Below are 244,679 nucleotides of genomic sequence, written 5' to 3' on the forward strand. Positions count from 1 at the left end.
CACGGACCACCACGGATCGGGCTAGGGAGTCCGGGTCTGGAAGTCGCGGAGTGCCACGGATGGCGGGGAGGACCGGAGCCGGGACTGACGGAGGACGATCGGCGGGGACATCGGCACGTGCTCGGGTCCCCCCTGGTGACGCGGAGGCCAGGGGCGCGGGCCTTGAGCAGCAGCAAGAGTCTGGCGGATCAGAGTGTGGAGAGGATCAAGGAGAATCCAGGATTCATCAGGACTCGGGACGTTCGGCTGGCGGGGACACAGCACCTGCGCAGCTTTGTGAGTATGCGTCTATGTATTGTTTGTCGCCCGCTGGGTCATTAGCGGATGGGGGAGGTGATAGGCAGTTGGCTGGGCCCAGCGGGGAAAATACTAGGGGAGGTCGTGGGTCGGACGTCGTGGGGCTTAGGGATATTTTGTTTAGCATGTCGCAAATTTTGGCTAGAATGGACGGTGGTGGAGTTAATCAGGGAGGGTTGTTACCTGCGGCAGCGTGGTTACCTAGTCAACCGATGTTGTTGCAGGCGGGGAGCGAGTCAGCCAGGTCGGCGGTGAATGCAGCCGGGACACCTTCTGGGGTATCGGTTTGTGTACAGACAGAAAAGGACAAAGCGGATACTGTAAAACTGGATGATAGGGCGAAAGGGGAGGTATATATCTGTGCTTTGAGGGGCCGTTGGGGACACACTTAAAAAAAAAAAAAAAAAAAGAGTTAAAGGAGAAAGTTTGGCGGGATGACTATGTTGAAAGGAGGTTAATTCCTCAGACGTTTGTCAATTGGTTACAGGCTTTTGCAATATTGGCTAGCGTTATTGGGGAAAAAGCTCCAGATAATTGCTCGGGTTAATTTTGCTACCTTGATGCTATTGGGGAGGCTCATCGTACTTACGGGGGTCAGGCGTGGTTACGATATGATGAACAATTTCGGCAGAGGAAGGCAGTCCGCCCAGAGATCAGATGGGATCAAAAGGACATTGGGTTGTGGCTGAAGGTTATGGCCTCAGTGAGGTATGGGCAGTCCTTTCACGGGAGCAGCAGTAGCGGGAACCAATCAGCAGGACACGGGGTGAAGTAGTCAGGAGGCACAAAGCACTAAAAGGAAGCGGGAACTTGCTGGCAATTTAACGATGGCCAATGCAAGTACGGGAACTCATGTAAATTCAAACACGTGTGCTCCCATTGTAATGGAAGTTCACATGGAGCATCAAAATGCTTTAAGAAGGGTAAGGAAAAGCAGATAGTGGGTACCGGTCAAGGGGGTGACTCCGGTGAGGATTCACGCGATGGCCCCCTTTCTAAGTAGGTATCCGGATCAGTTGAAGGTTAAGGTCATTGCGGATGGTTTTTGGAAGGGTTTAGAATCCCTCCTCCTGATCATGAGGTCCCCTTTTTCAGTTAAAAATTTAATGTCGTCTTCCCTTCATCCGGAAGTGGTTAGTGTGAAGTTGGCTAAAGAGGTGGAATTGGGTAGGATGGCTGGACCGTTTCAGGAATTGCCTAGCAGCAAGGTGATTATTTCGCCGTTGGGGGTTGTGCCCAAGAAAGAGCTGAATAAGTTTCGTCTGATTCAGCATTTGTCGTACCCGAAGGGGCGTTCGGTTAATGATGGCATTACGCAGGAATTATGTTCAGTTGAATATACATCATTCGATGCGGCGGTGCAATGGGTACGGAGATATGGGCCAGGCTCGTTGCTAGCTAAGACTGATATCGAGTCGGCTTTTAGGTTGCTGCCAGTTCACCCGGATAGCATCCCATTGTTAGGTTCTTTTTGGGAAGGGGAGTTCTATGTGCATAGGTGTTTGCCAATGGGTTGTGCAATTTCGTGTTTCTTTGTTTGAAACTTTTAGTACCTTTTTGGAATGGGTAGTGAAGGACTTGGCTTCTGTTAAGTCGGTCATTCATTATTTGGATGACTTCTTGTTTATAGGCCCCCCGCAATCGTGGTTGTGTAGGAATTTGTTAGGTACTATGGTGTGGGTAGCGGAGTATTTTGGCGTACCGTTGGCAGAAGAAAAAACGGAAGGACCTTGCACCATCTTAAGTTTCTTGGGCATTGTAATTGATACCGATAGGATGGAGTGTCGGTTACCTGATGATAAATTGATTTTGCTTAAGCAGGAGGTTGATAGGATCAGGAGGTTGCGCAAGGGTACCCTGAGGGAGCTACAGTCGCTGTTAGGGCGTTTGAATTTTGCTTGCAGGATTATGCCAATGGGCAGAATATTTTGTCGCAGGTTGTCAGGAGCGACAGCAGGAGAGCGTGCGCCGCATCATTTCATTTGCTTAAATAAGGAGCACAAGGAGGATCTGAAAGTTTGGAAGTTGTTTTGAAAAATTATAACGGCAGGTCATTAATCCAGCACGAGTTTTTGAACAGTTTTTGATTGTGAGATATTTACAGATGCTGGAGGAGGTGCTGGTTACGGGGCCTACTGGAAGGGGAGGGGGAGCGTTGGTGAGTGGCCGAGTATGTGGAAGGAGAGGGGTCTTACGAGGAACTTGGCATTTTTGGAATTGTTTCCTATTGTTGTTGCGGTTACTATTTGGGGGGAGTGTTTTGCCAACAGGAGAATTCGGTTTCATTGCGACAACATGGGAGTGGTGTCTGTCATCAACAGCTTGTCGGCCTCGTCTCCGCCTGTGATTAGGCTGCTGAGGGAACTAGTTCTTTGTTGTCTTAATTTGAACGCCTGGATTACAGCGATACATGTTCTAGGTGTACAAAATTCCATAGCAGATGCCTTGTCTTGTTTTCAGTGGGATCGTTTTCGGGCGCTAGCACCAGAGGCAGAGGACGTGGGACAGGAATGCCCTTCGCGTTTGTGGCAGCTGGTTATGGAGGAGCGGGACGGTTAATACGGGAGTCCATCTCAAGGCAGACCTGGGCATCATACGAGGCATCGTGGCGAGTATGGAAAAGTTGGAGTCTGCAGTGGGGTGTGATGGAGAGTGATGGAGATAGAGAGATGGCAGTGTTGTTTCTTGTGGGAAGGGCAGAGGAGAGTGGATGGTCGGTTTCAAAAGTTGGCAAGTTTGTTGCAGGATTAGCGTTTGGTTTTAAATTGCAGGGGATGAAGGATGTTACGAAGTCCTTTTTAGTGAAGCAAGCTCTCAAGGGCTTTAGGAGAGGAGGTAAAGTGTGGGATAAACGGAGGCCGGTAATTTTCAGTATCTTGGAAGGTTTGGGTTTTGTATTGGATAAGATTTGTTGTTCAGTTTTTGAAGCCACACTGTTAAGGTTGGTTTTTTCATTGGCGTTTTTTGGCGCGCTAAGATTAGGTGAGTTGGTGGCACCAAGCAGGAATAAGGTTGGGGGTTTGTTTGCCGAGGATATGAGTGGTCGGGATAGGGGCATTGAATTTTGGATTAGGCGGGGGAAGACGGATCAATTGGGGCTGAGGTAAGCGAGTGGTATTGGGTGAGGTTAATGGATCTTTTCTTTGTCCTAGGAGATGTTTATTGGCTTACTGGCAGGTTTGGTCAGGGCGGAAGGGCCCATTATTGTGTCATGAAAATGGTGAATTTTTGTCACGTTTTCAATTCATAGCGGTGTTTAAGAAGGGGATTGCTGAGTTGGGCCTTAGCCCTGAAGTATACGGGTCACATTCATTCAGAATTGGTGCGGCGTCAGAAGCAGATGGCTTGGGGTTGGGCAAGGACGTGATAAAACGCATTGGGAGGTGGAGTTCTGATCGTTACCTGTCTTATGTAAGGCATTAGGTATGCGGTCTTATGTAATTTTATCTTTTAAGATTTGAATACCTTTTAGTTGTCTTGTTGCAGGTGGCGTCCCGTTGTTAGTTTGGATTCTAGGACACTTGTTCGTCCACTGGGGGGGGCGCTGCGGGCGGACGTGAGGCCAGACGGTAGGCAATTGGGTTTTAGCAGAGAGCAAGCGGTGGTTCGGTGGCTCGGTTTTCGAGGGATGGTATGGAGAAGGGTGCTGACTAGTGTTGAGCGATACCTTCCGATATCAGGAAATATCGTATCGGATTGGATCGGACCGATACTCAAAAAGTATCGGATATCGCCGATTCCGATACCGGAAACCAATGCAAGTCAATGGGACACTAATATCGGAATGAAAATAAACCCTTTCTTTCCTTGTAGGTTAATTCTACATGAAGTAAAACAACTAAGAATAATGTAGAATGTATTATGCGAAAAGCCGGCAATTCATCAGCGCATACACCGGTACCCGACAATTTACAACAGAAAGAATAGAGCTTCACACATAGATTAGATAGATAGAAACATGTCAGTCACATATATATGAAGTACAGTGACAGTGTTGCTTACTGTACTTGTCATTTAGTGTAAAGGATTTATTAAAAAAAATAATAGTGTTTTCATGCACCGTCTCTTTAAAAAAGCCAGCCGGCAATTCAGCAGCGGTACCCGACAATTTGGAATAGAAAGAATAGAGAATCACACATAGATTAGATAGATAGAAACATGTCAGTCACATATATATGAAGTACAGTGACAGTGTTGGTTACTGTACTTGTCATTTAGTGTAAAGGATTTATTTAAAAAAATAATAGTGTTTTTGTGCACCGTCTCTTTAAAAAAGCCGGCCGGCAATTCAGCATCTGTACCCGACAATTTAGAATAGAAGGAATAGAGAATCATACATAGATTAGATAGATAGAAACATGTCAGTCACATATATATGAAGTACAGTGACAGTGTTGATTACTGTACTTGTCATTTAGTGTTAAAATAAAGGATTTATTTAAAAAAAAATTGGCGTGGGGTTCCCCTTAATTTTAGTCTCTAGCGGAGGTTAAGCAGACAGCTGGGGCAGATGTTTGAAGCCTGGGAAGGGGGTAATACCCACGGAGCTTCCCAGGCTACTAATATCAGCCCCCAGCTGAATACATAGCCTTTACTAGCTATTAAAATGGGGGACCCCCCCCAAAAAATGACGTGGGGTCCCCCCTAATTTAATAGCTAGCAAAGGCTAGGCAGACAGCTGGGGGCTGATATTAATAGCCCAGGAAGGGAGCCATGAATATTGGCCCCCTCCCAGGCTAGAAACACCAGCCGTCAGCCGCCCCAGAAATGGCGCATCCATAGGATGCGCCAACTCTGGCACTTAGCCTCGCTCTTCCACGCTGCCCTGGTGCGGTGGCAGGGCGTAATAGGGTTGGGGTTCATGTCAGCGCCAGCTGCCGTGAAGCCCAGGTTAGTAATGATGGGCGTCTATAAGACACCCCCATTACTAACCTACAAAGTGTTAAAAAGAAAAAACACACTACACACAGAAAAAAATAATTTATTTGAAATAAAACACACAATTTTATTTAATTCTTAGTTTACTAAAAAAAAAAAATAGTTACCTGTCCACGTTCCTGCGCTGATCTCCCATGCACAGCTGTCACATCTGGAGATGGTGACAGCTGTGCATGGCTGCTGTAAGCTCACACTGCCGGGAACACGTCCGCTCCCGGCAGCGGGAGCCACTGACTGAGGTCACCGGAGTGCATTCAGGCAGCGCAGCTCCGGAGACCTCCTTTACGGCACTGCTGTACCGTGGGAATTTCTAACGATACAGCAGGGCCGTAAAGGAGCTAACCGGAGCAGCGCTGCCTGAACTCCGGTGAACCCGCTTATGCAATGACGGGGCTGCTTTATGGCCCCGTCATTCTAGCGGCGGCAGCGGTTTAGAGCGGTCACATTCTATGTGGCTGCTCTGAACTGGAGATCATCGTGGGACACTCGTGGACTACTCCGGAGGGGTAAGGATAAGGTTGTGGTTTATTATTTTATATTTTATTACAGGAGATCGATGGCTTCGGGGAATTAGGTGTCTAGGTGAGTATAGGTGTAGTTTTTTATTTTTTACTTTATTTTAGGTGGCGATCGGCGGGGACAGGTAATGTATGAACTAATTTATTGTAGGTAACCACTGGCCACCAATGACATGTATTTAAAATTTATTGGGGACCATGGGGCAGTTTAAATAGCAGGACCAGGCTGATGGGAACTACTGCTCCCATCGAGCTGATCCTGCTGGCACGAGTGGACGGGGGACAGACATAGGCCGATGGGAGTAGTATTGTCACATCGGCCTATGTCTGCCTGCACGCACACACCCGCAGACATCGCACAGACACTGCACACACTCGCAGACATCGCACAGACACCGCACACACCCGCAGACATCGCACAGACACCGCACACACTCGCAGACATCGCACAGACACCGCAGACACCCGCAGACATCGCACAGACACCGCGCGCACCCTCGCAGACATCGCACAGACACCGCGCACACCCCCGCAGACATCGCACACACCCGCAGACATCGCACAGACACCCCGCACACACTCGCAGACACACGCACAGACACCCCGCACACACCAATCATGATGGGTCTGATCGTCTGGGAGGTGAGGCTGACCTGAGCGGCCGTGGGAAAGTTCATGTGAGTTCATGCAGTCAAGCATGAACTCACATGAACCCTCTGAGGGCACCGCGGCGACTTCAAATGAACAGCTGATCGGCATCACCTGATACCTCAGCTGTTCATTTGAAATAACAGGCGGGAAAGCGCAGCACAGAATGGGAAAGCCGGCGGTGAAGTCTTTTCACTGCCGGCTTCCCCGCCCGGGTCCTTCGCTCCCCGCTCCTTGGTGCTGCGCTCCCCGCCCGGTCCTAACTTACGATCAGGATGGGAGGTGGCGAGGGGAGCGGAGGATCGGGGTGGGAGGCTGCGGGGAAGCAGTATGGGGCTGTGTGATTGTTTAAAAGCCGGCGGCTTTTTACCGCGCGCCGGCTTTTAAACAATCAGGAGAATTCTCTCATGCTGGGATGGCATTCTGATGACAGGCTGGATCTCAGCTGAGCGCTGCCATCCAGCTTGTCATCCTTCAGAGACACTGCAGAGAGCAGGCATTATGGGAACTTCCGATTCCGGTATTCGATATTGTAAAAGTATCGGAATTAAGTATCGGAATTCCGATACCGCGAATATCGGCCGATACCCGATATTTCAGTATCGGAATGCTCAACACTAGTGCTGACAGAATTCCATAAAGCAGCTCGTTTGGACCGGGCGCCGGATATTTTGGTGGTGCATATGGGGGGGAATGATTTGGGGGCTCGGCCGGTCAGGGAATTGATGGGGGACATTCGAATTGATTTTTTAAGGTTATGGACATACTTTCCTGAGGTGTTGACAGTGTGGTCCGACATTGTGCCCAAAAAAAAATGGAGAGAGGCCAGATCATTGAAGGGAATTAATAGGGCACGAGTAAAGTTGAACAGAGCCATATCAGCTTTTGTTACCAGGAACGGGGGAGTAAGCGTACGACATCTTGATCTTGAAGTGGGAGTTGGAGACTTTTGGGCAAAGGATGGCGTGCATTTGAACAGTATTGGCATCGATTTATTGGCATTGGCCATACAGGAGGGGATCGAAAGGGCTTTGGCGGTGTTGGGGCGCTCACGAGCCTGAGGTGGTCAGGGCTGTTCGTTGGTGACGGGGGGTGGGGTTCTTGGAGTTGGCACAGAAGTGTCGGTGGAAAGAATATTGGATAATCACAGGCAGTGCCTTGATTAAGCGGGGTGATCTGGCATTTGGTTTTGGGCTCTGGACGGGGTTTTACCCTGGGAGCTTTTGGTGCCCTTGAGCTGGTGATGGACAGCTGAAGGTAACATGGTGGTTCGAGTTCGGTTTAATTTATGCCAGATCTAATTTTAACTCCAAGAACCCTCCCTTCTTATTTATTTTATAACACTGTTAATATGTTAATGTTGTTTTGTTAATAAAATGGCCGCTGTGGCCAAATTTATCCAAAAGAAATACAGGTGCAGTGTTTTTATTTGGTGGGGAAAGGTGAGCGCTGGAAGATGAGGGGGCATGTTGAACGATGGAACCCGGGTTGGCAGTACACGGTCATGTGCTTTAAGAATCTCATCTTCCAAAACGGAGTCCAATGCAGCAATCACAACACCTTCTTGTAAAATGCTCTCCTCTTCCTCCTCAGCACCGACCATGGGAGAAAAGCTGCGAGACAAAGCATCAGCTTTAACATTCTTGGTACCCGGGATGTAAGTAACGAAAAAATTAAACCGCGAGAAAAAAAGTGCCCACCTAGCCTGACGGGCATTCAAGCGCTTGGCAGCATCAAGATAGATCAGATTTTTATGATCAGTGAAAACCTGAATGGGAAATTCAGCACCTTCCAAGAGATGACGCCAGTGTTCAAATGCGAGTTTAATCGCCAGCAATTCCCGATTACCAATATCGTAATTAAGTTCAGTCTCAGAAATTTTTTTTGAAAAAAAAGCACAGGGATGTAATCCATCCTTGTTTTTCTGAGACAACACCGCACTGACCCCCACCGAAGAAGCATCAACCTCAACCAAAAACGGTTTAGTCACATCAGGCTGCATAAGGATGGGAGCAGAGGTGAACCTCTCCTTTAGAAACACAAAAGCTTCAATGGCCTCAGAAGTCCACTGAACAGCATTAGCACCTTTCCTGGTGAGATCGGTCAGCGGTTTGACAATAATAGAACATTTTTTAATGAATTTTCTGTAATAATTGGCGAAACCCAAAAACCTCAGTATCGATTTCAAACCAATAGGCCTAGGCCATTCCTGAACCGCCTGAACCTTCACAGGGTCCATCTCAAAGCCTTCGCTGGAGATAATGTAGCCCAAAAAACTAATTCTCTGTACAGCGAACTCACATTTCTTCAGCTTAGCAAAAAGCGAATTGTCAATTAATAACTGTAATACCTCACGTATGCTCCGCCAATGAGACTCCAGATCTGGTGAATAAATCAAAATGTCATCCAAATACACAACCACATTTTTGCCGATCAAAGGTCTAAGGATGTCATTAATAAGATTCTGAAAAAATGCTGGAGCATTGGTAAGACCAAAAGGCATAACCAGATTCTCAAAATGACCCACAGGAGTGTTAAAAGCAGTCTTCCATTCATCACCCTCCTTCATGCGCAACAAATTGTATGCCCCCCGGAGATCAATTTTAGAGAACCACTTGGCCCCCACTAACTGGTTAAACAAATCAGGAATCAATGGCAGTGGGTAAGGATTGCGTACAGTAATTTTATTTATCTCACGAAAATCCAGACAAGGACGTAAACCGCCGTCCTTTTTTTTAACAAAAAAAAATCCAACAGCCACAGGAGACTTGGAAGGCCTAATGTGACCGGCGGCCAAGCTTGTCTGTATGTATTCCTCCAAAGCCTTTCTCTCAGGAATAGTAAGATTAAATAAACGACTTTTAGGAAGAGTCGCTCCAGGGACAAATTCAATGGTACAATCATAGTCTCTATGGGGAGGCAAAATTTGTGACTCCTCCTCAGAAAAAACTCTCCAAAAATCCTGAATAGGTACAGGTAATTCCCCTTTTTCCACCGCAGCAATACGTCCGTTACAACACTTGTCATAACACTTAGGGCTCCAGGACTTAATTTCATTGGTAGACCAATCCAGTACAGGATTGTGCAATTTTAACCAGGGTAACCCCAAAATTACTGGAGAAGGCAAATTATTTAATACCACCAAATCCAAATTTTCTTGGTGAATACCATTAATAGTGAGGGGAAATTCACAGACCTTGTGAGTAACACTCTTCAAGGGGGAGCCATCGACAGAAACCACAGCAATAGGGGATGACAAAGGTTTGGGTTTTAATTTAAGTTTTTCCAAGAATCCCCCATCAATCACATTCAGAGTAGAACCACAATCCACAAATACCCGAAATTCAATTAATTCTTCCTGAGCAGCAGTAGTAGCAGAAAGAAATACCCCTTAGTATTTAAACAGGCAATACGGGCGTAACTGACCTTCTTTTATTCTTTGTTCATATGAAGCACGCAGTTCTTAATAAAATGGTCAGATTTCCCACAATAAAAGCACAAACCTTCAGAAGATATGCGGTCTTTTTCCTGAGAGCGGGGTGCCCTCGCCCCAATCTCCATCGGCTCTCCAATGTCAGTACAGACCTCTCAGGACTCGGAGCTGACATGGCAGAGGATTTACTCTCATTAACCCTTGCACGCAGTCTCCTGTCCACCCGTATAGCTAATTGCATTGCCTCCGGCAAGTTTCCAGGTGTGGGATAAGCAATCAGCAAATCCTTAACCCTTTCACCTAGCCCCGCAAGAAACAAACTTTTCAAAGCTGAATCGTTCCACCCCACCTGGGCAGACCACCGACGGAAGTGAGAACAATATTTTTCCACATTACTTGATCCCTGCCTCAAACGTCTCAATTCAGTCTCAGCTGATGAGACACGATCAGGATCATCATACAACAAACCCAAAGCAGAAAAAAAACTATCCACTGATCTAAAGCATGGATCACTAGGTTGGAGAGAAAAGGCCCATCCCTGAGGTTCTTTGCGCAAAAGTGACATTATGAACCCTATGCGCTGTGATTCATCACCAAAGGATCTGGGTCTCAAACGAAAATACAATAAACAAGCATTTTTAAAGGAAAAAAATTCTTCTTGATCACCAAAAAATAAATCAGGCAAACGTACCTTTGGCTCCACAAAATGTGCTCCAGAACAGCTACTCACGTGCTGTTGGAGCTCGGCCACCTCCAGAGAGAGTCCCTGCAGGCGTTGAGCCAAATCCTGAACCGACACCATGATGGAAACTGGAAGTCTTTCCTTAGAGATATTTTTGGGCTGGACTTACTGTTATGATCTGCTACAAGCACTAAGGAAAGAAAGGAGATCTGTCCCTACAATAGAACTAAACTAGATCCCTACGATGTAACGGGGAACCTGATCCTGCGATCAGACCTGCTAAAGTCCTCGGCTAGTCTGTACGAAGACCTATAGATGCAAGGGAGGGATCCCTACAAGAACTAGGGACTGGGATAAAGTTGGACACCTCCTAGCAGAAATTGTAGCAGTAAAAGACAAACACACAACATAGAACATAAAGGTCCGAAGACCTAGCTAAACTGACTGAGAAAGGTAACTAAGCACCAGGCTAACTTAAGAGTAGAAATTACAATGAAGTCCAGCAAGGCCAGGAGGGCGGAGCAGGATTAAATAGGCAAAAAAGGTCATGTGACCAGCAAGATAGAAAAAACCTAACAGGAGAGTTCTAACATCCTGATTACTGAGCTCTCCTGATTACTTATGTTTGCTGTACTCAGCGCTCCTGATTACTCATGTTTGCTGTACTCAAGCAACTTGTAATGACTCCACAGTGAGAGCAGGCTTTCATTACATCTCACACAGGAGCAGCCTGTCTGTTCTGGGTTACTCCTGTGTGAGATGTAATGACACCCTGCTCTGATCCCACTACAATTACTGTCACGCATCTATGGACAGACAGTGTATAGTATGGGGCAATTTAGAAGAGCTGACAGTGCTAGGAGAGGAGGAGAGCTGATAGAAGGGTTTGTAATGTGACACAACTAAGCTCAGCTGTGCTGACCCTTTTTCAACAGGGACAGTCTCTGAAAAATGTGAGTAATTTTTGCTCTAATCTCCACGCATTACCTAATCATGCAGGAGGTTAGACCAGGAGATCAGTACTGTATCCTTACATTTCACACACTGAGAATCCTGTTCTGAGCTATGATGGGGGCGTGTTCTTTTGCTGCTGTGTTGCTGCCTGCTTATGATTGGGCAACTCATACTGGGAAACGTACACGCTCCCAGTGAAAACTAATCACACCCAACTAGACTTAAAAAAAAGGTTAACTGATGAGGCGCCATATACTTTGCTTCTTTATTTCACTCTGTAGTCACTATTACATCCTGTGTCCAGTACAACGTGAAAAAAATGGTGAAAGGTCCTTTTTAAGAGTCTGCCCGGAGTTTACTCTGATCATTTGCATTCTTAGAAAGTACCATTTTTACATCAAACACAGTACTGTTATCTGATATGGGGAAAATGAATTGCTCAGCTAAGATATTGGAGCAAACAGTGGTGGCCGGGAGGTTCGGGGGGACGTAGGTGGCTTACTGACTGTTTCCAGTAAGAAAACAAAGTGTCTCAACAACAATTTAAAATATAGAAAGTGTAGACTGGTGACCAGTGGTGTATTTGGGCTTTGCAGTATTGAGCTATATTCGTTATATTCATAAAAGTGTTGTAATGAGGGGTTAATAGACACCTCCAGTGTTTGGCGGGGGCTCCACAAAGAAAATTACAAAGCTGCAACTGCAAATTATATCAGGCTCTAAATAAAGCCAGAACATGGAGTTAGAGACGTCAGGAGTCCTGTGGATCCTCCTCGCCGTGCGTCTCCTTACAGCCAGCAGCCAAAGTCTCCAGCATGAGCAGCAAAGCTGCGGTATCACAGACGTGCCGATCGTGAGATGATCACACCACCTAATAAAGGGCTGTATGAGAACCTTATAGTAGCTTTTTTTTTAAAGAAACAGCTCCACCCTTGTCCATGGGCTCTTTCTGGTATTGCAGCCAAGCTACATTAACATGCTGCAAGACAGCAATGGTCACCTGCATGAGAACAGTGTGTTACGTGGTCAAGAGTCCAAATCTGCTTCAAAGTCATTTTAACTTGTTCTGGAAATGTCAAAAAGGGGGCAAGAAATGGCATACATTATATGATATGCCACAACTCCTCCAATAGTCAGACATTTATAATGTTTGTTATGTGCTTGTAATGGAAATCATAATAGCATGCACTGACTTGTGATGAGTTGTTGCTTTCACTCGTAAAAAAAAAAAAAAAAAAAATCTGAACAAACAAGGCTGCAGTGTAAAGCATGGTGGTGAGACAAAGCTTCAACTTAGATCTCTGATGGGACAGGAGGGATTTCAATCTCCTTTAGACAACAACAGACAATGTTGTCAACCAGGAGTCCCTGATCACAGTCGTGGCATTAGTGGTGTTGAGCCACAGAAGCTTAGACTCCCTTTTGTATATCCCTGTGTCTCACAACTAGATTGTAACTCTTGTGCTACTGCAACTTCCAGCAGATTGTGATATTTTTAAAACTAGTAAGATAAAACCTGTCCAACAGATTCTGCTTTTAAAGCAGGTTTGTTTTCTTAATTTTTTTTTAATTTGCAGGTATAGCATTTATAGGAGAGAAGATGCTGCCACCTAGTGGTTCACTAAGGTAACGATATGCACAGATGCTGCCACCTAGTGATAAACAAGAAAATAACACTGTGAAAAACAAAATGTTAATTAAACTGGGTTATGTTATTATTATTACTATTATTATTATTTATTATTATAGTACAATTTATTCCATGGCTCTTTACATGTGAAAAAGGGGTATATATAATAAAAAACAAGTACTATAATCTTGAACAATACAAGTCACCGATTGGTACAGGAGAGAGGACGCTGCCCGCAAGGGCTCACAGTTCACACTGTATTTTAATATTTCTTTTCTGCTGATTATTTGGTACTGTGGGAAAAGCATCTTCCATAAAAATAAATCTCATTCATGTTTCTTTGGTCTTTATTGCTATAATTTTAACATTTTATTGCTGTTTTTAAAGGGGAAAAACTTTATTTTTTTAATAAGAGGTAAACTTAGCTTAAACTTTAACATGTAGAAATAAACCAAAATAATCTAATGGGACCAAAAACCAGTAGCAGCTAAATGTTCCCAAATGAAGAAATAGGGGCACACAAACAAAATAATGTAAAACAGACAATAATTTGATAATTACAGGATCATAGAAAAAATAATAGAACTTATAAGTAAACAATGTAAGAAATCTAAAGGGTATAATAGTCCATATAAAAGTCAAAAAATCTCCCTGATGGGAGAGGCAAAAGAGACCCACCACTTTCTTAGTAAATCAAATATATAAATACGTTTGGAATAAACAGATATAAGGCGGCACTACCAATATAGGAGCAGTCCAAGCAGTATATTACACAGGCAATTGAACATAATCCAATGAATGCTAAAAAGTGATACACAGATAAATAATAATAAGAATAATCAGGAAAAATACCACAATCATAGAGACCCCGGGAAAATCCTAAGAATAAAAAAGTCCCCCGTATATCACATAGCAAAAAGCCAATTAAACCTGTGTATAGTATATATCTTGGGATATGATATGCTAATAAAAGTGAAGGAAGGTGGGACAAAGGGCGCACTAGCACCTCGACGCGCGTGTCACCAACACTGGAGGTGTTCATGTAGAAGTTTTCTGTTTATTTCTATTGGAAGAGGAAGAATAAGCTGCTGCCAGAGCCACGTGTCATCTGCTGGAGGGAAAAAAGGAGCGGGCATGTTGAAATTCAACATGGCTGATCCTTCTCCTCCGTACAGGATAGTTGGTTGATCCCACTAAAGTCAGCATCAGCCAACTTACATGTACTGCGTATGGACACTTTAAAGGGGATTTCACACTAAATACATTTATGATCTGTCCATAGGATGGGTGATGTATGTATGATTGCTGGGGGTCTGACCGCAGGGACCCTCACTGATCTCTTCAGTGAAGGTTACAAAGCCTCCTGTGTGAATGGGGTGGTAGTCTACAATTGTGTCATTTACTTTTCCGGGATTGATGCCCCAGCTATTTCCATCAGTCCCATAGACATTAACTGATATGTGCGGCACTACCGCTTCATTCACACGGCAGCATGATTATGGGGGTCTCAGTTGTTGGATTTTTCACCTATGCATAAACTGAGTAGGTGGTAAATGTATTTTATGGGAACACCCCTTTAAAGGATTTTTCCCATCTTCATAGATGGGTAGCATCGGATAGTGCTTGTCAAAACAAACACTTTTCCCATTTATTGATTGTTAAAATTTTCAGCCGTTCTTGAGATATGAACACTTTTCTTTTGTTTACAGCTTGTTGCCTAGGAAACCGACCACCGCTGCGGTCTAGTTTGTAATCATCATGCTGGGATTAGCAGGCATCAGAGCACTCCAGTGATCCTGTCCTGCCTTAAAACAGCGCTTATAAGCTCAATAGAAAAGTGTTTTTAAGCAATGCGCCTGTCTAGCAGCGATGGTCGGTCTCCAAGGCAACGAGCTATAAACAAAACAAAAGTGTTAACATTTTCAACCTGTCTTGAGATATTAATAAACCGTAAATAGTAAAACTACTTGTATTTAAAAGCAGTATCCAACAATACCCATTTATTAAGATGGGAGTAACCCTTTAAGCCACTTTTAGGGCTCATACTCTCTTGCGAGTAAAACGGATGACTGAAATCCGATAAAACATCGGATTGCACTCGGACCAATGTTAATCAAATCCCATCTGCGATTTTTTCCTCAGCTGAAGTCGGGCTAAGAAAAAAATCGCAGCATGCCGCGTATTGCTACATATCTCGGATGAGACTCGCCAATGCAAGTCAATGGGTGCGAGAAAAAAACGCATGACACTCCGACCATGCGAGTGACATCTAATTTTCACGCACCCATCACTATAAAAGCCGGCAATTCATCAGCCGCATACAGTTACAATACATCGGTACCCAACAATTTAGAATAGAAAGAATAGATATACACTCATAGACTAGATAGAAAGATGTCAGTCACATACATAATTAGTACAGTGACACTGCTGGTTACTGTACACGCCATTTATTGTTAAATTAAAGAATTTATTTTAAAAAAATTGCGTGGGGGTCCCCCGTCATTTTATTAACCAGCAAAGGTTAAGCAGACAGCTGTGGGCAGATATTTGTAGCCTGGGAAGGGGGTGATACCCATGGAGCTTCCCAGGCTACTAATATCAACCCCCAGCTGAATACTTAGCCCTTATTGGCTATTAAAATGGGGGACCCCCCCCCAAAAAAAAAAATGCTGTGTGGTCCACCTATTTTAACAGCTAGCAAAAGCTATGCAGACAGCTGAGGGCTGATATTAATAGCATAGGAAGGGGCCATGAATATTGGCCCCCTCCCAGGCTAGAAACAGGAACCCTCAGCCGCACCAGAAATGGCGCATCCATAGGATGCGCCAATTCTGGCACTTAGCCTTGCTCTTCCCACTGCCCTGTAGCGGTGGCAGTGGGGTAATAGGGCTGGGGTTGATGTCAGCTTATAATGCCAGCTGACATCAAGCCCAACCCTATAACCCCAATGCCACCACCACAGGGCAATGGACAGAGCGAGGCTAAGTGCCAGAATTGGCGCATCCTATTTTACTTTTGGGGTCCCCCCATTTTAATAGCTAGTAAAGGCTAGGTATTCAGCTGGGGGCTGATATTAGTAGCCTGGGAAGCTCCGTGGGTATTACCCCCTTCCCAGGCTTCAAACATCTGCCCCAGCCGTCTGCTTAACCTCTGCTGGTTAATAAAATGACAGGGGAACCCCACGCAATTTTTTTGTTAAATAAATTCTTTAATTTAACAAAAAATGACAAGTACAGTAACCAACAGGGTCACTGTACTAATTATATATGTGACTGACATGTTTCTATCTATCTAATCTATGTGTGAAGAGCCATTCTTTATATTCTAAATTGTCGGGTACCGATGTAATGTAACTGTACGGGGCTGATGAATTGCCGGCTTTTAAAGATATGGAGAGTGAAAATTGCATAGCAATCGCATGACACTCGGCCGTTTTTTCAATCCAGAAAACGGAACTTTTTTTCACAAGTATGGGTATGAGCCCTAAGAATACTTTGAGTATTTTCATGTTCTGCAATATATAAATATATTTCAGATGTCACAAGAAAGACATAATTTTATATAACCTTGGTATATGGGTTTATATCTGACTTGGCACCAGCACGGCCCATGATGCCAAGGGTGTCCATTGGTTGCACATAGGAGTGAGCGATCAGCACAATTACAATGAATATGCTGCCACCTGCTGTCCAAATAAAAGTATTACACTTATCGTAAATGTATAAAAGTTGTTTTTATTTTATTTTACTATCTACATACATTTTTATCATGTTTCACTTTATAAATGTAACTATGGATGTCTCTATGGAGAAGAATCTGACACTTTGTGATTATCCGATATGGCTGCCATTACAGCTCTCACAGGATTGTCACTATACGGAGTGACGCTACGAGGAGTATGGAGAGATGTCAGTCACATTCATAAAACTCATTACTGACTGTAATCAGGGAAGATAATCAGCGACGACACTGATCCTTTAATTACAGCGTGCAGCAAGCGCCGCATAAGATGGGGCTCTAATTAGTCTCAGGGCGGCGCCCACAGAGGAAATCGTGACAGAGGATACAGGGCGGGAAAGGAAACATAAATCAATGCCAAATCATAGCAGCAGGGGGGGCTGTGATAGTGTAATATCAAGTATTAATACTGATGGAATTCAACATCAATAATGTTATCAGCTTATAACAGAGCGAGGCAGAAAATACAGGACGGACAGAGGAGGAAATTATACCTACTTACAGGTGTATGACTAGTAAGTATATTCTTGTACATAGCTAGGGGCAGTATTATAGTAGTTATATTCTTGTACATAGGGGGCAGTATTATAGTAGTTATATTCTTGTACATAGGAGCAGTATTATAGTAGTTATATTCTTGTACATGGGGGTAGTATTATAGTAGTTATATTTTTGTACATAGGGGGCAGTATTATAGTAGTTATATTCTTGTACATGGGGCAGTATTATAGTAGTTATATTCTTGTACATAGGAGCAGTATTATAGTAGTTATATTTTTGTACATAGGGGGCAGTATTATAGTAGTTATATTCTTGTACATGGGGCAGTATTATAGTAGTTATATTCTTGTACATAGGAGCAGTATTATAGTAGTTATATTTTTGTACATAGGGGGCAGTCTTATAGTAGTTATATTCTTGTACATAGGAGCAGTATTATAGTAGTTATATTCTTGTACATAGGGGCAGTATTATAGTAGCTATATTCTTGTACATAGGGGCAGTATTATAGTAGTTATATTCTTGTATATAGAAGCAGTATTATAGTAGTTATATTTTTGTACATAGGGGCAGTATTATAGTAGTTATATTCTTGTATATAGAAGCAGTATTATAGTAGTTATATTCTTGTACATAGGGAGCAGTATTATAGTAGTTATATTCTTGTATATAGAAGCAGTATTATAGTAGTTATATTCTTGTACATAGGGGGCAGTATTATAGTAATTATATTCTTGTACATAGGGGGCCGGATTATAGTAGTTATATTCTTGTACATAGGGGGCCGGATTATAGTAGTTATATTCTTGTACATAGGAGCAGTATTATAGTAGTTATATTCTTGTACTTAGGAGGCAGTATTATAGTAGTTACAATGGGTACGGAAAGTATTCAGACCCCTTTACATTTTTCACTCTTTGTTTCATTTCAGCCATTTGGTAAATTCTAAAAAGTTCTTTTTTTTTCTCATTAAACTACACTCTGCACCCCATCTTCACTGAAAAAAAACAGAAATGTAGACATTTTTGCAAATGTATTAAAAAAGAAAAGCTGAAATATCACATGGTCATAAGTATTCAGACCCTTTGCTCAGACACTCATATTTAAGTCACATGCTGTCCATTTCCTTGTGATCCTCCTTGAGATGGTTCTACTCCTTCATTGGAGTCCAGCTGTGTTTAATTAAACTGATAGGACTTGATTTGGAAAGGCACACACCTGTCTATATAAGACCTCACAGCTCACAGTGCAGGTCAGACCAAATGAGAATCCTCATGAATCCTCAAAGGAACTGCCCAAGGAGCTCAGAGACAGAATTGTGGCAAGGCACAGATCTGGCCAAGGTTACAAAAAAAATTTCTGCATTACTCAAGGTTCCTAAGAGCACTGTGGCCTCCATAATCCTTAAATGGAAGAAGTTTGGGACCACCAGAAGTCTTCCTAGACCTGGCTGTCCAGCCAAACTGAGCAATCGTGGGAGAAGAGCCTTGGTGAGAGAGGTAAAGAAGAACCCCAAGATCATTGTGGCTGAGCTCCAGAGATGCAGTAGGGAGATTTGAGAAAGTTCCACAAAGTCAACTATCACTGCAGCCCTCCACCAATCGGGCCTTTATGGCAGAGTGGCCCGACGGAAGCCTCTCCTCAGTTCAAGACATATGAAAGCCCGCATAGAGTTTGCTCAAAAACACATGAAGGACTCCCAGACTATGAGAAATAGGATTCTCTGGTCTGATGAGACGAAGACAGAACTTTTTAGCTATAATTCTAAGCGGTATGTGTGGAGAAAACCAGGCACTGCTCATCACCTGCCCAATACAATCCCAACAGTAAAACATGGTGGTGGCAGCATCATGCTATGGGGGTGTTTTTCAGCTGCAGGGACAGGACGACTGGTTGCAATTGAAGGAAACATGAATGCGGCCAAGTACAGAGATGGATGAAAATCTCTTCCAGAGTGCTCTGGACCTCAGACTTGGCCGAAGGTTCACCTTCCAACAAGATAATGACCCTAAGCACACAGCTAAAATAACAAAGGAGTGGTTTCAGAACAACTCTGTGACCATTCTTGACTGGCCCAGCCAGAGCCCTGACCTAAACCCAATTGAGCATCTCTGGAGAGACCTGAAAATAGCTGTCCACAAACGTTCACCATCCAACCTGACGGAACTGGAGAGGATCTGCAAGGAAGAATGGCAGAGGATCCCCAAATCCAGGTGTGAAAAACTTTCCCAAGAAGACTCATGGCTGTACTAGCTCAAAAGGGTGCCTCTACTCAATACTGAGCAAAGGGTCTAAATAGTTATGACCATGTGATATTTCAGTTTTTCTTTTTTAATAAATTTGCAAAAATTTCTACATTTCTTTTTTTTTCCAGTCATTAAAGGGTGCAGAGTGTACTTTAATGAGAAATAAATGAACTTTTTAGAATTTACCAAATGGCTACAATGAAACAAAGAGTGAAAAATTTAAAGGGGTCTGAATACTTTCCGTACCCACTGTATATTCTTGTACATAGGAGCAGTATTATAGTAGTTATATTCTTGTATATAGGGGGCAGTATTATAGTAGTTATATTCTTGTACATAGGGGCAGTATTATAGTAGTTATATTCTTGCACATAGGAGCAGTATTATAGTAGTTATATTCTTGTACATAGAGGACAGTATTATAGTAGTTATATTCTTGTACATAGGGGGCAGTATTATAGTAGTTATATTCTTGTATATGGGGGCAGTATTATAGTAGTTATATTCTTGTACATAGGAGCAGTATTATAGTAGTTATATTCTTGCAGATAGGAGCAGTATTATAGTAGTTATATTCTTGTACATAAGAGCAGTATTATAGTAGTTATATTCTTGTACATAGGAGAAGTATTATAGTAGTTATATTTGTAAGGCAGCGCTAGTCATCATACTGGGGTATACTCGCTGCGCCGGGTCAATTAGTGCACACCAGCAATGTCTTTTCAGTATTTCAGAATGTAGCAGTTTATTATTTTATCATAAACCGCAGTTCACACATATAACGTCCACGAGCCCAAATGGCAGACAGGCCCACTTGCCTCCAGGTACAGCCTTCAGCAATGTAATAATATAGCAATGTCCATATCAATGTCCATATAATGTAGTGTATTACCTTTGCCGGGTTTTTAGCTGCTTCAGTCCATTTGGTTTGACACCACTGTGGCTTTGCGGCTTCTCAGATGGGGGTCTCTAGCCGTCGCTCCCTCTAAGGCTACTGGTATGTCTTTCACACTTGACATCCAGCCTGCGCCTTTCAGGACTCTTCACCAAGCCGGCTTTCCCTACAAGGCCACTAGCATCCACACACAGGATCCAGGCTCGACCTTTCAGGCTGCCAGGCTTCACTCGGCCTCACTAGGCCTCACACGAAGGGTGTCCCACACACGGGGAACAGGCCTCACGCCTATCACACTGTCTCAAGACTACCAGGGTTTATATATCCTGTAGCACACACACACACATACACAGACAGGACCTTAGCTGACGTCACAGTCATGTGTTCAGACCTTCTGTGTGCAAAAGGACCTGTGTGATGTCACAGTCATGTGACCAGTCAGCTGAGGGGGAGGTACCTGGTCGGCCAAAACATACCCTGGACCATACAGTAATGCCAAGCAAGGCGCTGCATTACATATTCTTGTACATAGGAGCAGTATTATAGTAGTTATATTCTTGCACATGGGGGGCAGTATTATAGTAGTTATATTCTTGTACATGGGGATCAGTATTATAGTAGTTATATTCTTGTACATAGGAGCAGTATTATAGTAGTTATATTCTTGCAGATAGGAGCAGTATTATAGTAGTTATATTCTTGTACATAGGGGGTAGTATTATAGTAGTTATATTCTTGTACATAGGGGCAGTGTTATAGTAGTTATATTCTTGTACATAGGTAGCAGTATTATAGTAGTTATATTCTTGTACATAGGGGGCAGTATTATAGTAGTTATATTCTTGTATATAGAAACAGTATTATAGTAGTTATATTCTTGTACATAGGGGCAGTATTATAGTAGTTATATTCTTGTACATAGGGAGCAGTATTATACTAGTTATATTCTTGTACATAGGGGGCAGTATTATAGTAGTTATATTCTTGTACATAGGGAGCAGTATTATACTAGTTATATTCTTGTACATAGGAGGCAGTATTATAGTAGTTATATTCTTGTACATAGGGAGCAGTATTATACTAGTTATATTCTTGTACATAGGGGGCAGAATAATAGTAGCTATATTCTTGTACATAGGTGGCAGTATCATAGTAGTTATATTCTTGTACATAGGAGCAGTATTATAGTAGATATATTCTTGTACATAGGAGCAGTATTATAGTAGTTATATTCTTGTACATGGGGATCAGTATTATAGTAGTTATATTCTTGTACATAGGAGCAGTATTATAGTAGTTATATTCTTGCAGATAGGAGCAGTATTATAGTAGTTATATTCTTGTACATAGGGGGTAGTATTATAGTAGTTATATTCTTATACATAACACCAGTCACTTTTAAAGAAACTGCTTTATGCTTCTGTGGTTACTCAGCAAAACGATGCTGCTATCGTTCTTGGATCTTCAATTCCCATTGGTATAAACGTGCAATCAAGAGAATAATCCCTGGGATAATTACAGTTCTCTAACAAGTCTCTACTGTCTCTTTAAGGTCAGCAAAATGTTTCATTCAGTTGCAATAAAACATGACCCTTATAAGTCCCTATATAATCTGTTGATGCAGAACACTTGGCAGTTTACAAGTGATAACTCTTCCACACAATTTGATTCTCAATGATCAGGAAATGTAGAATGTTTGTAAAATTGAGCATGTACCCACCAAGCTGATTCATTATGGAATTTACCAGAGGAAGCAGGCTTAGGTTGGTTTCATAAATCCGTACTTGGACCGTGATGAATCTGTAATGACCAGAGGTCTGAGAGAGATCCAGCGAGTCACAAACTGAGACAGAGAGAAATAAACAACACTTTCTTTACTAAAACAGGGATTAGACTAAAAGTCAGTATTGCATGAATCAGTCTCAGATTCTGCCTGGGACACTGTCTCTGCTAACTACACACAATCAGCAAAAGCTGAAATCAATGTGCCAATCTCAAGGTTTCCAGCTTATGTGAATTATACTAAAGATCTGGAACAATTTTACCTAAAGGCTATGTGCCCACGATGCAGAAATGAAGCAGAAAATTTCTGCAGCATTTCTGCATCACACTGGCAGAAAAAACGCATGCAGATTGTGCATGCGTTTTTCCTGCGGAATACATGCGGATTCACATGCGTTTCCGCATGCAGATTGACAAGTGCTTTCCAGGCGATAGCATCACTTGGAAAGTGCTTGACAACTAGGTCACACTATATAAATCCATGCAAACAGCATGGATTTATACAGTGTGAACCGTAAAAATTAAAACAAATAAAGCTATACTCACCGCCGAGGCCCCGGCGTGGCTGCAGCGCTCGTTCCTCTCTGCTTCCTGGATGCCGGCATATCGCGAGACAGAGCGGTGAAGGGCCTGCAGTCACATGACTGTGACGTCACCGCAGGTCCTTCAGCGCTGCTGGCATTTAGAGAGAAGCCTTCGGAAAGGTGAGTATAAACTTTATTTGTTATTTTATTCTTTTTTTACAGGTAGAATGGTACCCAGGTCTGGATGAGAGTCTCCTCTCCTCCAGAACTGGGTACCATCCGCACATAGAGACGCATAGAAGCCGCTTGTACAAATGTAGAGTCGCGGTTTCTATGCGTCTCAATGCAAGTCAATGGCGGGAGTTCCGCTGCGCTTCCGCAAAATTAAATGACATGCTGCGGATTTTTGTACGCAGCATAAACGCTGCGGAAAAATCCGCAGCATGTGCATAGAACATGCGGAATCCCCTTGGGGACCATGGGGTGCGGATTACCTAGCGTTTCACAAGTGTTTATGCTGCGGAAATTCCGCAGCATAAACGCTTGAAAAACGCTACGTGGGCACCCAGCCAAACACTGTGTCAATCTAGTGAGGGCGGTCTATAGGGACCCCTGAGATGGCACACTGAGTACAATCCTACAACTATTAACAATGCATGAAACTACACCAATTGCTCTTATACCCCTACTATAGAGATACCCGGGTACCTTAAAGTTACGGTACCGTTAACCTCAGATGTGGTCTCTCACAGGCCTGTGAATCGCGGTGGCTGCAGCTAGTCCTGGAAAACTTTGGCGCCAAATAAAAAGCAACGTTTACAAAAACAGCAAAGGTTCCTTGTCTTGTTGGCCAATGCTGAGCCCACACGCCGGGGACTTTAGTCCTGTAGCCTCAGGTTAAGGTCTGGGAAGATCTCTTCACCAGGCTTGTCAGTATCCTCTCAATGTGAATGGCACCGGACCTCGTCTCTCCTCTCGCAGTTGTAGTGAGCTGGCCGGCTCTGGCTGTTCTGTGATAATTGATATAGAGCCTGTTACAGAAGTGATTACACAGGATGATGTTGCCACCTTGTGGCCAGAGGTTGCACCTGCGCAGGGTGTGATGACAGAGAAAAAGACTGAGCCTCCTGTGTCCCGCCCTAGAGAGTCACGTGACCAAAGTGGGAAGCAGGAAAAAGCGCGCGAAGAGTCTGCTGTGGTCTGTAAAAAAGAGCCAGGACGGTGTGCAGGCCCTCGTGTGTGGCGCAGGAGAGACTCTCAACGTGATTTCTTCTATCTAACACCATATCCTCAGAGCCTTCCCCAGCTCCTGCACTGCTGAAGGATTCAGCTGTTACACTCCCTGCTACTGGAGTGTGGACTACATAAGGGGACCCACCAGAGCTTCTATCCGGATCAGAGAGACTGTAAGCGGGACCTCTGGCGAGAGGCCGAAGTATCCCTTCCTTTCTTTCCGCGAATTCTGCTGTTCCTGTTTTTTTCCGTCTGGGACGCCCTCCTGCAAAGACAGACAGGCCTGCAACGGGGGACACATCCTTCTGGAGTAAAGGACTGGTAACGTGTGAGTAGGGACAGTGAGGGTCAGCTTATCAGTACACGTTATTACTGTGCATATTTACGGTTGTCATTTATTGTTTTTCTTTGCTGTGTTAAAATTGTATACCAGTAAAGATACGGTTATCAAGATAGAGTCTGTGTGTGGGGATCTTGCTGGGCCAGATCATAGATACCAATGCGCGGCCTTGCCCGCGGTCACTTCACAGTCACTCACTGCTTTCCAGACCACCGACCATGCGCTCCGTCACAGAGATGATATCCTCAGTCTCGTTCCCTCTCACTCGACACTTGGCTCCTTCAACACAAAGTCTCTAGTCCACTCAGCATGGACTTCCACAAAACTCCAAAGAGCCACACAGCTTTCCCCAGCTCAGCACTCGTTCTTAAGCAGGGACACAGCTTCACCAGGGCAAGGGGTTAACAACCCCCACAGGAAAGCTTGTAGAGAGAGAGTCTTGTTGAAGTTCAGTCCTCACAGTTCTCCTCAGGCTCTGCTTCCAGTCTCACACAGCAGACACCCTCAGAACACACAAGGTCTCCCAGTCTGCCCCTGCTCTTAGCTCAGCCAGGCAAAACCCACAGGGTCCTAATGCTCTCCTGCTGCTATCACAGTTCACACTCTCTCAAATCCACTTCAGATTTTGTTATGGAAAGTTCTGCAAATTTCCCATATGGCCGGTTTCACACCTCTGTATATTTCCGGTACCGGAAAAAAACAGTACAGGAGATATATGTGTCATGTGTGTACAATTGTGTCAAACATGTTGAATCGGTGTGTAGAATCAGGATCAAATGAACTGGCGCCTGGGAATCAGCACTACAGGTAGCACTGTTACCAAGAGCCGGATGCTGAACACTGCCCTCATCATGGTTCCCTGCCAGAGCTGCAATCAGCACCAGCGCGGGATAATGATGAGGGTAGTAGTATTCTTCTCTCACTGTGTCCGACGGGAAAAATAAGAATAAAATAAAAAATCCTTATAGTCACCTGTCCTAAGTGTCCCCTGCTGTAATCCTCTGATCGCTGACGCTGAGGAGAATGAGCCGCGCCAGCAAGCGGCTACGGAGCTGCGCTCAGGAGCGGTGTCCTATCACTCACTGAGCGCAGCTCTGGAGCTGCTCGCTGGAGTGGCTCATTCTCCCCGGCTCCTCAGCGTCAGCGGTCAGAGGATTACAGCAGGGGACACTTAGGACAGGTGAGTACAAGGATTTTTTATTTTATTCTTATTTTTACAGGTGGACACAGCGGGAGCAGACACTACTACCCTCATCGTGGTCCCTGCTGGTGCTGATCGCAGCGCCAGCAGGGAACCATGATGAGGACAGCGTTCAGCACTGGTGCTTGGGTACAACGCTAACTGTAGCGCTGATTCCCAGGTGCCGGTATGTGTCACATTGATGATACACGGATGTCATCCGTGTGTGTTCAGCATGAGAAACTTTTGCGGACCGTGCATCTGCAAAAAAAGACATGTCAGCGTTTGGAGCACACGGACACACGGTCCGTGGAAACACACTGACATGTGCGCAGAGCCATATCTTTGAATGGGTCTGCGTGTGTCAATGTCTTGTACGTGAGGAAACTGTCACCACATGTACTGGAAATACTGACGTGTGAATGAGCCCTAAATCTGAAACAACCTGAGCTTTGTGCTCCTGTCTGATGAGCTGTGCACTCCTGTCTGTAGAGCCGTGCACTCCTGTCTGCTGAGCTGGACACTCCTGTCTGCTGAGCTGGGCGCTCTTTTCTGCTGAGCTGGGAGCTTCTGTCTGCTGAGCCGGGCACTCCTGTCTGCTGAGCCGTGCACTCCTGTCTGCTGAGCCGGGCGCTCCTGTCTGCTGAGCCGTGTGTCCTTTCTGCTGAGACGTGTGCTCCTGTTTGCTGAGTTGTGTGCTCCTGTCTGTTGAGCCATGTGCTCCTTTCTGCTGAGCCATGTGCTCCTTTCTGCTGAGTTGTGAGCTCCTGTCTGCTGAACCCTGTGCTCCTGTCTGCTAAGCTTTGTGCTCCTGTCTGCTGAGATGAGCATTGTTTGGAGGTCTATTAAATGATCACCAGATCCTCACCAATCTGCAGGCAATTAAAGTGTCTGCCAAAAAGTGAAAAACCGTTTGGTTACTCTTTAAATAGAGCAGTGATCAAGCATATACGGCAAATGTCTTAATTTATCAGAAACAACTTGTGGCTTCCTAGGACAAAATGAGGAATGGTCGACACAGCCCCCACCCACAAGAGGGCTGCAATAAAGTGGGGTGGAATAAAATGCCCCCAAATTTCCAGCACAATGAGTTAGGCTCACGTCTCCTGCTCCTTTCTCTCTGGCTTTGATGTGTTAATTGGTGCCACTGAGTCATATCCTGTTCTGTTACCTGCTGGTTTTACAATGTTTAGTAATGACCTGATAATAACGATAATGATATATATACTGTATATACTGTATAATGCGCTGGTTTTAATCTGCATGGAATCCAGCACCTAAAATGCAGCAGCCATCCAGAGACGTTTAAGCTACATTTTACTTGCACTGATACATTATAACAAACAAGTAGGACAGGATAAGGATTTGTGATGATGAATACAAAGGATTATCTAGACTGGGTGAAATTGTAACAAAGTCTCAGCTGTGAGAAGTATTAGATCTGTATGACAGGGACATACCGCTTGGACTTGTCACCTCGTCTCTGAATAAAACATAAATGTTAGCAATGCGGGCGCCGGTCTCTGATTCATGGGGCCGAGGTTCGGGTTGGATGAATCACGTGTTCTCTTTAGCCTTCACTCTCACATTTGTGTCTCCATTTTTCTCCCATGTGTCATCCATTTGCTGCCACTTTTATCTGCTTTTTATGTCGTCCGTTTTTAAAAAGTAAAGTAGCTAATCTGTCTGAATTTATTTTTTCCATTAACACTTGAAATAGATCCATTAAAATTGCATTTCATACGTTTTTCATCTGTTTTTAACAGATCCCCGTAGGCTTTAATAATCCGGATGAGAATAGGACATGAACTCAGATTAGCGGAACAGACACACAGGTCGTTTTTTAAAACGGGTGTGTAAATCGCTCCATTATAAACGCTTTTTGATCGGTGTGCCTGTCTTAAAAACGGATGAGGAAAATGAAAGTGTGAATGCAGCCTAAGGTTAAAAGTGCAGAACTTTGTGGATCAAACACATCGGCAAAATAGAACATGACCGGCCCCATCTGCAGCCCTGTGTGCTCATCCGCGTAGCGGCGTTTACATGCACCAGTCTGGCCCATATACCAGAGTCTACGAGCGCATTCTGCAATTTTTTTCCATGCAGAAAACATGAGGTTCGCGTAGAAAATAGCCTGCGTGTTCTAACACATAGGCGAACATTGGTCCGATGCACACATGGACAGCACATGGACCAAAACATGTTCACGTGAACGTACCCATAGAGTAATTTGGCTGACTTGGGGTTAAAATGTCAATGAAAACTTCACGATAGAGGTAGAAACAAATCCATCCGCAGGTCTGGTGTGACAACCGGTTTGGGAGGTGCAAGGTCTCTAAACCCACGATACACCCGCAGCCGCTCGTCATACATCACTGCCTGTCATGTCCACATCACGCCTGGCCGTGCCGTCAGTATGAGTCACGTGAGCCGGAAGACGCCTAGATTTCATAAGGGATTTCCAGTGAGAAGTATAATACCGGTTTAGAGGAATCCCTGAGTGCAGAGGAGTGATCACATCAAACTTCGGTCCCCACTTAGTGTGCCCTCCTGGCAGCACGGATTTTAGAAAATTAAAAGTTTGACCCTAAATGTTGACTTATTGCACAATCACACAGAAACATTTACCATTAATTTTTTTGCACAAGTCAATTTGCAATTTTTTTATGATGGAAAACTGCCAGAGAGGGGATGATAAATTCACCATAAAGTCTATTAGAAACTTATCATTATACACTAATTGTTTTTAACATAAAGCTGGAAAACCCCTTTGATATGGAAATGAGGACAGCAGAACCAAAACTTCCTAATAATCCAAGAATTTGACATCTCTTTGCTTCCTAGAGATGCGTTAATTAAAATTTTGCTACATGATATGAAAGTAGAGGTTACCCATGTTCAGAGAACTTTGCTGAATATCCATCGCATTGCTCATGTCATATCCACCCCACTGCTCAGTTCATATCCACCCCACTGCTCGTCATATCCACCCCACTGCTTACGTCATATCCACCCCACTGCTTATGTCATATCCACCCCACTGCTTATGTCATATCCACCCAACTGCTCATGTTATATCCACCTCTCTGCTTATATCATATCCACCTCACTGCTTATATCATATCCACCCCACTGCTTAACTGCTCATGTCATATCCACCCCACTGCTCATGTCATATCCACCCCACTGCTCAGGTCATATCCACCCCACTGCTCAGGTCATATCCACCCCACTGGTCATGTCATATCCAACCCAATGCTCATGTCATATCCACCCCACTGCTCATGTCATATCCACCCCACTGCTCAACTGCTCATGTCATATCCACCCCACTGCTCAACTGCTCATGTCATATCCACCCCATTGCTCATGTCATATCCACCCCACTGCTCAACTGCTCATGTCATATCCACCCCACTGCTCATGTCATATCCACCCCACTGCTCATGTCATATTCACCCCACTGCTCATGTCATATCCACCCCACTGCTCAACTGCTCATGTCATATCCACCCCACTGCTCATGTCATATCCACCCCACTGCTTATGTCATATCCACCCCACTGCTTATGTCATATCCACCCCACTGCTTATGTCATATCCACCCAACTGCTCATGTTATATCCACCTCTCTGCTTATATCATATCCACCTCACTGCTTATATCATATCCACCCCACTGCTTAACTGCTCATGTCATATCCACCCCACTGCTCATGTCATATCCACCCCACTGCTCAGGTCATATCCACCCCACTGGTCATGTCATATCCACCCCACTGGTCATGTCATATCCACCCCACTGCTCAACTGCTCATGCTATATTCTCCCCACTCCTTATGTCATATCCACCCCACTGCTCATATCATATCCACCCCACTGCTCATGTCATATCTACCCCACTGCTCATGGCATATCCACCCCACTGCTCATGGCATATCCACCCCACTGCTCATATCATATCCACCCCACTGCTCATGGCATATCCACCCCACTTCTCATGTCATATCCACCCCACTGCTCATGTCATATTCACCCCACTGTTCAAGTAGTATCCACCCCACTGATCATGTCATATCCACCCCACTAGTCATGTCATATCCACCCCACTGCTCATGGCATATCCACCCCACTGCTCATGTCATATCCACCCCTCTGTTCATGTCATATCCACCCCACTGCTCTTGTCATATCCACCCCACTGTTCATGTCATATCCACCCCACTTCTGATGTCATATCCACCCCACTGCTGATGTCATATCCACCCCACTGCTTACTTCATATCCACCCCACTGTTTATGTCATATCCACCCAACTGCTCATGTCATATCCACCTCTCTGCTTATATCATATCCACCTCTCTGCTTCTATCATATCCACCTCACTGCTTATATCATATCCACCCCACTGCTCAACTGCCATGTCATATCCACCCCACTGCTCATGTCATATCCACCCCACTGCTCATGTCATATCCACCCCACTGCTCATGTCATATCCACCCCACTGCTCATGTCATATCCACCCCACTGCTCAACTGCTCATGTTATATTCTCCCCACTGCTTATGTCATATCCACCCCACTGCTCATATCATATCCACCCCACTGCTCATGGAATATCCACCCCACTGCTCATGTCATATCCACCCCACTGCTCATGTCATATCCACCCCACTGCTCATGTCATATCCACCCCACTGCTCATGTCATATCCACCCCACTGCTCATGTCATATCCACCCCACTGCTCAACTGCTCATGTTATATTCTCCCCACTGCTTATGTCATATCCACCCCACTGCTCATATCATATCCACCCCACTGCTCATGGAATATCCACCCCACTGCTCATGTCATATCCACCCCACTGCTCATGTCATATCCACCCCACTGCTCATGGCATATCCACCCCACTTCTCATGTCATATCCACCCCACTGCTCATGTCATATCCACCCCACTGCTTACTTCATATCCACCCCACTGTTTATGTCATATCCACCCAACTGCTCATGTCATATCCACCTCTCTGCTTATATCATATCCACCTCTCTGCTTCTATCATATCCACCTCACTGCTTATATCATATCCACCCCACTGCTCAACTGCCATGTCATATCCACCCCACTGCTCATGTCATATCCACCCCACTGCTCATGTCATATCCACCCCACTGCTCATGTCATATCCACCCCACTAGTCATGTCATATCCACCCCACTGCTCAACTGCTCATGTTATATTCTCCCCACTGCTTATGTCATATCCACCCCACTGCTCATATCATATCCACCCCACTGCTCATGGCATATCCACCCCACTGCTCATGTCATATCCACCCCACTGCTCATGTCATATCCACCCCACTGCTCATGGCATATCCACCCCACTTCTCATGTCATATCCACCCCACTACTCATGTCATATTCACCCCACTGTTCATGTAATATCCACCCCACTGCTCATGGCATATCCACCCCACTGCTCATGTCATATCCACCCCACTGCTCATGTCATATCCACCCCACTGCTCATGGCATATCCACCCCACTGCTCATGTCATATCCACCCCACTGCTCATGTCATATCCACCCCACTGCTCATGTCATATCCACGCCACTGCTCATGTCATATCCACCCCACTTCTCATGTCATATCCACCCCACTGCTCATATCATATCCACCCCACTGCTCATATCATATCCACCCCACTGTTCATGTCATATCCACCCCACTTCTCATGTCATATCCACCCCACTTTTCATGGCATATCCACCCCACTGCTCATGGCATATCCACCCCACTGCTCATGTCATATCCACCCCACTGCTCATGTCATATTCACCCCACTGTTCATGTAATATCCACCCCACTGCTCTTGTCATATCCACGCCACTGTTCATGTCATATCTACCCCACTGCTCATGTCATATCCACCCCACTGCTCATGTCATATCCACCCCACTGTTCATGTCATATCCATTCTACTGCTTATGTCATATCCACCCTACTGCTCATGTCATATCCACCCCACTCCTCAACTGCTCATGTCATATCTACCACACTGCTCATGTCATATCCACCCCACTGCTCAACTGCTCGTGCCATATCCACCCCACTGCTCATCTGGTCATGTCATATCCACCCCACTGCTCATGTCATATCCACCCCACTGCTCTTGTCATATCCACCCCACTTCTCATGTCATATCCACCCCACTACTCATGTCATATCCACCCCACTGCTCATGTCATATCCACCCCACTGCTCAACTGCTCATGTCATATCACCCTACTGCTCAGCTGCTCATGTCATATCCACCACACTGCTCATGTCATATCCACCCCACTACTCATGTCATATCCACCCCACTGCTCATGTCATATCCACCCCTCTGCTCAACTGCTCATGTCATATGCACCGCACTGGTCATGTCATATCCACCCCACTGCTTATGTCATATCCACCCCACTGCTTATGTCATATCCACCCTACTGCTCATGTCATATCCACCCCACTGCTCATGTGATATACACCCCACTGCTCAACTGCTCATGTCATATCCACCCCACTGCTCATGTCATATCCACCCCACTGCTCATGTCATATCCATCCCATTGCTCAACTGTTCATGTCATATCCACCCCACTGGTCTTGTCATATCCACCCCACTGCTTACGTCATATCCTCCCCACTGCTTATGTCATATCCACCCCACTGCTTATGTCATATCCACCCAACTGCTCATGTCATATCCACCTCTCTGCTTATATCATATCCACCTCACTGCTTATATCATATCCACCCCACTGCTCAACTGCTCATGTCATATCCACCCCACTGATTATGTCATATCCACCCCACTGCTCATGTCATATCCACCCCACTGGTCATGTCATATCCACCCCACTGGTCATGTCATATCCACCCCACTGCTCAACTGCTCATGTTATATTCTCCCCACTGCTTATGTCATATCCACTCCACTGCTCATATCATATCCACCCCACTGCTCATGTCATATCCACCCCACTGCTCATGGCATATCCACCCCACTGCTCATGTCATATCTACCCCACTGCTCATGTCATATCCACCCCACTGCTCATGGCATATCCACCCCACTGCTCATGGCATATCCACCCCACTGCTCATGGCATATCCACCCCACTGCTCATGTCATATCCACCCCACTGCTCATGTCATATCCACCCCACTGCTCATGTCATATTCACCCCACTGTTCATGTAATATCCACCCCACTGCTCATGGCATATCCACCCCACTGCTCATGTCATATCCTCCCCAATGCTCATGTCATATCCACCCCACTGCTCAAGGCATATCCACCCCACTGCTCATGTCATATCCACCCCACTGCTCATGTCATATTCACCCCACTGTTCATGTAATATCCACCCCACTGCTCATGTCATATCCACGCCACTGCTCATGTCATATATCCACCCCACTTCTCATGTCATATCCACCCCACTGCTCATGTCATATCCACCCCACTGTTCATGTCACATCCACCCCACTTCTCATGTCATATCCACCCCACTGCTCATGTCATATCCACCCCACTGCTCATGTCATATCCACCCCACTGTTCATGTCATATCCACCCCACTTCTCATGTCATATCCACCCCACTGCTCATGTCATATCCACCCCACTGCTCATGTCATATCCACCCCACTGCTCATGTCATATCCACCCCATTGTTCATGTCATATCCATTCTACTGCTTATGTCATATCCACCCCACTGCTCATGTCATATCCACCCCACTGCTCAACTGCTCATGTCATATCCACCACACTGCTCATGTCATATCCACCCCACTGCTTATGTCATATCCACCCCACTTCTCATGTCATATCCACCCCACTGCTCAACTGCTCATGTCATATCCACCCCACTGCTCAACTGCTCATGTCATATCCACCCCACTGCTCATGTTATATCCATCCCAATGCTCATGTCATATCCACCCCACTGCTCATATCATATCCACCCCACTGCTCAACTGCTCATGTCATATCAACCCCACTGCTCATGTCATATCCACCCCACTGCTCATGTCATATCCACCCCACTGCTCATGTCATATCCACCCCACTACCTATATCAACATTAATTGCTGATTTTAAATAAACATGGCCTGGCAGATGGAAATCTGCTGAGAGCACCATGACACAGCTACCTGTATAATATGGTCACAGTGACTCATCAGGGAGCCGTGCATTGACTGCTAAGTCTTCGGGTAGTGGTGTGACAACAGTGTTATGGGCTTGAGGCACAGGTGTAGCTAGGGGTTTGGTTCGGGGAAGGGGGGGGGGCAAACTTCTGAGTGGACCCCTAACCAGGTAACTCTGATTACATATATGGATTGTGTGCCTCTCCACTCTTCCTCCAGACTCTGGGACCTTGATTTCCAAATGAAAATTAGAACTCTGGGACCTTGTGGAGTGTGTCAATGACTGCCTTCTGGACATCTGTCAAGTCAGCAGTCTTCCCCATGATTGTGGAGGCTACTTAAACAGACTAAAGGACCCTTTTAAATGCTTAGGAAGCCTTTGCACCTGTTTTTTGTTAATTATTTTAATTTACTGAGATAATGCCTTTTGTGTCTTCATTGGCTGTAAGCCATAATCATCAACATTAACTGAAATAAACACTTCAAACAGATCACTCTGTTTGCAATGACTCTATAAAATATATGATATTCTAATTTAGTGAGATGCACCTGTATATGAGGAGTCTGGCCGGGGCAAGCACCGCTCCTCTAGTTCAAGTCACATGCATGCTCGGCCGATCTGAGCGTGCATATGTGTGGTCAGTCGGGGACACAGCTGTCTGCTGAACATGCAGTACAGCTATCTGACGTGCTCGGCAGCTTTAGGGAATGTGGACACGGTGCTTTTTTATGCATTTTTGATTAGGTAAATCTGCGTGGAATTGGCCCCAAAAACGCATTGCAAACCTTATTTTCTATGAGAATTTGAAAGATCTGTGCACATGATCAATAATTTTCCTGACAGGAATTCATGTGCGTTTAAATAAGCAGCATGTCCATTCTTTGTGTGAATTTGCCATAGTTTTTCCTATACAATGCATTGGAAAAAACGCATGGCAAATCTGCAGGCAAAAACGGCCAAAAAACGCATGAAAACGCAAAAAAATGCAAGAAAACGCAAAAAAAGTGCAGAATTTCCCCAGCGTTTTTAATGCCACGAGTGCAGAACCTTGCAGAAACGCTGCAGAAATTTCTGCAAGCAAATACTGACCGTGTGCACTTAGCTTAGTCTGTGACCTCCCAGAGCTGCATAACTCTCCAGATATAATCTGCGCTGCAGCGGGGACAGGACCTACTGTTTCCATGATGTAACTATGGAGGATTCTGGCCTGTGTCCCGTTATCTATAGGCTCCACTTTTAGCAGCAGAAATGACCTTGGATAATGATGGCTTATTGTTCTTGGGTAATGATTTTATTAGGTTCATGTGAAAGGCAAGAGTGGTAAATAGTGATCCCAATGTTACAGCGGGCATATCTCATCGGAGTGTCAGGGGCCACAAATATGGAGGGACACAGTCACAGCATATAAGGGGTGACACAAAGGGGGTGGCCATGCCTCACCTTACTGCCCCATAGACTACAGTACTGCCTAATACTACCTCAAATATTACAGTACTGCCCCATACTAACTCATATATTACAGTACTGCCTCATACTACCTCATATATTACAGTACTGCCTAATACTACCTCATATATTACAGTACTGCCTCATACTACCTCAGATATTACAGTACTGCCTCATATTACCTCATATATTACAGTACGGCCTCACACTACCTCATATATTACAGTACTGCCTCATACTACCTCAGATATTACAGTACTGCCTCATATTACCTCAGATATTACAGTACTGCCTCATACTACCTCATATATTACAGTACTGCCTCATACTACCTCAGATATTACAGTACTGCCTCATATTACCTCAGATATTACAGTACTGCCTCATACTACCTCATATATTACAGTACTGCCTCACACTACCTCAGATATTACAGTACTGCCTCATATTACCTCATATATTACAGTACTGCCTCACACTACCTCATATATTACAGTACTGCCTCATACTACCTCAGATATTACAGTACTGCCCCATACTAACTTATATATTACAGTACTGCCCCATACTACCTCATATATTACAGTACTGCCTCACACTACCTCATATATTACAGTACTGCCTCACACTACCTCAGATATTACAGTACTGCCTCATATTACCTCATATATTACAGTACTGCCCCATACTACCTCATATATTACAGTACTGCCCCATACTACCTCATATATTACAGTACTGTCTCATATTACCTCATATATTACAGTACTGCCTCACACTACCTCAGATATTACAGTACTGTCTCATATTGTCTCATATATTAGAGTACAGCCTCACACTACCTCAGATATTACAGTACTGCCTCATACTACCTCATATTACAGTATTGTCTCATATTACCTCATATATTACAGTACCGCCTCACACTACCTCAGATATTACAGTACTGCCCCAATCTACTCTATACTTCACCATACTGCCCCATACACTACAGCACTGCCTCATACTACTGTGGTAAAGCGACTTGCTCAGCTCTCCAGAGGCAGACACAGGGCACACATTCGGGTAAACTTCCTGCGGGTTTATTGTGTGGCATAAACTCCAGCAGAGTCCCATAAAAATAAACAGTCCCTCTTGGGTTTAACGGGAAAACAAAAGATAAAGTATAACAGAGTCAATTAGCCAGTGAGGCTTTGCCCGCTGCAGGTAGCACAGTGAAGTCTCAGCAACACCAGTCCTCCGGTGTTGCTCTCTGGCTTCAGCATAACACAGCCTGGAGACTTCACTCTCCAGATCACACACACTCCAGAGAAAAAAAAACTAACTGAGCATTTAACCTTGCTCAGCCACACCCTGAGAGGAGGTAGGGGATTGGCCTCCCACCCTCTTTGCCATTCCCATAAAACCACACCCTTTAAGAGAGTTAACCCCCAGCTTATAACATGCTGGCAGAAATTTAGTAGGTTTTAGTTCACACAGGAGAGCAACCTGAGTGACACATATCTCCCCTCGTACATCACACCAGTGATTCTGTCACATATCCCCCCCCCCCTCTGCCCAATGCCGGGGATTTGGGCACCTTCCGACTCCAGGCAGGGAATTCTAGAGAGGGCATCCAGGTTCCCGTGCAACTTCCCGGACCTATGCTCCACATGAAAGTTAAAGTCCTGAAGACCTAGGAACCATCTAGTTACCCTGGCATTTTTACTCCTCTTTTCCCTCAACCACCTCAAAGGGGCATGATCTGACAGCAACTTAAACTTCCGACCTAGTAGGTAATATCCACTTTATGACTAAACACTCCTTTTCTACTATTGCGTAGTTCTTCTCGCAGGACGAAAGCTTCTGGCTCAGATAGAGAATGGGATATTCTTCTCCATTTATGTCTTGAGAGAGTACGGCTCCTAGACCAACCTCTAAAGCGTCTGTCTGGACCGCAAACTCTTAAAGTCTGGTGTGACCAGGACCAGCTAGCTTCAACTGTTGAAACGTGGTCTCTGTTTCCTCTGTCCACTTCACTATGGTTGATCTGGTGCCTTTTAGGAGATCGGTCAGTGGCGCGGCCATTATGGCAAAATTTGGGATAAACCGCCGGTAATATCCCATCATTCCCAGGAATGCTCTTACTTGCTTCTTGGAGAGCGGTTGCGGCCAGGTCTGGATTGCCTCCACTTTATTGACCTGCAGTTTTATTTTGCCTCTCCCGAAGACATAGCCCAAGTAATTGGCCTCCTCTTTTCTGACGGCACATTAACTTGGATTTATGGTAAATTCTGCCTTCCTTAGAGCATGCAGAACGGCCTGTAGTTAAGGTAGATGACAAGCCCGGTCTGGGCTAAAGACTACAATGTCGTCAAGGTAGGCTCCGGCATATGTGACATGCAGAAGTAGTGCTGTTGCTTCAAAAGCATCCAGCAACTATTAGAAGGAACACAAGCACATTAAACAGGAAGTGTTGTGCTCCAGAAGCATCCAGCAACTAGAGGGGTTAACACAGGAGACAGGGAATGTTTTAGGAGAGCCCCAGGGGGATTGTGGGGGGAAGCTGTTTACTGTCTGGCTAGAGCCTAAGAGAAAGGTAGTGTATGATCTGCATCTCACAAAAGTCAAGGGAACAGAATTCAGGTCAGGAGGGAAGCTAAACACAGGTCAGATAGACTCCCTGAGCTAACAGTGTGGAGTATTATCGGGCAGAAAGATAAAGACTGGAAGGAATCCTGTCATAGGGATCATCTCCCTTATCAGACCCTCTCCCCCTCCATCTCCATGCAGGATAAAGAATGCTGTGTACTATTGAGTCCTTGTGAAGGAAAAGCCTGTGATTGTGTATGCATTAAAACTGTGCTGTACTGTGCTACTGGATAGACTGTGTACTACTGTGCTGTGAATGAGATTGTACTGTTGTTACTGCTCAAAGAGACACTTAAATTGCACTGGCCGTGCCTCATTAAATGTTACTGTTCTACCGTTTCTGAGGACTCTTGTCAAATATGTCTGGTCAGCAATTGAATCTATCTTGTGCCTGAGAGAAGCTGCAGCCTATGGTCGCCCTGAGTAACCTTTCCCCCAGGATTCCAACGAATTCATGTAACCGATCTCGCCCCTATCTGAACTTAAGAGGCATACATGTAACATTGGTGGCCTGTACAGGGACTCCTGAGTGGGAATTAGCATGTAGAGGGAGAAGAGGAAAAGTGTCTGGAAAAATACAGCAGCACAGCACCTCAATTCAACTCCGCTACACCAGTTAAAGGGGACCAGCCCTAAAGAAAACTCACTAGCAGCAATGGATGTGAAAATACAAATGGACAGAATTAGTGAGCTGCTTCTTCAGTTAATCTGTGAAGAATTGAGAACAGTAGCAGAACATATAAAGATGTCAGAAGAACAGATTTCTAAAGCACACAACCACACGCAACTGTTAGCTGCCATTAATGCAAAAATGGATGAGCTGGGGGAGAAAGAAGCTGAAGACCTCATGGCGACATTCCTCCAGGAGCTAACACAGTTTCTAACCAGGTTGAAGTTGGAGGATGGAGGGGTGGCACCAATTACCAAAAGAGGGAATCTCCGTCCGCAGACAGAACTACAGGAATTGAAAGAACAATTCAAAGCCCTTACAACAGCCCTGCAGGAATCGACCAAAACCTCTGAAAGGGTGATAGACTCAGACAGAACCTTTAACCTGCTTGGGTTAGACAAATCAGGGAGACAGTCCTCTCTAACACCACAAATCACCATAAAGAAAGAATTCAAGCTCCTGGGACAGATTGGAGAGTGTGAACAGAAAGAGAAACTATCTTATATGAACTTGTTGCACCAGATCGATGCAGGTTTACAGAAAGGCTACCAACCAGATGAGATCGTTGATTTGGTGGTGAAAGAAACTGAACCTCCATAGTATCCTAGAAATGAAGAGTCAGTTGACCTTGCAACAGCTGAAGATGATTTGAAAAGGGCACTGTAAAGAAGAGAGTACTTCAGAATTGTTCCACCGACTCATTAACATCTCACAGAAAAATAATGAATCACCCCAAAGTTTCTTGTTCAAAGCAATTGAACTGAAGGATAGACTGTTGTTTCCATCCAGAGATGTAGAAGCGGAAGAGAAGTTTGATGCTGGACTAGTCCAGAAGATGTTCTTGAGATCATTGGGAATGGGGTTAATCAGCAAAGACATCAAGTTGCAGCTGAAACACTACCTATAAGATACTGCCATTCTGGACAAAGTCCTAATTGAACAAAATTAATGAGGCAGCTAGTTTGGAGTCAGAGAACGAACAGAAGTTAAAGAAAGGCTCTGCTCCTAAAATCACCAAAATGAGTCAGCGGAAGTTGGAGACCCACGGTGGCCAGTCCAAAGATCATCATGGAGACCCTCCAGTGCCACCTCTGAGAGGGAACCTTAAATCACCAACAAAAGAGAGGACCGCCAGCGCTGACTGGGAGGAAGTAATAGGAGAACTGCGAGCCGAGTTGATTGAGGTGAAAAAGTTGATTCGTTCCAGGCCAGAACCTGTATCCCTCAGACCCAGGAGTGGGTTCCAAAACAGAAGATACCCGGCTTGTGAAGCGTGCTGTTCATCAAATCAGAGTACGGTGTGTGTCCACTGTCTTTAGATGGGGTGAAGAAGGACATTATGCCAAGGAATGCCAATGGTCACGGTCGTTTGGGTTAAAAGACAGTGTGGGGCGACTGGTAACTGCGACACGGAGAAGGCCCCAGAAGCAAATCCAAACATCACCAAACCCCAGAACGGCGCATGAGGTAAAACGGCTGCGTCAGTACTATCCCCAAGTGTGTTCCCGTCTACAACAGCTGCAAGAGAGACGGGGGCATCAGTTACTTAATGCCCAGTGCGGAGGTCAAATTATGTACTCCTGGGAGGAGGATTCCGCGGTCAGTAAAGACAACCTCATCAGCTTAATCGGTGAAAGGTGCTTTATACAGTGCCAGCTAGATGGACTCCTGGTAAAAGCACTGTGGGACACAGGAGCCCAAGCGAGCCTTTTAAATGAAGAATGGAGAAGGCGCTACCTGCCACATACCTGCCTTCGGTCACTAAAAGAACTCTTAGCACCAGTGAACTACACGGCAAAGCTGTCAACAAGACCAAAATCCCTTTCATAGGCTGGGTGGAAGTGACTTTCCAACTGAGGGCCACGAATAACAGCAACACCATTGAGCTTTTGGTACCTTTTCTCGTGACCAGTGATCAGAACGTGGCAGAGGATCCTATTTTGGGTTATAATGTAATCAGTTAGGTCATCACGAAACACAATCACTGGTGGTGGATGCAATTGCCACATTGCTTGCCATACCCAACACCGTGGTGGAAAATGTGATTCATAGAGTAAAGAAAGCACAGAATACAATGAAACTAAAAGAAGTCAAGGTAGGCTGGCGCCCAATCATCATCCCTGCAATCCAACTGGTGGGGGTGAGGTGTGGAGTCCAGGTAGAACCGGGAAGAAAAGTCCAGAAAAGGCTGTTCGTGCCAAAAGACTCCTCAGAACTTCCGGAAGGCCTTGTTGAAGGTGAGACTGTGCTTACGATTCCTACTGGTCGGTTTGCATGAGTGACAGTACTGGTGATGAATACTACGAAACACGAAATTAGACTGGATCCAAAGACTGTGTTAGGTCACATCAAAACTATTAAAACGGTATATCCAGCCAGTGTGAGACCCGCCCAGGGGTCTACCACGAATTCAGTCTCCCCACCTAGGAACATGAGTTGGCCAGGGGAGGAAATTGCATGACCCACCTCGGGGTGCTGGGATCCCCCAGTACCCATGGAACACTTGTGTGCTGAAGATTAAGCGGTAGCAAAACAGATGCTGAAAGAAGAGTGTCATGCATTCTCCAAAGATGACTCTGATATAGGCTGTATCCCGTCGTTGGATTTGAAAATCAATTTGAAAGACAAGACCCCGGTAACCAGGAGTTACATGTCTGTGCCGAAACCATTACATCGTGAAGTGAAAGAGTATTTACAAGATCTAATCAACAGAGGTTGGGTCCAAAAGTCAGTCGCCTTATTCCTCTCCTATTGTCTGTGTTAGGAAGAAGGACAGTATGTTGAGACTCTGTTGTGATTACCGGGAACTAAACCGAAAGTCAGTACCTGATCGACACCCGATACAAAAGATTCAAGATATGCTGGATAGCCTATCAGGACGTACCTGGTTCTCTGTCCTCAATCAGGGTAAAGCATACCATCAAGGGTTTGTGGAAGAGTCCAGTAGACCCTTGACAGCATTCATCACACCGTGGGGGTTATATTAGTGGATCCGCATACCATTTGGGCTCAGTTCAGCTCCAGCAGAAATCAAGAGAAGCATGGAGATATACGTATTTAGAAGGATTGAGGGACAATATCTGCGAGCCATACTTGGATGACAATGTGGTACACAGCAAAACCTTCCAGAAGCATGTTGAACACGTGAGGACCGTATTACAGCGGTATGAATGACACGGAGTTAAGTTGACCCCAAAGAAGTGTGAACTGTTCAAAACGCAAGTTCGATTTCTAGGGAATATTGTGTCCAGAGAAGGATATACGATGGACCCAGCAGAAATCGCTCTGGTACTGGCCTTAAAAGACAAGCGGCCCTCTACCGTCAGGGAGTTGAGGCAGATATTAGGATTCCTCTCCTACTACTGTACTTACGTTCGGAACTTCTCCAGGATAGCCACCCACTATACCTCCTCTTGGGGGGGACGACAGAGTCAACAACACCCATGGAGAAAAAGAAGAATGCGGATAGGACCGAGCTTAAAATAAACAGTGCCGTTTCGTGCCAACAGACTATTGTCTAGACAGCAGACCACCAGGAGGTATTGGAAGAACTAGTAGACTACCTGGTAAAACCACCCATCTTGGGATATCCTGATTTCAACTTACCATTTGTTCTTCATTGTGACGCTTCTCAAGTCGGACTGGGAGCTGCCCTGTATCAGCATCAAGATGGAAAATTGAGAGTCATCGGTTACGGTTCTAGAACGTTGACAGACGCCCAGAAGAATTACCATCTACATTAAGGAAAATTGGAGTCCCTGGCATTGAAATGGGCTATCTGTGAACAATTTATAGATTATCTCTACTACAGCAAAGAGTTTGAGGTATACACTTACAACAACTCTTTGACCTATGTCCTCACTACAGCCAAACTGAATGCAACTGGTCAGAGATGGGTCGCTGAACTAGCTGACTTCAATTTCAGCATCAAGTACAGGCCAGGAAAATGCAATGCGGATGCTGACGGATTGTGGAGAATGCCACTAGAGCCTGAGGAGTTCATGCAAGAATGCTCGGAGGAAGTCAGTCTGGAAGCAATTGTGAGCACTACCCAAGCAGTACAAGCTTATCAAGAGGAAGACACACCATTGTGGTGTCCGTTGACGGTGGAAACCACCATAAAAGCGAGAGAACAAGATTTCCCCCTGTCTATTCAACAACTACCAAAAGAAAAATCCGTAGAGCACAACAGGAAGATCAGATAATTGGTAGAATACTACTTTATGTGGACCAAAATAGGTTTCCAAGTAAATGGGAGAGAGATAATGAGTCACCAGCAGTATCTGTTTTAGTTAAAGAATGGATGAAGCTCTACCTCAGTGAAGACGGTATCCTGTATCGTAAAAGGAGGACAAAACTGGCAGTTGGTACTACCCAGAGTATTCCGTAGCTGGTCTTCAAAGAACTCCATGCAAACATGGGACACCTGGGAGTGGAAAGGACAACAAACTTGATCCGTGAACGGTTCTTCTGGCCATACATGCAGAGAGATATTGAGAGGTACGTGACCAGGGAGTGTGGGTGTCTGAAAGATAAACGTCCCAACACATCAACCCGGGCACCTATGGGCAACATCCAAACTATGCATTCGTTCGAGATGGTCTCAATAGACTTTCTACATCTCGAGACGTGCAAGGGTGGCTACGAATACATCTTGGTGGTGATGGACCATTTTACTCAATTTGCTCAAGCATATGCCACCACCAATAAAACGGGTCGAACAGCGGCAGAGAAGATCTTCAGTGATTTTGCTTTGAAAGTATTGTAGAATTCAGAGATCCCACACAACGCCCCATCACCTAGAGGGTAATGGACAAGTGGAATGTTTTAACTGGACATTATTGTCAATGTTGCGCACTTTAACAGCTGATGAGAAGAAAGACTGACAGAGTTCTCTGTCAAAAGTGGTACATGCCTATAACTGTACAAAGAGCGATGCAACGGGTTACTCACCCTTCTTCCTATTGTATGGACTATCACCAAGACTGCCAATTGACATCATGTTCAGTACTCCGGTGTCAGAGACTTACAGAACATATCCGGAGTACGTTCGGAAATGGAAGGAACGGATGTCAGAGGCATACAACATAGCGTCCAAAGTGGTTACGCAAGGACAGAGTAAAAGTAAGGAGTACTATGATCGAAAATGTTATGGAGCAGAATTGGCACCGGGAAGCCAACTATTGCGTAGTTCTTCTCGCAGGACGAAAGCTTCCGGCTCAGATAGAGAATGGGATGCTGTTCTACATTTATGTCTTGAGAGAGTACGGCTCCTAGACCAACCTCTGAAGCTTCTGTTTGGACCACAAACTCTTTCTTAAAGTCTGGTGCGACCAGGAGCGGCTGCTTACGCAGTGCTAGCTTCAACTGTTGAAGCGCGGTCTCTGTTTCCTCCGTCCACTTCACCATGGTTCATCTGGTGCCTTTTAGGAGATCCGTCAGTGGCGCGGCCATCATGGCAAAATTTGGGATAAACCGCTGGTAATATCCCACCATTCCCAGGAATGCTCTTACTTGCTTCTTGGATAGCGGTTGCGGCCAGGTCTGGATTGCCTCCATTTTATTGACTTGCAGTTTTATTTCACCTCTCCCGACGACATAGCCCAAGTACATGGCCTCCTCTTTTCCGACGGCACATTTTCTCGGATTTATGGTAAATCCCGCCTTCCTTAGGGCATGCAGAATGGCCTGTAGTTTAGGTAGATGACAAGCCCAATCTGGGCTAAAGACTATGATGTCCTCAAGGTAGGCTATGGCATATGTGACATGCAGAAGTAGTGCTGTTGCTTCAAAAGCATCCAGCAACTATTAGAAGGAACACAAGCACAGAAGACAAGAAGTGTTGTGCTCCAGAAGCATCCAGCAACTAGAGGGGTTAACACAGTCACAGGAGACAGGGAGTGTTTTAGCAGAGCCCCAGGGGGATTGTGGGGAAGTTGTTTACTGTCTGGCTAGAGCTGAAGAGAAAGGTGATGTATGACCTGCATCTCACAGAAGGCAAGGGGCCAGAATTCAGGTCAGGAGGGAAGCTAAACACAGGTCAGATAGACTCCCTGAGCTAACAGTGTGGAATATTATTGGGCAGAAAGATAAGGACTGGAAGGAATCCTGTCATAGAGATCATCTCCCTCATCACACCCTCCCCCTCTCCATCTCCATGCAGGATAAAGAATGCTGTGTACTATTGAGTCCTTGTGAAGGAAAAGCCTGTGATTGTGTATGCATTAAAACTGTGCTGTACTGTGCTACTGGATAGACTGTGTACTACTGTGCTGCGAAGGAGATTGTACTGTTGTTACTGGAGCCTGTTGCTCAAAGAGACACTTAAATTGCACTGGCCGAGCCTCATTCAATGTTACTGTTCTACCTTTTCTGAGGACTCTTGTCAAATGTGTCTGGTCAGCAATTGAATCTATCCTGTGCCTGAGAGAAGCTGCAGCCTATGATCTCCCTGAGGAACGGTTCCCCCAGGATTCCAACGAATTCATGTAACCGGTCTAGCCCCTATCTGAACTTAGGGGGCTTACGTGTAACACATACTTCTTATGTGGGGCTAGGATCCGATCCATAGCCCTCTGGAAGGTGGCTGGGGCCCCTTGTAGTCCGAACGGCATCCGAGTGTATTGAAAGCACCCTTCAGGTGTCGAGAAAGCCGTCTTCTTCTTGGCCGTCTGGGACATGGGGATCTTCCCGTAGCTCTTCGTCCTCTTCGTCAGGTACCTTGCCGGTCCAAGCCTCTCGATGAGTTTGTCGACGCGGGGCATCAGGTAAGCGTCACACTTGGACACCTCATTCAGCCGGCGGTAGTCATTACAAAACCTCCACACTCTGTTGGGTTTTTGTACGAGGACGATTGGGCTCGACTACCCACTCTTTGACGCCTCTATCACCCCGAGGTCTAACATCCTCTTCACCTCTGCCGAGATCACCTCCCGGCGTGCTTCTGGAATCCGGTACGGCTTCAGATTCACTCTTACATGTGGCTCTGTTAGCACCTCATGCTCTAGCACCTGAGTATGCCCCGGCAACTCTGAAAACAGCTCCCGATTCCTCTGTGGTAGTTCTCGACGCTGTTACTTCTGGGCCGGTGATAGAGTCTCTGCTATAGTAACCTCCTCCACCTTGCCTTCGGGAGCTGCTCCCGGGCAAGGAGTTTCCACAGGTTTCCGGTCCCGCCAAGGCTTGATCAAGTTCACATTGTATACTTGGTGCGGCTTTCTTCAGCCATGCTGGTGGACTTTGTTATTACCTTTGCTGACTTTCTCCACCACCACATACGGACCTTGCCATTTGGCCAGGAACTTGCTCTCGAGTGTGTGGATTAGCACCAAAACACGGTCCCCGGGCTGAAACTGCCTCAGCTTCGCCGATCTGTTATAGTCCCTTGCCTTGGCTTCCTGCGCTTGGAGGAGGTGAGCCTTCTCGATCGGCATTACTTTTGCTATTCTTTCCTGCATCTGGGTGACATGTTCAGTAATGCTCTGGTGTGGCGTAACATCGGCTTCCCAGGTTTCCTTAGCGATATCCAGGAGCCCTCGCTGATGTCATCCATACAGTGGCTCAAACGGAGAAAAGCTGGTAGAGGCTTGTGGAACCTCCCTTACTGAAAAGAGCAGGAATGGCAGTAGGTAGTCCTAGTCATGTCCATCCTTCTCTACAACTTTCTTGAGCATTGCTTGCTCATGAACGGGGTCCCTTGATCCATTAGGATTTCCTTCGGCAGACCGGTCCTGGCAAATATATGAACCAGTTCCCTGGCTATGCATTTGCTTGAAGAGTTCCTTAGCGGTACCGCTTCTGGATACCGGGTCGCATAGTCCATGATCATCAGAATGTATTGGTGGCCTCGGGCTGATTTGACTAAGGGCCCTACTAGGTCCATAGCAATCCTCTCAAAGGGGACCTCTATCATTGGTAGTGGAACTAATGAACTACGGAAGTGGGAAGAGGGAGTGGTTATTTGGCAGGTGGGACAGGACCTACAATAGTTCAGAATTTCTCGGTAACACCCTGGCCAATAAAACCTTAATACCCTCTCCTGAGTTTTCTCGACCCCTAGGTGTCCCCCCCAGAATATGTGAATGGGTCATATCTAGCACCCTCCATTTGTATGGCCCCGGGACTAGCAGCTGTTCCACTATTTCACAGCCCCTTAGTTTGGCCACCCAATATAACAACTCCCACTGAACTTCAAAGTGGAGGAACCTGGTGTCGGCCCCCGGCTCTTGGGCAACGCCATTACATACAGTAACCTGGTCAAACGCCCCCTTTAAGGTCAGGTCACGAACTTGAGCAGTGCCAAAGTTCTCTCTGGACACATCTAACTCAGGGAGGTCGGCCTCCTCGGGCACCGTCTCGCCCTCACCGCCGGCAAGGACGCACAGTGGGAACTCATCCACTTGAGACTTCGTCGGGGTTCTTCTCAAGGGATCTGCCTTTTGACCACGCTACTTAGTCCGGTTCCCTTCCCCCACAAGTCCCAAAATCAAGAAAAATCACGGCCCAGTATGACAGGATGTATCAGGTCCTTAACCACCCTGACCTCGTGCGACTGGGCACCACAGTTTGTTCTCACTGTCACTGTGGCCACAGGGTAGTCCTTGGCGTCCCCATGGATGCACCGAACACCCACAGTTTTGGAAGGGACCAACTGGTGGGGAAGGATAGCTCTGATTAAGGTCACCAGACTCCCAGAGTGTCCAAGCACTTTTTCTCCATTAATGGACACGGCATACGCCTGCGACCCCTCGCCGGGTCAACAGTCCACACTGCAGGCTGGATAAGTATAAAAGAAACACCGTCTCCCGAGGCTGCAGTCCATGGGCTCAGGGGACATATGACACCGGGCGGCTACGTGTCCAGAGTGGTGACACCGCCAACAGACTATATCCTTAACAACAGTCCTTGCGGCACCTTCAGTGCAAGTGGGATGCCCACCAGTGGTGGCTCTAAACCCCTTCCGTGGTGATCCCGCCCCCTTTTGAGTATCCCAGTACGGGGCAGTGACTATATTCGGGTTCCCAAGGGATTTCTCTCTCTATTAGGCCAATAAAGTCATCTACATTCTGGGGATCACCCTGGGCAACCAAAGTCTGTACCGATTTGGGAAGGGAGTGCATGAACCTATCAATCACCACCCGCTCGACCATCTGGGCTGGGGTGGAGGACTCTGGCTGCAACATTTTCTGAACGAGATACAGTAGGTCAAACATCTGCGAGTGAGGGGGTTTGTTGCCAGCATACGCAAAGTGGTGGACTCGTTGGGCTCTCACCGCCATATTCACCCCTAGGCGTGCCAAGATCTCTGTCTTTAGTTTAACATATTCCTTAGCATCCTGCAGTGTCAAGTCATAATACGCCTTTTGGGGTTCACCTGACAAATATGGTGCCAGAACATCTGCCCGCTGTTCTGGTGGAAGTCTCTCGCGATCAGCCAACCTCTCAAAGACTGTCAGAAAGGCTCCTACATCATCCCCGGGGGTCATCTTCTGCATGGCCCGTCTTACCGCCTTCCTGACATGTGAGTCATCAGTCGGCCCTGGGGGTGGGGCGGTCGCTCTGCCCTGGATGGCATCCGCCAGAAGCTTTATCTGCTGTAGCTGCTCCTGCTGGTGCTGCTGCTGCGCCTTTTTCTGCAACTGGATCTGTTGTAGGTCGTTTCCTGTTGAGCTTGCAGCTGCTGCAGGATCTGCTGCTGTAGCTCCCGGTGTTGCTGTAATTGTTGCAGGTGCTGCTGATGTTGCTGCTGCTGGCTCTGGACTAAATGCTTAATAAGATCTTCCATGTTGCCGGACATCTCTGGCTGGCTTACGGCCTTCACCCAGGACATCCACCGTTCTATATGGTACACGTGTTCCTGAAATCTTGCCTGCATTCTCCACCAACTGTTGTAAAGCGACTTGCTCGGCTCTCCAGAGGCAAACACAGGACACACGGTTTGGGTAAACTTCCTGCGGGTTTATTGTGTGGCATGAATTCCAGTAGCGTCTCATAAAATTAAACAGTCCCTCTCGGGGTTAATGGGAAAACAAAAGATAAAGTATAACTGAGTCCTTTACACAGCAATACTGCCTCATACTCTACAGAACTGCCACATTCTGCCCTATACATTATAATACTGCATCATACACAACAATACTGCTCCATGTACTACAGTGCTGCCCCATATTACTCTGTACCTCACTATACTACCCCATACACCATAATACTGTCCCATACAAACAATACTTCACCTTACTTCCCCATAGACAACTGTACTGCCTCATACTACCCCATAAACTATAGTACTGACCCATACTACTCTATACTTCACCATACTGTCCCATAAACTACAGCACTGCCTCATACTACCCCATACTCCATAATACTGCCTCATACTCTATAGAACTGCATCATACTACCCCATACACCATAATAAGACCCACAAAGCAGGAGAAGCCTATAAGAAGACAGCAAAGCATGTTCAAGTTGCACTTTCCTCAGTTCTATGTGTAATTAAGAAATGGCAGTTTCCAGGAGCAGTGGAGGTCAAAACAAGGTCTGGAAGACCAAGCAAAATTTCAGTGAGAGCTGCTCTTAGGATTGCTAGAGAGGCAAATCAGAACCCCCACTTGACTGCAAAAGACCTTCAGAAAGATTTAGCAGTACCTGGAGTTGTGGTACATTGTTCTACTGTTCAGAGACGCCTGCACAAATATGGCCTTCATGGAAGAGTCATTAGAAGAAAACCTCTCCTGCATCCTCACCATAAAATTCAGCGTCAGAAGATGGAAAAGAACATCTAAACAAGCCTGATGAATTTTGGAAACAAGTCCTGTGGACCAATGAGGTTAAAATAGAACTCTTTGGCTACAATTATCAAAGGTATGTGTGAAAAAAAAGGATACAGAATTTCAAGAAAAGAACATCTTGCCAACCATTAAGCATGGGGGTGGATCAATCATGCTTTGGGGTTGTGTTGCAGCTGATGGCACGGGGAACATTTCACAGGTAGAGGGAAGAATGGATACAATGAAATTTCAACAAATTCTTGATGCAAACATAACACCATCTGTAAAAAAGCTGAAGTTGAAAAGAGGGTGGCTTCTACAAATGGATAATGATGCTAAACACACGTCAAAATCCACAATAGACGACCTCAAAAGACACAAGCTGCAGGATTTACAATGGCCCTCACAGTCCCCTGATCTGAACATAATTGAAAATCTGTGGCTAGACCTCAAAATAACAGTGAATGCAAGCCAACCCAGGAATCTCACACAACTGGAAGAATTTTCCAAGGAAGAATGAATGAAAATCCCTGACACAGGAATTGAAAGACTCTTGTCTGGCTATAAAAAGCGTTTACAAACTGTGATACTTTCAAAAGGGGCTGCTACTAGGTACTAACCATGCCGAGTGCCCAAGCATTTGCATCAGCCCATTTTCCTTTTTATAATTCTTAAAATGTAAAAAATTAAAAAATATATTTTTTTGCCTAAAATACAAAGGAAATGTGTCATCTTTAACTTTAGGCCTTTTAGAGATCATTTCAACTTCAACTTGCTTAACTGTGATGTAAGTATCTCACACCATCCTTATTGAAAAGATTACCAAGTATGGAATGGACAAGGCAACTGTTGATTCATAACTGGCTTAGTGATCGGACTCAAAGAGTGGTCGTAAATGGCTTCACATCCAGTCTCAAGTGGGGTACCACAGGGCTCTGTCCTGGGACCTGTATTGTTCAACATCTTTATCAATGATTTAGATGAAGGAATTGAGGGTAAACTGATTAAATTTGCTGATGACACAAAGCTAGGAGGGATAGATAATACTAGAGAAGAGAGAGAGAGGATTCAAAAAGACCTAAATAAACTGGAGTAGTGGGCAGTAACTAACAGAATGGTTTTTAACAGGGAAAAATGCCAAGTCCTACATCTGGGCAATAAAAATGAAAAAAGCATATACAGAATGGGAGGAATAGAGCTAAGCAACAGTACATGTGAAAAAGACTTAGGTATACTAATAGATCATAGACTGAACATGAGTCAACAGTGTGATGCAGCAGCAAAAAAGGCAAATACAATTCTGGGATGTATTAACAGAAGCATACAGTCTAGGTCACGTGAAGTCATTATCGGTCTTTACTCCTCTTTGGTCAGACCTCATCTGGAATACTGTGTACAGTTTTGGGCACCACATTTTAAAAAAGACATTGATAAACTGGAGCAAGTTCAGAGAAGAGCGACCAGAATGGTGACTGGTCTGCAAACCATGTCCTATGAGGAATGGTTACAGGATTTGGGAATGTTTAGCTTGCAAAAAAGAAGACTGAGAGGAGACTTAATAGCTGTCTACCAATATCTCAAGGGCTGTCACATTGTAGAAGGATCATCTTTATTCTCATTTGCACAAGGAAAGACTAGAAGCAATGGGATGAAACTGAATGGCAGGAGACACAGATTAGATATTAGAAAAAACTTTTTGACAGTGAGGATGATCAATGAGTGGAACAGGCGGCCACGAGAGGTGGTGAGTTCCCCGTCAATGGACGTCTTCAAACAGAGGCTGGACAGACATCTGTCTGAGATGATCTAGTGAATCCTGCTTTGAGCAGGGGGTTGGACCAGATGACCCAGGAGGTTCTTTTCAACTCTAACATTCTATGATTCTATTATTCTACTTTTGACTAAGGGAGCCCAAACTTTTACATGCCACTGTACAGTACAGTACTGCCCCATACTACTCTATACCTCACCATTCTGCCCATAATCTACAATACTGCCTTATTGTGCTCTCTACCTCATCATATTGCCCCTATATACTACAGCGCTGATGTCAGAGGAACGGCGCTAATATTTTTTTCTTATGGGGCAGTGCATATTCGCAGTGGCAAAACCAAAAACAATTGATGCTTATTTTTGCTGAGGATTTCACTGCAGAAATGCTGCAGATTTACCTCTGATTGAAATCCTTGCACTGAAAAGGTTGAAATTTGTGGTGAAAATCAATAGGAAACAATGACAGGCTGACGATAAATCCATAGGACAAGGGATAACTTATTGATCTCTGGGGGTCCAACCACTGGAACCCACATCAATCCAAAGAATAGAGGTCAGCAGTGCCCCATCTAAATGGAGTAGTGGTCAAGCATGCATATTCTGTACTAGATTGCCAGAGATAGACACATTTTTTTTCCTTGGGGACCCCACTGAGTCCTGCTCTCAGGATAGGTGAGTGTCTCAGTCATCAGACCCCCAGTGACAAATAGGATATCCTCTATTATTATTATTTTTTGCTTATATTGCACCATTACATTCCACAGCGCTTTACAGACTTTATCATTGCTGTCCCCATTGGTGCTCACAGTCTAAATGACCTATCAGTATGTCTTTGTAGTGTGGGAGGAAACCGGAGAACCCAGAGGAAACCCACACAAACACGGGGAGAACATACAAGCTCCTTGCAGATGTTGTCCTTGGTGGGATTCTGGGAACTCAGGACCCCAGTGCTGCAAATCAACAGTACTAACCACTGAGCCACCATGCTGCCCTATTCATAGATAAACTCAATACAAACCCTTTAAGCACCACAGAGCCACTGTTTGTTATTATAAACTATTTTCATAGCTCTGCACACACGTTTCGCCATGCTATCAGTGTCCTCAAGGGTATTGGGGCAATGATCCAGGAAATGGCTGAGTGTGTCACTTGCTTTTAAATATTCTTAATGCTGACTTCTTTTAAACTTTGTGAACATGTGGAATTAAAAAAAAAATCACTTTTTACTCTTTGGCTGGCATGTACACTTTATAATTATATGCATAGTCTGACGGTCTTGGGATCCATTGGATTCTAATATGTCATTTGGATAGTTAAGTGGAACCAATGTAGGCGCACCGCTTTGGAAAATTTCCACTATATTTATTCTCCTGACCTGTATTGGGTGGCGAATGGCATCACTTGAAAAACTGCATTGACTGAGACCTGTTTAGCAGCCTATTAGGTTGGTTCTAAGCTTTGTGTTTTGGAAGACATGGACTTGATCTTCAAACCTTATGTGGCACCTCCGGGTAGACACACCAGGTCAGTGCTGAATAAATTCAGGGTCTCATAAGAAGGTTAATTTCATCACAATGTGTCCCAACCCTGGTGCTCGGTGGGTTACGGCCATTGTCAGGGTCCCTGGTGGCTTTGATTGCAGGATAATAATGATGTTCCTGGATGTGCAGACGTTTCCATGCTGTACCGTGCGGGCACGCTCCTCTGTCTGCATCGTATGATAATGATCGGGATTAGGTTGAGATGATCCATCATTATATGAGCTGCTAGGCCTGTTCTCTGTTACATTACCTGCGCCCACAGAATGACTGACATTGTGGATATCAAGGGTACATTCACTGAGGGCAAAGCGACAAAGTGACAGAAGGATGCAGTCGTGATGTGATTATTTGATTCAATTATTGTCTGCTGCTAAAGTTATGATAGTAATGGAGTCTGAGAATAGAAAATGTGTGTACTTACATGTTAAATTGTATAAAAGTCAGGGTCAGGGCAGGCAGCGGTCAGGATCAGATAAAAGTCAAGTTCAAGACAGGCAGCAGACAGGGTCAAATAAAAGTCAGAGTCAGGGAAGGCAGCAGACAGAGTCAGATAAAAATCATGGTCAGGGCAGGCGGCAGAGAGGGTCAGATAAAAGAAGGATCACTGTAAGGAGCAGACAGGGTCAGATAAAAATCAATGTTAGGGAAGGCATCAGATGAGGTCTGATAAAAATCATGGTCAGTTCAGGTGGCAGACAGAGTCCGATAACAGTCAGGGTCAGGGCAGGCAGTAGATAAAAATAAGGGTTAGGGAAGGCAGCAGACAGGGTCAGATAATGTCAGTGTCAGGGAAGGCAGCCGACAGGGTCAGATAAGCATCAGTGCAGGCAGAAGACTGGGTCAGATAAAAGTCAGTGCAGGCAGAAGACTGGGTCAGATAAAAGTCAGGGCCGGCTGAAGACTGGGTCAGATAACCTGTGAGAAATCTTGTCAGGATTTATTGCCTGATAGAGTGCCCTCATAGATAGTGACCTTTCAGAGTCCCCCAAGAGACATTGGCAGCCACAGGTCCTCCACAGTCAAAGACAACATGAGTACCCGCATAATGACTGCTAATAGCAGGACAGCTAAAGTGATGGCATGCTAAAAATAAGTGTGTACCCACAGTCAGTGACAGCCAAAAGGCTCACATAATACCAGTCAGCATGACTGCATAATAAGTCATAGTGTCCCTATAATAACAGTGAGAGTTCCCCTAAAATAACAGTGACAGTGCCTCTATAATAACAATGGGAGTGCCTCTATAATAACAATGAGAGTGCCCCTATAGTAACAGTAAGAGTACTCCTATAGTAACAGTCAGAGTGCCCCTATAGTAACAGTCAGAGTGCCCCTATAGTAACAATCAGCGTGCCCCATAGTAACAGTCAGAGTGCCCCTATAGTAACAATCAGCGTGTCCCTATAATAACAGTCAGAGTGCCCCTATAATAACAGTGAGAGTTCCCCTAAAATAACAGTAAGAGTGCCCCTATAATAACAATGAGAGGTGCCCTTATAATAACAATGAGAGCTCCCCTATAGTAACATTGAGAGTTTCCCTATAATAACAGTAAGAGTGCCCCTATAGTAGCATTGAGAGTTCCCCTTTAATAACAGTAAGAGTTTCCCTATAGTAACATTGAGAGTGCCCCTATAGTAACATTGAGAGTTCCCCTATAATAACAGTAAGAGTTCCCCTATAGTAACATTGAAAGTTCCTCTTTAATAACAGTAAGAGTTCCCCTATAGTAACATTAAGAGTGCCCCTATAGTAACATTGAGAGTTCACCTATAATAACAGTAAGAGTTCCCCTATAGTAACATTGAGAGTTCCCCTATAATAACAGTAAGAGTTCCCCTATAGTAACATTGAGAGTTCCCCTATAATAACAATGAGAGTGTCCCTATAATAACAATGAGAGTGTCCCTATAATAACAATGAGAGTGTCCCTATAATAACAATGAGTGTGCCCTTATAATAACATTGAGAGTTCCCCTATAGTAACATTGAGAGTTCCCCTATAGTAACAATCAGAGTTCCCCTATAATAACAGTAAGAGTTACCCTATAGTAACATTGAGAGTTCCCCTATAGTAACAATCAGAGTTCCCCTATAATAACAGTAAGAGTTACCCTATAGTAACATTGATAGTTCCCCTATAATAACAGTAAGAGTTCCCCTATAGTAACATTGAGAGTTCCCCTATAGTAACAGTAACAGTGCCCCTATAATAACAATGAGAATTTCCTATAATAACAGTAAGAGTGCCCCTATAATAACAATGAAAGTGCCCTTATAATAACAGTAAGAGTTCCCCTATAGTAACATTGAGAGTTCCCCTATAATGACAGTAAGAGTGCCCTTATAATAACAGTAAGAGTGTCCCTATAATAACAACGAGAGTGCCCTTATAATAACAGTGATAATCCCTGTATAATAACAGTAAGAGTGCCACTATAACAGTGAGTGTGCCCCTGTAATAACAGTGTGAGAGACCCTTTAATAATAACAGTAAAAGAGCCCCTATTATAGTAAGAGGGCCCCTATATTATTAGCCAGAGTGCCCTCATAATATCAGTGAGAAAGCCCCTATAATGACAGAGTGCCTCTATAATAAAAAGAGTGCTTCTATAATACAATAAATGTCCCTATAATAACAATAAGAGTGCTGCTGTAATAACAGTGAGTGTCCCTATAATAAAAAGAGTGCCCCTATAATAACATTGAGTGTCCCTCTAGTTATAGTACCCCTATAACAGTGAGAGTGCCCTTATACTAACAGTGAGAGTGCCCCTGTAATAACAATGAGAGTGCCCCTATATTACTAGCTAGTGTGACCCAACTTTTTAGATTCAGCTCCGTTTGTTCCTAATAGCTGTGACATGTCGGGGGTCTCTTGTGTGTCCCGTCCGCTCCCTCTGTGTCAGCAGTGACTGGTACTTTCTCATGAAAACTCATGAACGTCCAAAGTGTTTAGTTATGTAGTAAAAATAATCCTTTAACTCTAGGAAAGCGAATACTGCAATGACCGCCATATTGGATGGCCACTATCAGTCCCAGATATAGACATGGCTGAGGAGAAGCTGACTGTAATTGCAATCTATTGTTCCCTGGTATCAGCCATTTCAGATTGCGGAGAGGCTGACTGTAATGTTTTCTTCATTGTGATGAGTTACTGAAACTTCCCCATGAACACTACTTATCAGTGCTGAGAACAAACCTGCCCCATCCACATGCTGAGAGCTCTCAAATACCTGTGCCAGAGTCCCCCTTTAATATTGCCAGTTTGCCATAAAGCAAGAGTGTAGTGTATGTATTAATTTTGCCAGGATGTCCACAATCATTCACCTGCTCCTCACCTCATGTTAGATTCATATGCCAAAGAAGACAGTTCTCAAATACTGACCAAGAAAGTCCCCAAAATCAGTGCCAATGTGGTCTATTACCAGTGCAGGGCGACTACAATATCATATCCTGAGTGCAATAATGCTCCTATACCAAAATAGGGGCATATAAAGGGTGCCAAAATGCCCTCCGAAACAATGCAAGCAAGTGTATCCCTTAACATTTGCCAAAAAGTCCCCATAAAAAGTGATAGAGTGCTTCTATAGGTAGAGCTTGAATCCTTCCTAAAAATTACCAGATCGCCCCCAATAACAAATCCAGAGCGGCTGCTTAAATAGTGCTGACATAAATTGTGCTAAAGTTGTCCAAACAAAAAAAAAATAAACACAACGACCTCTCCTCCGTTCCCCTGACATATTTCGGAGGTCCTGGAAATCTCCCCTTTATATAAACCATGTGTTGTAAGACGACCGTCGTACATTGTTTCAGACGGCCATTTTCATTGATGACTTGTTGATCTGTGAATAGTTCTCGTTTTGGGTGGCATGCCAGTTCAATCTCTGATGTGATCTGTGACCTGGTCGTCATTAAATTCTTGGGATGCAGAGCTGTCATTCACAATGGGGGTTGGGGGAAGGGTAAGGGGGGCACACACTGTGTATGGGGGCATTATACTATGTGGGGGACTTTGGGTCTATCATAATGTAGGGGCATCATAATATGCTCAACTTTAAAAGACAGGAAGGAAGGACACATACTGTGATGCGCATAGCAATATTTCTACATACAGTAATATGATATCTGCACAGTCCTCCCACACACAGTATGATGTCCCCACAATACATTCCCCACACACACAGTGTGATGCCCCAACAGTACATTCCCTCACACAGAGTATAATGTCCCCTCAGCCCTCACACACAGTATGATGCCCCCAAACACAAAATTATGCACTCACAGCCCCCCACACAGTATAATGCCCCCACAGCGCATTCCTCCCACACACAGTATGATGTCCTCATAGAACATTCCCCCATACAAAGTATGATGTCCCCACAACATCCATAGTATGATGCCCACCCAGCCCCCTTCATGGCATGATGACCCCGCAGTACATTATTCCACATACAGTATGATGTCCCCACAAACACCACACACAGTATGATGCCCCCAAATACAGTATGATGCACCCAAAGTACATTCCCCACATGCTGTTCATTATTCCACATACAGTATGATGTTCCCTCAAACTTCCACACAGTATGATGCCTCCACATCCCCCACACATAGTATGATGCCCCACAGTAAATTCCCTCACTCACAGTATGATGCCCCACAGTATTTTCTTCTCACACACACTATGATGCCCCACAGTACATTCCTCAACACACAGTATGATGTCCCCAGAGTATATTCCCCACACACAGTATGATACCACCAAAATATATTCCCCACACACAGTATGATGCCACCATGGTCCCCACAGTATGATGCCTCCACAGCCCCCTACACACATTATCATGTACAACAATACATTCCCCTACGCACAGTATGATGTCTCCATGGCCCCCTTACACAGTATGAAGCCTCCACAGCCCCCTACACACATTATCATGTACAACAATACATTCCCCTACGCACAGTATGATGTCTCCATGGCCCCCTTACACAGTATGAAGCCTCCACAGCCCCCTACACACATTATCATGTACAACAATACATTCCCCTACGCACAGTATGATGTCTCCATGGCCCCCTTACACGGTATGAAGCCTCCACAGCCCACTACACACATTAAGATGCCCCAAAGCACATTCCCCCACACACAGTATGATGCTACCACAGTACACTCCACACACACACACAGTATGATGCACCCACAGTATATTCCCCACACACACTGCATGATGTCGCCACAGTAAATTTGCCCATACACAGTAAGATGTCCCCACAGCTCCCCCACAGTATGCTTCCCCCACAGTACATTTCTCGACAAACAGTATGATGTCACCATGGCCCCACCCACATTATGGTGCCTCCACAGGCCCCTACACACAGTAGATGCCCAACAGTACATTTCCCCACACACAGTATGCTGCACACACTGCATGATGCCCCCGCAGTACATTCCCCACACACAGTATGATGCCTTCATGGTACATTTACTATGTGACCTGTACATGCCATAAAATTTATGTGGGCCTTAATTCAGGGGAACTATGTACTAGGGAACATTAGACACTCAGTATCCATTTTCATTGAAAACCATTGCAAAACATTTCAGACATTATCATGGCTGTGAACCAAAGGATTTTAAAGTACGAGGCATAGACATAATACACTGTGGTGTCAGAGATGGTAATCTCAAAAGCTTATTGGCCCAAACTGAGTGTCATTGGATAGAGAACCTTGACACTATGGTGCTGTTATGTGCTTTGCAGAGGGACCCAGCAAGACTGGCACCAAACCAGCAAAGGTGCAGCCACAGACACACTTGGCACAAGCTTCCCAGCTAGGCAAGCCCTGGAGGGCCGGGAGTACTCTTCACCCAGCTCCCAGTAGATGGAAGGGGGACTTTGGTCAAGCCCTTCCCAGACCCGCTGCCACCGGACAGCTGGCGTCTGATGACGCAGCTGGTGCCTAGTCGAGAACCAGGTGAGTACCTCTGCAAGAACCCCAGGAAGTGTAACCAGGGGAGAAAATGAGAAAACTCCTGAAAAGATAGCAAAACTTAATGCTAGCCCCACTCACCACCAAGCACATTAGGAATTGGAATAGACAGCAAAGAACTGAGCAGGGAGCAGGATTATATAGCCGGTCTAATGATCAGGTGTTGACTACTTCCCAATCATCCTCAGACAGCCACTCCCTGCTAGCTTCAACAGCAGACTGGACAAAATCCCACCATTTCTTAGTGCCAGACAAAACAGCGTCCTGTGTTGCCTGGCAACCGGGGAAGACAGTGTCCCATCTTCCCCGGGCAGAGAAATCAGTGAGAGACATGGCGTCCCGTGTCCTCACACATCCTACAACACCAGGACGCGACGCTCCACAAGATTGGGACAGTTTCCCTGCACGCCTAACGGGTCAGGACAATGGCGGCGCTTTCGACCAGAGTAGCGTAGCTGTCACGCTGTCTCTGTATACTGGAGGTAGGGGGCCTAAGCTGACCCTAAGCTGGGGCCCTGACTAATCCCTCAACCTGGAGGTACTGTTAAAGGTACAGAGGTCCAGGCCGCCAGCGTAACCCCTACCTCCTGAGGATCCCTGCACCTAAGTAATCTAGTCCTGAGAAGGACCCCGATCACAACAAAAGGGGACAAGTAATAATATGCCCACACACAGTACTTAGACGAACGAGACAGTACAAGGGAAAAACCAAAACCACCTTGCATACAAAAACTACACAACTACAACAGAGGGAACACCAACGGGAAAGGAGATAAATGATAAAGCGAGGAAGGGAAAAAACACTCCAAATACACTTATCTCTGAAACTCCAAATACCACGATCCGCTCTGTTAGTCTGCATGAAATGCTTTCACCGACACTTCCCTAACAGACCAGCAGGCATTTGAAGGAGTCTCACTACAGCAGCATTGATTGCAGCTGGGCGAGGCTGGACCTCGTCTAGCACAGAGAGAGAGAGAATTAACTCCCTCACTGCCGAAAAACACAAAGCACCAAAAAGTCAGCTGCGAGAAGTCAGGCTGTGTAATCGTGACGATCTTCGTGGCGACACACCCGTGACAGTACCCCCCCTTCTACGAGGGGCCTCCGGACCCTCAGGGCCAGGTTTATCCGGGTGAGTCGTGTGGAAGGCCCGAACTAATCGGTCTGCGTTAATATCCGACGCAGGAACCCACATCCTCTCCTCAGGACCATACCCTTTCCAATGAACCAGGTACTGAAGGGACCAGCGATTAAAGCGTGAATCGATGACCCTCGATACCTGGAACTCCAAGTTACCCTTGACCACCACTGGAGGGGGAGGTAAAGGTGACGGTACCACCGGCGCCACATACCTCTTAAGCAACGATCTGTGGAACACGTTGTGAATTTTAAACGTAGGGGGGAGGTCAAGACGGAATGCCACCGGATTAATAATAGAACTGATTCTGTACGGCCCGATGAACCTGGGACCCAGTTTCCAGGAGGGAACCTTAAGTTTTATATTCCTGGTAGACAACCATACCCGATCGTTCACACTAAGGTCCGGACCAGACACTCTCCTCCTATCAGCCATACGTTTGTATCGGTTCCCCATAGTATTCAGATTCTTCAGCACCCCTCTCCATACTGAAGCGAGTGATGAGGAAAATCGTTCCTCCTCAGGAACCCCCGAAGAGCCCCCCCTACTGAAAGTACAAAACTGGGGGTGAAAACCATATGCCCCAAAAAACGGGGACTTACCAGTGGACTCGCTCCGCCTATTATTAAGAGCAAACTCTGCCAGAGGTAAGAAAGAAGCCCAGTCCTCCTGGTTCTCTGACACAAAACACCGGAGATATGTCTCCAAGCTCTGGTTCATACGTTCCGTCTGACCATTGGTCTGAGGATGAAAAGCCGATGAGAACGACAAATGCATCCCCCGCCGTGCACAAAACGCCTTCCAGAACTTGGACACAAACTGAGACCCCCGATCAGACACCACCTCGGAGGGTACCCCGTGAAGCCTCACAATCTCCCCAATGAACACCTGCGCAAGAGTTTTAGCATTAGGGAGAGCCGGAAGAGCGATAAAATGTGCCATCTTGCTGAACCTGTCCACTACAACGAGTATGACCGTTTTACCCGAAGACGGAGGGAGGTCCGTAATAAAGTCCATAGACAGATGAGTCCAAGGACGCTCCGGGATCTTCAAAGGTAAGAGGGCCCCAGACGGACGGGTATGTGAGGTCTTAGAGCGCGCACAAACCCCACAGGACGCGACAAAAGTTACCACCTCCTTATGTAAGTTAGGCCACCAAAACCGACGCGAGAGGAGATCCACAGTTGCTCTTCTCCCTGGGTGTCCTGCAAAAACTGAGTTATGGTGTGCCTCGATCACCTTTTGTTGCAACTGATCTGGAACAAACAGTCTCCCCGGAGGTCCAACAGGGGCGTCCCCCTGAGCCTCCAATACCTCCTCCTCCAGCTCAGAGCATACTGCCGAAACCACCACCCCCTCCTGAAGGATAGGAATCGGGTCGTCCATATTCCCGGCCCCAGGGAAACTACGAGATAAGGCATCCGCCTTTACATTTTTTGACCCAGGACGATATGTAACGACAAAATTAAACCTGGTAAAAAACAATGACCACCTAGCTTGTCTGGGATTCAGACGTTTCGCGGACTCCAGATATAGCAGGTTCTTGTGATGACGGTGACCGGATGGACTGCCCCCTCCAAAAAATGGCGCCACTCCTCAAAAGCTAACTTAATGGCCAAGAGTTCCCTATTGCCGACATCGTAATTCCTCTCAGCGGACGACAATTTTTTAGAGAAAAAGGCGCACGGATGCCACTTACCAGAGGACGAACCTTGTGACAATACTGCTCCCACCCCTACCTCGGAAGCGTCTACCTCTACAATGAATGGCTGTGACGCATCAGGTTGAATGAGTATGGGTGCCGAGGCAAAACATTTTTTCAAGGAGGAGAATGCTTGACAAGCCTTGTCTGTTAGAACCTTGCTGTTAGGTTTTTTTTCCTTTGCTGGTCACATGACCTTGTTGGCCTATTTAGTCCTGCTCCGCCCTTCTGGCTTTGCTGGACTTCATTGTATATCTACTTTCTAGCTAGCCTGTGCTCTGTATCTAACTCTGTTAGTTTGCTTGGTCTACGGACCTCTATGTTCTATCTATTTTGTTTGTTCGTCTGTCTGCTACTATTTCTGTTAGGAGGTGTCCCATATTCCTCCCAGTCCTTAGTACTTGTAGGGATTCCCTCCCCACATCTATAGGTCTTCGTACAGACTAGATTAGGACTTTAGCAGGTCTGATCGCAGGATCAGGTTCCCTGTTACATCGTAGGGATTCAGCTGAGTCTTATAGTAGGGACAGATCTCCTCTCTTTCCTTAGCTTTGGTAGCAGAGCATAACAGTAAGTCCAGCCAGCAAATTCTCTAAGGAAAGATTTTTCTGTTCCATCATGGTGTCGGTTCAGGATTTGGCTCATCGCCTGCAGGGACTCTCTCTGGAGGTGGCCGAGCTCCGTCAGCACGTGAGTAGCTGTCCTGGAGCACATTTCTTGGAGCTTAAGGTATGTTTGCCGGATTTGTTTTTTGGTGAACACCGAGAATTTTTTTCATTTAAAAATGCTTGCTTATTGTATTTTCGTTTGAGACCTAAGTCCTCTGGGGATGAATCCCAGCGCGTAGGGTTCATAATGTCACTTTTGCGCAAAGAGCCTCAGGAGTGGGCCTTTTCTTTGCAACCTAGTGATTCATGCTTCAGATCAGTGGATAGTTTTTTTTCTGCTTTGGGACTATTATATGATGATCCTGACCGTGTCGCATCAGCTGAGACTGAGTTGAGACGTCTAAAACAAGGATCGGGTAATGTGGAAAAATATTGTACACATTTTCGTCGTTGGTCCACTCAAACAGGGTGGAACGATTCTGCTCTGAAAAGTCTATTTCTTGCTGGGCTCAGTGAAAGGGTTAAAGACCTGCTAATTGCTTATCCTACACCTGAAGATTTGCAACAGGCTATGCAATTAGCTATACGGGTGGATAGAAGACTGCGTGCTAGGGTTAATGAGAGCAAACCCTCTGCTATGTCAGTTTCTGGTTATGAGAATGTGTGTACTAACAGTGGTGAACCGATGGAGATTGGATCGGTGGCACCTCGCTCTCAAGAAAAAGACCGTCGTTTTTCGCAAGGCTTGTGTTTCTACTGCGGAAAATCTGGTCATTTGATTAAAGGCTGTGAGCTTCGTATGAAGAAAGAAAAAAAAATGGTCAGTCACGCCCGTATTGCCTGTTTAAATTCCAAGGGTATATTTTTAGCTGCTTCCACGATTGCTCAGGAAAAATTAATGGAATTTCGGGTGTTTGTTGATTGCGGGTCTACACTGAATGTAATTGATGGGGGATTCGTGGAAAAACTCAATTTAAAACCTGAACCTTTGTCATCCCCCATTGCTGTGGTTTCTGTGGATGGCTCCCCTTTGAAGAATATTACTCTCAAGGTCAGTGAATTTCCTCTCACTATTAATGGTGTTCACCATGAGAAATTGGATTTGGTAGTGTTGAATAACTTGCCTTCTCCAGTAATATTGGGTTTGCCCTGGTTAAAATTTCACAATCCTGTACTGGATTGGTCTACCAGTGAAATTAAATCCTGGAGCCATAAATGTTATGACAAGTGTTGTAACGGGCGTATTGCAGCTTTGGATAGGGGAGAATTGCCTGTTCCTATTCAGGATTTTTGGAGAGTTTTTTCTGAGAAGGAATCGCAGGTTTTGCCTCCCCATAGAGACTATGATTGTTCTATTGAATTTGTCCCTGGAGCGACTCTTCCTAAGAGTCGTTTATTTAACCTTACTATTCCTGAGAGGAAGGCTTTGGAGGAATACATACAGACAAGCTTGGCCGCCGGTCACATTAGGCCCTCTAAGTCTCCTGTGGCGGTTGGATTTTTTTTTGTAAAAAAAAAGGACGGCGGTTTGCGTCCTTGTCTGGATTTTCGTGAGATTAACAAAATTACGGTACGCAATCCTTACCCACTGCCATTGATTCCTGATCTGTTTAACCAGTTATTGGGGGCCAAGTGGTTCTCTAAAATTGACCTTAAGGGGGCATACAATCTGTTGCGCATGAAGGAGGGTGATGAATGGAAGACTGCTTTTAACACTCCTGTGGGTCATTTTGAGAATCTGGTTATGCCTTTTGGTCTCACTAATGCTCCTGCATTTTTTCAGAATCTGATTAATGACATCCTTAGACCTTTGATCGGTAAAAATGTGGTTGTGTATTTGGATGACATTTTGATTTATTCGCCAGATCTGGAGTCTCATTGGCGGAGCGTGCGTGAGGTATTACAGTTATTAATGGACAATTCGCTTTTTGCTAAGCTGGAGAAATGTGAGTTCGCTGTGCAGAGAATTAGTTTTTTGGGCTACATTATCTCCAGCAAAGGTTTTGAGATGGATCCGGTTAAGGTTCAGGCTGTGCAGGAATGGCCTAGGCCTATTGGTTTGAAATCGATACAGAGGTTTTTGGGTTTCGCCAATTACTATAGAAAGTTCATAAAAAATTTTTCTAGTATTGTCAAACCTCTGACTGATCTCACCAGGAAAGGTGCTGATGCGGTTCAGTGGTCTTCTGAGGCCATTGAAGCTTTTGTGTATCTCAAGGAGAGGTTCACCTCTGCTCCCATCCTTATGCAGCCTGATGTTACTAGGCCGTTTTTGGTTGAGGTTGATGCTTCCTCTGTGGGGGTTGGCGCAGTATTGTCTCAGGATAACGGGGATGGATTACATCCCTGTGCCTTTTTTTTTCAAAAAAATTTTCGGAGACTGAATTGAATTACGATATTGGTAATCGGGAATTATTGGCTATTAAACTCGCATTTGAACACTGGCGCCACTTCTTGGAAGGTGCGGAATTTCCCGTTCAGGTTCTTACGGATCATAAAAATCTGATATATCTTGATGCTGCCAAGCGCCTGAATGCCCGTCAGGCTAGGTGGGCACTGTTTTTCTCGCGGTTTAATTTCTCCGTTACTTACATCCCTGGTACTAAGAATGTTAAGGCGGATGCCTTGTCTCGCAGTTTTTCTCCCATAGTCGGTGCTGAGAAAGAGGAAAACATTTTACAAGAAGGTGTTGTGATAGCTGCTTTAGACTCCGTTTTGGAAGATGAGATTCTTAAAGCTCAGGAGAATGCCCCATCTAACACTCCTCATGGGAGGTTGTTTGTGCCTGAGACCTTTAGGAGAGATTTGTTTGTTGAGTGTCACGAATCTCGGTTGGCAGGTCATCCCGGAATCTCTGAGACCAAGAGACTGGTGGGTCGCAGTTTTTGGTGGCCTGGATGGCAGAAGGAAGTCATTAAGTGGGTGCGCCAATGTACTATATGTGCTAGATCTAAGTCCTCACATACTCCTGCTGCGGGGTTGCTTTGTCCTTTGGAGGTCCCCAGTGCTCCTTGGACACATTTGGCTATGGACTTTATAACTGACCTTCCCCCCTCTGAGGGTTTTACTGTCATCTGGGTGGTCGTGGACCGCTTTAGCAAGATGTGTCACTTGGTTCCCTTCGTCAAACTGCCCTGCGCTAAAACTCTCGCTAAGGCCTTTGTCAAGGAAATTGTCAGACTTCATGGCGTTCCTACTGACATTGTTTCTGATAGGGGTCCTCAGTTCGTGGCTCGTTTTTGGCGTGCCTTTTGTGACAGGTTGGGAATTCATTTGTCGTTTTCGTCCGGATATCATCCTGAATCTAATGGCCAGACAGAAAGGAAAAACCAGGATGTTGAGCAGTTCTTGCGTTGTTTTGTGGCAGACAATCAAGAGGGGTGGTCTGAGTTTCTGCCACTTGCCGAATTTGCTCTGAACAATCATACATCTTCTTCTGCTGGTTGTTCGCCTTTTTTTTGTTGTTCTGGGAGACATCCGTCGTTTGGGTCGTTCTCCAAGTTGGGATCTGCCGTGCCTGAGGAGGAGAATTTTTCCGGTGATTTGGAAAGAGTTTGGACGGATGTGCGTGGTAATCTTCAGGAGGCCAACAGAAAATCTAAAGACTACTTTGATAGGAAACGACAGGAGGTTTTGTTCGCTGTTGGTGACATGGTTTGGTTGTCCTCTAGGAATCTGCGGTTGAGGATTCCTTCTAAGAAATTGGGTCCCAAGTTTGTAGGGCCCTTTAAGGTGCTTCAGGTTGTCAACCAATCTGCTGTTAGGTTGGAGGTTCCTACCTCCTGGAGAATTAATCCGGTCTTTCATGTCTCTCTGTTAAAAAAAGCTGTTGTGTCGGATGGTGACGCCTCTGCCTCTGTTCCTCCGGTGGTGGAGGACGGGGAATATGAAATTTCTCGCATCCTTGACTCTAGACGGTATAGAGGTAGTTTGCAGTATCTTGTGGCCTGGAAGGGTTTCGGACTCGAGGATAACTCTTGGGTGAGGTCAGATGATGTTTCCGCGTCCAGACTTATCAGAGCGTTTCACAGGAGATTTCCTGATAAGCCTGGTCCTAGGGGATCCGGAGGATCCTCTTAGAAGGGGGGGTACTGTTAGAACCTTGCTGTTAGGTTTTTTTTCCTTTGCTGGTCACATGACCTTGTTGGCCTATTTAGTCCTGCTCCGCCCTTCTGGCTTTGCTGGACTTCATTGTATATCTACTTTCTAGCTAGCCTGTGCTCTGTATCTAACTCTGTTAGTTTGCTTGGTCTACGGACCTCTATGTTCTATCTATTTTGTTTGTTCGTCTGTCTGCTACTATTTCTGTTAGGAGGTGTCCCATATTCCTCCCAGTCCTTAGTACTTGTAGGGATTCCCTCCCCACATCTATAGGTCTTCGTACAGACTAGATTAGGACTTTAGCAGGTCTGATCGCAGGATCAGGTTCCCTGTTACATCGTAGGGATTCAGCTGAGTCTTATAGTAGGGACAGATCTCCTCTCTTTCCTTAGCTTTGGTAGCAGAGCATAACATTGTCAGACCACCTAGAAAAATCCGTCCCCTTTTTAGTCATGTCTGTGAGAGGCTTAACCATGGACGAGAAATAACGAATGAACTTCCGGTAATAATTAGCAAACCCCAGGAAACGTTGTAGTGCCTTAAGATTCTCTGGCCGATCCCACTCAAGAACTGCCCGCACTTTCCCAGGGTCCATACGAAAACCGGACGCTGAAACCAGGAAGCCTAAAAACTGGAGTTCCTGTACGGCGAACACACACTTTTCCCATTTGGCATACAGTTTATTATCCCGCAAGATCTGTAACACCTGCCTAACGTGCTCCTGATGAGACACCAGATCCGGCGAGTAAATTAAGATATCATCCAGATATATGACAACAAACTGTCCCACCAGGCGGCGAAAAATGTCATTAACAAAGTGTTGGAACACCGCCGGGGCATTAGTCAGACCGAATGGCATGACAAGGTTCTCATAATGCCCCTCCGGAGTGTTAAATGCCGTCTTCCACTCATCCCCCTCCTTCATCCTAATCAGATTGTACGCCCCCCTGAGATCCAACTTAGAGAACCATTTGGCGCCCACGATCTGATTAAAGAGATCGGGAATAAGTGGAAGCGGATACGGATCTCGGACCGTAATCCGATTAAGTTCACGGAAATCCAGGCAAGGGCGTAGGCCTCCATCTTTCTTCTTAACAAAGAAGAACCCCGCAGCCACCGGTGAAGATGAAGGTCTAATATGCCCCTTAGCCAGACTTTCTGAAATATAATCCTTCATGGCCTGCCTCTCAGGACCAGAAAGGTTATACAACCTAGCTTTAGGTAACTTGGCCTCAGGGAGCAGTTTTACAGAACAGTCATACTCGCGATGAGGAGGTAGTTCCTGACACCCTTTCTCCGAGAATACATCCTCAAAGTCCGCCAGAAATGGAGGTAAGACCCAAGGAGTAACCGCACCGATGACCGTGTTCATGCAGTTTTTATTACAGAATTTACTCCATTGGCTTATCTCTCTGGTTTGCCAATTAATAACCGGGTTATGCTTAGTTAACCAAGGAAGGCCCAACACTATAGGAGTGGGAAGACCCTCCAACACGTAGCAAGACAACAGTTCTTTATGTATCGCCCCAACTTGAAGTTTTACGTCATGCACAGCTTGCAAAAAACTTCCCTGACCGAGAGGCCTGGCATCGATCGAGAATATGGGGATGGGTTTAGCCAACTCACTCAATCGCATACCTTGAACCCGGGCAAACCGAGCATCAACCAGATTAGCCCCGGCCCCACTATCCAGAAGAACAGATATCCTCTCAGTTCTCGTACCCACCACCACCTCCGCCGGTACGAGAAACTGAGACGAACCTAGGGACGAAATACCTACTCCCAGATTGCCGTCCACCACACAACCTGGGATCAACAGTTTTCCGACGACTCTTCACTCTGCAAGGGACGGGATGGACACCCCCCAATAAAATGTCCCTTTCTCCCGCAGAAGAAACACCTTCCTGTCTTATGGCGCACCACCGGTCCCCTCCCCTGAAATGATGTCCCTCCTAATTGCATAGGCTCCTCTGGACTGACCAGGGGAACCACCATATGAGGGGACCTTGTAGGAGGTGGAGTCATCACAGGGGGTAGAGTTATCCCGCACCTCTCCCGAAGCCGTCTGTCAACGCGAATAGCAAGGGCCATAGCGGCTTCCAGTGACGCGGGAGAGTCATACTGTGCCAACACATCCTGTAATTTGTCGGATAAACCTTGACAAAACTGGCTCCTAAGAGCCGGGTCATTCCACTGGGTGTCCGTGGCCCACCTACGGAACTCCGAACAGAATTCCTCCGCCGGACGATCTCCCTGCTGGATCCTACGTAACTTAGACTCAGCAAGGGAGATCCGATCTGGGTCATCATATACGAGTCCCAGAGCAGCGAAAAACCTATCCACTGACTGGAGAGCCGGGGAGCCCGGGGGAAGAGAGAACGCCCAAGATTGTGGGTCCCCTTGCGGGAGCGAGATGACAATTCCCACCCTTTGTTCTTCACTCCCCGATGACCGAGGCCGCAGCCGAAAGTACAACTTGCATGCCTCCCGGAAAACAAAAAACTTGTCCCGCCCCCCAGTGAACCTGTCAGGGAGAGCTACTTTAGGTTCTGGTCCGGCTTGCTCCTGAGGATACAAAACCTTGGACCTAACGTCCGCCAGCTCCATGGACAAACTCTGCAACTGCCGAGCTAGACCGGCTACTGGATCCATGGTAGCTGGAGAAAAACTAAGTGGTCGGTGAAAATGTCACGCTGTCTCTGTATACTGGAGGTAGGGGGGCCTAAGCTGACCCTAAGCTGGGGCCCTGACTAATCCCTCAACCTGGAGGTACTGTTAAAGGTACAGAGGTCCAGGCCGCCAGCGTAACCCCTACCTCCTGAGGATCCCTGCACCTAAGTAATCTAGTCCTGAGAAGGACCCCGATCACAACAAAAGGGGACAAGTAATAATATGCCCACACACAGTACTTAGACGAACAAGACAGTACAAGGGAAAAACCAAAACCACCTTGCATACAAAAACTACACAACTACAACAGAGGGAACACCAACGGGAAAGGAGATAAATGATAAAGCGAGGAAGGGAAAAAACACTCCAAATACACTTATCTCTGAAACTCCAAATACCACGATCCGCTCTGTTAGTCTGCATGAAATGCTTTCACCGACACTTCCCTAACAGACCAGCAGGCATTTGAAGGAGTCTCACTACAGCAGCATTGATTGCAGCTGGGCGAGGCTGGACCTCGTCTAGCACAGAGAGAGAGAGAATTAACTCCCTCACTGCCGAAAAACACAAAGCACCAAAAAGTCAGCTGCGAGAAGTCAGGCTGTGTAATCGTGACGATCTTCGTGGCGACACACCCGTGACAGTAGCACTGGACCTGCTCCATTTCCAGGTGGGAGCACAGAACCACGATTCGTAACAGGTGCCTCATGGTCTTAATGAAAAATTTAGTTTTGCACCATTTTTTGAAATAGCAACCATTTTTATTTATTTGTTTATTTCCAATGTCCTATTTTATTGCTGTTTTATTATTTATATAGATTGAAATTTGGCCAATTTTTCCATCTTCATGTCCGTTTGATTCTTGATACATTGAACCAAATTACCGAGGATGGGAAGAAGTACACGGATTCTTCATTGTGCAACCTTTTCCTTCAATAATCATTCAGGTTGTTTTTTTGTATACCATTAGGTTTATGTTTATGCCTACAGTATATACAGTAACCAATCTCTTCAAGAAAGCTTACAGCCTGCCATGACCCCGCTGCCTCCTCAACACCACTGGAGCTGCTGCCTTACCAACACCGGACCTGCGCCTCACCACCACCACCAGAGCTGCTGTAACCCCCACCTACTGTCTCCTTCCCCACCATCCTATAGAATGTAAGCCCCCAAGGGCAGGGTCCTCTTCCCTCTGTAGGAGTCTATCATTGTTTATTTGTTAGTGTAAGTGATATCTCTATTTTGTATGTAACCCCTTCTCATGTATAGCACCATGGAATCAATGGTTCTATATAAATAAATAATAATAATAATAAAAAAATAATAATAATTGTTTATTTCTTTATGCACAAGTTTACCTTATTCTAATTATACTTATGTACAGTATCTTTATGGGTGTAAATGCACCTTTATTCTGTTGACATGGCATGTCACGTCTTATCTTTTCACTGCTAGTGTCACAAGACAGTTGTTTGATATCCCGGGGCTATGGGCTCCTTCCCGATCCCTAAAGCTAGGGGCGCACTAGCTATCCTTGCTCCCCAGATTACTTCTAATTGTGACGATGCCTTGGCCACAAGCTTGCTGAGCTTCTAAATCAGCCCTTATTTGTCCCCTCCCCCATCCCGGGAAGTGGGGAGTAGTTGTGTATAAGAAAACACACACCAGAATAACAAGAGAAGACGTACAGGGATAAATGAAATACCAATCATATAAAAATGAACTCACAAACAACAGTTGGAACACCGGGACCTAAAGGGAAGGGAAAAACAAATAGGAGAGGATGAGAATATGCACACAGACAAATCACCAAGGAACAGTCTTTAGAACAACACTCCAAACGTCTCCTCAAATAACCAACACCTCCAACTCCAGAACCAGGCAGTATGAAACTAACACTGGCAAACCCTGATTGTAAGAGGGGAGTATAAGGCTATGTGCCCACGTTGCGGACCTGAAGCATATTTTTTACGCTTCTCCCTGGCGGGAAAATCGCATGCGGATATTACATGCGGTTTTCCCGCCAGGTAGAAGCGTTTGTGAGGCGTCTTTGCATGCATTTCCGCATGCGGGTTATCAAGCACTTCTCCAAGCATCACTTGGAAAAGTGCTTGACAACTTGTTCAGAATGGAAAAAAATAAAAAAATAAACTTTATACTCACCTTCTGATGCATTCTCTGCCCCGTCCGGAGGCTTGAGCGGCTCACGCTGTTGTGTGCAGGACCTGCGGTGACGTCATTGAGTCATGTGGTGGGTCACATGACTCAATGACGTGGCAGGTCCTTCAGACAACAGCGCGACGGAGGGAAAACATCAGAAGATAAGTATAAACTTTATTTTATTCTTTTTTTTACAGATTCTTTGGTACCCAGGTCTGGATGAGAGTCTCCTCTCATCCAGACTTGGGTACCATCCGCACATTGATTCCGCAGCGCTTCCGCAAAATTAATGAACATGCTGCGGATTTTTGACCGCAACATATACGCTGCGGAAAAATCCGCAGCATGGGCATTGACATTGCGGAATGCCATTGGGGACCATGGGGTGCGGATATACATGCGTTTTTCAAGCGTTTACGCTGCGGAAATTCCGCAGCATATACGCTTGAAAAATGCTACGTGGGCACACAGCCTAACTAGCAGAGGGGAGTGGCCAACACTGAACAGCTGAGACCATCAAAGCCAGAAGCTCTCAACTGAGCAGATTAACCCCTGCATTGCTAGAAAAAACCTGTACTGTTTAATATGATGGAGGAGTGCTTCTAATTAGTGCAGGAATATGAGAAATCAGACACTGTGGTCTTTTGGCTCCTCTCTGTCACGGTAAAACTGTTACAGCTAGAGCGCATAGTCCAATGTGTATGCCTGCAGTTTAATGGTGTGCCACACTGCTAGAGCAGGCATGCTTTGTGTTGACGCCTGAAAGTGGGGCCAGGTGGGTTGCAGGTATGACATTACCGGACATGAGCGGGCTACATGGCGGTTTCTGATTAGGTAATTTGAAATCCATGTCTAAAATGCCGTACTTAACCCCATGATAAAGTGTACATGCGAAATCCGTGTCGGGGCAATGGCTATAATATCATGCACTTTTATTTTGTAGATCATTGGTGAGATTCGTCCTTATAGAATTTTACATGTACTGTAAGAAGGCAAGAGCACTTTGCATTGTATTCCCACATGTTGTGCCTGACGGTGAATGTACTATAATAGGGTAATTCCCCTCTAGTTGCACTTGCACGTTACATTGTACTATAAGATATTAAATATTATGCAATGATGTTTTTGAGAGTGCTCTAATTGCATTGATATGATGCGATATATTTCCTATCCTCCTTTGGTGACCTCATCCTATCATATAAATTTTGTTCAGCTTTAATATGTAATAAAGTTGTTATTTTTATATGATAAATGTGTGACTACATTTTTCAAGTTTGCTGTATTAGTTACAAAGTCCTTTATTAAGAGTATTTTTATTATGTACGGAAGATATTCTACAGTACAGACCAAAAGTTTGGACACACTTTCTCATTTAAACATTTTTCTGTATTTTAATGACTATGAAAATTGTACATTCCCACTGAAGGCATCAAAACTATGAATTAACACATGTGGAATTATATACTTAACAAAAAAAGTGTGAAACAACTGAAAATAGGTCTTATATTCTAGGTTCTTCAAAGTAGCCACCTTTTGCTTTGATGACTGCTTTTGCACACTCTTGGCATTCTCTTGATGAGCTTCAAGAGGTAGTCACCGGAAATGGTCTTCCACCAATCTTGAAGGAGTTCCCAGAGATGCTTAGTACTTGTTGGCCCTTTTGCCTTCACTCTGCAGTCCAGCTCACCCCAAACCATCTTGATTGGGTTCAGGTCTGGTGACAGTGGAGGCCAGGTCATCTGGCGTAGCACCCCATCACTCTCCTTCTTGATCAAATAGCCCTTACACAGCCTGGAGGTGTGTTTGTGGTCATTGTCCTGTTGAAAAATAAATGATAGTCCAACTAAACGCAAACTGGATGGAATAGCATGCCGTTGCAAGATGCTGTGGTAGCCATGCTGGTTCAGTATGCCTTCAATTTTGAATAAATCCCCAACAGTGTCACCAGCAAAGCACCCCCACACCATCACACCTCCTCCTCCATGCTTCACGGTGGGAACCAGGCATGTAGAGTCCATCCGGTCACCTTTTCTGCGTCGCACAAAGACACGGTGGTTGGAACCAAAGATCTCAAATTTGGACTCATCAGACCAAAGCACAGATTTCCACTGGTCTAATGTCCATTCCTTGTGTTCTTTAGCCCAAACAAGTCTCTTCTGCTTGTTGCCTGTCCTTAGCAGTGGTTTCCTAGCAGCTATTTTACCATGAAGGCCTGCGGCACAAAGTCTCCTCTTAACAGTTGTTGTAGAGATGTGTCTGCTGCTAGAACTCTGTGTGGCATTGACCTGGTCTCTAATCTGAGCTGCTGTTAACCTGCGATTTCTGAGGCTGGTGACTCGGATAAACTTATCCTCAGAAGCAGAGGTGACTCTTAAGCCCCCGTCTCACATAGCGATATCGCTAGCGATATCGCTGCTGAGTCACGGTTTTGGTGACTCACCAGCGACCTCACCAGCGATGTCGCTGTGTGTGACACTTTGCAACGATCAGGCCCCTGCTGTGAGGTCGCTGATTGTTGCAAAGTGTCCTGGACCATTTTTTGGTCGTTGGCCTCCCGCTGGCCAGCACACATCGCTGTGTGTGACCAGCGGGACCAACGATCTGGCTGGTAACTATGGTAAACATCGGGTTACTAGGGGCACACGCGCACTTAGTAACCCGATGTTTACCATAGTTACCAGCCTGCTCCTGCTTGCAGCAGGCTGGTAACGGGAGCAGGACATCGTGGAACGATTCTTTCCACGATATCGCTGCTCCCCTGATCGCTGGTGAGCCTGCCTGTTTGACAGCTCACCAGCGATGTATTAGCGATGCAGCAACGATCCCTGACAGGTCGTATCGTTGTCGGGATCGCTGCTGCATCGCTTAGTGTGACGGGGCCCTTAGTCTTCCTTTCCTGGGGCGGTCCTCATGTGAGCCAGTTTCTTTGTAGCGCTTGATGGTTTTAGCAACTGCACTTGGGGACACTTTCAAAGTTTGCCCAATTTTTCGGACTGACTGACTTTCATTTCCTAAAGTAATGATGGCCACTCGTTTTTCTTTACTTAGCTGCTTTTTTCTTGCCATAATACAAATTCTAACAGTCTATTCAGTAGGACTATCAGCTGTGTATCCACCAGACTTCTGCACAACACAACTGATGGTCCCAACCCCATTTATAAGGCAAGAAATCCCACTTATTAAACCTGACAGGGCACACCTGTGAAGTGAAAACCATTTCCGGTGACTACCTCTTGAAGCTCATGAAGAGAATGCCAAGAGTGTGCAAAGCAGTCATCAAAGCAAAAGGTGGCTACTTTGAAGAACCTAGAATATAAGACATATTTTCAGTTGTTTCACACTTTTTTGTTAAGTATATAATTCCACATGTGTTAATTCATAGTTTTGATGCCTTCAGTGTGAATGTACAATTTTCATAGTCATGAAAATACAGAAAAATCTTTAAATGAGAAGGTGTGTCCAAACTTTTGGTCTGTACTGTATATATGGATATATTCTCCAAGTGTAAATGGTGCCTTATGAGCAATATTTTAAACACACACACACGTTGGCTGTGTCCTGCTCCTTATCGCTGCTGCCTAGTCACATGACCCCACAGTCCCTACTACACAGTATGGTTTCCCCACACAATCATCACACTTCCCTGCCACATCCATGATCGCTGCTCCTGTGTTACTAAACTGATCACTGCTACCAGGGGAGGTAGAGGCTGAAGTACTTGGCACGACTCTGTGCTCAGATGCCTAAAGGTCCTTGCTACTCACAGTGGCTTGCGAAAGCATTCGACCCCTTGGCTTTTTACCTATATTGTTACATTACAACCGGTGTTTAAATATTTTTGTAATCTGATTTGTGTGTGATGCATCAGCACTAAATAGTCTAAGTTGGTGAAGTGAAGTGAGAAAAATATAGGCATAAATTAAATTTATGGGCTCAAATAACTACAAATTGGCATGTGCATATGTATTTGACGCACCCCCTGGGCCATGTTCAGGGGATACCCGGAGCCGGATCTGGATAGGGGTAGTAGTCCTTGTGGCGGTGACCCGGTCCGTGCCCAGGGTGTCAAACTAAGTGGCAGTCTATGGCAGTAGATGTTAACTTGGATGTCGACTACGCCACCCGTTGAGTACGGCTTTGCAGCCGCCGCTGCAGAACAGTCCGCTGAGGCCGGTGGTATGGGTGCAGCGATGATGGTATAACCCCTAACGGGAGGGGTATGGCCTCAGGGCAGCAGGTGTGGATGATGGGGGTTGTGATGATGCAGAAAGAAGACTCAGAGTCAGGAGATGCAGTTCAGGGTTTTTACTTACTGGTGTTCTTTTGGTCACTCTGGCCTTGAGTGACCACCCGAGCCGTGCTGCGTCCACCAGGTCCTGGACTCGGCCAACCCCCAGGCGATTCCGGAGCGTGGTCCTGAGCTCCCTTCTGACTCTCTCTCTCTCTCTGGCCGTTCCCACCAGGGATCCACCTGTGTCCGGCTCCCTCGGGTCTCTTGTTGGTTGAACCTTCCCTGGCTTCCCTGACCCTATGCTCGGTGTGCCATTCTGGTGGATTTGGTGAGGGTCGTGGCAGATCCTGCCCACGACCTCCGGTTCCTGGCTAAGGTTTGTTTTGGCCTCTGCCAGCTTGGGATCCGGTACCCTTGTCCGCCAACCCTTCACCCTTTTGTCTTTATTCTGGGGTCTTGGGGTTCCCTTCTTGTCTTTCTCTCTGGGTCCTTCTTTTCTCCTCTCTCCTCTGCAGGCTTGGCTCTGGAGCTGGGCCCAGCCGGAGCCACAGCTCCCTGTCAGCCCTCCTGGCTGAGCTCCTCTGCTCTGCTTCTCAGGCTAAAAAGACCCTGTCCTAAGATGGTGCCCACCATATATACTCCCTCTATGTGTGAGCCCAGGTGACTAGCACCCAATGAGCTCCTAGCTTTACCCAGACTACTCCCCCTATCTGCCCCTACACTACTGGGATGTTCCACCCCCCTCCCACTCCAGCCAGGGACAGACGCTGTCGTACCTGCACATATACTGGTGGGAGTACCGTAGTTCTGTCCCCCGGAAATGGGATGTATGTAGTGCATGCAGCCTACTGAGCTCAGTTCCACACTCCATCCTTACCCGGGAGTGGAATACCACACCTCTGGAGTGAGGTGCAATACCCCTGTAGCAGCCGAATCCTCAGGGTGCTACATTCCCCCCTGGTAAATCACAGCACGTCCTCGGGCTGTAAAAGAGCAAAATATCCACAAACATACAATTTTTTTCAAAACATCATAAACATATAAAACACTATATATATATCAGCAGCATAATACTCTTCATATAAAACTTTTCATAAAAAAACATTTTTGTCCTCTGGCCACTTGTGCAAATTGTGACCAGGTAAGTGCCACAGTCTCTGGTAGAAAAAACAGTTTCCTATAAAACCGGTAGGGGGCACTTTAGGAAGCGCAACTATATACAAGGGGATATGGCCGCTCTCAGTCCTCGGCCAGTGGGGAAAGGGGATGGCTGCTCACAGTCCTCAGCCTGTGGGGAGATGGGACACACTGGAACAGTTCACTGGTCCCAACGGGGACTATAATGGTAACAGTTCCTGTACCCTAACGGGTAACTATGTTACAGTTCCATTTACCGTACTTTAGTAGCGGCGTCCTCCTGATGCTTCCTCCCTGTATTCTTCAGACCCGTCCGGGTCCTCTTGCTCCTCCTGACACCTCAGCTCTTTCTCTGTCAGTCGGTGTACATGAAGGGCATAGGGTCCTTTGGCACATTGGTGCCGGGTGAAGGTGACCTCATCACCCAGGTAAAGGTCACGACCTCTGTGTCCCTCCGGTAGGTGGGACTCGACATCTCTTCTGGTCACGAAGACGTCGCCGGGGGTGTGATGATCTCTGATGAAGCCCCAACCGTGCTGCAGTTGGAATTTGATTACAGTCCCGGTGGCACGGGGACCGTGGGCTGCACGGGGGTTCCTTCGGGTCCGGCTCTTTTGTTCTGCACTCTTTACTTGCAGCCACTCCTCGCGGACCCGTCTCTCTCTCCGTTCTCGGTCGAAAACCTCTAACTGCTGCCGGCAGCACTCTGCACGCTCCGCTGCAGCCGCCCGGGTCTCTTGAGTGAACCCGATGAGGTCTCCTCCTGCGGGGTCCCACTCAAACTGCGCCTCCTCTAACGAGAGCGGGGTCATCTTGACGGGCGCCGGAACCGGGATTAGGGGCTCATCCAGGGGTCTTTCTTTCCGGAGTCGGGGATGGTGGTACTCTGGTGGCCACGCAAAGGGCTGCCCATCCGGGCAAGTGTGCTGGGCAAACAAGTCTTCACCCAGGTGCGGCACAGTGGAAGTTGAGGGCGCGGTGGTGGCAGCGGCGCCCGGGATCACTAGGCCTTGCGACCAGGCTTGAGGTACCCTGAAGGTAAAGGGCACCGTGAAGACGGCGGCGCCCGGGGGCACTCAGCCTTGCGACCAGGCCGGTGGCGTCTCCTGCTTGGCCACGCTCAGGGTTGAGGCGCGTGACGTCACAGGGGGCGTGGTCGCGGCTCCTGCTTGGGGCCTAGTCTGGAGCGGTAGCGGTGCGGCAACGGGCACGATCGGTGGGATTTCGGGCTCTGCGACGGGGAGCGGGGGTAGACTTACGGCGGCTGGGCTTGGGGTAGTGACGTCCCCTTTACTTGCCTCCGTCTCTTCAGCTCCCTCTGCGGCGTCGTCTCCGGCCTCCGTCCCTTCTGCATCCTCTTCAGGGGCAGGCGTGCTCCTCGTTGCGGGTGGTGTGCTCCGCTGGCGGGTTCCAGCCTGCTGGGCCATCTCCCTGCTCCACTCCATCAGCATTTCTCGCTGCACCTGGGCCATCCTCCGTGCGAGGCCCTCCAGCGCGGTCTGTGCACGCTCCCGGTCTCGGGGGAGCTGTGCCAGGATCTCCACCAGGTCTTGTGGAGTGGTTGCTTGCATCAGGCTCCTGACCACAGGGTCGGTGCTGCCTGCCTCTCCCTCCATCTCCGGGTACGGCTCCTCCAGACTTCTCCAAGCTGCTCCCATCTTCTCTCTTTTGTTCTGTCTCCGCCCCCATTGAGGGCGGTCCTGGGGCAACTTGGTGATTGACAGCTCCAGGGGCAGTTCTCTCACACTGATGGACATCGCTAGCATCGCAGCCTCTGCTGGTGGGGGCGGTCTTCGTTTTTGGCGCCATTCTTGGTCCTGGCCCACGATGGGAGGTCGTCTCTTACCACCCTCTGGCACGCCCATAATGGCGTCCGCTCTGCCAGGGCGGGAAATCTTCTGAAATGGCGGGAATCGTCTCCCAGTGGCGGGAAACTCCGTGGATGGCGGGAATCTTCACCAATGGCGGGAAGAAGGCTGAAGATGGCGCCGGATGGCGGGAAAACTTCACGGATGGTAAGTTTTAAAAGTCTCTTTTTCAGGCACGCAGTACCCGGTGGTTGCGGGCACGAGATCCTGCCGACTACGCCAAAGTTGACGCACCCCCTGGGCCATGTTCAGGGGATACCCGGAGCCGGATCTGGATAGGGGTAGTAGTCCTTGTGGCGGTGACCCGGTCCGTGCCCAGGGTGTCAAACTAAGTGGCAGTCTATGGCAGTAGATGTTAACTTGGATGTCGACTACGCCACCCGTTGAGTACGGCTTTGCAGCCGCCGCTGCAGAACAGTCCGCTGAGGCCGGTGGTATGGGTGCAGCGATGATGGTATAACCCCCAACGGGAGGGGTATGGCCTCAGGGCAGCAGGTGTGGATGATGGGGGTTGTGATGATGCAGAAAGAAGACTCAGAGTCAGGAGATGCAGTTCAGGGTTTTTACTTACTGGTGTTCTTTTGGTCACTCTGGCCTTGAGTGACCACCCGAGCCGTGCTGCGTCCACCAGGTCCTGGACTCGGCTAACCCCCAGGCGATTCCGGAGCGTGGTCCTGAGCTCCCTTCTGACTCTCTCTCTCTCTCTCTGGCCGTTCCCACCAGGGATCCACCTGTGTCCGGCTCCCTCGGGTCTCTTGTTGGTTGAACCTTCCCTGGCTTCCCTGACCCTATGCTCGGTGTGCCATTCTGGTGGATTTGGTAAGGGTCGTGGCAGATCCTGCCCACGACCTCCGGTTCCTGGCTAAGGTTTGTTTTGGCCTCTGCCAGCTTGGGATCCGGTACCCTTGTCCGCCAACCCTTCACCCTTTTGTCTTTATTCTGGGGTCTTGGGGTTCCCTTCTTGTCTTTCTCTCTGGGTCCTTCTTTTCTCCTCTCTCCTCTGCAGGCTTGGCTCTGGAGCTGGGCCCAGCCGGAGCCACAGCTCCCTGTCAGCCCTCATGGCTGAGCTCCTCTGCTCTGCTTCTCAGGCTAAAAAGACCCTGTCCTAAGATGGTGCCCACCATATATACTCCCTCTATGTGTGAGCCCAGGTGACTAGCACCCAATGAGCTCCTAGCTTTACCCAGACTACTCCCCCTATCTGCCCCTACACTACTGGGATGTTCCACCCCCCTCCCACTCCAGCCAGGGACAGACGCTGTCGTACCTGCACATATACTGGTGGGAGTACCGTAGTTCTGTCCCCCGGAAATGGGATGTATGTAGTGCATGCAGCCTACTGAGCTCAGTTCCACACTCCATCCTTACCCGGGAGTGGAATACCACACCTCTGGAGTGAGGTGCAATACCCCTGTAGCAGCCGAATCCTCAGGGTGCTACATATTCACCCCTAAAAATTTCTGGTGCAGGCAATTCCCTTCATAAGTCCCATGCTTAGTGACAGGATGTCCACCTGTGTGCAATCTAAGTGTCACATGTCTGTCAGTATATACAGTGGGTACGGAAAGTATTCAGACCCCCTTAAATTTTTCACTCTTTGTTTCATTGCAGCCATTTGGTAAATTCTAAAAAGTTCATTTTTTTCTCACTAAAGTACACTCTGCACCCCATCTTGACTGAAAAAAAAACAGAAATGTAGAAATTTCGGCAAATTTATTAAAAAAGAAAAACTGAAATATCACATGGTCATAAGTATTCAGACCCTTTGCTCAGACACTCATATTTAAGTCACACACTGTCCATTTCCTTGTGATCCTCCTTGAGATGGTTCTACTCCTTCATTGGAGTCCAGCTGTGTTTAATAAAACTGATAGGACTTGATTTGGAAAGGCACACACCTGTCTATATAAGACCTCACAGCTCACAGTGCATGTCAGATCAAATGAGAATCATGAGCTCAAAGGAACTGCCCAAGGAGCTCAGAGACAGAGTTGTGGCAAGGCACAGATCTGGCCAAGGTTACAAAAGAATTTCTGCATTACTCAAGGTTCCTAAGAGCACAGTGGCCTCCATAATCCTAAATGGAAGAAGTTTGGGACCACCAGAAGTCTTCCCAGACTTGACTGTCCAGCCAAACTGAGCAATCGTGGGAGAAGAGCCTTGGTGAGAGAGGTAAAGAAGAACCCCAAGATCACTGTGGCTGATCTCCAGAGATGCAGTAGGGAGATGGGAGAAAGTTCCACAAAGTCAATTATCACTGCAGCCCTCCACCAGTCAGACCTTTATGGCAGAGTGGCCCGACGGAAGCCTCTCCTCAGTGCAAGACATATGAAAGCCCGCATAGAGTATGCTCAAAAACACATGAAGGACTCCCAGACTATGAGAAATAAGATTCTCTGGTCTGATGAGACGAAGATAGAACTTTTTGGTGATAATTCTAAGCGGTATGTGTGGAGAAAATCAGGCACTGCTCATCACCAGCCCAATACAATCCTAACAGTGAAACATGGTGGTGGCAGCATCATGTGTGACGCCTCGAAGCCCTACCCTGGGAGATGGGGGACTCGGAGCCGAGTCATGATGATGTCGATGGGGTGCAGCCGTGGCCCGGACCTGCTCCGTGCCCAGGGCCGTCACATTAAAAAAAGGATGGTACGGGCTTATCCAGGTTGAGTGGCTGATCTCGACTACGCCACCTGTGGCACCTGGTGAAGGCCACCAGAGCTGCTGCAGTCCGCTGAGGCAGGATGTTATAGCAGCCGTCGTTGTTACTACTCCCCACAGGCGGAGCAGGGCCTCAGGGCAGAGAGACAGGATGGAGGGGGTTGTAGTATAGGAGTTCTGGTGCTGAGTAGTGCGGTGTAATGCAGAATAAAGAGTCCAGAGGCCATAGGGGTTAACTTCCAGGGTTTTTACTCACGGTGGAGATTGCAGTTGAAAGGCTTCTCCCTGCTCCTCGCGGAGTTCTGCGGTCACCAGAGACGGGGGGGGGGTCCGACAACCTCCGAGTAAGTCCAGTGTTCAATCAGGACCCCGCACCAGAGTGTTCCTAGACTTCAGACCGGGTCCTTTCCTGTCTGTGTGCGTGTGAATAGGCCGGGTCTCCCTCTGAACTTCACTCAGAATAAGGGTAAGGGTGGCAACTCTGCTCCTTCCGTTACCCGGTGGGATCCTCAAGGCCTACCGGACTTCCCTGCCCAGGACGTAGAGTAGCAAGGTCAGGTGTTGGGGGCCGGTACCCCTCTTGCAGCCGGAATTCTTCTGAATAGATCAGCTTGGAGAGGACAGGTGGCGTATACCGCTCCGTCTGCATCCCCCCCGGGATCCATTTGCGGTGGAGCTACACTCCTGAGCTCCGGGCCTTCTTGGTCATGGTCCTTGACCGGGTTGAGACATTCCTTATCTGCAACCTGCCTCTCGACCCAAGGCCACTGTACGAGGGCCGTGTCTCCATCCTCTGCAGGTCCACAAAGGATCCACGCTCAGGGAGGGAGGTCACGATGAAAGAACGATCAAAGAACCAAGAACCAAGATGGCTGTGTATTAAATATGAAATTTAAAGTGTCACTAGAATGTGAATCCTCCACCCTCACCCACTAATTGGTTCCCCTATCTCTTGGTTCCCCAGTCTCCCAACTTCCAGTAGGGGCAGCACCTGGTGCCTACTAGCCCCCTCTGGTGGGAGAAGTGTGGTGTTGGATGTGGAGGTGGGGTCCTGACCATCGCACTGTTCTTACCTCAAAGGAGGAACACTACACTCCATTAAAGAGGTGCAGCATCCCTGTGGCGGTTGAACCCTCAGGGGCGCCACATCATGGGGTGTTTTTCAGCTGCAGGGACAGGACGACTGGTTGCAATTGAAGGAAACATGAAAGCGGCCAAGTACAGAGAAATCCTGGATGAAACCCTCTTCCAGAGTGCTCTGGACCTCAGACTTGGCCGAAGGTTCACCTTCCAACAAGACAATGACCCTAAGCACACAGCTAAAATAACAAAGGAGTGGCTTCAGAACAACTCTGTGACCATTCTTGACTGGCCCAGCCAGAGCCCTGACCTCAACCCAACTGAGTCTCTCTGCAGAGACCTGAAAATAGCTGTCCACCAACGTTCACCATCCAACCTGACGGAACTGGAGAGGATCTGCAAGGAAGAATGGCAGAGGATCCCCAAATCCAGGTGTGAAAAACTTGTTGCATCATTCCCAAGAAGACTCATGGTTGTACTAGCTCGAAAGGGGGCTTCTACTGAATACTGAGCAAAGAGTCTGAATACTTATGACCATGTGATATTTCAGCTTTTCTTTTTTAATAAATTTGCAAAAATTTCTACATTTCTGTTTTTTTTTTTTCTTCAGTCAAGATGGGGTGCAGATTGTACTTTAATGAGAAAAAAATGAACTTTTTAGAATTTACCAAATGGCTGCAATGAAGCAAAGAGTGAAAAATTTAAAGGGGTCTGAATACTTTCCGTACCCACTGTACACTTCACCTTTTTTGAAAGGCCACAGAGGCTGCAATACCATTAAAAAGAGGCACCATTAACCAAACACCATGAAGACCAAGGAGATCTCCAAACAAGTCAGGAACAAAGTTGTTGAGAAGTACAAGTCAGGGTTGGGTTATAAAAATATCCTAATCTCTGATGATCACCATCAAATCCATTATCATCAAATGGAAAGAACATGACACCACAACAAACCTGCCAAGAGAAGGACGCCCACCAAAACTCTCAGCCCGGGCAAGGAGGGCATTAATCAGAGAGGCAGCACAGAGACCAAAGGTAACCCTGAAGGAGCTGCAGAGTTCCCAAGCAGAGACTGGATCTGTCCATACGATCACAATAAGCCGTACACTCCACAGAGGTGGCCTTTATGGAAGAGTGGGCAGAGAAAAGCCTTTACTTACACACAAAAATTGTAAGGCTCGTTTTGAGATTGCCAAAAGACATGTGGAAGACTCCAGAAATGTATGGAGGAAGGTGCTGAGGTCAGATGAGACCAAAATTTAACTTTTTGGCCACCAAGGTAAATGCTATGTCTTATTTGGCAGTGCAGGGGTTAATGATGGAGCTGGCAGTGCAGGGGGTTAATTCTGTCCTGTCAGTGCAGGGGTTAATGCTGGAGCCTGCAGTGCAGGGATTAATGATGGAGCTAGCAGTGCAGGGGGTTAATTCTGTCCTGGCAGTGCAGGGGTTAATGCTGGAGCCTGCAGTGCAGGGGTTAATGATGGAGCTAGCAGTGCAGGGGGTTAATTCTGTCCTGGCAGTGCAGGGGTTAATGCTGGAGCCTGCAGTGCAGGGGTTAATGATGGAGCTAGCAGTGCAGGGGGTTAATTCTGTCCTGGCAGTGCAGGGGTTAATGCTGCAAGGTGAGAGCGGCAGTCCGGCGGGAGGGGGCCCCTTTGCCGTGACATCCCTGCCCACCAATGGCAATGAAGCCCGGAGCACCAATCAGGAGGCATGCCCGGCCTGGGGGCGTGGCTTATGCGAGGGGAGGGCAGTTGAAGCACAATCAGCTGGCAGAGCAGCGGCAGGAGCTTCAGAGTGCAGAGGGCAGTGTGCAGGGCAGTATATGCCCCCCCCACCCGCCTGTCGCCCCTCTGCCCGCACTCTCTCCTCGCTGCTGAGGATCAGCTGCCCCTGGCAGTCACTGACAGCAGAGCCCCCTCCCTGCACTGCCCCCTCCTCACCCTGCACCCTGCCCCCCTCCAGCCTCTCTTCCCTGGAAAAGTTTGGGGTAAGTCTGGTTGTTTTGCTGGTCTGTGGCAGGGAGGGGGTGGTCTGGGGGCAGCTCCCCATCCTCCTGGGGTTTGGGAGGGGAAGTGGATGAGTCAGGGCTGTGTGCAGCTCTGGTCTGTGACTTGCTTCTCCTTGCTGGGCCTTGACCTAAAGGCTTGCAATCTAATATCCTGACACCTCCCTGCTGGGCTCTCGGAGGGGGGGGGGGTTCTGTCTTGTACTTGTTTTTTCTCTTTTTCCTGCCAGGGGACAGTGATGGGTCAGTGATGCCAACCTGCCATACAGAGTGCTGTATACAGAGTGTCTCATCCCCCTCCTATATACCATCAGCTGCTCCTATATACCCCTGTAGGCAGAGGTGTTTGATGCCCGGACAGTGCAGTGATCTGACCAATCTGGAGGGCATTAGTCAGGCGCAGCCACATATAGTCACATACAGCTGATCTGCACTACACCGCCATATGGTATTCCCATACAGTGTATGTAATAGGACCTTGCACCAGCAGGGCACAGGGCAGGTAGGTGGCACCACTGGGTACAACACTCACAGAAGGGGCCTACATGTGCCCTGTCCTTACCAGGACCTTCCAGATTGTGAGCAGCAGAGTATAATCCTCCGTATGTCATAAGCGTGTTCCTCCGCACGCTGCGTCCTCACAGGCTCCACCGAAAAGGCCCATGGTCCCAATGGATCTGTCAAGGTATTGAGTAAAATCACCAAATCTGGGGGAAGGTGGTCGGCCGCTCAGCCTCAATGTGACAATGACATGGTGGCGGATAAAATATTGAACAATAAAGAATCCACCCACTTAGTTTCCACCATGAACTGTTATGTTAAAAAAACCTGAGCCATCCGCACTGATGGCGATGCAGTGCAGGCCGCTTCTCCGTGATTGCTTGGTTTAGATTTTAGTTTATTTTTTTGGCGCACAAGAAAAATGGTGAAAACGGACCGAACGCTGCCGAAATTCTGATACAGCAGATGGAAATAAAACATGGACTACTGAGGCCTAAGTGGTTTATAAAAATTGCCAAGGATGGTGCAGGAAGGGCCACAAACTCTGAAACGACACCTTAAGGGCCCTCAGACCTGTCTGGTGACCCCCCCCCCCCCCCTACATGAGGAACGCCAAACCTTTCTTGCTTTGATAGCAACAGTCTGCTCTGAAAAACCATTGCATGAAGCGTCATATTGAAAGCAAACTTACAAGCCCCCTGCATGCCCCCGATGCAAAGCGGGGGTGCCCGGCGAGGGTGGCCTCCCGTTGCAAAGCTGGGAGGCCCCGGTGAGGGTGGCCCCCCCCCGTTGCAAAGCTGGGAGGCCCCGGTGAGGGTGGCCCCCCCCCCCCGTTGCAAAGCTGGGAGGCCCCGGTGAGGGTGGCCCCCCCCCCCCGTTGCAAAGCTGGGAGGCCCCGGCGAGGGTGGCCCCCCCCCCCTGTTGCATAGCTGGGAGGCCCCGGCGAGGGTGGCCCCCCCCCTGTTGCAAAGCTGGGAGGCCCCGGCGAGGGTGGCCCCCCCCCCCCTGTTGCATAGCTGGGAGGCCCCGGCGAGGGTGGCCCCCCCCCTGTTGCAAAGCTGGGAGGCCCCGGCGAGGGTGGCCCCCCCCCCCTGTTGCAAAGCTGGGAGGCCCCGGCGAGGGTGGCCCCCCCCCCCTGTTGCAAAGCTGGGAGGCCCCGGCGAGGGTGGCCCCCCCCCCCTGTTGCAAAGCTGGGAGGCCCCGGCGAGGGTGGCCCCCCGTTGCAAAGCTGGGAGGCCCCGGCGAGGGTGGCCCCCCCGTTGCAAAGCTGGGAGGCCCCGGCGAGGGTGGCCCCCCCGTTGCAAAGCTGGGAGGCCCCGGCGAGGGTGGCCCCCCCGTTGCAAAGCTGGGAGGCCCCGGCGAGGGTGGCCCCCCCGTTGCAAAGCTGGGAGGCCCCCCCCCCCGTTGCAAAGCTGGGAGGCCCCGGCGAGGGTGGCCCCCCCCCGTTGCAAAGCTGGGAGGCCCCCCCCCCGTTGCAAAGCTGGGAGGCCCCGGCGAGGGTGGCCCCCCCCCGTTGCAAAGCTGGGAGGCCCCGGCGAGGGTGGCCCCCCCCGTTGCAAAGCTGGGAGGCCCCGGCGAGGGTGGCCCCCCCGTTGCAAAGCTGGGAGGCCCCGGCGAGGGTGGCCCCCCGTTGCAAAGCTGGGGCGCCCCGGCGAGGATGGCCCCCCCGTTGCAAAGCTGGGAGGCCCCGGCGAGGGTGGCCCCCCGTTGCAAAGCTGGGAGGCCCCGGCGAGGGTGGCCCCCCCCCGTTGCAAAGCTGGGGCGCCCCGGCGAGGATGGCCCCCCCGTTGCAAAGCTGGGGCGCCCCGGCGAGGGTGGCCCCCCGTTGCAAAGCTGGGGCGCCCCGGCGAGGGTGGCCCCCCGTTGCAAAGCTGGGGCGCCCCGGCGAGGGTGGCCCCCCGTTGCAAAGCTGGGGCGCCCCGGCGAGGGTGGCCCCCCCTCCCCCGTTGCAAAGCTCGGGCGCCCCGGCGAGGGTGGCCCCCCCCCCCCGTTGCAAAGCTGGGGTGCCCCGGCGAGGGTGCCCCCCCCCCCCCTTGCAAAGCTGGGGTGCCCCGGCGAGGGTGGCCCCCCCCCGTTGCAAAGCTGGGGCGCCCCGGCGAGGGTGGCCCCCCCCGTTGCAAAGCTGGGGCGCCCCGGCGAGGGTGGCCCCCCCCGTTGCAAAGCTGGGAGGCCCCGGCGAGGGTGGCCCCCCCGTTGCAAAGCTGGGGCGCCCCGGCGAGGGTGGCCCCCCGTTGCAAAGCTGGGGCGCCCCGGTGAGGGTGGCCCCCCGTTGCAAAGCTGGAGCGCCCCGGCGAGGGTGGCGAATATCCATCCTGTAAATGTGACACTTGCACTTTAAGGCTGCGTTCACATCTAAACTATGGAATTCATGTTGAGGGTGGATCTCTCAAACAGACACATGCGGTGCCTGCAGAACCTACCAACTATAATAGGGCATGTAGGGTTTTCATCCTTTAATCCAGGGGCACAAAGTTGGCATATTTAGACGTCCTGTTGGATTTCAGCGATACTTCCACATTAATTGCCTTCTACAGTGACTTGCAAAATACTTACTGATAGGGGACATTAACCTACATGTCATTGTATCGCCTGCTGCTCTCCTTGTCACTGATTACCTTATCTCAGGATTGTATAGAGTATACACACACACACTAATAACTGGAGTTCAGCTGGGAATGGGTTAATACAGCACTGTCTTGATATGTGCAGAGTTGCTGTACTCCACTTTTTAATTATTTACATATTTTTTTTTTTTTAACCCTGCTTATCCAATATTGGGATTTGGAAGCATTTGCTTCCCTTATTTTTATAGGAACAGCGCTACTGTAGTCCACTGGCTATGTCGGGTATTGCAGCTCAGCCCCAATTCCTTGAATAACAGATGAAACCCATGACTTTAGTGTTGTGCATACAGTCTTCTCCATCTCCTGGATGGTTTTCATTATCTGTGAGCTTCTAGCTGAGTAACAAGGTGACTCATAGAATCCTTGAAACTGAAGTTTGCTTTGCTATTTATAGTGTTTTCTGCTTTTTTTTTTGTTAAATATAGTTTAAGTAGAATCAGGGAAAAGTTCTTGTGTTGTGCATAGCCTTATTGTATATAGTAGTTTGAAGTATTTTCTAGAAAATAAAAAAGAAGCAAAAGGTTGTGTATCTCCCTCCCCTTGCCGCTACTTAAGGGTATATGCATGGAGCAGAGTCAGCTTCCTTCTCCCTCTGGCAGTTGTTTGTTATCCACAGTATGCAGTCACTTAGAAGCTAAAAATAAATAGATTAAAACAGTATAGACTGATTAGGCATGCAAAGGGATTTTATTTTTTTCCTCCATGTGTATCACTCTTCTTGGTCCTACTTCTTGGAGTGTGTTCAGAGCAGAATCTGCCTCCTTCCCTCTCTGGCAGTTATTTAAGATCAGCAGAATCAAGCTTCTTAGAAGCTAAATAAAGGAAAATAAAATATTGACTGATTTGGCATGTGAGGTTAGCTCATATTTCAGGAGCAGTCTTTTCAGTTCTACTGCCATGCTACCTGCAAAAGCTCCGCTCCTTCCTGACAAAAAGGGCAAAAAAAGGAGCACTATGCCTAGACATTACTGGCTGTGAGGAGAGTGACTCAGCATGTGTGTCCACCAGAATTCATAAAAACTGTCTTTCATGACTTGTGCCCTAGGCAGGTAAAGCCGATGGCACCCCCCCCCCCTCCACATGAACCCTCAGCCTCCATGTAAAGGAATGGGTCAGAGACTAAGGTAAAAGGACCCCTTGCGCACTTAACTATAATGGGAGCTGTTTGGTTTCAGTTAATGTGTGCAGAATTTGGCGGATACCGCAATGGAAGCTAAACAGACCCCATTATAAAAGGATGCGTATGATGGTTTTTATATCTGTCATGCAACACATACAGTTTACACCAAAATTGATGGTGTTTCTGATGCCATATTCCTGTATGGATGGTGGTTCTGTTGACGTATTTCTGTACTGATGGTTGTTCTGGTTCTGTATTTATGTACTATTAATGGCACTGGTGATGTATTCACGTAGTCCTGATGGCTCTGATCCTGCATTCATCACCAAAACCATCATCCGTACATGAATACATCACCAGAGCTTCGACCGTACTTAAAAATGACACCAGAACCATCATCAGGAAACTAATAGGTAACTAGAACCACCACTAATACATGAATACATCACCAAAACCACTCTCAGTAGATACATTGATGAGCAAAAGGGTAATAATGATTTGAACTTTTGACTTTCACATATCCCCATCCACTACTGCTTCCATCTTGAGACTACCATCATTTTATAGACAATCATCTTGGCTACCTCATTCATACATTCGGTTTGCAACTGTTTAGCATATGATTAGTTATTCAGATTCTTGTCATGTCACTGCATTGTTACTGTTTTGCTCCTGGTGGCGGAAAAATCTTTTTCTTCCTGTATACTACAAGTTACAACCTGTTCTCACATTCCCTAAATAGCTCAGTGTGTTATCAGGTTGATTCCCAAGGAAAAGGTCACTGGATCGAATTGAGGAGCAGCCATGATGATTTCCCAAGTTAAGAGAGACCGCATTATCCAGCTCATCGATAGGGGTCTCTTTGCCAAGAAAATTGCCAAACTGCATCATGTGAGCACCATGACAGTTGGAAGAATATGAAATGAAGTCCGTCCATCCATTCGAAAGCCAAAAGGTGGAAGTCCAGGCAAAATGTTGGAGTCAACAAGTCTCCTCTTCCCAAGGTCCATCAGTTCTGGCGCGACAAACATGGCAGTGGAGGTGACTCATATGCTTCATAATACTGAGATCACAGACATCCATGCAAGAACTGTGCAACGCACGTTACACAAGCATGAAATGGTGGCCCCCAAAAAAGGTGGAGAAACTTCAATGGCGTCATAAGAAGCTTCGGTTCGAGTTTGCAAAAAAGTACAAGAAGTGGACAGTAGAAGATTAGAAATGGGTGATTTGGATCTGTTAGACAAAAGTCAATAGACTAGGCCCTGATGGATGCAAATGGGTCTGGATGAAACAAAGGTAAAAGGGACTAGCGGATCGAGAAATTGAAGGAGCTGTCAAGTTCGGTGGAGGAAGCCTGATGATATGGGGCTGTTTCACAGCCAAAGGCGTTGGATACTTGACCAGGATCGATGGTGGTCTCATGGTGAGCTACAACCCCTGGCAAAAATTATGGAATCACCGGGCTCGGAGGATGTTCATTCAGTTGTTTAATGTTGTTGAAAAAAAGCAGATCACAGACATGGCACAAAACTAAAGTCATTTCAAATGGCAACTTTATGGCTTTAAGAAACACTAAAAGAAATCAAGATAAAAAATGTGGTACTCAGTAAGGGTAAGTTTTTTTTTTCACATCAAGCAGAGGGAAAAAATTATGGAATCATGAAAAACAAGCACACAAAAGAACACTCCAATACATCACTAGTATTTTGTTGCACCACCTCTGGCTTTAATAACAGCTTGCAATCTCTGAGGCATGGACTTAATGAGTGACAAACAGTACTCTTCATCAATCTGGCTCCAACTTTCTCTGATTGCTGTTGCCAGATCAGCTTTGCAGGTTGAAGCCTTGTCATGGACCATTTTCTTCCACCAAAGATTTTCAATTGGATTGAGATCCGGACTATTTGCAGGCCATGACATTGACCTTATGTGTCTTCTTTCAACGAATGTTTTGCTCTATGGCAGGATGCATTATCATCTTGTAAAATGATGTCATCATCCCCAAACATCCTTTCAATTGATGGGATAAGAAAACTGTCCAAATATCAATGTAAACTTGGACATTTATTGGAGATGTAATGACAGCCATCTCCCCAGTGCCTTTACCTGACATGCAGCCCCATGTCATCAATGACTCTGGAAATTTGCATGTTCTCTTCATGCCGTCATCTTTATAAATCTCATTGGAACGGCACCAAACAAAAGTTCCAGCATCATCACCTTGCCCAATGCAGATTCACGATTCATCACTGAATATGACTTTCATCCAGTCATCCACAGTCCACGATTGCTTTTCCTTAGCCCATTGTAACTTTGTTTAGGTGTTAATGATGTCTTTTGTTTAGCTTTTCTGTATGTAAATCCCATTTCCTTTAGGCGGTTTATTACAGTTCAGTCACAAACATTGACTCCAGTTTCTTCCCATTCGTTCCTCAGTTTCTGGTCTTGACGCTTTGATGTCTTCCTTGGTCTACCAGTATGTTTGCCTTTAACAGCCTTCCCATGTTGTTTGTATTTGGTCCAGATTTTAGACACAGCTGACTGTGAACAACCAACATCTTTTGCAACATTGCGTGATGATTTACCTTCTTTTAAGAGTTTGATAATCCTCTCCTTTGTTTCAATTGACATCTCTCGTGTTGGAGCCATGATTCATGTCAGTCCACTTGGTGCAACAGCTCTCCAAGGTGTGATCACTCCTTTTTAGATGCAGACTAACGAGCAGATCTAATTTGATGCAGGTGTTAGTTTTGGAAATGAAAATTTACAGGGTGATTCCATAATTTTTTCCCTCTGCTTGATCTGGAAAAAACTTACCCTTACTGAGTACCAAATTTTTTATCTTGATTTATTTTAGTGTTTCTTAAAGCCCTAAAGTTGCCATTTGAAATGAGTTTAGTTTTGTTCCATGTCTGTGATCTGCTTTTTTTTTCAACAACATTAAACAACTGAATGAACATCCTCCGAGCCCGGTGATTCCATAATTTTTGCCAGGGGTTGTATATGTGAGTATCCTACAAGATGAGTTACTTCGTACACTCGAGTACTATTGGTATGAAAAGGACGACATACACTACACAAAAAGTTAGGGATATTTGACTTTTGGATGAACTTTATGGAAAACATTAAAATTTCACAGTAGAGTGGTATTTTATCATGACAGTCAGGCATTTAAGTAGAAGCATGCAATGGTGATTTCCTCATCTCAATTTATTGAAACAAAAGCCAGCAATAATGGTAAGTATACCCTAACAGAAAATGTCAATGTCTCAATAACTTGTCATGTGGTCTTGAGCATCAATTACAGCTTGACAATGACGTCTCCTGCTGTTCACAAGTGGAGTTATTGTTTGCTGAGGCATAGCATCCCACTCTTCTTGAAGGGCGGCCCTCAGGTCATTGACGTTATGGGGTACAGGGTTTTGAGCCTCTACACTGTAACTCAGGTGATCCCATCAGTTTTCTATGGGATTCAAGTCTGAAGAAAGTGCAGGCCACTCTATTTGAGGTACCTCAGTCTCCAGCAGCCATTCCCTAATGATGTGACCAAGCTGGAGCATTGTCATCTATGAAGATGAACTTAGGCCTGTATTGTTCTTGCAGAGGCACAATGACTGGATTAATGATGTTATTCAAATAGGGGCTTGTCACTGTACCATTCACAAAATGTAGGGCAGTTCTTTATTAACTAGACACCCCTGCCCACACTGTAACACCACCTCTGGTGACAAGTGGCTGATGCATAGCACTCTCGTTGACGTCTCCAACATTGTTGGGAGCCATCATTTCTGCTTTGCGTGAATTGACTTTCATCAGTGAACAGCACTGAGGCCCATATGCTCGCTGTACCTGGTGGTGTGGTCAGGTAATCTTGCAAGTCGTCTAGGACACAGACAATGCTGATATAAGCGGTTTTGAATTGTCTGACTTGACACCGGAGTACCTTTCACCTCCCTTAAATGTGCCTGGAGTTGTGTGACATTCATCATCCGGTTATGAAGGGCATTGTTCGCAATGAAGCGGTCATCCTTGTGGGATGTGGCCAAAGGACGTCCACTCCTCGGCCTTTCTGTGACTCTCCCAGTCTCTGTATCTCTATTGCCTACTGGTGACACTGTAAGCTCAGTTGCCACTTCCGTCTGAGAACATCCTGCTTGAAGTCTATGGCGATGTACTGTTCATCAATTGTTAGGCGATGTCTTGGTCTCATGTTGCCAAAATGTGAACAGCATGATGAGGAGGACTGTTTAATACCAATTCTAATTGAACCCTGAAATTTATTGGCCAATTCATGGATCAAACACCTGTTGTGAATTTTTCCATTAAGCTCCTCGTTAGAGAACAGCAAATTGTGTAAAAAGTACTGAAACATTGGACAGTTGGACATGTGCACTCAAAGGTTTAGAGACGTCACATTAAGTTCACCTGAAAAGGTTAGAGGGCACTGTAGGATCATCCTGAAATTTCACCCAGAAGCCAAATATCCCAAACTTTTTGAGAGTAGTGTAGTGTTCCAGCACGACAATGACCCAAACCATACATTGAGATTGGCGAAGAAATGGTTCAATGACAATGAAGTAGAGTTGCTGGATTGGCCCCCACAGTCCCCAGACCTCAAACCAATTGAACAATGAACTGGATGATGCTGTTTCTTTTCTTGGGGAATCTTCATGGCTGCTTTTTGATTCGAACCAGTGACCTTTTGCTTGGGAATCAACCTAATAACACACTGAGCTATTAGAGAATGTGAGAACAGATTGTATTTTGTAATATACAGGAAGAAAAAGATTTTTCCACCACCAGGAGCAAAACCGTAATAATGCAGTGAAATGACAAGAATCTGCATAACTAATCATATGCTAAATAGTTGCAAGTCAAATTTATGTATGAGATAGCCAAGATGATTGTCTATAAAATGATGGTAGTCTCACGTTGGAAGCAGTAGTGGATAGTGAGATTAGGAGCCTGAAAGTCAAATTTTAAAAACATTGTTACCCTTTTGCTTGTCAGTGTAAATTCATTACCAGAATCTCCATCAGTACATGAATACATCACCAGAACCACCAGTAGAACATGAATAAGTCACCAAACTTAGTACAGCAATCAATCTCAATGTCAAGTCAGGCCCCTATACATTTGTATCTCATGGACCTACAACTCTCAGCATAACAATAGTAAGGATATCAGTCATTATCAGATTGAGGACCATACTGGTACCACAGTGCTGATGAGACATAGTCATAAGCAACAAGTAAACATTTACAGCCTGGTACATTTTATAGGTGACATCTTCTGAGTAGTTTCTTTATTTTCATCGGTCTTGTCCAGATGCCATGGTGACTTTTCACATCCACAACACTTCTCTGCAGCTGTCTCCATAGCCAGCCCTTCTTGTGATATCGCCACAGCCCCCCCATAGCCGTCCCTATAGCCAGACGCGAATCTGTTTGAATGCAGAGAATAAGCAACGGTCGGGGCGCTGGCAAAGAGGGGTGAGCGATGTCAGTGACTGAGATTGCTCCCCTGTGTGACCGCATCCAGGCCGTCATTGTGCTGATAGCCTGCGGCCGGAGGAAGGGGACGTGCGGCTGCAGGCTTTCAGTAATGTCAGGTTTTTTTTTGTTTTTTTTTTCTTTTTGAAATGCGACCCCTTTCAGATGGGCATGAGGTAGCGCCCTAGGCAAGTGCTTACACCTCATCCCGGCCATGCTTGTGGCATGTTTATTTACCATGTGTTTTTCGGCTGCATTCACACATTGCGGTCATTGGCAAGATCACCCAGTGGTTAGCACTGTTGCTTTGTAGCGCTGGTGTCCTGGGTTCAGTTCTGACCAAGGACATCATCTGCAAGGAGTTTGTATGTTCTCCCCGTGTTTGCATGGGTTTCCTCTATGTTCTCAGGTTTCTTCCCACACTCCAAAGACATACTGATAGGGAACTTAGATTGTGAGCCCCAATGGGGACAGTGATGAAAGCTGAAAAATATGCATTTAAAAATATTTTTTTTCTGGCTTTTAGCCACAACAGCCCTGTACTGCTGCATTTTTTGATTGTTTCTATGCTACCTTATCTTGCAGGGAATCAGCTGTGTCACCTGAAAAGCCGATACTAATGGCTGCACGATCTTGCAAGTGCAAGATTCAATATTTGTGCTGGTATACAATGAAAAGTCTGCGGTGGCACAGGGGAGTTGAGGCTAAAAGGTGCATGTTGACCTCAACATGTGAACGCAGTCTGATACGCTTTCTGTGCCTTGTCTGATGAGGGTGTGATTTCAGTAAAAACAAGCACAGCCCATCCAGATGGTAGCATAATGTGCGACACCATGCGCAAAAATTTTTGTGCAACGCATAGTTGGTGCAAAGGCCAATTTAGAAGGGCCAGTAATTGGGACACTGTCTAAACAGTCAGGAAAAACACCTGTTTATTGGGTGCAATGCTTTTAAAGCTATAGGAGAGGGAATAACATTCCAACCACTGAGACTCCCACCTCTGATCTTGAGAACTTGGGCTCTGAAAAACCCTCTGTGAGTGGAGCAGTGGTTGCTTATGCGCTCTTCTGCTCCATTCATGTACATATATAGTCGTGGCCAAAAGTGTTGGCATCATTGAAATTGTTCCAGAAAATGAATTATTTCTCCCAGAAAATTATTGCAATTGCACATGTTTTCTTATACACATGTTTATTTCCTTTGTGTGTATTGGAACATAAAATAGCGGAAAAAAAGGCAAATTGGACATAATTTCAAACAAAACCCTCCAAAAAGGGCCATACCAGATTGTTGGCATCTTTCCAAAATTGCGGGTCAACCATTTTTGTTTCAAGCAAGTGATGCTCGTTCAAACTCGCCTGTGGCAAGTAACAGGTGTGGGCAATATGAAAATCACACCTGAAACCAGACAAAAAGGGGAGAAGTTGACTCAGTCTTTGCATTGTGTGTCTGTGTGTACCACACTAAGCACGGAGAACAGAAAGAGAAGAGAACTGTTTGAGGATTTGACAACCAAAATTGTTGAAAAATATCAACAATCTCAAGGTTACAAGTCCATCTCCAGACATCTTGATGTCCCTTTGTTCACTGTGTGCAACATAATCATGAAATTTACGTCCCATGGCACTGTAGCTACTCTCCCTGACGTGGATGGAAGAGAAAAATTGAAAGGTTGCAACGCAGGATAGTCCAGATGGTGGATAAGAAGCCCCAATCAAATTTCAAAGAAATTCAAGCTGTCCTACAAGCTCAGGGTGCATCAGTGTCAGCGCAAACTATCCGTCGACATTTGAATGAAATTAAACACTATGGCAGGAGACTCGGGAAGACCCCACTGCCAACAAAGAGACATAAAAAAGCTAGACTGCAGTTTGCCAAAATCCTTCTGGGAAAGCGTCTTGTGGACAGATAAGGCCAAGATAGAGCTTTTTGGTAAAGTACGTCATTCTACTGTTTATCAAAAATGGAATGAGGACTACAAAGACAAGAACACAGTACCTACAGTCAAATATGGTGGAGGTTCAAAGATGTTTTCAGGTTGTTTTGTTGCCTCTGGCAATGGGTGCCTTGACTGTGTGCAACGCATCTTAAAAACTGTGATTACCAAAGGATTTTGGGTCACAATGTCGAGCCCAGTGTCAGAAAGCTGGCTTTGCGTCCCAGGTCATGAGTCTTTCAGCAGGACAATGACCCCAAACATACTTCAAGATGCACCCAGAAATGGATTTAAACAAAGCGCTTCAGAGTTCTGAAGTGCAGGAATGAGCCTGGATCTAAATCCCATTGAACACTTGTGAAGAGATCTTAAGATTGCTGTTGGTAGAATGTGCCTTCACATATGAGAGACCTGGAGAAGTTTGCAAAAAGTGGCCCAAAATTCCAGTTGAGGTGTAAAGCGGTTTGTTGATAGCTTCAATCAATCAATCAATCATGTTTCATATAACTATTTTATTCCAAAGGGTGTTAAACCAAATATTAAGTTGAGGGTGCCAACAATTTTGTCCAGACCATTTTTCTGGTTTTGTGTGAAATTATGTTCAATTTGCCTTTTTATTTCTCTGTGTGTTTTTTTTTTTTTTTTTGTGTGTGTGTTCCAATAGACACAAGAAATAAACATGTGTAATTACAATAATCTTCTGGGAGAAATGCTTCATTTTCTGGAACAATTTTTCAAGGGTGCCATCACTTTTGGCCATGACTGTAAATGAAACTGTCACGATCGACAGGCCAGTCTGTACCCTGCTTTCCGATCTCGTTCCAATTTATACAGCCATTTGACTGCGCCCTTGTGGAAGTGCTGAAGACCAGACGAGCGCAGCGCATGCCCATCTATAGCGGTCTCATTATTAATGCATGGCGTGGCAGTGCACATGATCGACCACCTCTCCATTCATGGACTCTTCAGAGCCTTTTGTTCTCAGTATCAGTGGAGATCCCAGCGGTCAAGAAGTTTATCCCCTATACCATAGATAAGCAATAACTTACAAACTTAAGAATACCCCTTTAAAAATCCTTGTTCTCAGCAGCATGCTGTCCTCTGTAATCAAGTGATGTCCTGTTGATAACATCACGTTGGCGTTCATTTTGTTCAACCGGTAAGCGAGCACCGACCGACTCGCTAGTAGCACCAGATTTCTCAAACTGCATTAACCACCATGATAAATCTGATGCATTTTAATACCGTCTAGTCGAAGACCTCATTCAGACACCTGTTTTTTACTTTGAACACATACGTGAAGAACAAACAACTGGATGTGACCGAGGTTTACACCGTCTAAATTCCCCTGTGCATACAAGACTAATGTTAGCCGAACCAGTCGACATCGACAGGTTCAGCAGACGGTTTGTGTATGGGAGGTCTGAACAATTTATTGTTGGGGGGAAATATCGATCCAGCACATCTGGTTTCAGACTGACCATCGGCCAGAGGTGGGCCGCAGTCAGACCTGTCTGGTGACTGCTCTCTCATAGAGAACACAGAAACACTTGGCCAAAATGCCTTCTGGCTGAACCGTTGCTCTACCAACAGCTACTTGAAGTGTATGGCGGTCTTAAAAATGGGAGGGATAGCACTAATAAATATGCTCCAATATGTGTAGACAGATGCAGTGCCATAATATGTTTATTAACTGGAAAGGGTACAGCTTAAAAGGCCACAATGTACAACAAATTGTGCCAAAATTTGGACATAAAGGTTCTGTTATGGATATGTTCACACAAACATACACTACGATTGGTCTGTGTACATGTGCTGCTGCACATAGACTATTTTTCATACAAATCTAAGGTTTGTGCAGAAAATAATCACCGCCTACGCTAGTCTGGTCCACTTTATGGAGCAGCTCCTGCACCTGTCCGCTATGCAGAAGAGCACAGGGAGCTGCTGACCAAATCTGTGACGTCTGCAATAGACTGTGCTCGTCTGAGCTTAGCCTAGGTCAACCAAGAGGTTGTGTAAAATTAAACAAGTGGCTGGAGATTTTCTGACCATCTAAGTCTGCACTATCTAAATATAGGGCTGGATTAGTACAGTTTTTTTTTTTTTTTTTTCGGTATGTGTGAATGAGGCCTTAATCATTGGGAGCAGCATGAGGAACTTCCACAAGTGGATGATGTAATAAGCCCTCTTCTTGTCTTGTATGATCAGGTGGGTGGACCATGCCATTTGTATGTAGTAGGCTTTTTATTAGCACACATGTGAACAGAGTCCTAAGCTGGCTGCCCACATCAGATCTTTTAACCATGTGGGGGAAATTTGCTGCCAGGAACCTCTGGGAGCGGCTTATCTTTTTGAGAACAAAGGGATCAGGAAGATGACGTCCATGTGCCCAATCCATATTTAATGTGAGGGGAGAATCCAAACCGCCACACCCGAGGGTCATTCAGTCTGGGAGAAATTAACGAGTTGGACCAACAAACCAACTTTAAGTAAAACTGTGACTAGTTTCTGTACTTTTATTTTTGCTGTTCCCCCAAGTAATCCATTCCTTTTTTTTTTTTTTTTTTTTTTTTTTTTTTTTTTTTTTTTTTTTTAAATCCACCGTACGTTTCCAGAGAGATGGAGATTTGGAAGAGATGTGTGTGGATCGCAGGATCCTCTGGGGTGTGTCTTTAGGCTGCTCTGCATTAATAAAGACCTAAAAGTTAACAGTGAATAAAAATGTCTACAACTGTATGGTAGCTTTATTTTTTCCCCCTTAAAAAACTTCACTGTTGCCTTTGATTAATGATAACGCGTTTCAGCATTTTTAGTCAACTTGTATTAACTGATGCCAATCGCTGGGCACAGGTCGTCCTCTACAGTATAACATGACCCGGGCTAGAGATGCCCATCCCCAGCTTAGCTCGTCTATCCGTTTGTGCACAAGCAAAAAAATGTGATTTATTGCGTCAGATTATATCATGTTCAAAGAGGACGTCCTGGTCATCGACCCATTGCGGGTGATAATAATTATAATAATTGCCATCGTATGGCAACTGGGTGTATGAATTGTTCCATTGAATTTTGTATTTTAAAAAGAATTAGAGAAAAAGCATTCAGAATTGCTTTACCATACTCACGGATAGCATCTGGTCAACCCCATTCACTTCAATTGATGTGAGCTGCAATACCAGACATAACCAGTTCACAGATGTGGCGCTGTTTCAAGAGTAAAGTAGCCATGGTATTCTTTAAGCCCTTCTAGCTCCATGATGTACTATTATGTCATATAGCGATGCGGGTGTATGGCATGCGCTGAAAATTCAGCCTACTCCAGACAAGGAGGTGCCAGCTGTGTTATACAGCCAGCATCTGCCTCTAACAGCAGTGAATGAAGCATTGGTAGCGACATTTAACTGCCATGACACTGCCACGCAAAAAATAAACCTGCATACAAGTCTATCAACAGCAAAATAAAAGTTGTAGGTCTCGGAATCTTTATTTATTTATTTTTTTGTAGCCACTAAAATAATTACAAAATAAAAAAAGAAAAAAAGCCTGTAGCTGCTTGATATCGTCATAATTGTACTGACCTGGAGAACTATGTTTCCAGCTCATTTGTACTTCTTAATGAATGGCATGAATGTAAAAGCATGAAACAATTAAGGAATTGCATTTTTTTATTTATTTTTTACACCTTTTTTCTGCTCTTTTCCCATTTTTTTTTCCCTGTTTTCAGTACATTTATATACACTGCTCAAAAAAATAAAGGGAACACTCAAATAACACATCCTAGATCTGAATGAATGAAATATTCTCATTGAATACTTTGTTCTGTACAAAGTTGAATGTGCTGACAACAAAATCACACAAAAATCATCAATGGAAATCAAATTTATTAACCAATGCAGGGCTGGATTAGGAGTCACCCCCAAAATTAAAGTGGAAAAACACACTACAGGCTGATCCAACTTTGATGTAATGTCCTTAAAACAAGTCAAAATGAGGCTCAGTATTGTGTGTGGCCTCCACGTGCCTGTATGACCTCCCTACAACGCCTGGGCATGCTCCTGATGAGGTTGCGGATGGTCTCCTGTGGGATCTCCTCCCAGACCTGGACTAAAGCATCCGCCAACTCCTGGACAGTCTGTGGTGCAATGTGACGTTGGTGGATGGAGCGAGACATGATGTCCCAGATGTGCTCAATCGGATTCAGGTCTGGGGAACAGGCGGGCCAATCCATAGCTTCAATGCCTTCATCTTGCAGGAACTGCTGACACACTCCAGCCACATGAGGTCTGGCATTGTCCTGCATTAGGAGGAACCCAGGGCCAACCGCACCAGCATATGGTCTCACAAGGGGTCTGAGGATCTCATCTCGGTACCTAATGGCAGTCAGGCTACCTCTGGCGGGCACATGGAGGGCTGTGCGGCCCTGCAAAGAAATGCCACCCCACACCAGCATGACCGGTTTGGCAGTGGGTCAGTAATGAAGGATGTTGCAGGCAGCAGATCGCTCTCCACGACGTCTCCAAACTCTGTCACATGTGCTCAGTGTGAACCTGCTTTCATCTGTGAAGAGCTCAGGGCGCCAGTGGCGACTTTGCCAATCCTGGTGTTCTGTGGCAAATGCCAAGCGTCCTGCACGCTGTTGGGCTGTGAGCACAACCCCCATCTGTGGACGTCAGGCCCTCATACCACCCTCATGGAGTCGGTTTCTAACCGTTTGTGCAGACACATGCACATTTGTGGCCTGCTGGAGGTCATTTTGCAGGGCTCTGGCAGTGCTCCTCCTGTTCCTCTTTGCACAAAGGCGGAGGTAGCGGTCCTGCTGCTGGGTTGTTGCCCTCCTACGGCCCCTTCCACGTCTCCTGGTGTACTGGCCTGTCTCCTGGTAGCACCTCCAGCCTCTGGACATTACGCTGACAGACACAGAAAACCTTGACACAGTTCGCATTGATGTGCCATCCTGGATGAGCTGCACTACCTGAGCAACTTCTGTGGGTTGTAGAGTCCGTCTCAAGCTACCACGAGTGTGCAAGCACAACCAACATTCAAAAGTGACCAAAACATCAGCCAGAAAGCATTGTTACTGAGATGTGGTCTGTGGTCCCCACCTGCAGAACCACTCCTTTATTGAGGGTGTCTTGATAATTGCCAATAATTTCCATCTATTGTTTATTCCATTTGCACAACAGCATGTGAAATTGATTGTCAATCAGTGTTGCTTCCTCAGTGGACAGTTTGATTTCACAGAAGTTTGGTTTACTTGGAGTTATATTCTGTTGTTTAAGTGTTCCCTTTATTTTTTTGAGCAGTGTAGTAAAGGGAACGGCATCTTTTAACAGTGCAAATCATCCCGCAAAAAAAGAAAAAAACAGTTATGGCTCTTGGAAAAAGAGGATGCAAAGATGAATCTCCTCTGACCGTGAACGAACGGCATAGAATTATTCCTGACGTGCGACAGTGTAATGCGAACCATCAGCTTCAGTCACTCAAAGGGTTAATTTACATGGCCCACACCTTCACGTGCCAACCAGTGGGTGTCGGTCAGTGTCAGAGCCTGGGATAACATCATTCATATAATATGAGAGATCGTCGGAGCCTCCTCCCTGCTCGTGCACTGATCAGAACACATGGGGGATTTTATATGGAGATCCCCTAAAAAAAAAAAAAAAAAGCAAAACGCTCTTTACACCATGGGTGATCCCTCACCTTAGCGCAGAGACTTTACCGTGGAGCTGCAGTCCTCATTGGAGATGAGGCGTGGCAAGTGTGGAGGCCACGTCGTCCGTCTTTTGATTGTTGGATGTGGGTTAAATGGGGATTTACTACTATACAGCAAAGATTGGAGTGGGAAGAACTTGCGTTCAGCACTATTGATGAGCGAGCATGCTCGTTACTCGAGATTTACAAGCATGCTCGGGTGTTTCCCAAGTATTTTCAGCGTTCTCAGGTGTTATGTTTGAGTCGGACTGTGTGCATGATTTGCGACTGTTTGTCAGCTTTAATACATGTGAGGAATACCTGTTTTCTAAGGCATTCCTCACACATATTAAAGCTGTCAAAGAAAACAGGTATTCCTCACATGTATTAAAGCTGACAAACAGTCGCAAATCATGCACACAGCGCGACTAAAATATAACACCCGAGCACGCTGAAAATACTCGGCGAGCACTCAAGCATGCTCGCTGAAAGGGTTAACCGAACATACTCGCTCATCACTATTCAGCACTATAGAGAAGTTTATGGGTCCTTTTGAAGAAAAAAAATGCTGTTTTTTTTTTATTTTTTTTAATTTATTTATTTTTTTACGTATTTCTGATCCGTGACTTGGATCAAACTCTGACATGTGAACAGCCCCATAGACTATAATGGGTACAAGTTCTAGCCATGAAAAACTGGCATCTGAATGAGGCCTTAGTTGCATCTTCATAGCTTTATTTTTATTACTTTGTAGATTGCCAACAGTCAAAAAGTCAGTTAGTTTCTTCCCGACCAAGCGATGCACTGGAAAATTAGGGAAAAAAATTCCAAGTGCGGTGAAATTGCGAAAGGGAAAAAAAAACAAACAAATTTTTTCATTAAAATGGTGAAAAAAAAAAATCTGACATTTCTAAAAAAAAACAAAACAAAAAAAACCTGGTTCTTTTACAAAACCCTTTATGCTTTAATTCTTACGTTGGTGGAGATATGAGTCTTTTGGTTGTTTTTTTTATTTTGAACAGCGAGCTAACGTTTTTATTGCGCCTTATTGCGTTTTTTGGTGGAGTTGCAGCGATTAAAAGGCCACAAGTCTGTTGTTTTTGATGTATCGTATATTGCAATATCATAGTATTGCTGTACATAGTTGTTATAGAAAATGGGTGTCATAGACAGACAATATTAAAAACACCACAGTGCAACACCACACAATAGCTGATAGGTTTAAGTCTCTTAGATGTGAACCATCTTGGTTAAAATGCTTGAAGTCCTTTTGATGCCCAGATGACTGAAACACATGAGAAAGAGCATGTAACGTAGGTTGAATAAAGACCTATGTCCATCAAGTTCAACCTTCCTCCCCCAATTGTATTTTTTTGTCTAATTTAATTGTAACCCACAATGTTATGTTAGATATTCTTGTAATTTAGTCTACATCCAATGTAAAATACAACTGAAGACCAAAATGATTCAGCAAACACGGAATTTATTATTATTTAAGTATACATATAGACATACACATAATAAAAAAGCACCTCCAAACTGTGAGGGACTATAGGTTGAATCTAATCCAAGGTGTATATTTGCATGGGATATACCGCTACTACTGAGTGTACTGAAATACAGATGTTACACTATATGTTAAATCCTCAGGCAAGTGCCAATACTAGTAATCATATGATGTACAGTGGTAACATACGGCAGCAAAAGTCCAATGTAAACGTCAGCGTGATGCCAAGTCCCTCTTCCCCTACGCACTTTTCATCGTCCAACTTCCTCAGGGGGCGTGGTGTTAACCGGGAAGTGTGCTAATTTTGTGTTGCATAGACCAGTGTGGGCAGAGAGCAATGTCATGTGACCTAATTGACTTCTGGCGCAATCGGCGCATGATTACCCCGCCCGCATCTCCTAACATGACTTCCGGTTTCCGGTCCGTGGAACGCACGCGGTCAGCGCTCCCATGACAACATGAGACACGCTGCACGTGCGCTCCCACTGTGGTCGGATTCCCCGAAGTCAGGAGTGCAGACCCACGGCGCATGCGCACTGACAGATGGGATAAAGGTATATACAGTGCGCTAAGAGTATGTAGTGTCGTATGTAGGACAGAGTTATATGAAGGTATAGTGCGGTTAGAACGATAACCATATAGTATAAAAATTGTATATTCTGTTATATACCTAGTATGAATCAAGTGTTGTGACACAAACTATAATGTGTATAGGTATGTGAGTTGTAAATAGTGAAAAACATAGGCAAAAGTGCATTTTACATAAGGAAATAATTTTAAAAACCATAATAAGCATTATAATGAACTAAAGTGCTAAGTGCAGAAACTCATGGCATATGATTTTTAAACAAGTGTTTAACATAATAAAAAAGTTACAGCACCAATAAACTCCATATATCTCCTAAAAAAATCTACATCAGACCCCCAGTCCAAATGACACATCTCTTGGGGTAGGTATAAATATGGAGATATTGCACAAATATCCATAGATAAAAAATCCCTACCAAGGCCTTCAGGTCGTAGACCAAATATCTCAAAAAGTCTGAAGGTCCATGGTAGTTATATAGAAACTTATAAACTTAGTCCGTAGTTTCCTTAAGGTGCAAGTGCTCATACACAATGCTATGTGTATCGAGAAAATCATCCAGCCCTTTTTTGAAAGCTGTTAATGTCTGCCATTACTACCTCTTGTGGAAGGGCATTCCACGGTCTGACTGTAAAGAACCCTTTCCTGTTAAGGTGCCGGAATCGCCTTTCTTCCACCTGTAATGATTACCCCCTGGTACTTAACTTTATTCTTTCCAAAGACCATACTATGTGCTAGTCCTTTGTACTGATCACACATATATTTATACATGTAAATGAGATCCCCTCTGAAGTGTCGTTTTTCTAAGCTAAACAAGCTAAACTTTTTCAACCTCTCATCATATGAGTCCTTCCATTCCTTTTAATAATCTAGTTGCCCGCATTTTAACTGACTCTAACTTCTAACTTCTTTTTTTCAAAGTTGGACAACAGAAAGGGTACATGTGTTCATACATAAACAGGGCAGTGGCAGCCCTTTTGTCCACAGGAAAAAGCCTTTTAAGTTTTGGAGAGGATTAAAGCAGATACCTCACACTCTTAAGAAATAGCTATAGTCACCCTGCATACACATTCCTTTCATCAGAACAGCTTCAGCAGACAGTATGTCTCTGAAAGAAAATATATAATATTGGAATTTTGTATAAATCTGATATTAATAAGGCATACGTTTTCAGCATCTGCGTTAACAGGGGAGGAAGACGCGTAATTTTTCATAACTGTAAGCCCTGCCAATGAGCCACAAATACACAGTGACCAGATAACTGACAACAGATATGCCATGTTTATTATCTATCGGGGTTTTATCTTGAACTTCTGTGATCTGGAGAGGAGTTATCGCATAAGTTGGGGATTTCATGAAATCATGAAGGACTCAGACAGCCCACAACCTGGCCAACATGATGTCATCACTGGGGAGTGTGTGTGAGACTCATTGGTTGATAAAAGATCTATCCGAGTTATGATCTGGGTTCCTGTAGAGAGGTACATTTTCAAACGAAGTACTCTCCTTCGCTGGGTTGAATCTTATCTGTGATTGGTGTAGTAAGTTTTTTATTTTTTTATTTTATGTAACTGTAGATGCTGTATTGTTTTGTCCCCTTTGTAAAATCTTTAGTATATTTTTCATAAACACTGCCTCCCTCTTGGATTAAACATAAAATGTAATTGTTCTCTTCCTTTTGTTCTCTAACCGCGCCTCAAAGCCATACGCTACCTATCAGGCGTCCAATCAGCCTATATTTGGTATATTAAAAAAAGGGACTGGTGGTGGCAGCGAGTAGTCTGGGGTTATTGTGGAGTTAGTGGTGATCGTATGGAGGGTATATACACATATTCCATGTGTTGGAATCCGGAGGTGTATATACCATATGTTCAATGTTTAGTTTTCCGATAACTGGCCTATTAGTGCAAACAGCCTGCGCCATCCTCCGTTGCTCGTCTGCCAATCGTGTAATTGTCCGGACGATAGGGGGCAGCAGAGAGCTTTTTCACTCGACATCACAGTGGATGGTTCTGAGTGATCTTACCAGGCTGAGATTTGTGATTTAATCCTTGACAAAAGTAAAAATCTTGGTACTTTATGAATCTCACGCACAGGGTGGTCTAGATTGGAGCACTGTCATGGCAGGTAAGGGGCCTTCATCCATGGCAACACATTTGCAGCCTAAGATCGCTGAAAAAGTCACAAGCGCTCTGCAGAGTCAGATCTCCTTCCACTGGGAGCTTTGTGTCCGAGCAGCTGCATGTAGCCTTATATCACCAAGCACCAGGCCGAGCGTCGGATGGATTGGTGTAAAACCTCCACCACTGGACTCTGGAGGAAACGTGTTCTGTGCAGTGACGGATCACACTTTTCTGTCTGGCTTCTGATGGACAAATCTGGGTTTGGTGAATGGCAGGAGAACATTACCCGCCTGTCTGCATTGTGCCCGCTGTACAGTTTGGTGGAAGAGGGATAATTCTATGGGCTTATCAGGGGTCGGCATCGGTTTCTTAGTTCAAGTGCAGGGAAATCTTAATTGTTCTTCTGCTTTGAACAGTTGTAGCTTCCAGCTTTTTTGGAACAGTTTGAGGAAGGTCCTGTTCTGTTCCCCATGACTGCCCCGTGCACAAGGTCCATACAGACATGGTTGGGGGAGTTTGGTGGAAGAACAGAACCCGGACCTCAGCCCCATCCAACACCTTTACAAATTGAAATTGTGAGCCTAGCCTCTCCCCAACATCAGTGTCTGACCTCACAAATCCTTTTCTGGATGAAGGGGCAAAAATTCCCACAGACCTCTCCAAAATCTAGTTGAAACCTTCCCAGAAGAATAGGAGCTGTTGTAGCTGAAGAGGGACAGACCCCATATTAATGTCTGTAGATGTAGAATGTGAGGTCATAAAAGCTCCTGTGTGATGTGGAGGAGGTACACCCAACTATCCCACACCTATGGGGAGAGGAGAGTGAGCGGACACCAGACTCCTGTAGCAGCGATGTATCTGCAAGAATAAAAGCATCAAGGGTTGGATTTCATGGCTCATTGTGTAGTACTACAAAAAAAAAAGCCTCTCGATGTCTGGGAGGACCCATTGGACTGTTTGCTATAGGGGAAGCTCATTGATTTCAACAAGAACTGTGCAGTGCGTTCTTTCACCAATGGAGGCCCTGTGGAAAAATTTGACAGCTTTTGCTACCGACTATAGCTGATCGCTGGAGGTTCCGCAGCAGAACACTGTCTTTATATTGATGAAATACCGTGGCTCGGTGATTCTGGAGCTGCATTAATGAATTTATATATAATGTCGCGTATTAGTCCAGTGAACTGGCGAGGTGACGCTAGGAAGGGTTATTGTCTAGTCATGGAGCTGTGGGAAGCTCAGAGCCTTTATCTTATCTGTAAGTTATGGCCACTGGCACAGAATGGCATCCCTGCCTACCAGTCTCCTGAGCGAAGGCATGCCCAGGCACCAGGCCAGCGTCTGCAGAATTACACCTCGGATATTAATACACGTGGGGCTTTATTAAGAAAGCTAGTACGTTCTTGTACAGGGATTAGATGTTCCTTAGTCGTGCCCGAATTCCCTCCATGGTTTACACGCTGTCGAGGCATCATCCACAGAGCTTTGTATCTTCCATCATGTGTGAGTGATGATCTGTCCTCGGTGTGTGACTACAGAGCTCACCACGTCTATTTGTGGTGCAGTATGGGGCTGAATGTGGACCTCTCCTGCTGTCTCCTCGTACTTGGGTCTTTCTTGCGGAGCTTTTGCTGTCCCCTCGTACATTGGCCTTCCTGGCAGAGCTTTTGCTGTCCCCTCGTACATGGGCCTTCCTTGCAGAGCTTTTGCTGTCCCCTCGTACATGGGCCTTCCTTGCAGAGCTTTTGCTGTCCCCTCGTACATGGGCCTTCCTTGCAGAGCTTTTGCTGTCCCCTCGTACATGGGCCTTCCTTGCAGAGCTTTTGCTGTCCCCTCGTACATGGGCCTTCCTTGCAGAGCTTTCGCTGTCCCCTCGTGCATGGGCCTTCCTCGCAGAGCTTTCGCTGTCCCCTCGTATATGGGCCTTCCTCGCAGAGCTTTTGCTGTCCCCTCGTGCATGGGCCTTCCTCGCAGAGCTTTCGCTGTCCCCTCGTGCATGGGCCTTCCTTGCAGAGCTTTCGCTATCCCCTCGTACATGGGCCTTCCTTGCAGAGCTTTTGCTGTCCCCTCGTGCATGGGCCTTCCTTGCAGAGCTTTCGCTGTCCCCTCGTACATGGGCCTTCCTTGCAGAGCTTTCGCTGTCCCCTCGTACATGGGCCTTCCTTGCAGAGCTTTCGCTGTCCCCTCGTACATGGGCCTTCCTTGCAGAGCTTTCGCTGTCCCCTCGTGCATGGGCCTTCCTTGCAGAGCTTTCGCTGTCCCCTCGTGCATGGGCCTTCCTTGCAGAGCTTTCGCTGTCCCCTCGTACATGGGCCTTCCTTGCAGAGCTTTCGCTGTCCCCTCGTACATGGGCCTTCCTTGCAGAGCTTTCGCTGTCCCCTCGTACATGGGCCTTCCTTGCAGAGCTTTCGCTGTCCCCTCGTACATGGGCCTTCCTTGCAGAGCTTTCAGTCCTCCCTCTCTAAGAATCTCTCATGCAGAATATCCATACGGTTTCAAACAATGGCGTAACTATAGAGGAGGGTGAGTTGGACACTGGCCCTGATGCCTGTAGAGATCCAAAGCCGCTGCTGTAACATAAGGAGATGCTGTTATTGCAGATGTCACCTGGTACATGGGGCCCGTTTAAAGATTTTACATTGGGGCTCAGAAGCTTTGAGTTAAATCTCTGATTTTAAGCATTCCTCAATAGAAGAGCTTTAAAGGGTTATTCCCAACGTTTTAAAATGATCACCCATCCATAAGATAGGTGATAACTAGCAGATTGGTGATGGCCTGACCACTGGGACCCCCACAATCCAAGAAACAAAGTGGAATTTCTGGAAATCTGCAAGGACAGTTGCCTCCCAATATAGGTTTCCCTGCTGGTATATAAGCATACTTGGCAACTTTTGCAAATTGTCATCTGGGAAGTAGCTAGTCTGATGGCACGTAAAATGCTATGAAAAAAATATATTCCTTAGAAAAACAGAATTCATTACGTGAAAATGGCGATTAGATTTGGGGAAAATTGACACCTGAATGATTCATTTATCATGGAAATAAAAGACTGGAATTTCTGCAGGATGGGCAACCATGGATAGAGAAGACTTGAGGTGCTCCTGGGAGGAGAGGGGACTTGAATGCTCTCTTATGGTCACATTTGTCAACTTTCTGGAATATCTGGGAGACCTCTTAGGGCCTTGTAAGAGTCATCAAAAATGTTAGGTCCCACTGAAACCTTGTACCAGTGGAGATCAGGTACACAGGTGTGTCGACACTAATTGACGTGGCCATGGTCCAAAATTTTTGACAGGAAACTTTATCAGAAATGTCCCAAAAGGTAAACATTCAGGGTCTGTGACCAGTATAGCAGATTATATTAAGCCTGTGGGATAGGCTTAAGGTCTTTTCCACCGGGTTGATATTGAGGTGGGCCAGAAGCCAGAACTGATTTGGACATTGGAAACTATAGTGAACTGGAGGACAAAAGCGGTTAAAAGCGATTGGTTGCTAAGCATTCGCTAAGGCCCAGAAACCAGGTGATATGACGCGGGATTGAGGAGATTGGCGATTCACCCAGAATACTTCGGTGAGTCTTTGGAAGATATGTGGTGTCCTGGGAGCAGTCTGTGAGGTATATACTGTGACTGACTGTAGAGGAGCATGGTATTTTCAGTGTCCTGTGCAGAACGCCATTGCTGCACACAGGTGACGTTATATCTGGGGGGAGTCTGCTGTGGGAATAATGCCCTTTGGGAGGGGTGCTCGGTGCCTTAATGCAACCTTGGGGGAAGCTATAGAAATAATATTAAGCAGGTACTGTGATAGCTAGGCAACTGTAGTTATACCTGTCAAATTTGCAGGTACTATCCAAAATTTTCAATTGCTTTCCCAGCAAATTCAAGCCACACAAATGTGGGTGTTCTCAGGCAGGACTTAAACGTTCCTTTTACCCCAACACTAATGGATAGTTCAGTTTTGCGCTGCAGCCGTCCCTGGGACTTGTGCTAGTCAATGAGGTGGGACGGGGCCTATAATCCAGTCTATAACAGAAGGACTTGGTCTATTGGAGACAGAGCCTGGCTGAGGAGAAGCAGTACCCTTGTGGCCAGGACCTGGTTAAAGACGAGTGGGGCTCATGAGTGAGGTCTGGTTTGTAGAGCTTCAGAAATGGGTACGGGGCAAGGAAGAGTGGAGACATGGTATTTGGTGAGAAGGAAATTGACCGATTAAAGGGGTTGTTAAATAAAAACTCCTCTAGTGTCAGGTAATGGTATAAATAATGAAGACACAGTATGTTTTCCTGATTGGAACCCCAGTCGTTGCAGCGCAGACGTCTCTGGTATTTTCTACCTGCACTAGAAATTGTGATTTCCAATTCTTTGGTCACCTAACCGCTGAGGCCGGTGAATGGAACAGGACCACATCAGCTCTGCATCTGATTATCTACCTTTTCCATCACTTTTTAAAGCCGGTGTGAAGTAACACAATTCTGGTGTAGTTCATGTGGAATCGACAGGGACTTGATGGTTACATCGTTGTTTAGTGTTCTATCCACCCATGCCACCATATGCCATCAAGAGTTGTGCCTCCTCTAAAACGATTAAGCATACAGGATTCTAGTCTTCCTTCTCTATATTCGACAGCGCTTCCAGTCTCCCTTTTTTTTTTTTTTTTATGCTTCCCTGGACTTGACAGGAATTTTTAATAGGAATATTTTATACCAGAGCTGAGAAGTCTAAAAGTTGCTTTAGGAACTTGTCTTTCTCCATAAATTTGTTCTTTAAATGTTTTTTGTTTTTTTTACCTGGTGTAAATGCCGCGATTCTCCTGAATCTGAGGTTGTTTTTTTTTCTTCGGTTTCTGTGCCACTCACTTCCTGAGATATGGCCCTTTTTATTGTTTAGGTCACTATAATATAAATATTATACATTTTTACCAAGTGGGCATGGTCTTAACTCTTTACCCTATTTGGTTAAAATGACTAGATTTTTATACAGGGAAGAAAAGGTCATAATTCAGGGATGGTGAGGAGCAGGAAGAAAAGAGACATCGGCATTCACACCAGCTTCCTTTTAAAGAAGTTACAAGTTGTCATTCACAAAGCATCGTGGTCCTAAATAAGCTGAAATGACAAGCGGCCTGTTATTCTCTTCTCCAGAATGAATCTCCCCTAGATGGTGAGGATATGGCTGTTGTCACCTGCTTTGTGAATTTAGCCTTATGCCCACGACTGCAGAATTCCTGATCTCTCACTCTCATAATTTTACATAGAGGAATTGTTCTATATGCTGGATATAGTACATTTGCTAATGTATTAAGTGTCTTGTGCAAATTGGTATTTGACGGATAAGGGTATTTTCACACGTTGCGTTTTATCGCATTTTTTTTTTCCCCGTGTAGATTTGTTACAAAAACTGAAGGATTTCCTACTCCCCACAAAATGAATGAAGCATACGTTGCTTATTTTTTACTTGCAGATTTAAATCTGCAGCATGTCAATTCTTGCAACGTTTTTGCAGCTGGTTTCACTCATTCACGAGTGAGGGAAAAACCTACATTTGTTTTTCCTACCAGCACATCGGAGTTTGCAGCAAAATCTTCTGCTGCAAATCCTGAACGTGTGCACATAGCCTAATGGTAAAAAAACCCTGCAGATAGGATACATATCTTAATGGCTTCTGCGCCGTAAGAGAAGACATCCATGGCTTGCCTTGTGCTGTATAAACATTTCACTGGATTTTTCTTATTTTTTTTGTAAACTGAGTACTTCCTCTAATTGACGCTTTTTTTTTTACAGATTCTGGGACAGTTTTTTTTTTTTCTTCTTCTTTTGTGCCCCTCCCTTTCCAAAGTCATGTCCCCTGATAATAAAGGTGCACATTTTCCCCTTCAGCCAACTAGGTGTGTGTCGCGCCCCCGGGGCCGTGGGGTACTCTGCACCGGGCCTTCAGAAGCTTGGGGGGTATCATGGTGGCTGGCCCGGCCCGTGGCCCAGGGCGGACAACTGAAAAGAGGGGAATGTATATTGGGATAATAGGTTTGTAAATGTTCGTGACGCCACCTGTGGTGTCTGGTGAGGATCACCAGCGCTGCAGCAGTCCACTGAGGCCGGTGTTGTGGCAGCTTAGATCGTATCGCTCCCCACAGGTGGAGCAGGGCCTCAGGGCAGCGTAGGAGGGGGGATGCAGGACAGAGGGGAACCAGTCGGGTCAGAGCAAGAATAGGAGCACACACGAAAGTCACTTAAATACCTTTTTACTGATGGAAATTCAGGCACGTCCAGGAGCACTGTAGGGTGAGGGGTGCACGTCCGGATTCTCCCCAGTGAGCGGGTGTAGGGCCTCCTGTCTCTTGCCTCTCTGTAGTAAGTTTCTGACCTGCCTGGAGCTAGGCCTAACTTTGTTTCTGTTCTGCACCTGCTGACTTGGTGATAGGGCCTTTTGTTGGAGATCACTCTCCATAGTCTTTGGGGTCTCCGTGATTCCTGATCCTGGTACGTATCAGCTTTTGGTGATCCTGGGACATGTAGTTCACCAGGGGTTCCGGTTGGTTGTTTTCTACTGGTCATGAAGATCCACGTAGACTCAGACCCGGTGTCTGGTATATTCTTCGGGGTGAGCTGGTTAAGCTCCTCTGCCCCCTATGTTACTCACTTTCCACTCTCCTTCGGCCCCGCTCGGGCCCTCACTAGGCTACACACACTGCAGCCGGGACGCTGCTCTTCTTCGCCGCTCTGAGTGTCGGCACACTCCGAGCTCTCTATCCTGAGCTCTGTGAGTTCTAGTCTGGACTCACTCTACAGACTATACTGAACTCTTTCTGCAGAAACTGCTAGGCTCTGGCTCGACTGCACGGACTCCTTCTGTGTCTGAGCAGGAGCTGCTGAATCACTGAGCTGCCTAGCTCCACCTTCCCTATTTATATCCCTATCTGGCTCCCTCTTGTGGTCTGAGGTGAAAGGTGGAGGTGTGTGTATGCTGTGGGGGCCTCTTGTGGAGAAATCCGGTAATGCACCCTTCTAGGATCTGTGGTACCAAGCAAAGCTGGGCGCCACACGTGTACCACAGGACTTTTGTGGGCGTGGCTATCTTTTAATTGCTGGAGGAGCCAAAAGCACCCACCCACAAAGTTCTATGGTCCACGCCCAGTTGGTTGAAGGGAGAAAATGTACAGCTTTATTACCGGGGGGCTGTAACGCAAGGTGTGGGAAAGACTTAGTGCAGCACAAAGGGAAGAGGGAATGGAAGCCCAAACTCTAGGGAAAGGGGGGAGTGGAGACCTCCTGGCTGGTAAATATCACCCTGTCTCCTCTGACGTCCCTATATTGCCTCTTCACCAATCGCTGCACGCGTTCCTCACCCTGTCTTTCCCTGGTGTTTGGCTAAGGCTAGGGAAGGGAGGAGATGAGCACTAGTCAATCCCCACTGAACACTAAAGACAACAAGGGAGGACAAACAATGGGGAATTGCTTAACTTTAGATGACTCCAGACAACTGTGCACACGTCCTCAACACCAGAGAGGAAGAAGTACTGCTCTTGCTCAAGCCTTCACAAGGAGTAATGAATATCGCCAGCACCTCCCTCTGACACACAGCAGGTATTTCTACACCCAGGCTGTTAGAACCTTGCTCTTAGGTTTTTTTTCCTTTGCTGGTCACATGACCTTGTTGGCCTATTTAATCCTGCTCCGCCCTTCTGGCTTTGCTGGACTTCATTGTATAACTACTTTCTAGCTAGCCTGTGCTCTGTATCTAACTCTGTTAGTTTGCTTGGTCTACGGACCTCTATGTTCTATATGTTTTGTTTGTTCGTCTGTCTGCTACTATTTCTGTTAGGAGGTGTCCCATTTTCCTCCCAGTCCTTAGTACTTGTAGGGATTCCTTCCCCACATCTATAGGTCTCCGTACAGACTAGCTTAGGACTTTAGCAGGTCTGATCGCAGGATCAGGTTCCCTGTTACATCGTAGGGATTCAGCTGAGTTCTATCGTAGGGACAGATCTCCTCTCTTTCCTTAGCTCTGGTAGCAGAACATAACAGTAAGTCCAGCCAGCAAATTCTCTAAGGAAAGATTTTTCTGTTCCATCATGGTGTCGGTTCAGGATTTGGCTCATCGCCTGCAGGGACTCTCTCTGGAGGTGGCCGAGCTCCGTCAGCACGTGAGTAACTGTCCTGGAGCACATTTCTTGGAGCCTAAGGTATGTTTGCCGGATTTATTTTTTGGTGAACACCGAGAATTTTTTTCATTTAAAAATGCTTGCTTATTGTATTTTCGTTTGAGACCCAAGTCCTCTGGGGATGAATCCCAGCGCATAGGGTTCATAATGTCACTTTTGCGCAAAGAGCCTCAGGAGTGGGCCTTTTCTTTGCAACCTAGTGATACATGCTTCAGATCAGTGGATAGTTTTTTTTCTGCTTTGGGACTATTATATGATGATCCTGACCGTGTCGCATCAGCTGAGACTGAGTTGAGACGTTTGAAACAGGGATCAGGTAATGTGGAAAAATATTGTACTCATTTCCGTCGTTGGTCTACTCAAACAGGGTGGAACGATTCTGCTCTGAAAAGTCTATTTCTTGCTGGGCTCAATGAAAGGGTTAAAGACCTGCTAATTGCTTATCCTACACCTGAAGATTTGCAACAGGCTATGCAATTAGCTATACGGGTGGATAGGAGACTGCGTGCAAGGGTTAATGAGAGCAAATCCTCTGCTATGTCAGTTTCTGGTTATGAGAATGTGTGTACTAACAGTGGTGAACCGATGGAGATTGGATCGGTGGCACCTCGCTCTCAAGAAAAAGACCGTCGATTTTCTGAAGGCTTGTGTTTCTATTGCGGAAAATCTGGTCATTTGATTAAAGGCTGTGAGCTTCGTATGAAGAAAGAAAAAAAAATGGTCAGTCATGCCCGTATTGCCTGTTTAAATTCCAAGGGTGTATTTTTAGCTGCTTCCACGATTGCTCAGGAAAAATTAATGGAATTTCGGGTGTTTGTTGATTGTGGGTCTACTCTGAATGTAATTGATGGGGGATTCTTGGAAAGACTCAATTTAAAACCCGAACCTTTATCATCCCCCATTGCTGTGGTTTCTGGGGATGGTTCCCCTTTGAAGAATATTACTCTCAAGGTCTGTGAATTTCCTCTCACTATTAATGGTGTTCACCATGAGAAATTGGATTTGGTAGTTTTGAATAACTTGCCTTCTCCAGTAATATTGGGATTGCCCTGGTTAAAATTTCACAATCCTGTACTGGATTGGTCTACCAGTGAAATTAAATCCTGGAGCCATAAATGTTATGACAAGTGTTGTAACGGGCGTATTGCAGCTTTGGATAGGGGAGAATTGCCTGTTCCTATTCAGGATTTTTGGAGAGTTTTTTCTGAGAAGGAATCGCAGGTTTTGCCTCCCCATAGAGACTATGATTGTTCTATTGAATTTGTCCCTGGAGCGACTCTTCCTAAAAGTCGTTTATTTAACCTTACTATTCCTGAGAGGAAGGCTTTGGAGGAATACATACAGACAAGTTTGGCCGCCGGTCACATTAGGCCCTCTAAGTCTCCTGTGGCGGTTGGATTTTTTTTTGTAAAAAAAAGGACAGCGGTTTACGTCCTTGTCTGGATTTTCGTGAGATTAACAAAATTACTGTACGCAATCCTTACCCATTGCCATTGATTCCTGATCTGTTTAGCCAGTTAATGGGGGCCAAGTGGTTCTCTAAAATTGACCTTAAGGGGGCATACAATCTGTTGCGCATGAAGGAGGGTGATGAATGGAAGACTGCTTTTAACACTCCTGTGGGTCATTTTGAGAATCTGGTTATGCCTTTTGGTCTTACTAATGCTCCTGCATTTTTTCAGAATCTTATTAATGACATCCTTAGACCTTTGATCGGCAAAAATGTGGTTGTGTATTTGGATGACATTTTGATTTATTCGCCGGATCTGGAGTCTCATTGGCAGAGCGTACGTGAGGTATTACAGTTGTTAATGGACAATTCGCTTTTTGCTAAGCTGGAGAAATGTGAGTTCGCTGTACAGAGAATTAGTTTTTTGGGTTACATTATCTCCAGCGAAGGTTTTGAGATGGACCCGGTTAAAGTTCAAGCTGTGCAGGAATGGCCTAGGCCTATTGGTTTGAAATCGATACAGAGGTTTTTGGGTTTCGCCAATTATTACAGAAAATTCATAAAAATTTTTTCTAGTATTGTCAAACCTCTGACTGATCTCACCAGGAAAGGTGCTGATGCGGTTCAGTGGTCTTCTGAGGCCATTGAAGCTTTTGTGTATCTCAAGGAGAGGTTCACCTCTGCTCCCATCCTTATGCAGCCTGATGTGACTAAGCCGTTTTTGGTTGAGGTTGATGCTTCCTCTGTGGGGGTTGGCGCAGTATTGTCTCAGGATAACGGGGATGGATTACATCCCTGTGCCTTTTTTTCAAAAAAATTTTCGGAGACTGAACTGAATTACGATATTGGTAATCGGGAATTATTGGCTATTAAACTCGCATTTGAACACTGGCGCCACTTCTTGGAAGGTGCGGAATTTCCCGTTCAGGTTCTTACGGATCATAAAAATCTGATATATCTTGATGCTGCCAAGCGCCTGAATGCCCGTCAGGCTAGGTGGGCACTGTTTTTCTCGCGGTTTAATTTCTCCGTTACTTACATCCCTGGTACTAAGAATGTTAAGGCGGATGCTTTGTCTCGCAGTTTTTCTCCCATAGTCGGTGCTGAGAAAGAGGAGAACATTTTACAAGAAGGTGTTGTGATAGCTGCTTTGGACTCCGTTTTGGAAGATGAGATTCTTAAAGCACAGGAGAATGCCCCATCTAACACTCCTCATGGGAGGTTGTTTTTGCCTGGGACCTTTAGGAGAGATTTGTTTGTTGAGTGTCACGAATCTTGGTTGGCAGGTCATCCCGGAATCTCTGAGACCAAGAGACTGGTGGGTCGCAGTTTTTGGTGGCCTGGATGGCAGAAGGAAGTCATTAAGTGGGTGCGTCAATGTACTATATGTGCTAGATCTAAGTCCTCACATACTCCTGCTGCGGGGTTGCTTTGTCCTTTGGAGGTTCCCAGTGCTCCTTGGACACATTTGGCTATGGACTTTATAACTGACCTTCCCCCCTCTGAGGGTTTTACTGTCATCTGGGTGGTCGTGGACCTTTTTAGCAAGATGTGTCACTTGGTTCCCTTCGTCAAACTGCCCTGCGCTAAAACTCTCGCTAAGGCCTTTGTCAAGGAAATTGTCAGACTTCATGGCGTTCCTACTGACATTGTTTCTGATAGGGGTCCTCAGTTCGTGGCTCGTTTTTGGCGTGCCTTTTGTGACAGGTTGGGAGTTCATTTGTCGTTCTCGTCCAGATATCATCCTGAATCTAATGGCCAGACAGAAAGGAAAAACAAGGATGTTGAGCAGTTCTTGCGTTGTTTTGTGGCAGACAATCAAGAGGGGTGGTCTGAGTTTCTGCCACTTGCTGAATTTGCTCTGAACAATCATACATCTTCTTCTGCTGGTTGTTCGCCTTTTTTTTGTTGTTCTGGGAGACATCCGTCGTTTGGGTCGTTCTCCAAGTTGGGATCTGCCGTGCCTGAGGAGGAGAATTTTTCTGGTGATTTGGAGAGAGTTTGGACGTATGTGCGTGGTAATCTTCAGGAGGCCAACAGAAAATCTAAAGACTACTTTGATAGGAAACGACAGGAGGTTTTGTTCGCTGTTGGTGACATGGTCTGGTTGTCCTCTAGGAATCTGCGGTTGAGGATTCCTTCTAAGAAATTGGGTCCCAAGTTTGTAGGGCCCTTTAAGGTGCTTCAGGTTGTCAACCAATCTGCTGTTAGGTTGGAGGTTCCTACCTCCTGGAGAATTAATCCGGTATTTCATGTCTCTCTGTTAAAAAAAGCTGTTGTGTCGGATGGTGACGCCTCTGCCTCTGTTCCTCCGGTGGTGGAGGACGGGGAATATGAAATTTCTCGCATCCTTAACTCTAGACGGTATAGAGGTAGTTTGCAGTATCTTGTGGCCTGGAAAGGTTTCGGACCCGAGGATAACTCTTGGGTGAGGTCAGATGATGTTTCCGCGTCCAGACTTATCAGAGCGTTTCACAGGAGATTTCCTGATAAGCCTGGTCCTAGGGGATCCGGAGGATCCTCTTAGAAGGGGGGGTACTGTTAGAACCTTGCTCTTAGGTGTTTTTTTTCCTTTGCTGGTCACATGACCTTGTTGGCCTATTTAATCCTGCTCCGCCCTTCTGGCTTTGCTGGACTTCATTGTATAACTACTTTCTAGCTAGCCTGTGCTCTGTATCTAACTCTGTTAGTTTGCTTGGTCTACGGACCTCTATGTTCTATATGTTTTGTTTGTTCGTCTGTCTGCTACTATTTCTGTTAGGAGGTGTCCCATATTCCTCCCAGTCCTTAGTACTTGTAGGGATTCCTTCCCCACATCTATAGGTCTCCGTACAGACTAGCTTAGGACTTTAGCAGGTCTGATCGCAGGATCAGGTTCCCTGTTACATCGTAGGGATTCAGCTGAGTTCTATCGTAGGGACAGATCTCCTCTCTTTCCTTAGCTCTGGTAGCAGAACATAACACAGGCCAGGGTGTTAATTGGCCAGAGGAAGGTAGCCGCTGGGTCCTAAAGACAGCCTCTAAGAAGGTGTCTGTATTGCCAAACGTAGAGATCGCCTGCAACCAACTGCAGGGCAACTGTCTGTCACTTCTGACACACCCGTGACAGGGGCAGAAGAAAAAGAAAACCTGTTCGCGAATCAGCATCTGTTAGCCTTCAAGGCCAGTTTTTGATTCTTCTTTCCAATTATTGGGTACAATTACATGACTCTTCGCTGCAGCCAATCACCAGACACTCTGCGTTATCGGTGCTGACTTAATCCGTTCTGTCTGGGTTGCAACTCGTGTAACACACAACTTGTATACCGACAGCAAACTCTGTCCCTAAGTGTACAATTGTAAATGTGTATATTGGACACTGCTCCTGTAAACTCCTCCTGCTGTAGATCTGTAGGGGCCCCGATGGTTGTACCTGCAGATAAGTTTTTATTTTCTTATTTACAGTATCAGTAACAAGTTTTTATTTATTTATTTTACTCACTTACTGTATATAGCGCCATTAATTCCACAGCGCTTCACAGACATTATCAGCACTGTCCCCATTGGGGCTGACAATCTACATCCCCTATCAGTATGTCTTTGTAGTGTGGGAGGAAACCCACACAAACACAGGGAGAACCTACAAACTCCTTACAGATGTTGTCCTTGGTGGGATTTGAACCCAGGACCCCAGTGCTGCAAGATTGCCAAGCTAACCACTGAGCCACTGTGCTGCCCAAGTTCACGCTGATATACAGAGATTGTCTCAATAATTCAGGGGTGATAAATGTGTCCCTTTTGAATGTTATGACCACCTATTGATCTACATTAATTGAGTCACTACTTTATATTATTTAACATGTACGATACTCAATGGATCCCCTTTGTTTATACATTATTGATCCTGAGTTAGATCCCTGTATTATACCCCAGAGCTGCACTCACTATTCTGCTGGTGCAGTCACTATGTACATTTTTTTTATTTATTTTATTTTACTGACTTTTATATATTGCCATTAATTCCACAGCGCTTTACAGACATTATCAGCAGTGAAGCCATTGGGGCTGACGATCTACATTCCCTATGAGTATGTCTTTGGAGTGTGGGAGGAAACTGGAGGAAACCCACACAAACACAGGGAGAACATACAAACTCCTTGCAGATGTTGTCCTTGGTGGGATTTGAACCCAGGACCCCAGCTGCAGTGCTAACCACTGATCCACCGTGCTGCCCATACATACATTACTGATCCTGAGTTACATCCAGTTATACTGCAGAGCTGAACTCCGTATTCTGCTGTTGCCGTCACTGTGTACATACACTACTAATCCTGTGCATTTAGAGATGTATCTGTCTTGAGCCTTGCTTAATTATATTAATGAAGAGCAGAATCTCTGGACTTTAATATAGGCTACTTTAGGAGAAGATGGATAATCCCAGTACATTTCTGTGGTACATTGTGTCTTCATTTTCCCGTTTTGCTGATCTTATGTACCTTAAAAAACAAAAACAAAACATGTTTTGTAATCTATTTTATCCCATACGATGTTTGGTGTTCTTGCCCCCAGAGCTTGCACTCCCCGGATTGCTCTTCATCTTGTCTGGACCTATAGATGTGCCTGGTGCTGCGGCTGTGTGTCATTGTGTAGAGCGGCTCCCTGGTGACACTTCCTATGTAATGAATAACACCCGCAGAGTCCCTGGGCGTGTCGCCGTCTCTTTTTATATATGAAGCTATTTCTGCTTCTTGTCTGTGGTTATCTCACGAGCTGGGAATTCTCTATCAGGCGAGCGGCAGAGCGGCTCCTCCTGTGCAGCCTGCAGATAATAATAATCCGGCTGCCATGAATATTCTCCATTCCTGCCCTCAAATTCCTAATATCATACCTGAAGGCCCGGAAAAATCCTTGGTAACCCCATTTATCCCTATCCTTCCCCTATATGTCTCTTAGGAGGGTAGGTGTTTGTTTTTTTATTAGGTGTTTTGTACAGGCCCTGGGTAATATGAGGCCACATTACAGGCCGGTGGTGGCCAGGGGCTCAGTTTGACAACTCTGCTTGAATTATGGGCCCCCCAGAAATAGTATCTGGGCCCTGAACAGTAACCCAATGCCTGCGGTGACTGGGAAGCTCTAGCAATGTCGGGGTTAAGTGGTAATCCTTTCACTACCACTGAATTGTGGGCAAATGTGCTGACCCCAGGCCTTGTCCTTGTCTGACCGTGCATCCCCCTCTACGCCTGACCAAAGAGCCTGACAGAGCTCTTCATGTTGCTCATAAGAGAATTTCCCTTCCAGGTTGGAGCCCAATAGTGTGTGTGTGTGTGTATACAGTATGTATAGTGTGTGTGTGTGTATACAGTATGTATAGTGTGTGTGGACAGTATGTATAGTGTGTGTGTGTGTGTGTGTAGACAGTATGTATAGTGTGTGTGTGTGTAGACAGTATGTATAGTGTGTGTGTGTGTGTAGACAGTATGTATAGTGTGTGTAGACAGTATGTAGTGTGTGTAGACAGTATGTATAGTGTGTGTAGACAGTATGTATAGTGTGTGTGTGTAGACAGTATGTATAGTGTGTATGTGTGTAGACAGTATGTAGTGTGTGTAGACAGTATGTATAGTGTGTGTAGACAGTATGTAGTGTGTGTAGACAGTATGTATAGTGTGTGTGTGTGTGTAGACAGTATGTATAGTGTGTGTGTGTGTGTGTGTAGACAGTATGTATAGTGTGTGTGTGTGTAGACAGTATGTATAGTGTGTGTGTGTGTAGACAGTATGTATAGTGTGTGTGTGTGTAGACAGTATGTATAGTGTGTGTGTGTGTGTGTGTGTGTGTGTGTGTGTGTGTGTATAACGTGTCGGGGGCGAACACAGACGAGGGCCAATGGTATGTCCGCCCCTGATATATATGTGTACTGTGTGTGTGTACTCTATTTTACTTAACACATAATTAATGTGTGTGATTAGTATCATATATACATGTGTATATATTTGTGGTCAAATACATATATGCACACCTAGTATAATAATACATATAACAGCATATTATTATATATAATGTGTGTATATATGCACACATACATACAATGTGTGTGTGTGTGTATAATATATATATTATAATTTTTTTTTTTTTTTAAATTACACACACTGTTTACATATCATATAATGTATTTTAATTGCTAATTATCTTTGGGTTTACTCCTTCTTTTACAGCACTTGGAGCAGGATTGGTTCCAGGCGGAGTTCCTCCCGGCATGCTGTTGGGTATCGTTCCCACCCTGCGCCCCTCCCGCAGCTGTAGATGCCAGTATGACCGCACTCACCAGCTAGATGTGCCAGGTTGGAGTATCTGCTGCCATAGAGGAGGGGTCGTCCTGCCAGAGGCAGCACAAAGACACACAGGGGTAAGAGCTTGTAGGCCAGTTCTAACCAAAAACGTAAGAACAAAAAAAATATTTTACATTTCAGTAGCTATATTGGGCATCTTAAAGTGTTTTTTATTTTTTTTTATTTTGTTTTTGTTTTTCTTTTCTCTCCCTGAATTTTTTTCAAGGATTGACTTGTCACCTTCATATTCCAGTGGCTTTCCATTCAAGATTACTTAGAGGACCTTTTGCTGGATTTTTTTGCATTTAAACTTATTGCCACTGACCCAATGATTCTGGAACAGTTGCAAAGTTAAGCCCCCACTGGTAAAAATTATGCAAATTTTCCCTACAGCCAACTGGGCGTATACCACAGAACTTCTCTGTGGGTGTCGGCCGTGTTTTGATTGGCCAGCATCAGAGGAGAAAAAGCAAATGCCTACAGGGAAGTTTTGTGGTGCACGCCTAGTTGGTTGTGGGGAAAAGTTGCTCCATTATTACTGGGGGGCATAACTTTGGAAAAGAGGGGCAAAAAATAAAATGAAAAACTGTACCAGAATCAGTGGAGTAATGACAATTAGAAAAGCTGCTCATTTTAAATAAAAAAATCCAGTGAAACGTCCCCTTTAAGTAATTAAAGGATATGGACACCTCCAGGGACCTTTTTTATTTTTCTTAAATCTGTAGTGATGTACATGCCTTTATCAACACAGACTACATCAAAGTTGAGCTTAACTCTGATGTCATAAATCAGTAAAAAAGAGCTCAGAAGAAAACAACAAACAAGTTCCAAACTCCTGAAAGAACGAGTTCACTGACAGACTATCAGTTCACTCATTCTGCTGCCAGCAATGTGAAGGGAAACCAAGAGTCAATAAAAACCAATTGGTGCAAAATTTGTAGTGAAACTTCATTCTAAAAAAACAAAAATTGCCCCCAAAGGACTTTAAAATGTGTTTTCATATGTAGAATGACCTGATGCCTGTTGTGTGCCAACAGTAGGGCAGTGATAAATGGGGCAATGCGGCTTTAACCCCCTTAACAATCTGTGACATAATTTTTGCCTAAGTAGAAAAAAAATAATATGTCTCAAAAGTGCAAAAATATTGGATATTGGTCCTGGTTTTGATGTCTTGTCTTCTTTTCTCAGATGCAGAGCTGCCTGGAATCACCGGGGTTTGAGTAATCCACTGGAGAAAAGCTCTTCTCTGGCCCCATCAATACACAGAAGACTTCACTGGAGGTTGCCCATTTCCATAGTCTATCCAACTCTTCGGAGGCTCCATTGTGCTGGACCCATGAGGCATATCCAGATGGATCCACCACCCAAGCAGGAGGAGAACGGTGGTGAGAACAGCCGGTCTACATCTGTGGATGTAACTTCTCCAGGCCAGACTGGTGTTCTTAATGCTAGTCAGGATTGCAGAGTATTGGTAGAGTATCCTGAGAATGAGCACAAACTCCAAAAAGTCTACCACGTCTCCATAACATCTGATAGCCCTGGGCCTAAAGCCATTTGCCGACAAGCCTTGAAGAGGGGACCACCAGAACAGATTCCTGAGCCACCAAGGAGCCCAAGGAGGGCTTTCTGGGGTCATGCTAAAAGTGAGTGTCCACCTGGGAATTACCAGTCTGATGGGGACTATCTGAGCTGCCCACTAGCCGATGATGATGATGATGACACTTTTGAGGACGGATTGCTTACAGAAGATATCCCAACGTGTAGTTCTGCTCAGCATTTCTCCCATAGCGGGTTAAGAGTCGTTGAACACAGAGCTGAAGGGTTTTATTCCCAGGAGCCTAAAGACAGGCGACTAACCATGCAGTCTTACCCTAAAATTGCTTGTAGAAAGACTTACTCCCCTTCTCCTTCACCCTGCACCAATTTGCACAAAAGGAGCCCAAAAGAGACACAGCTGGAGGACTCCCAAGGATTGTCCACTGCCTCTGAAACCAACGGATCAAACGTCTCCTTTGACCCTAGGACTTCTGAGGAGTCCACCAGCAACCAGCACATACTTGATAATGTTTTGCACAACACTGCCCATCCAGAGACGTTGACAGAAAACTTGGAGGCAGTTAGCCTTGGTGGCAGTCACAGCAGTGCCAATGGCAACTCCGTCGTGGGTCTGTCATCTTTAGACACATCCAAGGAAACCTCTCTACTTTGTATGCAAGATCAAAAGCCACAGACTGCAGATGGAGAAGACCCTGGCTCATTAGAGAGGACTCCTCCTGGGCTTGCCCGCCTGTGCTCCCCAGCAAGTGGCAGCACGGCAGTCAAGAGGAAGCTCCTACCTTCTACTGAGATTGAAGACTCCTGTTCCGAAGATGAAGGACACGGCAAAAGATGGAGGGGAGGGGAAAGCTGCCAGACACTCCATGGGTCCTGCAGAAGCACAGATTCCAAGGCCGCACCTTTTTGGAACCATCTGTTGCCAACAGCCAGGAATTCTCCGAAGGTAAGATGGCCTCCAGGAATCTAAAGCTACATTATTTTAAGCGTGTAGTAACAGGGCATGTGCTGTGGGTGCTGAGTTTTGGGGTCGAGTGGAGGTTCCAACAACAAATTGTGGGGGACCTGGGCGGTATCCAAAGGGGATTGGTAAGGAAAGTACTAATCCTTTTGTTGTTTTTACCATTCTAAACTTTTTTTTTTTATTAGAGGGAGGGTCTTCTCTTCTAGCTACATAGGGCTACTTTGGAATTCCCCAATGTTCAATGGGTGTAGCCATATTCTCTGTGGCTGAAATCTGATATTTTTTTCATCTCCTGAGGTCTTCAGATTGGTCCTCTCCACTTTTGTTGAAAATTATAATTATTGGGTGTTCCACTAAAGTAAATCTACTTGCAGTTTTATGAAATGTAACAAATACTTTTTCTCTTTTTTTTATGTTAAACTTTGTTTTATTCTTTAGTCACATTCAAAGCTACATTCAGGATTTTTCTGGCTTCCTGTTGGCTCTCAGGATCTGATCTCTGTTAGTTTTCAGAACCCAACATCTTACTAGTCTGCATGGAGCTTGTGGTGGTGTGTAGGGTCTTCATCTGTGCGAAAGACATATATTTAGGGGCAGGGCTGGGTGTGTTGGTTGATAAGTTAGGTAATCGTAAAGCATTCTAAATTTTATGAAGGCATATCCGTTTTTGATTGTTGATTTAGTCCCATGTGCTGGTTTTAGAAAACAATACCTTTACATTAGTAATAATGAACAGACTCTGACCCCATCTTCTATGTTGAAACGTCTAATGAGCGTGTGCAAAGGTCCTTGTAAAGCGAGAGGAAAAGCTGTGACTTTACCCGTCACTGTAATTCTGCCTCTGAAGATAATGAGGCTGCTGAAAACTCTTCCTAAAATGACAGGAAGTAGGAGTGTTAAAAAAAAATAATAAAAAAAAAGCCCCTGTGTGCCAGATTACTATTTTTTGGGTTTTTTTTTAATAAAGATTGTGATATGAAATAAAATTGCCAATTTTTTTTTAATTTTTACAGTACATTTAACTCAAAAACATGGGTCGTTTCTTGACACATTCCCTTTTAAGTAGATTGGTTTCTAGTGGCAAAAATATCTTTGTTTTAATTTAAAAAAAAAAAAAAAAAAAAAAAAAGTACAGCTACAAAGTGGCAGAAAAGTTTAAAGGGATTTTCCAAGATTAGAAAAACATGGTTGCTTCCTTCAAAAAAAAAAAGCATGCCATCCCAACGTTGTGTGCGGTATTACAGCTCTGTCTCATTCTCTCACTGAGCTGCAATACCAGATAAAACCATGGACAGGGGTGGCGCTATTTATGACTAACTAAGGCTGAGTTATGATTGGTTGCTACAAGCACCGTAGTTCTTTTTTGGGCATACATCTGATCGAGGTCCTGTGTGTGAAGTGCCCCTTTAAGTCATTGTGGTCAAACACAGGCTTGACACAATTCTGGATTTAATGCAGTGCTTACGAAAACGGCAAGATGATGAAAGCGCGAGGATACATGACGTGCGGTGACACAAGACATTTGTGACTATATCGCAGAATGTGTGATAACTGCACACCCCGACAAACACTTGTGTAACAGGAAGCGCACGGGGGGTGGAAATCGCCCATAAAAACATTAATAAAGGGAATTTCTTCATTCTTATGAAACATTCGCATTTCTCTTGTAAATGACTAAGATGGCTGAAGCCAAACATCTCCGTTCTGAAAGTGTCTGGTGAACACTAAAGGTTCCTGCCGTGTTCGAGATCACCCTAAATCTGCTGTAACCTCAAAGCCTTATGTTCACATATGACGCGCCCCCTGGGCCGTGGGGTTACTTGGCAGGGCCATGGGTATCAACGGGGTCACGACCCCTGCTGGTGGAGCGGCCGCTCCGGCCTGTGCAGCGCCGGGTGCAAATTTGGCATCAGGAGCATTAACATGTGCTCCGGCGGCTTGCTGGTCGTCGGCCATGGTTGCGCCCCCCTAGTGAACTGGAGCTTACCTTCTTCACTTCTCATCCGGTAGGCCGCAGCTCCGCGGGCGACTGTCTTCTTCCAGGACCTTGCGTCGCTCGCGTCTGACGTCAGAGCGTCCTCTGGGCTCCTTCCAGGACCTGACGCTTCCTGGTTCGACGTCAGGGGCGGGGCGTGTCCTGGGCTTCGCGCGCTTCCAGCGGTTACGCCTCTCCGAATCCCGCGGTTACGCCCCTCTTCTTCCCGCGCGGCGACAGGAAGATGGCGGACAATGGCGGGAAATCACGGGAATGGCGGGAAACCTTCACCACAGTGAGTATCACAGTCTTTTAAGGCGCACAGTACCCGGTGGCAACGGGCACGCTATCCTGTTCCTGACGCCAGAGCTGACGCGCCCCCTGGGCCGTGGGGTTGCTCGGCAGCCGGGCCTCTTATGGATGCCGGTATGGGGAATATCACGGTGGCTGGCTCGGTCCGTGACCCAGGGCGGTCAGTAAAAAGGGGGAAATATTTATAGGGGATTTGTCGTGACGTCACCTGTGGAATGCAGCTAAAGGGAGCCGCCTCTGCGGAGCAGTCCTCTGGAGCGGGTGTTACGGCAGCAGGGATGGTGTGGCTCTCCACAGGTAGAGCTAGCTCCAGGGCAGTGTGGGGTGTAATGGAGGATGCCAGGGAGAGACGGCAGGACAGTCCCAGAGGAAAGACGGACACTCACACGGGGCTTCAGTACCTTTACTGGTGATGGTGCAGGCACGGTCCAGGGTACTCCGGGCGAAGGTTGCACTTTTGGACTCTCCCCAGTGAGTGGATATAAGGCCTCCTGATTCGTGGCTTTACTCGCTAAGCTTCTGGCCTGCCTGGAACTAGGCCTAGCTTGGTTACTGTCTCTCTTTTCACCTGGTGGTAGGGCCTTCTCTTGGAGATCACTCTCCCTGGACTTTGGGGCCTCCGTGACTCCTAGCCCTGGTACTGTAGTCAGCGTTTGGTAAACCTGGGACCTGTAGTCCTCCAGGGGTTTCGGTGGTCCCTACTGGGTGTAAAGGGTCCCTGTAGGCGGTGTCCGGTGTATATATATATATAATATATATATATATATATATATATATATATATATATATATATATATATATATATATATATATATATATATATATATATATATATATATATATATATATATATATATATATATATATATATATATATATATATATATATATATATATATATATATATATATATATATCGGGGTGAGCCTGGTATGCTCCTCTGCCCCCTCACTACTTCTTCCTTCTCCTCTCGCCTTCGGCCCACTCAAGGCCCTCACTAGGCCTTCACACGTGTTGTAGGCCTTTGCTCGCCTAAGCACAGCAGCCAGTGTGCTGCCTCTTCGCTGCTCTCTGAGCGTCAGCACGCTCTCAGCTCACTCTGAGCTCTGACTGAAAAACTCAACTGACTGGCTCCACCCTCCCTATATATATCCCTAACGGGCTCCCTCTGGTGGTCTGAGGTGGTAGGGTGGAGGTGTGTGAATGTGTGAGGGCCTCTTGTGGAGAAGTCCATCCATGCACCCTTCTGGGTTCTGTGGCACCAATGCACAGAGGGCGCCACACATACATTTTTTTAATGAGGATTTTCAAGCTAATTCTGCTACAAAAACTGCTTCAAATGCTCTTTGAATCAGCGACCTGTTGGTAAATGGTAAAAAAAATAAAACATCCCACATGTGGAAAAAACAAAACAAAATGTGAACTATAGGGCTATGTGCACAAGATTTATTTAGTGATCAGGCAAACCCGATGAGTTTTTAAAGCGGAAAACTCTTTAGGAAATTCTAAGTTTCTTTTTTCTGAGGCATCTTTTGTGCCTTTTTTTTTTTGTCATATTCTGAGCATTTTTCCAGTGTTAACTTTTTTTGATGCGTTTTCTGCAGCAAAATTCACCTGAAAAAGATGTCTCATGAGCACAGCCTAGGTGTCATCTCCCCCCCCCCCCCCTTTTGAGAGCTATAGGAAGAATTTTCAAGAGTATTTTATAGTCCTTTTTATGTTGATTTTGGAGCAAAATCAGCTTTTACATCCTCCATAGAAAATTATGTAAACTTATCCTAAGGGTGTGTTCACACAGTTTATTTTTTATTTTTTGCTGAGTTTTCAGAGCAGAAACCTGTCCAACTCTCCAATCAAAACTTGTACTTTTTGGACAGTTTCTGCTCCAAATACTCAGTGGTGGCCATTAGGGTATTTTCCCACCGAATCTTTTATTTATTATGTGTTTTAACATGGATTTTTCCTGAATAGAAATATATATACAGTACAGACCAAAAGTTTGGACACACCTTCTCATTTAAAGATTTTTCTGTATTTTCATGACTTTGAAAATTGTACATTCACACTGAAGGCATCAAAACTATGAATTAACACATGTGGAATTATATACTTTACAAAAAAGTGTGAAACAACTGAAAATATGTCTTATATTCTAGGTTCTTCAAAGTAGCCACCTTTTGCTTTGATGACTGCTTTGCACACTCTTGGCATTCTCTTGATGAGCTTCAAGAGGTAGTCACCGGAAATGGTCTTCCAACAATCTTGAAGGAGTTCCCGGAGATGCTTAGCACTTGTTGGCCCTTTTGCCTTCACTCTGCGGTCCAGCTCACCCCAAACCATCTCGATTAGGTTCAGGTTTGGTGACTGTGGAGGCCAGGTCATCTGGCGTAGCACCCCATCACTCTCCTTCTTGGTCAAATAGCCCTTACACAGCCTGGAGATGTGTTTGTGGTCATTGTCCTGTTGAAAAATAAATGATGGTCTAACTAAATGCAAACCGGATGGAATAGCATGCTGCTGCAAGATGCTGTGGTAGCCATGCTGGTTCAGTATGCCTTCAATTTTGAATAAATCCCCAACAGTGTCACCAGCAAAGCACCCCCACACCATCACACCTCCTCCTCCATGCTTCACGGTGGGAACCAGGCATGTAGAGTCCATCCGTTCACCTTTTCTGCGTCGCACAAAGACACGGTGGTTGGAACCAAAGATCTCAAATTTGGACTCATCAGACCAAAGCACAGATTTCCACTGGTCTAATGTCCATTCCTTGTGTTCTTTAGCCCAAACAAGTCTATTCTGCTTGTTGCCTGTCCTTAGCAGTGGTTTCCTAGCTGCTATTTTACCATGGAGGCCTGCTGCACAAAGTCTCCTCTTAACAGTTGTTGAAGAGATGTGTCTGCTGCTAGAACTCTGTGTGGCATTGACCTGGTCTCTAATCTGAGCTGCTGTTAACCTGCGATTTCTGAGGCTGGTGACTCGGATAAACTTATCCTCAGAAGCAGAGGTGACTCTTGGTCTTCCTTTCCTGAGGTGGTCCTCATGTGAGCCAGTTTCTTTGTAGTGCTTGATGGTTTTTGCAACTGCACTTGGGGGCACTTTTAAAGTTTGCCCAATTTTTCGGACTGACTGACCTTCATTTCTTAAAGTAATGATGGCCACTCATTTTTCTTTACTTAGCTGCTTTTTTCTTGCCATAATACAAATTCTAACAGTCTATTCAGTAGGACTATCAGCTGTGTATCCACCAGACTTCTGCACAACACAACTGATGGTCCCAACCCCATTTATAAGACAAGAAATCCCACTTATTAAACCTGACAGGGCACACCTGTGAAGTGAAAACCATTTCCGGTGACTACCTCTTGAAGCTCATCAAGAGAATGCCAAGAGTGTGCAAAGCAGTCATCAAAGCAAAAGGTGGCTACTTTGAAGAACCTAGAATATAAGACATATTTTCAGTTGTTTCACACTTTTTTGTAAAGTATATAATTCCACATGTGTTAATTCATAGTTTTGATGCCTTCAGTGTGAATGTACAATTTTCATAGTCAAGAAAATACAGAAAAATCTTTAAATGAGAAGGTGTCCAAACTTTTGGTCTGTACTGTATGTATATATGTATGTATATGTGTGTGTGTGTGTATATATATATATATATATATATATATATATATATATATATATATATATATATATATATATATATATATATATATATATATATATATATATATATAATATTTTGCACCAAGAAAAAAAAAAAGCTTCATGTTTTTTTCCCCCCTGCTTCTATTTATTCGTCTGTCAAATTTGGAGCTTTTATTTTTCTTTCAAGCTGCTATTTCCATACTGAAGACAACTTATTGAAAAAAAACAACAATACCCCACACCATGTGCATTATAGGTATGTTTAAATCTATAAGTAGCTTATTCAAAGAGTATTTAAGGCGGTTTTGATGTGGAATCTGCTTTAAAATCCACATAAAAAATCTGTGAATGGAGCCCAAGTAATTGACTCTTCCTCTTTTGCTTTATTCAGCCTCCACTTAGTTTTCCAAGTAACAGACGGAATTGAGCGAGGATTACTATATTCTCCATAACCCATAAAAATCTTTGGAAACTATCCAAAAAGTAACGGCTCTGGGAAGTTTTCTTGTACGTGACGCCAAAATACTCCGCGGTAAGATGGAGGCCAGGAGTCCAATTGCACATAGAGGGAAGCGGGGAACATGGTGTGGGAGGGATGGGGGCAGGTTTGGCCTCCAGCTCTACTAGATCAGGTCTTGTTTTGCCATAACAGGGACTGGGAATTGTATGACGGCATAACGTGGTTGATTTTGTGAATTTGGGCAAGTATGGTGCTAGATTAAGCTTCTAAAAAGATCCCCATCTTTCTTAGACGCCAAAAGAGAATAACGCACGCAGTGAGAATTGTCCTATGATATACCCTGCCGCCATTGTCCCTGTGCTGTCCCTGAATAATCTTCAGGCACCAGCAATCCCCCAACACCGTTCAGTGCCTGAGATCTATAGGACGCACAATGATGGCCTCCGCTCTGTGAATGGAACGTTCTGGGACAGGAGAGGACAATGTCTGCTAATCCTCTGCTATCATGGGGGTGTACACATATACAATTTAGGCTCCATTAACTCCTTCATTGTTGGTATTTGCCTCAAATGGGCCTAGATTATGTCTGCAGATGGCAGGAAGAGCAGCAAGGCCGAGGGATGAATTGTCACAGCGTGTCTCCTGTCCTGTACAGAAGAGCGGTACTAGTAGTAGTTGTCAGGGATGGACATAGAAATCCACAGGGCCCCACAGTCAAAGTTCTAATTTTTATAATATATAGTGGTGTGAAAAAGTTTGTCCCCTTCCTGCCTTCCTATTCTTTTGCATGTTTGTCACACTTAACACTAGAACTACTGATGGAGTCATTTTGACTCCTTTCGTTTTTTATTTCTCTTCTGTGACTACATTTTTCTGAATTCCGGCTTGAAACTCGGTGACTTTTCCTCAAATATGATGTGAAAAAAGATTTTGTGAGAATAAATAATTTTGGTGAAAAATTTGCGCGTTTTTTTCAAAATTTACCAAGAACTACTGAAGGGAGTCATTTTGACTCCCTACTATATTTTGAGGTCCTTTTGTCACTAAATGTTGCTATAAAGTTTTGTGCATAATTTTTTCACTCTGTCTTATTTACCCTGATGTTCATATAGATGTAGTTCAATTTACATGTCAACTTTTCACATTTTCCTTGTGTTTTACCTGCTTGTATTACTTTGTAATGCTGAACAAAATAGCTTGTTTACTCTAGGCTCTTATCTTATGCTAATGAAGGGTGGTGTTTTTCTAAGGTCCTAGCAGGAGACAGTATTCTGGATAGTACCTTTACTTTCAGTTCAGCTGAAGAGACAAAGAGAACAGACGCAGACATACGAGCTCTGAAGACTCATACAGGTATGAATTGTTATGAAATAGTTTAGCTGTCTGTCAACTGATTCAGCCCACCTACTTTTGAAGGTGGCAGAACAGTTATTATTTCTTTTAGTTTTCATTTCATTTCTATTTTTCAGCAGGGAACTATATAGAATTATGGAATTTGTGAGGAATATGGAGAGAAGACGTTTGATAAAGTCTCAGGATATTCTGGCTACTTTGCAATCCATACCGGAGGATGAATCGGAATCCGAATTGCAGGAACATGTATTTGATTCTGACAGTGATGAAGATTTCATTCCTCAGAACATATCAAGTGAATCTGAAGACTCAGAAGGAACAAATCCAGAAGGTAAGTAGTTATGTGTATTTATTTGTTCTTCCACACACTGAGTTAGGGCCTGTGCACACTAGCAGAATTCTGGCTGAATAGCCATCTGGATATTCTTGCCGCAATACAGGCCGTACCTGCCCGCTCATGCCTGAAGCTCCGCTCCGAACCCCGGGCTGGAGCCGCTGTCAGGGACAGAGCAGCGCTTGCTTACGCGCGAGCACGGCTCCGTCCCAGACAGCGGCTCCAGCCCGGGGTTCGGAGCGGAGCTTCAGGTATGAAACTCCGCTCTGTACCTGAGCGGGCAGGTACGGGCCGGATTGTGGTGAGAATATCCGGTCGGATATTCCGCCGCTAATCCAGCCAGTGTGCACGGACCCTTACAAAACAAAAATTCTAAATATTCATCAACTTTTTTACAGATATTCCAAGCACATCAACTGGGGATCGGGCTCATGCAGTTATGTTGCCTCGTGACCATCCTCCTGGTCGTGGACAGAAAAAATCAGCAAATGTCCCAGAAATGAAAGAACAACAGATAACGATGGCGGCGAAGGTAATGCAACAACAAACACCAGAGAAGGCGAATCTGAAGGAATACTAGTTTCAGCGGATGGTATTCAATGGAAACCTGTTGAAATTGGAGAACACTTGCCTGGTAGGCGTGACAGCCAAAATATTCTTCGAGAAGCACCTGGCCCTACAGGATACGCCAGAAGAAATATCATTATCGATAGTCCTTTGAGCGCATGGCGTTTATTTTTTGATTCATATATATTGACACATATAAAGAACTGTACGCTTGCAGAAGCATGCAGGAACAATAATTTACAGTTTACTCTATCTGATGAGGAGCTAGATGCATTCATTGCGATATTCTATGCTCGTGGAATATCTGGCACGAACCGTCACTCGATTAGCAGTATTTGGTGTAATGACTGGGGAATACCGTTTTGCAAAGCGACAATGTCTAGGGACCGCTTTGTTGAAATTATGAGGTTTCTCAGATTTGATGAGAAATCTACTCGATCGGAGAGACTGCAAACGGACAAGTTTGCTCTATTTTCTACTGTGTGGGACAGGTTTATTGAAAATTGTATTGCGTGTTACAAACCTGGCCCATACATAACGGTGGATGAGCAACTTTTCCCAAGCAAAACTAGGTGTCCATTCACGCAGTACATGCCTTCCAAACCAGATAAATATGGCCACAAATATTGGCTAGCTGTTGATAAGAGGAGCAAATATCTGGCAAATGGCTTCCCTTATCTAAGCAAAGATGACACACGCCGTGCTGAGGACCGTTTAGCTGACCATGTGGTAATGAAGTTATTGGACCCGTTTTTGAAAAAAGGTCGCAATGTTACAACCGATAATTATTTTACTTCAGTAAAATTAGCTAAACAGCTAAAAAGCAAAGGAACAACCATCGTGGGAACACTGAACAAGATAAGGCGAGAAGTGCCTAAAGAAATAAAATCCATGAAAGAGGAATTGTACAACACTAAAGTGTTTAGAAATGAAGACAATTTTACACTTACAGTATATCAAGGAAAGCCCAACAAAAATGTTGTCATTTTGAGTTCCGTCCATCCAGATGTTGTTGTTGCGTCTGATTCCGCTAAAAAACTCCAGAAACGGTAAAGTTTTACAATGAAACAAAATATGGAGTAGATGTAGTGGATCAGATGGCACGAAAATATACCACACGAACATGCACAAGGAGATGGCCTGTTCATGCATTTGAAAATGCCTTAGACTTTGCGGGTATAAATGCATGGATAATATTCAAGGAGATTACCCACCAAAAAATGTCACGCAAGGCATTTTTGCAAACGCTTGTGAGAGAGTTGAGTGGTCCTTATGTCACAGATAGGGAAAAGGGTTCCACGTCCCAAGTTTCTACATGCTCAGAAGTGATGGTTCAAACAAAATTTTGCCAGATCAAAGAAAAGTGCAAGAAAAATAGATCTGTCGGAAATTGTAAGACTTGTGGTAAGTCTTTGTGTGGGCAATGTACTGCCATAAATCAAAGGCAATGCCTAAAATGCGAAACACCAAATGTTTAGAAGGTGAATTCTGCGCCATATTTTCATTTTTATGCTCCTCCACCTACATTTTCTCTGCTTTTTGTTCTTCAGTTGTTGTTTATATGTGTGCACTTGAATAAAAAAAAATGTTTGAAAAACGTCTATTATAATTATTATTTTCTGTAGAAAAATAAGAAAAGCAGAAAAAAAACAATCAAAAGCATTACTGTTGGATCTCACAATAATAATACATTACAAAAAATATAATTATTAATAAATAACCACAAATGAAACTCTAAAAATAAACGAAAACAAGCAAGGAGTCAAAATGACTCCTTTCAGTAGTTCTAGGCGGGGTCACGAGTCCAGTAGTCCTAGTGTTAAATGTTTCAAATCACAAAATAAATGTAAATATTGGACAAAGTAAACACAAAATGCAGTTTATAAATGAAGATATTTATTAAGGGAAAAAGAAATCCAAACCTACTGGGCCCTGTGTGAACAAGTGATTGCGCCCTAAACCTAATAACTGGTTGGGCCGTCCTTAGCAGCAGCAAAAACTGCAATCAAGCATTTGTGACAGCTGGCAATAAGTCTTTTACAATGCTGTGGAGGAATTTTGGCAAAATTGTTGTAATTCTGCCACATCGGAGGGTTTCCAAGCATGAACCTCCTTTTTAAGGTCATGCCACAGCATCTGAATCGGATTCAGGTCAGGATTTTGACTAGGCCACTCCAAAGTCTTAATTTTGTTTTTCTTAAGCGATTCAGAGGTGGACTTGCTAGTGTGTTTTGGATCATTGTCCTGCTGCATAACCCAAGTGCGCTTCAGCTTGAGGTCACGAACAGATGGCCGGACATTCTCCTTCAGGATTTTTTGGTAGACAACAGAATTCATGGTTCCATTTACCACAGCAAATCTTCCAGGTCCTGAAACAGCAAAACAGCCCCAGACCATCACACTACCACCACCATATTTTACTGTTGGTATGATGTTCCTTTTCTGAAATGCCGTGTTAGGCTGGTTTCACACATCCTGATTTTTCCAGTACTGGAAAAACCTGTACTAGAGAGATCCATATCTATGTGTGGCATCCATGTGCTGCATCAGGAGCACACGTACCGGTGCCTGGGAATCAGTGTACAGTTAGCGCTGTTCCTAAGCACTGGGTGCTGAACGCTGCCCTAATCATTGTCCTCTGCTTGCTTATCAGCATCAGCAGGGGATGATGATGAGAATAGTAGTCTGCTCCCGGTGTCTCCACCTGCACTGAGTGGGGCTCACGGAGTGACAGGACACCGCTCCTGAGCTCAGCGCAGCTCTGGGGCACACTCGCTGGAGCGGCTCTTCTCTTCCCTGGCTACTCGGTGTCAGAGGATTACAGCGGGGGACTTCTCTGGACAGGTGAGTATAAGGATTTTATTATTTTATTCTTATTTTTACACATGGACACTGCGGGAACAGACACTACTACTCCCAACATTGTCCCTTGCTCGTGCTGATCACAGCGCGAGCAAGGTACAATGATGAGGGCAGCATTCAGCACCCAGCGCTTGGGAACTTCGCTAACTGTACACTGATTCCCAGGCGCCAGTACATGTCACACTGATGTCACACAGATGTCATCCGTGTGTGTTCAGCGTGGGACATTTTGCGGACCATGCTGCTTGTAAAAGACTTACGTCTACGTGTGTAGCACTCGGACACACGGTCCGTGGAAACACACTGACATGTGCACAGACCAATATATTTGAATGGGTCTATGTGTGTCGGTGTCTCCAGTACGTGTGGAAACTGTCACCACTCATACCGGACGTGTGAAGAGACCTTACTTCTATGCCAGATGTAATGAGACATACACCTTTCAAAAAGTTCAACTTTTGTCTCGTCAGTCCACAGAGTATTCTCCCAAAAGTCTTGGCGAACATCATGATGTTTTCTGGCAAAACTGAGACGAGCCATTATGTTCTTTTTGCTCAGCTGTGGTTTTCGTCTTGGAACTCTGCCATGCATGCCATTTTTGCCCAGTCTCTTTCTTATGGTGGAGTCATTTACACGGACCTTAACTGGGGCAAGTGAGGCCTGTAGTTCTTTGGACGTTGTTCTGGGGTCTTTTGTGACCTCTTGGATGAGTCGTCACTGCACTCTTGAGGTACAGTTGTGCTCAAAAGTTTACATACCCTGGCAGAATTTTTCCTTTCTTGGCCTTGTTTCAGAGAATATGAATAACAAAAAACTTTTTCTCCACTCATTGTTATTGGTTGAAGCCATTTATTGTAAACTACTGTGTTTAACAAATAACACTATAACAATAATCAAAAACATCCAAATGACCTTGATCAAAAGTTTGCATACCCCAGTTCTTAATACCGTGTATTGCCCCCTCTAACATCAATGACAGCTTGAAGTCTTTTGTGGTAGTTGTGGTAGTTTTGTAGTAGTTCTCAGATGGTAAAGCTGCCCATTCTTCTTGGCAAAAAGCCTCCAGTTCCTGTAAATTCCTTGGCTGTCTAGCATGAACTGCGCACTTGAGATCTCCCCAGAGTGGATCAATGATACTGCGGTCAGGAGACGGAGATGGCCACTCCAGAACCTTTACTTTGTTCTGCTGTAGCCAATGACAGGTCGACTTGGCCTTGTGTTTTGGATTGTTGTCATGTTGGAACATCCAAGTACGTCCCATGAGCAGCTTCCGGGCTGATGAGAGCAAATTTGCCTCCAGTATTTGCTGATAACATGCTGCATTCATCATTCCTTCAACTTTTACCAAGTTTCCTGTGCCTTTGTAGCTCACACATTCCCCAAAACATCAGCGATCCACCTCTGTGCTTTACTATAAGAATTGTGTTCCTTTCATCTTAGGCCTTGTTGACCTCTCTCCAAAGGTAACGTTTATGGTTGTGGCCAAAAAGTTCAATTTTGGTCTCATCACTCCAAATTACCTTGTTCCAGAAGTTTTGAGGCTTGTCTCTGTGCTGTTTGGTGTATTGTAGGTGAGATACTTTGTGGCATTTGCGCAGTAATGGCTTTCTTCTGGCGACTCGACCATGCAGCCCATTTTTCTTCAAGTGCATCTTGAAACAGCCACATCGCTAGTTTTCAGAGAGTCCTGAATTTCAGCTGATGTTAATTATGGGTTTTTCTTTGCATCCCAAACAATTTTCCTGGCAGTTGTGGCTGAAATTTTTGTTGGTCTACCTGACCGTGGTTTGGTTTTTACAGAGCCCCTGATTTTCCATTTGTTAATCACAGTTTGAACGCTGCTGACTGACATCATCAATTCCTAGGATATCTTTTTGTATCCCTTTCCTGTGTTATACAGTTCAACTACCTTTTCCCGTAGATCCTTTGACAGTTCTTTTGCTTTCCCCATGACTCACAATCCAGAAACTTCAGTGACTTGATGAAAGATGCAAGAGTCTGTCTGGATCCCAGAAACTCACTCCGCTTTTATGCACACACACTGATTACAAGCAAACAGGTCACAGTTTACCTTTTAGAAGCCATTCAAACCCATTTGTGTCAAATTCTGTGCATGTTATCAGGCCAAAATCACCAGGGTATGTGAACTTTTGATCAGGGTCATTTGGATGTTTTTGGTTGTCATTAAGATTTAAAAAGAGAAAACACAGTAGTTTGACAATAAATGGGTTCACCCAACCAATAACCATGAGTGGAGAAAAAGTTTTTTTTTGTTATCATTCATATTCTCTGAAACAAGGCCAAGAAAGGAAAAATTCTGCCAGGGTATGTAAACTTTTGAGCACAACTGTAATTTTGGTCAGCCGGCTACTCCTGAGAAGGTTAACCACTGTGCCATATTTTTGCCATTTGTGGAATAATGGCTCTCACTGTGGTTTGCTGGAGTCCCAAAGCTTTAGAAATGGCTTTATAGCAATTTCCAGACTGATAGATCTCAATTACTTAGTTTCCCATTTGTTCCTTAATTTCTTTGGATTGCAGCATGATGTCTAGCTTTTGAGGATCTTTTGGTCTACTTCACTTCGTCAGGCAGATCCTATTTAAGTGATTTCTTGATTGAGAACATGTGTGGCAGTTATCAGGCCTGTTTGTGGCTAAGGAAATTGAACCCTGCTTCCCAAAGATGTGATAAATAAACAGTTAATGTTTTAAGGGGGTATAGAAGGGGTGGGCAATCACTTTCACACAGGGCCCTGTAGGTTTGGATTTCTTTTTCCCTTAATAATAAAGACCTTCATTTAAAAACTGCATTTTGTGATTACTTGTCTTATCTTTGTCTAATATTTAAATGTGTTTTATAATCTGAAACATTTAATTGTGACAAACATGCAAAAGAATAAGAAATCAGGAAGGGGGCAAACACTTTTTCACACCACTGTATATATATTCGGCGAAGTCATATCTCCCAACTTTTATAAACCAGGAAAAGGACATCTATTGTAGCACGTACACTGTAATTATATCCCTATAGAAGCTCCTTTGTCACCAGCGATGTCCCTTATATGGCCATTATAGAGTATGATGCTTCCAAAAATGCCCCCACCCCCTCGGAGTATGGTATCTTCACAGTGAATAATTCCCCCCCCTACACACACATACAGTATGATATTCCCATAGTTCCCTCCCGACATAAAGAATTAAGGGCCCCACATGGTATGAGGGGCCCTACAGCCCCCTTACTCAGTATGATGATCTCCACAGACCCTCACACGGTACTAGAGCCACCAAAGCCCCCCACAGTCCCCAACTCAGCATGGGGGCCCTCACAGGTCCCCATAGACCCTCACACAGAATTATGGTTTCCACAGCCTCTTATAAATGACCCTACCAGCCCCCCCCCCCTCCCACTCATTAGAATGGCACACTTAGTAATTATGGGGGCCAATCATACCAACATTTAAATAAATAATAATAAAAGAAAAGACCAAAAAAAATCTCACCTTGCCCTGTTCTCCGGCACACTACTTCGGTCTGTGCAGTGTGCGAACTGAGGCTTCAGCACAGAGGGCGCAATGTAGTGATGTCATCGCACCTACAATGCACGGAGCCTCGATTCTCCCGCAAAGGCTGAATGTCTGCGGCTCCCTGATCCACCATTCTGTTCAACGGTATCTGTGCCCTGAGAGTAAAGATACTGCTGAAGTTGTGGTGATGGGGAAGAGAAGGAGTACTCTGCCGAACGGTGCCGGGCACCCCAACTCATGGGCTCAAAAGTGGTCGTGTGGGCTGCCGATATGGACAATACGCCCCTGGTAGTTTATAGTCTTTTACATAGCAGTACTATAGTAGTTTTATTCTTGTACATCGGGGACAGTATTATAGTAGTTATATTCTTGTACATAGGAGCAGTATTATAGTAGTTATATTCTTGTACATAGGGGCATTATTATAGTAGTTATATTATTGTACATAGGGGCAGTATTATAGTAGTTATATTCTTTTACTTAGGAGCAGTATTATAGTAGTTATATTCTTGTACATAGGGGGTAGTATTATAGTAGTTATATTCTTGTACTTAGGAGCAGTATTATAGTAGTTATATTCTTGTACATAGGGGATAGTATTATAGTAGTTATATTCTTGTACATAGGGGGCAGTATTATAGTAGTTATATTCTTGTACATAGGAACAGTATTATAGTAGTTATATTCTTGTACATTGGAGCAGTATTGTAGTAGTTATATTCTTGTACATGGGAGCAGTATTATAGTAGTTATATTCTTGTTCATAGGAGCAGTATTATAGTAGTTATATTCTTGTATATAGGGAACAGTATTATAGTAGTTATATTCTTGTACATAGGAGCAGTATTATAGTAGTTATATTCTTGTACATAGGAACAGTATTATAGTAGTTATATTCTTGTACATTGGAGCAGTATTATAGTAGTTATATTCTTGTACATAGGAGCAGTATTATAGTAGTTATATTCTTGTACATAGGGGGCAGTATTATAGTAGTTATATTCTTGTACATAGGAGCAGTATTATAGTAGTTATATTCTTGTACATAGGGGGTAGTATTATAGTAGTTATATTCTTGTACTTAGGAGCAGTATTATAGTAGTTATATTCTTGTACATAGGGGGTAGTATTATAGTAGTTATATTCTTGTACATAGGGGTCAGTATTATAGTAGTTATATTCTTGTACATAGGAAAAGTATTATAGTAGTTATATTCTTGTACATAGGAACAGTATTATAGTAGTTATATTCTTGTACATTGGAGCAGTATTATAGTAGTTATATTCTTGTTCATAGGAGCAGTATTATAGTAGTTATATTCTTGTACATTGGAGCAGTATTATAGTAGTTATATTCTTGTACATAGGAGGCAGTATTATAGTAGTTATACTCTTGTACATAGGAACAGTATTATAGTAGTTATATTCTTGTACATTGGAGCAGTATTATAGTAGTTATATTCTTGTACATAGGAGCAGTATTATAGTAGTTATATTCTTGTACATAGGAACAGTATTATAGTAGTTATATTTTTGTACATAGGAGCAGTATTATAGTAGTTATATTCTTTTACATAGGGGCAGTATTATAGTAGTTATATTCTTGTACATAGGGGGCAGTATTATAGTAGTTATATTCTTGTACATTGGAGCAGTATTATAGTAGTTATAGTCTTGTACATAGGGGCAGTATTATAGTAGTTATATTCTTGTACATAGGAGCAGTATTATAGTAGTTATATTCTTGTACATTGGAGCAGTATTATAGTAGTTATATTCTTGTACATAGGAGGCAGTATTATAGTAGTTATATTCTTGTACATTGGAGCAGTATTATAGTAGTTATATTCTTGTACATAGGAGCAGTATTATAGTAGTTATATTCTTGTACATTGGAGCAGTATTATAGTAGTTATATTCTTGTACATTGGAGCAGTATTATAGTAGTTATATTCTTGTACATCGGAGCAGTATTATAGTAGTTATATTCTTGTACATTGGAGCAGTATTATAGTAGTTATATTCTTGTACATAGGAGGCAGTATTATAGTAGTTATTTTCTTGTTCATAGGAGCAGTATTATAGTAGTTATATTCTTGTACATTGGAGCAGTATTATAGTAGTTATATTCTTGTACTTAGGAGCAGTATTATAGTAGTTATATTCTTGTACATAGTGAGCAGTATTATACTAGTTATATTCTTGTACCTAGGAACAGTATTATAGTAGTTATATTCTTGTACATGGAGGTTGTCTATATTCCTCTTTTGTTGCTTTCCCTCTTATTTGTATTTTTTTTCTGCTTTCTTATGCCTGGACTCTAGAAGTTGCTCTCTTTTACTCTACCGGTATCACATGTGCCCCCATTATCATCATCTCACGGATCCAGTATCGCACATCCCGGATATACTGTGTGCTCTATATCTGCTCCTGCGGGTGTGGGATAATCCCGTCTAATCCCCGTCGTCCTCCCTTACCCGTGTAGCTCTCACTTTTACTATAGTAATGAATTAGTTCCCTGTTCCCTCCCGGTCACTAGACTGCGCTCCCACAAAGTCCAGCGTCCCCCTCGTCAGCCCAGGAATCCCCCCGGCTTCTGTCACATCTGGTTGTAGTTTTCTCCTGGCTTTTGGCTGAACTTCTGTTCCTGGCTTCACATCCAGGGCGTCAGGCGTCTCATTCGTTTCATGGTTTTAGTTTTCAAGTTTTATGGTTTTAATATTTTCTTCATTCTCTTTAGAACGAACCGTTCCCTGAGCGTCTGTATCCGGTCACCGGCGTTACTTATCTTGCTTTCTAGGATGAGGCACCACAGACATCCGAGCCTTTTTTTTGCTTTCTATCTGTCCCAAACGATCCGGCTCTACTCTCTGACAAATGTCACCCCGTGAAAAATTTTAATAAAAAATTAAAAATCTATTTCTTGCACGTGATAAGCGGTTGGCAGGAGAAATTTAAATTAATAGTCAAAAATTAAAATTTACAGTGTCAGATATGGTAATATTCAGCGGTAACGAAAAATAAATCTGTTGCCATTTTGCAATTGAGATCAAATTCAAATTTCAATTGTCCCATATCATATAAAAATCCCCTTTTATAGAGGATTTGGTTACTGGTATAAATTTGGACTGGGTAGGGGAGACCCTTTTATAGCCTCCTCTTATTGTGCCTCTGCACCTGGAATATTCCCCCCTCGTCCCGTGTGTGACAGGCAGGTAGGGAGTAGAATACAGAACAGCGGGGTCACAGGACAGGGTGGGATTTGGGACATGGCACAGAGCACACGAGGTTCTTGGGATGTGGCCCTGTCTACAAGGACGGTGCGGGGGCTGCAGAGGCTGTTTGGGGGAAATGCTTGAAGAAGAGCGCGGTGCGATAGACCTGGCTATGGTAGGCTCCCAGGATGATCCCACATATGTATTACTATAATAGATCCTATAAGGGATCCTGGACAACCACTCAGTTCCTGATTGAAAGGGCTGGATAGAGAGGTAAACTTCTTCTTTTATTTCTTGTTGCTATGCAGAGTTTTCAGTAAATTTGGCACCTAAGTTTTAGGGCCCAATATTATCCATCACTGCCCAGGAGGGGCATATAAAATATGACTTCATGTTTTAGATTTCTTGACTGTGATCCGGAGATTTATTCTAATTTGCCCTAATTAAAGTCGGGAGGAATTTTTTGTTATATTTTTACCCTAAAATATGGCTCCTGCCAACAATTTTATGCATTTTTTTTTTTTTTTTTGCCTTTTATAGGATGACCTGTGACTTTTTTTTTTTTTATAACTTTTTCAACTAAAACTGTCAGATTACGTTTCAAATGTTTTACACAGTGGTGTAACTATGTGCCTGTGGGCCCCAAAGCAAAATCTTCAACAGGGCCCCCAACTATCTTAGGTTTGGTCTACTCATACGGGGGCACCCCTAGGCTCCAGGGCCCAGGTGCAACTGCACTCCCTGCATTCAATATAATCACCCCCACCCTGAGGTTGAGCTTTTTTTTGTGGTGGTCATAGACGTCCCCATGACTTGTTGTCACCATTTATGTATGAGATACCAGCTAATCTTATTTAAGGATTTAAGTTTTTTTTATTTTTTTTTTATAAATGCAGCTTTGGGTGTGACTGGCGTGTGAGGCATGATGTGCATCGAGGGTGTGCAAACTTTGGAGATGGGGAACTTAGTGACAGTGTGACCGCAGCTGCGTTGTGACATCACTTATCTGGTGACATCACCATCCTCCGCCGCAGTGAATGTGTTGGCAGCGCCTCCCGGTGTTCTCCTCGCGGCATCACTGTCTGATGCTTCTCCTTTCCTCCCATCAGAGCCCGACGGACTGTACGAGCCGGAGGACGAAGCGAGAGCTGCGCCTGAAATCGTAAGTTGGACACTTTCTCTCTTCTCTGGACGGCCTCGTAGATTGTCAGCTCTGGGGCTGTTTAATTTATACGACTATCTAGAATGTTAATTTTTTTGTTTTCTTCTGTTTAGTCGTACGTTACGTAATTTAAGGAAAGGACAAGCGGGAAGGAGCTGCACTGGAAACTGGGCAAAACCTTGTGTCAGTCGATCGCTGCTTGGGAACTTTGAGGTATTTCCACTCTGTGACCTCCCGAATCATGATACTGGCCTTATAAAGCCCTGTCCTCACCGTTTTCATCATTCGTTTGGACAGGTCATTGCCCAGAGATCAGCAAACTCGTGTTCAGAAATACTCTGTGCTGCTGTTGACTTTGCTCCTTCCATTATTTAACATTTAGTCTGTGACCTCTGACATCATTGTACTCCCCCCTATACAGCCCTGTCCTCGGCAATAACATCATAACATTGAACAGAGATCAGCATATTCCTCCACTTAAATACTCTGTGCTGCTGGTGCCGCTGCTCCTTTTACTATGAAACATTCAGTCTGTGACCTGTCATATCCTGGTACTCTCCCCGTATACATCCCTGTCACCACCAATATCCTCATATGATTGGACAGGTCGCTGCCTAGAGATCAGCAGCAAACTTCTGTTCTGAAATACTCTGTGCTGCTGGGGACTCTGATCCTTCCATTATTTAACATTCAATCTGTGACCGGTCATATCCTGGTATTGCCCCTATACATCCCTGTCCTCCCAACATTATCATCATGGTGACAGGTCACTGTCCAGAGATCTCTTCTGAAATCCTCTGTGCTGCTGGTGTATCTGTATGAAACATTCAGTCTATGACCTCTCGTACCCTGGTTCTGTCCCTATATACACAATATCACGGTCATAAGATTGAACAGGTCACTGCCACCTAGAAGATCTACATGCTCTTCTTCTGAAATACTCTGTGCTGCTGAGATTTTACGCTCTTTCCACTATTTAACTTTTAGTCTGTGACTTCTTGCAACATGATTCTTCTGAAATGATCTGTGCTGCTGTGGGGTGGGAAAAGGAAGAAGTGTTAATGCGGCCTCACTTCTCATCCAGGAGTCCATCCTACGGGGACGATTTGCTCCATCCGGTCAGATTGAAGGTTTCACGGCAGAAATTGGCGCCAGCGGTTCATACTGTCCTCAGCACGTCACGCTTCCAGTTGAGGTCACTTACTTCCATATTTCCGAGCACAGCGCCCCCTCGCCCTTCCTGGTAAGAATGGTGAATTGCATTTCATACATGATGTGTATAGCTCCGGATTCAGAAAAGACTTAGGCAGATTTTGGGGGTGCGGAGGAGGCCGGGGATAACAGTAGAGTCCACGGTGATAAAGGGGGTTGAATTCTAGATCATTTCTGTTATCCGTACTCTGTGCTACTTCGGACTCTCATCATCCTCCATTGTCTGTCTACTGGTTACATCGGAAGAGTAATTTCTGTACTTCATTTTCTGCAGGGAGTGATTGATCTTGATGGCGTCGGCAGGAAAGGATACAGTGTCCCCAGCACAGGAACCATACAAGTGGTAAGTCCGGGCATCGACATGGCAATTCAGGGGGTTAATGCAAGCCCTTCACTAAGAACCATGAGAATGCGACTGATACCTTGAGTGATGTCAGTGCTCTCTAATAAATGTATTTCAGTCACCTGCCTTACGTTGACATCACTGAGAATGTAGCCGGCCAATCACTAGAGTGATGACATCACTGGGAATGTAGCCGGCCAATCACTAGAGTGATGACATCACTGAGAATGTAGCCGGCCAATCACTAGAGTGATGACATCACTGGGAATGTAGCCGGCCAATCACTAGAGTGATGACATCACTGGGAATGTAGCCGGCCAATCACTAGAGTGATGACATCACTGAGAATGTAGCCGGCCAATCACTAGAGTGATGACATCACTGAGAATGTAGCCGGCCAATCACTAGAGACATCACTGAGAATGCAGCCTATCCATTCGCTAGAGACTGGTGACATCACTGGGAATGTAGCCGGCCAATCAATAGAGACGGTGACATCACTGCTTTCCACCAGAAATGTAAAAACTCCAAAAAATTGGAGGCAGCCCTCCAAAGTCAGATGATGTAAAAACTGATTTTATTCAGCTCAAAGTAGCTTGGAAAAAATACTAATTTGAGCTGAAATGTTACATGAGCTGAATAAAATCCGTTTTTTCATCATCTGACTTTGGAGGGCTGCCTCCAATTTTTTATTTTTTGTCTGTAAGAAGTTTTGGTGATCATTTTCAGGGATTTGCACTCAACTTTGAAGTTGCAGCACCAAGAAGGAAAAAGTCAGAAGGTTAATCTGAAAATGATGAATAAAATGGAAGCAAAATCTTCAAAACATCCTGATTTATTCAGTATGGAGAATTATGAGCGCCACGTGCAGAAATCCCCACACTTGGTGTTGGCTTCTATCAGTGAGGTTATTAATGGTCATCTGAGGAATGTTCTGCCGCTCTGAATGCACTTGGGCAAATTATCAAGATCTGCTGCTGGCAGATTCCTTTCCAATTGCTGATCAATGATGTTCCAGATGTGCTCGAAATTTGTCAATATGTATAGGAGCTGCCAGCAACGGATCTTGATGATTTGCCCAAGTGCATTCAGTGCAGCAGAACATTCTTCAGAGGACCATTTTGAAAATTGTTTCAGTTTTGTCATCATTTGCATATCATTAACATATCTATCTATCCAGCGATTTCCATAATGCCACACTTCCTTCTTTGTGTTACATTTTCAATGTGCAGTAGTGTATTGCAAGTTAAGGCTTTGAACTGACCTGCAGTTTGCATTTTCGCCACATGGTGTCAGCAGTATACCCATGTCGTTCAGCCTCTATGTAGTTCCATGTCCCTTCTTTTTAAGAATGGATACTGCTTTTTTTTTGTTTTGTTTTGTTCTTTTTTTTTATATATCAATGGAGCTAAAAATGCTGATGGCCCTGGTTGTTCTAGTGCTAAACCCTAGATGCTGCTGCATTGTTCTTCGCATCGAAATTCAGCACCATTGTGGTGTTTTTCTTGTTTTATTTTCTAGAATACATAATACGGTAATGAGTAAGTCAACATGTGCAGTCAAAAAATACAAAAATATCCAAACATTTCCAATAATAACTGGACACTTATTTTTATTCTTAAATATTGATTCAATTTTATGTCATTTTATTTTTTTTACTCCCAGATAAGACCCACAGGGTGCTGCTATATTTACAAAGGAGGTTAACCACTATTTAGTGTGTGGGTTTGTGTGTATGTATAGATTTGTTATATACTTACACTACACTACTCACAAAAAGTTTGGGATATTTGGCTTCCGGGTGAAATTTCAGGATGATCCTACAGTGCCCTCTAACCTTTTCAGGTGAACTTAATGTGACGTCTCTAAACCTTTGAGTGCACATGTCCAACTGTCCAATGTTTCAGTACTTTTTACACAATTTGCTGTTCTCTAACGAGGAGCTTAATGGAAAAATTCACAACAGGTGTTTGATCCATGAATCGCCCAATAAATTTCAGGGTTCAATTAGAATTGGTATTAAACAGTCCTCCTCATCATGCTGTTCACATTTTGACAACATGAGACCAAGACATCGCCTAACAATTGATGAACAGTACATCGCCATAGACTTCAAGCAGGATGTTCTCAGACGGAAGTGGCAACTGAACTAGAGGGTCACCGAGTCATCAGCAGGTTGTAACAGAGATACAGAGACTGGGAGAGTCACAGAAAGGCAGAGGAGTGGAGGTCCTTTGGCCCCATCCCACATGGATGACCGCTTCATTGTGAGCAATGCCCTTCGGAACCAGATGATGAATGTCACACAACTCCTGGCACATTTAGGGAGGTGAGAGGCACCCAAGTGTCACGTCAGACCATTCAAAACCGCTTATATCAGCATTGTCTGTGTCCTAGACGACTTGCAAGGGTATCTGACCACACCACCAGGCACAGCAAGCATCTACGCTGGACGAGGGACCAGTGGGCCTCAGTGCTGTTCACTGATGAAAGTCTATTCACCCTGAGCAGAAATGATGGCTCCCAACAATGTTGGAGACATCAAGGAGAGCGCTATGCATCAGCCGCTGTTGTCACCTGACGAGCCTTTGGTGGTGGTGTAAGGCTATGTGCCTACGATGCAGAAATGCTCCTGATTTTTTCCTGAGCATTTCTGCATCTCCCTGGCAGAAAAAACGCATGCGGGATTGTACATGCAGATTGTACATGCGGATTATACATGCGGGATTGTACATGCGTTTTTCCTGCCAGGGACAAGCGGATGTGAAGCGTTCTTCATATGCATTTCCGCATGCTGGTTGTCAAGCGCTTTCCAAGCGATTTTAGCATCACTTGGAAAGTGCTTGACAACTTGGTCACACTATATAAATCCATGCAACCGGCATGGATTTATATAGTGTAGCCGAAAGAATTGTAAAAATTAAATATTATACTTACCTTCTGATGGCCCCCGGTGTCGTCTCGGCTTGCAGGCAGCTCGCGGTAGATTAAAGGACCTGCCGACGTCGGCAGTCGCGTGACCCGTCACCTGACTAAATGACGTAACCGCAGGTCCTTTTAATCTACCGCGAGCTGCTGGCAAGCCGAGACAAGGACACCGGGGTCCATCAGAAGGTAAGTATAATATTTATTTTTTACCATTCTTTCGGTCACACTATATAAATCCATGCTGGTTGCATGGATTTATATAGTGTGACCAAGTTGACAAGCACTTTCCAAGTGATGCTAAAATTTTTTATTTTATTCTTTTTTTACAGGTTCTATGGTACCCGGATCCGGAGGAGAGTCTCCTCTTCTCCAGACCCGGGTACCATCCGCACATTGAAACGCATGGATTCTGCATGTACAGATGCAGTGATGCGGATTACATGCGTTCCAATGCAAGTCAATGGTGGCAAAAACGCAGCGCTTCCACAAAATAATTGGTTAATTGGTAGTGTGCGGATTTTTCCACAATGATAATCCGCAGCGGAAATTTCCGCAGCATGTGCACAGCACATGCAGATTATCATTGGGGAACATGGCAGGCCTTCTACCAAGCGATTTTTAAGCGTTTCTGCAGCGGAATTGCTGCTGTGGAAACTCTTAAAAAAACGCATAGTTGGGCACACAGCCTTACAGTGTGGGTAGATGTGTCTAGTCAACACAACTGCCCTACACTTTGTGACAAGCCCCTACTACTTGAATAACATCATTAATCCAGTCATTGTGTCGCCGCACGAACAACACAGGCCTAGTTTCATCTTCATGGATGACAAAGCTCCAGCTCATCGAGGTCGCATCATTAGGGAACGGCTGCTGGAGACTGGAGTACCTACAATGGAGTGGCCTGCACTTTCTCCAGACCGGAATCCCATAGAAAACCTGAGGGATCAGCTAAGACAGTGTAGAGGCTCGTAACTCTGTACCCCAGAACCTCAATGACCTGAGGGACAACCTTCAAGAAGATGGGATGCCGCGCCTCGTCACGAGAGGAGTGGGATGCCGCGCCTCGTCACGAGAGGAGTGGGGCGCCGCGCCTCGTCACGAGAGGAGTGGGGCGCCGCGCCTCGTCACACAATAACTCCACTGTGAACAGCAGATGATGTCGGGCCACATGATGAGATATTGAGACATTGACATTTCTTGTTGCGTTATTCCCACCACTATTATTTTGTTTTTGTTTCAATAAATTGTTTGAGATGAGGAAATCACCATTGTTGCTTCTACTTAAATGCCCTAATTTCATGATAAAATTTCACTGTAGCATGAACTTTATGTTTAACATAAATTTCACTTGAAAGCCAAATATCCCTAACTTTTTGTGTGTTTTCTTCTAATATATATGTATTATATATTTCAGTTTAGGTATATGTACAGCAGATCTCATTTCTATTAATTAGTTAAGTTGTTCGGCCTGCCTTTGGTCCTGTCTATATCTCTAGCTATAGCTCTCTATATATACGTCTGTGTGTATATATAATATTTTTGTTGTTGTAGGGATACACTCTCTCAGGTAGGCATTAGGTAGTGTTCACACAGGCAATGCGGTTTGGTCAAAACAAGGTGCAGTTTTGTTGCTTTCATAAAACTTCAAGGGATTCAAAACCAAAAAACAGCCTCTTCTGGGCACAAAGGTATCACAGCAAATAAACAGTTAACTACGCAGCACATATGCAAACTTCATACACAGAAGAGGCTTGATCCCACTAGTCTCTGTATCTGCTTCAGCCTGAGCTCCAGCAGCTTCTAGAGCCGAACAGAAGTGTTCAAATCCAGGCACAGTTCACACTGAACAGGCTGCAGCTTCCACACATTCTCTGCACACACAGACTGCGCAGCTTACCTATCTGATGCAGTCTCCATTCAGAGAGAGACTCTGGCTTGTCTCTCTCCCAGGTACAGTTAACATTTTGGCTGGACACTCACCGGCTTCAGTACACTGAACTCTGCTTCATTCAGCAGACTGACACACCTGGTGACCTTAGGCCCTGGTTCTAGTAAAAAGTTAGGCAGGTGCATCTAATGAAATCCTGCCGGACTAGGACTTAACCCTGTTTTACCTGGTTCTGCTATAATATAACGTATATACACTGTGTTCCAAATTATTATGCAAATAATATTTTCTCAGATTTTCCCAAATTACCTATATGAATTGCAGTCATTGTAATTTTCCAGTCAAATAACTATTAGAGTACAATTGAAAGGTTTTTGTACAAACTGCCTATGATAACAGTATATTTTTAAAAAAATAAAAAACTCAAACTGCACTCAAAATGCATGTTCCAAATTATTATGCACAGCAGAGTTTTCAACCTTTTCATTTTAATAAAGAACAAAAAAATGGTCATTTTTGAAATTATAAGCATTAGCAGGTTATTACAAACTGAAATCAAACAGTTTTCAACTCATAACTTTATTCTAGGTGATGTTACATTTGCACATAGGACTCCTTGTTCGAAAGGAGCTTCTGAACTCTCTTGTCCATTGAATTTGTCAGGTTTTGGATGGTTTCTGCTTTAATTGTTTTGCATGAGGACAGAATACCCTCCCAGAGCTGTTGCTTAGATGTGAACTGCCTCCCGCCATCATAGACACTCCTTTTGATGATGCTCCAGAGGTTCTCAATGGGGTTGAGGTCAGGGGAGCATGGGGGTCACACCATAAGTTTGTCCCCTTTTATGCCCATAGCAGCCAGAGATGCAGATGTGTTATGTGCAGCATGAGACGGGGCATTATCATGCATGAAAATGATCTTGCTGCGGAATGCACGGTTCTTCTTCTTGAACCATGGAAGGAAGTGCTGTTTGAGAAAATCCACATACATTATGGAGTTCATCTTTACCCCTTCAGGGATCCTAAAGGGGCCGACAATCTCTCTCCCCATGATTCCAGCCCAAAACATTACTTCACCTCCTCCTTGTTAGCGCCGTAGCCGTGTTTGCATGGGGTGTCCATGAACCAGCCATCCTCCACTCCATCCATCTGGACCATCAAGATCATTTCATGCATGATAATGCCCCGTCTCATGCTGCACATAACACATCTGCATCTCTGGCTGCTATGGGCATAAAAGGGGACAAACTTATGGTGTGGCACCAATGCTCTCCTGACCTCAACCCCATTGAGAACCTCTGGAGCATCATCAAAAGGAGTGTCTATGATGGCGGGAGGCAGTTCACATCTAAGCAACAGCTCTGGGAGGGTATTCTGTCCTCATGCAAAACAATTGAAGCAGAAACCATCCAAAACCTGACAAATTCAATGGGCGAGAGAGTTCAGAAGCTCCTTTCGAACAAGGGGTCCTATGTGCAAATGTAACATCACCTAGAATAAAGTTTTGAGTTGAAAATGTTTGATTTCAGTTTGTAATAACCGGCTAATGCTTATAATTTCAAAAATGACCATTTTTTTGTTCTTTATTAAAATGAAAAGGTTGAAAACTCTGCTGTGCATAATAATTTGGAACATGCATTTTGAGTGCAGTTTGAGTGTTTTATTTTTTTAAAAATATCCTGTTATCATAGGCAGTTTGTACAAAAACCTTTCAATTGTACTCTAATAGTTATTTGACTGGAAAATTACAATGACTGCAATTCATATAGGTAATTTGGGAAAATCTGAGAAAATATTATTTGCATAATAATTTGGAACACAGTGTATACATACACATAATCTTAATAGACTGCAAGCCCTCGTGGGCAAGGTCCTCTCAAGACACCTCATACAGCCATCTCCAAAATAAAATGCACACAAGAAACTAGCACAATCGCAGTGGAAGGGATTAAATAGTGTCCAGTCACAGGTCCATAATAATTTATAATTTTATTTTTATTATAAATTTAAATATTTCTATATTTTTTTGCCTGTTTTTATCATAATGCATACATTTGCAATAAAATGTAAAATAAATGCCCACACTTTTCATGCTTATTTAATGTTTAGAAAGTCCCTCTTTCTTACTTCTTTTCAGACCTTATTTAACCCCAATAAGACTGTGGTGAAGATGTTCCTCGTCACCTACGACTTTAAGGACATGCCCGTCAACCATGTAACTTTCCTGCGTCACCGAATCTTCCTGGTTCCTGTGCAAGAGAACGATGGAGAGAGTGAAGGGCCGCACTGTGCCTCCGGAGGAGCTGCTGCTAAGGAGAAAGCCAAGAGGATCCTGTGCTACCTCATGCATCTGAGGTCTGGGCCGATCATCCCTGTCTCACCGTTTGTCACCCAACTTCTCTAGAGACCAGAATAGCAAGTGTATAGTTTAGATTTTATTACGTTTCTCCCATGTTGCTACATAAATGGGCAGATTTGACATTTAAGATGGTGGGATGAAGGGTGAAGGCCTTCAGTGGCTTCTGGTTTCTTGTCCTGACACATACCCGCCCCTGTATCATGCGCACCTGTCCTTTCACGCAAAACCTGTAAGAAATCCTAGTGTTCCTGCCTTTATCTTCCACCTCAAGTACAAAACTGCTTTTGGTGCACATACCAGTGTAATATGTACTAGTACTGTCCTGATTTTTATATTCCTGTAGGGGATGGGGGGAGGACCAGCAGGAGCCGCCCTCACTTCCTGTAGAGGTGGTGGGGGAGGACCAGCAGGAGCCGCCCTCGCTTCCTGTAGAGGGGGGGGGGGGACCAGCAGGAGCCGCCTTTGCTTCCTGTAGAGGGGGGGGGACCAGCAGGAGCCGCCCTCGCTTCCTGTAGAAGGAGGGGACCAGCAGGAGCCGCCCTCGCTTCCTGTAGAGGGGGGGGGACCAGCAGGAGCCGCCCTCGCTTCCTGTAGAGGGGGGACCAGCAGGAGCCGCCCTCGCTTCCTGTAGAAGGAGGGGACCAGCAGGAGCCGCCCTCGCTTCCTGTAGAGGGGGGGGACCAGCAGGAGCCGCCCTCGCTTCCTGTAGAGGGGGGGGGGACCAGCAGGAGCCGCCCTCGCTTCCTGTAGAGGGGGGTGACCAGCAGGAGCCGCCCTCACTTCCTGTAGAGGGGGGGAACCAGCAGGAGCCGCCCTCGCTTCCTGTAGAGGGGGGGGACCAGCAGGAGCCGCCCTCGCTTCCTGTAGAGGGGGGGGACCAGCAGGAGCCGCCCTCGCTTCCTGTAGAGGGGGGGGACCAGCAGGAGCCGCCCTCGCTTCCTGTAGAGGGGGGGGACCAGCAGGAGCTGCCCTCGCTTCCTGTAGAGGGGGGGGACCAGCAGGAGCCGCCCTCGCTTCCTGTAGAGGGGGGGGACCAGCAGGAGCCGCCCTCGCTTCCTGTAGAGGGGGGGGACCAGCAGGAGCCGCCCTCGCTTCCTGTAGAGGGGGGGGACCAGCAGGAGCTGCCCTCGCTTCCTGTAGAGGGGGGGGACCAGCAGGAGCCGCCCTTTCTTCCTGTAGAGGGGGGGGGGGACCAGCAGGATTTGATGACAATTGACCATAACTTCAGTGTATAAATATATAAACAAATGACTAAAAAAAGGCATAAAAGAACTGTGAGCAATTTACTAGTTATTGGAAAACTTCCTAGAAAATTGTGGGTATTTTTTTATGTCCTAAATAATAATATTTGTTCTTTCAGGTTTCAGCGCTCAAAATCTGGAAAGATATACCTCAACGAAGACATTCGCCTACTATTCTCCCGAAAATCTATAGAGATGGACACTGGCATTCCCTACGAACTGAAATCCTTCACGGAAGCCCCTAAAAACCCTAAATATTCCCCAAGGGTATAAGAACTGAGCCTTAAGGCACGAGGTGCTAAAACATTCTCGCCTCACCGCCCTGACTATTACGCACACCTTTATTTATTAACCGCACTCCCCGATAAAACGCTCTTCCAAATTGCCACCTTTGACCCTTATGAGATGGAGAATTTCAGTCCAACCCCACAGTCATCTGGACTGAACTAAAAACCTTTCAGCCGAAATTTCAAGTCTTGACTTTTGTTTTGTTTTATTTTATCTTTTTATTTAATTCTATATTTTTTAAGTACATATATAGTTTAAGTTGAAAATGTTAAATTATAGCAAAGTGCGGCAGAGGAAACATTCGTGCTTCATGCTGAGGCACGCCGTCGGGTAATGTAGCCAATCCTGACTTCACTTGTTACCCCCTAAGTCTGCAGAGCTGGTGGGTAGAGAGAAATTTGTGAGTAATGGGACACATTTGTGAATCTGTTTAAAAAGAAGAAAAAAACAGCTACAACCCCCCAATATCTATGATGGAACCCTGATGTAAGACTGACCTTATTTTTTATAAGGCTCCTTTGTCTCAGATACAAAGTGTATATGACAGTCTGCAAAGTTGCCCTCCATGGTTGTTTTAGTGTTTTGAACAACACCCGTCCTTTAGAATAAAAACATGGCCCTTCTGCCCTTAACCCTACTACAAATCAATTCTGCACTTACCAGTCCAGGAGCTGTGCCAATCTACTTTTTTTGGGGTGGTTTCCCTTTATCAACATTCTTCCAGCACCATAGGTGCTGGAACTTCCTTTCTAATGCTTCCCAGCATGGCTTCTGCCATTCTTCAGTGGCTTGTATGCCCTGAACTGAAAGCCATCCCCATGCTCTGTGTGACAGACAGGAAGCAGAGAAATCCCGTCCTCCTTCCTGTAGAGAAATATAGACCCACCCGCACCTCCTGTAATCCATCTCCATCCCTCTGTTGCTACAGACTGATTACACTTGACAATAGGGAGTGGACAGAAGGCAGACCCTTAGTGGCCGAAACTGTTGCAGTTTTTTTTTTTTTAATGTATAAATAAATTGATTTTCAGATTACTTATCACATCTATCAAATGGGATTACATTGTCTGGAAGTACAGGAACCATATAGGAATAACTGCCAGAAATATATATAGTTTTTTTTTCTACAAACCACAACTATCTGGTCTTTCATAAATGGTTATTCAGGGGCCCAGAGGTGAAGCCGGCTCTCTCTGATCCCTTATGATAATTTCACATCCTACACATTTATTTTATTTTATTTATTTATTTTTTATTTTTATTATTTGTCATATGTGAGTTCACTTGTGTTGTGTAGATTGGGGTTATTTTATTTTTTTTAGATTTTTTTGGAGGGGTATCTCAGTCTTCCATTTGACTTTCCCACAGGGCTTCACATTTAGATTTTTTCTTAGATTTAAGAAAAAGTTGTGGCATTTACATTTCCTAATCAAGTTTAATAAGGACCTGATCTTCTGACTATTTAAAGGGAACCTGTCCTATCCCCAAATGCTACTAACCTGCTGATATGGGGTTGACTGACAGCAGGGACGGCTGTCAGTCAGTGCTGAGGCGTGCTTGCCGGTGCTGCTCACTATGTACTGAGCGGTGACTGTAGCCGCACCTCTGACTGAAAGCTGGAGGCTGCAGGGAGGAATAAAGCTCATTTCCCCCCGGTAGCCGGGCTTTCAGGCCGCACAGCTTTGAAAGGCTATTAACCTACAATTAACCCCATATCTGCAGGTTACTAGCATTTGGAGACATGACAGGTTTCCTTTATCATTTTAAGTCTATCCATGTTTAGTACCGCCTGTGATTTGAGCAGCATTAATTTCATGACCCTTTGTAAATGCCGCTGTTCTCCTGAATCCGGCGATGTTTTTCTTTTCTTCCTGCTCCTTTCCGTTCCTGAGATATAGCCGCTTATTTTCTTTATATAAATCTAGTCTTGTTAGCCAAGTGGGAGTGGTCCACAACTCTTATGTGGGCATATTCATGAGGACCACGCCCCCTTGCCTGGCAAGACTAGATTTATATACAGTGAAGATGGGGTCATATCTCAGGAATGGAGTGGCGTAGAAACAAAAGTAAAACCTCTCCAGATTCAGGAGAAAAGCGGCATTTATACCGAGTGAAATAATTGCATATTATAGACAAGTGACGGATCCTCTTTAGAGACAGACAAGTCAAAGGGAGCGTACCATGTCAAATTTTTTTTTTTCTAACAAAATTTTAGGTAAAGTCCTTGATCCTTCTGCTTAAAACTTAACTCGTGTGATTCCTAGATGTTTCTGGAGTTTGGACAGTTGCCATTACTATTCCTATTGTCACCCAACATGTCATATTCTCAATAAAGTAATGTCTGAGGAGCCGGTGGCTGGAGATTTGTGACCTAATTCAGTGGTGCTCGGTCATGAACACGTGGTTGTCCTGGCAATGCTTCTAGGGATTCTATTTTGACAGTTAACCTCTATTTATTTATTTTAAATTACAACAGTTAACGTTTGATGGTGTTGCCCGTAGCAACCAAACTGTTCCTCAATTCTATGTTAGAGCAACAATCTAATCGGTTGCTGAAGTCACCGTGTCCTCCAGCGTCGGTCCCCTTTACCCTAACAGGATATCCGTTCACCCAACATTTTTTTTTTTCTAGTTCCTATTTTAAAGTCATTGTCATGTATATTTAATCTAATTTTATGTGTAGAAAACAAAGTTGTTTTTAGAGGAAAGAGGTTACATTTGAACTCTGCAGCACAAAGGGGGTTAATATATGTGCCAAATGTTACCAACTTATACCCAGATGTTGCCGTTATGCTCCCTTGAAAATAAAATGGAGATAAACAATACATGTGGATGACGCTTTATTTCTTTGTGAATTATTTTGGTAATGAACAATGGTCAGAAGCTGAGACTTACAGTATTATATTACTACCCACCGGGCTTACATAATGCTGCTATACCATGCACACGTACAACTGTTATTCAGTGTTTATTGCAACACAGTGCCCTTCTATTACCATCTGACAGTGTTCACATTGGCAAAACAGTTGGCTGCACTCACTATTCTGCTGGTGCAGTCACTGTGTCCATACATTACATTACTGATCCTGTATTATACTCCAGAGCTGCACTCACTATTCTGCTGGTGCAGTCACTGTGTCCATACATTACATTACTGATCCTGAGTTACATCCTGTATTATACTCCAGAGCTGTGCTCACTATTCTGCTGGTGCAGTCACTGTGTACATACATTACATTACTGATCCTGAGTTACATCCTGTATTATACTCCAGAGCTGTGCTCACTATTCTGCTGGTGCAGTCACTGTGTACATACATTACATTACCGATCCTGTACTGATCCTGAGTTACATCCTGTATTATACTCCAGAGCTGCACTCACTATTCTGCTGGTGCAGTCACTGTGTACATACATTACATTACTGATCCTGTACTGATCCTGAGTTACATCCTGTATTATACTCCAGAGCTGCACTCACTATTCTGCTGGTGCAGTCACTGTGTCCACACATTACATTACTGATCCTGAGTTACATCCTGTATTATACTCCAGAGCTGTGCTCACTATTCTGCTGGTGCAGTCACTGTGTCCATACATTACATTACTGATCCTGAGCTGCATCCTGTATTATACTCCAGAGCTGCACTCACTATTCTGCTGGTGTAGTCACTGTGTACATACATTACATTACTGATCCTGTACTGATCCTGAGCTACATCCTGTATTATACTCCAGAGCTGCACTCACTATTCTGCTGGTGCAGTCGCTGTGTACATGCATTAGATTACTGATCCTGAGTTACATCCTGTATTATATTCCTGTATTATATTCCAGAGCTGCACTCGCTATTCTGCTGGTGGAGTCCCTGTGTACATACATTACATTACTGATCCTGAGCTACATCCTGTATTATACTACAGAGCTGCACTCACTATTCTGCTGGTGTAGTCACTGTGTACATACATTACATTACTGATCCTATATTGATCCTGAGCTACATCCTGTATTATACTCCAGAGCTGCACTCACTATTCTGCTGGTGCAGTCGCTGTGTACATGCATTAGATTACTGATCCTGAGTTACATCCTGTATTATATTCCTGTATTATATTCCAGAGCTGCACTCGCTATTCTGCTGGTGGAGTCCCTGTGTACATACATTACATTACTGATCCTGAGCTACATCCTGTATTATACTACAGAGCTGCACTCACTATTCTGCTGGTGGAGTCTCTGTGTACATACAGTGGGGAAAATATGTATTTGATACGCTACCGATTTTGCAAGTTTTCCCACCTACAAAGTATGGTGAGGTCTGTAATTTTTATCGCAGGTACACTACACCTGTGAGAGACAGAATCTTAAAGAAAAAATCCCGAAAATCACATTATGATTTTTACATAATTAATTTGCATTTTATTGCACGAAATAAGTATTTCATACGATAGAAAAACAGAACTTAATATTTGGTACTGAAATCTTTGTTTGCAATTACAGAGGTCAGACGTTTCCTGTAGTTCTTGACCAGGTTTGCACAAACTGCAGCAGGGATTTTGGCTCACTCCTCCATACAGATCTTCCCCCGATCTTTCAGGTTTCGGGGCTGTCGCTGGGCAACATTGAGTTTTAGCTCCCTCCAAAGATTTTCTATTGGGTTCAAGTCTGGAGACTGGCTAGGCGACTCCAGGACCTCAAAATGCGTCTTCAACACTCCTTAGTTGTCCTGGCTGTGTGTTTCGGGTCATTATGATGCTGTAAGACCAAACAATGACCCATCTTCAATGCTCTTACTGAGCAATTGGCCAAAATCTCACTATACATGACCCCATCCATCCTTCCTTCATTACAGTGCAGTTGTCCTGTCCCCTCTGCAGAAAAGCACCCCCAAAGTATGATGTTTTCCCCACCATTCTTCATGGTTGGGATGGTATTCTTGGGGATGTACTCATCCTTCTTCCACCAAACACAACAAGTGGAGTTGATACCAAAAAGTTCTATTTTGGTCTCATCTGACCACATGACCTTCTCCTATGCCTCTTCTGAATCATCCAGATTGTCATTGGTGAATTTCAAACGGGCCTGGACATGTGCTGGCGTGAGCAGGGGAAACCTTGCGTACCCTGCAGCATTTTAATCCATGACAACGTAGTGTGTTACTAACGGTAATGTTGGAGACTAGTCCCAGCTCTCTTCAGTTCTGGGCTGATTCCTGACCTTTCTCAGAATCATCCTTACCCCATGAGGCGAGATCTTGCATGTAGCCCCAGACCAAGGAAGATTGACAGTCATCTTGTGTTTTTTCCATTTTCTAATAATTGTGCCAATGGTTGTTGCCTTCTCACCAAGCTGCTTGCCTATTGTCCTGTAGCCCATCCCAGCCTTGTGCAGATCTACAACTTTCTCCCTGGTGTCCTTAGACAGTTCTTTAGTCTTGGCAATGGTGGAGAGGTTGGAATGTGATTGACTGTGTGGACAGGTGTCTTTTTATACGGGTAACGAGTTCAAACAGGTGCAATTAATACAGGTACTGAGTGCAGAGCAGGAAGGCTTCTTAAAGGCTAACAGGTCTGTGAGAAGCAGAATTCTTGCTGGTTGGTAGGTGATCAAATACTTATTTCGTGCAATACAATGCAAATTATTTAAAAATCATACAATGTGATTTTCTGGTTTATATTTTCAGATTTTGTCTCACAGGTTTAGTGTATGTATGATAAAAACTACAGACCTCTCCATTCTTTGTAGGTGGGAAAACATGCAAAATTGGCAGTGTATCAAATACTTATTTTCCCAACTGTACATTATACTACTTATCCTGTATTGAGCCTGAGTTACATGCAGGGCTGTGGAGTCTGAGTCTGTGTCCATTTAGGTGGAGTCGGTATAAAATGGACTGACTCCTGAAATATATAATAAATTGGGTACAGTAGTACAATGCAGGATGTGCTGTACATTTTTTCATAAGAATTTGGGAAAGTTCTGAAATGTCCTATAAGGCTGTGTGCCTACGATACGTTTTTTAAGCGTTTCCGCAGCGGCAAAAACGCTGCAGAAACGCTTAAACACATGGTAGAAGGCCTGCCATATTCCCCAATGATAATACGCATGTGCTGTGCACATGCGGAAATTTCCGCTGCGGAAAAAAAACGCAGCACTGCCAATTATTTTGCGGAAGTGCTGCATTTTTGCCGCCATTGACTTGCATTAGAACGCATGTATTCCGCTTCACTAGATAAGCACATGTGGAATACATGCGTTCAATGTGCGGATGGTACCCGGGTGTGGAGGACAGGAGACTCTCCTCCGGACCCAGGTACCATAGAAAACTGTGGAAAAAAAAAAAGAATAAAATAAAAAATAAATATATTTACCTTCTGATGGCCCCCGCTGCGCTTGTCCTCCCTTGGCGGCAGATCGCGATGGACTGAAGGACCTGCGCTGATGTCATAGTCATGTGACGGCAGGTCCTTCAGTGTACCGCGATCTGCCGGCAGCCAGGACGGAGTGAAGCAAGATTGCGGGGGCCATCGGAAGGTAATTATAGATTTATTTTTTATTTTTAAACATTCTTTCGGTCACACTATATAAATCCATGTCGTTTGCATGGATTTATATAGTGTGAACAAGTTGTCAAGCACTTTCCAAGTGATGCTAAAATCGCTTGGAAAGCGCTTGTCAACCCGCATGCGGAAATGCAAGTGAAGAACGCTTCACATCCCTGGCAGGAAAACGCATGTACAGTCCGCATGTACAATCCGCATGGGTTTTTTATTGCCAGGGAGATGCATAAACGCTCAGGAAAAATCCGGAGCATTTCTGCATCAAGGGCACATAGCCTAAATGTCTTTTCCTGATCTAAGAATCTCGGCTTTTAGTTGAGATGAATCTGTGATGTGGATTCGGAGGTTTGGCTTACTGATTCCAAATCCTTGGTTACATCCTGTATTATACTCCAGAGCTGCACTCACTATTCTGCTGGTGGAGTCACTGTGTACATACATTACTTATCCTGTACTGATCCTGAGTTACATCCTGTATTATACTCCAGAGCTGCACTCACTATTCTGCTGGTGGAGTCACTGTGTACATACACTGCTCAAAAAAAATAAAGGGAACACTCAAATAACACATCCTAGATCTGAATGAATGAAATATTCTCATTGAATACTTTGTTCTGTACAAAGTTGAATGTGCTGACAACAAAATCACACAAAAATCATCAATGGAAATCAAATTTATTAACCAATGGAGGCCTGGATTTGGAGTCACCCCAAAATGAAAGTGGAAAAACACACTAGAGGCTGATATAACTTTGATGTAATGTCCTTAAAACAAGTCAAAATGAGGCTCAGTATTGTGTGTGGCCTCCACGTGCCTGTATGACCTCCCTACAACGCCTGGGCATGCTCCTGATGAGGTTGGGGATGGTCTCCTGTGGGATCTCCTCCCAGACCTGGACTAAAGCATCCGCCTACAGACGGGCGAGTCCATAGCTTCAATGCCTTCATCTTCCAGGAACTGCTGACACACTCCAGCCACATGAGGTCTGGCATTGTCCTGCATTAGGAGGAACCCAGGGCCAACCGCACCAACATATGGTCTCACAAGGGGTCTGAGGATCTCATCTCGGCACCTAATGGCAGTCAGGCTACCTCTGGCGAGCAAATGGAGGGCTGTGTGGCCCTCCAAAGAAATGCCACCCCACACCATTACTGACCCACTGCCAAACGGCCATGCTGAAGGATGTTGCAGGCAGCAGATCGCTCTCCACGGCGTCTCCAGACTCTGTCACATCTGTCACATGTGCTCAGTGTGAACCTTCTTTCATCTGTGAAGAGCACAGGGCGCCAGTGGCGACTTTGCCAATCCTGGTGTTCTGTGGCAAATGCCAAGCGTCCTGCACGTTGTTGGGCTGTGAGCACAACCCCCATCTGTGGACGTAGGGCCCTCATACTACCATCATGGAGTCAGTTTCTAACCGTTTGTGCAGACACATGCACATTTGTGGCCTGCTGGAGGTCATTTTGCAGGGTTCTGGCAGTGTTCCTCCTTGCACAAAGGCGGAGGTAGCGGTCCTGCTGCTGGGTTGTTGCCCTCCACGTCTCCTGGTGTACTGGCCTGTCTCCAGGTAGCGCCTCCAGCCTCTGGACCCTACGCTGACAGACACAGCAAACCTTCTTGCCACAGCTCGCATTGATGTGCCTTCCTGGATGAGCAGCACTACCTGAGCAACTTCTGTGGGTTGTAGAGTCCGTCTCAAGCTACCACGAGTGTGAAAGCACAACCAACATTCAAAAGTGAACAAAACATTAGCCAGAAAGCATTGGTTCTGAGATGTGGTCTGTGGTCCCCACCTGCAGAACCACTCCTTTATTGAGGGTGTCTTGATAATTGCCAATAATTTCCATCTATTGTCTATTCCATTTGCACAACAGCATGTGAAATTGATTGTCAATCAGTGTTGCTTCCTCAGTGGACAGTTTGATTTCACAGAAGTTTGATTTACTTGGGAGTTATATTCTGTTGTTTAAGTGTTCCCTTTATTTTTTGGAGCAGTGTACATTACATTACTGATCCCGATTTACATCCTGTATTATACTCCAGAGCTGCACTCACTATTCTGCTGGTGCAGTCACTGTGTACATACATTACATTACTGATCCTGAGTTACATCCTGTATTATACTCCAGAGCTGCACTCACTATTCTGCTGGTGCAGTCACTGTGTACATACATTACATTACTGATCCTGAGTTACATCCTGTATTATACTCCAGAGCTGCACTCACTATTCTGCTGGTGCAGTCACTGTGTACATACATTACATTACTGATCCTGAGTTACATCCTGTATTATACTCCAGAGCTGCACTCACTATTCTGCTGGTGCAGTCACTGTGTACATACATTACATTACTGATCCTGAGTTACATCCTGTATTATACTCCAGAGCTGCACTCACTATTCTGCTGGTGCAGTCACTGTGTACATACATTACATTACTGATCCTGAGTTACATCCTGTATTATACTCCAGAGCTGCACTCACTATTCTGCTGGTGCAGTCACTGTGTACATACATTACATTACTTATCCTGTACTGATCCTGAGTAACCTCCTGTATTATACCCCAGAGCTGCACTCACTATTCTGCTGGTGCAGTCACTGTGTATATACATTACATTACTTATCCTGTACTGATCCTGAGTTACATCCTGTATTATACTCCAGAGCTGCACTCACTATTCTGCTGGTGGAGTCACTGTGTACATACATTACATTACTGATCCTGAGTTACATCCTGTATTATACTCCAAAGCTGCACTCACTATTCTGCTGGTGCAGTCACTGTGTACATACATTACATTACTTATCCTGTACTGATCCTGAGTAACCTCCTGTATTATACTCCAGAGCTGCACTCACTATTCTGCTGGTGCAGTCACTGTGTACATACATTACATTACTGATCCTGAGTTACATCCTGTATTATACTCCAGAGCTGCGCTCACTATTCTGCTGGTGCAGTCACTGTGTACATACATTACATTACTGATCCTGAGTTACATCCTGTATTATACTCCAGAGCTGCACTCACTATTCTGCTGGTGGAGTCACTGTGTACATACATTACATTACTGATCCTGAGTTACATCCTGTATTATACTCCAAAGCTGCACTCACTATTCTGCTGGTGCAGTCACTGTGTACATACATTACATTACTTATCCTGTACTGATCCTGAGTAACCTCCTGTATTATACTCCAGAGCTGCACTCACTATTCTGCTGGTGCAGTCACTGTGTACATACATTACATTACTGATCCTGAGTTACATCCTGAATTATACTCCAGAGCTGCGCTCACTATTCTGCTCGTGCAGTCACTGTGTACATATATTACATTACTGATCCTGAGTTACATCCTGTATTATACTCCAGAGCTGCACTCACTATTCTGCTGGTGCAGTCACTGTGTACATACATTACATTACTTATCCTGTACTGATCCTGAGTAACCTCCTGTATTATACTCCAGAGCTGCACTCACTATTCTGCTGAGAAAGAAAAAAATATGGGAACAACTCATATACACATTAACAATAGTGATTTCTGATTTTTTTATTTTTCAGACCTATATCATCTGGTTTCCTCACTGGATGTGGACACATAATCTTGTCTGCTGGTAGAAACCGTTCAATAAGTTCATTTTCTTAGCCGAAAAAACCTGAACGTTGAACAAGGCTGCGTATGCCACCCCTAAGATGGCGAGACAATCATTCATTTCCTGGTTTTGACCTTCTCAGTATGGTGTCGGCTTCACCTCCATGTCGTCATCACAGTGCGTCCCTTCGCTCTGCATTTGACAGTCCTCGGCTGGCAGTGACGTCATTTTCCGGCGCCGCTGGAGAGATTGCACACTGGTTGCAGCAGAAGAAAGTGCCGGATCGGACCGGGGACATGCTGAGGGCAGTGAGCCGGGCTGGGGGCGCCCTGCTGAGGGTGAGGACGGGAGGCTGGGCTCTATAATGGCAAACATTAACCCTATGATTGTCCTTCTGTGTATGCTGATCTGTGACCCTGCCCTCTAAGTATTGCTATGTACTGGGGCTGTATAGTGCAGGGTGACTGCGCAGGGACAGGCATGGTGACCTGGTTGCATTATTTTTCTGTAATTTTTACTGCTCCATGCCCCTATCCCTCCATGCTTTACACTGCAGCACTGATTTCATTATATTTACTGTGTATACAAGCTCAGGAGGACAATAGTGCATGGAGTGACTGCATTCTAGCAGTGCAGCACAGCCGAGTCTTGTAGTTCAGGCTGGTGCTGGTAGACATTATATTCCAGGCGCTGTTGCATTTGATGAGTGCTCGCAGGACTTTCCAGTATCTCTATAGTTCTGATTTTATTTTCTCGCTCTGATCCGTCTCTTCTCCTCACATTTCTTATTCTTTGCAGGGTTCCCAAATCAATGGTCCAAGAGCCTGGAGCGTCGAGGTGCAGCGTTACGCCTCATCTGGACTTCCAATGAACACGGTGGTCCTGTTTGTCCCCCAGCAGGAGGCCTGGGTGGTGGAGCGTATGGGCAGATTCTACCGCATTTTGGAGCCGGTTGGTGCTGGATTTGCTTCTAGATTATCTGTATTCAGAAAGGAAGTTGCAGTACGACTAAGGGCTTGTTCACATCACGTCTGACATGTAAATTAAAGGGGTTGTTGAGGCCAAATCGATAAGTCCGCAGTCACTGTGTGTGTCACTGCAGACTTATGAATCCTCCCAGCTTTGGAGACCACATCAAAGTATAGACCGGCTATACACACAGTACATACAATAATCCAAGAGGATGAATACTCTGTGTGACTGCAGACATGAACCACCCAGTGCACACACTGTGCTTTGAGGGGATTCTCTGGTTTCTAAGCCGGGACTGGAGGGTATGTATGAGTTATACATACTTCTGGCCAGAGCCCGTCCAGTGGTCGCGGCCTCGCTTCATACCCTTGTATTGAGTGAGGCCGCACCCTGACTAGTGGCGCAGCCTCGCTCAATACAAGTGTGTGGAGGGAGGCCACGCCCACTAGTCAGGGTCTGGCCTGGAGTATGTATAACTGATACATACCCTCCAATCCCAGCTCAGAAACCGGCGAATCCCTGCAGCGCACAGTTTGTGCACTGGGGGGGGGGATTCATAAGTCTGCAGTCACACAGAGTATTCATCCTCTTGGATTACTGTATATAATGTCGGCACATTAGCCATACACCATATTCCCCTCGCCGGGCTATAATGTAAGGTGTATATATACATTGCCTTAACAACATTTACGCCCTTGGATTTTAGTGTAGGTACAAATCGTCTATACATCTTCCCTGCACACACATTCTCAAAGTATTCACCCGCTTTTTTTGCCATCATTAATTTTTAGTGAATTTAAAGGGTTATTTTGGTCTTGTTCACTGTTTTTGTTCATCACCACCATAACGCTCCCCTCCACCATTACACTGCTGCACAGTGCACCACCGCTCGCTGAGTATTAACTATACTCCTGCAACGATGTGTCTTATACACAATGTCACTTGTATTACATGTGTTACAGTTTTGCTTTTTCTTTTCAGGGTCTGAACCTCCTCATTCCATTTCTAGATCGTATCCGATATGTACAGAGCCTGAAGGAGATCGTGATCAACGTTCCTGAGCAGTCCGCCGTCAGCCTGGGTGAGTCTTCTGATACCTTCGGAGCTGTTAATTTTATTCTACGTGACTGAGACCATTCAGATTTTCGCGCGGTGTAATGCTGGACTGGTCAATATTGTGCAGTATTGGATTTATGTTCTTAATGCCATACCCTAATGGAGTCATAATCCTATAAAGTTATCATCCCCTGCCTTAACCCCTTCACGACATATGACTTATATTTACGTTGTATGTCATGTCCCTGACTTTGATATGGCCTCTAACGCTGAGCCCTCATCTTTCCCCTCACATGATGGCTGGTTTAAACAGCTATCATGTGTCTTAACAGCTGCGGGTGGATCGGAGCTCCCCCTGCGGCTGTAAACCAGTTAAATCTCTTTGTCAATCACTGACAGTGGGATTTAACACACGCCGGCCAGAAAAGCGCCATTCCGGCCGTCCACCGGTGCCCCTGTCATGTGATTGCGGGGTGCTGATGGTTTATCATGACAGCCGGAGGTCTACAGAAGACCCCGTGCCTGTCATTACAAAACTCCTGTGAACGCCGGCTCTCGGACGGCGTTCATAGGAGATCGTGACTTTTGCTATGTATAGCACAAGCAATCAGCCGATCGCAGCTTCAAGTCTCCTAAGGGGACTATTTAACCCCTTTAAAGCCCAAGACGTATTAATACGTATCTGCGCCCTGGGCTTTAAGAGCCTGGTACTTATTAATGCGTCTTTGCGATCGCGCCTGCACACAGGCTGTGCGGGCACAATCGCCGCCGGGTGTCGGCTAATTGTCACAGCTGACACCCGGTGCTATGTGCTGGGAGCGGTCCTGCACCGCTCCCGTCATATTAACCCCCGCAATGCTGCCATCGAAGTCAATCACAGCATTACGGTGGCTAAGGGGAGGTGCTTGGGATACTCACTTCTCCTGCCGGCCTCCAGTGCTGTCTGCCGCGGCTTCCCGGATGTTGCCATGGCGACCCGATTTCGTCATGACTACATCTGGGTCCCCAGACAGCAGGAAGATATTTTGGTCATGCGCAGTGGATGACCAAATAATTTTCTGCATCTGCAGCGCTGACAGTCTGCATAGCACAGGGTTGGTGCTGCATTCCTGTGCTATACAGGCGATCAGAATAAAAAAAGTGAAAGTCCCATAGTGGGACAAAGAATAAAAGTAAAAAAAAGTGTCAGAAATTGAAAATAAAAAAAAAATTGGAAAAATATAAAAAAAAAATCCACCAAAAATAAAAATATAATGTGCCCATCAATAAATATTATTATGAAAAAGCAAAACAATATAAGTACACATATTTGATATTGCCGCATCCGGAACGATCTGACGTATAAAACTGTCCCACTAGTTAACCCCTTTAGTGAGCACGGTAAAAAAAATGAATAAAAACGAAGCAAAAAACAATGCTTTATCATCATACCGCCAAACAAAAAATGGAATAACAGGCGATCAAAAAGAAGAATATAAATAAAAATGGTACCGCTAAAAACGTCATCTTGTCCCACAAAAAAACAAGCCACCATACAGCTCCATCAGCTGAAAAATAAAAAAGTTATAGCTCTCAGAATAAAGCGATGCAAAAAAATATTTTTTTCTATAAAATAGCTTTTATTGTGTAAAAGCGCCAAAACATAGAAAAACGATATAAATGTGGTACCGCTGTAAACGTACTGACCCGAAAAATAAAGCTACCTTATCAATTTTACCACATTAAGAACAACATAAAAAAATAAAAAAAAAAACAATTCCTGAATTGTTGTTTTTTGTTTATTCTGCCTCCCAAAAATCGGAATAGAAAGCGATAAAAAAATGACACGTACCAATAAAAACGTCAACTCATCCCGCAAAAAAACAAGACGTCACATGACTGTCGGCCAAAATATGGAAAAATTATAGCTCTCAAAATATGCCAATGCAAAAACTAGATTTTACAAAAAATGCGTCTTTTAGTGTGTGACAGCTGTCAATCATAAAAACCCAATATAATTCTGGTATCGCTGTAATCGCACCGACCCAAAGAATAAAGTCGTCTAATCACTTATACTGCACTAGGAACGGCGTAAAAAATAAGCTCTTGGGTTGGAGTTAAGGTTGGGCTAGGGTTAGAGTTGGGATTTTTTTCAAAAGTTAAAAAAAAAAAATAAAATAAAAAATGATGCTATGGCGACTAGTCTTGAGCGCAAGTGCTCGCTACTTGAGTTTGCATCGGGTGCTCGTATATGCACTGAGTATCGTGGGTGGTCGAGTGTCATGCTCGAGTCTCTGCCTCATATGCCTGCCATGCACGAGCGATCCCCCTCATGTTTTTTTTTTGGGTGTCTAATAACCGTGAAACATGCGGGCGGGGACTTTTTTTATTTTCACGGCTCCATGTTATAAACTTCTGTAAAACACTTGGGGGTTCAGGGTGCTCACCACACATCTAGATAAGTTCCCTGAGGGGTCTAGTTTCCAAAATGGTGTCACTTGTGGGGGGTTTCCGCTGTTTAGGCACATCAGGGGCTCTCCAAACGCAACATGGCGTCCGCTAATTATTCAAGCAAATTTTACATTCAAAAAGTCAAATGGCGCTCCTTCCCTTCCGAACCCTGACGTGCGCCCAAACAGTGTTTTTTCCCCATGTATGGGGTATCTGCGTGCTCAGGGGAAATTGCACAACAAATTTTGGGGTACATTTTTTCCTGTTACCTCTGCGAAAATAAAAAAAAATTGGGTCTAAAGTAACATTTTTGTGAAAAAAGTTAAATATTCACTTTTTTTCTTCCACATTCCAAAAATTCCTGTGAAGCACCTGAAGGGTTAATAAAGTTCTTGAATGTGGTTTTGAGCACCTTGAGGGGTGCAGTTTTTAGAATGGTGTCACTTTTGGGTAGTTTCTGACATAAAGACCCCTCAAAGTGACTTCAAATGTGACGTGGTCCCTAAAAAAAAAAAAAAAAAAAAAAAAAATTTTGTAAATTTTGTTGGAAAAATGAGAAATCGTAGATCAACTTTTAACCCTTAACTTCCTAATAATAAAAAAAAAATTTGGTTCCAAAATTGTGCTGATGTAAAGTAGACATGTGGGAAATGTTATTAACTTTTTGTGTGACATATCTCTCTGATTTAAGGGCATAAAAATTCACATTTTGAAAATTGCTAAATTTTTGCCAAATTTCTGTTTTTTTCACAAATAAATGCAAGTGATATCAAAGAAATTTCACCACAATCATGAAGTACAATATGTCACGAAAAAACAATCTCAGAATCTGAGGGAACCATTGAAGCGTTTCTAAGTAATTACCTCATAAAGTGTCAGTGGTCAGAATTGTAAAAATTGGCCTGGTCATTAACGTGCAAACCACATTGGGTTGTAAAGAGGTTAAATACAGTAAAAAAAAAAAAATAATAAGTTTTTAAAAATGTAAAAAAAACATATGTTCAAATCACCCCATTTTGCCCAATTGAAAAAAAAAGAATATTTGGTATCGCTGCGTTCATAAATGTCCGATTTATCAATATATTTAAAAAAAAAAATCAAAACCCCAGAATTTAAGTTTTTTGGCCACAGCAACATTTCAGTAAAATGCAATAATAATGATCAAAATGTTGTATCTATCCCAAAACTGTATCAATAAAAACATCAGCTCACGGCGCAAAAAATAAACCATCACCCAGCCCCAGATTCCGAAAAATGGAGACGCTGCGAGTCTCAGAAAATGGCAACAAATGCAAAAACTTTTTTTCATTCATTTTCATAATTGTTTTTCACCTCTTAAATAAGAAGTAAACTAATACATGTTTGGTATCTGCGTACTCATACTGACTTGGGGAATCCTAATGGAAGGTCAGTTTTACTATATAGTGAACATGGTAAATAAAATGGCCAAAAAACTATTGTGGAATTGCACTTTTTTTTTTTTTTTTGCAGTTTCACCGCACTTGGAAATTTTTTCTCGTTTTCCTGTACACGATATGGTAAACTCAATGGTGTCATTCAAAAGTACAACTCGTCCCGCAAAAAACAAGCGTTATTACTCTGCCCTCGCTTAGCTGAACGCTGCAGGGAGAAAATTAACTTTATTCACCCTGGCAGTGTTCCGGTTTCAGTCACGGTGGCGGTAACGGCGCCGGTTCCGTCATGGCTCTGATTATAAAGAGCTGTGGCTGTAACCGTGCCCCGGCCCTGACTGACAGCCGGCCCCAATGCTGAGCTGCTGTCAGTCAATGACAGGGGCCTGGAACACTACCGGGAGGGAATAAAGTTCATTTTCTCCCTGCAGCGTTCGGCTGCGTGCAGGCGCCGGGCAGGTTAGTAAGGAACGCTACTAACCTGCAGATTATTGATCTGCAGATTTGGGATTAGTGTTTTTTCTGGTGACAGGTTCCCTTTAAATCAATCTCCATATTCCCCATTAACATATTTTGCTGTCATAAATATGTCCTGGGGGTAGGCTTCTGCTTTCTTGGATTCTGCTGTTTGACATCAATGCTGATGCTTGTATAGTCGCCAGATCATCTTGCACAATAATGGCAGCCATTAGTTGTCATCCAGCATCTACTCTTTGTATATTGGGTTAAGATGACTAAGAAGTTGCTGAACAGATCATAAAGTCCTCAGTGAAGAGCAGGACGCAGATGTTGCTGCAGTCAGACCCTCGGTGCTGGTTACTAATGAAGATGAATGATGTCCTTTCTCTCTCTACAGACAATGTGACCTTACAGATAGATGGAGTCCTTTACCTACGTGTCATGGACCCTTATAAGGTGAGCCTTCCACCTCCTTCTCTAAGCACTCGTCTTTCTGTGATATCCGGGGATGCGACCACTGCAATATTGAACATACATGGTGCGTCAGCACACTGCGACTAATGAATACGTGAACTCCAATATTGCTGTAAACATTAATAACTTCAGGTACTTGGTGTACATTTTTTGATCAGAGCACAAAGGCCTCCAACCACGTCAAGGTGACCTAAATATGGATGGTCCCTAAACACTAATGACCTACCTCCCTTATCAACCCAGGTTTCCCATACAAGGTTTTAATAGCAAGCTACGGCTGGTTTCCTCTTCACTCCCCATTCAGATGAGGTTGGTTTGGCACAGAAAAAGGTAAGAGATTTAGTGTTTAGGGACCGTCCATATTAAAAGGTCACCTTGACGTGGTTGGAGACTTTTGCTCTCTTTGATCAAAAAATGCTAATTATCTTAAGTTTTTAATATTTACAGCAATAGTGGAGATCAAGTATTCATTAGTCGCCGTGTGCTGATGCACAGTGCATGTATATGTTCATATATTGGCCACATAGCGTATTTATGTACCTGTAGTTTAATTTAATAAAACTGAAAGAAATGAACTGGAGTGTAAGTTGGTATACATGCAACGTGTAGGAGCGTGTTCACACTGGCCATTAAACAGACGAAACCTGAGACATTAATTTAAAAGTCTTTAATGCTGAAACAGCTAGATCCCTTGAATATTGTCTTCTCAGTGCCCAACATCTCTATCTCCACCTGTATCTCAGCTATTTTTTTAAGTCCATCTTCAGTCTTGGAGGAGATCAACATTCGGCTGAGCACCTCTGCCCCTTGACTGGTGAGAGTCGAGGTACCCAACCTCCCTATTCCACCCTCCCCCTAATCAAAACTTCTGTCATGTGAGGTTTTCTAAAAGTTCAGTTACGCCTTTGTTACCTATACTTCCGCCTGGGACATGTTACTTAGATTATTACATTGGAGCAAGAGATTTAAAGGGATTCTCTAATCAATATTTCACAATGGGCATCTGTGGGGTAAAATAAGGCATACTCACCCCTTGATGCATCTGTCAGCCTAGCTCTCTCTGCTGGGATGGGAGAAGCTATATCAAGGACCATCAGTGACCTAACCACCATATGATTGGCTGCAGGCTAAGGAGAACCCACTTTAAAGAGGACCTTTCATCCATTTTGAGGATGTTAAACTGGTCACATCATGGAATAGCGGCTGCAGAGCTGAATAAAATGTAGTTGTGTTTTTTTTTTGTTTTTTTTTTTAAATTTCTCTTCTCAGTTGCAGAGATATTTATAGTTTATGATAAGTGCAAGGAGCTTTTACCAGAGATTCTCCTCTGGGGGTGTATACTTTGTCCCCTGCATGACGCCTCCTGCTAATGATTGGTCAATGTCATGCAGAGGAAAAAGAACACTCCCCCAGAAGGTCAGAACAGGCGTTCTCCTGTGAGATGTAATGATAGACGACGCTACTCTCAACCCTGATCTCTGCAGCAACTGTGTAGTATAGATCAGAGCTCAAGTTTGATTACAAACAGTTCCAGAACTCCTTTCATGGCAGTCAGTGTGTGTGTGGTGGAAAGCTAAGAGGGGGATGTGGGGTCAACACAGCAGAGCTGAGTGTGATAACACACACCTCCATATCTCCCCTAAAGCAATCGGTGTGGAGGGAGGAAGAATACAGCAGAGCTGAGTGTGATTGCAAACACTTTTGGAGCTCCTTTCACAGCAGTCAGTGTGGGAGAGATATAAAGAGAGATGAGTGGGGGAGGGGCAGATATGTGAGAGGAATGCGTGTTTGTAATGACACTCGGTTATACATTCAGCTATGTATTCTCATTCCCTTGCCCCACACTGACTGACTGCTATGAGAGGAGATCTGGAAGTGTTGGTAATGACACTCGGTTATACATTATTATTATTAATAATAATTTATATAGCGCCATTGATTCCATGGCGCTGTACATAAGAAGGGGTTACATACCAAATACTGATATCACTTACAGTAAACAAACTAACAATGATAGAACGGTTCGGAGGGAAGAGGACTACATTCTGCCATGTATTCTCCCCTTCCCCCACACTGACTGCCATTGAGGTGATCTGGAAGTGTTTGTAATGACAGGTTATACACTTAGCTATGTAGTCTTCTACCCTTCCCCCACACTAACTGACCTGAAAGGAGATCTAGAAGTGTTGGTAATTGCACCCATCTCTGCTGTATACTTTACCATAGGTGCAGATATCACTGCTGTCTATCATTACTTCTCACATGAGAAAGCATGTTCATTCTGCATGGCACCTCCTGTTTATGATTGGTCAATGAAATGCAGGGAACAAAGTGCACGCGCCCCAGAGACAGATCTCTGGAAACGCCTCATTGGGCTGATTATAAGGTAATGGCTCCTCTATGAAGGAGAAAAATTAACAAAAAAAAAATGTTTTACTCAGCTCTGCAGCCATTATTCCACGTTATGACCAATTTAACCCACTCAAACTGGCGAAAGGTCCTCTTTAAACCCACATGGGATTTTCGATACTGATACATTGCATAAAACCCACAGATGTGAGAGCAGGACTAGATCAGGATGGGTTTTCAGCTTCAGGCTTTCCATTATCAATGAGTGATCATTTTTTTTCTATACTAGACCTTTAATATAAAGCATCCATTGATTATTGTCTTGTCACTTGTGTTCAGGCCAGTTACGGCGTGGAAGATCCAGAATATGCAGTCACTCAGTTGGCGCAGACCACCATGCGATCCGAGCTCGGGAAACTAACATTAGACAAGGTCTTCAGGGTAAGTTTATGTTTTGTCGCTAGTTTCTCATTGTTGTCATATAGGACTGTTCTTTACTCACCCTCCCCAGGTCCAGCTTTGAGTCTATGCGGCAGTTCAGTGTCTGATGTAGTGTCGACAGTGGTGCTGCCAATCAGTGAGCTCAGGAGCTCTTCCCCAGTTGACTGAATGAGACGCTGAGGTCCCTGATCGGCTGCAGCAGTGTGATGTAAGCACTGCAGGCAATAACTGGCACCAGGCGCAGCAGCGGAGACTCAGTGATGGACCCGGGGAGGGTGAATAAAGTTCAGTTTTATTTTGTTAAGCTAACTGCAGCTGGGAGATGGTGTTTTTATGAAACCAGAAAAGCCTTAAAGGGGTTATAATATAAATAATATTTATCCCCTGTCTATGGGATGGTTTATATACTGTGTATTTGCTGCTTAGACCTCACCAATACAGAGATTCCAAACTCTTCTCAATGAGTTTCTATGATTTCCCATTTTTGTTCTCAAATCAATTTTTTTTTTTTCATGTTTCTGAATGAATCAGGAGAGGGAATCGCTCAACTCCAATATTGTGGACGCAATTAACCAGGCTTCAGATTACTGGGGGATCAAGTGTCTGCGGTATGAAATCAAGGACATCCACGTGCCTCCAAAAGTGAGAGAGGCCATGCAGATGCAGGTAGGTCGTCCTGTGCCCCCCGCAGACAACTGCTGCGCTCAGCTGTATCATAAAGGTAAAGAGGGTTTTTTTGTTAAAGGGAACCTGTTGCAAACCCTTGCTGCCTAAACTACAGGCGTCATTAATCCGACATCGTGTATGCCATGTATATTGTACTGTGATGAAGCCTTGTAGGTGCCCAAAACTCAGTTTGTCGAAGTCAGCCTGTAACTGATGATCATTCTCCATAGACTGCTCCATACCATACAGATCGGTGTCATCTGTAAAAATAGAAAAAAAAACGCTATTAATCCCCTTTTCTAAATCATTATTACATAAATTGAATAGTACCAGACCCAGCACTGAACCTTGGAGTCACCACTTACAACCAGAGACCATTCAGAGTAGCCGTCATTCACCGTAACTCTCTGGGTGCGCTCGCTCGCTCGTGGAGACAGGTTTTTCATCCAATTACAAACCTTACTTTCTAATCCTATAGACGTTAATGTACCCGTTAGGCGTCTGTGAGGGATAATGTCAAACGCCTTTGCAAAGTCCAAAAACACTATATCCACAGCTCCACCACTGTCACCTTGTCTATCCTCTTATCTTCTCAGGTTGGTCTGACATCTTCTATCCTTAATAAATGTGAATATATAAAATCCCTTTATATGTGACAGCTCTTCATTAACCCCTTAACAACATCTGACATACTAATACGCGTCTGTGCCCTGGGACTTAAGAGCCAGACCCGTATTAGTACGTCATGGCGATCGCGCGCGCAAACAGGCTGTGCGGGCGCGATCGCCGCCGGGTGTCAGCTGATTGTCACAGCTGACACCCGATACTATGTGCAGGGAGCGGTCCTACACCGCTCCCAGCACATTAACCCCCACGATGCTGCGATCGAAGTCGATCGCAGCATTGCGGGGGCAAGGGGAGGTGATCGCAGATACTCACCTCCTCTTCCGGCTTCCAGCGCTGTCTGCAAAGGCTTCCCGGGTGTTGCCATGACGACCCGATGTCGTCATGACAACATCCGGGTCACCAGACAGCAGGAAGATTGTTTGGACATGCGCAGTGCATCTCCAAACAATCTTCTCCCTGTCCGGCGCTGACAGCCTGCATGGCACAGGGATGGTGCTGCGTTCCTGTGCCATGCAGGCGATCAGAGAAAAAAAAGTGAAAGTCCCAGAGTGGGACAAAGTAATAAACTATATAAGCTTCCAGAAAGTGGAAAAAAAAATAAAATAAAAAATTGCAAAAATATAAAAAAAAATAATCCACCAAAAATAAAAATATAATGTACCGATCAATAAATATTATTATAAAAAAAAAAAAAAAAAAAACAATAAAAGTACACATATTTGGTATCGCCGCGTCCGGAGCAACCTGACCTATAAAACTGTCCCACTAGTTAACCCCTTCAGTGAACACGGTAAAAAAAAAAAAAAAAACCCGAAGCAAAAAACAATGCTTTATCACCATACCGCCAAACAAAAAATGGAATAACACGCGATCAAAAAGACAAATATAAATAAAAATGGCACCGCTGAAAACGTCATCTCGTCCCGCAAAACACAAGCCGCCATACAGCTCCATCATCCGAAAAATAAAAAACTTATAGCTCTCAGAATAAAGCGATGCTAAAAAATATTTTTTTCTATAAAATTGCTTTTATTATGTAAAAGTGCAAAACATAGAAAAACGATATAAATGTGGTACCGCTGTAAACGTACTGACCCGAAGAATAAATCTACCTTATCAATTTTACCACACGCGGAACAGAATAAAAAAAAACAATTCCTGAATTGTTGGTTTTTGTTTATTCTGCCTCCCAAAAATCGGAATAGAAAGCGATCAAAAAATGTCACGTGCCTGAAAATGGCACCAATAACAACGTCAAGTCATCCCGCAAAAAACGAGCCGTCACATGACTGTCTGCCAAAATCTGGAAAAATTATAGCTCTCAAAATATGGCGATGCAAAAACTAGATTTTACAAAAAATGCGTCTTTTAGTGTGTGACAGCTGTCAGTCATAAAAACCCCATATGATTCCGGTATTGCTGTAATCACACCGACCCGAAGAATAAAGTCGTCTAATCACTTATACCGCACAAGGAACGGCGTCAAAAATAAACTCTTGGGTTAGGATTGGGCTAGGGTTAGGGCTGGGTTTGGGGCTAGGGTTGTGCTAGGGTTAGGGTTGTGCTAGGGTTAGGGTTGTGCTAGGGTTAGGGTTGTGCTAGGGTTAGGGTTGTGCTAGGGTTAGGGTTGTGCTAGGGTTAGGGTTGTGCTAGGGCTAGGGTTGTGCTAGGGTTAGGGTTGTGCTAGGGTTAGGGTTGTGCTAGGGTTAGGGCTGGGGTTGGGGTTAGGGTTGTGAAGGGGTTGGGATTTTTTTCAAAAGTAAGAAAAAAAGATGACGATATGGCGACTAGTGTTGAGCGCAAGTGCTCGCTACTTGAGTTTGCATCGGGTGCTCTGGTATGCATTGAGTATCGTGGGTATTTGAGTGACATGCTCGAGTCTCTGCCCCATATGCTTCGCGGCCAAAAAAACTTTACGGGGATTGCCTGCCATGCACGAGCGATCCCCGCATGTTTTTTTTTTGGGTGTCTAATAACCGTGAAACATGCGGAGCAGGGACTCGAGCATGTCACTCGAGCACACGCTGTACATGGTGCATGCCTGAGTACCCGATGCAAACTCAAGTAGCGAGCACTTGCGCTCAAGACTAATGACAACTTATTCAATATGATGACCTAATGTAAACAAATTCTGTGTCGTACCTCTGGGTTCAAAATGTTCACTATACGCCTTAATAAAATCCTTGGGGGGTATAGTTTCCAAAATGGGGTCACTTGTGGGGGAGCTCCACTGTTTAGGCACATCACGGGCTCTCCAAACGCGACATGGTGTCCGCTAACAAATTGAATGGAAAATCGTCTCAAATTGTTAGCGGACGCCATGTTGCGTTTGGAGAGCCCCTGCGTGCCCAAACATTGGAGCTCCCCCACAAGTGACCCCATTTTGGAAACTAGACCCCCTAAGGCACCTATCTAGATGCATAGTGAGCACTTGGAACCCCCAGGTGCTTCACAAATTGATTCATAAAAATGAAAAAGTGTTTTTTTTTTCTTTCACTTTTTCATTTTTACAAATCAATTTGTGAAGCACCTGGGGGTTCCAAGTGCTCACTATGCATCTAGATAGGTGCCTTGGAGGGTCTAGTTTCCAAAATGGGGTCACTTGTGGGGGAGCTCCAATGTTTGGGCACACAGGGGCTTTCCAAACGCAACATGGTGTCCGCTAACAATGTGAGCCGACAATTTGTTAGCGGATATCATGTTGCGTTTGGAGAGCCCCTGCGTGCCCAAACATTGGAGCTCCCCCACAAGTGACCCCATTTTGGAAACTAGACCCCCTAAGGCACCTATCTAGATGCATAGTGAGCACTTGGAACCCCCAGGTGCTTCACAAATTGATTCATAAAAATGAATCAAAAAGTCAAATGGCGCTCCTTCCCTTCCGAGCCCTGCCGTGCGCCCAATCAGTGTTTTTCCCCAAATATTGGGTATCTGCGTGCCCAGGGGAAATTGCACAACAAATTTTGGGGTCCATTTTTTCTTGTTAGCCCTGTGAAAATAAAAAAAAATTGGGTCTAAAGTAACATTTTTGTGAAAAAAGTTAAATGTTCATTTTTTTCTTCCACATTCAAAAAATTCCTGTGAAGCACCTGAAGGGTTAATAAAGTTCTTGAATGTGGTTTTGAGCACCTTGAGGGGTGCAGTTTTTAGAATGGTGTCACTTTTGGGTATTTTCTGACATAAAGACCTCTCAAAGTGACTTCAAATGTGATGTGGTCCCTAAAAAAATGGTTTTGTAAATTTTGTTGGAAAAATGAGAAATCGCTTGTCAACTTTTAACCCTTATAGCTCCCTAACAAAAAAAAATGTTGGTTCCAAAATTGTGCTGATGTAAAGTAGACATGTGGGAAATGTTATTTATTAACTCTTTTGTGTGACATATCTCTCTGATTTAAGGGCATAAAAATTCAAATTTTGAAAATTGCAAAATTTTCAAAATTTTCGCCAAATTTCCGTTTTTTTCACAAATAAACGCAAGTGATATCGAAGAAATTTTACCACAATCATGAAGTACAAAATGTCACGAAAAAACAATCTCAGAATCAGGGGGATCCGTTGAAGCGTTCCGGAGTAATTACCTCATAAAGTGACGGTCAGAATTGTAAAAATTGGCCTGGTCATTAACGTGCAAACCACCCTTGGGGCTTAAGGGGTTAAAATGGGTCAGGGTGAAAACATTAAAGGCCCCGATTCATCAAAGCAAAAAGTCCCCAACTTTTTGCAATTTCACGCAAGAAAATTTCTGGTCTTGTTGAAGTGGGGCCAGTGTATTTCAAAAAGTTTCAGAACTTTTTATTCTAGAAGCAACGACGGAATTATTCACAGAATGTCCTCGTCACACTTTCCACCAGTATCACCAGCTTTACTGAATGCCGAGCATTTTAGGAAACCCACGAACTGTGACCTAAAAAATGTGTACTAAATTCCAGAAACCAAGACCAAACATATCTAGAATTCCTTATGGACTAATCACGAGACCAAACATATCTGTGCATTTCCAATACTGATGCTGTCGATCGGGACTGATGATTGCACCTAAGGGGCGCCGTCGTCCCTTCATTCTACCAAGCATTGGGGGGGTTCCAGCATTCAGACCCCCCCCCCCACCCCCTCATGTATAGTCTTCTAGTATTTGACTGCTCAGAAGTCAGGCTATAGTGCACATTAATTCTACATTTACACATGGCAGAGAGCATATCCATCACATCCAGAGGTGCAATAAAACATATGGTACCTTTTTGGAGTTTGTTTTTTGAACTAAAAATCATTTTTGGAATTGGGTTTCGTTGAAAGTGTTACATCGTCTGCCTTCTATAGCCTCTATTACTGGTTTCAGAATGAGTTAACTGAGAATCCATCAGTGAGCTCGCTCTGACGTTTATAACTTTTATCTTCCTTCCAATGAGTTCTTCTCAGCTGATTTATGACCACGTGAAAGCTAAGCTCAACTATCATGTGGTCATAAATCAGCTGAGAGGAGCTCAGTGGAAGGAAAATGAGAGTTCTAAACATCAGAGCGAGCTCACTGATGGATTCTCCGTTAAGTTGTTCTGAAGAAAACAATAGGGCACCGCAGATACTATAGAAGGCAAATAGTATAATGTTTAGCCAAAAATACATGCTTAAAAAAAAAAAAAAATCTTGTTAACTCTCAGGCTGAAGTCTTAACTTCCCGCTGGTTCAGTGGATTTATTGTGCTGCTTTGCAAAATATGTAGTGTTGCATATGCTTGCGATAATCTGTCACTACTACTGGTGGGTAAACCCTTTAAGGTCCAAACTCTGTTCCACTGTAGCGGCCTTTGGGGGCCTTATATTACTGCATACAGTAAAATACAGCTTTATCAAATCAACTATCTTTAGCGCAGAATCCACGATATCCAAAATCCTTCCTCTTCATCACACTTCCAGTATCAGAACCATTATTGGATGAAAAAACTATCAGTCTTGCTGAGACCAGTCGTTCCAACAGCAATTACCCCCAACAATAGATATAGAGCAGCAGTACCGGACAAAATGGTCCCCAGTTGAGTTTATTTTACTCCCAAGAACAAATATATTAATACACAAAAAAGTAAAGCTTACGGAACACCAGCTTCTTCATGACCCTGGGTTTCGCCTGTTGGCTTTTTCCGGGGGCAAGTAGTTTTTTCTATGTAACGCTGTCATCATCGAATTGTCGAACATTTGATAAAATGATTGTCTCCTCAGGTTGAGGCCGAGCGTCGGAAGAGGGCGATGGTGTTAGAATCTGAAGGGACCAGAGAATCTGCCATCAATGTGGCCGAGGGGCATAAACAGGCCCAGATCTTGGCCTCGGAGGCAGAGCGGGCAGAACAGATCAACAGAGCTGCAGGTAAGTGTCTGAGCGGTGTTAGTCACCCACCATGGCACATTGGGAGGAGACCACCTCCCAGCACTTGAGCAGAGTCTGGTCTCGCATTCATCTTCATATGCTGAGATCTTTCATATGACTTTCTAACCCCATTAGGTCTGCACTACGACCCGTCACCTGTAACCCCTTGTGCCCTCTATCATTGGCTTGTCAGACGTAATATACAATTAAAACTTAATTTGGCATCTGTCTATTCCCCCCTCCCCCCCGCCTCATAAATCAATAGGACACATGGAAATAAGCTACTCTGTAATATATCTAATCCAAGGATCTGCTTCGTTCATTCACCTTCTCATGTTCAGTGAAAACAAATTTTCACATTACTGAGAGAGACGATGGCAGTTGGTGCTCTTAAAATTCCATGGAGGGTGAGGAGCTAGAGGTAGATACAGACATTCTACGGCAAGTTCTCCTGACAGTTCTAGAACATTGAGCACCAACTGTCATCTTCTTGGGAGAACTTGCAGCAGAATGTTTCTGCCTCTAGCTCCTCCCTCCATAGAATTTTAAAATCACCAACTGCCATCTCCTATCTCCGTAATGGGAAGATCTGTCTTCACTGAATATGAACTTCCAGTACGTCCCCATGACAGCACCATAGGAGGAGTAATCCCATATCCTGTGTAGGGACAGGAAGCACAAGAGGTGAAAAGCCCTCCCACCCCCAACCTCCTCAGTGTTTTTCCTGTCCCTACACAGGACAGGGAGTACAGGAGGAGCACTGGTGCAGTAGCACTGGTGCAAAGTTGGACGCACCTCAAGGGACCCCTGGGGATTGGGGTGCCATGGCTCTCTCCTTCCCGCCGCCAAGCGCGTCCTGGGCCAACATTCCCTGTCGGGAGTCCCTCAGCCCTCCGATGTTCTGGAGCCTCCGGGTGCCGCTTCCCCATCGCCGGGGCTCTCGGCGTTCTGCTCTGGGCGGGTCCAGCTTCTCCCGGCTTCAGGACTGCCCGGCGTCGAAACCGGAAGTTCCCAGATGACTACTTCCGGTGGCGGTCGTGCGGGAAATTCAAAACGCGGTTCAACCAAACGCCAGGGAGCAGGAGAAAATGACAGGGAAACCAGGTAAGGTATAAGAAGGGGGGCTATTGAACATCAAAGGCCAGGCTTACAGCTCGGGCACCCCTGACAGTGAAATGGCAGATATGTCTCACCCTGATACCCTCCCTGGATCGCCCCACAGTTATGTAAGTGTACCATTACCTGTTATATGGTTAATGGAACTTGCTCTTACCAGGCCCTCCATATTTTTTATAGGATGTCTCTGGGCAGTTACCACCTCCTTCTGAGAAAAAGAAGGATACAGGGAAAAAGGCCTCAGTAAAATCCAAGAGGTGCCTGGATTGTAACATCAGACTTCCCGACTCGTATACAAAGCATCTATGTGCTGAATGTAGAGCCTCCATGTTAAAGAAGGAGCACGGAGCTTTATTAAACGAGATGCGTAGTATAATCAAAGAAGAAGTTCAGGCTTCTATTACGTCTCTGCAACCCCCAGGTTCAGGAGTCCAGGATGTCCAGGGACCCAAAAGACCCAGAGAGGATATAGCACCATCTTCTGAGGGTGAAATCGACCCATCTGGCGACTGACAACAGTGAGACCATTAGTCCACCTCAGGGCGGGGAACGAAAAAAATATATGTTCCACTCAGATGGTATGGATATTCTTCTACGGGCCGTCCGAAACACGATGCAAGTAGAGGAAACGGAGAAGAGCAGTAACATTCAGGATGAGATGTTTTGTGGTCTTAGAACCCAGAAAGCCACGGTTTTCCCTGTTAATGCTCATGTGAAGGACATGGGAGGATGCGGAGAAGAGACTCTCTATACCACGAGACTTCCGCGCCTGACTATCTTTTGACCCAGAGGACACCAATGTGTGGGACACTATTCCTAAAATTGACGTCCCAGTGGCTAAGGTGGTCAAGAAAACCTCTATCCCCTTTGAGGACTCGTCAGGACTTGAAGATCCTATGGATAGGAAGGCGGATGGACTTTTGAAGAAAGCCTGGGAAGCTTTGGTGGCAATCATTAAATCTAATATCGCTGCTACATCTATTGCCAGATCCATGAGAATCTGGCTAGAAGAGCTAGAGAGTCCCCTACGGGATGGCACCCAGAGGGAAACTCTCCTTCAATTATTGCCTCTATTAAAAATGGCAACGAATTTTATGGCCGACGCTTCGGCGGAATTGGTCAGATTTGCGGCCAGAAATAATGCGCTGTCCAACTCAGCCTTAGAGCTGTTTGGTTAAAAATATGGTCTGGAGATACAGCTTCTAAGAATAAACTGTGCTCCATTCCATTTTCAGGGCTCGGAGTATTCGGACCTGTACTAGATGACATTCTAGAAAAAGCGTCCGATAAAAAGAAGGGCTTCCCTGAGGAGAAAAAGAAGGAGCAGCCCTTTCGTAAACCATTGTCCTCCCTTAAATATAGCACGCAGAAAAAAGGGGGTTCCACAAGCTGGAGTTTTAATAAAGGGAACAAAGATAAGAAATACCAGCCCAGTACTAGGTCCCGTCCAAAACGACAATGACTATGTCAGAGTGGGGGGGGCGATTAAAGTTTTTCAAAAAAACAGTTGGTATCGGGTCACTCAAAATCCCTTGATACTAACAACTATAGTGCAAGGGTACAGGATAGAGTTTTCTCAAAATCCCCCTCAAAAATTCTGCCTGACAGAGGTTTCCCCTACCTCTTTCCCGTCTACGTGCAGACATAGAGAAGCTGCTACATCAGAGGGTTATTGTGCCAGTTCCAGAACACGAACAACATCGGGGCCATTACTCCTCTCTGTTTTCAGTAAAAAAAAAACGTTAGGGGAGTTCCGTACAATTATCAACCTGAAACCCCTAAACCGATGGATCCGCTACAAAAAATTACGCATGGAATGAGTAAGATCAGCCATTCCTCTAATAGATGCAGATGCGGTAATGTGCACCCTGGACCTCCTGCCGATACATTCCTCAAATCCGCAATATCTGAGGTTTGCACTACCATCAGGCAGTCAGATTCTACACTACCAGTTCCGATGTCTTCTCTTTGGCCTGTCATCTGCTCCCAGAATCTTTACAAAGATCATGGCAGAGGTGGTGGCCTATATCCGACTCAGGGATATTACCATCATTCCATACTTGGACGACTTCCTGTTGGTAGCAGGATCTCCTCTAGGTATGACACAACATCTGGAATTTATCCTACGGACATTAACCAGCCAGGGTTTGATTGTGAACAAAGAAAAATCCAATCTTGTCCCAAGTACTTCACACATCTTCCTGGGAGTCCATCTCGACGCAAGTCTCTCAGGATCGGGAGCTCGAGTGGGAGATTCTTATCTCCAAGGAACATGGCCCACAGAGACTCAGACCCGATCATCGAATTTTCGGGAACTACAGGCAATCTGGGAAGCCCTACAGAGAAGCCGGGCGGTCTTAAGAGACAGACATGTAAAAATTTTGTCAGACAACATCACGGCAGTCTCTTTCATCAGACATCAGGGCGGACCAAGACATCCACTTCTCCAGCCCCTGGCCAACAGGATATTCTTAGATATAGAGAAGATAGTGAGCTCCATTTCAGCAGTTCACCTTCGGGGATCCGACGATCAGGAGGCAGACTACCTCAGCAGGCGTCAGATGAAGGCTTCAGAATGGGAACTGAACGGGGTCAACCGCACCTAGACTTTTTGCATCCAGAACGAATGCAAAGACGACATCTTTCTTCTCTCTCGACCCAGGAGATCACTGCTAGAGGATGGATGCTTTCTCACAGTATTGGGGAGAGGGCCTAACATATGCCTTCCCACCTGCTCTTCTAATTCCGAGAATGCTGCAGAAAATTCAGGAAGATCGGGTGACAGTCAAAGCAATTGTCCCGTTCTGGCCAAGGAGGAGTTGGTTCTCCCTTCTACTTCATCTAGCTTTGGAAGACCGAATCATTTTACCATTTTAGGAAGATCTTCTGACACAAGGTCCACTGTTGCATCGGAATCCTCAACAACTCCAGCTCTCGGCCTGGCTTCTGAAGGGGAGATCCTGAAGAACAAGGGCTTATCTGCCAGAGTGATGCAGGCTAGTAGAAAACCTGTAAACCAGGCCATATATAAAAAAAAAAGTCTGGAGGACCTTTTGTCATTTCCACAGGACGGTAGACACCTCTCAGCCAGACTTCCCTGTGATCCTTGATTTCTTGCAGGCGGGATTTGACGCAGGTCTTAGACCGAGTACCTTGAAGGTGCAGATTGCGGCATTAGGTGCTTTCTTTAACATATCATTGTCCTCGCATCCCTGGATAATCAGGTTTGTCAAGGCAATCCAGAGACTTAGGCCTACGCAGAGAATTTCTTCCCCTCCGTGGGATCTGAATCTTGTCCTGAGAGTCCTTTCCAAACCTGCCTTTGGCCCAATTAGTGAATTAGAAATAAAGAACTTGACTCTGAAAACAGTCTTCTTGGTGACAATCACCACGGCTAAATGGTTGGGTGAAATCCAGGCCCTATCGATTGTCGAGCCATGTATGCAGATTCTTGATGATTGCATCTTTCTCAAGCTGGATCCAAGTTTCTCCCTCCCCGAAGGTGGTGTCATCGATGACCTTAAACCAAGAAGTGGTTCTTCCATCATTTTGCGAAAATCCTAGGTATCAGAGGGAGGACGAGCTCCACCAGATCGATGTCCGCAGAGCAGTGTTGGCCTATTTGGAAGCCACTCGGAACCTTAGATTAGACTCTAATCATTTTTTCATACAGTTTGGGGGAAAAAATAAAGGCAGGAAGGCTTCAAAACCATCCTTGGCTACAGTCATGGCCAAAAGTTTTGAGAATGACACCAAAATTATATTTTCACATGATCTGCTGGCCTCTGGTTTTTATTAGTGTTTGTCTGATGTTTATATCACATACAGAAATATAATTGCAATCATATTATGAGTACCAATGGGTTATATTGACAGTTAGAATGAGTTAATGCAGCAAGTCAATATTTGCAGTGTTGCCCCTTCTTCTTCAAGACCTCTGTAATTCTCCCTGGCATGCTCTCAATCAACTTTTGGACCAAATCCTGACTGATAGCAGTTTATTCTTGCATAATCAATGCTTGCATTTTGCCAGAATTTGTTGGTTTTTGTTTGTCCACCCGTCTCTTGATGATTGACCACAAGTTCTCAATGGGATTACGATCTGGGGAGTTTCCAGGTCATGGACCCAAAATCTCTGTTTTGTTCCATGAGCCATTTAGTTATCACCTTTGCTTTATGGCAAGGTGCTCCATTATGCTGGAAAAGGCATTGTTGGGCGCCAAACTGCTCTTGGACGGTTGGGAGAAGTTGCTCTTGGAGGACATTCTGGTACCATTCTTTATTCATGGCTGTGTTTTTAGGCAAGACTGTGAGTGAGCCGATTCCCTTGGCTGAGACGCAACCCCACACATGAAAGGTTTCAGGATGCTTTACAGTTGGCATGAGACAAGACTGGTGGTAGTACTCACCTCTTCTTCTCCGAATAAGCTGTTTTCCAGATGTCCCAAACAATCGAAAAGGGGATTCATCAGAGAAAATGACTTTGCCCCAGTCCTCAGCAGTCCACTCCCTGTGCCTTTTGCAGAATATCAGTCGGTCCCTGATGTTTTTTTCTGGAGAGAAGTGGCTTCTTTGCTGCCCTCCTTGAAACCAGCCCTTGCTCAAAGAGTCTCCGCCTCACAGTGCGTGCAGGAGCACTCACACCAGCCTGCTGCCATTCCTGAGCAAGCTCGGCACTGCTGGTAGTCCGATCCCGCAGCTGAAACAGTTTTAAGATACGGTCCTGGCGCTTGCTGGTCTTTCTTGGGCGCCCTGGAGCCTTTTTGACAACAATGGAAGCTCTCTCCTTGAAGTTCTTGATGATGCGATAGATTGTTGACTGAGGTGCAATCTTTGTAGCTGCGATACTCTTCCCTGTTAGGCCATTTTTGTGCAGTGCAATGATGGCTGCACGTGTTTCTTTAGAGATAACCATGGTTAACTGAAGAGAAACAATGATACCAAGAACCAGCCTCCTTTTAAAGTGTCCAGTGATGTCATTCTTACTTAATCATGACTGATTGATCGCCAGCCCTGTCCTCATCAACAACCACACCTGTGTTAATGGATCAATCACTAAAACGATGTTAGCTGCTCCTTTTAAGGCAGGACTGCAATGATTTTGAAATGTGTTTTGGGGGTTAAAGTTAATTTTCTGGGCAAATATTGACTTTGCAAGTACAGTAATTGCTGTTAAGCTGATCACTCTTTGACATTCAGGAGTATATGCAAATTGCCATTACAAAAAATGAAGCAGTAAACTTTGGAAAAATTACTATTTGTCTCATTCTCAATACTTTTGGCCATGACTGTAGATGGGTCACATCCATGATTAATCTAGTGTACCTTTCTGAAGGACAGCCTCCCCCTGAAATTATCAAAGCCCATTCTACCAGAGCAATTTCCACCTCATGGGCAACTAGAGCAGGGGCTACCATTGAACAAATATGTACCGCAGCCACATGGTCAGGACATACTACTTTCTGCAAACACTACAAGCTAGATGTTCTCTCACAGCAGAGATCTGCGTTTGGTAGGAAGGTACTTCAGGCAATTATCCCACCCTAAGCTATGAGTTCTTGGGTATACTCCTATGGTGCTGTCATGGGGACGTACTGGAAACCCGGAATTAGTCTTACCGGTAATGATGTTTCCAGGAGTCCACATGACAGCATTTTCTCCCTATATTGCTACTGAATGTGACTCTAACATATGTCTAAGCAGTCTAAAATAAAATTTTGTTGTACCCAGCCAATGTGGTTCTTGGAAATTCACTGAGGAGGTTGGGGGTGGGAGGGCTTTTAACCTCTTGCGCTTCCTGTCCCTACACAGGATATGGGATTACTCCTCCTATGGTGCTGTCATGTGGACCCCTGGAAATATCATTAAGACTAATTCCGGTTTTTACCCCTGAATTGAGAGTGGAACAAGCAGATTTCTCTGATAAGATCTATTACAAAGTTGATTATTTTCATTTGTACGATTGATTTATTAAATGAAGATTAAAACGACGGATACACTTTAAATGTTGATTTGCTCTGTGCATTTGACCTAATGAATTTCTTTCTGCTGTGCCCTCAATTTTACATATGATAGATTTGTAGACTGTACAGTTTTTTTGGCTTTTATTATTCATTTTTTTTCTATCAGGTGAGGCAAATGCAATCCTAGCCAAGGCTAAGGCTCGGGGCGAGGCGATACGTGTGGTAGCAGATTCCCTCACCCAGCAGGTAACGTCTCTAGAGCCCTCCCTGTCCTTATATATTCCCTGTGCTTCCTGCTGTGTTTCAGTGCTATAGGATCTATCTGCCTCCATTCAGACTCTATATGTTGGTGTGATGGAGATACAATGTGGGCTACACCGGACCGCTCTTTAGATATGGTTTGGTAAATGGACATATGACACAATATTAGCCATGTAGACCCAGCCTTAATCAGGCCCTCCTGTAACTAAATTGGTTTTATGCAAAGAAAGCTTAAATGGTCTTTCCTTTTCAAACACTGAGCACCTCCTCTTAAAAATAAGCATACAATAATCATAATATGCATTTAAAAGACAGCACGGTTGCTTTGCAGCGCTGGGGTCCTGGGTGCAAATCCCACCAAAGAAACATCTTGAGTTTGTAGGTTCTCCCCGTGTTTGGGTGGGTTTCCTCCGGTTTCCTCCCACACTCCAAAGACATACTGATAGGGAGTGTAGATTGTGAGCCTCAATGGGGACAGCGATGATGATGTCTGTACAGGCTGATAAAGGAGGAGGTGGCAGAATGGCTGCACTGGGATTCTATGGTGTGTTTCCCATACAGCCGGTCCTCCCTGCGCCCCACCATTCAGGACCCGATAGCCCGTGGATCTCAGTAGTCCGGTTCCTTATAGAATACAGCTAAATAAGGGGTAAAAGAAGACTGTCCAAAGTGTCCAACCCCCTAAATCATGTAACATTGAGTCCCTCAGTTTCTCCCAGGTGATTGCTATAGATGGCGTCCTGTATAATAACATTACTGGTCTTGTATCTCTCCAGCATGGTGATGCTGCGGCATCGCTCTCCATAGCAGAACAGTATGTGACCGCCTTCTCCAAACTGGCGAAAGAATCGAACACTATACTACTCCCTTCCAACACCGGAGACATCAGCAGCATGGTGACCCAGGTCTGTGTACTCCTCTCATGGCAAAACTACAACTCCCACTATGCACAGAGTATAGACATGGCTGGAGTTGTAGATTTGCAAGGCTCGGATTAGACACCATTGCGGTATGAGATCTCAGTTTACCTCTGGGTAACGTTTCTCTCCTTTTGCGCACAGGCCATGGGAATATACGGCACACTGACGAAAAACATCCAGCCGAACAGTCCCTCATTAGGACCAGTAGAGGGCACCAAATTCCCGGACACAGAGGAGCTGAAGCCGAGGTCCTGATGGCCGGTCCCTCCATGCCGCACGCTGACCACGCTGCTCAATATTAGATTTTGTACTTTAATTATGATTTGTCACATAATATATGATTTCAAACAAACATGGATTCCATTATTTCTTTGTGCCTTGTTAGATTGAGGACAGTAACAGTGACGCTCATACAGAAATCTGCTGTCATAAAGGGATCCTGTAATTGCTTTTATGCTGCCCAGACCCCAGAGAGAGCATAACATGAAAAACAAACCGGGCAGAGGGAGACGTGTGCTCTCAGAGGCTCCTTTGAGTATCCCCCCCCCCCCGTCTTGCTTGAGTGACAGGTCTCTCATTTATGTAGGTTATAGGGAGAGTCACTGGCAAAGCTGAGCAGCGTGGGGAGAAGCCAGTGGCATTTAAGCGTGGGGAGAAGCCAGTGGCATTTATCCAGCAGACTCTCTTCCCTTAGTGCTAGGAGAGAAAGAAGACTGTCACAGGGCTGTACACTGAAGTCATAAGGACCCCAGAACTTAGCGTTCTATCTCCCTGTACAGCTGAGAAAACTGGCTACCAGAAGCCACCACTAGGGGGAGCTCAGTGTTTGGGACTGTATACAGCAGCCAGAGGACTCATCAGAGGCTATAAAATGCTGAGGGTGAATGTGCGGACACATGACGGTCTCCAAATACAGCAGTCGCCTGGTTCTGCATCCAGACTGAGTTTGACACTGGTGGCTGATCCAAAAATAAGGGTATGAACGGAGGGAGCGTGGCCAAAAGCTCTACCCACCCCCGACAGGCCGATGGCCGCACGACCTTCTACTTTGGCCAGCATGGTGGTACGAGGTTTTTCTGTATGTGGCCTGCTGCACCATTTGTCCCAACCCTTCTGGTTAAAAAAGCAAATATGATTGAAAAGATTGTTTTTAACCATAAAACTACCTGTCTGATGACTTATTGGAAAAATATATACAGAAAGTAAATTCTTGATGCAGATGAAGCTGAGTAAATCTGATTACTGATGTAGCCAGAGTTGGAAACCCTTTCTTTGGATCCCTATATCATGTCTTGCACCTGGAAATGCTGGATCAGAGGCAACTAGAATGTCCTGTATTTGTCCACTAAGGCCACGGCCCCACTATCGGTGTTTAGTCAGTAGCTGGTCAGTATTTTTTCTCAGGAGTGGGAGCAAAAACCAGGAGTGGGTGATGAATGTAGAATTGGTGACTTGTTTCTATTATACCTTTTCTCTGATTGTTCCTCACTTGGTTTTGGCTCCCACTCCTGAGAGAAAATACTGACCAAATACTGATAGTGGGGCCATGGCCTTAATGTGGTTTTCTGGCTTTAAAAAAAAAAATGATAGTCATCAGTATGAAATAAGTTATAATCTCCCCTGGGATCCAGCGCTGCGCTCTGATCGCCTCCACCGGACTGCTAGTGATCGCAACATGGATCCGGTAAGCAAAGAACGGATCCGTTATAAATGAAAGAAAAATGGATGATTAACAGATCTGCTTTCCGCTAGACTTCAATGTTAAAAAAAAAAAAAAACGGGTCCAGTAGAAATCAGTTATTTAAAAATGGACTCAAAAGTTGTCTCTGCAAAACTTTTTTTTTTTTTTTTACAACTGATTGCAGCGAGATCCGTTCTAACGGATCACTACTGGACGTGTGAACATAGCTGCCGCCGAACATTTATCTAAGACTATCTGTTGTGACTCCCCCATATATCGGATGAATGCTCCTCTGTCCTCTGAGAGAAGCGTTCCCAGACCCCCCCTGGCGGCTTATATCGGGGGAGAACAAAAGGATCTGTGGTTGGAAGTCCCAATACCCATAATCAGCTGAATATAGTCTAACGATTATTGGAGCCTTAAAGCGTTTCCTCTTCTTCCATCTTCAGGAGTGCACCGCTACTCTGCTTCCTCACTACCGGGGAGCGGTGCGCTCTTCATGATTGACAGTTCGGACTAGCGGCATGGTCACTGGTCACTTTCCAGTGCTGCAGCTTTGCTTCTGTAGCATGGGATAGTGCTGTGACAATGATCTGGCCGGATCTAGGTAGCTATGGAGAAGAACTTTTAAGAGAGCTTATGAGCACATGCTACTCGCCTTAGAAACCGGCCACCTCTGATAGATTGCAGAGGTGGCCGGTACACTATAGAATTAAAAATACCCTTGTTCTTCAGGATTTTTAATAAAAAATAAATTGCAAAGTTGCTCATTGTTACAAACACTGTGCGATTGTATTCCTTTTTGAAGCTGAGACAACTTCTTACAATCAGGATGCACATTATCCATTCCATGCATATATTTGGGGTGAGATCACCCGGCCATCAGGTCTCTGTGTGATCTGAATACAATGTGGTAACAAAGGATAATCAGGAGGTTGTATAACGAGAACTATGGGAAGACAGCACACTGGTTCATTGTGTGCAAATTGGAGGGAAGGAGCAGAGATCTCTGATCATAGGGTGACACTTGTATCTCCAGGTTGGGGGTGAGCGCACAGCTGGAGTCCCAAAAAGTTCAGGAAGAACTGAACAGGGAAGGAACCCCTGGAGAGACATTCCTGAAGAAAGAAGGGGAGAATCCAAGGAGAGACGAGGGCAACACCAAAGGGGCGCCGCGCAGGCAGACTTCCACTCCTGTCAGGATGAGCCCCGATCCTAGGATTGCTGAGACCCCCAGTGATCTGATCAGCGAGTTGTTCCCTATTCTATGGAAATGGAGACATGATTTTTTTTTTGGGTGGAGAAAGAAGCCTTGAATGTCTTTGTTGTTTGTATGAAACATTGCAATCATTTTCTTATTGTGAATTCATAATTTATCGATTTTACAACTTATTTCATACACTTTTGCTTGTGCGCTTTCTTCCCCACTTGAAGATATTGTTATGGTTCAGTAATTTCACGATTTGATCTTAATATTGTTAATAATAATTAACTCTTACATTTCCTGTGAACAGCAAACTGCATTAGATGAGTGTTTGTATCTTTAAAAAAAGTGGCTGCCAAGACGAAACCACATTTCCCTCCATCCATTACCTGGGAGGAGATCTCCCCTGCTTCAGCTTTTCACTCAGCAACTATGCAAAAAAGCTGCAGTTTATGTCTTACGTCGGCGCACACCTTTTAATTAACCTATTGCGTCTTAGTCCAATGTAACCAGGGTCAAGACTGGTGTAAAAGAAACAAAAAAGTCTGGATGAATCGACATCAACACGGATCGTCGACCTTCCCCCATCCGCTCCTCTGTGTAGTGCTATCGGTGAGATAACGCTGCGACTCACAAGATCTTCACAATACAAAGTCTCTGCCTTCACTTTACTCAAGACAGGAGACTCACAGCCCATAGGAATTATCAGGTAATATCCTCCCTAAAGGGGTTGTCCACCTTGGAAACTTTTTTTTTTTTAACTTGAATGCCTGTATTTAGGGCTAAAATTAATCTTTACAAATGGATATCATAGCAAATGTTGTATTGCTTGCTATAACCTATGTGTTGAACTGTGCTGCAGAATGAGTAAACTGAGAGTCAGCCTGTGAGCTCATTCCGACATCTGACAGGAGAGAGAACTCTTTTATCTGTTTTATTTTTCCATCAAAGTTGAATATGCAGGGAAATAAAGACCCCAATTCATCATTTGTGTGAGTTGTTTTTTTTTTTAAGTTACTTTCTTTTTCCTTTTTTTCATTATTTGTTGTTTTTTTGCTCCAAATGAATCAAAGTAGTACACGTGACTCATGGATTTGGCGCAAAGTCAAAAATGGTCATTTTTCTTGTCTTAAGGTGTTGTGGTGGGGAGGTGGGGGTGACTGGGGAGGAGTTGCGCCAAATTTTGCAACTTTTTAAGAAGTTGCAATTGATGAATCAGGCGCAAAACGCCTGGAATCGCTAAACTCCTCCAACAAAGCGAAGGAGAAGAAAAAAGAGGCGAACGCCTATGAAATGCACTTCAAATAGAATAATGGAGATGGCGCAAAATACACAAAAAAGGAGCAAAGGCAAAAATTAATCGGGGCCTGTAAAAGCCAAAACTGATTCCAAAAAATTTTGAGACCGAAATACATACATTCAAGTAAAATTAAAAAAAATTGTCAACCCCTGTACTACAAGTCTCAGCATATTTTCTTTGCTGTTACCTGTGAAGACTACAGCCTGGCATTCGAACGAGGCTGCAACACTACCTCCTGCCAGTAGATGTCGTTAGGCGGCGCTTCGGTTAGCTCTCACTTGGCACAAGTGAAAACTAAATGCTACTGAGCATGCGCCATAAGACTGCAATTCTATCTCCGGCCAGTAGATGTCGTTAGGCGGCGCTTCGGTTAGCACTTCTATCTGGGGTTGTGTTCTCTCTGTGGTAGCGTTGCTGTGGTGACGCTGCTCTGCTCTTCCGGGTCCTCCTGACCTCAGAATCAATGTGAGGACGGAGCGCAGCAGGTGCAGGTGTCAGGTACAGCGGAGAGTGACTACCGTCCACCATTATTACTAATGGTCGTTATTACTCACAGTATTCTGCTGTTAACCCCTGCAGCTCTGGGCACAGACTGGTTGCTGGAGGGTTATTACAGGCCTATGCTGTACCCAGCGTCTGTGTGGACAGGGAGGATTCACATGTTGTGATTTTTCTTTATTGTTTTATCCACTTTGATGCATTTTTGGGGTCTTTTGTGAATATGAGCGAATTCCCTCGAAATCCGATTTTGGTAAGATTTGCCCTGACGCGGTCACATGGGAAGGGGACACCCCCCTCCCTCCCCGACCCCAAATTCGTAATGAATGGACGATATTGCTTTCATCTTTGGGGCTGGGAAGGGGTTAAAAAATATGTGACTCCCCATGTAACTGCGTGAGACCAATCACAGGCTTCAGAGCCGGAAGAAAGGACGACCGGACAGCTGTGGTGGAGGCGGCGTAAAAACGGATGAGGAACGTAAAGGTTTCTTTTTTTTTTTTTTTTATTTAACCTTTTTCCGGCCCTAAAAAAAAAAAAAAAAAAAAAAGCTCATGTGGCCGCCATTTTTTTTTTAGATTTGTGCGAATAGAAACCTGAAATATTCAAGTTCGGGTGATTCTGAATTTTTTAGGAAATTTGTAATGAATTTAATTTGTTTCGAATCGATTAGCTCGTGTCCAGGCTTTGGCAATTTTTCTTTTATTGTTCAGTATGAACTAGGTCTTAGGAAAGTGACTGGAGAAGGACAAGGTGTGACCTTCTACTGCATCAGGGCCTTATCGTAAAAGCAGCCGCTGTACCTAAACTAGGAGATACATTGCCAAGTATGACTAAAAAAATGCTTAAAGGGTTTTCTCATATCTTCATAGATGGATATTTTCTGAACGCACTTGAAAAAGCAAGCAGTTTTACAATTTACTGCTTATTAAAATGTGCAGCAGTTCTTGAGATATTAACAATTTTCTTTTGTTTACACCTAGTTGTCTAGGACACCGACCACTGCTTTCTAGCTTGTTAGCACCGCTTGAGGTCGGCCAGATGTGGAGGTTGCAGTGTGCTGCAGTAATGCTGTCCAGCTTCAAAACAAGTGGTTATAAGCCAAATAGAAAAGAGCATGTAAGCGCTGCCTGTTCTGCTGTCTAGCAGTGGTGGTCGGTCTCCAAGGCAGTGAGCTGTCTCGGGGCTGCTGCCACTCATCAGTGCAAAGTTTGAGCTCTGGTTTGGCTGGGTAAGAGGCGTCTGACCGGGGTCCAAGGGGTAACGTGACATGCCAACTCATTAAATGGTTATTGACTTTTGAGATTGCTATTTCCAATAGGTGACACTAGAGTTCTAGTCCTCTTCCTCTCTGAAGAGACAATATGCATTTAGGAGACACTGAGACTCTTACACTTACATCACATAAGATGCACCGAGTCTCTGCCATGTGCGCCACGTAGGAGACGGTGAGGCTCTGCCCTGTGCTCGCCACGTAGGAGACGGTGAGGCTCTGCCCTGTGCTCGCCACGTAGGAGACGGTGAGGCTCTGCCCTGTGCTCGCCACGTAGGAGACGGTGAGGCTCTGCCCTGTGCGCGCCACGTAGGAGACGGTGAGGCTCTGCCCTGTGCGCGCCACGTAGGAGACGGTGAGGCGCTGCCCTGTGCGCGCCACGTAGGAGCCGGTGAGGCGCTGCCCTGTGCGCGCCACGTAGGAGAGGTTGCTGTATAATCATCACACAGGCCGGAGCACAGATCTGTGTACTACAGGTATCAGCAGCAGGCTACCAGATCTAATTGCAGCTGATCAGTGAGGGTGCTGTGTGTCTGACATATTTATCAGTATCATTAGCCCCTGGAGAGCCCCTTTAAGGAATTTCTATGTATGCAATTTCTGAACATCCTGTACACTATGGCAGCCCTATACATGCCCATATACTATATGACTAAGAACGCTGCGTTGATGTGGTCACTGATTGTTATACGTCTCTTGTTCAGATCTTGCAGGATGAAGAGGGCGCCGCTGCTTCTCCTCCTGGCCTGGCTCTCAATCTCCTTCTACTCCGGGATTTGGCTTTTCATGAGCGGATTCCTTCTGATGAGAATTGAGCTTAATAACCAGAGTCACTGCTCCTCGCCACCATCTCCTGCTCTCCACCTCCACGCTGCCCCCTGTTGGTTCCCGCAGAGATTTGATAAGGCCATTATAGTCGTCATCGATGCTCTCAAATACGACTTTGCCCAATACAACCCAGCAAACGTCAACCCGAAGCCATATGAGAACAAGCTGGTTGTGATCCACCAGCTCACCACTTCACAACCACAACATGCCAGGCTTTACCCTTTTCGGGCCGACCCTCCGACAACCACCATGCAGAGGATTAAGGGATTCACCACAGGTTCACTGCCTACGTTTGTGGATGTGGGCAGCAACTTTGCCAGTTATGCCATTCAGGAGGACAACTTGATCCATCAGATGGTGCAGAATGGTACGTGTTGTCACTGTGGGATATTTTCATTCAGAATTCTGCGCTGGTCCTCAGAGCTGAATATGGGCCATAGACAGTGTATTACCCATATTCAAAGTTGCATAGCACTTACATGGGTTGTCCACTACTTTGATATAAATGATGGCACCTTTAAAATAGGTCGGCAAAACCAGATTTGTGGTGGTCCGCAGTCTGTGACCCCCACCGATCAGCGGTGATCAGCTCTGCACACTCTTTAGAGTTATATCTTTTTTGTTCTGGAGGTTGGTGGAGGGTTGTTACTCTCTGATCCCTGTGCTTTTATCCTCTGACATGTCTTTCTGGTCTTTTCATAGACCCTCTAATTACTATTCTAAGATGTAATACACTGCTCAAAAAAATAAAGGGAACACTCAAATAACACATCCTAGATCTGAATGAATTGAATACTTTGTTCTGTACAAAGTTGAATGTGCTGACAGCAAAATCACACAAAAATCATCAATGGAAATCAAATTTATTAACCAATGGAGGCCTGGATTTGAAGTCACCCCCAAAATTAAAGTGGAAAAACACACTACAGGCTGATCCAACTTTGATGTAATGTCCTTAAAACAAGTCAAAATGAGGCTCAGTATTGTGTGTGGCCTCCACGTGCCTGTATGACCTCCCTACAACGCCTGGGCATGCCCCTGATGAGTTTGCGGACGGTCTCCTGTGGGATCTCCTCCCAGACCTGGACTAAAGCATCCGCCAACTCCTGGACAGTCTGTGGTGCAACGTGACGTTGGTGGATGGAGTGAGACATGATGTCCTAGATGTGCTCAATCGGATTCAGGTCTGGGGAACGGGCGGGCCAGTCCATAGCTTCAATGCCTTCATCTTGCAGGAACTGCTGACACACTCCAGCCACATGAGGTCTGGCATTGTCCTGCATTAGGAGGAACCCAGGGCCAACCGCACCAGCATATGGTCTCACAAGGGGTCTGAGGATCTCATCTCGGTACCTAATGGCAGTCAGGCTACCTCTGGTGAGCACATGGAGGGCTGTGCGGCCCTCCAAAGAAATGCCACCCCACACCATTACTGACCTACTGCCAAACCGGTCATGCTGAAGGATATTGCAGGCAGCAGATCGCTCTCCACGGCGTCTCCACAGACTCTGTCACGTCTGTCACATGTGCTCAGTGTGAACCTGCTTTCATCTGTGAAGAGCACAGGGCGCCAGCGGCGACTTTGCCAATCCCGGTGTTCTGTGGCAAATGCCAAGCGTCCTGCACGGTGTTCGGCTGTGAGCACAACCCCCATCTGTGGACGTCGGGCCCTCATACCACCCTCATGGAGTCGGTTTCTAACTGTTTGTGCAGACACATGCACATTTGTGGCCTGCTGGAGGTCATTTTGCAGGGCTCTGGCAGTGCTCCTCCTGTTCCTCCTTGCACAAAGGCGGAGGTAGCTGTCCCGCTGCTGGCTTGTTGCCCTCCTACGGCCCCCTCCACGTCTCCTGGTGTACTGGCCTGTCTCCTGGTAGCGCCTCCAGCCTCTGGACACTACGCTGACAGACACCTCAAACCTTCTTGCCACAGCTCGCATTGATGTGCCATCCTGGATGAGCTGCACTACCTGAGCAACTTCTGTGGGTTGTAGAGTCCGTCTCATGCTACCACGAGTGTGAAAGGTCTGTGGTCCCCACCTGCAGAACCACTCCTTTATTGAGGGTGTCTGGATAATTGCCAATAATTTCCATCTATTGTCTAATCCATTTGCACAACAGCATGCGAAATTGATTGTCAATCAGTGTTGTTTCCTAAGTGGACAGTTTGATTTCACAGAAGTTTGATTTACTTGGAGTTATATTCTGTTTAAGTGTTACCTTTATTTTTTTGAGCAGTGTATATTCTGTAAGGTATGACTATGCCGTCACTGAGATACTGCCAATGACTTACAGGAAAGAGAGTGGTGTTCATGGGAGACGACACCTGGGACGGGCTGTTCCCCAGAAGGTTCTACAAGTCTTATTTTTTCCCATCCTTCAATGTAAAGGACCTCCATACCGTGGACGACGGGATCTTACAGCATCTGTACCCAACCGGTAAGTGACTTTTCCTGACATTTAGCTCTCGGAGAGATGGGCATTGTCATGTTTTGTGATCAGATCATGGAAGGTGGAGGTCAGCTGCTCTCCTGTAGATAGGGTAAAAAAAATGTGTTTTCCATCTTGCCTTCTTCTATAGTCTGTTTTTCTTTTGCCATGTTCGTATTGTAGTCACTAGATCTGATCAGAAGAAAATATTTCAAGGGGAAATGCACCAAAAATGATCTTGTGATATATGATTGAGGTATGTTAGATGAGCTCATCATCGGATCCCATGAGTTTGGGATTGACAATGTTTAAGCATGTAAGAACTTACAAAAATGTATCACCTGTCTACAGGATGAGTCCCACCGATCGTCGGAGCAGAGAAGTAAGTCCTTTGGTTCTTCCCGAATGTGAATTAAAATCACATTTTACATTTCAAAACCCCTAGGAGCTGTGAGGAATGTATAGTCACCATTATTCTTCAGATTTTAGGAGCCATCTGTAATCATTTTGTGATTTTCAGACCTAAATTATAGCACCTGACAGCTGATACATAATGTCCGATCCATGGGCCGCAGGTGACAGCGGCTGCCGATACCAGACATATGTGTTTAACTCCGAAACACTGCTGTGTTTCATAAAAAAATATAGTTTAAAAGCCGCAGGGGACCGAGGCACACAGAAGACTAGTCAGACAGGCTGGTCCTCTGCAGCAGCTCCCGCTCGCTTCAGTTAGTAGCTGTGGGCCGCAGGGGACCGAGCCGCTTAGGACACTAGTCAGACAGGCTGGTCCTATGCAGCGCCCCCTTAGGAAAAATCAGCATTACAGAGCACCTGAGAAATAATTTGATGGTCCATGTAACGCACGGACCCCCTGTGTCCTCCACAACAATAACCCGTGTGTGAAGCGGTTCTTCGCAGTAAATTGTTGAACACCCCTATAATGGAGGACGTATTCTTTAAACAAGATACCTTGTGATTTGTCTGAACAGTGGATGGAGGAGACTGGGATGTAATCATTGCCCATTTTCTTGGCGTTGATCATTGCGGGCACAAGCATGGTCCGGACCATCCAGAGACTGCCAAAAAACTGATGCAGATGAATCAAGTCATCACGTGAGAGCAACTATTTGTTTTACTACTTGTGTTACATTTCAGTTAAACTGTTGTTGTTGATATTCTAAGACCGTCACCGACCCCGGATCCAGTGTTTGGTTCTGTCACCATCATTGATATCCTAAGACCTTTCCCAGCCCCGGATCCAATGTTTGGTTCTGTCACCGACATTGATATCCTAAGACCTTCCCCGGCCCCGGATCCAATGTTTGGTTCTGTCACCATCATTGATATCCTAAGACCTTCCCCGACCCCGGATCCAATGTTTGGTTCTGTCACCATCATTGATATCCTAAGACCTTCACCGGCCCCGGATCCAATGTTTGGTTCTGTCATTAACATTGATATCCTAAGACCTTCACCGGCACCGGATCCAATGTTTGGTTCTGTCACCATCATTGATATCCTAAGACCTTCACCGGCCCCGGATCCAATGTTTGGTTCTGTCATTAACATTGATATCCTAAGACCTTCACCGGCACCGGATCCAATGTTTGGTTTTGTCACCATCATTGATATCCTAAGACCTTCACCTGCCCCGGATCCAATGTTTGGTTCTGTCATTAACATTGATATCCTAAGACCTTCACCGGCACCGGATCCAATGTTTGGTTCTGTCATTAACATTGATATCCTAAGACCTTCACCGGCACCGGATCCAATGATTGGTTCTGTCATTAACATTGATATCCTAAGACCTTCACCGGCACCGGATCCAATGTTTGGTTCTGTCATTAACATTGATATCCTAAGACCTTCACCGGCACCGGATCCAATGTTTGGTTTTGTCACCATCATTGATATCCTAAGACCTTCACCGGCACCGGATCCAATGTTTGGTTCTGTCATTAACATTGATATCCTAAGACCTTCACCGGCACCGGATCCAATGTTTGGTTCTGTCACCATCATTGATATCCTAAGACCTTCCTCGGATCCAATGCTTGGTTTTGTCATTGACATTGATATCCTAAGACCGGCACCGGATCCATTGTTTGGTTCTGTCATTAACATTGATATCCTAAGACCTTCACCGGCACCGGATCCAATGTTTGGTTCTGTCACCATCATTGATATCCTAAGACCTTCCTCGGATCCAATGCTTGGTTTTGTCATTGACATTGATATCCTAAGACCGGCACCGGATCCATTGTTTGGTTCTGTCATTAACATTGATATCCTAAGACCTTCACCAGCACCAGATCCAATGTTTTGGTTCTGTCATTGACATTGATATCTTAGGACCTTCACCGGCACCGGATCCAATGTTTGGTTCTGTCACCAACAATAAAGGTTGCAGATGTTCTAAGTATCAAGTAAAAGAAGTTGTCTTGTTGCACAGGTCACTCATAGACCATCTGGATGACAAGACGCTGCTGGTGGTGGCCGGAGACCATGGGATGACGGACACCGGAGACCATGGAGGAGACAGTGAGAAGGAAGTGACAGCAGCTCTCTTCTTATACAGCAAGGCCCCTCTGTTTGGTGACCAGCTACACACGGTATTACTTTAGGGGCTGCTGGCCAGGAGAGGGTTAACACTACCTGTGACTGATAATGAGTAATCACTCCCCATCGGGAGACAACGTGCTAAGAGTATTTTTCTTTTTTAAGGACCCTGCAGCAGTTCCTCAGGTGAACCTGGTGCCGAGCCTGTCTCTGCTCCTCGGTCTTGCCATCCCATATAGTAACCTGGGAGCTGTTATTGACGACCTCTTTGGGTTCCCTGAAGATAAGTTATCAAAGACCAGCGCTTACCACCTCAATGCCCAGCAGGTACGTTTATTCTATGAGTATATTCCTATAGTGTGTATGTTTCTCTACCCTTTTTTTTTTTTTTTTTATACAATAGTAGCACTTAAATGCCGTAACTAAGACTAAATCCTGAAAAAAATATTATGGAAAACCAAAAAGCATTCAAGACTGCAGCAGAATCGTATAGCCTTAGAGCAGTTGTCTGAAGCATGTGGTTGCGGCTCTTCAGCTGCCATAGGATGTCCTGACTCCCTTAAACCACAGTCACACTGTGCTCAGCTTGAGCTTTTATCACACCATTCAATGAGCGCTTCCGTTGCATTTGCTACATGAATCTGTAGACCCTTATGGGCCCGGCAGATATAGAAAGTGTTCAGGCTGGCTACATCTTCATTTTAAGCCCGGGCAAGTTACAGTCTCTGAGTTTTGCTCTGTTGCACCCTGCATTAATGCATCTGCTAACAAGTGGCTTTACTCATCACAAATCCATTTATGGCAGAAAACCCGCATGCTGGCTAGTCCCTGATGGCTTGTACTTTCCTTCTGATGGCTACTTGTTGTGTTAAGTATCCTTGGTTTTCTTTCTCTTATAGGTGGCTCGCTACTTGGACTCCTATTCTCGAGCTGCGGGGGACCTGCCCGCTGAGAAGCTGCGAGCTTTGGTCAATCTGTTTTCCTCGTTGACGGCAGAGTATGAGCAGCTTCTGTCACGGCGGGATCAGCTGCCTGAGGAAGAGCTGGACGCTCATCTGCAGAAGACTATGCTCGGGCTCCACGACTACCTGACCCAAGCCAGGAGTGTCTGCATGGAGTCGTGGGCTCGCTTCCACCCTCTGCATATGCTCGCGGGCTGCGTCATCCTGCTCGTCTCCTGCTTCCTCTGTTACATTATCGCTGAGGCCGGGGCAGCCATGACTTTGCCTTGCAAGTATTTACTAGGATATCCTCTTCTCTTTTCTTTAGTGGTTACTGCCGTACTGGGCCTGGCAGCATGGATGTCCGTGGTGGCACTGGATCTAGTAACTCTTTGTGCTGCAGCCACCCTGGTCTCCCAGATCACTTTTTACTTCATCTTTCAGAGAAAGAAGTGTTCACAGATAAGATGGAGGACTCGTCCGTTTTACCTCTTAATGTCCGGCCCCTGCGTTGTGCTTTTTTTCCGCTGCTGTTCCTTGTTTTCGGACAGTTACGTGGTGGCGGAAGGTAACGTGGCCCCTTTCCTTCTCACGTCTTTGCTCTCGGTGACAGTGGTGAAGCTACATTGGGATGGCAAACTAATGCTGCCTACATTTACCCCCCTCGGAAGCGAGTCTTTGAAAGCTTCTCTGACCCCTGCTTACAGGAAGGACGGCACCAGACTTATGTGGCTACTGGCAGCACTGGGGATTTGTGTCCGTCTGTCTGGACTCTTCCATAATTGCCGGGAGGAGACTCCAGATTGCCAGCCTTCCTCCTTCCTGTCCCCTCTCTCTAGCGTTCAGGACCCTCAGATGAAGAACTTCTGCTATGTTTGCTGCGTCTTGTGTCTTGGCTTCATGGTCTTCCTTATCAGAAAGTGGCTGCAACATTATGGGAACCTGAACAGCTCCTCTCCTCTGGTGCTGTTTGTCCGCTTGGGCCTTTCTCTTATCGTTTTAGGAATCGTTTGCTACTGGGCCCTGAGCGCAGGGACAGAAGATAGCCTGGCAAAGCTGCGGGAGCTCACACAGCTCGCTCTTGTGGCCTGTCCCAGAGCTATCTATGCCATGGCCGGGCTGGGCTTCCTCCTGGTTTTCTGGAGCCCTATGACTGTCTATATGAAAAGCCGGGCCTCTGATGACGACAGCACAGTAACTACTTACCGTGGAGCCCCCGGCTCTGCAGCCGAACTGCAGCACGTAATCCCTCAGATCTACAGGAAAATGCAGCGCACTCTGAAGAGCCGCCTCCAGCACGGCGGCGAGGGAGAGGATAGGAAGAGTAGAACGGCGGTCGAGGCCTACGGTCTGGGCAGCGTGTACTCCGCCAGCATGGTGATCACCATCTCTATCCTGACTCTGGTCCTGATATTGCTGCATAGCGAGATGCTGACCCCAGCCTTCCTGCTGCTCTTATTAGAAGCCTTCGTTATCTTGCACATCCATGGACATGTCGCCAATCTTTACAGTGAAGGTGTTGGTAAGTAGACATATGTTTCAGAATTGTGGCTGCTGAATAGGGATTGTCCAGCTGAAAACAATTCTCTTTTTATATATGATTATTAACACAATCGAGCGCTCCCAGCATCCGCAAGTAACGGGCATGGCCGACTGGCTCATTTCAGTAGCTGAGACTTCTCTTACGTCCCATGGATAACCAGAGAAGGGGGTGTCGTAGCTCTTGAAGTGAGCAGACAGTCTTCTTAGGTGCTGACATAGTTTCCTATCTCCTGTATTAAACCTTCCACTTGTCTTTCACACTCTTGAGCACTCATTTCAATAGCTTAGCCAGCTCACTTCTCTGTAGCATCTGATAAATAAAGAAAACACTACCAGAAAGAAAATATATCAAGCGGGGCCCAATTAGCTATCAAACCAGCATAGAAATGAACCCCTAAAATATAACTTTTATTAAATTGCCACTTAAAACACACAGTTGCAAAAAACACTCTCAAAATAAATGAAAATAGAGATGTGCCTATACATGGAATTATCAGGCCCCCATAAACTCCAAGAGGTAAGATACCAAAATAACTAATTGTCCCTATTATTCCCTAATTTGAACTTGCCTACCCTTGGAGGTTGGCACCCTAAATGTATTCAATATAGTGTCCCCGCTCATTAATGCTCTTTGTAGATCCCCACTGTGACCTAAGAACTAGTTGGGGTCTGAGGTGGGATGCAGGGGTCTACTTCATTCCTATCCGTAGCTGCCAGTTCCTTCTTGCTGATTGCCCGGTATCATAGTTTATGGAATATATCAATGATTGGACTTTTTATGCTGTTTTCTTTCTGCAGAATTATTTAGTGTCCCATGGTATGCGGTCCTGGCGTGGTCCTTGGCCGCCTGCCAGAACTTCTACTCCACTGGTCACCAACCAGTGTTCCCTGCCATCCACTGGAACTCTGCTTTCGTAGGAATTCAGGACGGACACACGAATAATATCATCCCGGCCCTGATGGTAGTAGCGAACACCTTCTCCGCCAACATCCTGTTCTCAGGTAACCATCTATTCTGCATTATACACCAGCAGACATTGGGTTCCTGGCGCCTCATAGAGGATGCAGATTATAAGGATCACACGGGGTAAATGTTTGTTTAATGGTTTTAATTAAACTCTATTTCTCTCTCCTGAGGAAGCCGGATCATGTCTGTTACTACTTTGGCCATTTCTGTGTGAAGCCCCCGCTGCCCGAAGAAAGAAAGGTAAAAAGGAGAGCCGAGAGGGGGAGACTGAAGACGATGAAATGCCCATGATGGAGATGAGGCTTCGGGAGGATCCAGACAGGTTCTCTGTAGCTCTGCTGCAGCTTGGGACCAAGTATCTCTTTATTCAAGGAGTGCAGGTACCTGATTCATGAGGCTACATTTATCTGCACATAATAAAGAAAACCTTCAGTCCACTGACTTAATCCCATGCGCCCGTGACGTGATTGCGGGGAGCTGATGGGCCACTATGACAGCCAGGTTTTCTGTTGATGACCCCCATACCTGCTGTCATGGAGCTCTGTTGAAACCCTGCATGCGGCCGGGCTTCAAAGGAGACTGTGATTTTTATTATATACTGCACTACTGCTGTATGTAGTAGAAGCGATCAGACCATCGCAGGTTCAAGTTCCCTAAGGGGACTAATAAATACGGTAAAAAAAAAAACATAAAAAAATCGAATCGCCCTGATTCATGATATTAAAAAATATTTCCACATCCAAAAAAGTCTGATCTATCCAAATATAAAATGAATTATACCGATTGTTAAACACCATAAGGCTATGTTCACACTAGGCGTTTTTTCAGCTTTTTTATGCAAATTTTCCGGTGCATTTAACAGTACCAGCAAAGTCTGAGATTTCAGAAATGTCATGCACGCACATTGTTTTTTGTGTCATCAGTATTTTGTGCTTTGCATGGTTTTTGCACAATAGAGCATGTCACTTCTTTCAGCGATTTTTCTGCATTTTTCACCCATTGAAAGTAATGGGTGGTGAAAACAATGCCTAGTGTGAACATAGCTATCAGGTTTTGCTGCGTTTTTAGTGAAAAAAGTACCGCAGTATGTGAAACTCATTTATTTTTTGTTATTTTACCGTTTTGTTTTGGTCACCTGAGATGGCAGTGTTTGGATTAGAACAGTTTTATTAAATTAGTGATGTGTACAATGGAAACATTGGCTGAACTAGGTGTGAGATTGAACAATACCTGTGGCCCAGGGAGGTGTGAGATGGAACAATCCCAGAGCAACTGAATGGCAGACCATAGTGTGAAAATAAATATTGTCTTACAAACTCAATGCACTGCCAGTGTCTTAGGTAAACTATTCCTGAATAATTCACCTCCCCACACTGTTACATTTGTAATTCTCATTAATATGGTTTTCATATGTCTTGCATTGGTGACCTGTGTTCATGCTTCTGTGGTGGAAGCAAAGCTGAACTTTGGGATCCCAAAAAACGAACCAAAATCTGCGGTTTTGATGCCGCTTCTTTCCTGCCAAAGATCAGGTTTTGCTGCAGGAAAAATACAGAGTGTGAACATAGCCATAAAGAAGAAAAATTGAAACTCCAAAATTGCGTGTGACCGCAACGCCGTAAAAATCAATCAAATGTTATTTCTCTCCTCAAACGGCATCAATAAAAACATTGGCTTTGCCTTGCCAAAAATAAGCCCTCGCCTTCTCCATCGGCCAAGGAATGAAAATGTTATGGGTCTCGAAAAAAGGCAACGACACAATCAAAAACATTTTTTTTTTTTCTTTTTACAATTTTCCGATTCTTTTTTTTAATATTGCCCTAACCGTACTGATGTAGAGACTCATGATGTCAGGTCATTTTTATCACACAATGTACGCTCTCAGATGTCTGTTGACAGAAAAAAACAACAACAAAAAACGGGAATTGGCCATGTTTGGAAGGGGGTTTAATTGTTTGTTTTTAAACATTCTTGATCTTTTTTTCCTATCACTATATAAAAAAATAAAAGACTTCAGCAGCCTCTGTAAGAGCTAAGATGTGTGCAGTCATTGAATACATGAATTGTGGACGGCATTAGCTGCAATTGCCTGACACAAGCGCTACTGAATTGTATTGGAAGTAAAAAAAAACAAACAGGTTCTCATCAGAGCTAAGATCATTGTGAAAGGAGGGGGAGGAGGTGAGCTGTGATATTGCCTCTTGTGAATGGTGGATCCCATGCTATCTACTGTATAAAGAAGCCTTACCCGTCCCTGTGATACTGCCTGTGATGATAACGAGACTGCTGAAAAGTCTTCTGTACAGAACAGGAAATGTGAGCCTAGTATAAGACCTAGTGGCCAGTGTTAAAATTTCAAGCGTTCTGGATTTTTATTTTTAAATGTAGCTAGTGATAGGAGAGTTGAAAAGAACCATCAAAAATCTGTAAAAATAAAAAAAAATGCATTTAACATACAAACATGTTTTAATCAAAAGGTCGTTTTCTGATAACATTGCCTTTAATTCTAATGCGATGTGTCTTCTGTGATTTACCAGCTGCTGTCTTGCGTTTGTGCTGCCATGATACTCCGTCGCCATCTAATGGTCTGGAAAGTATTTGCACCAAAGTAAGTGCAAATTATCTGCTGTTATATAACCCCAATATGATTTAAAGAGAATTTTGCTATAGATTGAAAGCAGCAGATGTAGTGCTATGACTGCTGAGGTGTGTATAACCCCACCCACACCACTGATTGTACACAGAAAGCTGCCAAACTGCCAATCAGTGGTGGGGGCGGGGTTACACGCATGAGCTGGACTGGCCTGCATGAGTCACCTAGTCCTGCAGTGATAATCTCCTGCTGATAAAATACTGATTGTATTGAAACTACAGCAAACTGCTGAGCAAGTGGCACATCCCTGGCTTCCAGCCTTACATTATGAACCTCTCAAATTAAATGATAGATTGCCTTTAAAGATTTTACGTATAACTGTTCTTTTTTTTTATAAGGACAAAAATATATTAAAATGAATTCTTATGATTTATCTTATTTTTGCCAAGATTTCAGCAGACTACACAGTGTGATGGTGCTGAGTAATAGTCTGCAGTGTATTTGTCTATTTTAGCACCATTGATACACTGAAAATATGGATACAGTATCGGTACATGTACATGGATCTAGTCCTCCAGAGCTGCATTCACTATTCTGCCTGCTGCTGTTTTGAATTAGTACCCCACTGTTCTGACAACATCTTAGAAAGCCGGCAATCGGAGGCGGGCAGGATGCGGCAGAGCTTAGGTTACCAGTAGATGCCAGACAGCCACCACCGTCACATCGTGTCTCTTTGTCTCCCCCAGGTTCCTGTTTGAAAGTTTGGGCTTTGTAGTCAGCAGCCTCTTCCTCCTCTTTGGAATTGCACTGGTCTTGAGGGTTGACTGTGCGGTCAGTAACTGGTTCAAGAACCTGATTGTGCAGCAGAACAGGTAGCGCTGGAGAAGATGGAGACGGTCGAGGTGTCGTCAGACTGCCGGAGACCAGAATTCACTCAGTGCCTCGAAGGACGTTTGTACTCGCACAGCTCAGGATGTCGACTTCTTTGACAACGGGGGTCCGGATGAAGTTGCACTACTAAATTACTTTTGTTTTTATCCTTTTGGAAGCTAAGGCCATCATATCCAGACATCAGTATGGAGGTGCTGTAGTAACATCCGGGCATTTTGCACAATGGTTACAGGGAACCTCGCCATGGCCCCGGCATCCTGGGTAACGGTACAACCAATGTGACCTGACCCTATAAAGAACTTGCTGAACAGTACAGGTAGGGGGGGAAGCTTATCTTGGACCTTCATGCTGCCGCTTCAGTGATGGAAGAATATTGCCAAGGATTTTAGAAATTTAGGGGATTAAAAAATATGTTTGTCTTTTGATAATTTGTTATTGGCCCTTTGTCCACATATATCCTTGTATATATAGTACATCTCAACAGCCATTTGCCAAACTAAGGGCTTATAAATCAGTCTGAGATCAGACCGCAATGCATGGACTGGCCGGTGGCTCTCCTCACCTGAGCGTGACAGCTTCATATATTTCTATACAGCTGTCATGCTCTGGTCCGGGAGAGCTGCCGGCCAGTCCATGCATTGTGGTCCTATCTTGGTCTGATTTATATGGCCGTCTGACTGCGCCCTTAGGGTCGGCTTTTTAGCCCTAATATTTGTGTTTCCTTGGTGTCACTGATCACTTGTGTTATTTAGTTAAGCTGGGAAGGTCAGCGTGAAACAAACTTCTGGTGCCGCTTATCTTCCATACAATCTGATGGGAACAATCCAGTCATCCTCCCTTCACAGCAGCTCTTTAGTAGGACATCTGACTCGAAACCAAAAAAAGAACACAACACAAATTACCAAACGAAGTAAAAAAAAAATATGCACTTTATTAATTTTATTGACAGGCTTTGTTATAATGGAGCACGCTATTTTTATTTGCTCACATCAGAAGTTGACGGATTTCTTTTTATTCAGCATTTTTAGCTCCCGCATCCTCTTTACACTGATATAAAGCAGCGGTCTCGTCAGACACCGACTTATATCCCATTTCACATTTTACCCACCATCGCCACACACCCCAAACATGTAATCTTAACTTTTTCTTTTTTTTTAGGTCAATCCACACTCTTGGAAAATCTGTCCACTGTGCGTTTAAAGATACGATAAAACTGCTTTTTTGGTGTGTTTTTTTTTTTTTATTCATATAGGTTTCTTTGGGGATCTTGAAAAACAAATGCATGTAAAGGCCACCATTGCATTTTTAAGGATTTATTCACCAATTGAACAACCCCTTCTTAAAGGGAACCTAACAGCTGCTACATGCTGTGCCCGATCCTTGGGCAGCATGTGTTTCACAGTCATACAGAGCTGAAATCATACAGCTAGTGTCTGATACATCTGCTCAGTGGTTTGGGCAGCAAGTATCAGCTGTCAGGTTCCCTTTAAATGGAGCAATGCCCCACATAAAATAAAGACAGGCGTTGTTCCAGTGATATCGACACTGTGATTGTCACGTGAGCGCTGCAGCCCATCGACGACCACATAGGCAAGTCTAATGAAAAGTGGCAAAAACGTTAAAGCAAATATTTAACCTATATATGTTTAAATCCTCATTTTTTTTATAGACCTAAATAGCAAAACATGGAGAATTAACCCGCATACTAATATAAAATTATTTATTCCATAAGGCGAACGTCAGGACAAAAAAAAAAGTTAAAACTTCAGAATTGCAGTTTTTCCCCTACAAAAAAAATGCAAAAAAAAAAGCGATCAAAGCATCATGGTATACAAATCTACAATCTATTTTTTTAAAAAAGTTCCCCCTTTTTATTTTATTTTTTTTTAAATTGTTAAAGACTGTATAGGTTTCATATCTCTGCAATCGTACTGATCTGGAGAATCGTGTTACCAGGTCAAAAAGAAAGTGGTGGAATATAATGAAATGAATGGGATCCTTTCAAAACTGCCCTCTGTCTGTTCGGCATGTTACACGTGCCGCGGTCCTGAGGGCGGCATTGACGTCTGGTGCGGCATCACTCGGGCACAGAGGTGTGCTGGTCGTGTTAGTGGGCATATATATGGCAATATATAGCATAGCAACTCTACTGGGATGTGATGGGACAACGGGAGAATAAGACCGGCTGCTTCCCGCCAGGATAGCGACACCCAAGGTGACTTCTGCCAAAAAGCACAAGAGCAGCCGCCATCACAGCCGCAGAGAACATCTGTATTTCCCTTCAGTCTGCTTTATTTAGCTTCGCGCGTTCACCCTTATTTTGCCTCTGTGGGGCGGTGTCATACACCATCCTGATGTGGGTAATGTGAATGTTACCTCTGCAATCACCGATGATGCACTATGACATGGTCGCCTTGTCGTATGATGTGGGTCCTTTCTTGCTGCGAATGCCTCATACTGTGAAATCCATTTTAATCCTGTTTGTCAAAGAATTTAATAAAGCATATACTTTTTAACTGTGTGTGTTTTGTCGTCAATGTGCCAATTTGTTCTGTTTTTTTTTTCCTTTGCTAGTGCCAGCCAGATCCCTTTATATGTCCACATAGCGGACCACCCAATATTAGCGCTATACCACATGGTTGATCTGATCATCAAATATTTAATGTACATCGGCAGGTACCGTATATGTCCTAATTTATGACATAAATACTAGTTGGGTCAAGCTGAGGCGTAGCTAAGGGTTCGGCCAAACTTCTTAGTGGCCCCTAACCAGGTAGCCATGTTTACAACTATGGTGTCGCACCCAAAGGGCTCGTGCAGACGACCATATTTTAAGACCGTGTGCGATCGAACAAAACACTCAGTTCAGTGTTATTCAGTGAGGCCGTGCATGTGTCCAGGTGTTTCAACGAAAAAAAAAATTGCAGAAGATTTGCCTTTGTAAATTGGATCTCACTCGGCCATTCAAGTCTACAGATCCGTGAAAAAATTGGACCGCACTCATATGGCAGCCTAGTGCAGTCCGGACTGACAGAATGGAGAAGGTGGAGAATTTTTGTTTTCATTATTCTCCATATCTGAGAAAATGGATCCCACTCTGATCAAACTTGAATCGGAGTCTGATTAGCGTAATCGCACCGATTTTCTTGGATGCAGAACATACCGTCGTGTGGCTCAAAGCTACAACTCATCTCGCAAACCAAGAAGTCCTTGTACGGCTACGTCATATAGATAGATAAAAGTTATGACTCCTAGAAGAGAAATGGAAGAAACTAAAGCGGCGCAAGAATGAAAATCAGCTGCGGTGAAAAGGGGGTTAAGTCTTGCAGGCTTTGAAGGTGCCTCCTCCAGGATCAGACCTGGTTTCTCCAGAACTCATGCTAGATTGGATTGAGAGCTCAGCATTTGGAGACAAGTCGTCACCCTGATCTTTTTGTCATGTTCCTCAAGCTATTCCCGAACATTTTTTGTAACCGGGGCATTATCCTGCTGAAAGTTGGCACTGCCATTAGGGGATCCCGCTACTATGAATGGGGTACTTGATCTGTGCAATTATTATGTGTTTGGTACATCTACATCCGTCCTTGGAGCAATGTTGGTAGGTACTGACCACTGCATGCCAGGATCACCCACATGAGCTGCTGATGTTTCCGAGATATTCTGACCCGGTCATCCAGGCATCACAGTTTGGCCCACGTCAGTCACTTAGATCCGTTTATCCTCTGAGTGGCGCCATTGTCTTATTACCAGTGCTCTTCACTTCACCATCAATGTGACCTTTCCGCCACAGACTTTCCACAGCTGCAGCAATCAAACCAAAGGATGGGATCCGGGGGGATATCCGCACCAGGAGCCGACACGCTGCAGATTTTCTCTGCAACTTGTGAATGAGATTTGGTGAATGCCAGTCCCATTGCTGCAGCGGATATTTTGCATGTACAGTGGGGAAATAAGTATTTGATACACTGCTGATTTTGCAAGTTTTCCCACCTACAATGAATGGAGAGGTCTGTAATTTTTATCGTGAGTACACTTCACCTGTGAGAGACAGAATCTAAAAATAATCCAGAAAATCACATTGTATGATTTTTACATAATTAATTTGCATTTTATTGCATGAAATAAGTATTTGATATAATAGAAAAACAGAACGTAATATTTGGTACAGAAACCTTTGTTTGCAATTACAGAGGTCAGACGTTTCCTCTAGTTCTTGACTAGGTTTGCACACACTGCAGCAGGGATTTTGGCCCACTCCTCCATACGGATCTTCTACAGATCTTTCAGGTTTCGGGGCAGTCACTGGGCAACATTGAGTTTCAGCTCCCTCCAAAGATTTTCTATTGGGTTCAGGTCTGGAGACTGGCTAGGCCACTCCAGGACCTTGAAATGCTTCTTACGGAGCCACTCCTTAGTTGCCATGGTTGTGTGGTTCGGGTCATAGTCATGCTGGAAAACCCAGCCATGACCCATCTTCAATGCTCTTACTGAGGGAAGGAGGTTGTTGGCCAAAATCTCACGCTACATGACCCCATCCATCCTCCCTTCAATACAGTGCAGTAGTCCTGTCCTCTTTGCAGAAAAGCAACCCCAAAGTATGAGGTTTCCCCCACCATGCTTCATAGTTGGGATTGTGTCCTTGGGGTTGTAGTCATCCTTCTTCCTCCAAAGATGGCTAGTGGAGTTGATACCTAAAAGTTCTATTTTGGTGTCATCTGACCACATAACCTTCTCCCATGCCTCCTCTGGATCATCCAGATGGTCATTGGTGAACTACAAACAGGTCTGGACATATGCTGACGTGATCAGGAGGACCTTGTGTGCACTTGCAGGATTTTAATCCATGACAGCGTAGTGTGTTACTAACGATATTGTTTGAGACTGTGGTCCCAGCTCTCTTCAGGTCATTGACCAAGTCCTCTCGTGTAGTTCTGGGCTGATTTCTGACCTTTCTCAGAATCATCCTTCCCCCAACGAGGTGAGATCTTGCATGGAGCCCCAGACTGAGGAAGATTGACAGTCATCTTGTGTTTCTTCCATTTTCTAATAATTGTGCCAGCAGTTGTTACCTTCTCACCAAGCTGCTTGCCTATTGTCCTGTAGCCCATCCCAGCCTTGCACAGGTCTGCAATTTTGTCCCTTGTGTCCTTAGATGCCTCTTTGGTCTTGGCCATGGTGGAGAGGTTGGAGTGTGATTGACTGTGTGGACAGGTGTCGTTTATGCAGGTAAGAAGTTCAAACAGGTGCAATTAATACAGGTAATGAGTGCAGAGTAGGATGGCTTCTTAAAGAAAAACTAACAGGTCTGTGAGAGACAGAAGTCTTGCTGGTTGGTAGGTGATCAGATACTTAAATTGCATTTTTTTTAGGCACAATATATGTAAAAATCAGAAAATGAGATTTTCTGTTTTTTTTTTTTTTTTTTCTTTTAGATTCTGTCTCTCACAGGTGAAGTGTACCTACGATAGATATTACAGATCTCTCCATCCTTTGTAGGCGGGAAAACTTGCAAAATCGGCAGCGTATCAAATACTTATTTTCCCCACAGTATGTCTGCAGAGTATCCGTCCTGGAAAACTCCAGGCTCGATTTATTTTTGCATTTGCACCTTTGTCAAGTTTTGGATATGTGCACATGATGGCTTTATCCGCCGAGTTTTTCAAGAGGAAAATGCTTCTGGTAAAAGCTGGCTGTATTTTTCCTTAAAGGGGTTGTTCGGCCTTAGGCTGAAAATCTGCAGTCACTCCATGTGACTGCAGACTTGTAAATCCTTATAGCGCACACTGCACATTGTGAGGATCCATCGGTGGCGGGTGTGTGACCACAAGTATGTGATTTGCAAGCATGTGGTCACATGCTGACTAGACGTGCCCATCCTCAATGCAAGTGTATTGAGCGAGGCCGGACACGTCTAGTCGGAATGTGGCCGGAACTATGTAAATCACATACTCGTGGTCATGCACCCGCCGCCAGCGAATCTTCACAGCACAGTGTGCGCTGTGAGAATTCACAAGTCTTCTGTCACATAGGCTACAGGTCTACTGTCCCCCCTTTAAATGTCTTTTTGATATATTTTTTTTTTTTTAGCCATTTTGATATGATCTATTGAGCGACTTCCAAGCAGAAGCCTCCAGAACAAAGCTCGGGTCACTTATTTTAGACGCGTGATGTATTCGTAGACCTGAAGCGGTAAAAAAAAAAGCTCAGAAGACTAAAATATGAACAGCGAGCCGCAATTACATTGCAGTGCAGGTGTCATTCGTTTTAATGTTTTTTCAGGTGGGTTATGGAGCGGATCCACCTGACAGACATTGTGCGCACGTTCCCTTTTAGTGTTTTGCGCCTTTCTTTATGCACTGTATCCATCTCTCCATTTACGCCTTTCCTTAAAGTCACTTTTTATGCATTTGCCCCTTTTTTTTTTCTCTTCCTTTTTAGTTTTTTCTGTTTAGTTTTTCCAGATCTCATCGCCCGATTCTTTATTAACGACTTTTTGAAAAGTAACAAAATTTCTTGCGAATGTGAACTGAAGTTCCCCCCAGATGAATTTTACCTACTGCTGGATAATTTGGTGCAATTTTTGGAGCCGATTTAAGAAACGGGGCGCCTATTTTTTTTTTGCACTGAGAACGTCACAAAAAAAAATCTTAAAGCCATGATTAACAAACTTTTTTATTTTGCGCACAATTCGGGAACCAGGGGCGCCATTATGAAGGATTAGGGGCCATAAATGTCATCGAATACCACAAGACAAAAAAAAAGTAAAGTGACTTTAAAAAAAAAAAAAATGCAAATGATCCTTTAATATCAGTTTCTGCTTTCTTATTATAATTTAATATTTTATATTTAATCTTAATATCTATAAAATTTATATTTATGCTTTAATATTTAATTTCTATAAAAAAATAAAATCCACTAGGAGGGTTGTTTTTTTTTATTTTTCCATTTTCCTCCCTGAAAAGGTTTTGAAACCCGTCTGGTGGGGGGTTATGGAGACAATAAAAAGGTTTTTGGACATGAAATAGTTAAGCTTAGGCCAGTTTGGTCCACCAGGCGCTAGATGGCGCTAACGCCCCTCCCGCAGTTTTGACCAGCGCTTCCAGTCTTCGGTGTCAGTGCCTCCGTGGGCAGCGGGAGTTGCTGACGTGTGCCCGGGAGGAGCTGGTGAGTGGAGGAGCCCACGGTGAGTACGTTACCCTGTGTCACCCACAGACTATGCCCGGCGCTGCAGGCGGTTGCTGTGTGCACTGGGCAGGACAGGCAGCTGCTCACACTCGTGCACCAGGATCCAGGGAAACTGGTGGAGAGCCGAGCGGTCAGCCCTGCAGACACTGTGTGCCTCACACTTCTAGCCTGTAGATTGTATGTTTATTTCTTCCAGTTACTGTCTATATTATTTATTTGTGATTTTCCTCAATCTCTGCTTTTTTTTTTTTTTTTTTTTTAACCTGTGTCTCTTTAACCCCTTTTAATGGCCAGGTCTGAATAGGCCTTAAAGGGGTTGTCCACCTTTTGGGAGACGATTCATTTTTTTTTTTTTACCTAAATACATGTATTTTAAGCTAAAAATCGTTAAAAAATGCTGCCTTCTATGGCTTCTACTCATTCCTGGCTGCAGAATGAGTTAACTGAGGAGTTATCAGTCAGCCCCCTATGAGGGTCTGACAGGAGAGTTTTTGTCTCAGCTGACTTTTACGACCACACATCAAAGCTGAACATTCTGGGCAATAATCTTTTATGAAACCAAATTGCAAAACTGATTTGACCCATAAGTATATATGCATTGAAGAGAAAAGAATAAAATAAATGTGTAACTTATGTATATCTCAAAACTACACTAAAAAAACACAGCTTGTAGTGCACAGCAATACAAAACAACAAGGTCTCATTCAGCCGAGGTGCTGTAGCTCGTGGTTGGCACATGCCACAGCTCCTGGCATAAGTGAGTCTACAGGCGACACCGCAGGGTCTTGCGGCTGCTTATTTCTGTGATAACACATTTACTTGCCTGTTTGTTTAATCACAGGAGCGAGTGTTTCTACAGCGTCTCCAGGCCCTTGAACTCATTATAAATCAAGTCAGTGATGTAGGAGCTCCAGCACCTGAGCTTATATGTCACTGACTTGATTATGATATGTTGAGGGGGCTAGAGACTCTGTAGAAACACTCGCTCCTGTGATAACACATTTACTTGACCATTTGTTTAATCACAGGAGCGAGTGTTTCTGCAGCGTCTCTAGCCTCCTAAACTCATCATTAATCAAGTCAGTGACCTATAAGCTCATCCGCCCGCTGAAGTTCCTACATCACTTACTTGATTTATGATGCGATCAGGGGGCTGGAGACGCTGCAGAAACACTCGTTCCTGTGATTAAACAAACAGGCAAGAAAATGTGTTATCGCAAGAGCAAGTGTTTCTGCCGTATCTTCTGCTGGAGCAGGAACAAGGTTAACAAGCTCTTGACTGAGAGAGACACCTTTTAATGATGCCTTAAGGATTTATAATCAACCCTTTAAGCAGCCCATAGCCATGAGATTTATCTGCAGATCATTGTTGCTTACATCTTATTTTCGCATACATATAACAACCACACAGGGGCGTAACTATAAAGGGTGTCGGGGTTGAAGTCGCATCTGGGCCTTACAGCCTATGGGGCCAATAAAAAATCCCTTTGACTCATATGAGAAGACTATTAAGGACCCATGATTAGGGTGGACGGGGCATGTTGGCGATTTTGCATTGATACCCACAAACTTCAAATTATACCACAGCCACTACAGATTGTTAGCAGAGCTCACCAAATTTAGCTGGATCTGCAGAAAAAATGTCTCCCGTCTGTGGCAAGCATCTTCCTGCCCATAAACATTATTTAAAAACCACCGGATTCAGGTGGAGGGGAATGAATATCTGCTGGAAGGAGGGAAGGGAGCGGTCACTTGGATATATAACTACCTTTAGTTAATGGGGTAGAATTGTAAAAACATGGAAACAGCACCACACCTGTCGCCTGGTTGTGTCTGGTATTGCAGCTCAAACTACTATTTATTTAGTCGGCGCTCCACTGTGACACCGGATACACAACCCACGGACAAGATTGGCGGTAATATTGAAATATCAGTGACTGTTGTGTTAGTAACGCAGTCCTCCTCTCCCTCACAGCACATCGGGGGACATGTACACCGCTGGGGTCTTTATGTGATCAGTCCCATGTTGGTAAGTCTAAATTATTCCTGTACCGGCAATTAAAAAAAAAAAGATATTTAGTTGGTGCTTCTCTGTGCCCTCCGATGAATCTGATCCCGTCACCAGTATGGCACCCGGGGGAATAATGTTTTTTCCTTATCTGCGACGTCCTCCATGAAATACCTGTGGGTTTTCAGTGTAAACCACCTTACATCTCTACTGGAGAACCGTCTTCTGCCTTCAGTGTAAACAATGGAGGTTTTTATCCTGGTTGCCGTGGCTACAACTACTAACATAATTGAAAAGGAAAACATAGAAGAGAATTAAACCGGTCACTGGACGTATCCATGACAACCACGACAAAACCCTCCATTGTTTACACAGCCAGATGTCGAAAAATGATCACAAGGAGAGTTATAATTATTTCCAATGTAAACGGAAGTATTTAACCCCTTCCTGACATGTGGCACGTCTGATTCGGGCGTATGGAGTGGGCTCAGGAGCAGAACCCACCCCATCAAGGCAGAAGCCGGCTGTGTTATACAGCCCACACCGGCCTCTAACAGCAGTGACCGGCGATACCGGATGGGCGTCCATTTTGGCACTGATCAGCACCTCTCTGACACGATCGTGGTGTGACTACGGGTTGTCAGGAATACTTCCGTGGCTGTGGTATTGCAGTACCATCAATCAAATGATTTCATGATTAGATTCCCTAAAATAAAAATAATTTTTAAGAATATTTTTTAAAAAACATAGTTTTAATTGCCCTTTTTTCCCCAATCTGAAAATAAAGAAATGTAAAAAAATAAGCATAATTTGTAGCGCTACATCAATAAAAGCATAAAATGAATTGACCTGTATGGTGTGAAGAAATAAGCGCCATAAATTAAAGTTTTTTTTGGTTATCGCTTCTCTCCCAAAAAAGATGCAATAAAAAAAACAATCAACTCCTACCAAAACGGTTACAGTAATTTGGTTTGTGTCACCATTTACTGAAACTCATTATTTTTTAAAGTTTAGAATTTTTTTTTTGCACGACTCGTTAAAGGGTTGATTGTGACTTGTAGGATCGCTGCTTCCAATAGGTGGCGCTATAGAGTTCAAGTCCTCTTTTTCTCTGAAGAGGCAATTTGCATATTCAATTTCCCAGAGGAGCATTGCATGGCGAATAAGCCTCTTTACTTTGACAAGCCAGTGCTGGTGTGTCACTCTGCACAAGGAGAAACGTTACCCCTTAGACCTCAGTCCAGAGCCTCTCACCTAGCCAAATCAGTTCTCATACTTTGCACTGACGAGGGCCAACAGCCCGAAACACCGTGTCTGCAAATTGAGATTCTGATTTGGCTTTTATCCGAAGTCATATTGCACGACTCGTTAAAGGGTTGATTTTGACTTGTAGGATCGCTGCTTCCAATAGGTGGCGCTATAGAGTACAAGTCCTCTCTTTCTCAGAAGAGGCAATTTGCGTTTAACTACTGAAATCTAAAAAAAAAAACTTTTTGGTTTCGCAGTAATTTGGTAATTCTACTGACTTGAAGAATCATGCAGCCAGGTGATTTTAACCACAATTTTTACCCATATAAACAAAACCCCTAAAACAATAATGAAATTACTTCTTTTTTTCCCCCATCTTTTAATTTATTTAATTATATGGTAAACAAACAAAAAACAATGTAGTCATTCCAAACTGCAACTCGTCCCCCAAACAACAAGCTGTCATATTGTAATATTGACTGAAAAATTATTTTAAAAAAAAGTTACGGCTCTTAGAAGAAGAGTAAGGGAAAAAAAACAGTGAAAAACAAAAATTTTCTCCAGTGAGTGTGGTAAAAAAATCAAAAAAAAAAACCAACAAATTTTAAAGAAAAATCAAATTTTTGTAACGGTCCGACATGTTGGAGTTGGTCTGGACAGCACGGTGACTCAGTGGTCAGCATTGCAGCCTTGCAGCTCTGGGGTCCTGGGTTCAAATTCCACCAAGGACAACATCTGCAAGGAGTTTGTATGTTCTCCCCGTGTTTGTGTGGGTTTCGTCCTAGTTCTCCGGTTTCCTCCCAAACTCCAAAGACATACTGAAAGGGAATGTAGATTGTGAGCCCCAATGGGGACAGTGATGATGAGGTCTGTAAAGCGCTGTGGAATTAATGGCGCTATATAAGTGAGTAAAATAAATAATATCTGTGGGGAAAACAATGGATCTTCCTAGAGGCGAGAGTGACCAAAGGACCATGATGTAGGGTTGAGCAGTTCACCTTATTAACATTGAACATATGCCAAAAGTGCCTTTTTTTATTTTATTGAATTTATTTTTTATTTTATTCTATCTGGGATATATCTGGTTACCTGTGACAGACCACATATGAGTATAAACAAACAAACACATTTTTTCTATTGTACTTGTATCATTTTCTACTTCTAGCAATGCAGTCAGCTAAGTACTGAAATTAAGTTTTTATTTTTTTCTGGTTCTCATAGTTATATATAAAATTAACAGAAAAGAATCATACCTGTGGACATATGACCTTGGGCGCAGCTGTGCAACCTGGAAAGAAAACTTTATTGTTAGAGGACCTGTTACCAGGTCAAAAATTGCAGTTTTTGCTCATTTTATCCCCACTGCTCCCGTGAGTATTCTGTTGCTTTTTTTTTTTTGTTTAAATCTGCCATACGGTTTTAGAGATATGGGACCCTTTATGTAGTGCAAATTTTTTGTGTCTTAACCAAAGGGGCGTGGCTTGCAGGGTAATAATGCAAAGCAGCCTAAAAGACACGCCCCAGAGGATCCGGTGAGCCCACCCCCTTCTAAGACAATTAACAATTACCACTACATAAAATGGCCCATATTTCTGGAGATGAATAGAAGATTTTAAAATGAAATACAAATAAAGTGCACAATCAGTGGAGCAGAGGGAATAAAATAAAAGCAAAACGTGGACACTTTTGACCTGGTTAGAAGACCTCATTAAATTTCCTGGCTGCATATGGAAAACTCTATAAAGAGATATCTGGAAACCAATTTAAGGGTTAACAAATCTTTAGTATTAAATGCTTTAAGAAATGCATATAAAAGACTTTGGTTCACTTGTGCCAATGAAAAGTCAGAAACGGAAAGCTTCATGTTATCAGCGGAGCAGCTGGTCTTGTGATGTTGCCTCTCTGAATTGGACTGAAAAATTGTCAATGGAGTGTAAATCTAGGTAAGTACACAAAAAAATAGAATATGCAATGAAATTCCTTTTAATCTGACATTTGATAATCCAGCACATTTTCATACAGCTAACTATATAGCTAATACTAGAGAAGAGAGAGAGGATTCAAAAAGATCTAAATAAACTGGAGCAGTGGGCAGTAACTAACAGAATGGTTTTTAACAGGGAGAAATGCAAAGTCCTACATCTGGGCAAGAAAAATGAAGAAAGCATCTACAGAATGGGAGGAATAGGGCTAAGCAACAGTACATGTGAAAAAGACTTGGTTATATTAATAGATCATAGACTGAACATGAGTCAACAGTGTGATGCAGCAGCAAAAAAGGCAAATACAATTCTGGGATGTATTAACAGAAGCATACAGTCTAGATCACGTGAAGTCATTATCGGTCTTTACTCCTCTTTGGTCAGACCTCATCTGGAATACTGCGTCCAGTTTTGGGCACTACAGCTTAAAAAAGACATGAAGAAACTGGAGCAAGTTCAGAGAAGAGCAACCAGAATGGTGACCGTTCTGCAAACAATGTCCTACGAGGAACGGTTAGAGGATTTGGGAATGTTTAGCTTGCAAAAAAGAAGTCTGAGAGGAGACTTAATAGCTGTCTACAAATATCTGAAGGACTGTCACATTGTAGAGGGATCAGCTTTATTCTCATTTGCACAAGGAAAGACTAGAAGCAATGAGATGAAACTGAAAGGGAGAAGATACAGATTAGATATTAGAAAAAACTTTGACAGTGAGGGTGATCAATGAGTGGAACAGGCGGCCACGAGAGGTGGTGAGTTCTCCTTCAATGGAAGTCTTCAGAGGCTGGACAGACATCTCTGACTGAGATGGTTTAGTGAATCCTGCATTGAGCAGGGGGTTGGACACGATGACCCTGGAGGTCCCTTCCAACTCTACCATTCTATGATATAATATAGCGTGGAATTATACAAGATCAGAAGTGGAAGACAGAACATAAGGAGCCAATGAGAAAGATCCTCTGCTAAAAAAAACAAACAAACAAAAAAAACCTAAATCTGTATAGTAATATAATTCGCTGTACAATGATCAGCTGCTTAGAAATGAACAGGGAGCGCATGTGTGACCACTGTTCTACCTAAAGAGAACCTTTCACCAGATGAAATGTGGCCAGTTCCTGCTTCTATTTTACTCCCACTGCTCCCCTGATCATTCTGTTTTTTTTCAAAATTCACTGTATGGTTCCAGAGATATGGACCTTTTTTATGTAGTGCTAATTTTTATGGTCATAATAAGGAGGCGTGGCTCACAGAGCAGCTTACAGACCCGCCCCTGAGGATCCTCATCATACATGTATGGTGGGATTACATGAGCCTGCTACATATATTGCAGGTGTCGGCTTTGTTATTCTGCCGGTGGTCGAAAGACTAATATTAATTTTTTTTATCTCGATAATCACACCTAGCCACCTACTCATAGAGCCAAGTTACTAGTTCATTTTTCGCAAAAAATTAACATCATAAACACAAAAAGACACAAAAAAATTTATGGCACTTGGAAGAAGGGGAAAAAGACAGAAACAAAAAATTTCCTGGTCCTTATTTATGATGGCCAATAATCCAGAATACTTGATAATCTGACACTTCCCAGGTTCCAGTGATGCCAGGTGAAAGGAATTTTACTGTAATATAAAAAGTGAGCACATGGTGCGCCGGTGATTGTGCGCACGTACAGCGGTCATCCATGTTTGCTTCACTGTAATGAACAAATAAATCTGAGCCTCTTATTTTTATGTTTCCATAACAGATACCATTACGCGGCCTCCGTGGTCACATTGTCAGAGTCGTACTCTGACCTGAGATCAACTCTGTGAAAGGTGAGAGTGAACCGATACTCTTTTCCATGACCCTGCCATGTCTAAGGGGTAGGAGCGTGACACATTCCCTCTGTGAATGCCCCTGTCAGGCTCTGCACACTTGGGCCCCTCTGCTACACTTGACACTGGATTGAAAGCAGATTGTGGTTGGTGTTTGCCACAGTTTTTTTTTTTTTCCTCCATTATGGAATCACTGATGCGAAATCCACAAAAGAGATCTTTTTGTGTGAAAAAAAAAACGGGCACAGAAAGATCAGTGTTGAATTAAATTATTTTAATTTTTGCTTTTTCTAGAAACCTATTAAAATAGATTTTACCAGACCCAAAAGTTAAAAAAAATCATTTTTTTAGTATACTTACATGTCTGATTCTGCTGATTTATTTCCTTTTTTTGTTGTTATATTAATGGTAATTATTATTATTATTATTAATTTTTAGGTTTTTTTTGTTTACAGGTCAATCCATCATGCCTTCTTGTATCGTTAAAGGATGCGGTTACACATGGAAGTCCAGAGGTACAGGCATCATTATGCACTCCTTCCCAAACAACCCAATCATCATAAGGCAATGGTTACAACAAACTGGCCAGTTTGATAACGACTTGGATGCCGCAGTTGAAAAGATCATCGTAGGAAAGAGTTCTGATATCTATCGCATGTGTTCCAAGCATTTTACTGATGATTGTTACATGAACGATGGTTTTCGTCGTACACTGAAAAGAAATTCTATACCAACTATATTTTTCCGAGCGCCACAAAGCTATTTGGTTCCAAAAGAAGATGGACCAAAGAGGAAAAAAAGAAAAATATCTCAGACTTTTAGGGTTGTGGCGGACCAAGGTCCTTCCACCTCAAGTGAACCTTTATTATATCATACTTTCCAGATAGGAGAGGATAATCCAATGCTTTTCGATAACTCCTCTTTCAGCTCCCCAGAACAGAGTAGGGTGTGGAAAGTTGTGGTTGATCGAGCTACCAATACAGATTCTGAGGGAATGGGTATGACACCAAAGTTTGGAAAAAAACATGCACAAACACAAACGTCAGTGCGAATGTTTCAAGGGCAAAATGAGACTCGACCGGAAAGTGCTCAATCCTTACCAAGAAGTCACAAAGGTCTAAAGGATAGAAGATGCCCAAAACGCGTTGAGAAAACTGATTGTACCTTTCATGAATCTGACTACGAAGAAGAGGAAGACGAATCCTTCTACGTTGAAAGTGATGAAGAAGCAGAGGATGCAGCCCAAAATGGAGAATTCAGATGCATCTACGATGGTCCCAAGAGTCCCGTGCGTGAAAAAAAGTTTATAGTGTTTGAAAGTTGCCTTAATAAACTTATTGGGATGATACCGTGCCAGGCACAGAGTAAATGTGAGGATCGTCTAACACATGTTCGAAAGAGCTTTGTGGGGTCATCCGTAATAGTAGAAGTCAAATGTGCAAGCGGCCACACCAAAACCATATGGGAGAGCCAGCCGAGACTGGGCAAACAACCATTAGGGGATGTTTTGGCATCAGCTGCTGTCTTATATAGCGGCGCAAGTTTCCTCAAAATTCTTCAAATGGTAAAATTGTTAAACTTGAAATTTATCCGAAAATCCACTTATTACAAAAACCAGTTAACACATTTGTTTCCAACCTTAAATCGTCATTGGCTCATGGAGCAGCAATCTAATATAACCCGCCTTAAAGAGAAACCCGTATGCCTGGTAGGCGACTACCAAGCCGCACGACCCGGCCACTTGCCTAAGTATTATACCTATGTCATGATGGACGCGGAAACTAAAAAGATTCTTGGATTTCACATCCAGCAACATCTGCCCACTTTATCTCAAGCTCACCTCAAAAACATAGCATTTAAGAAAGCGCTGAATCGCGTCTTAGAAAAAGGGGTCAATGTTAAAATGGTAACCACCGACCGTCACGTTGGAGTTAGGAAAATAATGAAGGACACTTATGGCAATATTGTTCACCGCTTTGATCCTTGGCACTTGGCAAGATCCATTAATAATAAAATACTTCTCCAGGCCAAGAAAAAACACTGTGAAGTCCTCTCGCATTGGTCATTGCCAGTCAGATCACACTTGTGGTGGTGTGTGAAGACCTGCGATGAAAACAAAGAAGAGTTGTTGGATCGCTGGAACGCGTTGCAGTACCACATTCTTAATGTGCACGAATGGCGTTCCAATTCTGACTACTGGAAGTGCCAGCACAATCTAGGCTCCAAATCTACCAGGTGGCTTTCTGAGGGTTCCTTGGCCTACCGTAGACTTAAAGAAATTGTGCTTAGCCCTTCGGTGCAGAGAGACTTGAAACGTGTATCCTTCTACTGCCATTCAGACTCCCTGGAGATCTTCCATAACGCATGTCGAAAATACCGACCTAGCCGGCTTCGTTTTTACATGGACGAAATGGTGGCCAGGACCCAACTAGCAGTATTGGATCATAACCGAAATGTAACTAGAGTCCAAGCTGCTCTGAAGAACTCAACAACTGTCGGTGCCCCTGAACATTGTGCCAAATTTCCCAGGGGCCATAAAGCTCTGGTAGTAAAAGCACTTTATGAGCGCAAAGGCCAGGACTTAATTTTTGACTTGTTACGAGAAGTGGTTACCTCCGTGCGCAAAAAAAGCAAGATGGAGCTGAATGTAGCTCAGATGCCTCCTCTACTAAAGCTGTCGTCAAGATATCGAAACACTCCACACTTGGACAATACTTGATGTTGTGTTTCATGTTGAAACATTGTTGTAACAAGGTAGTTTTTAATCAATGATACTTGAGTCTTAACCCTCTAAAAGAGGAGTTTTTGTGTATCAAACATTATTTTACTTTAGAAAATGGTTAAAAAAAAACGATTAATTATACTTTGTTACACCCCTTGACACTCCAGCAGAAACAGGAGTAGAGTACTATAAGCAGTCACTGACTATATGGTGCCTCCTACAATAAACCACAATTTCTTTTTGATCCCATTCCTCTTTATTGTCAAAAGCAAGCCATGTGCCGAAAATGCAACCGAGATGTTTGATCCATCCTTTGTGCAATGCTCTGCATTGTGATAAAAGAGGAATGGTGAATGCAGCTCCGGATGTTACTGCAGTTTAAGACTACAATGTAATATAAGATCAGTATTAAAAGAAGTAAAACAGTATTTCAGCTTAAAAATATAAATTTAAGAAAAAAAAACCTTATCTCTTGAGTCCCTCCGGTGATCCCTGAGCGACTTCCCCTTCGTTATTCACTCCAGTTGGTGAGCGTTATGAATGGAGTTACGAATTATGTCAATCAAGGGCTTAGATTATTTGAACACCAGCCGGTAATTGAAACTAGATAACCCTCTATAGATCAAATGTGTGTGTATAAAGTGATTATAAACTAGTTGTCAATTCTAGATAACCAAAAAGTGGAGCAGATGTTCCCCACATGCTTCCTTGCTAACACCTAGCTGCCAAACCAAAGGTGAGAGAAGGGCCTTAACAGCCCCAGCCACTATGGCTCCTCCACGGTAGGAGGTCCACCTGACAATATTTTGAGGTTATCTTTACCACAATGAGTTTGATACATCCAAGATCGGGGAACATATTGGCATCCATGGGTAAAATAGTAAAAGTGTTGGTAGCTGGTAACCCACAGGAGCACAATATCCCCCCTGAATTATGGATATATCATATTCATGTTTGGTGTGGATAGAATTCTTAGTGTATTCGGTAAGATGACGGCCATACTGTTTCTCTAGGAGGTTTCTGGGAAAAATATGACCCAGAGTAGAGATTAGGGATAAAACTGAGGTTTAATTGTATCTAGTCAGCCATCCTCACCTCGGCAGAGATGGTCTGACGAAACCCTTTATAACATCTCATATGCCGAATATCATGGTCAGACCCAAGTAGAAGTAGATCTGTCCATATTCCCTGTAGCGTTCTCCTCTGCCTGAAGCTCTCAAAGATCTCATGTCGTGAGACATATCTGTATTTTATCCCTTTTATTTTATACTGTTTTTGCCTATATTTACCGTATTTTGCGGACTATAAGACGCATCGGACCATAAGATGCACCCCAAATTTTGGGGAGGAAAATAGTGGAAAGAGTTTTTTTTAAATAAAATGGTGGTATGTCTTATAGTCCAATTTTTACGGTAGCTTACTGGGGGGGCCCGGTGGAGCGGGGTCACAAAAAGGAGGGTCGCTGCTGCAGGAAGCTGGCGGTGGCAGGAGTGGGGCGATGCTGCGGGCCCCAGACTGGGAGGAGCGGTGTACCGGCGGTGCGAGGCTGCGCTGGACTTTCAGAAAATGTCAGCGGTGAGCAGAGTCCCCTGCACTTCCAATTGATTGACTTCAGGGAAAATAGCCACCGGAGGCGGTGCATGCACAGATGGAGACATCTATCTGCGCATGTGCCGCCTCACTTTTTGTAACCTTTTTTAAGCACTGTACTACTTTTTGTATGTTAAATCTAAAATGTAATGAATTGGTTCTTTTTTGCTGTAACGTGCCCACAAACCCTGAAGAGGGCGAATATAGCTTGGTTGTGTTACCCTGTGAATGCCTGAGTGCAAGAAGACCGCCTATCAGCTGCTTGAGAAAGCTGGATGGTTTTAATTACCTGCTCACATAGGGGGGCGCTACCGGTGTTCAAATGACCTCCGCCTTTGATTTACATAATTCGTACCAGCATTCATAACAGTGAGCCTCATTTCAGATGAGTGTTTTTCCCGATACTGGTACGTGCCTCAATGCACCGACCGACTTCGGGTCAGGAGACCTGGATCCACTGCATGCATTGTGCTCTGTATACGTAGCGTGGAAAACTCCTATCTGAAAACGGTCATAACTGGGGACACGTTAGTGCCGGAGGGGACGTCGTCACTGTTGGAACAGCAAGGAGTCCTGAGTAGGTTAAGCGGTAGGTAATGCTTTTTTCCCCTTATTTTTATAGCATTGTGTTCCATATTTGGTAACTTTTGAAAACTCTGGATATACCCAAATTTCTTAAATCAGGAATTAAATTTGATAGAGTAATATTTCCTGAATTTTAATGTAAAGCTTATGAATACCTGTAAAAATATTTTCAGTGTTGCACAGTTTAACCTTCGTTGACAAGCCCGTGACTTACCGAATGGCCGGGGGTCTCGTGGCAGTGATTTATGGACCAGCATTTTCTCGAGGACCTCAAATATGCTTAGGCCAGTCAGGGAATCCTGGTCTGTACACTTGAATGCAAAGGGTTTCTACGGTGAAAACACGTGAACACCTATCCAGAGGATCGGTAATAACCTGTTAATCAGAGAGACCCGCACCGACCACCAGAATGGGGAATTTTTTTTATCCCTTTTATATGGCTCAATTGTACCTCCATTCTTTCCCTTTGTGGCTGCAAAGCTCTGTGCTTGGCTTTTTTTGCGATGGCCCCATAGAGAATGGATAGGTGATGACTCATTTTCACCGTAAAAAACCCTTTATGCTAACTTTAGAGATACTTTGCACTGATATTGAGTTCTGTCCTTTATTCTCCAGTTACATCAAAAGCAAAAATAAAATTTCCGATTGTTGCATTTTGCAATGTGGAGTTTGCGATGGGGGCGGCTCGAGTGCCTATAATGCACAGTTCTCTAATGGGTACTAGCATAAGGGAGGGACTTTGGATGTAACTTGTGGTGTTATAATGCAAAGTAAGTAAAACAAAATGTGTGCAAAAATATTCAACTTGATTTTGTAAAGTTGTTTTGTAAAACTTTGTTATTTATATTTCGTTTCTATAAGTAGTGAGAAATAAAATGTGGTTCAGAAACGTGGCTTGTCTTTACGGGAATGAAGTGGGCGGAGGGATGGGAGTTCCTGGGACTTAAGAGACATGCACTGTGTGGCTAAAAGTATGTGACCCTCCTTCTTCCAAATATTGAGTTCAGGTGTTTGTCACAATCATTGAAAGCGGGCGTATAAAATCCAACACTCAGCCTTGTAATCTCCATAGACAAACATTGGCGTTAAGCTTCCCATATACATTAGATGTCTGTCGGCCATACCGTGCTTCAGCTCACAGCCATCTTGGTTAACTCTTATATACACAGGAGTTCTGGTTCGGACGAGCGCTCCTGTGCTCTCTATGAGAAAGCCACCAACTTATCTCTGGGAGAACAATGCAATCCGCAGTACAAAATCGGACATGCGCGATCGACATCTCTCCCGATCATCAATCAGCCGGTTACCCCATACACATTAGACCGTCAGCCGAACCAGTTTATATCGGCGGGTTCGGCTGACATTAGTGTAATGTGTATGGGGGCCTTTAGTGTGGGTCGTTTGTGGATAAACTTGAGCCCTGACCGTTACCCCATAAGATCCTTAAATGGGCACAGATTCTGACACCCATTCAAATCTTGTCAAAAGTCTTCCCAGTAGACTAATGATGACACAAGGGATGTCTAAAAAGTGAAATTATTTGTTTTGTCCGGTGTCTATTTCGCCATATAACGTGTGTTCCAATTCCGTTCTCGCGGTCTCCTACCTTGTATATTTGGGAGAATTGATCAAATACTGAGAGCTGTGTCGATTTGGATGCTTTTGAAAATTATCCTTGACCCCATCAGGTGCCGGCACTGCACACATACAGGGGGCATATGTGCTCTGATGTATGGTGGCGTATATGCTCTGATAGGTGGCGTATGTGCTCTGATGTATAGTGGCGTATGTGCTCTGATGTATGGTGGTGTATGTGCTCTGATGTATGGTGGTGTATGTGCTCTGATGTATGGTGGCGTATGTGCTCTGATGTATGGTGGCGTATGTGCTCTGATAGGTGGCGTATGTGCTCTGATGTATGGTGGTGTATGTGCTCTGATAGGTGGCGTATGTGCTCTTAGTGTATGGTGGTGTATGTGCTCTGATGTATGGTGGCATATGTGCTCTGATGTATGGTGGTGTATGTGCTCTGATGTATGGTGGTGTATGTGCTCTGATGTATGGTGGCGTATGTGCTCTGATGTATGGTGGCGTATGTGCTCTGATGTATGGTGGTGTATGTGCTCTGATGTATGGTGGCGTATGTGCTCTGATGTATGGTGGCTTATGTTCTCTGACAGGTGGTGTATGTGCTCTTACTGTATGGTGGCGTATGTGCTCTGATGTATGGTGGCGTATGTGCTCTGATAGGTGGCGTATGTTCTCTTAGTGTATGGTGGCGTATGTGCTCTGGTGTATGGTGGTGTATGTGCTCTAATGTATGGTGGTGTATGTGCTCTAATGTATGGTGGCGTATGTGCTCTGATATATGGTGGCGTATGTTCTCTGACAGGTGGTGTATGTGCTCTGATGTATGGTGGCATATGTGCTCTGATGTATGGTGGCGTATATGCTCTGATAGGTGGCGTATGTGCTCTGATGTATGGTGGCGTATGTGCTCTGATGTATGGTGGTGTATGTGCTCTGATGTATGGTGGTGTATGTGCTCTGATGTATGGTGGCGTATGTGCTCTGATGTATGGTGGCGTATGTGCTCTGATAGGTGGCGTATGTGCTCTGATGTATAGTGGCGTATGTGCTCTGATAGGTGGCGTATGTGCTCTTAGTGTATGGTGGCATATGTGCTCTGATGTATGGTGGTGTATGTGCTCTGATGTATGGTGGCGTATGTTCTCTTAGTGTATGGTGGCGTATGTGCTCTGGTGTATGGTGGTGTATGTGCTCTGATGTATGGTGGTGTATGTGCTCTGATGTATGGTGGCGTATGTGCTCTGATGTATGGTGGCTTATGTTCTCTGACAGGTGGTGTATGTGCTCTGATGTATGGTGGCGTATGTGCTCTGATGTATGGTGGCGTATGTGCTCTGATAGGTGGCGTATGTTCTCTTAGTGTATGGTGGCGTATGTGCTCTGGTGTATGGTGGTGTATGTGCTCTGATAGGTGGTGTATGTTCTCTTAGTGTATGGTGGCATATGTGCTCTGATGTATGGTGGCGTATGTTCTCTGACAGGTGGTGTATGTGCTCTGATGTATGGTGGCGTATGTGCTCTGATAGGTGGTGTATGTTCTCTTAGTGTATGGTGGCATATGTGCTCTGATGTATGGTGGCGTATGTTCTCTGACAGGTGGTGTATGTGCTCTGATGTATGGTGGTGTATGTGCTCTGATGTATGGTGGTGTATGTGCTCTGATGTATGGTGGCGTATGTGCTCTGATAGGTGGCGTATGTTCTCTTAGTGTATGGTGGCGTATGTGCTCTGATGTATGGTGGCGTATGTTCTCTGACAGGTGGTGTATGTGCTCTGATAGGTGGCGTATGTGCTCTTAGTGTATGGTGGTGTATGTGCTCTAATGTATGGTGGCGTATGTGCTCTGATAGGTGGCGTATGTTCTCTTAGTGTATGGTGGCGTATGTGCTCTGATGTATGGTGGCGTATGTTCTCTGACAGGTGGTGTATGTGCCCTGATGTATGGTGGTGTATGTGCTCTGATGTATGGTGGCGTATGTGCTCTGATAGGTGGTGTATGTTCTCTTAGTGTATGGTGGCGTATGTTCTCTGACAGGTGGTGTATGTGCTCTGATGTATGGTGGCGTATGTGCTCTGATGTATGGTGGTGTATGTGCTCTGATAGGTGGCGCATGTGCTCTTAGTGTATGGTGGCGTATGTGCTCTGATGTATGGTGGTGTATGTGCTCTGGTGTATGGTGGCGTATGTGCTCTGATATATGGTGGCGTATGTTCTCTGACAGGTGGTGTATGTGCTCTGATGTATGGTGGCGTATGTGCTCTGATGTATGGTGGCATATGTGCTCTTAGTGTATGGTGGCGTATGTGCTCTGGTGTATGGTGGTGTATGTGCTCTGGTGTATGGTGGTGTATGTGCTCTGATGTATGGTAGTGTATGTGCTCTGATGTATGGTGGCATATGTGCTCTGATAGGTGGCGTATGTGCTCTGATGTATGGTGGCGTATGTGCTCTGATGTATGGTGGTGTATGTGCTCTGATAGGTGGCGTATGTTCTCTTAGTGTATGGTGGCGTATGTTCTCTGACAGGTGGTGTATGTGCTCTGATGTATGGTGGTGTATGTGCTCTGATGTATGGTGGTGTATGTGCTCTGATGTATGGTAGTGTATGTGCTCTGATGTATGGTGGCGTATGTTCTCTGACAGGTGGTGTATGTGCTCTTAGTGTATGGTGGTGTATGTGCTCTGATGTATGGTGGCGTATGTTCTCTGACAGGTGGTGTATGTGCTCTGATGTATGGTGGCGTATGTTCTCTGACAGGTGGTGTATGTTCTCTTAGTGTATGGTGGCATATGTGCTCTGATGTATGGTGGCGTATGTTCTCTGACAGGTGGTGTATGTGCTCTGATGTATGGTGGCGTATGTGCTCTGATGTATGGTGGCTTATGTTCTCTGACAGGTGGTGTATGTGCTCTTAGTGTATGGTGGCGTATGTGCTCTGATGTATGGTGGCGTATGTGCTCTGATAGGTGGCGTATGTTCTCTTAGTGTATGGTGGCGTATGTGCTCTGGTGTATGGTGGTGTATGTGCTCTGATGTATGGTGGTGTATGTGCTCTGATAGGTGGTGTATGTTCTCTTAGTGTATGCTGGCATATGTGCTCTGATGTATGGTGGTGTATGTGCTCTGATGTATGGTGGCGTATGTGCTCTGATAGGTGGTGTATGTTCTCTTAGTGTATGGTGGCATATGTGCTCTGATGTATGGTGGCGTATGTTCTCTGACAGGTGGCGTATGTGCTCTGATGTATGGTGGCGTATGTTCTCTGACAGGTGGTGTATGTGCTCTGATGTATGGTGGCGTATGTGCTCTGATAGGTGGCGTATGTTCTCTTAGTGTATGGTGGCGTATCTGCTCTGGTGTATGGTGGTGTATGTGCTCTGATGTATGGTGGTGTATGTTCTCTTAGTGTATGGTGGCATATGTGCTCTGATGTATGGTGGCGTATGTTCTCTGACAGGTGGTGTATGTGCTCTGATGTATGGTGGCGTATGTGCTCTGATAGGTGGTGTATGTTCTCTTAGTGTATGGTGGCATATGTGCTCTGATGTATGGTGGCGTATGTTCTCTGACAGGTGGCGTATGTGCTCTGATGTATGGTGGCGTATGTTCTCTGACAGGTGGTGTATGTGCTCTGATGTATGGTGGCGTATGTGCTCTGATAGGTGGCGTATGTTCTCTTAGTGTATGGTGGCGTATGTGCTCTGGTGTATGGTGGTGTATGTGCTCTGATGTATGGTAGTGTATGTGCTCTGATGTATGGTGGCATATGTGCTCTGATAGGTGGCGTATGTGCTCTTGGTGTATGTGCTCTGATGTATGGTGGCGTATGTGCTCTGATAGGTGGCGTATGTTCTCTTAGTGTATGGTGGCGTATGTGCTCTGATGTATGGTGGCGTATGTTCTCTGATAGGTGGCGTATGTTCTCTTAGTGTATGGTGGCGTATGTGCTCTGATGTATGGTGGCGTATGTTCTCTGACAGGTGGTGTATGTGCTCTGATGTATGGTGGTGTATGTGCTCTGTATGGTGGCGTATGTGCTCTGATGTATGGTGGCGTATGTGCTCTGATGTATGGTGGTGTATGTGCTCTGATAGGTGGCGTATGTTCTCTTAATGTATGGTGGCGTATGTTCTCTGACAGGTGGTGTATGTGCTCTTAGTGTATGGTGGTGTATGTGCTCTGATGTATGGTGGCGTATGTTCTCTGACAGGTGGTGTATGTGCTCTGATGTATGGTGGCGTATGTTCTCTGACAGGTGGTGTATGTGCTCTAATGTATGGTGGTGTATGTGCTCTAATGTATGGTGGCTTATGTTCTCTGACAGGTGGTGTATGTGCTCTTAGTGTATGGTGGCGTATGTGCTCTGATGTATGGTGGCGTATGTGCTCTGATAGGTGGTGTATGTTCTCTTAGTGTATGGTGGCATATGTGCTCTGATGTATGGTGGCGTATGTTCTCTGACAGGTGGTGTATGTGCTCTGATGTATGGTGGCGTATGTGCTCTGATAGGTGGTGTATGTTCTCTTAGTGTATGGTGGCATATGTGCTCTGATGTATGGTGGCGTATGTTCTCTGACAGGTGGCGTATGTGCTCTGATGTATGGTGGCGTATGTTCTCTGACAGGTGGTGTATGTGCTCTGATAGGTGGCGTATGTGCTCTTAGTGTATGGTGGTGTATGTGCTCTAATGTATGGTGGCGTATGTGCTCTGATAGGTGGCGTATGTTCTCTTAGTGTATGGTGGCGTATGTTCTCTGACAGGTGGTGTATGTGCTCTGATGTATGGTGGTGTATGTGCTCTGATGTATGGTGGCGTATGTGCTCTGATAGGTGGCGTATGTTCTCTTAGTGTATGGTGGCGTATGTGCTCTGATGTATGGTGGCGTATGTTCTCTGACAGGTGGTGTATGTGCTCTGATGTATGGTGGTGTATGTTCTCTGACAGGTGGTGTATGTGCTCTGATGTATGGTGGCGTATGTGCTCTGATGTATGGTGGTGTATGTGCTCTGGTGTATGGTGGCGTATGTGCTCTGATATATGGTGGCGTATGTTCTCTGACAGGTGGTGTATGTGCTCTGATGTATGGTGGCGTATGTGCTCTGATAGGTGGTGTATGTGCTCTTAGTGTATGGTGGCGTATGTGCTCTGATGTATGGTAGTGTATGTGCTCTGATGTATGGTGGCATATGTGCTCTGATAGGTGGCGTATGTGCTCTTAGTGTATGGTGGTGTATGTGCTCTGATAGGTGGCGTATGTTCTCTTAGTGTATGGTGGCGTATGTGCTCTGATGTATGGTGGCGTATGTTCTCTGATAGGTGGCGTATGTTCTCTTAGTGTATGGAGGCGTATGTGCTCTGATGTATGGTGGCGTATGTTCTCTGACAGGTGGTGTATGTGCTCTGATGTATGGTGGCGTATGTGCTCTGTATGGTGGCGTATGTGCTCTGATGTATGGTGGCGTATGTGCTCTGATGTATGGTGGTGTATGTGCTCTGATAGGTGGCGTATGTTCTCTTAGTGTATGGTGGCGTATGTTCTCTGACAGGTGGTGTATGTGCTCTGATGTATGGTGGTGTATGTGCTCTGATGTATGGTAGTGTATGTGCTCTGATGTATGGTGGCGTATGTTCTCTGACAGGTGGTGTATGTGCTCTTAGTGTATGGTGGTGTATGTGCTCTGATGTATGGCGGCGTATGTTCTCTGACAGGTGGTGTATGTGCTCTGATGTATGGTGGCGTATGTTCTCTGACAGGTGGTGTATGTGCTCTAATGTATGCTGGTGTATGTGCTCTAATGTATGGTGGCGTATGTTCTCTGACAGGTGGTGTATGTGCTCTGATGTATGGTGGCGTATGTGCTCTGATGTATGGTGGCTTATGTTCTCTGACAGGTGGTGTATGTGCTCTTAGTGTATGGTGGCGTATGTGCTCTGATGTATGGTGGCGTATGTGCTCTGATGTATGGTGGCGTATGTGCTCTGATAGGTGGCGTATGTTCTCTTAGTGTATGGTGGCGTATGTGCTCTGGTGTATGGTGGTGTATGTGCTCTGATGTATGGTGGTGTATGTGCTCTGATAGGTAGTGTATGTTCTCTTAGTGTATGGTGGCATATGTGCTCTGATGTATGGTGGCGTATGTTCTCTGACAGGTGGTGTATGTGCTCTGATGTATGGTGGCGTATGTGCTCTGATAGGTGGTGTATGTTCTCTTAGTGTATGGTGGCATATGTGCTCTGATGTATGGTGGCGTATGTTCTCTGACAGGTGGTGTATGTGCTCTGATGTATGGTGGTGTATGTGCTCTGATGTATGGTGGCGTATGTGCTCTGATAGGTGGCGTATGTTCTCTTAGTGTATGGTGGCGTATGTGCTCTGATGTATGGTGGCGTATGTTCTCTGACAGGTGGTGTATGTGCTCTGATGTATGGTGGCGTATGTTCTCTGATAGGTGGCGTATGTTCTCTTAGTGTATGGTGGTGTATGTGCTCTGATGTATGGTGGCGTATGTGCTCTGATGTATGGTGGTGTATGTGCTCTGGTGTATGGTGGCGTATGTGCTCTGATATATGGTGGCGTATGTTCTCTGACAGGTGGTGTATGTGCTCTGATGTATGGTGGCGTATGTGCTCTGATAGGTGGCGTATGTTCTCTTAGTGTATGGTGGCGTATGTGCTCTGGTGTATGGTGGTGTATGTGCTCTGATGTATGGTAGTGTATGTGCTCTGATGTATGGTGGCATATGTGCTCTGATAGGTGGCGTATGTGCTCTTAGTGTATGGTGGTGTATGTGCTCTGATGTATGGTGGCGTATGTGCTCTGATAGGTGGCGTATGTTCTCTTAGTGTATGGTGGCGTATGTGCTCTGATGTATGGTGGCGTATGTTCTCTGATAGGTGGCGTATGTTCTCTTAGTGTATGGTGGCGTATGTGCTCTGATGTATGGTGGCGTATGTTCTCTGACAGGTGGTGTATGTGCTCTGATGTATGGTGGCGTATGTTCTCTGACAGGTGGTGTATGTGCTCTAATGTATGGTGGTGTATGTGCTCTAATGTATGGTGGCGTATGTTCTCTGACAGGTGGTGTATGTGCTCTGATGTATGGTGGCGTATGTGCTCTGATGTATGGTGGCTTATGTTCTCTGACAGGTGGTGTATGTGCTCTTAGTGTATGGTGGCATATGTGCTCTGATGTATGGTGGCGTATGTTCTCTGACAGGTGGTGTATGTGCTCTGATAGGTGGCGTATGTGCTCTTAGTGTATGGTGGTGTATGTGCTCTTAGTGTATGGTGGTGTATGTGCTCTAATGTATGGTGGCGTATGTGCTCTGATAGGTGGCGTATGTTCTCTGACAGGTGGTGTATGTGCTCTGATAGGTGGCGTATGTGCTCTTAGTGTATGGTGGCGTATGTGCTCTTAGTGTATGGTGGTGTATGTGCTCTAATGTATGGTGGCGTATGTGCTCTGATAGGTGGCATATGTTCTCTTAGTGTATGGTGGCGTATGTTCTCTGACAGGTGGTGTATGTGCTCTGATGTATGGTGGTGTATGTGCTCTGATGTATGGTGGCGTATGTGCTCTGATAGGTGGCGTATGTTCTCTTAGTGTATGGTGGCGTATGTGCTCTGATGTATGGTGGCGTATGTGCTCTGATAGGTGGCGTATGTTCTCTTAGTGTATGGTGGCGTATGTGCTCTGATGTATGGTGGCGTATGTTCTCTGACAGGTGGTGTATGTGCTCTGATGTATGGTGGCGTATGTTCTCTGACAGGTGGCGTATGTGCTCTGATGTATGGTGGCGTATGTGCTCAGAGGATATCGCAGCATTTACCGCAGCGCTTTCTGCACATAGACCTTTGCTCAGTGTTTGGCTCTGGAGCTGGGAATAGTTGGCAGTGACAGAGGGGCCGGGCTTCGCCTTTCCCTGTCCCTTGGCCCCAGGAAGGAGATTTTGCCGAGCAGTGCTGAATATAGCGTTCTCCACGGCTACAGAACGGTGAGTGTTCAGCTGGAAATGCCTGAACTAAAGTTAGGAAAACTTATGAAATAATCCTTTTCTATGTTCCTGACCCTTTTTTAAAAGAGCAGAGAAGCCCAAGAAACTGATCAGGCAGGAGCTGCATAATCCGGACTCGGCCTGTGGCCTAATAAGTGAATAAGCTTCCAATCTTGGGGACCCTCCACATGTGAGGGAGCAAAAAAAAAAGCTTTTTGTGTTAGGGTTTTTGCAAATTAAGCAGTACTTGCACTGATAATGATGGTGCTGCGGGCGATGTAGTTTAAAAGGATTTAACCCTTAACGGCGAATAATAAAGTACTTGGAGACATGCACACCGGGGGTGGAGGGGGGATCTGGTGTCATCATCTGCCATGCTTTCAGAATGGAAAGAAAATACAGGTCCCTTTATGACCTCATTCAAACTTGTTTATTTTGGTCAGTATTTTGCATTAGCTTTTGTGAGATGTGACGTGGAAATGAAACAGAAAATAAATAAAAAGGGAGTATTTGCACCTTTTTCTGTATATTTGGGTTCACTAATGATATTACAAGTAATAATGCAAAATACGGACCAAAATATGTAAAGTGTGCGAGGCCAAGAGTGGTGTCGCTGCATTGCTGACATGTGCAGATGTGTGAAGCCGGGTTGATGTGGCCACTTTTCATGGTCTGTTTATGGACCACCTCAATGCACAACCTGACCGCTGGTCTCCCGCCTTGAACTTACAACCTCATTGAGATGTATGAGACCATAAGTTCAGAGTCCTGATATCTGCGGTCAGTCCTTGCATTACCATAAAATACGGCCATCTGGGGCTCGTTCAGACAAGTGCATTTTACATGCGTGCACTGTCCTTATTAAAATCGGATACCAAATGGACAGCACTCGGAAAAATCTAATTCTATAAGGCTGTTTAAATTTGTTTTTTTACACAGACTGAGTGTCTGTGTGGAAAAAAATCTCACCATGGACTATTCTTTTCCATATTGTGGTAGATCGGCTCACTCAGCTGCCCATAGAGGTAGACACAGGAACCCTGTCTCTTTTAAATCTTTCATTGGTTTATTAAAGATACTGCATAAACCAAGGCAGGGTTAGCAAAATAAACATGACCTTTCTGGCCTAATGAGAAAACAAAAAACATAACGTATTTCACAGTCCGAGTTGCTTCGGGGATCCGCCCGCTCAGGAACCAACATATAAAGGTTCAGCTTTCCTTAACACAAACATCCAGCTTTGGAGCTCCCAACTGCAGACACACCCCACCATGATAGAGTCAGAAGGCTGTGTATTTATCCTATAGACCCCACCCTGGGGTGGATATATGGTGAACAGCCTCCCACCCACTCTACAGCTGTTCAATCAACCTAGCCCTAAACATGGCCGATTAACCCCTCTCACCACTTTGTGTGCTGGAGCATTTTTCTAGGTTCATATCACTGAAGCTAACAACCTCAGTAATACACATCTCCTCTCCAGTACTTTGGCAGTACTTGATGATATTTGCTCATTCAAGTATGAGTTCTCAAAAGAAATCTGATCGTCTGAATTGCAACCGATTTTTATGGATACTTTTTCATTATTAACATAGGAAACTGAATTGGGTCTTGTAATTTTTTTTTTAATTGATGTATAAAAATGGGTGTCGTATGAACTTCATACAGATGTAAAAGACTGAGACACCGATGAAATACAGATAAATCCTTTTTTTTTAAAGATGTAAATTGGATGATTTTTTCATTCGCTCATTTGAACCTTCACCAGGCGGGTGTTCTAATTTTTGATTTTTTAACTTTACACTACAAGATATTCTGGAGTATTCTTTTTTGATTATTGCAGATTTTCAGATCGAATCCAGATCTTAAAGAGTAACCATCGTTTTAATTTTGATTTCATAAATCAATAGTACACATGAAAATAAGCCACTTTGTAGTATATCTTATCACAGAGATCTGCTTCTTTCTCTGCCAAAATTGATCAGAACTTATCAAAGTTCTCAATTCTGAGGTAAGATTTGTATTCGGTGAAGACAGACTTTCCCATTACTGAGATAGGAGATGGCGGTTGCTACGGATACAATTCTATGTAGATAAGAGAGGGAGGAGCTCTGCCTCTAGCTCCATCCTAATCCGGTCTACATATCCATAGCAGCTGCCATCTCCTATCTCAGTAATGGGAAAGTCTGTCTTAACCGAATACAGATTTTACCTCAGAATTGAGAACTTTGATAATCACTGATCAATTCTGGCAGAGAAAGAAGAAGATTTCTCTGATGAGCTATATTACAAAGTTCCTTATTTTCATGTGTACTATTCATTCATGGAATAAAAATTAAAACGACTGTTACTCTTTAAATATTCTTTTAGAAATTTGATTAGGCTGATCTTCAACAGTTCACCTCTCACCCCCAGATCATTTATTGTAGGAGTCACTTTACACAACAGCGACAAATCTTAACCAGCTGAGACAATAAACCCAAAGGCAAAAAATACAGCAAATGCTTATATATAAGTATGCAACGCTTGCATCACAAACACTTCTTGCCCTGTTATCCTCAGGTTTGGCAGAGAACCATATGCGAAGGTGAGGCTTAAAGGGAACCTGTCACCAAAAATAACACTATTAACCTGCTGATATATACGGTTAATCTGTGGGTTAACGGTGTTATTATGCTGCCCGGCGCCTGCACGCAGCCGAATGCTGCTGGGAGAAAATTAACTTTATTCTCCCCGCCAGCATTCGGTTTAAGTCACGGGAGCAGTGTCGATCTAGTCATCGCTCTGAGAATACAGAGCGGCTGCTATAACCGCACCCCTGGCCCTGACTGACGCTCCGCCTGCGTTGTGGTCGGCTGTCAGTCAGGGCCAGGGGTGCGGTTACAGCGGCCGCTCTGTATTCTCAGAGTGATGACTGCACCTGCGGCGATTCCTGCCTCCATGACTGAAACTGAAAGCTGGCATCGGTCTCGTGACTTAAACCGAATGCTGGCGGGGAGAATAAAGTTAATTTTCTCCCCGCTGCATTCGGCTGCGTGCAGGCGCTGGGCAGCACAATGATGCTGTTAACCTGTAGATTAACCGCATATCTGCAGGTTACCAGTGTTATTTCTGGTGACAGGTTCCCTTTAATACTCCTGCTCTCCTGTTGTACAGAGAGATCTGGAGAAGGAGCAGCAGCTTGCTGCATCAGGAACCTCGCCCCTTTCACTCTAATAAACCTTGTCCTTACATGTTAAGTGGAAATTTGACCATGTATCTATAGCTTTGTATTTGTTTTGTTATTTTACATTGTGTTTTTTTATTGGTGAGTATGTGGTTTGGGCTTTTCTAAAAGGTTCAGGATTCCATATGTGCCAGCTGCAGAGGGCTCCAGTATGTATAGAAATCAATTGCCACATTAAAAGCTGTTTTATTGATTACTTTTATTTAAAGGACAGACCCAATGAATATCGATACTCATAATGACTAGCATATCGACACCAGGGGTAAGTAAGGCGTTCATGTTGCCAGTGAGAACCACAGCGACCAGGTGCCACTGTGGCTTCCCAGTTGCCTATTAAATAGTTAATCAATTTTGCAGGGGAAACTGCTGCTGTTTTACCTGCCATACTATGCTGCTGATTTATTGTGAAAGAGCTGTTACACTGCTGTAGATCATTACCACCATGTGAAAACCACAAGTGGCCTCAACCTTAGAATGGTGTAATTTAGCAGCCAGGGGCCCTCTGCGTTGTGTCGCCTCTAGTTGCAGGATATGGAAATCTGTGCTATATGTCTACAATCTTTTTATACTTTAAAATATTGTTTTAGATATCAATAACTTCATGATCCTAAAAAATTTCAAGCTTTGTTAGCACAAAAAAAATTCACAAACAATTGCCAAAAAAATCTAAATACACTATCAGGTCCGTGAAAACATTATCAGGTCCATGAAAAGCATAATACAAAAAATATCAAGGCAAATACAACAATCACTAGGTGGATGACAGGTACAAAAGCCAACACAGATAATGGTTACAATACTTCTATTAAAAATATATGGTTACAATACCACATCAAGCAATGTAAGTAACCACTACAACAATGCAACTTCTGACAGGCAATAATGTGATACAAACTGCCCAGTACCCTGATGCGCGTTTTGCGTATTGCTTCGTCAGGGGGGCTTACTTTGTCGCACGTTTCATTGGCGCGGTATATGGTGAGTATTGTATTGAATGACCTTAGGACGTATTTCCTACACAGAAGCTGTATTGATATAGAGGATAGTTATATTATTGGATGAGGTATATAATTGCGCATTTTTAGCAGAAGTATTGTGACATTTATTTTTGTAATCTTTTGTATCTTTTAATCTATTGGTTATTAATTATATGCATACTTGGCAATAACTTTGAACATGGAAAGTTGGCTGGCAACCACACACAATGTGCATTACCCAATAAAGTGCAAAAGCCACCAAAAGATGAAGGTCACTGTCATGTGGTAAGATGTTGCACAACAGGTTTTCCCCGGTGCAAACTATGTCAACTGCTTGCAAATGAAGAACAAGAAATCAAATCATGGCTGATGAATGGTAGATCAATCGCTGCCTCGGTCTGAGACCTTGGCTGGGCCTTTATTAATCAGACATACATTTGGCACAAACAAATTTCGGAATATCGCCGACAGTCATGCTTGACCTCAAGTTATGTCTCTGACTTCTAGATGTAGCAGAAAATGGTCAAAAGCAGCCACTTCAGCCGTCTAAAATCCATAATTGAAAGGACGTTTCCATAATCAAACTCTACTACCCATTCCCAGGATAGGTGATCAGTGTTACATGGCTCAACTGATCAGGAGAAGTTTTGGTGAAGCTTGCACGCTGACGCTTTAGTCACTGATTGGCTCTGACGGAGGTGCAAAGACTTTAAGTCGATAATGGCAGCATGCATTTGGCTCAACCGCTGCTACGTTCAGTTGGGAGGGACCCACATTCTCGGGATCGCTGGGGGTGACTGCAATGGGCCCCAAAGCGATATAGAACCACTGATCTTGTGGGTTTTGATTATGGAAAAACACCAGTAATGTAAAGCTGTAGAGTCCCTTTTCGACAATTCATAATCTGCTGCACAAGGATCGCTAAAAGTTCCCATGCCCAATCTTTCAATCTTTGGCCCATATAAACTGGTGGAGATCAGACAACAAACGACCAGAACGTTTGGATTTTTTTGTGGTCTCAAAATTGTTGGCAGCACATCGCCTCATGTAAGCAGTGGATGTACTGCAGGTGACATGCAATGTGGAGGGAGACAAAATGTAATATTTTGCCGCCATACAATTTGCATCGGCACTTGTAAAAGGGTCTTAAACGAGCACTAATTGACTTTATATATTGTCGGCCAGCATTTGTTAAGAACAGTGTTAACCCATCGGTGGGCATCTTCCTTTCTGATGAGTAGAAGAAATGAGTCAGAAGTGGCTATATCTTGGCAAGGTGTTGGCCATGAGTGTTGAGAATCTTATGGTTGGTTCCATTTGGTAGGACATTTGTATAAGCCTGTTTGTGACCTGATATTTTCTCGTTCTAGGGTTCGAGGAGCCAAGTGACCAACAACATCAAGTGCACCTGAAGTAAAGACACTTGAAAATACCCAGGAATTCCCAAGAAAATGGCCAGCTCCTCAAGCATCTCTAAAGTGATGCAATCAGTGGTTGAAAATTTCCAACGCCATCGCTTGCCTCTGCTCTGTGCAGCTGGCCTTGGAGTCACAGCTATTGCTTCTTGGATGTGGTGGAGAAAGAAACATGGAGAACAGGTGGAGCTGAGAAAAGTAGGTACAGTCTCCCAGATTCTTATATACCCCATCAAGTCATGTAAAGCGATTTCAGTGCAAGAAGCTGAATGTCTGGAGCTGGGGTTGAGACATGAAGAACTTGAAGATCGGCACTGGTTGGTAGTGAACGAGGAAGGACAGATGGTGACAGGTCGGCAAGAGCCAAAAATTGTCCTTATAGCAGTAACTGGTACTGGAGACTCGCTTTGCCTAGAAGCCCCAGGAATGGAGAAGATATTTGTCCCAGTGGCGCAACCCAAGAGCAATAAAATTTTGAACTGCCGAGTATTCAGCCTTGACATCCAAGGTCGGGATTGTGGTGACGAGGTGTCTCTTTGGCTGACAACCTACCTTCAGAGTAGTACACCTTACCGCTTGGTGCATTTCGAGCCCAAAGTGATGAAGCCACGGAAGTCCAATGAAACAGAAAAACCATTCAGAGAAAAAGATGTCATTGCCTATCCTGATGCCAGTCCCATAATGTTGCTGTCTGACACCTCACTGGAAGAACTCAACAGGCGAATGGAAAATCCTGTCTCGCTCGCCAACTTCCGTCCTAGCATCGTTGTGTCCGGGTGTAAGGCTTTTTCGGAAGATGGTTGGGATGATGTCAAGGTGGGCACAACAAGACTGAAGAGAGTCATGGCATGTGGTCGATGTATTTTAACCACAGTTGACCCAAAAACTGGAGTTCTGACCCGGAAGGAACCACTGGATACACTGAGAACCTTCCGACTGAGTGATGAATCCCTGAGCCACCTCTACAAAAAAGCTCCTCTCTTCGGGCAGTATTACGGGGTGGACAAAACTGGGTTGTTCAGAGTTGGAGATCCAGTGTATCTGGTGGTCCGCAGCGGATAGAAACTATTCCTCCTCTTACTTGCACAATAAACTGGAATAATCAAATACCATTATCCCCCTAAAGCTAAAAAAAAAAATTATTCTCCTGACAATCTATATGGCCACCATGACCGCTCTTACATGGGTTACCACTCAACTTGTGGTCCCGAATGGCAAATCTGACTAATCAGCCTCAAATGAGATGTCTATGTTTCTCAATCTGTATACGGACCACAATATCAGACCAACCACAGGTCTTCTGGCCTGAACTAACAGCCTCATATAAGCCTAGAAGGCCCATGGTTAGGGTCTGGAAACCCACGGTTGGTCCAGTCATTGTAGTCTGTATACAGAGGTTTGCTCGGAGACATACATAACAATTGCTGCTGAAGAGTCGGAGCATTGGCCTTATCGGTTGTCACTTGGCTTTCTCAAAAATGCATAGCTAGATTAAAAAAAGGTTGGAATATTTAATCACAATACAGAACAGGACAACTTTATATTAACCAGGAACTTTTTACTTAAAGTGACAAATAATCTTTAATGTTATTGAGAAATTATAGTTAAAATGGTTGTCTCAGGATTAGGAAAGCATGGTCTTTTTTTTCTTCCAGAAACAGTGCCACACCAATTCACAGGTAGTGTCTGGTACTGCACTCTATTGAAGTGAATAAATCTGAGATTACAGCACCTCACGCAACCTGTGTACAAGAGTGGTGCTGTTTTTGAAAGCAAGCAGCTAAGGTTTTTCCAATCTTATACAACCCATATTAAGCTCGGGTTTAGTTAATTGTTATTGATTAACCTTTAACGTCTGCCACATGTTGGCGCTAGATGTACTCCTCAGGTAGCGAGATCCTTATATTGTACTGTCTGTGTTTTATAGGTAATAATGGTTGAATTTTTACTTTCTGGTTCTGTACAGGAAATTTTGAAAATATTGGAATAAAACAGGAACGTAATAATTCGTGATTTGTTATTCTTTTAAATGGAACAACTTAAAACGCAACTTTCTTTAATGTTGTCTAGCTTTGTAATAATCCTTGTCTAATAAATATACATTTGTGCAAGTGTGCCGGTCTGTTTCTTTTTTCTAATATTTTTTTAATTTTTATTTAAGAGGAGGCGTTTGTCCGTCCGTCAGTCATGCAGTGCTGCAATCCAATATTTGAAGGCCTCGTTTTGCACTTTTTTTTTATATTTTAATATTTTTGAGTAGAATAACCTGTGTTTTGGCACAGGAAATAAAGGGAAATGAGACAAATAAAAACTGACCTATGTAGCCCCAAGAAAAGCAACACATTGCCAATTCTTTCCGTGTTTTTGCAGCGCTATGCATTTGAATTGGTGAAAAATGCAAATAAAAACGCAGCAAAAACTCTCATGTTCTGTGCAGCGTTTTCATGCCACCACTCTGGTTTTTGGTGCGGAAAAAAAACTTTGCTAATGCGCAAGGTGTGAACATACCCTAAGATGTCCATTTTTGTTTTTTTTTCCATATAACAAAATTAAAATGGACCATTTGTCATCAGCGCGCCTGGTCTAATTTTCATCCATTTTTGACCCATGTCCATTTCTACAATCAATGTAGCATCTCTCTTTTTTGTATGCAAACTATTTTTGAGTTTCTGTAAAAGCAGATGGAATTAATGTGATGTCCTTTTTCTTTCAGGAATCCATTGATTTAAATTGGTGAGTTTGATTCTCTGATTCAATAAAATACGGACTTATCTAAAGTTTTTTTTTTCATTTTGTAGACAGAGAAGTAGAAACACCAAATAAATTACCTTCACTCTCCTTCATAGCCCGCACACAGCGTAGCCGCGCTGTGGCTCCTGCTGCTGCCGGCTATCTCGTGTGCCCGCTTATTAAAGGGCATGAATATTCAACCCCTCCCCACGCCCATGGGCGTGGAGAGAGGATGAATATTCATACCCTTTAACAGCGGGCACAGGCAATTCCGGCAGCAGCAGGAGCCACAGCGCGGCTACACTGTGTGCTGCTATTAAGGACCATGAATATTCAGTGCTCCCCACGCCAATGACCAGTGAATATTCATTTTCTTTAGCAGCGGGGACAGTGTAGGCTGCAGCGGGCGGCTGCTGCCTCCTGTGCCCCACTCCTCCACCGCTACCGCTCCCCCCACAATCCACATATATATACACCCCCCCCCCCAACATTCGGACTATAAGACGCACCCCCCATTTTCCTCCAAAACTTTGGAGGAAAAAAGTGCGTCTTATAGTCCAAAAAATACGGTACTTTGTATACCTGTATGGAAACGTGTATATATA

At 44.7% G+C, this 244,679-nt stretch overlaps 4 protein-coding genes across 12 annotated transcripts; all 4 read left to right on the forward strand.

Annotated features, from left to right (window-relative positions):
* Positions 1-83,689: 83,689 nt before the first annotated feature.
* ATOSB (atos homolog B) lies at positions 83,690-156,442 on the forward strand. 2 transcript variants are annotated; one of them, XM_073680372.1, is made up of 9 exons: positions 83,690-83,924; positions 121,327-121,517; positions 122,629-123,940; positions 143,324-143,376; positions 143,490-143,589; positions 144,461-144,619; positions 144,863-144,931; positions 151,884-152,101; positions 153,466-156,442. In XM_073680372.1, the coding sequence occupies exons 2-9, from the start codon at positions 121,444-121,446 to the stop codon at positions 153,617-153,619; spliced, it is 2,139 nt and encodes a 712-aa protein (XP_073536473.1). In that variant the 5' UTR covers positions 83,690-83,924; positions 121,327-121,443; the 3' UTR covers positions 153,620-156,442. The 2 variants fall into 2 exon arrangements, with proteins under 2 accessions (XP_073536473.1, XP_073536474.1); XM_073680373.1 differs by lacking the exons at positions 83,690-83,924; positions 121,327-121,517 and adding exons at positions 131,826-132,040; positions 132,442-132,575 and having other exon boundaries at positions 123,679-123,940.
* A 7,541-nt stretch (positions 156,443-163,983) lies between these two features.
* On the forward strand, positions 163,984-188,647 carry STOML2 (stomatin like 2). Its single transcript, XM_073655074.1, has 10 exons — positions 163,984-164,132; positions 164,593-164,745; positions 165,748-165,847; positions 170,521-170,579; positions 173,286-173,387; positions 173,919-174,053; positions 179,891-180,035; positions 187,281-187,360; positions 188,152-188,280; positions 188,437-188,647. Exons 1-10 carry the CDS (start codon positions 164,091-164,093, stop codon positions 188,548-188,550), a joined length of 1,059 nt encoding a protein of 352 aa, XP_073511175.1. The 5' UTR covers positions 163,984-164,090; the 3' UTR covers positions 188,551-188,647.
* Positions 188,648-192,861: 4,214 nt separating this feature from the next.
* On the forward strand, positions 192,862-209,503 carry PIGO (phosphatidylinositol glycan anchor biosynthesis class O). Of its 2 annotated transcripts, XM_073680374.1 has the most exons (11): positions 192,862-192,978; positions 194,956-195,446; positions 197,374-197,517; positions 198,498-198,621; positions 199,964-200,123; positions 200,236-200,397; positions 200,970-202,533; positions 203,352-203,555; positions 203,695-203,900; positions 206,058-206,128; positions 206,860-209,503. In XM_073680374.1, exons 2-11 carry the CDS (start codon positions 194,966-194,968, stop codon positions 206,987-206,989), a joined length of 3,246 nt encoding a protein of 1,081 aa, XP_073536475.1. In that variant the 5' UTR covers positions 192,862-192,978; positions 194,956-194,965; the 3' UTR covers positions 206,990-209,503. The 2 variants fall into 2 exon arrangements, with proteins under 2 accessions (XP_073536475.1, XP_073536476.1); XM_073680375.1 differs by lacking the exons at positions 206,058-206,128; positions 206,860-209,503 and having other exon boundaries at positions 203,691-203,875.
* A 4,552-nt stretch (positions 209,504-214,055) lies between these two features.
* LOC141269087 (mitochondrial amidoxime-reducing component 1-like) lies at positions 214,056-243,455 on the forward strand. 7 transcript variants are annotated; one of them, XM_073680376.1, is made up of 4 exons: positions 214,057-214,187; positions 216,165-216,218; positions 221,172-221,241; positions 221,697-227,016. In XM_073680376.1, exon 4 carries the CDS (start codon positions 221,708-221,710, stop codon positions 223,958-223,960), a length of 2,253 nt encoding a protein of 750 aa, XP_073536477.1. In that variant the 5' UTR covers positions 214,057-214,187; positions 216,165-216,218; positions 221,172-221,241; positions 221,697-221,707; the 3' UTR covers positions 223,961-227,016. The 7 variants fall into 7 exon arrangements, with proteins under 7 accessions (XP_073536483.1, XP_073536477.1, XP_073536478.1 ...); XM_073680378.1 differs by having other exon boundaries at positions 214,078-214,168; XM_073680377.1 differs by lacking the exon at positions 216,165-216,218 and having other exon boundaries at positions 214,063-214,187.
* Positions 243,456-244,679: the final 1,224 nt, after the last annotated feature.

This window comes from Phyllobates terribilis, unplaced genomic scaffold (assembly GCF_046119375.1).
Source record: "Phyllobates terribilis strain yellow unplaced genomic scaffold, ASM4611937v1 Scaffold_1__5_contigs__length_1240528914, whole genome shotgun sequence".
Taxonomy (NCBI): domain Eukaryota; kingdom Metazoa; phylum Chordata; class Amphibia; order Anura; family Dendrobatidae; genus Phyllobates; species Phyllobates terribilis.

Bases quoted from the DNA above. Each gene is read 5' to 3' on its own strand.
- ATOSB (XM_073680372.1), top strand. From the start codon at position 121,444: ATGTGCCAGGTTGGAGTATCTGCTGCCATAGAGGAGGGGTCGTCCTGC. The intron at 144,620-144,862 runs GTAAGAATGGTG...CATTTTCTGCAG, and splicing joins GCGCCCCCTCGCCCTTCCTG to GGAGTGATTGATCTTGATGG. The intron at 144,932-151,883 runs GTAAGTCCGGGC...ACTTCTTTTCAG, and splicing joins GCACAGGAACCATACAAGTG to ACCTTATTTAACCCCAATAA.
- LOC141269087 (XM_073680376.1), top strand. From the start codon at position 221,708: ATGCCTTCTTGTATCGTTAAAGGATGCGGTTACACATGGAAGTCCAGA.
- PIGO (XM_073680374.1), top strand. From the start codon at position 194,966: ATGAAGAGGGCGCCGCTGCTTCTCCTCCTGGCCTGGCTCTCAATCTCC. The intron at 195,447-197,373 runs GTACGTGTTGTC...AATGACTTACAG, and splicing joins CCATCAGATGGTGCAGAATG to GAAAGAGAGTGGTGTTCATG. The intron at 206,129-206,859 runs GTAAGTGCAAAT...TGTCTCCCCCAG, and splicing joins TGGAAAGTATTTGCACCAAA to GTTCCTGTTTGAAAGTTTGG.
- STOML2 (XM_073655074.1), top strand. From the start codon at position 164,091: ATGCTGAGGGCAGTGAGCCGGGCTGGGGGCGCCCTGCTGAGG. The intron at 173,388-173,918 runs GTAAGTTTATGT...TGAATGAATCAG, and splicing joins CATTAGACAAGGTCTTCAGG to GAGAGGGAATCGCTCAACTC. The intron at 188,281-188,436 runs GTCTGTGTACTC...TTTTGCGCACAG, and splicing joins TCAGCAGCATGGTGACCCAG to GCCATGGGAATATACGGCAC.